The 288,358-nt window shown below is 45.7% G+C and overlaps 2 protein-coding genes and 1 long non-coding RNA gene across 6 annotated transcripts; 1 reads left to right on the forward strand and 2 right to left on the reverse strand.

Moving 5' to 3' along the window:
- Positions 1-21,533: 21,533 nt before the first annotated feature.
- Positions 21,534-148,662, reverse strand: NTSR1 (neurotensin receptor 1). Of its 2 annotated transcripts, XR_014565659.1 has the most exons (5): positions 147,067-148,662; positions 44,232-44,433; positions 31,331-31,421; positions 26,251-30,184; positions 21,534-21,990 (listed from the first exon to the last, which is right to left on the reverse strand). XR_014565659.1 is itself a non-coding variant. In XM_083744561.1 (4 exons), the coding sequence occupies exons 1-4, from the start codon at positions 147,754-147,756 to the stop codon at positions 29,935-29,937; spliced, it is 1,233 nt and encodes a 410-aa protein (XP_083600687.1). In that variant the 5' UTR covers positions 147,757-148,662; the 3' UTR covers positions 25,643-29,934. The 2 variants fall into 2 exon arrangements, 1 of the variants encoding a protein (XP_083600687.1); XM_083744561.1 differs by lacking the exon at positions 21,534-21,990 and having other exon boundaries at positions 25,643-30,184.
- Positions 21,989-24,899, forward strand: LOC310847229. The gene is made up of 3 exons (XR_014565695.1): positions 21,989-22,239; positions 22,602-23,932; positions 23,965-24,899. It is a non-coding gene; the product is annotated as an uncharacterized lncRNA (long non-coding RNA).
- Positions 148,663-206,926: 58,264 nt separating the features above from the next.
- SLCO4A1 (solute carrier organic anion transporter family member 4A1) lies at positions 206,927-271,138 on the reverse strand. Of its 3 annotated transcripts, none has more exons than XM_083744265.1 (12): positions 271,042-271,138; positions 238,399-239,393; positions 236,667-236,757; positions 234,122-234,243; positions 231,095-231,206; positions 223,049-223,203; positions 220,328-220,523; positions 218,646-218,811; positions 216,462-216,631; positions 214,985-215,049; positions 213,482-213,630; positions 206,927-212,283 (listed from the first exon to the last, which is right to left on the reverse strand). In XM_083744265.1, the coding sequence occupies exons 2-12, from the start codon at positions 239,216-239,218 to the stop codon at positions 212,134-212,136; spliced, it is 2,196 nt and encodes a 731-aa protein (XP_083600391.1). In that variant the 5' UTR covers positions 239,219-239,393; positions 271,042-271,138; the 3' UTR covers positions 206,927-212,133. The 3 variants fall into 3 exon arrangements, with proteins under 3 accessions (XP_083600391.1, XP_083600393.1, XP_083600392.1); XM_083744267.1 differs by lacking the exon at positions 271,042-271,138 and adding an exon at positions 261,704-261,766; XM_083744266.1 differs by lacking the exon at positions 271,042-271,138 and adding an exon at positions 255,208-255,482.
- Positions 271,139-288,358: the final 17,220 nt, after the last annotated feature.

The following is a 288,358-nucleotide window of genomic DNA, read 5'->3' on the forward strand; positions in this document are numbered from 1 at the left end:
CTCCCAGGACATTCTATACAAGATCTCAAAGTAGCTGTTTTACTACAAAGGAATTTCAGAAATAGACTGGAAAGAGAAGCTGCTGAATTGCAACTTATCACCAAACTTAAAACCATGGAGAGACCTGGTCTGAACAAAGACCTTGGATTCTTATCTCATTATACATGACAAAGCTATTTTTCACCTTCTCACCCCTTGCTTTTTCCTGTAAGACCTATTGCAGTCGTTAAGAGTCGTCAACAGGCTCATCACAGCTATCTGCCAATCACCCATTCCCACCACCCTTCTGAGTAATACCCCTCCCCACCTTCTCACTATATAGAAGGGTCTGGAAACTTCTGTTTCAGTGTATCTGAAGAAGTGTGCATGCACACGAAAGCTCATACCAAGAACTAACTTAGTTGGTCTTTAAGGTGCTACTGGAAGGAATTTTTTTTGTTTTGACTATGGCAGACCAACACGGCTACCTATCTGTAAATGAATGAGAAGCAAATTGACACAGGGCACAGCACAGAGAGCCTCTTGAGGTGGCATTTTGTCCAGCTTCGCAGAGGGGAGTTGCCAGAGGTGTTTGAAATTATGCATTGTGTGGGGAAGGAGGATAGAAAAAAGTTCAGGATGCATCACAACCAGGGGCAAGATGCTTGCCAGCAGTATCCCCATCTGCATATCCTGGTGGAAGGTGCTCAGATGGCATGTTCCAAGGGCTGAACCAGCTCAGGATCCACAAGATCCCAAGCTGCTCTCACAGCTGGCAGCAGACAACAGAGGGCCTGTTCTGGGCCTGACAGCTGCATCAGTCTGAAGCTGGTGTAGGGATTGGGCTCAATCTGCCCCTTCAACTCATGATGTACAGGTGGTATTTAACACCAGTGAAATTGGCTAAAATGTATACAGTGGTACCTCGGGTTACATACGCTTCAGGTTACACACGCTTCAGGTTACATACGTTTCAGGTTACAGACTCCGCTAACCCAGAAATAGTACCTCGGGTTAAGAACTTTGCTTCAGGATGAGAACAGAAATTGTGCTCCGGCAGTGGCACGGCAGCAGCGGGAGACCCCATTAGCTAAAGTGGTGCTTCAGGTTAAGAACAGTTTCAAGTTAAGAATGGACCTCTGGAACGAATTAAGTACTTAACCCGAGCTAGCACTGTGGAACAAAAAAAATGAATGTTGGAAATGTAAGGGAAAGGAGGGTACTTTTTACCATATGTGGTGGACATGTAAAGAGGTAAAAGCTTTCTGGGGAATGATATATAGTGAGTTAAAAAAAATGTTTAAAAACACTTTTGTTAAAAAGAAACCAGAAGCGTTTTTATTGTGTGTAGTGGGTAAAGAGATAGCGAGACAAGATAAAAAAATTGTTCAACAACTGTGGCAAGAATTTTGCTAGCCCAAAAATGGAAACAACATGAAATACCAACAAAAAGAAGAGTGGCAGATGAAATTGATGGACTTTGCAGAACTGGCGTAACTGACGGGAAGAACCTGGCACCAGTGAGACCAAGCATTCCAAAAAATTGGAATAAATCCATATTATATTTGAAAGACAACTGTAAACAACTAACATCACTAGCAGGGTTATCTGAAGATTTGTAAGATGAAATTGCTACCTATTCAGGTTGAGTAATGTAACATTTTAGGTAATGACATAACAAGAATAGGAAAGGAAGTGAAATGTAAAGATGCAAAGTTCAATTTTGTAAACCACTAGGCGGGAGGGATGGAAGTCGTTGGGCTCAGTTGAGCCAAAAAGATGAAATAAGACGATACGATGTTACATAATGTGATTATATGTAAAACTAATAAAAATTAACTTTTTTTTTAAAAAACAACAACCTGCCCCTTCAACTGCTGCTGCGAATGACCAAGCTGGGGATGCAGTAATTCTGCCATTCCACATACCCTTGGCAGTGGGTTGTTCTGTTAGTCCTGCTTAAAGTAGATTCACTGAAATCGGTGCAACTCAAGATAAGTCCCTTTGCTTTTGATGGGTCTGCTGTGTATCACGGGGTTGGAGAAGATGAGCCTCTGGGTTCCTTCCAACTCTGGAACTCTATGATTCTCCTCTAAGCATGTCTGGATCCAATTCTCTGTGAGAACAAAAAGGAACCATATACCAGAGATCAAAGTGTTTGAATCTAAAGCTCAGTTTATTTTGCTACATTTAAGGATTTGGAGATCCAAATCTGCTATGCAATAACAGAAGGAAGTGGAGAAGGAGGAGGGAATACTCATGCCAGACTCCACGTTACCATATTCCAGGAAGTCTTGCATTGTTAAGCAAGTGACACATAGCTACTCCGATCCCCAATTAAAGTCGTTGTGAGCCACTCTCAAGTGCTTATCATCATTATGTGACAGGTTTCACTTGAATAGGTATATGCACCACTCCTGAAGGCTGCAGGATCTTCTGAATAATGAACAGATTCCGAGCAGGGACCAAACAGCTCCTGTCTGAATATAAGCCCTTAGTAGTTTTAGCAAATGGGCTCCCTTTGTGGCTTGGGTGGATTTTTGGTTGCTTGTTTTGATACTGGAGTGTGGGGAAAATCAGACACCTTCATTTTTGCAGAGTGTGTTCCTTAGGTTCTATTTGGATACCAGCATCTGTAAAGTAAGTTCTGTAGAGGGAAATGTGCATGCAGGAAAACCAAAGCCAGAACACAGAAGGGAACACATCTTCGAAGAAATGTTTATCCTGAGTTTCCCCCCCTTGGTGTCAGAGATCAGGCTGAGGAGTATGACTCTGATGAGGAATGGTGGGAGCCTCCCCCTCCCCCTGCTCATGGCCAGGATCCTGAAACTCCACAGGAGCAGTGGAGTAGTATTGACCTGGAGCAGTGGTTTGCTGAGGGGCACAGTTTGGAAGACGATAGTTGGGCAGAACTGGAAGGTGAACAACAACAAGAAGAAGAACAACGGGAAGAGAGAGAGCTAACTGACTCTCTCACTGGAAAGTATACAGCCTCTCAGTCCCACGGCTAGGAGATTAGATAAGGTAGCTTCACAAAAAGCACAACAGTTGAGAGATCAGGTGGCTAGGAGATGAGAGGACGGAAGTGACAAGAGGGAAGTGGGCAGAACTTAATTAGGAGCACCTGCACTACAGGAATGGTCATTTGTTCTTTTGCTGCATTCATTAAATGTTTCTGTTACTGGTAAAGGACTGCTTGCTCTTTGTACTGCTTATCTATGGCTAAGGGGGTAGGAAGCCAAGCCCCGAAGCCTGACACTTGGTGTGTGTTGCAGAAGAAATCTGCACCATAATGCTGATTAATTTTCATGAGGATTTAAAAATAAATAAACCGAAAATTGCTGCTGAATTGCAGAGAACTGAATTTAAGACTGGAGAAACTGAAAGCAACAGGTCTGCTGATCCCTAATTGAGGCCACAATATTGAAAGGATGAACTTCTCCTCTGTCCCCCACCCAGCTGAGGTCTACAATGGAGTCCCTGCATTGTGTTTTTCTAACAGTGGCTTATTGGTACTGGTAAGGCAAAAGCCCGAGAGACTTATAGTAGGTTGAGCCAGAGCTGTTGACAGGCAAAGCCAACACATCTTGTTGTTGTTTATTCATTTAGTCGTGTCCGACTCTTCGTGACCCCATGGACCAGAGCACACCAGTCACTCCTGTCTTCCACTGCCTCCCGCAGTTTGGTCAAACTCATGTTCATAGCTGCAAGAACACTGTGCAACCATCTTGTCCTCTGTTGTCCCCTTCTCCTTGTGCCCTCAATCTTTCCCAGCATCAGGGTCTTTTCCAGGGAGTCTTCTCTTCTCATGAAGTGGCCAAAGTATTGGAGCCTCAGCTTCACGATCTGTCCTTCCAGTGAGCACTCAGGGCTGGTTTCCTTCAGAATGGAGAGGTTTGATCTTCTTGCAGTCCATGGGACTCTCAAGAGTCTCCTCCAGCAACATAATTCAAAAGCATCAATTCTTTGGCAATCAGCCTTCTTATGGTCCAGTTCTCACTTTCTCCCTGATGAGTTCTTCGAGGGCAACATTGAGACTCAGGAGGAGGAACTTCTTGGATTGATTGCAAGTAAGGAGATAGACTGTGCCCCATTCTCCCTAACAAATCAGCCTCCATGGTCTATACAGCCCATCCTTTTGGCATTCCTAACAAAACCATCAGGAGGCTTTACATGCATGTTATTTTATGGATTGCTCAAGTGGATGGATCATGCGTGATATAATTGAAACCTTTTCAAACAGACGCCCATTCACCAGAACCTCCCTGTACCCCATGCTCAGTACATTTCTTGACCCATTTCACACCAACTTCTGTGTTCTAGTCAAGAAACAATTTCTCACTGTCGAAAGTGTTCTTTAGCCAGCTCTAGAAATGTCACCCTTAGAAAACTCTCAAATCTACTCCCCGCCAAAAATAAAAATAAACCTCTTCAGTTGACACAGCACCACTTGCAGTGTTTTATAATTTAAACATTCTTTCTTCTCGGTAAGCTTATAAATGCTAGCATTGCTGGGCCTTCGGGGGAAAGGATGGGTTAAAAATTCTGAACAGAATAAATAAAGCTTCAGATGTTGCTGCTATTGGAGGTTCATGTCGACAGCATGAAGAAGGCTGATGTCTCATTAACTCCCCAAGTAATGTGAGAAGCACCTGCATTATGACTGGAGGAGTGGAGGCAATAATCATGGTGTGTGTGCATGTGCGCAAGGCAGGAGGGCATGGAGACATGAGAACATAACAAGAGCCTGCTGTTTCAGGCCAGTGGGTCATCTAGTACAGCACCCTATTCTCACTGTGCAGATCTTGTGGAGAAGGTGGCAGAGATCTAAGCATTGGGAAACTGACCACCTCCAATCTCTGCACATAAATTGTGCTTCGGCAAGCAGCTTTGTGCAGGTGGCTCCCTGTGCTCGGGAAGACCTCCTGCAACTTCTGTGGGATGCTGTTTGGAACAGTACCTGCCTAAATTTGTGATGCTTCCCTGAATCCGCCTCTGCCAACCTGGTGAACTCCAGGTGTTTAGGACTACAACTGCCATCTAATCCAGGCTCATCCAAAGCCTATTCTGGATGAGCCCACAAGAAGTGCTACGGAACAAATGAAAAGATCAAAGAACAACTGTTATCAGCAGGTGGGTGTACACCCACACCCACACACACCCACACACCAGAATGCTCAAGGGAAGTAATAGTAACACTCTGTTCTGCCTTGGGCAGACCACATCTGGAATACTGTGTTCAATTCTGGGCACCACAATTCAAGAAGGATGTTGACAAGCTGGAACATGTGCAGAGTGTTAGGAGACAGTTCCGTTCCACCTTTAGAACAGGCATGTGGAGTTGCTGTATGTCACATGTCTGTTTACTGCCAGCACAGTCTGCTGGGAACTTCCGTTGTATATTGCTTTTGCTATGCTGCTGTTTTTTGCTTGGACACGAAGGGAAGCAGACATGTTTTTCTTTTGTCCTGCCGCTGAATAAAATGCTGTAAATATGCTTACACACGTCTCTGTCCGCCATTTCCGTTGTGAAGATTTATTCACTGTGCTGATAGAGCGTGCTCAAGTTTCTGAAGGCTTCTGAAGCTATGAGTCACTGATTGATGCTGTTCCAAGGGAAGCCGGAGTTCGCCCGGCTGTCGGCCGGTGGCTGGAGCCAGCTGGGGGCCTGCCTGATGCCCCCGTCTCCCTGGCAGCATCCCAACACAGAGGAGGGTGACCAAGATGATCAAGGGTCTGGAAACTAAGCCTTATGAGGAATGATTGAGGGAGCTGGGTATCTTTAGCCTGGAAAAGAAGAGCCTGAGAGGAGATATGACAGCCATCTTCAAATATCTCAAGGGCTGTCACATGGGAGAGGGAAGAAGCTTGTTTTCTCCTGCTCTGGAGGGTTGCTGGTGGTGGCAGTGGCTTTCAGTGAGATCACGCTGATATCTCATGAGATCTCATCAAAATCTTGTGAGAGCTTCCTTGAATCTGCTGCCATTGCTGTTGCGGCATGGGTGCTGTTGCATAGCCCAGGTAAGGAAGGTGTTGGGGAGGCACAGTGATGGCAGCAGTGCTAAACTCACTCCAGAATATCTGAAGGAGTGTCTCCACCCCCATCATTCTATTGAAGTCCAGCACCAAGGGCCTTCTGGCGGTTCGCTCACTGCGAGAAGCCAAGTTACAAGGAACCAGGCAGAGGGCCTTCTCGGTGGTGGCGTCCTCCCTGTGGAACACTCTCCTACCAGATGTCAAAGAGAACAACAACTACCAGACTTTTGGAAGACATCTGAAGGCAGCCCTCTTTAGGGAAGCTTTTAATGTTTGATGCATTACAGTATTTTAATATTTTTTTGGAAGCCGCCCAGAGTGGCTGGGGAAGTCCAGACAGATGGGCGGGGTATAAATAATAAATTATTATTATTATTGTTTTTATTATAAACCTTCCTGGTTTGCTTCAGATGGTGAAACGGGACATGGGGCCCCATATAATTCACATGGACAGATGTAGCATGTGAACTAGGCCATGGTGGATTTAGACTGCAGCACATCCTATGATCTCAGTGTCACCTTTATCCAGCTCCTGCAATTGCTCTTAAGTATTGCAACTTATATGCGTGGGGAATAATAATAATAATAATAATAATAATAATAATAATAATAATAATTCCGTTTCTACAGTATGCTTGCATGCTTGCCCATGGGAGTGCATACTCAAGGATGGCTGGGACAGCTTGCATGTTCAAGAATAAGAACATAAGAAGAGTCTTATTGGATCAGAACACAGACTCAGTATCCTGCTTCCTAGAGGGACCAACAATATCTCTCCAGAGAGCCAATGAACAGAGAATGGAGGCAATAGGCTTCTCCAGCAAAATGATATTGTGTTTACTAGTCCTTTGCAAAGCATTGCAGCACAGTTTGATAAATGGTTTCTCTCTCTCTTATCATGGTAATATGTACAATAGACAGAAGCTATTGCCCTCCACTCCATCAAAATCTGTAACTCGGTTCTTCACTCCTTCCAGAAATGCGCTCTGAAGTGTATTTTCTTTTCTGATTTATTGAATGCCTCCGGTATCAGAGATTGGGTTAAGAGAAGTTAATGCAATAAACTGACATGTTTTCTTTTCCTTCTGTTCTCCCCCACCCTGTTTAGAAAAGAAATAAGCAAAGTGAGGAAGGGAAATTTAATGTTTGTGTAACTGGATTTTGTCGTTGTAAACTAATTAGAAGCCTGTTTTGGGGAATAAATAAATCTTTTCAGACAGGGATCCGGGGTGGAGCTGGGATGGTCTTTTTAGCTTCTGACAGGAATGTGCCACCTATGAGGATAATAGGAGGATATGCCCATCAGGGTATGGCAAGCATGGATGGGAGGAATATTTTGTTGGAGTAACTGGACCTGAGAATTTCCTTCATAAGCAAGGTCAGCCAGGCCAGCTGCTTTGGAAACAGCCCAGTGCCATGATTATATCTGTGATTGATGCATGTCAGCTCAGTAGTGTTTGCTGGCAAATTGGTTAGCTGGTTGGCGTTACTTGTCTGGTGCTAAATCTTGAATTGTTGGACTTATTTTAAGCAAGGGAGACACTCTGTAAAGGTAAAGGTAAAGGTACCCCTGCCCGTACGGGCCAGTCTTGACAGACTCTGGGGTTGTGCGCCCATCTCACTTAAGAGGCCAGGGGCCAGCGCTGTCCGGAGAAACTTCCGGGTCACGTGGCCAGCATGACGAAGCTGCTCTGGCGAGCCAGAACCGCACACGGAAACGCCGTTTACCTTCCCGCTGGTAAGCGGTCCCTATTTATCTACTTGCACCCGGAGGTACTTTCGAACTGCTAGGTTGGCAGGCGCTGGGACTGAGCAGCGGGAGCGCACCCCACCGCAGGGATTCGAACCGCCAACCTTTCGATCGGCAAGTCCTAGGCGCTGAGGCTTTAACCCACATTTCTGCAAGCAAGCAAATGGCTTCCAAAATGACCATAACAGATTTGTGTGAAACCAAGGGCAGTTTATGGCTGATGCTTACCAAGGCCAAAGCAGTGAGCTTGGGGCAGGATATATAGTTAGTTATTTGCAAGAAGTGAATTTGAATAGGGTCTATGGGATGATTTACATATGACACCAGTCACAGGGAGGGATATGCGAGTAGATGCTTCCAGGTGGTAAGTAGATCCATGCAAGGGGTGTCGAGAGTTGCCACCCAACCAGTACATTACTGAGCTGAGCAGAATTTTACCCCCCCTAGCTTGTTGCTAGAATTACAGATTGCCAAATGCAAGATGGTTCTTTTAAAATTAGATTCAGAAGCAATACAAACACAAGTTGGTGAGAAGATTACAGATTTTATTCTGAACAGCAAGTAAAATATGCATTACCAAGCACCACTTCAATCTGCCACTGCAAAGCTCGAAGAAGTGGTGAAGTGACCCCCTCAGATAGTCTTCCTTTGCACAACCCTCTGGCCATGAGTCTGTGCGCAGCTTCTCACTGCCATGCTCAAAAACTGTACTCTCTTATGGCCACTACAGGCTCAGCTATAAGCCACTCTACATCGAAGACAAAAAGCCAGGCCATACATCAAAGGCTTCTACTGACCAGTGCCATTTGCCAACAGACCACACATCAAAGACTTTTTTTACAAGGGCTAGAGAAAGTAATAATTACAGGTAGGTAGCCATGTTGGTCTGCCATAGTCGAAACAGAATAAAAAAATCCCTTCCAATAGCACCTCAGAGACCAACTAAGTTTGTTATTGGTATGAGCTTTCGTATGCATGCACACTTCTGCACACAAAAGCTCATACCAATAACAAACTTAGTTGGTCTCTAAGGTGCTACTGGAAGGATTTTTTTAGGTCCGTATAGTTAAAGCTATGGTTTTCCCAGTAGTGATGTATGGAAGTGAGAGCTGGACCATAAAGAAGGCTGATCGATGAAGAATTGATGCTTTTGAGTTATGGTGCTGGAGGAGACTCTTGAGAGTCCCATGGACTGCAAGAAGATCAAACCTCTCCATTCTGAAGGAAATGAGCCCTGAGTGCTCACTGGAAGGACAGATTGTTAAGCTGAGGCTCTAATACTTTGGCCACCTCATGAGAAGAGAAGACTCCCTGGAAAAGACCCTGATGTTGGGAAAGGCTGAGGACACAAGGAGAAGGGGACAACAGAGGACGAGATGGTGGGACAGTGTTCTTGAAGCTACCAGCATGAGTTTGACCAAACTGCGGGAGGCAGTGGAAGACAGGAGTGCCTGGCGTGCTCTGGTCCATGGGGTCACGAAGAGTCGTACACGACTAAACGACTAAATGACTAAACAACTACAATAAAACATATATAAGCAGAGCCAGGAAGAGATAGCCAGAGCCAGGAAGAGTTGACCATGTCAGATTACTAATCTCCTCAAAATCACAATAATCTTCCGGAATAAGTTTCCCATACACAAATCCACAGGGTGGGGAAATGCAGCAGAGCCATATTCTAGATTCTCATGCCCAGAAGATCATTGACCCGATCAGACTGGCCCCAAAATTACATCCTCTACTGTTACCCGGTTAAAACATTTATATTTGCAACTATGAAGTTTATGTTTAGACTGAGCTGTAATTTTAAAGTTTTAATGCTACCTCTTCTTTTGCTAGGGATGCGGGTGGCACTGTGGGTTAAACCACAGAGCCTACAACTTGCCGATCAGAAGGTCGGCGGTTCGAATCCCCGCGATGGGATGAGCTCCCGTTGTTCAGTCCCTGCTCCTGCCAACCTAGCAGTTCAAAAGCACGTCAAAGTGCAAGTAGATAAATAGGTACCTCTCTGGCAGGAAGGTAAACGGCATTTCCGTGCGCTGCTCTGGTTCTCCAGAAGTGGCTTAGTCATGCTGGCCACATGATCCAGAAGCTGTACTCTGGCTCCCTCGGCCAATAAAGCGAGATGAGCGCCACAACCCCAGAGTCGGCCATGACCGGACCTAATGGTCAGGGGTCCCTTTACCTTTACTTACCTTATTTTGCTAATTTATTATGAATGTTGATCTTTTCTTGTTTTTGCCATGTTTCTATCTGCTATGAATAATTTTATTGAAGTGCATTGTGGACCACCCTGAAATACATTTAGATGAAAGACAAACCAGAAGTATATTTTCACAAATTTTAAACATCAGACATTTTTTATTACATATTAAATTTATCGATCACTTTTAAAACCAAAGTAACTCTAAGCAAAGGGACTTGAATAATCACAATATGTCCCAGTATTCTTTAAAAAGCCTCTATCCTTGCTCAGATCTGTTGATTTGGTACCTTCCTGGTTTCACCAGTTAACCCAGGTTGGCTAGAAATATTAAGTAATTAAACAAACACAAAATATTTCTTCATGCATTTCATTTTATTTGTGAATTGCTTTCCATGAAACAAAACCAACAGTAAAAACACATACAAAAACAATTTCAATCTCAGTGCAGATGCAGCCTGGGATAAGAATCTCCACATAAGAGGCTTTTCAAAAAAGGAAGATATTCAATGGCATTGAGAAAACAATAGAGACGGCCACTGCCTGATGTGCAATGGGAGGCAGGTTCAAAGGTCAGGTGCCAACACGCTAAAGGCCAGATTCTCACATTGTATGGAACTGGCCTCCTGATGAGAAGGTATCTGCAGGAGACCCTCTCCTGTGGCGTGCAGTGAATGGTTCTGTATATAAGGGGAGAGATGAACTTTTTGGTATTGTGCTCCAAACATTAGGCTTTGCACACCTTGAATGTTGCCTGGTAGCTAATTGGCAGCCTGGGCAGTTCTTTCAGCAGCAGCATAGCATGGTGGCGATATCCTGCCCCGTGAGCAGCTCGAGCAGATCTGTCGCTGATCTTGCAGGAAGATCCGTCACTTGAGCATGCATGTGCCGTGACACGAAGGACAGTGGCTTCACATCTGTGTTGGGTACATGTGTGTGTGTTTCAAATAATAATATTATAATAATAAATTTTATTTATATCCCGCCCTCCCCAGCCGAAGCTGGGCTCAGGGCGGCTAACAACAATAAAATAGTACAACATTCTAAAATCATTTCATTATAAAATTAATTCAAATCAAATTGATGGCAACCGTTAGGCTAAAGTTCTGTGAAGATTGCCAAAGGAGGGAGTCAGACTGTGCCCTGACCAAAGGCCTGGTGGAACAGCTCTGTCTTGCAGGCCCTGCGGAAAGATGTCAAGTCCCGCAGGGCCCTAGTCTCTTGTGACAGAGCGTTCCACCAGACTGGAGCCGCAGCCGAAAAAGCGCTGGCTCTGGTTGAGGCCAGCCTAACCTCCCTGTGGCCCGGGATCACCAAGATGTTTTTATTTGAAGACCGTAAGGTCCTCCATGGGACATACCAGGAGAGGCGGTCCCATAGGTACGAGGGTCCTAGGCCGTATAGGGCTTTAAAGGTTGAAACCAGCACCTTGAACCTGATCCTGTACTCCACCGGGAGCCAGTGCAGCTGGTATAGCACCGGGTGAATGTGATCCCGTGGCGAGGACCCCGTAAGGAGTCTCGCCACGGCATTCTGCACCCGCTGGAGTTTCTGGGTCAGTGTCAAGGGCAGCCGCATGTAGAGCAAGTTACATTAATCAAGCCTGGAGGTGACTGTCGCGTGGATCACAGTGGCTAGGTCAGGGCGAGAGAGGTAAGGCAGAACACTTTGTGAACAGAAACACATGCACTCTGTGTTGTGCCCCCAGGCATTCTGTGCTGGATCAGGCCAATGGCCCATCTAGTCCAGCAGTCCTGATCTCACATTGGCCTACCGGATGCACACTTCCCTGTGACCAACAACTGGCATTTAGAAGTATTACTTCCTCCGACCATCTGATTTCTTCCAAGATGCCCTGCCACCCACCCACCCACAATAAATAAATTACTTGGAAAATAAATATAACCCAGGTGGTTAAGAAAGCCCAACAGAGACTCCATCTCCTCAGAGTATTGCAGAAGAACAATGTCAATCAACATTTGACTATCTCCTTCTACCGGTCAACAATACAAAGTGTCCTTTCATACTGCATCATGGTGTGGTACACTGGTTTGACATCATCTGATAGGAAGTGCCTACAGAGGGTGGTGAATACAGCACAAGATATTATGGGCTGTCCCGTGAATCCACTGGATGAAATAACAGATGAACGTTGCCTCAGGAGAGTGAGGAAAATTCTCAGGGATGATTCACACCCTGGCCGGAACTTTCTTGATCTCCTGCCCTCAGGCAGAAGATATAGAAGCATGATTAGTCACACCAACAGGGTAAAGAACAGCTTCTATCTGTGGGCTGTTAGGCTGCTGAATGAAAAGTTAACAACAGGGCAACTGACTTTCGGGTTTGGTGTGTGTGCATCAGTAAACGAGGGGAATTAAAACTAAGAGAGCTGAGTGGGGGGTGCTCGTGTAATCTCACTGTATACAAGTTGTACAAGTGACAATAAAGTATTTCAATTTCAATTTCAATAAATCCCAAGCCTCTCTCCCCCCCGTTGAATGACTGCCTGCCATCTCATCCCAGGCCACTTCCTAGAATCTAATGCTACCTTTTACTCTTATCATTTATCTTAGTTCTAAGCACCACAGTGCTCAGATTGGAGATAAAGCCCTCTATAAGAATAAATGGCACCTCTTGATAAATAAATGGCAGGGAGAAGTGTTGCCTTTTACTCTTAAGGAGCAGGCAGAGGGCTTTATCTTCAAACTTAGTGCTGTGGTGCTCAGCACTAAGAGCAGAGATAAAAGACACCCCCTCTGCTCTTTAGAGAGGATCTCTAAATACTGAGCTAGACGGATCAATAGTCTGACTTGCTTTAAGACAGCTTTGTGATTATGGGATGCCTGGCCTTCAGACTGGGCATGCACCTTTTTGATGGCTTTGCAGTCACTTGAAGTTTAACCTGTATTATTGCTAGAATAGAAATGTTTTTCTATAGCATTATGTAGCCACTCCCTAAGAAAGGAAAGGTTTTGTAAACTGGAAGAGGGTTGTTAATGATAGTAATAGTAATATTACTAATAATAAACACAGGCATTTGATGTTCCATAGACTCTACAGCAATAAATGGCTGACACCTCTCATTGGTGGCTTATTCAATTCTTCTTCAAGGAAATTTTAAAGAACACGAGACTTCCTCCCTAGAGTGAAGCTTAACGTGGCATAAATTGAGATGGGGTTTGTGTGTGTCGGCATCTGCCCTCCACAAATTGTGTCTGTGGTGGAGGATTTGGAAAGCAGATGAGATAAATACATTCATTTACCCTTTTAGAATTAAGAATGACATGAGGATAATGAAATTTTCTCAACAAGAGTGAGCAGAATGTACTCCACACTGGAGTAAATTTGAAGGCATGCACTATAGTCCCGTTGGGCTGTGATCCAATGGATGATTTCACAGGTGTCAGCCATAGCCCAAAGTGCATTTAATCAACTTTGGCTGGGTTGCCAGCTGTGACCCTACTTGGGGGAAAAACAACAACACAATCTAGCCAAAGATATCTATACTCTGGATGTTAACAAACATCCATGTTAGATTGCGTGACCAGGCGGTGACAGCCCCAGCCCCCAGGGATCATAAGGACTCTGACGACATTATATGGAATAAAAATTAGGCCACAACTTTATTAAACTTTTGAATGTAGGAAGACCTTGGCTTAGGCCTTGGGCATGTATCCCTCCCAGCCCCCCAGCCAGGGGGAACTGGGGCTCATCAGGGTAAATGGGATATTGGGGTACTCTGTGAGACGTAAGTGTAGCAGGCAGCCAAAGCCATATCCCCACACACAGGGTAGTTCACTGACGACCATTCAGTGTATGGCCAGTGACACCCATATATAAAACCCCTTTAAGAATGGGACCCTGGAATTGCCACCACAGGGGAGTGAATCACCACTTCACCCCCCCCCCCCACATATATAGGGAAGAAAAAATGAAAGGATTCCACCCAAGGCCATAAACCGCCAAAGTTGTGGCGAATTGCTACAGGGAAGACAAAACCTGCCAATGCAGGAAAAATTTATTTCCAGTCCTTCAACAGCAACCAGTCAAAGACCGTAGCAGAGCCCGCTAAACAGGAAGAAAAAGTTAACCTGCAAACAAGAAAACATTAAACAAAGGTGGGTAGGGAGGGTGAATCTCCAGAGCCGACTGCCTGCCTATTGTTGGCTCCACCCCCTATTTATAAATGGGGCTGGCCCCACCTCCCAGCAAGAAACTTGATTACGGAGGCTGGGCGTGAACCACCAAAAATTAACACTGAGAGGCAAGCCAGCCCCTGTTTGCCAGGGAACAGTAGCACCATACGCGATCCTGCAAAGGGCACCGACAATGTAAAGTGTGAGTCCTCATTACGGTAATGCACTCTATGTGGGACAACCTTTGAAGGTGATCTGGAAACTGGAATTGGTTGTTATACTGGATCATTTAAAACTGGTCATATTTAGAGCAAATTCCCTTTTGTTTCTTTTTGAAGTTTCATTCAACTTCAGAGGGGCATTTGGGAAGCAAACCCTTGAAATTGTAAGCAGCTAGTGGAAGTATTTTTTTTTTTTTGGGGGGGGGGGAGATTTTTATCCAGTGCTTTTTTCTGGGGGGACACAGGGGTACGCATACCCCTAAACATTTTGTGAATGTACTTTTGTCCATTTACTGTATTTATTTTTCCCAATTTGAACTACAAAATGGTGATATTCTTGAGTCATAATGAGAGTACCCCTAAACATTTTTTAAAAGAAAAAAAAGCACTGTTTTTACCTTTCACTAGGCGGATTGGGGAAACTGCAAATTTTCAGCCCAACAGTTTTCATGGCTAACTGGAACTAGTGAAACTGGGACCTTGGGACCAGCTTCACAAGAACTTTCCTGGAGAGACTTAAAAGTTCAAGATGGAGCAATACCCGGTTCTTCACATTCGCTCTGTGTAAACCAACGATTACATCTATGTTGTCTTTTACACAAAGTTGTTAAAAGTGAAAACCGAAAAATAAAAAGTGAAGGAAATTTTGGGACCTACAGTTTACTCCTTAAAGGTAAAGGGACCCCTGACCATTAGGTCCAGTCGTGGCCAACTCTGGGGTTGCGGCGCTCATCTCGCTTTATTGGCCGAGGGAGCCGGCGTACAGCTTCCGGGGTCATGTGGCCAGCATGACTAAGCCGCTTCTGGAGAATCAGAGCAGTGCACGGAAACACCTTTTACCTTCTCACCGGAGCAGTACCTATTTATCTACTTGCACTTTGACGTGCTTTCAAACTGCTAGGTTGGCAGGAGCAGGGACCGAGCAACGGGAGCTCACCCCATCACGGGGATTTGAACCACCGACCTTCTGATCAGCAAGTCCTAGGCTCTGTGGTTTAACCCACAGCGCCACTCGCGTCCCTAGTTTACTCATTAAACAGCTACAATTTCCAGCACCAATGCCAAACTACACATCTCAGGATCTTTCTTTTGGAGTGTGCTTTAAATATGTGGCATGTACACTGCTTTGGACTGTGACTGAGCGTGTTTGCTTATTTTTTTTACCTGCATTGGATTGTTATAAGTATACACTGTTTTCCAATTTGCTATAACAAGCGAGAGCTGGACCATAAAGAAGGCTGATCACCGAAGAATTGATGCTTTTGAATTATGGTGCTGGAGGAGACTCTTGAGAGTCCCATGGACTGCAAGAAGATCAAACCTATCCATTGTTAAGGAAATCAGCCCTGAGTGCTCACTGGAAGGACAGATCCTGAAGCTGAGGCTCCAAGACTTTGGCCACCTCATGAGAAGAGAAGACTCCCTGGAAAAGACCCTGATGTTGGGAAAGATGGAGGGCACAAGGAGAAGGGGCCGAACAGAGGACGAGATGCTTGGACAGTGTTCTCGAAGCTACCAGCATGAGTTTGACCAAACTGCGGGAGGCAGTGGAAGACAGGAGTGCCTGGCGTGCTCTGGTCCATGGGGTCACGAAGAGTCGGACATGACTAAACGACTAAACAACAACAACAATAACAAGCGAGCAATAGCAGAGAGTGGGTGGAATCCTCTAACTATTGGTTCACAAAGCTGTACTTACCACTTCATTGGGTGTATGTGGGACCCAACCATTTTTCCGGCTCCCGCTCACCCAGCCTCTGCAACTGGACTCAGTGTTTTTTAAGTGACAGCCTGTAACTGCACACCAGTTCATGCTGATAATTCTGGCAAGCACCCAGGGAACATTTGGTTTAATTTAATTTCGTTTTGAGCAGCATATCCCTCCAGGAGCTTTGCCCACTTCACGCTTTGTCTGTGTGTGTGTGTGTGTGTGTGTGTGTGTGTGTGTGTGTGCTTTGCAACCAAGAACTGCCGTACTAATAAATTCCCCTAGTCTCCTGCTGAGCGATGGCCTTTACTGCTGCAACCCTCTCCATAAATCTATTGCAGCCTGATTTGCAATTCAAGCACAAATTCAATGGGACTCATGGGGAGAGGGTATCAGGTGAAAACCTTGTGCATAAATGAAACCTCAAATCATCTTTGTCTCATGAAGACAATCTTCTCCAGAAGCACGACAAATTCTTAGGGAAACTGTGAATATGCTTTTCTTAACTGAAATGAGAATGTGGGCATAATCCAGCTTGTTAGGAATTCAGGAAGCTGCCCTATGCTGAGTAAGACAATTGGTCCATCCTGCCCAGTAATGTCCAGACAGACTAGGGATAGCTCTCCAGGGTTACAGACAGAGATTCTTTCTCAGTCCCACCTGGAGATGCCCAGGATTTGAACCCAGGACTCATCTCCATGTGCTCTACTACCAAGTTCCTTGCTGTCTGACTGGCAGAATTGCTTTGTCTTCTGTTCACAAGGAAAGGCTTGGCAAGCATAGTTACCTTATTTTCCCCGTGTATAAGATGAGGTTATTTTATGAAAAAATTGTGCTAAAAATTGGGGGTCATCTTATACACACATAGTGGAGAGGTGGGATGGGCAATTGGTAGCTGTCGCGGGCAGGAGATTGTCAGTGGCATTTTTGCGTGTGATCGGTGGGTGCAGCAAAGTCTGCTGGCTATTGGCTGCTGCGACAATTGGGCAGGCAATCGGTGCTTGATTTCGGCGAGCATGCAGACTATTGGTGGCTTCCTTGATGTGCATGCGATTGGCTGTTGTGGACCTGCTGGTGATTGATTTTTGGCAACCCCCCCAAAGCTCAACAACTCTGGGCAATCTACCCCCATTTTCTCAATTTGGAGCCCCTGGAAAGACTCCATCTTCTACATGGAGGCATGTTATACACAGAAAAATACGGTACATAGGAATATAAGAATCTGCCCTATACTGACTTGTTAGGAGGCCCCTATTCCCTCCCCAGGACTATAATTCCCAGAGTACAGTGGACCCTCCAGTTACGTACCGCTCTGGTTATGTAACATTCAGGTTATGAATGCAGCAAACCCAGAAGTGTATAATTCCAGGTTTCAGTGCGTGCGCATGCGCAGAAGCACTCTGTGCACCACGCACATGCGCAGAAGTGGCACCTCTAGTTACATTTTTTGGGGTGCGCATAGACCCCCCAGAACAAATTAAATTCGTATCCAGAGGGTCCACTGTAGTTCAACCCCTCTTCATAGATAACTCTGGAAATGGTAGCTCTGTGAAGGGGATAAAGGTAAAGGTAAAGTGACCCCTGACCATTAGGTCCAGTCATGACCGACTCTGGGGTTGCGGCGCTCATCTCGCTTTACTGGTCGAGGGAGCTGGCTTACAGCTTCCGGGTCATGTGGCCATCATGACTAAGCCGCTTCTGGCGAACCAGAGCAGCACACGGAAACGCCGTTTACCTTCCCGCTGGAGAGTGGTACCTATTTATCTACTTGCACTTTAATGTGCTTTCGAACTGCTACGTTGGCAGGAGCAGGGACCGAGCAACGGGAGCTCACCCCGTCGCGGGGATTCAAACCGCCAACCTTTTGATCAGCAAGTCCTAGCTCTGTGGTTTAACCCACAGCACCACCCAAATCCCTTTTGTGAAGGGGATAGGGGTCTCCTAACAACTCTCAATGCCCTTAGCATACAACACTGTACTGTTTCAGATATTACCAATTAAGTGGGTTCACCTGTAAATGCAAACTGAATCAAATTTCTCCCATATGCCTAGCCAGAGCCCATTCATTTATCTCTCATTTTGTGAAGTCGCAAGATCTGTACAAGTCACACAGTTATTCTTGCTTTTATGGAGCATTGGTTGCAATTTCAAAATTGCAATAAATTGGTATTAGCAGTTTGCCTATTTTGCATAACAGAAAGAGTGGGGGAAGACCACCAGAAAATAACAAAAAACAAACAGATGCAGAATGCCAAATGCAAGCGCTCCCCACATTTTCTGTCGCCGGTTGCTAAGATACTACGAGAGACAGGAAGAAATCATAAGCAAGGAAATGCACAACATAACTGCAATAAAATTCCAAAATGATTGATTCTAATGTAAATAACATCAATCGCTATTACACTTTTATGCACACAAATTTCACATGTCATACAACGGCAAGATAAAATTTAAGTATCTAATATGCATTTATCAGGAGTGTGCACAGACCCCAGGATTCATATCTGTGCCTTTTTTTAAAAAAAATATTATTAAAAAGCTGATCTGTTTGAGTCATTCTGTGCTCTGTTTGCTTTGATCTGCTTAGTGGTCCTCATTCACTGTAATGGGGAATCCAGAAATGGCTAAAACTTTGTCCTTTATGGCCAAAGTGGATGAAATTTGCAGGCACGAAATGCCACTTCACTCCAGAGTTGACTATGCTTTCCAAACTGCAGACAAATGGATCCTGTCTCTGTGTAGGAGGGAGCAGGAGTTTGCCTCTTGCTCTTTCTTACCTTAAAATGAGCCAGAGGTGGCAAAGTGGTTTGTATTACAGTGGTGCCTCGCAAGACGAAAAGAATCTGTTCCTCGAGTCTCTTCGTCTAGCGGTTTTTTTGTCTTGCGAAGCAAGCCCATTGACGGCTTAGCGCATTAGCGCTGTTAGCGCTATTAGCGGCTTTTAGTGGCTTTTAGCGGCTTATCGGCTTATCGGATAAGCAGATAAGCGGCTTAGCGGCTTAGAAAAAGGGGGGGGGGAGGAAAAAAACCCCGCAGGAACTCGCAAGACATTTTCGTCTTGCGAAGCAAGCCCATAGGATATTCGTTTTGTGAAGCACCTCCAAAACGGAAAACTCTTTCATCTAGCGAGTTCTCCGTCTTGTGAGGCATTCGTCTTGTGGGGCACCACTGTATTTCTCGCACATTTTTTAAAATGCTGCAGTCCCACACAGGCCTCTGTTTTCTGGTGCTTTTTGTATCCTCTAATACAGGATTAGGCAAACTCGGCCCTCCAGATGTTTTGGGGCTACAACTCCCATCATCCCTAGCTAACAGGACCAGTGGTCAGGGATGATGGGAGTTGTAGTCCCAACACATCTGGAGGGCTGAGTTGCCTATGCCTGCTCTAATAGGCCTCACCGGTGAGGCGATATCATGTGAAGCTGTCTAGAATACTGCATGGGGTTCTGGAGAGTTCTGGTCCTCCCCGTCGGCTATTATTGTGGTTCTTAAAGTAAAGCAAGGCTGGATTATTATTATTATTTTTTTAAAAAAAAACTTCAACAAAGCTTAAAAAACAACAACCCTCTGCTGCTGTGCTTCTGACAAATAACTATCCAGGGCTCTTCATTGTTTAACAGACAACATCATGGACAGCCCCACTTCTTGCAAAACCCCTGAAACGAGAGAAAACTAGAGATATCGGAAAGCAGGAAGCAACAAGCTAGACCCCTGCACTGGATTCAGCTGAGTCACAAATACCTGAAAGAGCACCTGATCTTTTATAGACTAGTCTGGGATTTAAGATCAGCAGGAGAGGCCTTGCTGGTGATGTTGCTGCCCTTGTAGGACTGGGGAGTGATGGCATGCAGGTCCTTCCCGGTGGTGGCCCCCAAATTTTGGAATTCATGTGCACCTAGTCCCAGCTTTGGGGATTTTCAGAAAACATGCAAATGTTTCAGCTAGGCTTTTGGGAATGTGCAATTGTTGTTCATTTCCTACAAATGATATTGTTTGTTGATTGTTGTTTTAACCCTTTAACATCTGTATTTTGTATTTTACTGCTTTATTGTGATGTAGCCTGTCCTGGGGCTGGTAATAAAAGTACTTAATAAATAAATAATAAGACAAAATTTTTAAAACCCTATTACCATTTCTTGCAATTTAGTGGAAAATTCTTTCCATACAGCTTTCAGATGAGAGTGTTTTATTCTCTTTATCCAGTTATGTATAATCTCTTCCAGCTACTGTAAGTTCAGATAGTGCTCTGAGGAATGAGTATCTATTACATCAGCTTGTAATAGAACTGGGAATATCTATAATTGCGACATGATTGCATGATAATGTTGGGGCAGACCTATCCAGTATGTTATTTGAATCAAAAAAGATATAATTAAGTTTAGTATTGATAGTCAAGTACTGGACATGTTTCAATTTTCTCTGAATTGTCATTTTAAAATAATCACAGAACAACCTGCTTTTCTCTGATCGGACAATGAGCTAGCCTAGACATATAAGAGCAAAAATTCAATTTATGTTATTTTTGCTCATGGAACAGAAAAGTTTTGTTCTTGGATTGCTATTTTAAAGAAAACCATTTGCAGAGCTCATGGCGCAGATCTTCCTACCTATTCTGAACATTTACAGCTGAATAGATCTGGTGGAACAGTAGGAAAAATGGATTCGCCTAATAAATTATTACATTTGTTAATAATTCTTGCCATTGCAAAAACAAGTTCACCTCCACCAGATGATAAATCATCTACAGATTTCCCCTGTCCTCTCTCTCCGCTGCTCAGTGACTGGGATTTGGAAAGTTAATTCGTCTAGCACTGAAAGCTTCATAGTGGCAAAGGATTTATTTTTATCCAAGTAGCAAATCTGCCTGTCCATCCATCTACATCAGAAAGAAAATAACCCAGGTTAATAGTTAATAAATATGTTTATGTTTGACAAATTGTCAGGGTTAAAACCACTTGGGCCTGATTTAAAAATTATCTTTTGTACTTGGTATAGAGGCAGTGTGATCATGAAATTAAAGATGTGCATCAGATTTGGGCAAATTCCAAGCTGAAGCTGGTCATTTCAGACATATTTTGGGCCTGTCTAAACAGGGACAGGATTTTTCTGAAGCCTTCTGAACCAAAGCATGGACCTCTAACGGGATTCTGGATGTTTTGGAGATTTGGATATTGAAGAAACACCCCATAAGGCACGTCTTCCAAAAATGAATTCTTGTTTGCCATATAAGAAAAACGCCACAGTAGGATGGACGGAAAGCTCTTTTCGTGATGGACAGGTCTAGCTTCTAATCAGAGGGAATAGTTTTCCCAGGAGTCTCCAATCACAGTGTTTTGGAGAAGGGATGATGGAGTAATGTATCTCCTTGCTCTTGTTTGTTCTGTATTCTTTACTAACGCTATTAGTGGCACGCGTGTTTGTGTGGAGACGAATCAGCCCAGAATGTAAAAGATATAATTAAGCTGCAGGAATACAATCCGCCAACAAAATAAAACCCAAGGCTGCTTTATTTCTGAAGATCAATGCATGACAAAGTAGTACCATATAGTACAAAGGCTAATATCAAGAAATAGCTTTACACTTGGATCTAAAAATATCCAATATACAAATATGATGTTGATACATTTTGAGAGTATTGTTCCCTTTGACACATGAACTATTAACAGGTAGATTGGAGCACTTGTCATGCCAATTGCTTATTTTTTTAAAAAATAGTAACATAAGGACTTCTGTGGGGTTTTCTTTAAATTGTGCACTTTTGTATTTCTGCCACAACAATGACATGTGTAGAATAGTTACATTGAACAAATATATGAATTTGCCAGTATAAGGGCAAAATGTTGTAAAAAAAGGGGGGATGTTTCCATACTCACCATCTTGGTTGGAATTGCCATCGTTTGTTCAGTAAGCCTGTTGCTTTATGGTTCTTTCTGCATTAACCAAAGTTTACACCAGATCTGTGGGTTTTTTTTTTGTTTTAAAATAACGTTTAATATATAACTGCAGATTGTCCATTGTGGACTAACAAAAAGTTATTAAATTTCTTTCGGGTTACTGCATCTTTAATTAAAAGCTTCCTCCTTGCAGGTTCTTTCACTTGGGTTGGTCTTTGTCAGGTGCAATAGCAGCATTACTCATGAATAGCCTCTTGGTTGTTCTCAAATAGCCTCACTTGCCCTTGAAATTCAGTTCTTCTTTCTGGGAAGGTAAAGGTAAAGAGACCCCTGACCATTAGGTCCAGTTGTGACCGACTCTGGGGTTGCGGTGGCCATCTCACTTTATTGGCTGAGGGAGCCGGCGTACAGCTTCCGGGTCATGTGGCCAGCATGACTAAGCTGCTTCTAGCGAACCAGAGCAGAGCACAGAAACGCCGTTTACCTTCCCGCCGGAGCGGTACCTATTTATCTACTTGCACTCTGAGGTGCTTTTGAACTGCTAGGTTGGCAGGAGCAGGGACCGAGCAATGGGAGCTCACCCCGTTCCAGGGATTCAAACCGCCGACCTTCTGATCGGCAAGTCCTAGGCTCTGTGGTTTAACCCACAACACCACCCGCGTCTTTCTGGGAAGAGAAGGCTTTAATTATTTGTTTCCTCTCATTATTATTTCTCTTCTTTCCTTTGTAGTGGGAGATCATTATTTTGCAATTAAAAAAGTAAAACAACCAATAACAAAAGCCAGTAATTTCAGCCGATTATTAAATTGTGGGTACAGGAAATTGTATTAGAGGGCAATTCAGAGACTACTCAAAGGACAGTTAAGAGACTCGTTATCAGTAAGAGCAAAAGCTGCAAGGAGGAAGCTGCTAATTAACACTACAGGAGACTTTTGCTTCATGGGATGTGCCTCTGGATTAGAGAAGGATTTTGGCGAGGTGGAATGTGAAACCATTTAAATTACACTTCAGGCTGATTAAAAGCAATTGCTTGGCAGGGCTAAACAACCTACGTGTAGAAGCAACCCATGGTATAAACTGGCAGGTCTTTGCTTTCAAATTTCCCTACAAAGTGCCTGTCAGAAGCCCCTCATTCCAGAAACTCACAGCCCCGTGGTTTCTGGATACCTTCAAGATGCCCCCGCACCTATTGTCCCTATGGTGAGAAGCTTGTGGCACCCCATACTCTGAAACTGAATGCAAAACCACAAAAAAAGACATATTAGAGGCGGCCACAGAGCTTTGGACCTTCTTTCTTCTGGAGAGGTCCTGCTTTAAGCACCTTTGTAAGTGGAGACATGATTTATAAAGGAGAGGGCCTTTTCTGTGGTGGCACCCCAATACTTGAATGCTCACCCTAAGGAGGCTTGCTTAGCACTGGCGTTACTAGGTTTTCAACCACAGGTGAAGTTCTTCCTATTTGCCCAGGAGTTTTAGATAGTACATAATATGTGGAGTTGTGTTCTATTCTGTTTTTAGCTTCTTGGTTTTGTTGTTTTGCCTGTATTGTCTGGATGGATGAGGCCAACCACGGAGCCAAGAATGACGTGACTTCAGTGGCTAGCTCCTCCTCCTCCTCCTCCTCCTCCCACAGAGGGGAAGGAGTGGGGAAACAGACCCTGACCAGTGGCGGCAGCAGAAGGTGGCAGCGCCGGCCATTGAAGCCATGCTGCTTCTGTGTTTGATGTCCTGATGTCTCCCGATATCCTGACATCATGTGCAATGTTGGCCCCCATTCTCCCTTGAAGGATGGCGCCTCTGCTTCCTGTCAACCCTAGCCTGAAACAGAATATGGACATACCATGGCAGAAATGGTTTGGTTGCAGCAGTGTGAAACATCCCTTTACACATATTGGCTTCTCCTTTTGCTTTTCAGCTTGCAGCAGTGTCACTGCGCTCCATACCATGATCAAGAAAATATAACTTGCCTGAACAGCTTTTGCCATGCCATGCAATTTTCATGATGGTCAAAAGAGAGAGAGAGAGAGAGAGAGAGAGAGAGAGAGAGAGAGAGAGAGAGAGAGATCTGTTGCCCTGTATAAAGAGGGCAATTTGATCAAAGCGAGCGGCGGTATTGTGAGCTAGCAATGTGATTGCCCTATGTTCGGAAAAAGACAGTTTGACATAACCAATGAAGGCATCTGTTTACTTTTCCTGTTTACACCATGTGTCTCCCTTAGGCCTCCCATCTGCCCTTCCATTGCGTTGGCTTCTTTAAGACTGGAGTTACTGAAGCGAAACCTTGCTTGCTGTACAAAAGGCAAAGATCGGCAGAGCATCACATGCACGGAGGCAGGATGGAGCTCAGGAAGGAGAAGAAGAAGAAGAAGAAGAAGAAGAAGAAGAAGAAGAAGAAGAAGAAGAAGAAGAAGAAGAAGAAGCAGCAGCCTCCTGTTCTGGATAAATTGATCAGAAGCACAATTCATTTTGGAGTCTGATTGCACACTTTGTCAAATGTATAGTGCTCTCCATATAAAGCAGTTTGAAAAGTACATTTTCAAGAAGTCATATGGCGGACCCTTTTAATAGCTGTCATCCATCTGCTGTAGCTTTGTTTCCCTGAATCTGCTATCTTTTTAAAAACCTTATAAAAGGCAAATGTCTTAGAAGCGTCTCAACAGAAACGATCGCAGGGTTCATTTAACCCAATGGTCTCAAAACTGCACGCCCGGCTTGAAAATTGCTGAAGGTCTTGGCAGACTGCTCAATGATTTTCCTGCAGTTGTGACATGTGGTGCTAGATGTGGGTTTCTGTGTTTCTTACATGTTGCATTTTTTTTGGTATTACAATTTTGATTCAAATGGCAATGCAATAAAATGCAATATGAGAAACAAAATAAGGAATAAAAATACAGTTGAAAATCAAGATGACTATTTCGTCCGATGGATGGGCAGTGGCGGAGCCTCATGCTCCAGCACCGAGGGGTGGAGAGCAGGTGGGGGCAGGGCTGGTGTGCATCCTGGGGGTGTGGCACGTGTCCTGGGGGCACCGCCCACAGGGGCGTGGCACTGATCCTGGGGGCGGGGTGTGCCGCCTGTGGGGGTGGGGCGCTCAGCACGGGTGGGGGAGCAGTCACGATGGCACCCCACCAGGATCGCGCTGCCAGGGGCAGTGCGCTCCCCCCCACTCCTCTTCCTCCGCCAGTGTGGATGGGATGTCTCCCATCTTCAACCACAAATCCAACAGACCACAGACCACTTGAATCCAGCTCATCCCACAGGTTGGTAACTGATCTAGCGCAACTCTGTGCAAATGTAAGTTTCCTCGATATTAAACCACCACCCATGAAACCTGAAGAAAATAGGATTTTCCCACATTTCCCATTCAGCAATCCATTTAGCTGTGCATGCACTTTCTGAAAAGCAAGCTGTGCATGCACTTTTCTGAAAAGTCTGTGTGGTTTAGTGGTTAAGAGTGGTAGACTCGTAATCTGGTGAACTGGGTTCGCGTCCCCACTCCTCCACATGCAGCTGCTGGGTGACCTTGGGCCAGTCACACTTCTCTGAAGTCTCTCAGCCCCACTCGCCTCACAGAGTGTTTGTTGTGGGGGAGGAAGGGAAAGGAGATTGTTAGCCGCTTTGAGACTCCTTAGGGTAGTGATAGTGGGATATCAAATCCAAACTCTTCTTCTTCTTCTTCTTCTTCTTCTTCTTCTTCTTCTTCTTCTTCTACTACTACTACTACTACTACCATTGAGCAATCTTTCTTTATGCAGAGTGAGGGAGCTACCTCAGGTGGCAGCTGCTGAGGGATGGAGAGTGGACATTGCTGGGGGAGTCACCCCACCGCCTTGTGGGCCCTGTGTGTGGTGGAGCATTTAGCCTATCACCAGTGTTGAGGTAAGATGCAACTTCTGGTCTAGTCAAAAGGGAGAGGCGCCATTTTCTCCTCTACCACCATTGACGTAAGCCAGCCCTGCTCTACATAAACAGTTTTAAAACTTCCCAGTTCCTGGGTTATCTTTTGTCAGAATTGTCTCATCTTTGCTATGGGATACCAGCTTGTTGCAAGGGATTCTGGGATATGTTCCATGGAACACAAGTTCATGCAAGGTCCTCTCAGGTCTGTCCTTGCAGTTAAGAATTACAGGAGAAGACTGGTAGTGAAGAAGCTATCTTTTAGTAAAAGTCCTCACCAAGATACCCCCAATAAGCTTTTGAGGTGCTCCAGGTAATGGTTTTGCAGGCCACTGGCTGAAGCAAAGGCTCCTTGCTTCTCTCTGACCTCTCCTCACGCATCAAATGCGGCAGTCCTTTGATCATCCCTCAAGAGATTATGCATACCAGATGAGGCCAATCCAGTGCCAAATCCAGTATGTCTCATTCCTTTTATGTCTTCCCTCCCTGCGTAAGAAGAAAAATCTGTAAAATGTCGCTAGCTGGTTTGGAGTTGTAATGTGCTACATTTTCAGGACTTTCAAAACAGATGCATGCAGATTATTCAAGCTGTTTTGTCAAATTATTATTTAAAAAATCAGATTTAAATAATAACGGAAATGGATCATCACACTGACATACAGCAAAGTGAACATTTATTCATGTATATAACATTATATACATGTTGTCCTTGGGCTCTTTAAAAGTTCCCTGCCAAAGGATCTAGAAATGAATCAAAGTCAGAATCTAGGATGTCATAGGGAAAATGCAGTTACTGCTTTCATTTCTTTCCTGAAATAAATCTGCCCATCCCCTTAGTTATTCCTAGAGTTTTTGCAGAACTCTTTATGGTTTATGTAACTTGATATAGATTTATTGAATTTGGTACAATGCTTACACGTGATGCAACTTGGTTCATACATTGTTCCATATTTTGCAATGTTACAAAATCACAGAATTTTAGAGTTGCAAGGAAGCTTGAAGGTCATCTGGTCCAGCCCCCTGCTCTTTATCATTCACCCCAAAATAATGAATTTTAACCAAAATGTCTGCCTCCAGGCATTTTGTTACATGCCAAAAGTACACAAGCACAGACTTAAGTATACACACGCGTGCATATGTGTGTTTTTGCTTTTCTTTCTTTTGGCTTATTTACTTGCAATTTATTTTGATCTAAAGGGAAAGTCATATCAGCTACTGTGTCCCTGTTGTGGTGAGTTCAGAAGTCAAAATTAGTTGTCCTTAAATCCTATTATCAATTGAGAGTAAAGCAACAAGCAATAAGATGTCAGAACTGGGGGTGGCTTACAGGCAATCTATTCTTCCCTGATTCTTTTGTAAGTAACTACTTCTAGATAGTTTTTCTCAGGCTCCTCCAGTCAGTATTCATTAACCTCATGAGAGGGTTGCCATATTTAAAGAAAGGTTGTTGAGCTCCTGGTTCTGTGGGCAAAAACCTGGACATTTTGCCAGACACTAATTTCACCGTTTGAATCCCAGACATGCCCAGGAAATTCTGGATGGCAACCATACGTCATGATGGCCACATCTAAGTCTCTACCCAGGATGGATTTGTTTGCCAGGGTTAATAAACCTTAAGTTTCTTTATTATTTCACCAGCAGTCATACCAGACGATATAATTCTGCACTTTGCTGCAAAATATATACACCAAAGCCTAGCACTAACATACCCCCAAATAATGAGGGAGTTTTCAAGTTCCCCAGCATGGTACAGTCTAGTAACAGTTAAATCAGGCCCAGTCGAGCAGACTTTGGATTTGGAAAGAACTGGATTATCAGATATGGATCTCCCCAAATATGCTACAGTTTTTCCTAGCAGAGATTCAGCCATTGAGTTTTGCCTTCATGCTTAGTTGCTCAGGCAGCACATCACCAAATGCTGTGATGTTTAGAATGGAGGCTGAGGAGAACAGATGTCTTTCTCATTCTCCAGCTACACTTGCTGTTATACCACTGATCACTAGCTGCCCTGCCAAGGAACTATTTGGGAGGGGAGGAAATCCTGGGAAACAGAGAAGCAATGCAAGGCAAACCTATGTCCTGCATGCTGAAGAGTTGAATCTGCCTTTAGGAAATCGCCATATTGATATCAGTCTCAGTATGGTGTAGTGGATAGGGGCTGGACTTAGAACTAGGGAGATTAGGTTCATCTCAGCCATGATGCTCAGTGGGTGACCTTAGGACAGCTTCCCCCAACCTGGTGCTCTTCAGATGTTGGATGATAGCTTTCATCATCTCTGACCATACATTGTATTGGCTGGGACTGATAGCTCCAGCAACATATTTCCCATACCTGTAGAAAGAGAAGAGTTTCCCCTCCATCTCTTTAGGTATACAGTTGAGGGAGGGTAACTTTGCAACCATGAAGCTGCAAAGATGTCACATTGGTTGGGGCTGATGGTAGCTGGAATCCAAACCATCGGGAGGACATCAGGTTTGGGGAAGGCTGAGCTTAGGCTGGTCACCATGTCTCTCTTTTTTCTATAAATAATTTTTATTCATTTTCAATGAAATCCTCCAATTAACAACAAATCCAATCAAATCATTCCAAATTACAATAATAATACCACCAATTATATATTACAATTACAAAAAATAATAATTCAAAAGCGGACTCCCCATGTTCCAGATGTCTTGAGATTTTGCCTTGATTAAAGTCTCTGCGTTCTTTGCTATTGTTCATTTCATAACTCTGATTTTAACCATCCTTATTTTCTCAAACCATCAGTAGCTGTTCTGTAACTCCCTGTCTTTTCCCCTCCACTCCCTTAAATTGTTAGCATACAAGAGGTATTTTTTATTCCATATTGTTGGCTGGCCACCATGTCTCAACCCAACTTACTATACAGAGGTGTTGGTGAAGAAAAAATGGAGAGTACCCTCTTTTTAATACCTTACCCAGACTCAGTTTTCCACTGCCATTTAGCTGCTACTGCCATACCTGCTACTTACAATTTCCTAATTTCTTCCCTCAACTCTTCTTCATTATCTACTGAAGATTGCAAGTGCTCTGAGCAACCCCTTGATCTGCATGGCACCTTGCATATGATTGGCATGACACAAGTGTTACACAGTTGTAGACAAAGTAATTGAACTTGACCAGTAATCAAAGCTGGATGTGTCCCCTCTGCCTCAAGTGAATTCCAGCGCTATATGAAGGATGCAACAACTTTCCCCTTTCTCTCCTAGCAGGTATAGTATATTTTTCCAGGCACCCTTGCCTTTTCCAGCATCATTACTGTACAATGGTATCATTGCCTGGTGGCTTTGATCAAGGAACGTGGTCCTGCTATGACAGGCACATACACAAATAATAACAACAGTGGTTTCCTAGGCCAAAATATTGAAATATTATTGAAAACGTAACCCAAGATGGCACCATGGATTTTCCAAGGCACCCCACCCTCCCCTTATCAAATGAAAGGGAGCCACACTGGTTCCCCCAAACACTCATTGCAGAACCTGAATTCATCCCCAAACCCAAAAGTACAAGAATAACCTCATTCCCTGAGTATTGCATGCCCTTCTTTATTGAACAATTTACATTCCTCTTTCTTTAAAGACCCGTTGGATAGGTTTCCCTTCTCCCACCCTAAAAGCAACAACCCCCATTCACTAAAACCCCAACCAAACCCCAACCACAATACCTACCCAGCTTCTATACCAGCTTAAAATCACCAGGAGAGGTGGGTCTTTTCCAACACCCCTGTGGCACTTCTAACTGAGAAATGGATGAACAGCAGTACAAGAAGCATTCAAGCTTGGCCAACACTGACTCCATAAATGTTTATGCTTCCTGGATGACGTCACAGGCAACTTCTATGCTGGATCAAAATTACACAACATGGAGACGTTACTCACAAAAGGCAGAGGCCGATGCATTAACATAACCCCAAAGTTAATCTGTAGAACAGAGGTCTACTCATTCCCATGTATGACAACCAGCTAAACACATTCATGCTATGGTGAATTTGGAGGTCATGTATGAAAGCAGTACAGCCCTCTTCTCAAGCTCTGATTCTGCCTTGAATCAAGACGCTTGTTCATTCCTTCCTTGACAATGCCCAAGTCTCAATATGTGGTTTCTCTGGTGACTTGGCTGGAGAAGGTATGGTTGCTGGAGATGCTGTTGGACTTCCGGTTGAACTTGGTCCTCTTCTTCTTCTTCCTCCATGGCAGGCACACAAACATGAGCGTGGAGAGGAAGATTTGGCGGAAGTTGGCAGAGACCAGGTTGTACAAGACTGGGTTGATGGCTGAACTGACATAGAAGAGGATGTTTGTCAGCATGTAGAAGTAGTGGTAGAAGTCAAAAAGGAAGCTAAGGGGAGAGAAGAAAAGGAGGGGCAAATGAGCAAGGAAAAAACCAGATGGCTGAGTTGTGTAACAAGTCATTGTAATAATTCATCATCATTTTAGAGCACATTTCTCTAAACATACTCTATTCAATTTTGCTAAAGTACAATTTTTTTCAAAGCATTCCCCCCAAATATAATGCTTTCTTGCCTGTTATTTTTGCTAATATATGTTAGGATAGTTCCGTTCCACCTTAAAAAGGGGACAGGCTGTTGTGAGTCACAGCCTATGTATTTCCTGCTCACAGGAAGTTTCTCTTTTGTATATAGCTGTTGTTTTTCTCTCTGTGCCTCGACACGCAGGCAGGCAGTCATGTTTTTTCCTTTGTTCTGACCAACGCTGAATAAAGTTGTAAATATGCTCTCCTGAGTGCATCTTTCGTTGTGCAAACTCTGCAAAAGGGCGTGCACCAGTCCTTGGAATATGGACAGCTGTTTCTGAGGCTTGTGTCGCTAATTGACTGATACTGCGTATCTACGGGAGATTGATGGATCGTCCGGAATCGACGTGGAGGCATGATGGCCTTTGTCTCCCTGGCAGTATCCCAACATATATATGCATTTTTTGCTCTAGTACATGCATATGTGTACACATTACTTGGCTGGAATTTCAAGGGACAAAGATTTGGCTTGGAGTCATGCACTGGGCCTGAGGTTGTCCCTTCTGTCTCCTTCAATGGAGAAGGAACCCTAGGAGAGCAAAAAGCTGAGATGGTGGATAAGCACATTCACACCTCTTGCTCAAACTTCCAGTGTCAGCTTCAGGGTCTAGCAACCTGGACTTCCTTTAGGAAGTTCTTGACCTTATGGATTTAGGGGCTATGAAACCTCCTAGTTCTATGAACTTGGCTCAGGGTCATTGGCTGGAGATGCAATCAGAGGGATCTGGATCACCAGAACTTCTTCCCTTGAAGGATGAGGGAAAAGGGTAAAGGAAGACTGAGCCATTATCCAGTCAATACTTCCAGCAGGATGGCAGCTTTCCCCTGAGAGTAGCTGTCCTCTTCTAAGAGGCCAGGAGTCACCTGATTGGGTAGGGGAAGCAAGGCTGTTGGCCACTGTGATTTGCATTGAAACATACTGCAGTTAATGCACAGAATTAGGTTACTCACTCTGACCACTGATTTTCTGGCACATAGCAATACATAAGTCGCCGTACATGATACGGAAGCCAGCAGACAACAAAGGCAATCACAACAGCTCCTGCAATGGACAAAAATACCGATTAGTCTCTGTAGTCGGTGCGGTCTGCATTTTCGTTGCATTGCAAGGCAAGTTGATGATTTGCACCCCGTGCTATGTTAAATCAGTATCCCACAACCAGGAGCAAAATCTGGCTCACCTAACTGTTTGCAATCATTGCAACAACACAAGTTCTGCATGAAAAAGATAGGAATGATTTTCAGCTTTCCACACTGGAGGGCTCTTATGCATGAAGGGGGACTTTGCTGCAAAGAAAGGAATGCAGATGGAAGGGGGAATAATGATTCAGTAGAGGAAGGGTGGGGAATTTGCATTTCCTTGAGGGTAATTTGTTGGGCCCACTCCCCTGCAATGGGTCAAACTTGATACAGTGGTGGGCTTGGGACCACAGTAAAAAATGATGTGGATCAGAGTGGATCCTGGTGGTTCCTTTGTAGCCATGCATGTACCTCTTTTAAAGCCATCCAAGTTGGTGGCCATCAGTGCCTCTGGTGGGAGCAAATTCCGTAGTTTAATAATATACTATGTGAAGAACTTAATTTTGTCTGTGTGGTGTAGCGCAATGGGTCAGTGCTTCTGTCTGCTGACCAGAAATTTGGTGGTTTGCTGTGGGTAGGATTCCTGCACTTCAGGGGGTTGGACTAGATGGCCCTTGGGGTCCCTTCTAACTCTGATTCTCTGATACTATGATTCAAGTCCCTATCTGCCCGTGGACTCCAGAGTGGTGCATGCTCTGGTTATCTCTTGCTTGGACTACTGCAATGCACTCTACGTGGGACTACCTTTGAAGGTGACCTGGAAACTACAACTAATCCAGAATGCAGTAGCTAGACTAGTGACTGGGAGCGGCCGCCGAGACCACATAACACCGGTCTTGAAAGACCTACATTGGCTCGCAGTACGTTTCCAAGCACAATTCAAAGTGGTAGTGCTGACCTTTAAAGCCCTAAACAGCCTCGGTCCAGTATATCTGAAGGAGCGTCTCCACCCCCATCGTTCTACCTGGACACTGAGGTCCAGCACCAAGGGCATTCTGGTGGTTTCCTCACTGCGAAAAGTTAAGTTACAGGGAACCAGACAGAGGGCCTTCTTGGTAGTGGCGCCTGCCCTGTGGAACGCCCTCCCACCAGATGTCATAGAGAACAACAATTACCAGACATTTAGAAGACATTTGAAGGAAGCCCTGTTTAGGGAAGCTTTTAATATTTGATGCATTACTGTATTTTAATATTTTGTTGGAAGCTGCCCAGAGTGGCAGGGGAAACCCAGCCAGATGGGCGGGATATAAATAATAAATTATTATTATTATTCTAATAATTGTTTAGCCTAAAATAGAAGAATGAGGCTGCAGTTTTTGTTTTGGCTTTCTGGGCTTTGCATCCCTGCTGCCACAGATCAAGGCTAGGGGCCAAGTAGGCAAATATCTACTTGGAGCCTTTATATTGAGGATATAAATGAGACTTGCATGGAACTGTCCGCAGAACTGTATCCAGGGAGACCATATCTCTCTCCCTCTTTGCACCTCCACGTTTATCTCAGATACATCTAATTGCATGTCTCAATTTTTAACAGCAGTGTGATTGCATTGAATATTACAACATTACCATAAATAGGTTACTAATTGGTTATTTATTTTCTGAGTCATGGCAACTAATTTTATATACCAATAGGTAGATATAGAGTCTAATTGCAGAGAAGTTATTTAAGAATATCAGAGGCCACAAACAAGCATTCAGATCTCTGCCAATTCATCCCAGTTCCTTCCTGTAGAGTTCCATGACAAGTCTGGATCAGGACAAATATTAAATTTCCATAATTTCTAAATCCTGATCCAAAAGTTCTGGCAGCCATTAGAAATTCTGCTTGACATTTCAAGGAATCAACTTACTATCTGTTCTTACATTAACAAGCATGACATATGATTGGCATCTCTACATTTCCAAGACTTTTTATTCCCCCCCCCACGAATCCTTGATATTTCTGCCCTTAGCTGCTACTACCATCTTAATTTTTGCACGCAGAAAAAATGCACATAGCCCTAAAGACTACACAATCCATGATGCAGTGGGGGTGTGAAAGGATGGGCATACATTCAGTGAACCATCTATGCCACCTGTTGGTACCTCACATCCAGGTACAGGCACTTCAGAGAATGAACACTTTGCTGTGTCAGTGCCATGGGTTTGTTTGTTTCTTCCTGAGGAACTTGAGCAGATTTTTGGAGAACCAGATCCGTATCAATGGTTCTTAGCTACGAAAGGTAAATGGCTCATCCATGTTTAGAAGCAGTATACCACCAAATGGAGGCAAAAATGAAGAGAAAACATCTTGTTGCAGGAGTGTCTTGCTTTCAGAAGCACTCACATAGGCCATGGTGACAACTGTCCCCTTTCATCTTCTGCCTCCAGCTTCTTACAATCACAGGGCCTTCTCGGTAGTGGTGCCCACCCCGTGGAATGCCCTCCCATTGGATGTTGAGGATATAAATAACTATACAGCTTTCAGAAGACATCTGAAGGCAGCCCTCTATCGGGAAGTTTTTTAAGTTTGATGTTTTATAATTAATAATAATAATAATAATAATAATAATTTTTTTATTTATATCCCGCCCTCCCCAGCCGAAGCCAGGCTCAGAGTGGCTAACAACAATAAAAGTAACACAGTTTACATAAAATCACAATCAATTAATTGAAATGCATTCTAAAATCAATTATTCTAAAATCAATTCAAAATCAAATTAATGGCAACCATTGGGCTAGAGTTCTCTGAGGATTACTGAAGGAGGGGGGTCAGACTGCACATTGGCCAAAGGCCTGGTGGAACAGCTCCGTCTTGCAGGCCCTGTGGAAAGATGTCAAGTCCCACAGGGCCCTAGTCTCTTTTGACAGAGTGTTCCACCAGATCGGGGCCACGGCCAAAAAGCCCTAGCTCTGCTTGAGGCAAGCCTAACCTCCCTGTGGCCCGGGATCTCCAAGTTGTTTTTATTTGAAGACCGTAAGGTCCTCCGTGGGACATACCAGGAGAGGCGGTCCCGTAGGTACGAGGGTCCTAGGCCATATAGGGCTTTAAAGGTTAAAACCAGCACCTAAAACCTGATCCGGTACTCCGCCGGGAGCCAGTGCAGCTGGTATAGCACCAGGTGAATGTGACCCCACAGCAAGGACCCCGTAAGGAGTCCTGCTGCGGCATTATGCACCCACTGGAGTTTCTGGGTCAGTCTCAAGGGCAGCCCCACGTGGAGTGAATTATTATGCTTTTATATTTGTCGGAAGGTACCAGAGTGGCGGGACGCGGGTGGCGCTGTGGGTTAAACCACAGAGCTTAGGACTTGCCAATCAGAAGGTCAGCAGTTTGAATCCCCGCGATAGGGTGAGCTCCCATTTCTCGGTCCCTGCTCCTGCCAACCTAGCAGTTCAAAAGCACGTCAAAGTGCAAGTAGATAAATAGGTACCACTCCAGCGGGAAGGTAAACGGCGTTTCTGTGCGCTGCTCTGGTTCGCCAGTAGAGGCTTAGTCATGTTGGCCACATGATCCAGAAGCTGTACCCCGGCTCCCTCAGCCAATAAAGCAAGATGAGCGCCGCAACCCCAGAGTTGGTCACGACTGGACCTAATGGTCAGGGGTCCCTTTACCTTTACCTTTACCTTTACCTTTACCCAGAGTGGCTAGGTCAATCCAGTCAAATGGGTGGGGCACAATTATAGAATTGCAGAGTCGGAAGGGACCCTGAGGGCCATCTGGTCCAACCTCCTGCAATGCAGGATTATCTAATTAGATAATCTAGTTATCTTCATCATCATCATCATCATCATCATCACATGTGGAAGCTCATTTTAGCTGCTAAGGCCAAATGCTATTGACAGACCACCCCTCCTAGGGTGGGCAACCTCAGGCCTCCCACCCTAATCCTTTGAACCTCTCCCCAGGCAACACCCTTCAATGGCCTTCTTCTAGGCTAGTCTGTGTACTTGAGCTTGGATAAGGCCTCTGGATGTCAACGGGGCTGTGGGGCAGCTTTGACTTAGGCCTTTAATCACACCAACTGCTACTGAGCATGTGACTGCATTTGTTCACATTCATCCATCCCTACCTTTGGCTCTCTTCCCTTCCTCCCACTGCTAAAACGTGGACTGTAAGCTCCTTGCAGGCATAGACCTACCTCTGTTTGTTTGCAGAACTCCGCAAACCCTGACACACATTGATGGTGCTGCATGCAGAAGGATACATAAGAACTACAGCCACCTATAGGCATAATTTTCTGGGGCTCACACAAAATAAGTTTATCGCCTCCAAGGCAGGAAAAGGCGAGTAGCTCTTAGAAAACCAATGGCACCCCAGGTGAGTCCTTTGAAGTTTTCCCACTTGGGTGGTATTGGCAAATGAGCTGAAAGGCTACGATCCCAGGCAGAGCAACCTCTTTAATGAATTGCCAAATGAGCTTAATTCACAAACTGGCACAAGCCAATAAATTGTTTGGAATTGGATCTGCCTAATTAGTCTGGGGAATTAGCCTGGGGAAGGAAAGGGAAAAAAGTACAGACCTGTTTATTGACCAATAAAAGTTTTAAATCTCTCCAGAGCTACAGCTTTTTTTTGTTCAAGGGTTAGGGCTGATTCAGCTGTCCCCACAGCTATAATAATAATAATAATAATAATAATAATAATAATAATAATAATAATTTGTACCCAGCCCAGCTGGCTGGGTTTCCCCAGCCACTCTGGGCAGCTTCCAACAAAATATTAAAATACAATAGTCCGTCAAACATTAAAAGCTTCCCGAAACAGGGCTGTCTTCAGATGTCTTCAAAAAGTCTGGTAGTTGTTTTTCTCTATGACATCTGGTGGGAGGGCGTTCCACAGGTGCCACTACTGAGAAGGCCCTCTGCCTGGTTCCCTGTAACTTTGCTTCTCACAGTGAGGGAACCACCAGAAGGCCCTTGGAGCTACACCTCAGTGTCAGGCATAACGATGGGGCTGGAGATGCACCTTCAGGTATACTGGACCGGGTCAGGTTAGGACTTTAAAGGTCAGCACCGACACTTTGAATTGTGCTCGGAAACGTACTGGTCAATGAGGTTCTCACATGGCATCACACCCCATCTTAAGAACAGAATCCTGCTGGGCTGCAGGATCATGAGGAGTGTTTCTGTGCTTCAGAAATTATAGAGATAATATAAAATGAAAGTTGAAATGTTTGTGAGAAAGGAATGTGAAGGATTGTTTTTGCAAGAAAACCAAGAGATTAGGACAGAATAAAACGTATGCAGGAGCTATTGCTATAACAGTTGAGGATAAAGGGAGGGGACGATAAGAATGTTGCTATGCCTTGTGATTAAACCAGTAGAAGCTAGTAGAAGGAAGTTCTGCCATATTTAGACACATCTAATATTTCCCCAACATCTGCAAGAGTATTATCCCTTTCCTAGGAAGGAATTGTGGCATTAATGTGAAAGCCTCCAATAGGCTCTGTTCTGGCTCTTACTTGTAAGTAAGAAATAGATGTTTATTCAGACACAGACTCAGGAGCAGACACAAAGCTCAAGGGTCACGGTTCAGGAGTTCAAGAGTAGAGCAAAAAGCTTGGAAGTGGATGGAAGCAACAAAGATGTCCCAACAAGTTTCCATGCCCCACCCGCCAAGCTTTTAAAGACGAGTCATGGCATGAGGATCAGTGTTCCAGGATGATAGGAATTGTAGCCCAACAACATTTGGAGAGCTGTGAGTTCCTGAGTCCTGTTGCTAGGAGTGGTAGTTAGAGAGAGGGTGTGTGTCTGTGGATGTGACATACAGTGATGGCCTGGGATTCAGACTCGGAGGCTGAACCTGAGGAATCCCAGCCTGCACAGGAGTCCCCGCCTCCAGAACCAGCTGAGCCGGGGCAGGGGCTTGAACCTGAAGGGTCCTCACCTGTGCTGGATCCTCAGGTGCAGGCACCAGCTGAGTCTGCTCTGGCCCCTGAAGTGATGGAGGACCCATTGCCTGCAGGTGCTCCACTCTCAGCCCCATCAGGGGAAGCTGAGGTTGCCTCTGTGTCTGGTAACCCTCCAGCCTCTCCTGAACTGCAGAGGCTCAGGGCAGAGAGGCGGAGGGAACTAAGTTCCTGCGGGAGGAGTGCTCGCCTCCACGCCAGGAGAGGCGAGTCGCTTGTGGACCGGGGCCGCCCTATGCCTCGGGGCAGATAAAAGCCACCCAGCCCCAGTCCCAGGTTGCGGGAGCAACATTGTTGGTAGCCTGTTCCTGTCTGAACCCTGTCCTGCTCTTCTCCCAGAGTTCCTGACCTCACCCGACTCCCTGCCTTGGACCCAGCTTCAGTTTTGACAGACAGCCTCCATACCGCACCCTCGACCTCGGACTGGACTCGGACCTCACCACACGGTTAACCCTCGGGACCAGCACACATACCCTCTCAATATTATTCATTGGTTTCTGCTGACATTTCCCATGCCAGGCAGGAATAACGATTGGAGTGTAGCAACCTGCTGGCAGCAGAAGGAGGGTGAGCATTATAATGATCAGGGATGTTATAATCCCAGGGACAAGTGGAGCCAGAACACTTGATAAGGTTTAGGGGCTCTAGAACATAGGTCAATAAATGAGAGTCCTGGGTTACAAGTTAGTTCCAGGCCCAGCAAAATGATTTCTGTTCACTGGTTCCCTCCAGCAGAACTGCCAGATCCTCAGCTTTTCATTTAGACAGACAAGTAGTTTCTATTTCTCATTGTTGTACAGAAACAGTTTCTTTAAAAAAAATGAAAGCCAAGGAAGAGCCTGATAAGAGCTCAGCTGCCTAAGATATTCTATGTGTGCTTACACAAGTTATCTTTGTTCTACACTCCTTTTAAAATTTCATTTGCAATTTGATTTCAGGGCTTAATTTTGATGTTTTAAAAAAACTGTTTCAAATATGTTTTGCTGATTGTCTTAACTGCATGCTGAACTCAACGGGGGACTAATCCTAGAAGGTAGGAAATGAACACAAAGTAATTTGGATTCATTATCCAACTTGTAATGACATTTGGGGCCACCTGAAGCAGACTTCAAAGACAAGTGGGGGCCCACAGAGTTCTGACCTGGGCACAGTGTGGTTCAACATCTTTATAAATGACTTGGATGAAAGAATAGAGGGTATGCTCAATGCTGCAGATGACACCAAACTGGGAGGGGTAGCTAATACCTCAGAAGAGAGAACTGGGATTCAAGATGACCTTAACAGATTAGAGAACCAGCTAAAGCTAGCAAAATGAATTTCAGGAGGGTTCTACAATTAGGCAGAAAGAACCAGCTGTACAAATATAAGATGGGGGACACCTGGCTTGCCAGTAGCACATATGAAAAGGATTTAGAGCTTTTAGTAGAACACAAGCGTAATGTGAGTCAACAGTGTGATGCAACAGCAAAGAAAACTAATACTATTCTAGGCTGCATCAACAGAAGCATAGTGTCCTCATCAAGGGAAGGTCATAGTCCTGCTCTATTCTGCCTTGGCTAGAACACACTTGAAGTACTGTGTCCAGTTGTGGGCACCACAATTTAAAAACGATATTGACAAGCTGGAATGTGTGCAGAGGAAGGGCACCCAAGACGATGAAGTGTCTGAAAACCAAGTATATTGCTTCCAGCGCTTTCGTGACATAATTAATAAATCAACACAACTTCACCACAGCAAAGAGGAAAAGGAATAACATAGTTTTTGGTGGAAGCCGAACTGCAGCAGAATAGAAGCAGGGCTGCCAAGAACGTGGATCAAAACGGAAATTAATGGCTTCTTAACTCCGTACCCAACACAGACTTGAGTCCTGTGTTCCCTGACCATAAGTTATTTCACATCCATGAATAATCATAGTTTAGAGGTCCCGGGCCCTAAGGAAGTCAGATTATTCTCCACCAGGGCCAGGGCCTTCTCAGTGGTGGCTCCGACCTAGTGGAATGCTCTGTCCCATGAGACCAGGGCCCTGCAGGCTTTAACTTCCTTCCACAGGGCCTGTAAGACAGAGCTATTCCACCTGGCTTTCAATTTGAACTTAGCCTGATCTTTTATTCCCCTCCCCCCCCTTTTGTGAAGACTACCCGTTCTGGGATCCCACAGCAAATTCTCCCCTGGTCTCCTCGCTGGCCCAAATTTAGCCAGCTAGCCCTGGTGATCATCTAACGTTTAATGGATGGACCCCCCCCCCCAAATTGATTTTCGAATTCTGAATTTATTGATATTCACATTTTATACTGTATTTTATGCTGGTTTTTTGTTGCATCAATTAAGTGTTTTAAGTTTGTTGTTAGCCACCCTGAGCCTGGTTTTTCCTCACACAAATACTTTGCAGTTTACTTTTCCTCCCTTTTTCTTTCATTCTCTATATTTTGTAGATCTGCACTAACCAGCTGAAACCCTGTTGCCACGGAACATTTATCCAAAGGTGCAAATATGTAATTTTCAGTGCCGATAACAAAAAATTAAGTCTCTCCCCCCCCCATTTTCTCTGGGTAACTAGACCATGAGTGAGTAGTCACAGTGAGGCATGAGAGTATTTAGTGTATGATTTCACCTTGGTGGTCTTATGCCAATAGTGCCCAGACAATACTTCTCTTTCTCAATGGATTCTGTACAGCATTGTGTGTGTGCTTTGATTTTTGGAGGGAGAAGAAATGTTGCAATTTGCTCCTTTAATAGCTTGCTGTACGTTACAGAGTTTAGACTGATTGAGCCTCCTTTGTGTATGACAGAGGAATAGAAGGCAGTTTTACTATTCTCCAGCCATCCACGCTCCCTGTAGGCTTTCAAATGTGCCAGCCGTAAGTCTTACTTGAAGTAAAACAGAGAGCTATCGCGGGGGGTGGGGACAAGAGGAAGAATATACTTCCTTCCCTGCATGCAATTCTGTGTGGTTATGGAAAGAATAGAATGGATTTTTAAGATCATTTTGTTTCAGGTGTGCTGTAAAATGCTAATTGAGATGTTAATGATTTATGACCCAGGTCTCTGCATGGTTACTTAGGAGTGATTCCGGTTTTATTCAGGTGGCCTTACTCATAAGAACGTGGGCAAAGAATGGCAGCCCAGGCCCCAGTGAGATGAGTAAGTCCCATTGCTTGCACATGGAGCTTAGTTACAGCTAATGTAGCTGAGCATTAGTTCGGCCCAACCATTTATCAGTAGATGTCAGGGAGGGAAATGGCCTTTCTGTGTTGAATACAATGGGTGTGGGGGTGTTTGCATGCAGGAGAGCTTCCCAGTTTACAAATTCATATACTGTATTTTTCGGTGCATAAGACTATATTTCCCCACAATGTTTTTAAATTTAAAATTGGGGGTTGTCTTATACACGGAATGTTGCAAAATGTTTACTTCATAATTTTGGGCTCAAAAAATAGGGGTCGTCTTATACATGGGGGCATCTTATACACGAAAAATACGGTAACCAACTGCAGTGTTTCTCAAATTTGCATTTCATTGCATTACATGTGCATTTGAATTTCCCTTGGTTAAAGTGAACTGGAAATTTGAACCCAGCCTATTTGGAATCAACGAAAGCACCAAACCCAAAGCTCATTTTAAGAATATGCATTTGCAGAGGATGCATTGCAACCGTCCTCCTATAGGGACCCGCTCCTGTTCAAGGTCCTAGCCTGCCATTCCCTCCAAGCAAATCATTCTGTTCCTCCTCCCTCCTGTTCCATTTTTCTTTTCCAGCTGTCACTCTGTTTTCCATGGCTGCTGAACATACTCAGCTCTTACTAAGCTATTTTGAGACTTGGGTTTTTATTGTTGCTGCTGCTGTTACTCCCTTTGTTCTGTTTTTTTTTTTTTTTAAATATAATGATGTATTTGTATTTCTGATAAACTCAGAGTTGATCTTAGGGTTATGGTATGAACCTAACAACAACAACAACAATTTATACACCACGCATCTGACTGGGTTTCCCCAACCACTCTGGGCAGCTCCCAACCGAATATTAAAAATGCAATACAGCATTAAACATTACTTCCCTAAATAGGGCTGCCTTCAGGGAGAAATCTGTAATTTTCATTGTCCCCGAGAGGGGGCAATGACAATAAAGATATTATTATTATTATTATTATTATTATTATTATTATTATTATTATTATTAGACAGCTACTGCTGTCTAGGTTGTAACTTGCTTTAAATATGAGATTTAACAATAATAAAAATATAATTGGCAGCTACAGTATATGGAACTGTGTGAATGGAAGCGGATTCTATTTAAGAAATGAAATAATGACTGTGTTGAACATGACACGTAGACCTGTGTTTTAATTATATTGTAAAATCTAATAAAATATCAATTCTGGGTGGTTGTTTTCCCCCTAGAATCATAGAATCATAGAGTTGGAAGATACCACAAGGGCCATCGAGTCCAACCCCCTGCCAAGCAGGAAACACCATCAGAGCATTCCTGACATATGGTTGTCAAGCCTCTGCTTAAAGACCTCCAAAGAAGGAGACTCCACCACACTCCTTGGCAGCAAATTCCACTGTCCAACAGCTCTTACTGTCAGGAAGTTCTTCCTAATGTTTAGGTGGAATCTTCTTTCTTGTAGTTTGGATCCATTGCTCCGTGTCCGCTTCTCTGGAGCAGCAGAAAACAACCTTTTCCCCTCCTCTATGTGACATCCTTTTATATATTTGAACATGGCTATCATATCACCCCTTAACCTCCTCTTCTCCAGGCTAAACATGCCCAGCTCCCTTAGCCGTTCCTCATAAGGCATCGTTTCCAGGCCTTTGACCATTTTGGTTGCCCTCCTCTGGACACGTTCCAGTTTGTCAGTGTCCTTCTTGAACTGTGGTGCCCAGAACTGGACACAGTACTCCAGGTGAGGTCTGACCAGAGCAGAATACAGTGGCACTATTACTTCCCTTGATCTAGATGCTATACTCCTATTGATGCAGCCCAGAATTGCATTGGCTTTTTTAGCGGCCGCTTCACACTGTTGGCTCATGTCAAGTTTGTGGTCAACCAAGACTCCTAGATCCTTTTCACATGTACTGCTCTCAAACCAGTACATGTGCTTTCAGTATTTGCATTGGGAACTCATTTAGCTAGGACTGCTGCGTTGTTAAAGTATTCTTTTGTTCATTCACAGATTAGCAGCTTTAAAAGAAATCCCAGATATGATTAATATCTTAACACTGGTATTTATTCGAGGATAATTAACAACTAGTTCACACTGAGACCTTAGCAGAAGGTCAAATAGTAATGTGCAGTTGGACAATCATAAGAACAAGAGAAGAGGCTGCTGGATTAGGCCAGTTGCCCATCTAGTCCAGCCTCTTGTTCTCACAGAGGCCAGCCAGATGATCAGGGGAAGCTTGAAAGCAGACCCTGAGTGCAATAAGTGGTACCCAGGCTAAGACCCTACCTGCCCGCAGACTGTTTCACCAAAGTGGTGCCTGCTCTGGTTATCTCCTACTTGGACTACTGCAATGCGCTCTACGTGGGGCTACCTTTGAAGGTGACCCGGAAACTGCAATTAAACCAGAATGCGGCAGCTAGACTGGTGACGGGGGGCAGCCACAGAGACCACATAACACCGGTCCTGAGAGATCTGCATTGGCTCCCAGTACGTTTCCAAGCACAATTCAAAGTGTTGGTGCTGACCTTTAAAGCCCTAAACGACCTCGGCCCAGTATACGTGAAGGAGCGTCTTCGCCCCCATCGTTCTACCTGGACACTGAGATCCAGCCCGGACACTGAGATCCAGCTCCGAGGGCCTTCTGGCGGTTCTCTCATTGCGAGAAGCAAAGCTACAGGGAACTAGGCAGAGGGCCTTCTCGGTAGAGGCACCCACCCTGTGGAACACCCTCCCTTCAGATGTGAAGGAAATAAGCAGCTATCCTATCTTTAAAGGACATCTGAAGGCAGCCCTGTTTAGGGAAGTTTTTAATATTTAATGCTGTACTGTTTTTAACATTTGATTGGGAGCTGCCCAGAGTGGCTGGAGAGACTCAGCCAGATGTGCGGGGTATAAATAATAAATTATTATTATTATTGTTATTATTATTATTATTATTATTATTATTATGCTCTCCCATCCTAGCAAGTGGTAGTCTGTGGAGGTAGAACACAGTATTGCAGGTTAGTCATCATGGATCGCAGAGACTATAGGCAAGAGTGGCTCATTTGGCCTTATTTGGATCCCAGGATCATGCATTCTAGGACAGCACAGGAAATTTTTGCTATCACTTTTCTTAAAAAACATGTATCTATGTGATTTCAAGGAGAAGGTGTACAGTGGAGACATCCTCCAGTGTACACAGTAACACAGTTTTCAGTGTATCTTCTAAGCAACACCAATGTTATGAAACCTTTGCCAACTGTTTCCTGCTTGGTAGGGGGTTGGACTCGATGGCCCTTGTGGTCTCTTCCAACTCTATGATTCTATGATTCTATGCCCATGTTCCAATCCAAGATGTCCCATTTAATAAGAGGTAGTTGAAAGACTTGAGCAATCCCCCTAACAGTGAACTCAGGTGTGGAGTGCCGATATAGTTTGAGCCAACATGGAGCTACTCATTATCAAGAGGGAGGCCTCTATATACTAAGGGGAACTTTGAAGGTATCTCCACAAACTTTGCCATCCACCCACAGTCCATGATGGCAGCCATTTTGCTAGCCTAAAGCAAACAGGAGTTGGAAAATGCTTCATCAGTGAGGTGGGCATTCTGGAAGTTTGTTTTGAGAAGGTTAGTAGCCGGTAACTTCCAAGTCTCAAGTGCCAGACCTCAGCAAAAGAAAGTCTGTCAAGATATGCAGCAATCTAGGAAGAGGGCTTAAAGAGAAAGAGGAACTTACGTAAGACTCGGACGCCATGCTTCAGGGCTTGTATACGGCCAGGCTCCATGGACATGCTGAGCATCGTTTGCTGGCCTCCAATAGTGCACACCTGGTTTTCTTGTGCGGCTTGCTTGAACATGATGATGAGCTGGTTGGCAATTATGGTGTTCAAGACGGAGATGACGACCATTGGGAAAACGAAGGAGATGAAAGCGTTGACCTGGATGAGAGAGGACAGATATCATCATCATCATCATCATCATCTTTTTTAAAAATTTTTTTATTGATAATTGCAATAGTTACAAACACTAACCAGAAACTAAACAAACTTATTTTAATTTAAATACTGCTAATGTCAAAATTGACATTTCAGCAACTTAGAAGTATAAAAATGGTTCTATAACCATTGAAACCTATACATCCATAATCACATCACGCAACTGGAATACACCAAAGGGCACTCCCATTCAAATATTAAAACATAGCCAACCTATTAAAATAAGCAATAAAGCAACCCCATTGAGTACAATTTTTACCATGGAAAGTTGTGTCCTCATCAAGAGCATCATGAATTATATTCTAGAATTTAATAACAGTGGCAAACTACAACTGCAAAAAAATAAAAATAAAAAAGGAAGCTGGAAGGAAAAAAAAAGGAAAGGCACGATTCTCCTCTTTCTTTAAGGAATGGTTGATCAAATAGGGAGATAGACAGGAATGTCAAAGCTCACAAAAATGTATTTGCCTAAGAGACACTAGACAGCACTTTGAGACTTTTTGCATTAATGGTTTCGCTTTTATCGGCTTCATAAAAGAAAACACAGTTTGAAGTTTGACTTGTATAAAAGTCTTTTCCGTATTGCAAATATTATATGTTTCTGTGCTTCTGTCTATTTTCCATACTTGGCAGAAGAAGAAAAAGTTGCTTCTAAGGAATTAAGTTTTTGCACCACAAAAAAATGGTTAGCTTTTGAGTTTTTTTTTTTTAAATAGAGGATTAGACAAATACATTGTTGACCAGCCTATCAATAGCTGCTAACCAGGCTTACTTAAAAAGCTCAACAATTGGCAACCCTACGATATTTATGAATACATAAAGATATTATAAAACAGAATGAGAAAACAACATATAAACATTAACATATTCCCTCCTTGCATAGCTCCCATCCTCCAATGGTTGTGGCAACAACTTTGGCAGCACAGTAACAGAAAGCAATAGTATACTCCCATCCACTAACCAGCATAGAAAAATAAAAACTCAACACTTCTCTCTTTAGCCCTAATCCAGAGGAATCTGCCATGTCAACCTGACTCAGATATTTCCTGGGTTCCCAAACCTCACAAAGTACTCAGCGCCCATATGTTGTTGGTGCTCTCAGTACATCACCTCATTCTCTAAATTAGAGATAAACCTGTGATGGAAATTGCAGAGTGGTGAGGAATATGAAATTCCCAACTATAGAACACATGCATTCCAAAGGCAAAACCTTGGGTGCAGGATTGGACTAAATTAAACATCCTGAAAAGTTTATGGTCCATTTACTCCATCGTTGCTCACATGTTAACTGGCATAAGCATTTGATCTTCTTATCTACTGTAAATAGCCAGCAGGATCCCTTTGGGCTGCTGTGGTGAAAGTTAACACTTCACAATATCAGTGATTCCTGATTCACAATTGCTGATTCATTCATCTTTAGAAAAAATAAAAATTATAACCTGGGCTCTCCTTGAACTCCATTTTATTCCTTCCCCTCTATAAAGCTGTCTTCTTTGTGTGTGAAGTTTAATGATTGGTCTCTATAGCCCATGATCCCATTAGCCAATAACCTCTGCCCCAGAGGATTGAAATTGATTGAACAAACAAATCCAAGTTATAGCATTTCTGAAACCCTCAGTATGTGTTTTTCAATAAAGCAAACACTACTGATATTAACTTGTGCTTGACTCTGAAGGAAACTCAAACATTGAATGCAATCAAGATCTTTTTCATTTCAACCAATGTGTAGCCATATCTTCACTAGAACCTTAAATTTCTTTGAAATGAGTTTAATTATCACAGCACACATCAAATAATGGTGGAAATCATTGCTCTGTGAGGTTGCTCAAATCCCTGCCCCCTCTCCCTAGAATTACAGTTTCCAGGGTTTTTAGGCTGGGTGCTGTGAAAAGTTTAAAGCTGGTTTAGATTTGTAAACCACAGGTGGTGCTGTGGTCTAAACCACTGAGCCTCTTGGGCTTGCCGATTGGAAGGTCGCGGTTTGAATCCCCGCGACGGGGTGAGCTCCCATTGCTTGGTCCTAGCTTCTGCCAACCTAGCACTTCAAAAGCATGCCAGTGCAAGTAGATAAATAGGTACTGCTCTGCAGGAAGGTAAACAGCATTTCTTTGAGCTATGGTGTTCCGTTGCACCAGAAGTGATTTAGTCATGCTGGCCACATGACCCGGAAAAACTGTCTGTGGACAAATGCCGGCTCCCTCAGCCTGTAAAGCGAGATGAGCGCCTCAACCCCAGAGTCGTCCGCGGCTGGACCTAACAGTCATGGGTCCCTTTACCTTTTAGATTTGTAGGATATAAAGGAAGCATGTGGGGTGCAGGTGGTGCTGTGGTCTAAACCACTGAGCCTTTTGGGCTTGCCGATCAGATGTTCGGTGGTTCAAATCCGCGCAACAGGGTGAGCTCCCATTGCTCTGTCCCAGCTCCTGCCAACCTAGCAGTTTAAAAGCACACTAGTGCAAGTAGATAAATAGGTAATGCTGTGGCGGGAAGGTAAACAGCGTTCTTTGAGCTTTGGTGTTCCGTTGCACCAGAAGTGGTTTAGTCATGCTGGCCACATGACCTGGAAAGACAAACCCAAGTTCCCTTGGCCTGAAGTCAGATGAGCGTTGCATCCCATAGTCTCCTTTGACTGGATTTAACCATCCAGGGGTCCTTTACCTTTACCTTTTTAAGGAAGAAACACAATAAAAAAATTCCTTCCAGTAGAACCTTAGAGACCAACTAAGTTTGTTATTGGTTATGAGCTTTAGTGTGGTCTCTAAAGGGCTACTGGAAGGAATTTTTTTATTTTGTTTCAACTACGGCAGACCAACACAGCTACCTACCTGTAACTTTTTAAGGAAGCACAGCCTCAGCAATGGGTTCCACATACAGTAACAGCAGCAAATTAAATACCAAATCAACTGACTTCACACAAATATTCCTGTAAGTCATTTCAACAAATTCCTCCTTCTGATCTTTCCATCTCCAGTTCCGTTCCCCTAAGTCACCCTAATGTGTCCTGCTTCCTTCCATAACCTGACTGATGCTTTGTACGACCACCAGCAAATAACGCAGTCGAAAGGTTTCTAACAGCAGGAAGGTGATGGGTTGGATCTCTCCAAAAGTGTCCTTAAGAGCTGCCAAACCTCTGATGCTTTTAAAATTGTGGATGATGAAAGAAGCACAATTCCCAGTTCTGCAGAAGCTGCAACACAAACGTTTGGCCTAATAATTTATACAGTAAATAATATAGTAATTTGCTACCGCAATGTGTGCCAACTTGGATGTCTTTCAAAGGGCTTCAAAGCAATTCATGGAGGATTGGCTATGTTCTACTTCCACTGATGGAGGGAGTATGTTTTTGAATACCAGTCGTGGGAAATCATAATTGTGGAGGGTGCTGTCCTGCTTGCATTTTCCCATGGGTGTCTGGTTGGCCACATTGAGAGCACTGAGTTAGATGGACCTGATCCAGCCTACCTGTCATGTATGGGGCCCCACCTCTTCGCTTTCACCTGCCTCCTTGAGATTTAGAAAAGCTGCGATGGAGATAGTTTGTGAAGCATCTGAGCTGCATTTGACTTGGTAAGCTTTCTCCCCTCTTCTTCAAAGGGAGACGTGAAGCAGTCAGTCCCTTTGCACAGGCCTGGCTGGGACCAGCTACTGCTTGACTTTCCTCTTTCAGGCCGTGGACCTACCTTTAAAACACATTCAATATTTTTTTATTGTAAAATTAATGAGCTATAGAAAAATGGTGGAATGAAGTTATATGGCTTTGGCAGAAATGTTATAAGGAACTAGGTACAGATAGATTGTTAATGTATTAAAGGGAAAAAACAAGGTTAGAATATGTTAAGATTAATTACAGGACAGAAAATAGATGAAGATGGAAAAGAATTGCTGAAACAGTTAATTGAAGTGGAATAGAAAAAGGGAGGCGTGAGGAAGTCAATGAAACAAGTGAATGAAAGTTAAGATTGAAAATATTGGAAGTGTTTTTAATTGTTTTCGTTTTGTTTTGTTAATTCAATGTTTCATGTAGTGTTTCTGTTTCTGTTTTTGTATTTTATTATATTGATTTGTTTAATTCTTTTTCTTTCTTTTTGTAATCTTTAAACTCTTAATAAATATTATTTTTTTTAAAAAATAAAACACATTCAAAGCACGTTCTTTCTCTCAAAGAATCCTGAATGCTGTAGTTGGCGAAGGATTGCTGGGCATTGTAACTCTGTGAGGGGTAAACGACACAGCCCAGTATTCTTCGAGAGGGCAAACATTCTTCAAATATGCTTTAAAAGTATAGTGTCTATTTTCTACCAGAAATGTCTCTATTATCAGCCCTTCAGTCTCAGACCCTCCAAGTGTCCCTATTTTCCAGGGACAGTCCCAGATTTACAGAAGTTGTCCTGGTTTCTGATTTCATCCTGGAATGTCCCACTTTTCCTTAGGACATCACTATTTTCATTGGAGAAACGTTGGTGGGTATGGAGTTAGGTGACCCACGAGCAAAGGAGATAAGTAACTATACAAGCTTTAGAAGACATCTGAAAGCAGTTCCTATATAGGGAAATTGTTAATGTTTGATGTTTTACTATGTCTTTATATGCACTGTAAGCCATCCTGAGTGGCTGGGGAAACCCAGCCAAGTGGGTGGGGTATAATAATAATAATAATAATAATAATAATAATAATAATATAAACAAATAATTGAATAGGACATCCCTATTTTCATCAGAATAATGTTGGAGGGTATGCAATCTGGTTACACCAGAGGTAGAGCTGAGGTGTAACATTACCTTGCCTTGAGACAGGGGCAGACCTTGGTAATATACTGCCCTGTGTGAAGCCAGTTGTTGCCTCCTCTCAGCCCTTGCAGTGCTGGCTTAAGCCAGGCTTGGGAAGGAGGCACAAACCTCTGACAGGTTCCTAGAGCCCTCCTACCTTTTCCCCAGTGTGGTGTAATGGTTAAGAGCGGTAGTCTTGTAATCTGGTGAACTGGGTTCGAGTCTCCGCTCCTCCACATGCAGCTGGTGGGGGACCTTGGGCTAGTCACACTTCTCTGAAGTCTCTCAGCCCCACTCACCTCACAGAGTGTTTGTTGTGGGGGAGGAAGGGAAAGGAGAATGTTAGCCGATTTGAGACGCCTTAGGGTAGTGATAAAGCGGGATGTCAAATCCAAACTCTTCTTCTTTCTCCCCAAAGGGTGTCTTCTGAAAGCCCAGTAAGTGCTTTCCCAGCTTTGGGAAGGAGGTAGAAGGACACTATGACCCTGTCAGAGCCCTCACACTTCCTTCCCAAAGCTGGGAAAGCACTTACTGGGCTTTCAGAAGACACCCTTCTTGGCTGCACACCCAGCGATGCTGCCTCACTACCCTAACCCTGCTTGAGGCCACTTGCCATTTGTTTCCTCCCCTTCCCGAGCCATCTCCTGCACTGACCATTTTATAGGTAACAGCAGTGGGGAGGAGTTGCGGTGGACCACATGGCCACCCATTCCTTTCTGGGGGCAGGGGACGAAGTCCCGCGTCACCCAGAGGTTCCCAGCCACGTCATTGTCCAGACAGCCAATCTGCTGGCTGGGGGCGTTGTGGCTGGGCCCCATTTAAACTGAAACACAAGCAGGAGAGCTTCCTCTTGGCTCGCTTCCTCAATCTCCCACCCACCCTCCTTATTTTCAGGTTTTGACATTGGCCTTGCTATGGACCTTGGTTGGTCACCGTTGAGGGGCCTGGTAGGAATTTTCCCACTTGGTAGGGTTTTCACCTACCTCGTAGCAATCATCACAACTTTGTAAGGTTTTATGGTTAGGCATTGGTTGACCTTATGATGGGGGAGGGGAGGTGTGGCCATAATCTGCCCCTCCAAGCTTAAGGGCATTCCATTAAAGGAATCTGGGGGTGTGGATCTTGTCCGAAGCCTGGGGCGGGTGCTAGGACCATGCCACGACCCCGTTGGGAACCCAGGGGGGATCTTGAGTTGGTTTGCATCGACGGGGCTCCCCGTTCCGGTGGTTTACTCTTACAGGACTCCCTGCATGACGGGCAGTCTGATGTAGTCGGGTCAATTTCACTGCTTTAGCCAGGATTAGTTATACTACTTCTAGATTTCAAAAGGAAGTTATAGAAGGAGAAGTGAAGTTGCTGAAGGGTGCATATAGTATCCTGTTAGAATGGGAAACAAAAGATGAGGAGGTAAAACCGGTCATGATCCAATGGAAACAAGATATAGGACATTACATACAATTTGAGGATTGGGAAAAATTTTGCAAAACAGATTTAAAATTTACAGACTGTTCTTTTTTGAAAGAAAACTATATGAAAATGATGTATAGATGGTATTTAAGACCAGTACAGATAGCTAAAATGTACAAAACTGGGTCAAACATGTGTTGGAAATGTAAAGAAAAGGAGGGGTGGGGGGGAAAGGGGAAAAATAATGAATATGATATGTTTTGATATGTTGTTATATTGAAATTGCTAATAAAACATTTTTTAAAAAAATTCCAATGCCTAAGCCAAAACCGCTCACATTCTGTAACCAATAAAGTCATGGCCTAAATTTGCCCAGTGCCCATTAACCTAATATCCATGTCCTTGTGTCTTATTCATCAACGAGGGGGCGGCTTCGGGGTCTTGACACGCAAAAGGCAGACTATGGGCAAGACTGATTCAGACCAACTTATTTAGAACTTCCTCATCCCTGGGGTTTGCGTGCTTGCTAGCTTTAAACAACAACAGCACACTATTACTTTCTTCTTATGAAATGGGACAGCAGATGAACTATGTTCTCTCTCTGTGGAAATCATTTAACCAAGGCTTGGGAGATGTCATAAACAGGCAAGAGTGGGGCTGGAATTGTTTATGGTCACCACAAAACCTTTGAAGCTTCACGGGAGAGGCACCTCCATAGATTAATTGACTTGTGACGGTTCTGAATTCCTGGAAACATTTATAATATCGGGCCTGTTTACTAGACATTTCTTAAGCCATTAAACTTGGGTTGTTAGCAGTAAAACTTGTAATGATTTTCTTTCTCTTTTTTTGCCAACTTGCAAAGGGCAGGCTGATACCATTTCCCAAAATGCACTGCTTTCCACCACATCCAATTATTCCCGCATAATTGGATACAGCTTCTGCTCAAGCACTCCTGCTGTCTACTCAGTCTATCCTGCCTGTCATCAGATTATGGGTTTGTGAAACTTGCCCTTTGTGCATCCACATATATTCTCCATTTCCCGGGCATGCTTGAGATTGATCCAGAAAACTGGAGACATAACTTTTGCAACGCTGATCCAAATCCTGGATCCGTTGCAAATCCAATGCATGTTATTATTCTGCTCCTGACGCCATTCTGCATGATAACCCTTATAAGCACAAACCTCTAAAAAGCATAAATCATTATTTTATTTATATCCCACTTACTATAAAAAATTGTCTTGAAGTGACTTGTAATTTCATTTTTCTTTTTCAAAAGCACAATTACCAAATTTAAGATATATTAAAAAATAAAATAATTGTCCAGTAGTACCTTAGAAACCAACTAAGTTTGTTCTTGGTATAAGCTTATGTGTGCATGCATACTTCTTCAGATACACTGAAATAGAAGTCACCAGACCCTTATATATAGTGGGAGGGTGGGGTGGGGTTTTTCTCAGGAGGGTAGTAGGAGATGGGCAATTGACTCAATGGGTATGGTAAACCTGTTGATGACTGTTAACGACTGCAATTAGTCCTACAGGAAAAAGCAAGGCTTAGTATGCAGATGATTAGCACATGTAATGAGACAGGAATCCAATATCTCTATTAAGACCAGGTGTCTCCATAGTTTTCAAGTCTGTTTCTGAAATTCTTTTGTAATAAGACAGCTACTTTGAGATCCTGTATTGAACGTCCTGGGAGACTGAAGTGTTCTCCTACTGGCTTCTCTGTCTTGTGATTCCTGATGTCAGATTTATGTCTGTTTATCCTTTGGCGTAGGGTGTGGCCTGTTTGTCCAATATAGAGAGCTGAAGGGCACTACTGGCATTTGATGGCATACACAATGTTAGAAGATGAGCAATTAAATAGGCCTGAGATGGTATGTTTGACGTTGTTGGGTCCAGTCATGGTGTTGTCTGGGTGTATGTGGCAGCAAAGTTGGCATCTGAGTTTATTGCAGCCTGTTTCAAGAAACAGACTTGGAAGAGAAGATAGAACATTCTATCACACCCAAATAAAAGTTGAACACCAGTTAAGAGGGGAATGCTCGGGTGAACAGGAATGCCTTCACCCAGTGTCTAAAGGCTGATAGTGATGGCGCAAGGTGCATCTCTCTGGTGAGAGCTTTCCAGTTGGGAAGCCACCAATGGGAATTGATTCTTGCAGAATCAGGACCGACCCAAGCCCACCCATGAGGTGGCTGAGGAAGCTTCCTCAGGAGGCAGAAGCCCAAGAGATGGTGTGCCTTGGGCTCCCTGCCCACACGCTCCACCACTTGCCAAAGTCTCATGAGATCTCATAGAGTGACACACAATATCTCATGAGATTTTGGCAGGTCACGCCATTGCTGCTGCTTTGCAGATGCCTCCCCACAACCCGGGTGAAATATACTCGGAGTCGAGAGTGGATTTCATGCTCTTTATTCAGCTCATAGTGGTGAGGAGGAATGGAAGTTCCCCCTGAATGTCTGCTTTATATACATTATTTACACAATGGGCCCCACGTGATTGGCTAATTCCGGGATTCTCCTGTAGGCCAATCAGGTCGCTGATTCACTTCCACCTGGAGCTGGATTGTGTGGCTCCTGTGGACCAATCAGACTGCTGCATTCTGGAGCCTATTGTTCTAGGACCAATCAGGCTGCTGCATTCTGAATCCTATTGTTCTAGGACCAATCAGGCTGCTGCATTTTGGATTCTTTTCAACTCAGTACATAACACTGGGTAAGGCAGGCTGTGGTGGTGACAGCATAGCTGTCAACTTTTCCCTTTTTTAAAGGGAAATTCCCTTATTCTAAATAGGATTCCTTACAAGAAAAGGGGAAAGTTGAGAGCTATGTGACAGTGGGGTGACACTGTCCTGTTTTGCCTCAGGTGGCAAAATGGGACACACTGTCCTTGCCTGCAATAAAACATGAGTCTGGAGCGGCTCCATAATAATATTTACCTGTCCCTTCTCCGATCTCAGTTTCTCCAGATTAGCTTTATCATTAGCTGCTCAGAACTCTGTTATTTCTCCAAATATTTTTTCTTGCTTCAATTCATTGCCGCATCATAGGTCTGAATAGTGAGAAATTGGGGGCTGGTCTGAGAGTAGCGGTCAATCAGCAGAGCTGGACATAATAATTTCGGCAGTGTGGGATGGCAATCAAGCCCTGGAGCCTCCGCGCTGTAGAAAGATCACCTTAGGTGAGAACTCATTGGCTGAAGCATTTAGTGGAAATGCACAGCAATAGACTGGGGCCAATCCCATCTTGGCTACTCGCAGATATCAGCAGTGTTTGAGTGTTAAATTCCCTACTGGAAACGAGCCAACAGTGCCTCATATTTGCTGCCAGCAAGACAAAACGAGGCACTAACACACTTCCATCCAGCTATCAGGCTGCTGATCACTGGGGGTGAAAAGCAATTCGGTTGCCTCGTCGCTAACATTTGAGAGACTCAATTATTTCTTCAGGACCAAAGTAATTTCCAGTATTTATGAAATAGCCAGCCATCCGACTCCACTCCCCATCTGACCTGGGTTGACCTGCAGCTGCTGTGGGAATTAATTGGATAGCATTGACCTGGGAATGGAGGGGTTGGGTTGGGGGGAGGGGAGGGAAGAGGAAGAGGAAGAGACTGCTGCCATTTTCCCCTACCATTCCAAGAAACAGAGAGAAGCTATTTCCACCCACCAAGGTGAGAAGTCTACAATTTAGTTGACCCCACCCTACTCTTCAAAAAAGATTATAAGTTGGATCCAGACTTAGGGCACAGACGTCTGCCAGCAGAAGACTCCCTGCTCTGCTATATATATATATGATATATGCGGGTGGCGCTGTGGGTTAAACCACAGAGCCTAGGACTTGCCGATCAGAAGGTCGGAAGTGCGACGGGGTGAGCTCCCGTTGCTCGGTCCCTGCTCCTGCCAACCTAGCAGTTTGAAAGCATGTCACAGTGCAAGTAGATAAACAGGTATCGCTCTGGTGGGAAGGTAAACAGAGTTTCTGTGCGCTGCTCTGGTTCGCCAGAAGCAGCTGAGTCATGCTGGCCACATGACCCGGAAGCATGACCTCCCTCAGCCAGTAAAGCGAGATGAGCGCCGCAACCCCAGAGTCGGCCACGACTGGACCTAATGGTCAGGGGTCCCTTTACCTTTACTATCTATCTATCTATCTATCTATCTATCTATCTATCTATCTGCTGCTTTTCATTAAAAAAAACTAAAATGGCTTCACTATTTACATCATTTGGGCATAATGCATAGTTTAGTCCTAGATATTGTGTTGCAGCTTAAAAGTCCCATGGAGCTCTTTATTCATCAAAATGCTATTTTGCTTTCAACCATTACGAAAACTTCACAGCACTTCACAAGTTTGCTAAATGATTACACTTCTCCGTAAGTGTAAGAGAAAGTTGTTTCTTTGACTTTGCCAAGCAAAGGTCATTCAGAAAAGAACCAGTGAGCTCTAATATACATTCCACTCTCCTGCCCAGTTTCTAAAACTTTCAGTTCCTGTCTATGCAGGAGAGAAATTCTTGGCGCCTGTAGACAACAAATGCCCCCAGTCTTGAGCCTATCTGCCCTAGCTGCCCGCAGACTGTCTTGCCAGAGTGATGCATGCTCAGGTTATCTCCCGCTTGGACTACTGCAATGCTCTCTATGTGGGACTACCTTTGAAGGTGATCCGGAAACTACAACTAATCCAGAATGCGGCAGTAGATTAGGGACTGGGAGAGGCTGCCGAGACCATATTACACCGGACCTGAGAGATCTGCATTGGCTCCCAGTATGTTTCAAAGCACAATTCAAAGTTTTGGAGCTGACCTTTAAAGCCCTAAATGGCCTCGGTCCAGTATACCTGAAGGAGCATCTCCACCCCCATTGTTCTGCCCGGACATTGAGGTCCAGCGTCGAGGGCCTTCTGGCAGTTCCCTCACTGCAAGAAGCCAAGTTAGAATCATAGAATCATAGAGTTGGAAGAGACCACAAGGGCCATCAAGTCCAACCCCCTGCCAAGCAGGAAACACCATCAGAGCACTTCTGACATATGGTTGTCAAGCCTCTGCTTAAAGACCTCCAAAGAAGGAGACTCCACCACACTCCTTGGCAGCAAATTCCACTGTCGAACAGCTCTTACTGTCAGGAAGTTCTTCCTAATGTTTAGTTGGAATCTTCTTTCTTGTAGTTTGGATCCATTGCTCCGTGTCCGCTTCTCTGGAGCAGCAGAAAACAACCTTTCTCCCTCCTCTATGTGACGTCCTTTTATATATTTGAACATGGCTATCATATCACCCCTTAACCTCCTCTTCTCCAGGCTAAACATACCCAGCTCCCTTAGCCGTTCCTCATAAGGCATTGTTTCCAGGCCTTTGACCATTTTGGTTGCCCTCCTCTGGACACGTTCCAGAGTTACAGGGAACTAGGCAGAGGGAACCAGGCAGAGGGCCTTCTTGGTAGTGGCACCTGCCCTGTGGAACGCCTTCCCACCAGATGTCAAAGAGAACAACTACCAGACTTTTAGAAGACATCTGAAGGCAGCCCTGTTTAGGGAAGCTTTTAATGTTTGATGCATTATTGTATTTTAATATTTTCTTGGAAGCTGACCAGAGTGGCTGGGGAAACCCAGCCAGATGGGCGGGGTATAAATAATAAATGATGATGATGGGCCATTTTCTTCATTAATTAAGGGGACAATCCAAACCCAAGATCCATCAGGCCGAGTGGAGTTTGTAGTAGGTGGATCTCCAGCTGGGCCTAGGCTCAGCTGGGGCCATGCCACTTGAAATCTCCAGTCCGTTCCACAATGCAATATTGAATGGATATAGAATCATAGAACTGCAGAGTTGGAAGGAACCCCAACGGTCATCTAGTCCAACCCCCTGCAATGCAGGAATCTCAGCTAAAGCATCCACAATCATCCAACCTTTGCTTAAAAATCTCCAAAGAAGGAGGGTTCAAAAGCTCTGAGGGAGACCGTTCCACTATATGCCATTGCACCTAGAGGAATTAATGTATTTGCCAGGGTTACCAGTTGGAAACCCTCAAGTCCTAGTATTATTAGAGAGGGGGAATTTTTTTTTTATCCTTTTCAACTTTCTCAACAGGAGTAATCATTGATGAATAGACAGAAAGGAACTACAGGAATTGAAATCTGCACCAAACTGCACATGCATAATATTTTCTAGAAATCCAGTAACAACATAATGGAGACATGCACCAGTTCCTAATGCACCTATAACACTTTGGAAAGAAGACCAGACAATTCAGAACTCCAGAAATGAGGTTGCAAATCAGCTGATTTGGAAGCATTGCACAAACAACCATAATTCTGAATTCCCCAGGCAGAGAAGCAGTTTAGGAAGCATCACTCATACATTATACAACCTGTTTGTAATTTAAGGACTATCTATGTTTCCAGTATTTACCCAATGTCATCTAGAGCCCTACGGTTTTTGAACAAGAACTACACAACTTATCTGCAACACTGGCCTGCAGACAGCCTTTCCACATAGAACATGGGTGATAGACCACGAGCTGAAGTCAGAGGAGCAAGCATGGCTGAGCAATAATTGAAAACAAACAACTGGAAAATACTTTGAGATGGATGAGTAGGTGGAACCACGGAGCACAGTGCAAATTTTATAGCAGCAAAGGAAAGTGGGCTTGATGCCACATGATAGATCAAGAGTGTACATCTTCTTGGCGTGGGAAACAACATTATTTTTCTTTCTCACTGATGTAGGGAGCACTGGAGAAGCCAGCCACATTTCATTTTTGGGAAATGTCAAAAATGGCTTTGCAAACCCAGTGTCATGGCCCGCCATGATGCCTGAGAGAACATCAGATAAGGGGCAGCAATTGGAACTGATGAAAGGAACATTCTTGTTTTAGAAATGCATTTGAGAGCAATGGCTTTTCTCTCTGCTCTCTCCAGGTGTCCAAGGGATGTTTGAAGGGCAGGAACCAACCAAGAACTTCAGAGACTTGTATAGAATACAAACCCAGTCTGGAACTTCTGAAAAAAGTGGGGCCCGGCTGAAGACTGTGCTTGGTGGAGCAGTGCTCTGTTTGACCTAATGGAACAGCTTCCACTGCTCTGTGGACAGTGAATGAGAGATTAAGAACAGAAGAACAGAATAAGAGCCTGCTGGGTCAGGCCAATGGCCCATCTAGTCCAGCATCCTAGATGGCCAAACCAGGAAAGCCCACAAACAGAACCCAAGCACAAGAACGCTCTCCCCTCCTGTGGTTTGCAGAAACTGGCATTTAGAATCTTTGCTGCCTCCATTGCTGTAGAGACAGAGCATAGCAATCATGGCTGGTAGCCACTGATAGTCCTATCCTTCATGAATTTGTCCAGTCCTCTTTTAACCAAGTTGGTACCCATCACTGCCTCCTTCTGCTTTGGGCTTCAAAATAATAGAATCATAGAACTGTAGGGTTGGAAGGGACCCTGAGGACCATCTAGTCCAACCACGTGCAATGCAGGAATATGCAGCTATACTAATACTAATACTAATACTAATTTATTTATACCCTGCCCTTCTGGCTGAGTTTCCCCAGCCACTCTGGGCGGCTCCCAATCAAGTGTTAAAAAGAATACAGCATTAAATACTAAAAACTTCCCTGAATAGGGCTGCCTTCAGATGTCTTTTAAAGATAAGATAGCTGCTTATTTTCCTTCAAAACTGAAGGGAGGGCGTTCCACAGGGCAGGCGCCACTACCGAGAAGGCCTTCTGCCTGGTTCCCTGTAACCTCACTTCTCACAATGAGGGAACTGCCACTGGACCTCAATGTCCGGGCTGAATGATGGGGGTGGAGACGCTCCTTCAGGTACACTGGACCGAGGCCGTTTAGGGCTTTAAAGGTCAGCACCAACACTTTGAATTTTGCTTGGAAACGTACTGGGAGCCAATCTTTCAGGACTGGTGTTATGTGGTCCCGGCAGCCGCTCCCAGTCACCAGTCTAGCTGCTGCATTCTGGATTAATTGCAGTTTCCGGGTCACCATCAAAGGTAGTCCCACGTAGAGCGCATTCCATTAGTCCAAGTGGGACTATCCACAAGCTATCCACAAGGATCAAACCTGCAACCTTGGCATTATCAGTACCCTGCTCTTACCAACTGAGCTATTCATGTTGGCTGGTGCAGGCTAAATACACCTTTTTTTAAAGTATTCAAAACCTCAGCAAATTGGTGTTTGTGCCAAGGATTTGTATGGAATTCCAGAGTGTCTCAAAACACTCTTCCTCTACCATTTGGTTCAGGACCAGCCCTCCATGTTTACTAACGGGAACCTTTGACTGACTGCATGCCAAGCATGCACTCTTTCATGGAGCTCTCCTCTGGCCCCTCCTTTGATCCCAGGTGTGTGCCTGAAGGATCCACAAGCTCTCCTATTCTATACAGCCAGAGGACCAGAGTGAAGTCCCTAAGACAGTTAGAAAGCACCTTGTACGCCTCCTTCCGGCAACTCCTGCAGCCAGCTGGTGCCAAACAGATCACTCTGCTTTCTTTTGGACCACAGCTGGACAAGACCAAGAAGGGGGTCTTGTCATCTTGGCAGCCCAGGAACTCCAGGCACAGTGCCCAGGCTTGCACCCCAGGGAGGTCACTTTGGTGCTGTTACTACAGTGGTTTGACTACACCCCTGAAGGTGGACTCCATTGTCTCTTGAGGCAGATGGATGCCACCAACTTCTTTCATCAGGTGCTCTTGTCAGCTGGGCATGTTTCCTAGGGCTTCAGCACTGAAGGCCACTGTTCATATTTCATGCCAGGGAAATGGGAGAATGACAAATTTCAGGGAACTCATTACCTGGGAGTGTCAGGAGAAAGAACAAAATGACCTTGGGCAATGATTCAGTCATGAGATATCCCAGCACACAACTGATGAAAAACCCAGAGGGTAGTTTTCTGGCCATCTCGGTGCAGCTAATTAAAATTATATTTCTCTTTCCCCAGGTACCCATCTTAACATCTGCAGCCGCTGCTGGGTGTCGTCTCCTACTGGGAAACTGATTGTGAATCTTCTGCTGCAGCTGAATGGCTTTGCTCTGAGAGGCTGCATCATAGAGCTATTGTGATACCCTGCATATGGAAACCAGAGGCTCAGATCCAGACTACGATATGTTAAGCAGAGTCCCAGGATGATTTCCTCTGCATATTTTGTTTTTTTCCCTTTTTAGCAGGCTGTTTAACCCTTTTTCCTCCGGTCCCAGCAGTGACTGGTTCCTACTGGGACTGGTAGGGTAGAAGACAGGCAGACCAACAGCAGTTTATTCCAGAGTAGCCCCCTGCCTACTGCCTGCTTTTAAGTAACAAAGGCAAGCAGGTAGGGGCAGAGTGAGGTTGGAGGGGCAGTGCCCCATTTGCCCCAATGCAGTTGCCACCACTGTACTCTCGCAGTGCAAAGTGACCCTCCTCACACTGCTTTTTCACTCTTGCATGGGAAATAAGAATATAAGGACCCTATATATATATATTTATTGTTGCATTTGCAACCCACCTTTCCCCCCAAATTGCTCTCCCACGTGGCCCTCCTGCTCCACATATAATCCCGACAAGAGCCCTGTCATCATCCCTAGCTAACAGGACCAGTGGTCAAGGATGATGGGAATCGTAGTCCCAAAACAGCTGGAGGGCCAAGTTTGGCCATGCCTGGTTAAGAGGCTGTGAGTGGCCCAAGATCACCCACTGAGCTTCATGGCCAAGTGGAGATTTGAACCCTGGTCTCCCAGATCCTTGTCTGACCATCAAACCACTGTGCACCACTGGTTCATCTTTTAAAAAACTACTTAGTGGTATATGAATGTTGTTAAATAAAACTTGCGGGTGAAAAGGCGGTGGTTTTGCCCCAGAGAAGGAGTGAAGGAGAAATTAGCTGTCACTGGCTCCTGCCATCAACAACTGACCCGCAGGTTGTTTTGGGCTTAAAGAACAAACCAAAGTTCTACAGCAGAGAGACTATTATGGTCCTCAGAAACTCCTGTCTCCTTTCAGCTGTACTTCATATTAGAACAGTTCCGATTACATTTGATGCTTTATTTGCAAATCTGAAACCTTTCTTCTCTGCCCTTCGTGATCAAATTCCAGAGTGGTCTACAGGAATGGGAAGACTTGTGAAGAAAATGGTGAGCAGGTTAAAACCAAAGGCTTCTCCCCATTTAGCCAATACTCTTGTCGAATGCCGCTCATACACGCCACTATCTGATTGCAAAACACTGCCATATATTATGAATTACAGATGTGACCTTTGAAATGGTAAACAGCAGAATACTGATTGTTGGGGGAAGAATATGATAAACAAGGGAGACAAGCAACAAAAACAACATTGCCGTGTGGCTCTAAGTAACCATCCACTATATCTCAGACAATGGGGCAGGGGCAGCAAAGAACTGGACCTCCAAGGAGGATCTTAACGTACCAATAGACTTATTACCAATCTTGGATTTCCAGGTGTTGTTGCACACCAAGTTCCACTATCCCAAGACGGCATAGCTAGTGGTCAAGGATGATGGGAGTTGTAGTTTAACAACATCTGGGAACCAAGGTTGGGAAAGGTTGGTCTATGATAATGAGTCTACTTGGACATTAAGCTCTTCCTTGGAGGTCCAATTCTGTGCTCTCCCCATTGTTGCCCTTGGGAGAGGCTTAGACTGAGATGTGTTAGTCCCAGCTTTGTATCTCTGCTTATCCAGATCTCCGTTGGTGGACTGAATGGGTTCCAAAGAAGCATTTTTGCTCAGAGCTGTTGTAACATGAGCATGACTTCAGGCTATGTTGGAGCCCACCCTGAGATAGTGTGTGAAAGTGATGTAAATAAATGCAGATCTTGCCATTACTGGGAATTTGGGTTAGCTGTGGTGGCACCAGGGCCAGATTTAGGTTTGATGATACCCTAAGCTACTGAAGGTAATGGGGCCCTTTATATATCCAGCTGTCCTTTGTCATGCAACCAGTCCATGCAGAATGTAGGCACCCTATATGTAGAAATGAGCAAACCAGTGATATTTTAGGGAGCAGGCTAGCAGGCGGGGCCCATTACTTACATCATAGGAGCCTACACAACACAAAACACTGTTGCTTTATGTAGGTTTTATTTTATTGGTTTTTTATCTTATATTTTGGAAATGTACATCCAGGGTTTTTTCCTTTAAAAATTTTGGGGGCCCCCAAGAGAGTGAGGCCCTAAGCTATAGCTTGTTTAGGGTAAAAGTAAAGGGATCCCTGACCATTAGGTCCAGTCGTGACCGACTCTGGGGTTGCGGTGCTCATCTCGCTTTATTGGCCGAGGGAGCTGGCTTACAGCTTCCGGGTCATGTGGCCATCATGACTAAGCCACTTCTGGCGAACCAGAGCAGCGCACGGAAACGCCGTTTACCTTCCCGCTGGAGCGGTACCTATTTATTTACTTGCACTTTGACGTGCTTTCAAACTGCTAGGTTGGCAGGAGCAGGGACCGAGCAACAGGAGCTCACCCCGTCACAGGGATTCAAACCGCCGACCTTCTGATCGGCAAGTCCTTGGCTCTGTGGTTTAACCCACAGCACCACTTATACATAAATCTGGCACTGAGTGGCACCAGCAAGCAGTGAAGCAAGAGGGGCCAAAAAAAAAAAAAAAAGAATTTTCTCAGCTTGCCTATCTAGATATGTATGCAAGCTGTACTGCAGTCTAGAGAAAAGTTTAAGCCTAATTGTTGTCTTGTAGCAAAATGCAGGAAGTTGATCTACAGTTTCATTGTGGGGAGACTTTCTCTGCTCATTTTCTCTGTGTCACCAGCAGTAGAAATGATTAAGGAAACCGATTTTGCAATTATGGAGCAAATATTCTCTTATTAAGAGAGGCCTCCTTTCGTTCCGCGTGGCTGTAATTCAGAAGCAACTAATCTCATCTTGAAATCCTTTGGGCTTTCATTGGAAACGTTCATTTAATTAACTTCAAGGAGTTTGAGTCTTAGAGTAGTTGATTAAATTAGTATGATTCATCTAAAACCAGAAGTGTCTGGAGAAAAGAACATATCTCAAGAAGGGAAATTAAGATCGCTGTGGACCATGCAGGCAGCAAGTACTGAGTGTCCATTTGTATGGAGTCAATGGCTTTCCATTGGAAAGTTCTGAAACTCCTCAATTGGTTTGCACAATGGCGTCCTTTGTAGAAGTGGCTCTCTGCGAGGGACAGAGCCACCTGGCAGGTGTATCTCTTTTGCTAGAGAGAGGAACAAGGTGGTGGGGAGGTCAGCGCAGTGCAAACGCACTGGCAGAGCCAATTCAGCATTTCTCTTGGTCCTTTTGCACTGTGCAGACCTCTTCCTTTTCCTGTCCCACTCACTCCTGGTAAGCAATAATTATCCATCTGCCAGATGGATAGGGTAGCAGTTTTACCCTAGTGAACTGCTTCTAGCCCTTTGAAACCTGCCCTGTCTCAGTAATGGTGAGCCAAATCAAGTCTGTAAAACATACAAATTGTTCTTAATATTGCAGCTGTGCTCAGATCCCATCTCTTAATTATTTGGTCTATTTGTGGCCAAGGAATTTGGGGGGATCATTTCACCAAATTTCAGTAAGAGGAGGAGAAATACATCAATGCTGTATTGGGGGCTCATCATTAGCAACAGGAAAATTGCATTCTTTCCCCTCTTCTGCAGCTCTTAGCAGTGCCATGTTCTCCCACTAAGACCAGGGCTTTTGGTGAGATGGCATCTGCCCTTTGGAATGTGCTCCCAGTGAACATTAGGCAGGCACCAACCAAATTGGCAATTAAATTTATCTTGCTTAAAACTTGTCTGTTCACTCAAGTTTTCCCTAAGGGGTGATCAAGCTATGTTAATGTATTGAGCTGATCTATTGATTTGTAATTTGTTTTGACACCCTTGTATTCTGAATGCTTTTACGTTTTACGTTATCCTGTTTGCTTGCTACCTAACAGGTACCGATCAAATCTGAACTGTACTGAATCTCAGTCCATCTCAAAGACGGAGACCATAATCCAGCTCAGAGCTCAGGACAGATACTCGGGAACACAGCTTTCTCTTAATTATAGTCTGATCCAGCATATATTAATTCGCTGTAAGAGTAAACTCTTGTTTACTACAACATATGCGAAAGATCCTGTGAATTTGAAGACTGATGTAACATTTTTAGAGTGGCAGAACTGGTTTGATAGCTCCTCAAAACACATGTAGTTTTGTGGGCTCTGTAGCTTTGCAGTATTTTGTTGTTTTCAGTACAGTGATACCTTGGTTTACAACCATAATCTGTTCTGGAGGTCTGGTTGTAAACCAAAACAGGTTGTAACCCAAGGTGTGCTTTCGCCAGTGGGGCCTCCCCCCAAAAAAGAAGAAGAAGAAGAAGAGGGTTGTAATCCAAATAAATAAATAAAAATGGGTTGTAATCCAAAAAAAGGGACACAAACTTCAGGGTTTGACATGGCTGTAATCCAAAACCGTTGTAATCCAAAACAGTTGCAAACCAAGGTACCACTGTATGGCTTTAGGCTGTAACAGAATCCTTTCCTCACTTCTTTCTATTTCCTCCCCAAACTGTGGGACCAATATGACTTTATCAAAAATGGCAATTCCCTTGGTTTGTAAACACAAACATTTGAAAATACATTTGTTGATTCCACTTTGTAAATCAGCAGCAACCGCCCCCCTTTCTGCTCTGTGCTTGTGTGCTATAAATCTATTCTAGCTGATTTCTCAGACCGATGTTTCAGTCTTTCTTAATTGGTTTTTGTTTAGTTTTAATTTTTTTTTTGTTAATTGTAATATAAAAAGCCTGTCCCTTGGTGTTTAAATTACAGCGCCATAGTAGGAGAAAACTGCAGTTCAGAAAACAGCTCGAGCCCTTCCGTAACCACTTTGGGGAAGAGAGAAAATGGAGATGTTTGTGCATGGAACTCGAGCACAGATTACGCAAGAGGAGTGGGCTCTGCAATCCAAGTCCCTCTTTTAACTGGGCTGTGGGGTGCGTGGTTTGGATTGAGTGGTGTTCTCCCTTTTTCCAGTCCTGCCAGCCTCAGCCCGTGGAGTAACTGAAATGTGACTTTGCTGGTATGGAACTCCTCATTCCACCCCCTGAATGTGCAGGCAGATGGAAGAGCCCCACAAACTTGGGTCTCCAGCTGTTTTTGGACTACAGTTCCCATCATCCCTGAACACTGGTCCTGCTAGCTAGAGATGATGGGAGTTGCGATCCAAAACAACAGCTGGAGACCCACGTTTGGGAAACACTGATTTAGAATGTCCCATTCCCGGGCTTTCCACAGGCTGTGCTGCACTCAGCTCTCACCTGTGGCTCCTAGAAGCTGTCAGCATGTGACAGCAGCCACACCCCAGGACACTGTTTCGACTGGCCAGCTAAACCAGATGAAGGTAGCCAATGGGTCTCAAACCTTTGGTGAGTTAGGGATTTCCCTTGCATGTGAAGACAGGCTCCCACAGATTGCGTGGATGGGACAGGCAGTGAGTCCCTGTCGGGAAATCAGGCCTTTATCAGGAGAAACTGGCAACTCTCCCAGGCACTCGGCATGATTCCCTGTTGACCTCCCTGGCTGCATTCCCCAGCAAGATCCAGGTGAGGTCTCGATAGGTGATCCTTCTCAGCGTGAGAAGAACACACCCCTCTTTCCTGCCCCCCCCGGCAGGGGAAAGAGATAGACAGAAACGTATTTACATGCCTTTATTTCTGTCTTTGCAGCATTACAACAAAACGTGACTGCTCTCTTCAAGCTCCAGCAGTCTAGTGACAAACACTTCCTGGACAGGAATAAACGGAAGAGCTCATATTACACTCTGAGCTAATTCCGGTGCTTTGCACTGTGAATTGACTGTCCCTCTGATTCCCACGGGCAGTCCCAACATTCCCATTATGTTTACTTTTCAAGCTAGCACTTTGCAGCTGCATTGCATCCATATCGTAACAGTCCCATGATCAAGAAGGCAGTTTCTGCCCATGCTGTAGAGGGGAGTGAGGGGCAGATGGGGCTTGTGAACCTGGGAAGGGAGCCCATCTAGGAGAAGGAAATCTCTGATCCTAAACCTCTGCTGCTTTGTGGGATATCTTCCGGAGAAGAAAAGGCTAAGGAGCAAACCCAGAATGGAGCCCCTAAGATGGTTGGATGGTGCCTTGTATGTCTCCTTTGGGCAACTCCTGCTGCTAAGCTGGTGCCAAACATATTGCTCTGCTCTCCTTTGGACCACACCAGCAAGGCCAAGAGAACAGTCTTGCCTGGGGGGCCCAGGACCTCCATACACACTGTCCAGGCTTGCACCCCAGAGAGGTCAATTCGTTGCTGCAATTACAGGTTGTTTACAACAACAGTAAAAACCAGCATGAAACACACTAACGTCACATCCACACAATACATTTAAACACATGACTTCTCCCAAGGAATCATGGGATGTATATCTCTCCTCACAGAGCTACAATTTGCAGAGGAAGTCATGTGCTTTAAATGTGTGTTGAAGCAACAACAGCGGTGAGAGTATTGTTGGCTCAGAAATGGAAGCAAGAAGAAATACCGACGAAAGAAGAATGGCAGACAAAATTAATGCTGAACTGGATAAAATAACAGGAAGGATTCGAAACCTGTGGGACCAGAGATATACAGAAATTTGGAAGAAATATACGAATTATTCGAAGAGCAACTGTAATCAACAAATTACGCTAGTAGGATTACAAGAAGTTTTGTAAGGAGAAATATATGAAATATTGCAAAGAAGAGAAAGAAGAGAGATATTAGTTATGAGATTTAAATGTAATAGTGAAAATAAGAAATGTAAATCAAGTAAATAGATTGGAAAATTTTCAGATGCGATTGATGGAAGTCAAAAAAATTGTATAAGATGTTAAAGTACATTTAATTATTGTTGAAAATGATATGTTAAAAACTAATTAAAAATTAATTTTAAAAATATTAAATGTGTGTTCAATGTGCTTTAAATGTATGGTATGAAAGCGACCTAAGTTTCTATGAACCAAAATTGTGATAAAGCACAACAAGTATATACAGGCTGCAGCAAAGCCACATACGAAGTATTTTCTTTCAGTTTCTCGACAAGGCTAGTGAAACCACCTGCTAATCATAGCTATTGTGGGTGGAATTAAATTGAATACTGACTGAGAGGGCCACTGTGTGCCTTTGCTGAAAATATTGCTCCCCAGGCTGTATTTTTGAATAATTGCTTGCTGGAGAGAAACAACAGGTGATCGTGGACATGGGGTGGCAACCTACATCCTGCTGCTGATGAGATGTGCAAACCCATCAAAGTACTGGGAAATCGGCTTGCAGGGACACCAGCTGAGCTCTATAAATATGTATGGCTTCGTGGACAAACCATTTAACCTCCTTTCCCTGAATGAGTCACAACTTGCTGCCTAAAGTGCTCTCAGACCATACATAAATAATTCCACTGTTAGATATACTTATCATGTGCAGTGTGAACTGGGCATTATCCAAGCATGCCAAGTGAGGCCACATTTTCAGAATAAGTGGATGGATGTGGTCAGCCCTCATGTGATGAGATACTGGAAATACCATCAGTGCATTGCGTATACATAGGGGTGGGAAACACCTGAACGTAAGAGCAGAAGAAGAACCCTGTTGGATCAGATTAATGGTCCATCTAGCCCAACATCCTGTTCTCACGGTGGCCAACCAGATGCCTGTGGCAAACCAGCAAGCAGGATGGCAGCAGAAGCATCCTCTCCCGTCCTATGGTTTCCAGCAACTGGTATTCATTATTCCCTCTGGCCATGGAGGCAGAACATACCTCCTGCATACTCCTGCATGCTCTGTTGAATGTTACAGAGCGGGGAGCTGAACATGCAGCTGTCATTTTTTGTAGAAGTCTAGCTGTGAATTATGGTGCTGGAGGAGACTCTTGAGAGTCCCATGGACTGCAAGAAGATCAAATCTGTTCATTCTGAAGGAAACCAGCCCTGAGCGCTCACTGGAAGGACAGATCCTGAAGCTGAGGCTCCAATACTTTGGCCACCTCATGAGAAGAGAAGACTCCCTGGAAAAGACCCTGATGTTGGGAAAGATGGAGGCCACAAGGACAAGGGGACGACAGAGGATGAGATGGTTGGACAGTGTTCTCGAAGCTACCAGCATGAGTTTGACTAAACTGCGGGAGGCAGTGGAAGACAGAAGTGCTTGGCGTGCTCTGGTCCATGGGGTCACGAAGAGTCGGACACGACCTAACAACAACAGCTGTGAATCTTCCATTTAATTTTCCTCCTTGAAACAAGCCTAGTAACTCACTGGTCAGTTCCTTCCAAACAGCCCCCCGCCCACACTTATGGCTCAATTTGCCTGTAACTTATACACCCGTCTACTGAGTTTCCTCTTTTCAAAACTGGTTTGCGTTTCAGTCCAGCCTCAGTTTTGCCATGGGCTCCTGCCCATCACCTATCACAATTAATTGTATTTTCCAACCAAACTGTGCTTCCTATTGTCCCTCTAGGTGTTTTAATGAACGTCGATGTGGTACTCAGTGCTTCTGACATTTCAAAACTCCAGACCCAGCAATCTGTGGGCAATTATCTGTCTTTCTTACCTTCTCTTTTAAAATATTTTTGTATGTATGGTGGGGAAGGGGAGGGGGGGACATTAGGCAGGAGCCGAGAATCTGGTTGCCCTCCCTGCTTGTCACAAACAGATCTTGCTTGCTGAGGTGGCTCCCAGGAGAGGGGGCTGGATTTACTTTGCTCCTTGCCACTAATGATGCTCCTGTCAAAACAAAGAAACATCTCTTCTGCTTGTTATTCTATCAGACATGACTGCTCTATTCAAGGCAATTGACACTTGCCTCTTACTTATTTACAAGCGAAACCCCGCGGAAAGTCACGATTCCAGGATGCAGGAGGGAAACTGGGACGGCTAGGGCAGAGGGTGGGAAGGGTGTGGGTTCTTTTTCATGGCCCATATGTGGTCTTAAGCCACTGGGATGGGCAATGCCACAAGGCAAGGAACCCCTGAGAAGATTCCTCATTAGGAATGAACTGGAGAGTCCTGGATTGAAGACTGAAAAAATTTTGCTTAGCAGAGGGGGGGGGGGGGAACAGTTGAATAATTTAGATTGACTACTTTGAGGAACTGGTATTTAGCCTTTATTATATCTTGAAGTCGTTGGTTTGTGTCCTACCCTCTGGAGCAGGAGAAAACAAGCTTGCTCCATCTTCCATGTGACAGCCCTTGAGATATTTGAAGGTGGATATCATATCTCCTCTCAGTGGGAAATTAAAAATAAATGAATCACAAATTGCTGCTGAGATGTGGGGGAACTGAATTTAACACTGCAGAAACTTAAATTGACAGATTTTCCAGTCCCTTGCTGAGGCCGAAATATCAAAAGAAAAATCAAGGGAAATAATAGTACTGTTCTATTCTGCCTTAGTCAGACCACACCTGGAATACTGTGTCCAGTTCTGGGCACCACAAATTGAGAAGGATAGTGGCAAGGTGGGAAGTGTGCAGAGGAGGGCGGCCAAGGCGATTAAGAGTCTGGAAACCAAGTCATATGAGGAATGGTTGAAGGAGCTGGGTAAGTTTAGCCTGGAAAAGAGGAGGCCGAGACGAGATATGATAGCCAGATATCTCAAGGGCTGTCACATGGAAGAGGGGACAAGCTTGTTTTCTCCTGCTCTGGAGGGTAGGACTCAAACCAATACCTTCAAATCACAAGAAAGGGTTATTTGACAGTGGAATGGTTTCCCTGGGGAGGTTGTGGACTCTCCTTCCTTGGAGAATTGTAAGCAGATGTTGGATGGCCATCTGCCATGGATGCTTTAGCTGATATTCCTGCATTGCAGGGGGTTGGACTAGATGGTCCTCAGGGTCCTTTCCAACTCTACAGTTCTCTGATTCTATGAAACCCCTCATGCATTGCATGCAGAAAGTAAGGCCCCAGCATCTCCATTTAGAAGGGTCCCATGTAGCAGAGCTGGGAGACCCTTTGCCAGTTGAAGCTGACCACACTGAGCTGGCTAGATAGGCCATTGGTATGACTTAGCGCTTATGTATTATGAATATATTACAGGACTTAGTTTCCTGCTTTTCCTCATCATTAAATGTCATGTGTGCAATTGGCCTAATTGTGCACTGTTCCACCATCCAAAAGCACTGTAATGCAGCCCCAGACCCCTGCTGAGAACATGGCATGTGCAATCAATGTAACTATGCATCACTCACCAGTTTAATGCATGCAAAAGTAGCTAGGCATTGGGCATCACACACACCATGGACCAGCTTAATTGTGCAGGGAGCATATACGATCAAAGTGCCCCACATCTTTGATGAAAATGGTCTCAGAATGGCAAATATGCTGGAGCATGAAACTGCTGGGATTTGCAGCATCCATACATGGAAGAGGAGGAGGCAGCCTCTTGTTGGTGTAGATATTTTTATTTTATGGAGAATTGCCCCTAGCTACGGCATTCTTGCAGACTGAAGTTGGCTCAGGAGGCTAGAGGCAGGCACTGCATTCTTAATGACAGAGGGGGGAGATCGCGACATGTGTTAACGGCGTAAATAAATCAAAGCTGATGTTCCCCAGGACCCACGTAAGAGATTCTGGCCTCCTTAACATCTTTGTGTTACTCTTCGGCTTTCAGATTCCTGCTCAGCACATTCACTGTAACCAAAGAAGCTTATTTTTTCTTCTTCTGAAAAATGGTTAGATTCTGCATTGCCTCCTAAATCAAGATGATCCTTCCTAGCTCTAACCTAAATCGCTTCACCTTCTGCCATCTGAATAAAGAACACTGATCAAGCACATCTGCACATGATTCGTTTAAAGGTAAAGGGACCCCTGACCATTAGGTCCAGTCGTGGCCGACTCTGGGGTTGTGGAGCTCATCTCGCTTTATTGGCCGAGGGAGCCGGCGTACAGCTTCTGGGTCATGTGGCCAGCATGACTAAGCTGCTTCTGGCGAACCAGAGCAGTGCACGGAAACGCCCTTTACCTTCCTACCAGAGTGGTACCTATTTATCTACTTGCACTTTTGGTGTGGTTTCGAACTGCTAGGTTGGCAGGAGCAGGGACCGAACGACGGGAGCTCACCCCGTTGTGGGGATTCAAATTGCTGACCTTCTGATCAGCAAGTCCTAGGCTCTGTGGTTTAACCCACAGCGTCACCTTCCCTCAAAGCATTCTGCTTTCCAAGGTTTTTGGTTTTTGTGTGTGTAGAAGATTTGAGATTCTGTGGAAAGGATTATGATTGGGGTGTGGGAGGATGGAGAAAGCTGAGAGGAGAATTTGTGAGCTGCCCAGGAAGGATCAATAATTGTGCAGGCCCACAATGGAGCTCAGGTTTCCAGAAGTCAGGGAGGGTGGGTTACAGGTGGGGCTAGCCAGACGGACAAGCACACACATCTAGCACACTTCTTGTCTGGCATATCAGAAAACTTGTATCTCAGAAATAATAATAAAAAGGCTGATTGCACAGGCAAACAAATACCTGCATTCATACCCACACTAGATCTCAGGTTTCTGGAGCTCAAGGTGGGTGGTACCAATTGAGAGGAAGGGGCAACACAGAGTGAAAATACATCCTATCAAGTGTGGACCATTAGTGTGGATGGGCAATACTAGGTCAGAACTCAGCTGAAAGTGCTCATGTCTGGATGAGCATCCACCAAAGTGCATATAGAATAATGGGATCTATGTGACCCATGTGAGCATTAACACAACCTAAGATTTACTTATTTCACAAAATTTATATACTACTTGACTGTAAATAAAAACCTTAAGATGTGAGGAGATGGGTTTAAGGCAGTGTTGGAGCATATTGGCCCTGCAAAGGTTGCTTCCTAATTCTAGATATAGGAGGAAGATGACTGAAGAAACCCCCTAGGAAATGCAGGCTGCATATGCTCAGAGACACAAGTTGGAGATGAGCTCTGGCAAGCTCTGCATCTAATTAGAGAGTCAGTAGAGACAGAGTTCTGGATTTGGTCCAAAGGTGTATGGATTCAAGTCCCCAGTCATGAATGAAGCTCACTGGGTGAAGGAACTGGGTATGTTTTGCCTGGAAAAGAGGAGGCTGAGAGGAGATATGATAAAAATTTCAGATTTTCTGAGGAAAATACAATCTTTAAATAATCTTCCCAACAATACTATACTAGCTACTATGGATGTGGAATCTCTGTATACCAACATCCCACACAACGATGGTTTACAAGCTATAAGGAAGACCATTTCAGATAAAACCACAGCGGACCTTGCCACCAAACTCTGCCAATTTGTCCTTACCCACAACAACTTCAAATTCGGTGATGACCTGTTCCTTCAGATCAGCGGCACAGCAATGGGCACCCGCATGGCCCCACAGTATGCCAACATCTTCATGGCGGATTTAGAACAATGTTTCCTAAACTCCTACCCACTCAAACCTCTCTTGTACCTGCGATACATTGACGATATTTTTATCATCTGGACACATGGTCAACAGACCCTGGACACCTTCCACCAGAAATTCAATGATTTTCACCCCACAATCAACCTAACAATGAATCAATCTATGCAAGAAATACATTTTTTGGACACTACTATAAAAATGCAGGATGGGCGCATAGACACCACCTTATACCGTAAGCCAACTGACCGACAAACATATCTACATGCCTCTAGCTACCATCCCAAACATACCAAACAGTCCATTGTATATAGCCAGGCACTATGTTACAGCCGCATCTGTTCCAATTCTACAGACAGAGACTCTCACCTAAGAGATCTACAGCAAACCTTTTTAGAACTAAAATACCCAGCAGATGAAGTTAGACAACAGATCAACAGAGCCAGACTGATACCCAGAGAGAACTTGCTGCAAGACAGACCCAAAAAAGAAAATAACAGAACACCTCTAGTCATCACATACAGCTCCCAAGTTAAAACAGTACAACGCATCATCAGAGATCTACAACCTCTCCTGGACAATGACAGTTCTCTTTCTCAAGCTCTGGGAGGAAGACCTTTCATTGCCTACAGACAGCCACCCAATCTTAAACAACTCCTAACCCACAATAATACTACAACCAGACTTAACACGGACACTGGCACCAGAGCCTGCAATAAACCCAGATGCCAACTTTGCTGCCACATACACCCGGACAACACCATTACTGGCCCCAACAACATCACACATACCATCTCGGGACTATTTAATTGCTCATCGTCTAGGTATCTGAAGAAGTGTGCATGCACACGAAAGCTCATACCAAGAACTAACTTAGTTGGTCTTTAAGGTGCTACTGGAAGGAATTTTTTTATTTTGTTTTGACTATGGCAGACCAACACGGCTACCTATCTGTAACAGGAGATATGATAGTCATCTTGAAATATCTTAAGGGCTGACATGTGGAAGATGGGGCAAGTATGTTTCCTCCTGCTGTGATTATGTGATCTTGGGCCAGTGGTTGTTTCAAAGCTTTGCGTATCTTGCAAGTCTGTTGTGGAAATAAAAAACAAATCCCTCCTCCCACACAGCTCCTTTTTGGAACTGCAACTTATGAATGTAATAAATATATAAAGCCAAAACCCTCATAATGCTGTTTTGCAGGATGTTGCTGCCTTCAGGCAACTAATTGTAAATCACCCACTGCTTGATAGCTGAGAATAGATGTCATAGTATGTTATAGCATTAGTAAAATCTAAGGAGAAAATTGCTTCTCTTGGGGTCTGGTGAGAATTTCCTAAAACCTAGCAACAAAATGAGGAAAATCAAGTCTTTGCATCCAGGTGTCAAATCTGATGCAGATTTCTGGCTGTTACATTCTGCCTCCTCCCCCATTTCCTAAAACCTAGCAACAAAATGAGGAAAATCAAGTCTTTGCATCCAGGTGTCAAATCTGATGCAGATTTCTGGCTGTCACATTCTGCCTCCTCCCCCATTGCTCATATATCTAGAGTTTAAAATTCAGTCCATACCTTGAAAGCTGTCAGATCAATTTCCTAGCAAGGCAGAGAGTAGAATGATTGCAGTCCGAATGGGATGCAATTTCTAGGTAAACTGCAGCACTCGGTACAAGCAGAGTTAGGGCAGTCTTTATACGTCTAGAGGAAACAGGCAATGCTTGTTAAATACTTGTCAAAATGATGCCATTGGAAGTTAGTCATTCGCTTAGCATAGAGACCTACGTGGTGGCACAATGGAAGGAATGTTTGCTGTTCTGGAAGGCCCAGACTCTCCTATGTGAATCGGGGGGGGGGGGAGGGAATGGGCTAAGATAGAATCCAGACAAGATTGTGGTGCTGGGAGGGAATAGCCATGAAGCTGCTGGGTTAGGACAAGGAGCAGCGGTGGCTTGTTCAAATATATGTTGGAAGTGTAAGGAAAAGGAGGGGATATTTTATCATATGTGGTGGGATTGTAATGTAACTAAAAAAATTTGGGAAATGATATACAACGAATTGAAGAAAATGTTCCATTTAACATTTGTTTAAAAAACGGAAGCATTTTTGTTAGGGATAGTAGGGGAAAAAAGCTGAAAAACATCTTCATGTATGCGACAATGGCTGCGAGAGTTTTAATAGCACAAGGATGGAAGACTGAAGAAACCCCAACTAAAGAATCATGGCAAGAAAAATTGATGGACTATGCAGAACTGGCAAAACTGACATATAAGCTATGGGACAAGGATAACTGTGACTTTAAAGATGAATGGGAACTCTTTACAAAGTACTTGAAGACACAACAAAGCAAACTGGATTCCTTGGCTGGCTTTGAATAAACATTCACAAACTTTTTATTGATAATAATCAGCTAAATAGTTTGAGGATCTATACGATGGTGTAACATGCAGAAAACAGCATTCTTAGAAAAATCAAAGACTGGAACTGAGGGAAGTCGTGGGGTGGGTGGGTTTTGTGTAGGAGGGTGGTCTGACTCAATATAAGGTTGCTTCCTTTTGCTTGTAGATTCCTATATAATAATAATAATAATAATAATAATAATAATAATAATAATAATAATAATAAAATTTATTATTTATACCCCGCCCATCTGGCTGGGTTTCCCCAGCCACTCTGGGCGGCTTCCAACAGAATATTAAAATACAATAGTCCATCAAACATTAAAAACTTCCTTAAACAGGGCTGCCTTCAGATGTCTTCTAAAAGTCTGGTAGTTGTTGTTCTCTTTGACACCTGGTGGGAGGGCTTTCCAAAGGGTGGGTGCCACCACCGAGAAGGCCCTCTGCCTGGTTCCCTGTAACCTCACTTCTTGTAGTGAGAGAACAGCCAGAAGGCCCTCGGAGCTGGACCTCAGTGTCAGGGCAGAATGATGGGGGTAGAGATGCTCCTTCAGGTATACTGGACCGAGGCTATTTAGGCTACCAATGGCTATTAGTCACAATGGCTGTGTTCTGCTTCTGGTGTTGGAGGCAACATGCCTCAGAAAACCCACGGCTAGGAACTCCAAGCAGGAGGGTCACTGTTGCACCAAAGTGCTGCTTGCAGGTTTCCCCTAGGCATCTGTTTGGCCACTGTGAGAACAGGAATGCTGGGCTTGAGGGATCTTTCACCTGATCCAGCATGGCTCTTATTAGGCTCCGTAAACTAAGCAGGTTGACAGAGTTTGCTTACACCCCTTGCTATCGGAAGTAAGAGGAGCAAAATCTATTGCAAGGCAGATACAATGTGCAGTAGAGGCCATTCAGCAGCTGGCAATGGGAGGGTTTGTGTGTTCAGACAGAACATGCTGATTTGAGAGAAAGGGAGTTGATCACACATACATAAGAGTGTCCCCGTTTTTATCTCTGAAATGTGGGAGGACTGCTGTTCTGTGTTCTGGGTACTTTATTGGTAGGGATAATTTTAAGGGGGGAAATAGAATGAAGATGACATATTTTACTCCTTTACCCTTTCCAGTAACTGTCATTAATTCTCTTCAAGTGAGATATTACAGCCACCCTCTTGTTGCTTAAGCCATTTATACTATTATTATTGCATCTGCAAATTCAGCATCTGCACGATCTGTCCCTTTTCGGTAGCGTATGCTCAGCTTCTTCTTTTGAAAGCATGGTTTTGGTATCTAGTAATTACATCTACGTTTAGCTCCATTGATCTGTGAAGAAAATTAAAGCTATGGCAGAATCTCTTGACTGTGGGGGGGTGGGGGTAGGAGGGAGAATCATTTCCCGCTCCTCCAAAATTGGTTCACCTTTCAGATCCCGCTTCAAAAAAAAGCCTCTTCCATTTGCACAAATCTGAATGAAACGGATGCTTTCTCAGAACATAAGTGCTTTGTGAGCTGGAGCACTTGCCCTCCTCCTCAAACCGCCAGAGAAGAAAATACACAGGACTCTTACGGCTCAGGGATGGGAATAAGCCTCCTTCAAAAGGAAAAGCTGACTGTCATTCTGATGTGCATTTGACATCCCCCACTATGTAAGGCAAGTGAGAGACAAAAAGCTCTGGAAAAAAACTTGGGGAGAAGAGAGTGCGAGGGAGCGCATGATTGCCTCCGACACTGATGGCCGGATCTCCTATCCTTGGGAGCCTGTATGCGCAGGGGAAAGTGGCTCTTCCGTTTTGTTATTAATAGATGATTAAACATATCCATGGACGAGAAGGCTCATGCATTGTTAAAGAGAATGTTGATGCGGAGCATGAAGCCTTAGTCTCTATTTGTAGAACAGGGAACCAATGTATGCAAGACGTACCCATATGTGGTGTATGTGTTTTCAGCACAACTTGCAACCCAATGAGCTACTCTGAATGTGGTGGCCCGTTAAAGAGCTCCATAAGCCTTGTGGGGGTTTTTAGGTGTCTGTGGAGGCTGCCCAAATGGGATCTCCAAAGGCATGTGCCATAGAAGATGGGCCAGATCTGTTCTCTGCTGCTCCAGAGGGCAGGGCTGGGTGAAGGAGCAGATTTGGCTAACAACAACAACAACAACAACAACTTTTATTTATACCCCGCCCTCCCCAGCCAAGACCGGGCTCAGGGCGGCTAACGCCAGGCGGAAGCAATTGATTAAAATACAACTTAAAAACAAGATTAAGTACAACATTTAAATGCAGCCTCATTTCAGTAGAAACTCAAATCAAAACTTTTTGGGGATGAAAAGGTCAAATCTTCACCAAGGCAAACTATCCAGACTGGTCCTACCTGGGCCAGAAAAAAGCCAGGGAAGTCCCTAAATAGGAGTTCCATCACAGAAGGAGAAAGGAAAAAGGAAAGAGGGGGACTTTGTCTCAGTTGTAGGAGCTGTTTGCTAACGGGACAGAAGGTGTTGGGCTCTCTGAAGATGTTTTAACAGAGGCTGGATGGCCATAGAATCATGGAACCATAGAGTTGGAAGGGATCCCAAGGGTTATCTTGACCTACCCCCTGCAATGCAGGATTCTCAGCTAAAGCATCCATGACAGATGACCATCCAACCTCTGCTTAAAAACCTCCAAGGAAGGAGAGTCCATCTGCCAGGGCATGCTGTGGCTGCAGGAACCCAGCAGTGAACAGGGCATTGGACTGGATGGCATTCAAAATCCCCTTCAGCTGTGAAAGTCCCTGATTTCCCTGTGAAAGTCTTGCTTGGACTACTGCAATGCGCTCTATGTGGGGCTACCTTTGAAGGTGGCCCAGAAACTACAACTAATCCTGAATGCGGCAGCTAGACTGATGACTGGGAGCAGCTGCCGAGACCATATAACACCGGTCTTGAAAGACCTACATTGGCTCCCAGTACATTTCCGAGCACAATTCAAAGTGTTGGTGCTGACCTTTAAAGCCCTAAATGGTGTCGGCCCAGTATACCTGAAGGAGCATTTCCACCTCCATTGTTCTGCCCAGACACTGAGGTCCAGCGCTTGGGCCTTCTTGGTAGTGGCACCCACCCTGTGGAATACCCTCCCACCAGATGTCAAAGAGAACAACAACAACTACCAGACTTTTAGAAGACATCTGAAGGCAGCCCTGTTTGGGGAAGCTTTTAATGTTTGATGCATTACTGTATTTTAATATTTTGTTGGAAGCCACCCAGAGTGGCTGGGGAAACCCAGCCAGATGGGCGGGATATAGGTAATAGTTGTTTAGTTGTTTAGTCGTGTCCAACTCTTCGTGACCCCATGGACCAGAGCAAGCCAGGCATTTCTTATTATTATTATTGTAGAAGGTTGGTGCAGATGAAGGGAGGTCACAGCCAAAGGCCCATCTACTCCAGCATCCTGTTTTCATAGCAAGATGCCTGTAGGAAGTCCACCTTCAGGACATGAGTGGAACAGCTCTCCCCATAATTGTGGTATCCAGCAACTGGCATTCAGAGGCATACTGCCTCCCACAGAGGAGGTAGAACAGAGCTGGTCTTGAGTACCTTTTTAATTGCCCTGATCAGAACAGCTCTGCACTCTTCCCCCCACCTGCATTGCTGGGCAAGTCCTCATCCACATTCAGGATGTCTTCAAAAGCAGCCAGAACCGAGACTTCATTGGACTAAGTGGTGGAGCATCAAGATCCCAGGTGCAACCTCTGTCATCTCCAGGTAGGGCTGGGGATGTCCCCTGTCTGAAATCTTACAGAGCAACTGCTAGCCAGTGTGGACGTCATTGAACTAGATGGACCAATGCTAGGACTCAGAATAAGGCACCTTCCTTAAGTTCAGTGGAGGACCAACATCCGTTGCTCTCAGAATCTTTCAGAAGACCATAGGTTTTCATTTCCTCATATCTGACAGATGATCACAATTAATTTTCTCAGACTTATCCTCCACAGGGAAGGCTTTACTCTGACTTTACCATTTTAATTACCCATGATTTGCAAATCCACCCTTGCAATAAATATTCACTGCAGAGAATCGGCTGTTGCGGTTTTCTTTTGTTCCAAACTGATTCCCTCCAGGTAAAGATTGGCTTGGGGGGGGGGTATGCAAATGACTTATCTTTTTCATTTATTGGCTTTTGCTAAGCCTCCCTTTTCCCTTTGACATCCGTTCAATACACCGGGCTTTGTTTTCATGCTGCACTTTATCATCTCCTAAGGCCAAATTAAGGGTGGCAAAGCATTTGTTTCAACAAAGTGAATATGCAAATCTGGTATAGTGGCGATTCAGAACCTCCACTTTGGTTTGAATATCTTTTGATATTAGCAGAATGGGCTGTCATCTATGCTAGGTGGTTGCTGTTATGCAACAGTCAACAAGGATGCAACTTATCCGTGGTTCTATGAACTCTGGCGGCAGTACAATTGCTTTTCCAGCTGCACTGGCTCCCTGTGGAGTACAGGGTCGGATTTAAGGTGCTGGTTTTGACCTTTAAAGCCCTTCATGGCCTAGGACCCTCATACCTACAGGACTGCCTATCCTGGTATGCCCCACGGAGGACCTTAAGGTCCATAAATAGCAACACCCTAGAGGTCCCAGACCCTAAGGAAGTCAGATTAGCCTCAACCAGAACCAGGGCCTTTTTAACACTTGCTCCGGCCTGGCAGAACGCTCTGTCTCATGAGACCAGGGCCCTGCAGGATCTGATCTCTTTCCGCAGGGCCTGTAAGACAGAGTTGTTCCACCTGGCCTTTGGCTTAGAATCAGTTTGATTCCCTCCCCCTCTTTCTTTTTCCTTTCTCCTCCTGTGAAGAGGCTGCATCCTAATGTTTTAATATTTTAATCTTGTTTTTTAAATTGTGTTTTAATCAACTTGTTTTTATTATTGGTTGTTAGCCGCCCTGAGCCCAGTCTTGGCTGGGGAGGGTGGGGTATAAATAAAATTTATTTATTATTATTATTATTATTATTATTATTATTATTATTATTATTATTGAAACTAGTGTCTAGTGCAGCACCAATGGTAACCTCTTCAACAGAAACAGATACAGATAGGTAGCCGTGTTGGTCTGCCATAGTCAAAACAAAATAAAAAAATTCCTTCCAGTAGCACCTTAAAGACCAACTAAGTTAGTTCTTGGTATGAGCTTTCGTGTGCATGCACACTTCTTCAGATACACTGAAACAGAAGTCACCAGACCCTTCTATATAGTGAGAAGGTGGGGAGGGGTATTACTCAGAAGGGTGGTGGGATTGGGTGGTTGGCAGATAGCTGTGATGAGCCTGTTGACGACTCTTAACGACTGCAATAGGTCTTACAGGAAAAAGCAAGGGGTGAGAAGGTGAAAAATGGCTTTGTCATGTATAATGAGATAAGAATCCAATGTCTTTGTTCAGACCAGGTCTCTCCATGGTTTTAAGTTTGGTGATAAGTTGCAATTCAGCAGCTTCTCTTTCCAGCCTATTTCCGAAATTCCTTTGTAATAGAACAGCTACTTTGAGATCTTGTATAGAATGTCCTGGGAGATTGAAGTGTTCTCCTACTTCAACAGAACATTGGGATGTAAGCAGATCCTGCTGTATCAGGCCAATGGTCCACCTAGTCCAGCATCCTGTTCTTGCCATGGCCAAACAGATGCCTCTGGAAAGCCTGCAAGCAGGACCTGAGCTCAGCAGCACTGTCCTTTCCTGCGGTTTCCAGAAAGCGTGTTCTCCCTAAAATGAGAGCACAGGTTGCGGTGTGGGCCGCCAGGCCAGCCCTGTGTTGCCAGGCAGGTTAATGGCTATTGCCTGGTGCAACGATTGGCTGACTGGGTTGCTGGGGCAAATCGCATGTAGCAAATTGGTGGGTGGGACCATAGTCTTTAAATATTGGGGCACTCTGCTTTTGCTTTCTCTTTAGCAGAGTGCATCGGATCATCCGCCCGCCCGCCCTGTGTTCCGGTTGACCTTGCTTTGCCTGTCATGGGGTCATCTGCCTTGGTGCAGGGGCCTAGTAGGAATTTTGTCCATTTGGCTGATTGGCTGGTGCCACTTGGTTTTTGCCTACCACTTAGCAATTCATCACAACTTGTAAGGTTGCGGTTAGGCATTGGTTATAAAAAGCTGGTGGTGGAGGAGTCAGGATAGGCTGTGCCTGCCCCTCCAATGGTGCTGGAAGGGAATTCCATCAAAGGAATCCTGGGGCTTGCCACGATTTCGTCCAATCCCTGAAATGGGACCAGGGCCGGCAAGCCTTGGGGAGCTGGTTGGGTGAGCGGTGAGGGACTGACGCTTAGCTCAACTGATCCCCAACATTGTTTTCCCCTTCAACTGGCTTCCAATAGACTTCGGAATGTCACTTCTGTCCCAGGCGGGGGGACAGATAGTCATAACCAATGTCTAAGCAACCACTCACTGATTTTGTATTTTAATAAAGTTGTGGCCAAAATAGTGCCCAAAAACCTAAAACTAAAATTACGTGTGATGTGTGAATTATTTTGAGGGGTGGCTTGGGGACCTACACACGCAAACTGGTGCTCAGAAGCATTTCTGCCTCAAACAGCAACAGTCAGTCCATCATTTGAAAAATAAGACTTGCCCCCAAATGGCAAGTAGACATTCCATTTTGGTGACTGCAACCTTGGTTTCAGGAGCCATTTGGCGCCTAGCTTATTTATCTGGGTCTCTAACCTGGAGAGCCACTGTCAGTCAGTGTGGGCAATCCTGAGGTAGATGAACCAATGGTCTGGCTGGGTGTAATGAAGTCTCCTATGTTCCAGTTGCACCCCATATTCATATGGTGATGTTGGTGAGTATAGGGAGTTTCCCCCCAACAATTTCTGGTGATCATTAAGCAAACAGTCTGTGAGCACCTAGAAAGGAATACTGTGATCACCAATAGTCAGCATGGATTTCTGAAAAATAAGTCATGTCAGACTAACCTGATCTCATTTTTTGACAGAATTACAAGCCTGGTAGATGAAGGGGACGCAGTGGATGTAGCCTACCTTGATTTCAGCAAGGCATTTGACAAGGTGCCCCATGATATTCTTGTAAAGAAGCTGGTAAAATGTGGACTTGACTATGCTACCACTCAGTGGATTTGTAACTGGCTGACTGACTGAACCCAAAGGGTGCTCATCAATGGTTCCTCTTCATCCTAGAGAAGAGTGACTAGTGGGGTGCCACAGGGTTCTGTCTTGGGCCTGGTCTTATTCAACATCTTTATCAGCGACTTGGATGGTGGACTCAAGGGCATCCTGATCAAATTTGCAGATGACACCAAACTGGGAGGGGTGGCCAACACCCCAGAGGACAGGATCACACTTCAAAACGACCTTGACAGATTAGAGAACTGGGCCAAAACAAACAAGATGAATTTTAACAGGGAGAAATGTAAAGTATTGCACTTCGGCAAAAAAATATGAGAGGCACAAATACAAGATGGGTGACACCTGGCTTGAGAGCAGTACATGTGAAAAGGATCCAGGAGTCTTGGCTGACCACAAACTTGACATGAGCCAACAGTGTGACGCGGCAGCTAAAAAGGCCAATGCAATTCTGGGCTACATCAATAGGAGTATAGCATCTAGATCAAGGGAAGTAATAGTGCCACTGTATTCTGCTCTGGTCAGACCTCACCTGGAGTACTGTGTCCAGTTCTGGGCACCACAGTTCAAGAAGGACACTGACAAGCTGGAACGTGTCCAGAGGAGGGCAACCAAAATGGTCAAAGGCCTGGAAACGATGCTTTATGAGGAACGGCTAAGGGAGCTGGGCATGTTTAGCCTGGAGAAGAGGAGGTTAAGGGGTGATATGATAGCCATGTTCAAATATATAAAAGGATGTCACATAGAGGAGGGAGAAAGGTTGTTTTCTGATGCTCCAGAGAAGCGGACACGGAGCAATGGATCCAAACTACAAGAAAGAAGATTCCACCTAAACATTAGGAAGAACTTCCTGACAGTAAGAGCTGTTGGACAGTGGAATTTGCTGCCAAGGAGTGTGGTGGAGTCTCCTTCTTTGGAGGTCTTTAAGCAGAGGCTTGACAACCATATGTCAGGAGTGCTCTGATGGTGTTTCCTGCTTGGCAGGGGGTTGGACTCGATGGCCCTTGTGGTCTCTTCCAACTCTATGATTCTATTCTATGATTCTATGAAATGAAATGCAGTATCATGTCACCAAAACACAGCACTGTGCGTGCCTTTTATGATGATTGCATTTAATGCTGAAACACCAGGGACTTCAGTTGAATGGGGGAGAGAAATAAATTCAAGGTGCAAGAAGGCACCCCAACAAAGCCCGCGACAGGCATACCTTTGTAACATCCGCCTCAATAAGGAATAAATTGACTTTGCAAAGTAACACCTTTTATCTCATTTCCCTGACTGATGGCTTTCTGAAATCCACCCATTATTAGATAATTTTCCAATCTAATTAATTTCACTGTGAAGGTTTATTCTTTCCCTGTAATGTGCAAAACTCCAGCTGCATTCATTTCTATTGATCTACCATTGATTCTATTTTATTAAACAGATGAATCAGCTGCAAATTTTAAAAAAGACAAATTTTGTTGACTGCTCTGCCTCAGCAAAGAAAATTGGATCAGATGAACTGAAAGCTCTTCTGTGGTCCATCAAGGGTAAAATTAGCCACAAACGGGCAATGAATAGTTAGGCAACAAGCCTATATCAGTCACCAATGCAAATGCCTTTCTGACTCCTGATGAATTGGCAAACTCAAGGTTCCTCCAGCTGGTATTTTGGTGTATTGTGAGACATGCCACTGATGCAGTAATAGCGCATTGGTGATGGATTTATACTGAACTGTCCACACATTATCCTGTTTGATTACTTCTTCTGAAATGCTTCCCCAATGCTATCACATTATTGCCACCTGGAGGGGCATTAAAGTGTAACAGAAGTAGGGCAACATTGGTGGTATAAAAACTTACAGGATTCCAGCGGGAAGCTACGGGGCATCACACTAGTTGGAAACAAAGCAACATGTCTCTCCCAGATCCATTGCAGGCACATACAAAATAAATAGTGGGATCACATATAAGTTCCCCAATGCCTCACCTTTTAAACACAGTGGTACCTCGGGTTAAGAACTTAATTCATTCTGGAGTTCCATTGTTAACCTGAAACTGTTCAAAACATGAGGTACCACTTTAGCTAATGGGGCCTCCCACTGCCGCCGCTCGAAATCTGTTCTCATCCTGAGGTAAAGTTCTCAACCCAAGGTACTACTTCCGGGTTTACGGAGTCTGTAACCCGAAGCATTTGTAACCCGAGGTACCACTGTATGTCTGTGGGAAGTGGGTGCTATTGTTTTGTTGTTTTGGTTTAATTTTTTACTTGTGTTTTATTTTGTATTTTATTCTGTGAACTGCCCTGAGATCTTTTGATGAAGGGCGGTACAGTGGTACCTTGGGTTACATACGCTTCAGGTTACATACGCTTCAGGTTACAGACTTCGCTAACCCAGAAATAGTACCTTGGGTTAAGAACTTTGCTTCAGGATGAGAACCGTAATCGTGCTCCAGCGGTGCGGCACAAGCAGGAGGCCCCATTAGCTAAAGTGGTGCTCCAGGTTAAGAACAGTTTCAGGTTAAGAACGGACCTCCGGAACGAATTAAGTACTTAACCAGAGGTACCACTGTATATAAATGTTGATAGCAGCAATAATACCATAATGAGCACAAATCATCATGGATGCACAATTGAAAGGATGTGAAGGAGGTACCACAGGGCCCCTCTTTCTCTTTCATGAGAGTTGTTTTTATCTTACCTGGGGACAAAGAAGGACATGCTTTTGCAGACTTGTGAGTGGACTGTTATGGGAAGGATGCAGCCCTCAGCCAAAACAGCAGTGGCACTGGTAATATATCCCTGCAATGGTCTTGCCCACCCCACCCCTGTCTCCACCTCCATGACAGCCAGTGTTGTGAGACAAGATGATGCACCGCGATGAGGACACAGGTCTGCTGTTGGTAGGGATGGGGGCAAAATTCATCTGCCTTGCATTTTAATGTCACCCTGCCAAATTTGCTCTTCCTGAACCAAGATGCAAGCCATAGCACAATTCCTTTTTCAGAAGTTGCATATCTCTGAATTTTTCAATGCAGTGATCCAACCAAGGAATGCATTGAAAATATATACATTAGGGACCAGAGCATGCGAAAAAGCATATAGTGGTGAAAATATTGTATAGAAATGCATTCTGTTAGGGGAAACCTTGTGAAACTTCATTTACCAAGCAAAATTGTATACAGTTATGCATATATTACAAGAAACAGCATGAAATGCTTATGGGTCTTCACATGGTCTTTGTATTAACAGTGCTTTGTTGTTTTGGTTGCTATTATGTTAATTTTAATTTTGCTTTATAGATTATAAATGCATAGCTGTCAACGTTTTCCCTTTTTTAAAGGGAAATTCCCTTATTCCGAATAGGATTCCTCACAAAAAAAGGGGAAAGTTGTATAAACGCTGTATTGATTTGTCAATCATATAATAAGACTTCTGCTTTAATTGTGATGTTTAGCTTATTTTCAGTTGTTGCTTTGTTAACAGTGTTTTATAGGTAGTAATTGTTGTACTGATGATTTGTTAATTATTCTATATGATTTGTGCTGCATTTGTGCTGTTCTGTTCTGTTGTGTCAAGTTATTGGTATTTATTGTTTGTAATGTGCTTTGGGGTTCATCTGAATGAAAAGTGGCATAGAAATATAATCAATCAATCAATCAATCAATCATCACTTGGTTGCATTGGACATCAGCCTCATTCAGAAATCACTTCATCTGTTGCAGCTCTTAAGTGGAGTACGACAAAACTCTGGGGCAGCTCTCCACATGAATGGCCCTTGACATTTGCAATGTATGTGTGATATTCTCCACATGATTTGATCAGCAAAAGAATTCAGCAGCCTTCAAATGGAGCTATGGTATACAACGTCCTAACCAGCCCCCTTCAATTTCCAAACTTCTAATTCAGTGAATTCAGTTCTCTCATACATAATAATAAGAATAATAGCTCCCGTTAATAGTAGACACTTTGGTAATTGTGGCATTTTAATTCCAGTCCTAGAGGAAAGAGGAAGTCTCATTAGTGCTTGTTCTGAGATACGGTGATGAACGTCAAGGGGAGGGAGGAGGGAATTCCAGAATAAGCAACATTGGACAGGAGCCAGCAATCCTTTATACCTTCCAGGCATGCACCGCCGAGTGTTTTGCAAACATGTGTGGCCTCCATCAATGAACATAAGCAGTTCTACCCTGCGTATGGACAGAAAGGAAAGAGGAACTTTCCCCTGAGTAGTTGGAATGTTTATGGACAGCATTGTTGATGCTGCTACACCTGTTCAGCTAATTAGTGTCAAACGCTTCTTAACCAACAGCACAATGCAATCACCCGCCCATCTGATCATGAGCTAGGGTGGTGAGCAGAGGCAGGATTGGAGCCTAATCAGAGTCTCTGGGAAACAAGAAGAGACCTGTGGGTATAGGACAGTATATAAATTCAATAATAATAATAATAATAATAATAATAATAATAATAATAATAATATCTGGTGCACTCAAAGGTTTGGGGAAGTACAGGGCTGGTAATATAATGAAGCATTCTGGATGAGGCAAGACAGCCATGAACAGCAACATTTCCTGTGAGGATGCACAGCAATGTTTCATTGCAGGTTCCACTTATACAATATAATTGAGTAAGACAGCCAGAACGGCTTCTTACACTGGCTGGAACTCTCGCAACAGTAACATTTAAATCTTGTCCTTGTGTTTGTCTTTTTCCTTCTCCCTCCCATTCCCCCTTTCCTCATGTACCGTGCCTTTTTAGATTGTGAGCTGCGGGGCAGGGGGATGGTCCTAGAATTAATTTTTTTTTCATAGAATCATACAATTGTAGAGTTGGAAGGGGCTCAGAAGGTGATCTGTCATCTAGTCCAACTCTAGCTCCCCTCAGCCCTAGCCAGAATGGCCAATAGTTGGGGATTATGTAGACAATAAGGTCGCATTCATAGTATACATTTAAAAATATTTAAAGCACCATTTTAAACAGTCATGGCTTCCTCCAAACAAACTGTGGCTTGTTACGGGTGCTGAGAGTCATTAGGAGATGCCCATCCCAACCCTGGGGCGACAGTTTCCAGATTGGTTTAACCACCAATCCCTGCTCCCAGGAAACTTGAAATTTGCAGCTCTGTGAGGGGGGAAAGGGGGACACGGGTGGCGCTGTGGTCTAAACCACAGAGCCTAGGACTTGCGGACCAGAAGGTTGGCGGTTCGAATCCCCACGACGGGGTGAGCTCCTGTTGCTCGGTCCCTGCTCCTGCCAACCTAGCAGTTCGAAAGCACGTCAAAAGTGCAAGTAAATAAATAGGTACTGCTCCGGTGGGAAGGTAAACAGTGTTTCCGTGCGCTGCTCTGCTTCGCCGGAAGTGGCTTAGTCATGCTGGCCACATGATGCAAAAGCTGTACGCTGGCTCCCTTGGCCAATAAAGCAAGATGAGCGCTGCAACCCCAGAGTCATCCACGACTGGACTTAATGGTCAGGGGTCCTGAGGGGGGAAAGGGGGGGTCTCCTAACAACTCTCAGCACATTTAACAAACTGCACTTCCCAGAATCCTTTGGGGGAAGCTAGGATTCTTTGAAGTGGTGTTCTGGTGTATGGCGTCAAGGTGGCCTGAATCCAACACTAGTCCTGAGAGACGTCCTACTGAAATTAATGAGCGTGGCTAACAAAGGTCCATTAATTTCAGTGGGTCTGTTCTGAGTAACACATAGTTGGATACAACCCATGACCTTTGCTTGCCAGGGATAAAAATATTTCGATGAAAGCTCTTCAATAAACATGAGGGATAAAATAATTTCACTTTACTGAGTTACCAGGGTGCAAGATAAATATTTGGAGCTCCTATTTTTCCTATTTATTACGTCGTATCCTCCAAGAAGTTGGCAGGGATGTTCCTAGCTCTTCTCCCCACTCACAACAGCCTTGTGAGGTAGGAAAGGCTGAGAGAGACAGACTGGCCCAAATTCACCCAGTAGGCTTCAGAAGTGACCTTAGGCCTTCCCATTCTGGACTCCAGTCCAGCAGTGGGGTACCTGTGTTTCCAACTCCCATCAGCTCCAGCCATCAGAACAAATGATCAGGGATGATGGGATGTGTCGTTCAACAACAGCCAGTTTGCCATAGTTTCCCTGCCCCTTCTCTAACCATGCACCGCATTTGCTTTCTGTTTTCTAAATACATGGCAATTTCATTTCCATTGTCTTTTTAAAAATACTATTTATTTTAGTATCGCTAGCACAGATCCATAGCATATCCTCCAACATTCCTCAGATGAAAATCCTTTTCTACATCAGTATCACTGTTGGGTGTGTGTGCTTTTTTTTCCCACCTGGTGAGCAAGCTCCCTATTCATTTAAAAAGAAAATCCCTCTATTTGTGTTTGCTTTACAGTTTTAATTCAGCACTTAATTAAAGCCAACAGGGATAAAAATTAGAGCAACAACTTTTACATTTTGCTCCAGGCATTCTGTAATTTCTCTCTCTCAAAAAAATAAGCCCTTTCCTAAATATATATTTAAATTATGATGACTGCACTGCACGCTCCTTTTCTTATGCAAAGCTTTTCCTCTCTCCCCCATGGCATGCCCTAAACAAACTCAATTCTTCACTGGCACCACAAGGTAGCACAACTGTTGTTTGTTCAGCAACAGGGGCTAGGGGCATGCAAACTCCAACCCAATACACTGATCAGCTCTGCGGTGCTACAGAAGCTTGAACAATGCAAGGGTTTGTGTAAAAGGTTGGGGGCGGGGGACAATTTTCAGGTTGTTGAGAAGAGAAAACTGAAATACCCTGCTATGTTCTGCTAAACCCAGTGCCAGATTTACATATAAGCTAAACAAGCTATAGCTTAGGGCCCCACTCTCTTGGGGGCCCCCCAAAAATTTAAAGGGGAAAAAAATACCTGGAGGTACATTTCCAAAATTTAAACTAAAAAACAAATAAAACCTTCACACAGCAACGGTGTTTTGTCTTGTGTAAAGATAAGGGGACCCCTGACAATTAGGTCCAGTCGTGACCGACTCTGGGGTTGCGGCGCTCATTTCATTTTATTGGCTGAGGGAGCCGGGGTACAGCTTCTGGGTCATGTGGCCAGCATGACTAAGCCACTTCTAGCAAACCAGAGCCATTTACCTTCCCGCCAGAACGGTGACTATTTATCTACTAGCACTTTGACGTACTTTCGAACGGCTGGGTTGGCAGGAACAGGGACAGAGCAACTGGAGCTAACCCTGTCACGGGGATTCGAACCTCTGACCTTCTGATCGGCAAGTCCTAGGCTCTGTGGTTTAACCCACAGTGCCACCCACGTCCCTTTGTGTTGTGTAGGCTCCTATTTGTTATGTGCAAATGGCTTTAGATACCTATTAGGTCCATAAATTACCATATAGCATATATTCAACACAAAAGCAGCAACAATTTGTTGTTGACAAAGGACAGCTGGACATGAAAAGGGCCCCATTACCTTCAGTAGCTTAGGGCCTTATCAAACCTAAATCCGGCCCTGGTGATATCTCATATATATATACAGTGGTACCTCGGGTTACATACGCTTCAGGTTACATATGCTTCAGGTTACAGACTCCGCTTAGGGCCTCGTCAAACCTAAATCTGGCCCTGGCTAAACCACAGCTCAGGCCCAAGCTACACATGGACACCAACCAACTCCTCGGTGGGATTCAACTCATGTGTCCCATCAGTAGAAGCACAAGGGCTTCTACTTGCACAAAGGAGCTTCCTCTCATATCCTTTCCCAGCGCCCCCCAAAATTGGATCTGGGGTGGGGGGCGGTCAGGAGAAGACCCCAAAACAGTGCACAGGGAGGGGCCATTCCATGTGGGAAGCTGAAATACTGGTCCTCATGGAAAAACGTTGAATTCCTCCTTCTTCAGTCTTTAAGCGCACACCTGCACCATTCTCCCACAAAGTGTTGGGAGAAGTGAGTTAAAATATGAAGTGCCAAAAGGAGTAAGGACAAAGGGAGCCACGAGAAGTTATTTTGTATGCGACAACAGTGGATAGGGTTCTTCTAGCCCCAAAATGGAAAGAAGATACGATACCAACTAAAGAAGAGTAGCAAGAAAAACGGATGGACTATGCCGAAGTTAACTGGGAAACTTAGATCCAGTTACAGATAGGTAGCCGTGTTGGTCTGCCATAGTCAAAACAAAAAATTCCTTCCAGTAGCACCTTAAAGACCAACTAAGTTAGTTCTAGGTATGAGCTTTCGTGTGCATGCTGGTATCTGAAGAAGTGTGCATGCACACGAAAGCTCATACCAAGAACTAACTTAGTTGGTCTTTAAGGTGCTACTGGAAGGAATTTTTTGTTTTGGGAAACTTAGAGATAAGGACAATAGAGACTTTAAAAAAGACTGGGAACCATTCATTTTGTACTTACAGAAACACTGTAAAGAAGTAGACCCGCAAGCAGGGTTTGAGTAAATGCTTTCAGTTAGCAGAATAGAAATCAAGACGTAAAAATTGGAAAATAACCAAGTGGGAGAGAAAATATGGAAACAAGTATGATATTAAAAATGTTAAGAATATAACAATATATATAAGATAAAGATTGCAATATTAAGGTAGAACAAAACAAGCAGGGGTAGCAAATATATAAGGAGCCAGAAAGGGAAGTAGAGGGAAGTCACCGGTGTGTGTGTGTCAGGATTGGTATTTTATTTTATTTTTTGGAATAATCTTGATTGTGATGATGATAAAATGTAAAAATTATTAAAAATTATTTACAAAAAAGATCAAAGGGAGCCACAAACATTCCCCCTACCCTGACACACCCACAAAGGCAACACACAAAGTGACCCCCAATTATTATGATTTTTAAATAGGGCTGCTGTGTGGCTATGGTGAAGGAGGAGCCATGTGGGGAAGGAGGACCTGTCCGCTACCACCTCTGCCACTGCTGGAACCCGTGGCTCCCTTGCCCACCTGCCTGCCTACCTGCCACCTTGGCTCCTTTCTGGGCAGGCAAAGCCACAGGTTGACCTGCTCAGGCTCAGCAAGGCCAGAGCAGGCCTGTCCCCTGAGGCAACAGAGGCAGAGGCTCTCTCCTCTCTCTCTCTCTCTCTCTCTCTCTCTCTCTCTCTCTCTCTCACACACACACACACCAAGCTCTGTCCAGCTGCAAAATGGCGGCAAGAATTGAAGGCCTGAGGGAGGCAGAGTGACATTTCGAGGATCTCACTGCCATCCTCACCTCAGCCTCTGGTAGAGGGGGAAGGAGGAATGTCGCCACCATGGGAGAGAAGCGAGACCCCGTCCCCACACACATACACACACATGCAGGGGCCAGACATGTGTGTGTTCAGTACCCCATCTGCCTCTGGTACCTGCTTCCCTTCATGGCTGCTCCACATGGCACTTTCTGAATAATAGCGTACCTCCACAAAGACTGGAAATCAGGAATCTGCATGGCCGAGTGAGAAGCTGTGATAGCTGAAGGGTTTCTGAGGTGGTCCCGGCATTTTGGGGGCAGTTGGAGACTATGCCATGGCCTTTAGAATACAGTCATACCTCGTGTTATGTTTGCTTCATGTTATGTTTTTTCAGGTTGCGTCCCACGGCGACCCGGAAGTACTGGAAAGGGTTTTGCCGCTCACGCATGCACAGAAGCGCTAAATCGCGCTTCACAAGTGCCAAATCATGCCGTGCACCTGCGCAGCTATGGCGCTTCAGGTTGCGGGCTTTTCATGTTGCAAACGGGCCTCTGGAATGGATCCCATTGCAACCAGAGGTACCATTGTAGTTTCTAGAATATGGTCAGCCTGAGCTTCCAGGGTCTTGCCAGAGGGAGAGAAGGCCATGACAAGTTTAGAGTGCTGTGATTGCCTCTGTTTGAAGGGAAAGGGGGACAAAATGGTGATTAGATAGTAAGTGGATGTGGATAATTACTCTGGAGAACAGTCACACACCTCAGGAGTGATACCATCTTTGATGCATATTTTCACAAATAAAATGATATTGGCTGTATCTGAACAATTCATGTGATATCTAAGACTGTCAGTGGAGGATTGAAAATCTTGGGCCTCCTTTCTTTTGTATTTGTTTCAACAATTAAGATTCTGTTTAACCACTCTTTTAGAAACACAGTTTAGTTCTCCGAAAAACTTTTGAAAAATGATTAATACTTATGAAACATAGGTCACCACTCTTTGTAAGACTACTTATAGTAAGACTAGCTTATAGTTCAGAGCATAACACGGGGTTGGTAATAAATTAGCTGTCACCCGTTTTCCTTATTATCGAACAGACTTGAGGAGAGCGGCAGCGTGAGGAGTAAACCCTCCAGACATTAAGATAACAAGGAGGGCTTCTTTTTGAAACAACAAGCTAAAAGAACTATTAGAACTATTTAACTACTCTGGAGGAGTTAAAGTATATTAAAAAGGAGTGTCAAAAGTTGGCTCGGTGTCGAGCCTATTTAAAAAACAAGTTTAAGAACTTGCCTCAGATAACCTCCAGAACTCTGCAGCTAGTTCGGCGGCCATGAAACTATCGACTACAGTCCTGCTCATTTATATGGGACTAAGGCTGCGGATGCACATTCAAAGTGAATTCTTTCCCTCAAAGAATTCTGGGCAGTGTAGTTCATCCCTCACAGAGTTACCATTCCCAGTGGTCCTTAACAAACTACAGTACCCAGACTGTGCTTCGAATGTCTTTTAAAATGTACACAGTCTCAGTGAACGCCCTCCTGTCAGATTTTGAGGAAATAAAGACCTGACTTTTAGAAGACATCTGAAGGTGGCCCTGTATAGGAAAAATGTTAATGTCTGATGTTTTACTGTGCTTAATTTTTTAATTTCTTGAAAGCCTGGGGCAATCCAGTCAGATGGGCAGTATATAAATAAGTTGTTGTTGTTATCACTCCTGCTCCCCTCTCAAATTGCGCTGTGAGCTCATTGAACTTCAGGTATCTTGGCTGACAACTCCAATAATGGGTTTCAGCAGAGTTGACAAAGGCTGTACAATATGCACTTTTCTTTTTCTTTTTGGCTGTTGGAGAATTATTAACCTGAGTTAGCAAAGAACTCAAAGGATATTGTAGCAACTACATCAGGTTGTTCACAGACCACCTGTGAACAATTGACAGAATTGTCAATTAATCCACCAGCCTCCAATGTCAAGAGCTTGATCTTGCCTGGGATTAGTGTCTCTCCTCCAGCCCAAGCGCTGATTTACCACTTGAAGACATAAAACAAAGCAGAGGTGGTGATGGTGGGAGAATGAAAGGCTGGTATTTTAAACAAAACTCAATGCAATAGCAAAAGCTTAATTTTTCTTCTTCTTTTGGCTGGCAATGGAAGTACATCTGGTGCCTATTTTCAGTGCTCCTTTGACAAAAATAGACAAGTTTAAACAAAAGAACCTAGCTCTTTATTTCACCCTGATGGTAAAGTGGCAGGATTTTCTCCGCTGAAGGATATGAAATATGCTTGGTGCCTTTTAAAATGCCCAGTTCACGTAGGAAAAACAAGGGGCAAGACTTGACAGCTTGAGGGGTGGTAAAGAGGGTTGCCAGCTGTCCAGAAGGAGGTGATCTGCTCCTGTCCCTCAAACAGAAGTTTGAGGTTCAAAAATCAGCAGGTGAAGCTCACTCCCTTTTTTCTTTAATGGCATGGAACTAAATCTATGACACCGCCAACAAAAGAGATAGATGGGAGGGATGTAGGGCTTCCCACTGACATCTGATTGGCCACTTTGAGGAAAGGATGCTAGGTGGTTTGGTCTAGCAGAGCTTTCCTTACGTGAAAGACATCCACCTAACCTGTGGATGTGTCATTCTGTGTCCAGGGCAGCTGCCCACCAGCTCCATCTGGTACGCAGGATGAGACCCTACCTGCCCACAGACTGTCTTGCCAGGGTGGTTCTCTCCCACTTGGACTACTGCAATGCGTTCTACATGGGGCTACCTTTGAAAGTGACTCAGAAACTACAATTAATTCAGAATGCAGCAGCTAGACTAGGCACTGGGAGATACTTCTGGGACCACATTGGCTCCCAGTATGTTTCCCAGCACAGTTCAAAGTATTGGTGCTGACCCTTAAAGCCCTAAACAGCCTCGCCCCTGCATATCTGAAGGAGCATCTCCACTCCCATCGTTCAGCCTGGATACTGAGATCCAGCTCTGAGGGCCTTCTGGCAGTTCCCTCACTGTGAGAAGTAAAGGAGGACCTTACAGTCTTCAAATAAAAACATATTGGAGATCCCGGGCCACAGGGAGGTTAAGCTGGCCTCAACCAGAGCCAGCGCTTTTTCGGCTGTGGCCCTGATCTGGTGGAACACTCTATCACAAGAGACTAGGGCCCTGCAGGACTTGTTATCTTTCCACAGGGCCTGCAAGACAGAGTTGTTCCACCAGGCCTTTGGCCAAGGCACAGTCTGACCCCCTCCTTTGGTAATCCTCACAGAACTCTAGCCCAATGGTTGCCATTAATTTGACTCTGAAGAATGAATTGAATTTAGAATGTATTTCAATTAATTGATTTTATGTGAATTCATGTAAACTGTTATTTTTACTGTTGTTAGCCGCACTGAGCCCAGCTTCGGCTGGGGAGGGCGGGATATAAATAAATTCTTATTCTTATTCTTATTCTTATTCTTATTCTTATTCTTATTCTTACTACAGGGAACCAGGCAGAGGCCCTTCTTGGTAGTTGTGCCTTGTGGAACGCCCTCCCATCCCATCAGTTGTCAAGGAGATAAGAAAATATACAACTTTTTAGAAGACAACTGAAGGCAGTTCTGTATAGGGAGGTTTCCAATGTTATACTTGTATATTTGTTGAAAGCTACCCAGAATGACTGGGGCAACCCAGTCAGATGGGCGTGGTAGAAATAAAACCATCGCCATCACCATCTGATCCCAGGAAAATAGAAAGAAGCAACAAATACATAATTTTTTTTATCTCTGCCACAGCCACTGGGAACCTCCGGATAACATATCCTTCTTCAATTGACCCTTCTTGCTGCTGTGAAAGAGACGGAGGGGTGCCTGTCACTTGTAATGCAGTGATGTGGACATTTCTCAGCACGTCTGCTGCCTTCGGGTGCCTCTTGATGGGCTTGTGGTGTCTAAAACTGATTCACAGCATCCGAAAGAGAGGTAACAGATTGTCTCGCAGTTTGCGTGCAGAGAGAAACAGTTGCCACTCGTGATGTATACTCCCTGCAGGGCTCAGGAAGGATCTTCATCTTCCAGGTATCGCCCTTGTCGAGGAGATTAGTCATCCTGAAGACCAGCCGCTTTTGAGAGAGCGGATTAACTTTCTCCTGCTGGGCACAAAATGTTTGGATAATGTTGCCTAGCAAGATTGATGAAAGAGGCCTGGGGTTTGCAATGCATCTCCCCTATCCAGCTCCTTGGAGCAGCAGCAGTAGCAGCAGCACCTCCTCGGGTCATTTAGATAATGCTGAAAAGATGTGGACTGTGAAGCGTTTCTCTCTTTATTGCCTTGATTTTGTGAGATCCAGAGTGCATGAATTTACATGCTATTAACTCACAGATCAAGAGGGTGCAATGAAGAAAAACCAAACTGCACTCACTGTGGGCGCATTTCAAATCTATGCCTAGTGAGTGCAGAACGCTGAGAACTCGAGCCTAAGGGAAAGGTGGATCAGATCCATTCCGAAAACCCCTCTCTGTTATATCATTTATTTAAATCAGGGATGGGGAAGCTTCTGCAGTCCAAGGATATAATTAGGGAAGGATTTAGGGGAGCATGGCCAGTTTGCCCACACTGGGCACCTTGCTGAGAGGTCATCACGGGGGACACCACAACAATGGCCAACAACGAAAGGACAGAGGTGCGGGCGGGCACTGGGTTTGGTGTCACACAGGGCACAGCGGAAACTTTAAAGCCCAAATCTGCCACTGACCTCATTTTCTCCTATGAAGCCTGGGGACCACATTCCCAGGGCCACAAGCAAAAGTGTGCAGAGCAACGAACACTTTTCTATATAGTTAAACACTCCTCTCTATTCTGCATCATGAATAGTCCCTGGTATTGATATTGACTGGCAGAGGGACCATTACAGAGAAATGAAATTTGTTCATCTGAAGAGCTTGGAAGAAAAATAGCAATAAGGAATGGAAGGAACAAAAAGGTTTGATATCAGATATGCAGACACAACTTTGATGGCAGAATGTGAGGAGGAATTAAAGAACCTCTTAATGAGGGTGAAAGAGGAGAGCGCTAAATATGGTCTGAAGCTCAACATCAAAAAAACGAAGATCATGGCCACTGGACCCATCACCTCCTGGCAAACAGAAAGGGAAGAAATGGAGGCAGTGAGAGATTTTACTTTCTTGGGTTCCATGATCACTGCAGGTGGTGACAGCAGTCACAAAATTAAAAGACGCCTGCTTCTTGGGAGAAAAGCAATGACAAACCTAGACAGCATCTTAAAAAGCAGAGACATCACCTTGCCGAGAAAGGTCCGTATAGTTAATGCAATGGTTTTCCCAGTAGTGACGTATGGAAGTGAGAACTGGGCCATAAAGAAGGCTGATCACCAAAGAATTGATGCTTTTGAGTTATGGTGCTGGAGGAGACTCTTGAGACTGCAAGAAGATCAAACCTATCCATTCTGAAGGAAATCAGTCCTGAGTGCTCACTGGAAGGACAGATCCTGAAGCTGAGACTCCAATACTTTGGCCATCTCATGAGAAGAGAAGACTCCCTGGAAAAGACCCTGATGTTGGGAAAGATGGGGGGCACAAGGAGAAGGGGACGACAGAGGACGAGATGGTTGGACAGTGTTCTTGCAGTTACCAACATGAGTTTGACCAAACTCCGGGAGGCAGTGGAAGACAGGAGTGCCTGGCGTGCTCTCGTCCATGAAGTCACGAAGAGTTGGACACGGCTAAACAACTAAACAACAACAACAACCCCAATGCAACAATCCTTGGCAGCCATTTGGAGAAGCAAGGGACCATTAAAAGCTAGAGGAAGGAGAGCATCTGGATGAAAGGGGTCGGAAGCACCAAAGTTATGTATACAATGCTCAAAAACAGAACCTGAGGAACATTTCATTATCAACCCGAGGTCATGCCTTGAAATAATCCAGGAAAGAAAATGCTGTTAAGAGTTCCCGACAAACCAGTTTTATTTTTCTTTTTTAAAAAGCTGAGTGTATGCTAATAGACGACGTTGATCATTTGATGATGACTTGGTAGAAGCTAATGATAGGAGACATGCTTCCGATAGCTGGGAACTGCTCTTCAGCTCTTGGAACGAGATAACCATCAGAGCTTGAAGGAAGTGACAAGAATCACTTCCAGTATGGCAAACAGACAGCAAGAAGCAGTTGGTTGATTGTCTGAAAGGGGGAAATAGAGAGAGGTCTGAGAGTTTCCAGGAAGAGCGAACCAGAATGGGGAACGTTGCATCAGAGAGGAAAACTCAAGTTGTTTTCTGGGAATCTGCGGCCTGCTGAAGTACTTGTTTGCCCCTGTTTGTACATTTGCAAGTAAAGGAAATGCTACAAAGATGTCACAAATCCCCAGTCTTCTCACACTCAAAGAAAACAATTCCCTGGAGAGAAACAAAACCATGTTACCCCCAGTTTGAATATTGAGAGTGATTTTTTATCTATTTGTATGTTTCTTTATCAATACAGTGGTACCTCGGGTTACATACGCTTCAGGTTACAGACTCTGCTAACCAAGGTTAAGAACCTTGCTTCAGGATGAGAACAGAAATCGTGCTCTGGCAGTGCAGCGGCAGAGGGAGGCCCCACTAGCTGAAGTGGTGCTTCAGGTTAAGAACAGTTTCAGGTTAAGAACCGACCTCCGGAACGAATTAAGTACTTAACCCAAGGTACTACTATATAGGCAGCAATCAACGTGCATAGTACTTCACAAACTTTAAGACAGCGCTGGCTAACCCATAGCTTCCCCCACCGCAGCTCTCACTTTTCCAATATTAAGTTCAGTTCTCCCCATTTCCATAGCGTTTGCAATTTTTTTATTTTAAAAAACCCTCCAGAAAATTCACCATAATTTCAGCGTGACTTTCCCCTAATCTACACATTTTGCAAACAATTTCTCCAATATAATGCATTCACCTAAGCTATTTTCACCATGCATTTATATGCACACGGTACCCTAGAATATGCATTTTCTGTATCTTACTGGGCTGGAAAAACTGCATTGCAAAATTCAGAGAAATGTGAATTTGAAGGATTGCTTCGAAAATTGCAAATTAGGTACGTTCACCTTAAAATGCAAAAGGAAGGGAATTTCTTCCCTATGCCTAAACTATAGAATAGGTTAGAGAGCCAGCTGTACTATTAGGATCAGACCAAAGGACTGTCCAGCCTCACACAATATTTCCAACACTAGTCAGCTAGATTTATCTGGACCAGGGGATACTGAAATGACATACTCCAGATGTTGGTTGTGGATGACAACTCTCATTATGTGTGATGGGTGGATTACCATTGGCCATGCTGCCTAGAGCTGGTGAGAATTTTATCCCCAAAACACCCAGAGAGCATCACGGCGATTATCCTTGCTCTGGGCACTCACATTCAGGCTACAATGCTTTGATAATGCTAACTGGGCAAATTTATGTAGTAAATTTTGTCCTGTCCTTTAATAGCTGACTACTACTACCATTTGTGTTGGTTAAGGTCTTTCCAGGAGTAACCCTCATTCTAGACATGGAAAAACACCCACAGCCAATGTGTGCAATCACGGAGAACTGCTAAACGACGTTCTTCCTTGCTGCAAAGGATTTTTGCGATGGAGTGGCAAGCATGAAAAGAAAAGGCGGCTTCTCTCATAAATAAGTCAGTGTGTTACTCCTGCTAGACTGGAAGTGGGATGACAGCTCTTCCAGATGCTGAGGTTCTGCTCGTCTTTGACCTCAGGTAAACTCCAGCCTGCTATAAATAAACAAAATAAAAAGCACATTTGCTTCGGGGCTACAGGAACACCTGGAAGAAGTCTGAAGGGCTTGGGTTTACCTGCCAAACCCTCAACAGCATTTGTGTTGCTAAAAGGACCTACATGTTTTTTGCCACAGATAATGGGGAGCACGCTCCACACTTCTGATGTTCCTTATCGGACAAGGGCTCAGGGAGATGAAGCACCTCAGAGATGCAAACATCTCATTGCATGGAGATTCGAAGACTAGTAGACTTTGTAGGACATTACAGTGCACGGTGCCAGGTTATTTCAAACCAGGATGTGAACTAAGGTGCCTTCTCTACCTCCGCAGCTCCTAACCTTATGCACACCTTCTTTCCAGGTGTTCTTTCCAATTCCCCCTTCCCCTTTCCAAACCCTCTTTCTGTCCCTCTTGATTTCTTTTCATTCCTTGACTCTCTCTGCCAGTCCCCTGCCCTATATACAAACATATGAAGCTGACTTGACAAACCAGCTTAACCAGAGTTTCCTATGTGTTGGCAACTTCATGGTTGGGTTACTGCAATGTGCTTTACGTGGAGCTATCCGTGGTGCTGATCCAGAGGCTGGCACTGGGGCAGAACGTGGTGGCTATGTTGCTTGTGAGGCCAACTGCTTGCTTGCAGGATTTCCAACAGCTGTCAATTTGTTATTGGGCCAGGTTCAAGTTGGTATTAACATATGTCCCTATAAAGTTCAGGACCAGCTTAATTGAGAACCCACTTGAGAGACCACCCTTATATGCCCCAGTAGATCATTGTAGTATATGGAAGAGTCTCTCCAGCAAATTCCAAAGATCTCAGAAGCCTGTTCTGCAGTAACTTGGTTTTGGGGTATTAGTGCAGCTGCCTCTGTTCTGTGGAATACCATTCCTTTCAGATATGATAGGTGCCCACTTCCCAGAAACAGTTGAAAACATTCTTGTTCCCACAGACCATCAGTGTCACCTTTATTAGAGCTTTAGTTTTATTTTAAATGTATCTCTTGTTTGTTTGATTTAATTCATTTTTAATTACCTTTTACATGTGAATTTCTCTGAGATGGTGGTTTAGAGGGTAATTAAGGAGGATATTTTACTTTTGCTTTAAATGTATCTACTGTTTTTGTGTTCTTAACTATTTCATGCTGCAACAGCAGAAGTATAGTACAGAAGTACAGTGTCCCAACCAAGAGAAGTAATAGTACCACTCTGTTCTGCCTTGGTCAGACCACACCTGGGATACTGTGTCCAGTTCTGGGTGCCACAATTTAAGAAGAATATTGACAAGCTGGGATGTGTGCAGAAGAGGGCAACCAAGATGATCTGGAAACCAAGCCTTATGAGAAACAGTTGAAGGAACTGGGTATATTTAGCCTGGAAAAAAGGAGGCTGAGAAGAGATATGATAGCCATCCTCAAATATTTGAAGGGCTGTCATATGGAAGATGGAGAAAGCTTGTTTTCTCGTGCTCTGTAGGACTCAAACCAATGGCTTCAAGTTGCAAGAAAGGAGATTCCAGCTAAACACCAGGAAGAACCTTCTGATAGTAAGAGTTGTTCGACAGTGGAACTGACTCCCACAGGAGGTTGTGGACTCTTCTTCTTTGGAGGTTTTTAAACAGAGGTCGTATGGCCACCTGTCTTGCATGCTTTAGCTGAGATTCCTGCATTCCAGGGGCTCGGACTAGATGACCCTTGTGGGTCCCTTCCAACTCGATGATTCTGTGCATAAATCGCCTTGAGAAAGTGGATTAGAAAGCAATTGATAAATTAATTGCAATAATAATAATAATAATCTCAGCATTGTATAGTAAGTAAACTAATGGGGGAAAGCCAATACACTTTCTTGTGCATCCTGGGACAATCTGTATGCCTGTCCATCTGTATGCTCATAGGGATCCTCCTGCATATAAATGTAGGCAAACTAAGGCCTGGGGGCTGGATCCGGCCCAATTGCCTTCTAAATCCAGCCCACGGACGGTCCGGGAATCAGTGTGTTTTTACATGAGTAGAATGTGGGCTTTTATTTAAAATGCATCTCTGGGTTATTTGTGGGGCATAGGAATTCGTTCATCCCCCTCCCCAAATATAGTCCGGCCCCCCACAAGGTCTGAGGGACAGTGGACTGGCCCCCTGCTGAAAAAGTTTGCTGACCCCTGCTGTAGATGGACCCCCCCCATCACACAACATGATGCTCTCGGGGTGTGGCTGTTGGTTGTCAGGAGCTGCTGGTTCTGTGTGTTGCTCCCCCACCTGGTGAACTGATGTACTGCAGGTGGCGGCTTCTTGGCGAAGTACCTTCAGACCCTGGGCTGACCCTCCCCACCCAGACTGGCCATTGGATCCTTTGGGACATGAAACACTACAGGAAAGTGCTGGGGTAATATTGGGGTTCAATATGCAATGCCCGGTGGGTTCAGCCTGGATGGCCAAGAAAAATCCAGGCACCAGTTGCCTGTCAGAACAGGATGTTTATTTAGGCATTGCAACACTGATGTGACGCTGGAACACTAAATATGAAAACAGCACAAGCTTATACACAAAGGGAAGCAAAAGGGCAGCTATGTTCAAATATGGCAGTACTGCTACTTGTTTAATCATGGGGCACAAAAACTTCCCCACCTTTCCCCTCTTTCCTTTGTGCTCAACATTTAAAGTAATAGCTTCTGCACACGTCTCATTCCCTCCTTCTCTCTTTGTTCTCTTGCAGACACAACCTTCACATTCCAGCCTTCACTTGCTCAGCCATTCTCTCACACATTTCAATTCCATAATTTTTCTCTGACAAAAGTTTCCAGCGGAGCCTTTCTCAATCAATAAGGACCTCTGCGGTATTCGTGCACTCATTTTTTTTTTTTATGGTTCCACTTCCTACCTCGTTCCTTGCTGCTGACTGCTGGAGTATCCTTTAATCCTGATTTGCTGTTTGGTCCTGACTATAGCAGGGGTGGTCCACGACGGGGTGAGCTCCCATTGCTCGGTCCCTGCTCCTGCCAACCTAGCAGTTTGAATGCACGTCAAAGTGCAAGTAGATAGATAGGTACCACTCCGGCGGGAAGGTAAACGGCGTTTCTGTGCACTGCTCTGGTTCGCCAGAAGCGGCTTAGTCATGCTGGCCACATGACCCGGAAGCTGTACTCCGGCTCCTTCGGCCAATAAAGCGAGATGAGCCCCGCAACCCCAGAGTCGGTCACAACTGGACCTAATGGTCAGGGGTCCCTTTACCTTTACCTTACCTGACTATAGTATGGTCTCATGATTCCCAGCTCCTGGCTCTCCCGCAGACTGGGTGTCCTACCCCACATCTCATCATGCATTGGCTATGTGCATGTCTGTGTCACCTTCACAGGGCTATGGGGTTTGGGCTTGAGGGCAAATAGACCTTCTTTGTGTTCAAGAGAAGTAAACTTAATGGAAGAAATAAACGTCACTGGGAACAGTCTCTCCCCGCTCCCACCATTTTCTTGCTGTTTAACCTCCAAGTTGCACAAAGAGTGTCAGAGCAGTGGAGACAGTTTGAATAATGTTTTACACCTTCTGTGCGGCTTCTCTAAATTGCCTATCCATTACCATTTCCAGTCCTCCTCAAACAAGCTCTTTCTCCCTGCCTTTTCTCCGCCCCTCACTTCAGACGGATTAAATGATAAGGTTTTAATTAAATGACAATTAAAAGACTGATGGTGTTCCGCTGCAGTCTGTTTCCAAGCTCCCCATGTAATTACTTTCAGAGATGATGCTCAAAGGGAATGCACGGCCTCATTGCCAAGGCTGTGGCAGGCTGGCACTGTGGCGGCAGCAACACACTATTGCTACTGAAATAGATACAAGCTCTGGGCAATGAGAGAGAGAAAGAGCAAGAGTCATCTGTGAAGAGGGCTAGTCTTAAGCTCTTAAGCTGTATTTGGGACCAGGGCCCCACCTGGACTGTACAGTATTATATACTCTAAACAGTCATTCCTGCAAATAAACCTGGGAACTGAACTTTGTTGAGGGTGCTGAGAGTTGTTAAAAAGGTAAAGGGACCCCTGACCGTTAGGTCCAGTCGTGGACAACTCTGGGGTTGCGGCGCTCATCTCATTTTACTGGCCAAGGGAGCTTCCGGGTCATGTGGCCAGCATGACTAAGCCACTTCTGGCGAACCAGAGCAGCGCACGGAAACACTGTTTACCTTCCCGCCGGAGCGGTACCTATTTATCTACTTGCACTCTGATGTGCTTTCAAACTGCTAGGTGAGCAGGAGCAGGGACCGAGAAACGGGAGCTCACCCCGTCGTCGTGGGGATTCGAACCGCCGACCTTCTGATTGGCAAGTCCTAGGCTCTGTGGTTTAACCCACAGCACCACTATTTCCTCGATGGTGCTACAGTTCTCGGAGGTGCTTGGGAAATAGGATTGATGGTTAAAACCACTCTGGGAATTGTAGCTCCATGCTGGGGGAGGGGTCTTTCTTTGCATCCTTAACAAATTGCAGTTCCCAGGATTCTTTGGGGGGAAGTCATTTGATTTAAATATAGGCTGTGGGTGTGACCTGGGTTTCTCTACCCCCAAATAATAGTTTAGGGGGTACAGTATAAGACTCTTAATTTCAGGGCCATGGGTTCAAGACTCACATGGGGCAAAAGATTCCTGCTTTGCAGGGGGTTGGGCTAGATGATCCTCATGGTCCCTTCTAGGTGTCTAGCCTGTCAGGGCACTTCTTTGCTGGTATTTTAGTATTTCTGGTTGGAGCAGGGCTTTCAGGGAGCACATGTCGCGCTGCCTGAGGAAACTGAAACAATCTTCTCCCCTTTGTTGATGTATTATGACTGCGGTGCATTGTAAAGCAGTTCATATTTTGTGGTCTGGGTTTTTAATGGCAACAGTTGGTTGTAAATCCATTTTATTGTTGTGATTTAGCCTGCTGTTTTATTAAGTTCCCGCTACTTCGGTAGCAGAGATTGCGCAGCACATGCATTTGGCAATAAAGAAGTTGTGGCAGCCCATCTCCTTTGGCTTTCCACAATTAAATGCTTATCCTGTATTTGTCCAGTCCATATGTTCTCATTTTTGTGTTCCTTGTTAGCAAAGTCGCTTAAATAATGCAGACGGAATCCCGAGTGAAAATAAATCCCGACAACACTTAACTGAGGAAAAACTGAACAAAAACAGTGTATAATTCTAGGATAAAGCTACTAAGCAACACCTCCACCTGTTTCCTCTTAAGTTAGCTGAATTATCTCTTACTGTTGCCCTTCTAACATTATTGACATGTGGGGGGGGGCTCAGATAGTTGTTTCCCCTGCGATTCTGACAAACCCCGCTTTTAAGCAATGCCAAAGCATATTCTCTCTCTTTTTGTATGTGTGTGTCTTCATTTTGCTGAAATCCAGCTCACAGAGGAGACGGGGATGTGAGGCGCGTAGGGAAGCCCAGCAACTGTTTCTTTTAAACAAAACAGCCCACAATAATAAAACGCAGAAGCGTTCATCATTAATTTTCTCCCGCCGCCAAGCATTTCGAGTATGTCCAAACACGTCCTCATAATAGGCAAGGGGAAATGTGATCTGGGCTTATTATAGCGGAGAGTTTTCCGTGCTGAACTGATAATGCGACTCCAGATAGAATTCTTGTTTTGTTCACCTTAATAGTGTGTCAAACGAGGAGTTTTAAATAACTGGCGGGTGTGAGAAGAACAAAACAGGGAGTCAGAAAAGAAACAGGGGCGATTAGGGAAGGATCAGCTCTGTACTACACAAGATAAGGGAGCTCCCTTCCTTCTTTTAAGGGTCTGTGACTGTAAGCCTGTACTCACACAAAAGGACATAAAGCAACTCACGATGCTTGCTGCTTTATACGAAGTCAGGCAACTGATCCACTCAGCTCAGTATGCCTACACGGGCTGGCAGTGGCTTTCTAAGGTTTCCGATGGCAAATTCCCAGCTCTCACTGCAGCCACCAGGGATCAAACCTGGGGGCGCTGTGGGTTAAACCACAGAGCCTAGGACTTGCTGATCAGAAGGTTGGTGGTTCAAATCCCCGCAACGGGGTGAGCTCCCGTTGCTCGGTCCCAGCTCCTGCCAACTTAGCAGTTCGAAAGCATGTCAAAGTGCAAGTAGATAAATAGGTACCGCTCCAGCAGGAAGGTAAACGGCGTTTCTGTGCACTGCTCTGGTTTGCCAGAAGCGGCTTAGTCATGCTGGCCACATGACCCGGAAGCTGTACTCCGGCTCCCTCGGCCAATAAAGTGAGATGAGCGCCACAACCCCAGAGTCGGTCATGACTGGACCTAATGGTCAGGGGTCCCTTTACCTTTACCTTACCACTGAACTACAGCCTAGTGATGCTTTTTTATTTTATTTTAGCAGCTTTCTAAAATATGTGGAGTTAAAATATTTTAGCTAGGGTTGTACGCTGAATTCAGCTGTAGTTGAAACCAAATTGGGCCAATTCAGGTGCTCCTATGCTTCAGCCACATTGGGCTGAGACAGATCTCCCTGGGTTAAGTTGGACTGGAAAGTAATCCCACCTTACAAAATTTATAAAATTATGCCTGGCATGGAGAAGGAGGATAGATAAAGGTTTGTCTCTGTGGTGATCACACAGGGTCCCCAGACGTTTAACAGTCTCTTGATCCCTGTGCCACCACTGTGCTCCCTTCCCCGTTGCCACCAACCAGTTACTCTCTGGTAAAACACTGAGTCCAGTCAGTTGTTAAAAGTGAACCAGAAAAACAAGTTTATTTTACAAACATTAACAAGTTTATGGTTTCTCAGATAATCTTCCTGTCAGTATCATAACTTTAGTTTCTTTACCAGCCTATACCTTCCTAATACCTTCTGACTGATTATCTCAATTGTTTGACTGACTCCTCTTAACAAATTCTCTCACTCTGTCACAGCAGTCTAGCCCATCCCACAGACTTATCTTCTCTGTCTCTTCTAACTCCAGACTGTATTCTCAACAACTCTAACTCACTAAAAAACCTCTGTGCTTAAACCTTATACACAGTTAACTCTGCCCCCTGGGTTCCCATTGGTTAGTCATTTTACAATTAGTTAACCCATTCCCTATGCTCCCAGTATGATGTCACACACATAGGAGGGTAAATGCCACAGTCTTCCTTTCTCATAACCCTGGGAGTCATGGGCATCCAAGAAAGCTGAATGTTGGACGATTTGGGACAGATGCAGCAAATAGTTAGACTATGGAACTCACTGCCACAAGAGACAATGATGGGCAGCTACCTAGATGGCTTCTGAAAAAAAAGGATTAGACAAATTCATGGAGAAGAGGGCTATCGATGGCTACTAGCCATGAGGGCTATGCTCTGCCTCATGGGTAGGCAAACTAAGGCCCGGGGGCCGGATCCAGCCCAATCGCCTTCTCAGTCTGGCCCACGGATGGCCCGGGAATCAGCGTGTTTTTACATGAGTCGAATGTGTCCTTTTATTTAAAATGCATCTCTGGGTTATTTGTGGGGCATAGGAATTCGTTCATTTTTTCCCCAAAATAGTCCAGCACCCCCAGGGACAGTGGACTGGCCCCCTGCTGAAAAAGTTTGCTGACCCCTGATCTGCCTCCATAGTCGGAGGCAGAAACACTTCTGAACACCAGTTGCTGGAAACCGCAGGAGGGGGAGAGGGGTCCTACTAATAATATAATAATAATTTATTACTTATACTCTGCCCATCTGACTGGGTTTTCCTAGCCACTGTGGGTGGCTCCCAACAGAATATTAAAAACATGATAGAACATCAAACATTAAAAATTTCCCTAAACAGGGCTGCCTTCAGATGTCTTCTAAAAGTCAGATAGTTGTTTCTTTCCTTGACATCTGATGGGAGGGCATTCCACGGGGTGGGCGCCACCACCAATAAGGTCCTATGCCTGGTTCCCTGTAACCTTGCAGTGAGGGAACCACCAGAAGGCCCTCGGAGCTGCACCTCAGTGTCCAGGCAGAACGATGGGGGTGGAGACGCTCCTTCAGGTATACTGGGCCGAGGCCGTTTAGGGCTTTTGCAGGTTTCCCACGGGCATTTGTTTGGCCACTGTGAGAACAGGAGCTCCATGGCTGGATGGCGCTTTTCACCTCAGTCTCCCAGGTCCCAGTCCAATAGTCTAACCACTACAGCATACTGGCTCCAGCATTTTGATGGTTAATAGCCATGGTATAACTCTGTTAGCAGGCAGTAAAGCACTGAATAACCACTGCTGTGGGGTGGGAGTAAGGACACACAGCAGCATGGTGTGTGTATGTTTGTGTGTGTGTGTGTGTGTGTGTGTTTGTCCTCATGACTTGTTCACGCACTTCCAAGATTCATCTGTCTGGCCTCTGTGAAAAGCAGGATGTTCAGTGTTTACGCATCTTTTCCTATAGGGATATTAATCTATCAGCCAGGTTGTTTGGCTGCCTTGGTCAATGCTGACTGTGATGCAAAGGTCACATCCATCCCATATGGTTAAGGAGCCCTTATACCACTTCCCCCAAAGAATTATGGGAACTGTAGTTTTTATAAAGGGTGCTGAGAGTTGCGAGAATATTAACAGACTCCAATTCCCAGGATTCTTTGGGGGATGTGAAAGCAGTATAGGGGCACTTTAAAATGATGCGACTGTGACCCAGCTGCATTACCAGGCTCAGGGTATCTTCCGATATACATTAAAATGTAAGGCTGTCATCATGCAACCCCCATTGGAGGTATTGTAGGGCCTAATCACAACCCTGGATTTGTATGAAGTGGGGAAGGGAAGAAAAGAGAAAGCAGGTTTTAAAACAGCAGAGGTTTGAATAAAGCAAGGATGGAGGGGCACAGAGAAACTGTGAGGATATGGGTGGCTCTAAGGAGCTGTGAGGGGTTTGGGGTTTGGGTGAGGCATAAAAGGAAGGGTGGGGATTGGCAAGGGGTGGGGTTAGCTGGGGTTGGAGAGCAGCGTGAGCAAGGCAGCAAGCTATTTCATTTTATACTGAAGCCAGCGACAGGCACCTCAGAGTAAATATGCTCCATCTTAAGTAGTTGTCATCTGAAACATTTACTAGTTGCCTTTAAGGGCAAAAGACATCCCAGGACAGCTTCCACAATAGAATATTATTTATGTATTAGATGTTCTAAGGGACGTGGGTGGCGCTGTGGGTTAAACCACAGAGCCTAGGACTTGCCGAGCAGAAGGTCGGCTGTTTGAATCCCCGCAATGGGGTGAGCTCCCGTTGCTCGGTCCCTGCTCCTGCCAACCCAGCAGGTCAAAAGCACATCAAAGTGAGTGTAGATAAATAGGTACCGCTCAAGCGGGAAGGTAAATGGTGTTTCTGTGCACTGCTCTGGTTCGCCAGAAGCGGCTTAGTCATGCTGGCCACATGACCTGGAAGCTGTACGCTGGCTCCCTCGGCCAATAAAGTGAGATGAGCGCCACAACCCCAGAGTCGGGCACGACTGGGCCTAATGGTCAGGGGTCCCTTTACCTTTACCTATTAGATGTTCTTATTCTGAACCTTTGAATTATGGTGCTGGAGGAGACACTTGAAAGTCTCATGGGCTGCAAGAAGATCAAACCTGAGTGCTCACTGGAAGGAAATCAGCCCTGAGTGCTCACTGGAAGGACAGATCCTGAAGCTGAGGCTCCAGTACTTTGGCCACCTTATGAGAAGAGAAGACTCCCTGGAAAAGACCCTGATGTTGGGAAAGATGGAGGGCACAAGGAGAAGGGGGACGAAAGAGGACGAGATGGTTGGACAGTGTTCTCGAAGCTACCAGCATGAATTTGACCACACTGTGGGAGCCACTGGAAGACAGAAGTGCCTGGCATGCTCTGGTCCATGGGGTCACAAAGGGTTGGACATGACTAAACAACAACAATTCTGACCCTTTCCTCCAGTCTGGAGCACAATCCAACCTCATAGATGAGATCATCAAAGCAAACATCTAAAACAAGTAATGAACATCAAATAATTGCATCAAATTAAAATGCAGCAGAACAGCTGAGCATATACCAAAAGGGGCCTGGCGTAAAACAAATCATGAACCAAAATCTGGGATAAACAACAATGTTTTCAACTGGTGTTTAAATATATCCACCATGAAGGCACACCAAATATCCCCTGGAAGGAAGTCGTCACCCTGTCTCATGTCACAACACAATATGGGTTATTTAGACATTAATACAACTAATGATAGTAAAAGCGTCTTTCTTTCTTTAAAAAAAATATTTTTAAATTGAACATTTTCAACATAATACAATAAGAATCAAACTAGTCTACAGGACAAGAATATCAAAAGATTTAAAAGCAAGAGAAACAAGAAGAGAGAGAGAGAATACCTATAAGGCCCTTTAGAATATTTATATCATATATATCCACATATAAAGAGGTAGACCCTCCCATCGCCTAGCTTGGAACTTATTTCTCCCAGGCTGGATCTAGACACACCAAAAAAAAGTTTCAGGAAAATGTGTTGTAAAACTAATAATGATAAATCACATTGCCGAAGGATCAAACTCTACAGTGTCATCTGGTGTCCCAGTGGTATAACACAATTTAAACCCTTTCCCCCATCTTCCTTTTACTCATGTAGCTGAGTCCCCATTATTTCACCCTGGGAGACCCTTTCTACCCTGCCTTTCATGCAGAGACCCCCTTCTTCCCTAATAATAATAATAATAATAATTTATTTATACCCGGCCCATCTGAATTGTGATCGGAAACGTACTGGGAGCCAATGTAGGTCTTTCAAGACTGGTGTTATGTGGTCTCGGCGGCCACTCCCAAAATCAGTCTAGCTGCCGCATTCTGGATTAGTTGTAGTTTCCGGGTCACCTTCAAAGGTAGCCCCATGTAGAGCGCATTACAGTAGTCCAAGCGGGAGATAACTAGAGCATGCACCACTCTGGCGAGACAGTCTGCGGGCAGGTAGGGTCTCAGCCTACGTACCAGGTGGAGCTGGTAGACAGCTGCCCTGGATACAAAATTGACCTGCACCTCCATGGACAGCTGTGAGTCCAAAATGACTCCCAGGCTGCACACCTGGTCCTTCAGGGGCACAGTTACCCCATTCAGGACCAGGGAGTCTTCCACACCTGCCTCTCCCCTGTCCCCCAAAAACAGTACTTCTGTCTTGTCAGGTGTCAGGGAACTGCCATCAGAACGAGAGACGGAGGCAGGACCACCCAGCGATGCCGGAGAGGGGACGAGCAGGGGGGAAGGATTTCAACGTAACACCCATAGAGAAGAGAGGGAGATGGAGGAATTGGTGACAGGGCTCCAAGACCCTTCCCCCGACGATAGTGGAGAGAGCGCTGGGACACCCCTGCCTTCCCCTTACTTGCGCAGACGCGTTCCGCGCAGAGAACATAGGAGGAGACTCGGGGTCAAACAGCTTTTATGCTGGAAGAGGTTCAAGAGACGCCCACTCTCGGATTCTGCAAGTGACTAACAGGTCACGGAGGGCGAGCTCCGACCCTGGGGATGGTTGGGGCAAGCAAGCTAACTGAACTGAAGTAAGGTTACGCACAAGTAACTCCTAACAACCATTACAGCAATCCGAGAGTCTCTGCTGTTACTTGTGCGCAAGCAGTGGAAACATGAGCCAGACTGGAGGCGCCGGGGCAGCGGAGCCTGCTGCGGGGGCGCAGGACCTACTAAAGAGGAACCAGGAGCTGGAACGGCATGTGGCACTGCTGATGGCGCGGCTGGACGAGAGGCGCACCCAGGACGCGCAGGTTAGACCTACCCCAGTGGCAAAGAAGGTGCCAGGACTAGTACACAAATTTGGGGGGGAGCCCCAGAAATATAATGGATTCCGAACAGAAATAGAGTATGCCTTGCAGCTGCAGCATGATGACTTTGCTGACGAAGCAGCGCAAGTGGCATATATCGTGGGGCACCTTGAGGGCAGCGTGAGGGAATGGGTTAGACCCCTAATGGCCTCGCAGAACCCCGCCATGAAGGACGTTCGGAAGTTTCTTCAGGCAATGGACGCGATGTATTCTAGCCAATTGGGGGAGAGCGTTACCCAAAGGGAGCTGCTGAGATGCAAGCAGGGGGAACTTTCCATGAGAGACTACTGGTCCCGCTTTGCGATGCTAATACACCGGCTCGGATGGGATCTAGATAGCCCTCCCATACGGATGCTGTTTGAGGAGGGGTTGTCCCCAACCATTAAAGATGAGCTCTCCCGCGCGCCCCGCCCGGAGACTCTGGATCAGCTGACGAAGGCAGCGCTGGCGATAGGCGCTCGCCAAGAAGCACGCGCTTTGGAAAGGCGGGAAGGGAGGGGAGAGCGCCACTCTGACTACCGCATTCCGGAGATGCCTAAGCTGCCCGCCGATGACGTAGTGCCCATGGAAATCGATGGAGCGCGGGCGCGCGAGGTTTCTGGCGCCAACCAAGGAGGCAAAAGGGAGGGAAAGGCTGGGGAAAGCACCAAGAAGTGTTTCCTCTGCCAACGGCCAGGACACTTTGCCAGGGTCTGTCCTCAAAGAAAGGCTTGGCAAGGGATGGTGGGAGCCGCTGGAAGCAAGGAGGAGGGGGCAGAGGAAAAGGTGCAGGGAAACGACAGCGCTTGACTGCCCACAGGGGGGCGCAGCAGCCAAGCGAACAGATAACAGAAGTGCCCCAACCGGACCCACCCAAGGTTTCTATAGCAATAGAGGTGGTGCTAGAACTCCCAAATGGACACCCAGTCAAGGTGAAAGCAATGCTGGACTCAGGCAGCTCCTGTAATTTTTTTAGTAAGGAGTTTGCATTGGAGCACCAGATCCACCTGCTGCCACTTGATTTCCCGCTCCAAGCGCCCACGATAGATGGGAGGGAGCTGCTGGGAGGGGAAGTGACACATCAAACCCCACCTATGAGAACGAGTGCTTCCAGGCACACAGAGACCATTGCCTTTCACGTGGCCACACTGGCGGGACCTCTGATAATATTGGGCATGAGTTGGCTAGTGCTACATGATCCAGTGGTAGCCTGGCACCAATGGACAGTCACCTTCGGGTCGGCACACTGTTTGGAACACAGTTTAGGAGGGGTGAAACCCAGGGTGAGGTTGGCCAGAGTGGCAGCAACTACACTGAAGCAGAGAGCGGACGTGCCGCCACAGTACGCGGATTTACAGGAAGTCTTCAGTGAGAGGGAAGCGGACAAGCTGCCGCCACATAGGCCCTTCAACTGCCAGATCAACCTGCTCCCTGGGGCGCAGCTACCGGTGGGTAAGCTGTATGCCATGTCGGACAGAGAGATGCAGGAGTTGCGAGACTTTATTGACAAAAACCTTAAGAGGGGGTTCATAAGGGAATCTAAGGCAGTGGGGGGCAGCCCTGTGTTTTTTGTGGACAAGAAAAACACGGATCAGCCGAGGCTTGTAGTTGACTTTCGAAGCCTGAACCTTGTATCGGAACCCGTGACCTTCCCAATGCCCAGAATTGATGATATTCTGACTAGGGTGAGGAAGGGCAAGATCTTCACCAAGCTGGACCTCCGGGGAGCATACAATCTGATTAGAATAAGGAAGGGGACGAATGGAAAACCACCATGTTCACCCCCATAGGGGCCTTTGAGTACCTAGTCATGCCATTTGGACTACAATCGGGCTCAGCCTGTTTTCAAAGCTTCATGCACCATGTGCTGGGACCCCTGCTGTACAAAAACTGTGTAGCATTTCTGGACGACGTACTGATCTATTCGGACAATGAAAAGCAGCATATCCAGGACGTCAGGGAAGTGCTGAAGAGGCTACTAGAGCACCAATTGTGGGTCAAGCTGGAAAAGTGCCAATTTCACTCCCGTGAGGTGGAATTCCTGGGATACAAGTTGTCGGACAAAGGACTTGCCATGGACCCTGGCAAGGTGCAGGCAGTGCTGGAATGGAAGGCCCCTAAGACCCGGAAGGATGTGCAGAGGTTCCTTGGGTTCAGCAACTTCTACCGGAAGTTCATCAAGAACTTTGCCCACTTGACCGCACCCATCACGGATTGTCTCAGTAGCAAGAAGAAGTTCGTCTGGACGGAAAGTGCCCAAAGGTCCTTTGAAAAACTAAAGAAGGCATTCGCCTCGGAGGAACAGCTCCTGCACGTGGATCTGCAGAAGCCGATGAGGCTGGAGACCGACGCATCAGACAGAGCTATTGGAGCAGTGTTGCTACAGCCGGGACGGAGCCAACACACCTGGAGGCCGTGCGCCTTCTTCTCACGGAAACTGAACAAATCGGAGCATAACTACATGGTGTATGATCGCGAACTGTTAGCTATTTATGCAGCGTTTCGGCAGTGGAGACATCTCCTGATAGGGGCACAGCACAAGATTCAGGTTTGCACGGATCATAAGAACCTGGAATATTGGAGAACAGCTCGAGTGCTCAACCAGAGACAGATTCGATGGGCACAGGATTTCTCCAAGTTCAACTTTGAGATCAAGTACGTGCCGGGGGAAGAGAACGTGAGGGCAGACGCGCTGTCACGGAAGCCCGAGTATACGGAAGGAGAAGGACCGCCGGAAGCTCGACATGTGTTTCCTGAGGAACGATGGGTTTGCGGGGCAGCGTTGGTTGGGAAACAAGAACTAACCGAGCTGATTCGCCAGGACGAATTCGCCCAAACCAGAATCAGGGAACTCAGGGGAACGGGGGGAGATCAGGGAGGCTTTGAGGAGAGGGAAGGACTGCTGTATTACAGGGGAGCAATGTATGTGCCCGGGGAAGCCCTGCGAGAAAGGGTTCTCAGACAGCTTCATGACAACCCAACAGCGGTGCACTTTGGGCAACACAAAACCATGTTACTGGTTACGAGGCAATTCTGGTGGCCAAGGGTGAGGGAAGATGTACGAGAGTATGTACGGGGGTGTGACCGCTGCCAATGGGCCAAGGGAGAGAGGGCGGCCCCGGCGGGGTTACTGGAGCCCTTACCCACACCGGGAAGACCATGGGGGGAGGTGTCGATCGATTTCATGACCGATTTACCCAAATCTAGAGGGAAGACAGCAGTCATGGTAGTAGTAGATCTGCTAACCAAAATGTGCCATTTTATAGCGTGCTCACATGCAGTAACGGCAGAGGAAACTGCCCGGTTGTTTGTGGATCACATTTTCAGGTTGCATGGGGCTCTGACGAGGGTTATCTCCGACCGGGGGAAACAATTTACCTTGAGGTTCTGGAGGAAACTCATGAGCTTATCGCAGGTGGAAGTGGGATTCTCGACGGCGAGACACCCGGAGACCAACGGGCAAGCAGAGAGGGCGAATAGCATTTTACAGCAATATCTATGCTGCTACGTCAACGAGAGACAGAACGATTGGGTAGAGAAGCTAGCACTAGCGGAGTTTGCGTATAACAACACTGAGCATGTGTCCACGGGGATGAGCCCGTTCATGGCTAATTATGGGTTGCACAACAGGGCTTTTCCTGGGAGAGGGGAGGAAGGGTGGAGCGTGCCCGCCGCAGAGCAGTTTGTGGAAGAAATGGAAGCTCTGCACCAGCAGCTTAAGATGAACCTGGATAGGGCCAAGGAAGTGTACAAAAAACAAGCAGACAAACGCCGCCGGGAAGGGGAGACCATTAGGGTGGGGGACCGGTTGTGGTTATCCACACAAGGCTTACCTTTCAAGGGCGGGTGTAAGAAACTGAGGCCAAGATGGCTGGGACCATTTGAGGTGACCCACCAAGTTAACCCGGTGGCGTTCCGGCTCAAGTTGCCAGACAGCATGAAGATCCACCCGGTATTTCATAGGTCACTGCTCTCACCGTACAGAGGGGAGCGGAGGGTCCGGGAGGCAGGAGGGGAAGGGCTCACACATCCACTAATGGAAGAGAGGGAACGCCACCACGAGGTAATGGAGATCCTGGATTCGCGCTGGCGAGGGCGGCAGGTGGAGTACCTAGTGGCTTGGGAGGGGGAACCAGAGTCAGAAAACACGTGGGTGCCTGCAGGGGAAATAGATGATGGATATCTGGTGGAAGAGTTCCACAACAGGTATCCGAGGAAGCCCAAACCCCTCGGGAGATTCTGGGAGGAGCAATTTGCCACCACCGACGACGAGGAGGAGGATTTCGTGGGTTTTCCGGCTTCCCAGGGGGAAGGAGGAGAATCGTCAGGAGAGGAGGAGTCAGATGGGGAAGTCCCGACCGTGAGAAATTGGAGCAGGTGGGAAGCGGTGTTTGAGTCCACGGACGACGACAGCAGCTCCTTTCGGGGGTTCCCGGCATCGTCGGCTGAAGAAGAGGACAAGGTCCCGTCACAGGGTCAGGCCGGGGGTGAAGGGGGTCCTGGGGAGGAGGTGGATGTCAGGGAACTGCCATCAGAACGAGAGACGGAGGCAGGACCACCCAGCGATGCCGGAGAGGGGACGAGCAGGGGGGAAGGATTTCAACGTAACACCCATAGAGAAGAGAGGGAGATGGAGGAATTGGTGACAGGGCTCCAAGACCCTTCCCCCGACGATAGTGGAGAGAGCACTGGGACGCCCCTGCCTTCCCCTTACTTGCGCAGACGCGTTCCGCGCAGAGAACATAGGAGGAGACTCGGGGTCAAACAGCTTTTATGCTGGAAGAGGTTCAAGAGACGCCCACTCTCGGATTCTGCAAGTGACTAACAGGTCACGGAGGGCGAGCTCCGACCCTGGGGATGGTTGGGGCAAGCAAGCTAACTGAACTGAAGTAAGGTTACGCACAAGTAACCCCTAACAACCATTACATCAGGATTCAACCTCAATCCATTAGCCACCATCCATCCTCCAACCGCCTCCAGACACTCACACAGGACCTTCACCGCCTTCACTGGTTCTGATTTGAAAGAGAGGTAGAGCTGGGTATCATCTGCATATTGATGGACACCCAGTCCAAACCCCCCTGATGATCTCTCCCAGTGGCTTCATATAGATGTTAAAAAGCATGGGGCAGAGGATGGAACCCTGAGGCACTCCACAAGTGAGGGCCCAGGGGTCTGTACACTCACCCCCCCCCCACTTTCTGAACACGGCCCAGGAGGAAGGAGCGGAACCACTGTATAACAGTGCACCCAGCTCCCAGCCCCTCTAGACAGTCCAGAAGGATGTTATGGTCGATTGTATCAAAGGCCGCTGAGAGATCCAGCCGAACTAGGAAACCCAGCCAGATGGGCAGGATGTAAATATATTATTATTATTATTATTATTAATTAATTTTACAAAAAACTTTCAAAGACCAATATATATATTACCTTCAATTTCCAAACAAAAATCACCACCAAACAACCGGTTAAAACACTGAATTTATTTATTTTTTTACTTTGGAACTCTACATTATTGTGCTAGAACACAATGCAGCATCGCTGCAGCAAATCTTCGAAATGTTAGCAGCGATGCTGGGAATGTAAACAGCCCTCCTGTTGTTATTTGGGCCAGCTAAGAGCAGGATCAGCTTGATGCTCCATAGGCCTAGAAATGATGAGGAACGAATGGGGCCAAAAGAGAGAGAAGACCCTCAGTCGGCAGCTGTTGTTGTTGTTGTTGTTGTTGTGTAATAGACTTGCACACAGTTCCCTTGCAGTGTGCATAGCCTTGTTGCAAGAAGCCTCTGCCACTGCCCATTTGGCAAAGAGAAATAAAAACAAGGGCTTGAGCACTCCATGGGAAGGCTTGCATTATTTGTGACATGCAATAAAGCCTTTCCTTTCCTGGCAGGCTACAGGAAATACATTTCAAACTGTGTCGGAAAGCTTGCAGGCTAAAATAAGGCAGTTGTAATAGCAGGGTGCCATCCCCGCAGGGCAGGTGTAAGAGATAGGCCCCGTTGAGCTGTTAGGGTCAGAGAAAATGTCCCAGGATCCTGGGGGCTGGGACTGGCTCTCATTAAATTGGGACATAAAATTCAAGAATGGTTTTGTTCTGCTGTTGAGGGAGATTAATAGGTGAGGTTAGATTTCAGGCAGAGCTGTGAAGAGCAGTATGAACTATTATGCTATGTTATGGTTTATTTAAACACAACTCTCTTTTCTTCCTCAAAGGCCCCAAAGCAATGAAGGAGTATATCGACACAGCCGAAAATGACAATCAAAGTATGGGAAATCAAAACGATAGAAAATAGCAAAATTACAAAATGCCCACCAGTCACACTGGATATGGAAGCATCTTTTGCCAGGAGAAGAAAACACTGAGAAGTGATATGATAACTGTTTCCAAAATCTGAAGGGCTGTCACATGGAAGATGGAGAAGGCTTGTTTTCTCCTGTTCCTGAGGGTAAGAACCAAACCGATGGATTCAAGCGCCAAGAAATGAGATTCTGGCTCAACATGACCAAGAACTTTCTGACAATAAGAGCTGTTCAGCAGTGGAATTGACTCACTCAGAAGGTGGTGGACTCTCCTTCACTGGAGGTTTTCAGTGATTTCTATGATTCTGTCCTCCTGCTAGTGTCTCATCCTGAAAATTATTATGTATGTATATACACAAATAGATACTGGATGCTTCTATAGACTGTTTTTTTGCCACAAGGAGATATCAGAGTGGTTTGTTTATTTGCTTATTTATAATCCACACTTTCATAAAAACATATTAAGGCGATAGGCAACATATAAGACTGAAGCCAGCAAAAGCATGCATAAAAACAGCATCAGAAACATTAATTAAATTGTTGTTGCTTAGTCGTTTAGTCGTGTCCGACTCTTTGTGACCCCATGGACCAGAGCACACTAGGCACTTCTGTCTTCCACTGCCTCCCGCAGTTCAAACTCATGCTGGTAGCTGCAAGAACACTGTCTAACCATCTCGTCCTCTGTTGTCCCCTTCTCCTTGTGCCCTCCATCTTTCCCAGCATTAGGGTCTTTCCAGGGAGTCTTCTCTTCTCATGAGATGGCCAAAGTATTGGAGCCTCAGCTTCAGGATCTGTCCTTCCAGTGAGCACTCAGGGCTGATTTCCTTCAGAATGGATAGGTTTGATCTTCTTGCAGTCCATGGGACTCTCGAGAGTCTCCTCCAGCACCATAATTCAAAAGCATCAATTCTTCGGCGATCAGCCTTCTTTATGGTCCAGATTAATTAAATACTGAATGGTTAAAAAGAGAAAAGGTATGTTGCAAAGGTCTGCCTAAGCAATATAGTTTTCAAAGGATGTTTGAAAGGAGAGGTGGTTCCTGGTGAATCTCTGCTGGCAAGGAGTTCCACACGGCAGGAACTGCCCCCCTAAGGCTCACTCCCTTATGAAGGCCAACCAAACCCCAGGGATGCGAGGAGCTACCAGGAGAGCTGTTGTATCAGAGGAAGTGAGCAATTGAGGTGGATCACAAGGTATCAGATATGTCCTTCAGGAACTTTGGGTCCAAGTCTTTCAAACTTTGTGAATTAACACAAGGAACTTGAACCTGTCCCAGTAGCAAAATCAGCAAGCTGTGCAACGTAAAGCATACCCTCCAATATTTCTCCGATGAGAATAGGAACATCCTATTCCATCTTCTTCATCATTTTATTATTTGTACCACGCCCATCTGACTGGGTTGCCCCAGCCACTCTGGGCAGCTTCCAACATATGTAAAAACATAATAAAACATTAAACACTGAAAAGCTTCCCCACACAGGGCTTCCTTCAGAGGTCTTCTAAAGGTTGTATAGTTACTTATCTCCTTGACTTGGGGGTCGCATAAACATTTCTCTGATGAAAACAGGGATGTCCTAAGGTAAGCTGGGACATTCTGGGATCAAATCAGAAATGAGGATGGCTTCTGTAAATCCGGGACTGTCCCTGGAAAATAGGGACTTTTGGAGGGTCTGGTGTAAAGGACTCTAAAGGATGTACCGTATTTTTCGCTCTATAAGACGCACCAGACCACAAGACGCACCTAGTTTTTGGAGAAGGAAAACAAGAAAAAAAATATTTTGAATCTCAGAAGCCAGAACAGCAAGAGGGATAGCTGTGCAGCCTGCATTCGCTCCATAAGACGCACACACATTTCCCCTTACTTTTTAGGAGGGAAAAAGTGAGTCTTATAGAGCAAAAAATACGGTAAATACAAATCCTAAAATTAAGTTTGAAGCCACAACAACGAAACAGCTGCAATCAACAAAGCAAAAGTGAGACCAGAACTGATATATTTCCCTGCCATCTAACTTCACATTCCGCTACCAGATTAAACACCTGCCTCATTAAACAGCAAGATTGATCACTGAGTTGTGGGCTCAGCTTCTGTATTGTCAAGCAATCGCTGATAGTGTTTGGAAGCGCTGAACAGGACCGGAGAGAACACAGCAGACAAAACCTGCATCTGTTTCTAGTCATTTTGCATTGGGATAAATATTATGAATCCGAGTTCTCAAAGTTCCAAATTAAGTGCAGGTTGCTCGGGGGATCAGAGAGGGGCTTGGCCGCAAAGCTGTTAATGGATTCCAAGGAATCCAAGGATTTCGAATGCTTCACCTGACAGAGTCCCCTCATGCCCATATAGAGGAATAAAAGTTGCACTGGCTTAATTGCAGGGCACCAGAGCTTGTTCCTGAGTCTCCTCTTGAACTCAGTGGGATTAATTTTCCTGGCGCAGACTGCTTAAAACAGAAAGGAGCTGTGTGTTTATTACTGGGGGGGGGGGGAATGAGACTGTACATATGGAGGCTGGTGTGCTTTCTTTGCAAGTAAACAGACGGCTGAGGATGAGAGGGCAAAAATCAATCTCTGTCCTTGAGCTTGCTGGCCACTGTTCTTGCGAAAAGGGTGTAGTGACAACACTGTCCGCAGCACGGCCGCTGGAGAGGATGTGTTAAAACGCAAGCGGCAACCCGACAAGGCTTGTCAAAGGACAACTTGCCTTGTTTTGTGTTGTTTTCATGAGTGTCAAAAACCACCTTCCACTGATGCTGCAAAATGAACATAAATGCATTATTATGATAGATGCTCATATGATACCATCAGGGACAGGGAGGGAGCGGGTTGATGCAAGGCAATTGGAATGGTTATATTTTGCATAATTGAAAACCCAATAAAAACAAACAGGAAAACCGTGTATCATTTTCAGTTGTTTTCAGCGCTTATGAACACATTCCCATGCTGCTATTCTCCATACTATTTTGCTTCCTTTTATTTGCCTCATAGTCCTGGGCATCATCATCATTAATTAAACTTATTAGTCACTTCTCTCTTTTTTTTTTTTACAGAAGTAACTTAAAAATTAAATTCCCAATGCACCCAAAAGACAACTCAGAAAATAGAATTGTGGTAAGAAAAGGTCATATTTATTATAATATCAACATTCTAGAAGATCTGTAAACCAAATTAAAATTAGCCTAATAAAAATATATTCCAGGCACGGAAGCTCCCTGAGACATGAGTAGCCAGATCACTCCCCATTCCTGAGCATATTTACTGGTAATGCATATTAGCTTCAGAGCAAAGGAGTGCAAGGAATACTTACCCTTGCTCAGAGAACCTTGGGTATGTCAGCTTTAAAAGTGCACAGGGGCTCTGTCAGTTCAATGCTCACCTCAATCAAGGACCGCCTCTTTCCATATGAACCTACCTGGTCCCTGAGATCATCCTCTGAGGCCCTCCTTCATGTGCCCTTTCCTCAAGAGGTCCGAAGGGTGGCAACACGAGAACAGGGCCTTCTCTGCAGTGGCTCCCCATCTGTGGAATGCTCTCCCCAGGGAAGTTCGCCTGGTGCCTTCATTGTACACCTTTAGGTGCCAGGCAAAAACATTCCTTTTTAAGCAGACCTTTGGTTGATCTTATTGACCTCCAACACCCTTTTAGAATGTGGCTTTTTTGGGGGGGGGGTATTGGGTTATGGCTTTTGGTTTGATTTTATATGTTGTGGTCCTGTTGTAAACTGCCCTGAGACCTCCGGGTATAGGGCGGTGTATAAGTTGAATAAATAATAATAATATTAATCCACGTGCGAAGTCTAAACGGCACCCACGGTGACCCTGCGCAAGACAGCATAAAGTAGCCAAAGAGTGCCATTCTCCCAATACTGCCTCAGTTATTTGCCCCACCATTGCTTGATTAGCTTTTCCTTCCCAGGCTAACAGCCAATTAAACCAACTTAAACTCTATGCTGCTCCAAACACTAAACTCTCAACCATATGAAGTAGGGGGAAAAGAGGAGTCCTGAAGGCTATTCCCCCCAAAATTGCTCCCAAAATCTAAGTAAACTCTAAGGTCTGGATAGTTGGCTTTGGTGAAGACTTGACGTTTTCATCCCCCAAAAAGTTTTTGATTTGAGTTTCTACTGAAATGAGGCTGCATTTTAATGTTGTATTTTAATCTAGTTTTTAAGTTGTATTTCAATCAGTTGTTTTTATACCTGGTGTTAGCTGCCCTGAGCCCAGTCTTGGCTGGGGAGGGTGTGGTATAAATAAAAATTATTATTATTATTATTATTATTATTATTATTATTATTATTATTATTATTGTAAGTTAGTGCAGCACTCTACTTTTCTTTTCTTTCTTTCTTTCTTTCTTTCTTTCTTTCTTTCTTTCTTTCTTTCTTTCTTTCTTTCTTTCTTTCTTTCTTTCTTCTTTCCCTACCCTTCTTTCCAAAGGAGCCCCACCTTAAAAACAATTCCAATGGAGATGCAGACTGTATGCCAACACACTGGCGCGCTCTCTCTCTCTCGCTCTCTCTCTCTCTCTCTCTCTCTCAGATTACTGGGTTCAGAGTCCAGAGTGCTAGCCATTAATTACACCACAGAACCCCAAATAGGTGTCATAGATGAACATATTATTGTTGTAAAAATGCCCTGGGGGTGCCTGCAAGCTCCTGAACCACTGAACATCCTCCGGTATGCGCAGCTCTGGAAAAGGCATTTCCCTTCTTCTCCAGGGCTCTCCAGTGACACATATCAGCTGGTATATGCACACTAATCTTCTGGCAAAACACAGCAAGAAGAGCAGGACATCATAGATCTAATCTACTATTTATTTACACACTATGTACAGACAAAGGCATAATGGCGTCCGTCTTCTCCACCTCCGAGAGAACCAAACCAAACCAAATAAATGCGAAAATACAGTGTAATAGTACCCGCAGCAGAAGAGATAACACATTCTTCCATTCCCACAGTTGTCCCAGACAGGCATGTGATTTACAACAATCTCATCAGCAGCATCGGAGGAGTGAAGGAGTGCTTGAAGGGGTGGCTATGGGCTTCCCTTAGTGGCATGGCTAAGCAGTGGCGTAACGTGGGTTGCCGGTGCCTGGGGATGGGCAAATGTGCTCCAGTGGTGGACAGGGCAGCTGGGATCGAGATGCATGCTGGGGGGAGGGTATGGGGGGGGCATGCAGAGCCTACAAGGCACATGACTGCCAGCACTGCCGCTGCTGGTAGCGGTGACCACGCACCTTCTTGGTTTGGTGGCTCTTCCACCTACTGGCTCAGCTGGTGTTGTGCCTGGCTACACCCTTCTCAGAATTTTGGGCCTGGGACCACTGCCCCTCTGCTCCACCCCCCATACTCCACCACTGTGGCTAAGGGGGCAGTCCTGAGGAGCTCATACACTCTGAAACTGACTGCTACACTGTGATGGCCTGGGAATCGGATTCAGAGGCTGAACCTGAGGAATCCCAGCCTGCACAGGATTCCCCGCCTCCAGAACCAGTTGAGCCGGGGCTGGGGCATGAGCCTGAAGGGTCCTCACCTGTGCTGGATCCTCAGGTGCAGGCACCAGCTGAGTCTGCTCTGGCTCCTGAGGGGATGGAGGACCCATTGCCTGCAGGTGCTCCACCCTCAGTCCCATCAGAGGAAGCTGAGGTTGCCTCTGGGTCCAGTAACCCTCCAGCCTCTCCTGAGCTGCAGAGGCTCAGGGCAGAGAGGCAGAGGGAACTAAGTTCCCACAGGAGGAGTGCTCGCCTCCAGACCAGGAGAGGCAAGTCACCTGAGGATCGGGTCTGCCCTATGCCTCGGGGGAGATAAAAGCCAGCCAGCCCCAGTCCCAAGTTGCAGGAGCAACATCGTTGGTTGTCAGTTCCAGCCTGATCCCTGACCTGCTTCCCTGCCGGAGCTCCTGACCTCACCCAATGCCCTCCCTGCACCCAGCTTTGACTTCTACAGACTGCCTTCATATTGCACCATTGACCTCGGACTGGACTCGGACCTCGCCTCTCGGTTAGCCCCCGGGACCAGCACATACACCATGACAAACACAGAGGCGCGCACACAGAGCAAGGCTTCCTACCAAGTTTCAAATGTGAATGAAAGAAGAGTTGTTTAAAGCCACTGGGGTTCTCAAGGAGGTGGTCAGAGAAAGAAGGAGGAAATGGTACTCTGCAGAGAGACAGAGAGAAGATTTTCTAAATGAAGGTACGGTCGGGTGTGATAGGACCTCCTGTTGGTTCTAACAGCTGCAGCCTCTGATAAATGTGTAATTTTCAGAAGGGAGTGAAGTTATAACAGCAGGCTACTTGAGCTGCTTGCGAGGTACAATGAAAGAGATGAGAAAAACTGTTGCAAATTTCCTCTTTTCTCCTATTACTGCCCGGAAAGACCAATCCCTTTATTAAATGTCCAGCGTTATGATGGGCTCATATTTTACTTTTGCGCCTGTGCACATGTGCGCAATACACCCGGACACCAAGAAACAGAGAAGAACATATAGTCATTAAATTTTAGAGGTGGAAGGGACCCCAAGGGTCATCTGTTGCAAGGCCATGCAATGCAGGAATCACAGGATCCTTAACAGTTGGCCATCCAAACGCTCTTTAAAAATCTCCATCAACATCTGAAAATCAGAAGACCCCTGCTGGGTCAGGCCAATGACCTGTCTAGTCCAGGATCCTGTTGCGTGGCGAGTTCCCGCCCCCCCCCGGGAAATAAAGACACAAGACACCAGAGTTTAAGGTTAATGGGTCAAATTAGGCCACAACTTTATGGATTACAGGAATTGAGGGTTATTGGCTTAGGCATTGGTCCTATCAGCTAACCGGCTTCAGCCTGCTTGCATGGAGACCGGCAAGGGTTAACCACCAGTAGGGGGAGTCCTGCTGAGGCACGTCAACTAGTAGCTCCCCTGGGGTCACTGCTCGGGGGTGTGCTGTTGGCCCACACCTCCATAGGCTTAGGACGAGGCCGCGTGGAATCCTTTACTGGACTACCCTGCTGCAATCCAAAAGGGCGGTCCTCGGCCGCGCTGGCCCTAAATAGGGTGGGCCACACCCCCCAGACCAGCCAATTGGCTGGCTAGGGGAATGACACCACAGAGGATTCCCCTAGTATCGTGGGGGCTGTGCGCCAGCCCCTGCATGTGTGGGGAGGGGTTTGAAGCCTGCAACCCCACCTCCTCTCTAGTTCGGAAGTGGCTTTCTCATAGTGGCCAACCAGGTGCCCCCAGAAAACCCATGAGGGACACATGAAACACAACAAGCATCTCCTCAGGTATGGGATTCCAAGCAACTCGTACTCAGAGGCCTCCATCTTGAGGGGTTTCTCTCAGAAAAAGAAGGCACCTTTTATCATATGTGGTGGTCTTGGTGATCAAGTATTCCAAAAGGACTGGAGTAAATTTATACGATATTTGAGAGATTATTGACATCACTAGCAGGGTTGTCTGAAGACTTGTAATGAGAAATTTTCTATATTTAAATTTTGAGCCATTTTGTAACGAGTGTAATTAGAACTGGAAAACGTACAAAACACAATGATATAAAGGTTAATTTTGAAAGCCACTAGGTGGGAGGGAAGGAAGTCGATAGGCTCTGAAGAGCCAGGGCAGTAAAGTGGATAACGATGAAGTGAATGTATATTATATGGAAAATCAATAAAAAATATACATATTTAGTGGTCTTGTAAGGTAACAAAAGCATTCTGGGAAATAATATATAATGAATTGAAAAAAATGTATAAACTAACACACACACACACACACACACACACAGCCAGAAGCTTTTCTATTAGGAATTGTAGGTGCTGATGTTCTATAGGAGCAGAAAAGACTTTTTATGTATTGCGACGACAGCTGCAAGGATGTTAGTAGCCCAGAGATGGAAAGAAGACAAGGTCCCTACCAGAGAAGAATGAGAAATCAAGCTGATGGACTGTGCTGAAATGGCAAAACTGACTGGGAAGCTGAGGAACCAAGAAGACCAAAACTTTAATAAAGAGTGGAGGAAATATAAAATTTATCTTGGATACCACTGTAAGCAGATGAAAACGTTAGCAGGATTCTAATAACTCTTGTAATGTAGCAAATACTATGGAGGCAATGGAGTGATATAAAATATGGATTATTGAATAATATGCAGTTGAAAGGGTTGACTGTAGGACCCATAGAGAGGAAGATGGAAAGTCCAGAGATTTGGAGGGATCTTTAAATATGGATGTGTATGGTTGTATCGTTATATTCTTATACTTGTAAAACCAAATAAAAATTATTTCAAAAAAAGAGAGAGGGGTTTCTCTCAGTGGAACATCGCATGCAGTGTGGAAGCAGAACTGAATAATCACACCATCAAACCTCTCCATTCTGAAGGAAATCAGCCCTGAGTGCTCACTGGAAGGACAGATCCTGAAGCTGAGGCTCCAATACTTTGGCCACCTCACGAGAAGAGAAGACTCCCTGGAAAAGACCCTGATGTTGGGAAAGATTGAGGGCACAAAGAGAAGGGGACGACAGAGGATGAGATGGTTGGACAGTGTTCTCAAAGCTATCAACATGAGTTTGACCAAACTGCAGGAGGCAGTAGAAGACAGAAGTGCCTGGTGTGCTCTGGTCCATGGGGTCACAAAGAGTTGGACACGACTAAACAACTAAACAACAACAAGAACAACATAAGTGAGAATGCAGATGAGGATAGTCAAGGCCACTAGAGAGAAAAGATGGAGAAGATGCTTCCTGTCCCCTCTATGATGCTTTTGGTGGGGGTATGTATCTGCCAGGCTTGGGTACTCCTAGTGGCACCAGTGGTGAATTAGCTGCCTCCAGCTCTTCTCGCTTTGCACCCTCCCATCATCCCTGAAACACTTGTCTGGCTTCTCATCGATAGTATCCAAACCAAGAATGCCACATAAATGGTAAGAAAATTCTTCCCAGATGAAAATGGAACTCATATAACAATCTGTCATCTGATTTCTTTATGAGGCGTTTCAAAAAACCAGTGTTAACTTCATCAACTGAGTGATATTCATGATGCACCATTACAGCAAAGGGAGTAAATAACTCGAATGGATGCTCTTAACATGCAGACAGAATCTTCTCCCTGGGGCCAGAATGACAAATTAGGATATATTGGCAGCACTTTCAGATTCAAGAAGGTGGGGGCCTAAAACCCCGAAGCTTTTCTTTTGGGATTTATAGGGACAGAACTACCAAACTTATTCATGTATGCTACTACAGTGGCAAGGGGCACGGGTGGTGCTGTGGGTTAAACCACAGAGCCTAGGACTTGCTGATCAGAAGGTCGGCGGTTCGAATCCCTGCAACAGGGTGAGCTCCCATTGCTCGGTCCCTGTTCCTGCCAACCTAGCAGTACGGAAGCATGTCAAAGTGCAAGTAGATAAATAGGTACCACTCCAGCAGGAAAGTAAATGGTGTTTCCGTGCGCTGCTCTGGTTCGCCAGAAGTGGCTTAGTCCTGCTGGCCACATGACCTGGAAGCTGTATGCCAGGTCCCTCGACCAATAAAGCGAGATGAGCATTGCAACCCCAGAGTCAGTCACAACTGGACCTAATGGTCAGGGCTCCCTTTACCTTTTCCTTACTACAATGGCAAGAATGTTACTTGCCCTCAAACGGAATGAAGCAGAAATCCCAGTAAAGGAAGAATGGATACAATAACTTATGGAATATGCAGAAATGGCAAAACTTACTGGAAGAATAAGAAATCAAGATGTCAAGCTCTTTATAAAAGAATGGAAAAGGTTTATTGAATATTTACAGATAAATTGTAAACAGATAAAAACATTGGCGGGATTATTGTAATAACCTGCAGTTTCACAAGAGTATATGTTTAAAGAAGATGAATAAATGAGCAAATTAGGTTAATTTGGATATGCAGAAGATATTAAAAGTAAATTTAAGGAACCACAGAAAGAGGGGGAAGGAAGTCAAGTTCTGAAATGTCTAAATGATTGTAAAATGAATGAAATGTATAAATTTAGTGAAATGTATAAACTTGAAAAGTATAAATAAAAAAATGAAGAAGGTGGGGGTCCAATGCATGGGGTGCATTATGTGCATCAATGTAGGGAACAAGCAGTCTGAGGGTTGGATCCAGCCACTAGGGCCTCTGAAATCCAGTCTGCCACAACCCTGCCCTCTCCCACAATCCATCTCCTGCTGTAATTAGGCTAAAAAAAAACCCCACATTTCTTAAAACAGCTTTTTTTTTTGAAGTCTAATTGCAATGTGAGAGCTGTTTTGGGGAGAGGTCACAGCTGGGAAGAGAAGCCTTTATGCTGTGACTCCTCCACCACAAAAAAACCATATGCCGCCTTTAACCTTGTCTTGGCTACAGCAGAAGGCTTTTTCCCCCAAGCCTAATTGCAATGGGTAGGGATGGGAAGGAATTTTGATTCAGCTCACAGCGAAAACCAAATGTGAACTTTCCGAAACAATATGAGAACCAAAACGCAGACATACATCAAAATTCACACATCTCTGAATTTTGCAATGCAGTTCTCTCGCCAAGTTATGTGTACTGGGATCCATGAAATGTCCATAAAAATCAATATCTTATTATATTGGGGTGGCAGTGAAATAAATTGCAGAAATGTATTAGACAAAATTGCATGGAAACATATGTATTCGGGGGGAAATCACACTAAAATGCTAGCCTTTTCCGATGCAGAAATGTTTGGAACTGAATGTAAAATGGGGGAAATTAGAAATGAGGATGGATGGAATGGACAGATCTCTCTATCCCTAGATGTGTTGCCCACATCTCAGCTCCATACCTCTTGCCCTGGTATTTGTTGCTCCTGCCACTAGTTCCTACTGCCTGATTTTTGAAGTTAAACTGGCTGTGTACAAAATAAAAAGTTGGAGGATGTGCTATCATTGCCTACGGGTGCAAATTCTATTTTGTGTTTGTGTGTGTGTTCCTTTGCCACAGCCCATAGAACAGGGCGTTGTTGTTTTGGAAGAAGTTGTTGTTTTATCCAACTATTGTACAGAACAATGCACACTTGTAAATATTTTGTGGTGGTGATGCTGGTTTGGAGAACTGCTTTGCAAAATTTGGAGACATGCAGATTTCAAAGGGCAGCTGCGTTTTGAATGTGCATTAGATAAGTCCACATTAAAATGCTCACTGAATCACTAGTTGCTGACACTTGGGGTGCTGTCCATCCATTAGCCCTGACAGCAAGTAACGTTGACCAGTATTGCTCAGTAAGGAGCAAAATCATAGCCCAGTTGGGAGCATCTTGGTCAGATAAACATCCCTAGGTATTTTAAGGGTACAGTGAAATGAAGGTTGATGAGATTTGTCAAAAGGCTGAAGGCGCCTGCTGGCTAACTGTTGAAATCTGAAGGGATAAGAAACATTATCCCATCACTGCCAGTAGTGAGATTATGCTTCAATCCTAGACACCCTTACCTGGGAGTATGGCTTGCTTCTGATCAGACTACACTGATCATGGTTAATTGATGTCTGTTTTTAACCTTTTTACGATGGGTTTTTATTGTACAGCTTTAGGTTTTATTGCTGTAATCCACTTTGAGATACATTTTATGATATAGCGGCATAGAAACACTTTAATAAAGAAAGAAATAATCTGCAGAAATTTGGAAACAAGTTTGGAATACCCTTTCTAAAAGATAATAATAATAGTAATCGTAGTAGCAGCAGCCATAATAATAATAATAATAATAATAATAATAATAATAATAATAATTATTATTATTTATTACTTGTGCCCCACCCATCTGGCTGGGCCTCCCCAGCCACTCTAGGCAGCTTCCAACAGAATATTAAAAACATGATAAAACATCAAACATTAAAAGCTTCCCTAAACAGGGCTGCCTTCAGATGTTTTCTAAAAGTCAGATAGTTGTTTATTTCCTTGACATTTGGTGGGAGGGTGTTCCACAAGGCGGGTGCTGGACCCTGTGAGTGTTTGTGTGTGTGTTGATTTTTTTATTTGTATCTGCATCTTTAAATTTGCATTTTCAGCAGGGGGTAGTTCCCCACCCCCCACAAAACAACTTTGCCAGAACCTGGGCTTGGGAACAGTGACAATCTTTCAAAAAGAAGGAGAGTTTGGTGCAAGGAACCCCTTCCCCAACACACACACACACAAACACACAGACACACACACACACACACACACACACCCCAATTCTGGAGGCAGAAATACATTTCCCATCGGAATGTAGGGAGCTGCCTAATAGTGAGTCATACCGTTGGTCCACCTATCTCAGATGTTTCTGCATTGGCTGGCAGCATCTCTGCAAGATTTCAAACAGGGATCTCTCTCAGCCCTATGTGGAGATGCTGGGGATTGAACCTGGGACCTTCTACATGCAAGGCAAGTGATCTGCCACTGAGCTATGGTCCTTCCCTTCTCCTATGGCAAGAGCTGTAGCTTACCTTACCTAATAAGGTCTGAGGTCCTCGCCATCACTTCTTGGTCTGAAGCCCTCTCTACCACTTCACACTGCCCACACTTCTTAGGATGGCCAGGGGATGCTACAAGGAGCAAAGAGGGCCTTGCAGCATTGCGAGTGATGCAGGATAATAATAAAATACCGTATTTTTCGCTCTATAGGACGCAGCAGATGATAGGACGCACCTAGTTTGGGGTGGGGAACAAGGGGGAAAAAATTCTGAATCCCAGAAGCCAGAACAGCAAGAGGGATCTGGCTTCTGGGATAGCCTCTTGCTGTTCTGGCTTCTGGGATAGCCGCTGGGATAGCTGGTCTAGCTTTGTGCGAAGCCTCTGCAGGGCACGAGGAGCCTTCATCCCCATGCCCTGCGGAGGCTTCGCGGGGCCATTCAAAAGCCAGAATAGCTAGAGGGAGCGTTGCAGAGTGCTCCCTCTAGCTGTTCTAGCTTCATACAAAGCCTCCGCAGGGCACGGGGAGCCTTCATCCCCGTGCCCTGCGGAGGCTTCTGGGACAGCCCGCGAAGCCTCCGGAGGGCAGCGGGATGAAGGCTGCCTTGGGGAGTCTTTGCGCCGCTAACTCGGAAGCTAGAACAGTGAGACGGAGCACTGCGCAGCACTCCCTCTCCCTGTTCTGGCTTAGCCACGCAGCCTGCATTTGCTCCATAAGACGCACACACATTTTCCCTTACTTTTTAGGAGGGAAAAAGTTTGTCTTATAGAGCAAAAAATACGGTAATAATAGTTTATTATTTATACCCCGCCCATCTGGCTGGGCTTCCCCAGCCACTCTGGGTGGCGTCCAACAAAATATTAAAATACAGCAATGCATCAAACATTATAAGCTTCCCTAAACAGGGCTGCCTTCAGATGTCTTCTAAAAGTCTGGTAGTTGTTGTTCTCTTTGACATCTGGTGGGAGGGCGTTCCACAGGGTGGGTGCACGCGGGATGCATGTTTTTAAAGTAGAAAGAAAAAGCATGCAGAAATCTTCAGACATCTTGCAATGCTAAGTTCAGCGGCAGCACCCGCTCCTCAACGATTTGGGGAAAATTTATTCCGCTTCACCACGAAATCAACAGAGCGCTGCACCCGTTTCACACAGGAAGAAACTCTGGAGAGGATTTTGTTCCAACGTTAAGTGGAACCGCAGACAGGTGTAACTCTAATATTTAATAGTGGTGGCAATTGTTTTGGGTGGCCCTTCAGGAAGGAGTTGCAATGGGATACCCCAAAAGACGAGCCTGTCTGCATGACCTCCCCCTATTCTGTGGTTGTTGTTGGGTTTTGCTTTTTAAAGGAAAGGGCACTCTGCTAGAAATGATTCAAATTGACGTCTAGGTGTAACCTTTCCCCCCTTCCAACAGCTTTTATGCAATGCTCCGAAGTAGGGACGAATTCAGGAAATGATCCAGGAGTCAGGCTTCTAGTCAATTCAGCTTTAATGTTCCAGCCTCTCTGTGGGAGGATGTTGATGGACTGTCTCGCCATTCTCCTGAAATCATTCATTGTGGAATTACAGCCTGCAGCAACCTCAAGTGGTATCACTACCCGCGCTTGATGCCTATGTTACTTTGCAGGAAATGATCCCTTTCTATAAATGGGATCCCCCCCTCCCCCATGTCTCAAAGTTGGAGGGGCATTTCATCTCCTCCATTCCTGCCATGCTTCAGCACACAATAACCCAGGGTCAAAGTGAGGATTGTGCAAGATGCCATCTTGACTGCGAGAACAGAAGGCCAGAGCAGATAGGTCTTTGGTCTGTTCCAGCTGGGCTGTTTTGCTCACAATGCCGTGGGGAGAAAGAGAATAGGAAAGTCTTTTTCCCTCCCTGAAAATCATCCACCAGCCTTGGCCAACCAGTATGGCCAACAGTCAGGGATGGCAAGAGTTGCAATCCAAGAATATAATCTTTTATTGGACTGGGAATTGATGGAGGAAGAAGTGAAAGAAACGATGATTAAATGGTCTCAGGATCTCGGACATACTATCTATCTAGAGCAATGGGAGAAACTCTGGTGAGAAGATATATGATTTACTGCCTCATATACAATTAAAGAAAATTTTGTAAAGATGATCTATAGGTGGTACTTAACGCCAGTTAAGTTGGCAAAGATATATAAATTGAAATCCAATCTCTGTTGGAGATGTGGTGGAGAAATAGGGACAACAATACATATGTGGTGGAGGTGTGAGGAAATAAAGGAATTTTGGATAGTAGTACATGAAGAACTAAAGAGGATGTTGAAAATATCAATAACAAAAAAACCAGAGACCTATCTCCTTGGATTGATAGATGAAGAGATACCATGGGTGGGTGGGGGGGAGAATTTTTCTATATGCAAGTACAGCTGCTAGAATAGTGATTGCTGCTAGGTGGAAGTCACAAACTATACCCACAAAGGAGGAATGGATTTTTAAACTAAATGAGTATTTATTTTTGGCAAAATTAACTGCTACAATAAGAAATCAGCCGATTCAAAAATTAAAAAAGGAGTGGAAATGTTTTGATGAATATATAGCAAAATATTTCTCAAAAAAAGATACGCTAATATGCCTAGATTAAAACGTGAAGTACTGGATGGAAGAAAAATTAGTAGCGAAAGATAATAAGAATATATAGATGATTTGAGAAGACTGTTGAATACAAAGATTATTGCAAATTGTAGAATGTGGAGGAAATCGAGTGGGGGTGGAGGGAAGTGGGAGGAGGGAGAAAAGAATAATATGATGGATTGAGGAAATATAAATGTAAATGTACGGGGGGATGGGGAGGAAATGGTGTTGGCTTTGGTACATTTGTATTGTAATGTAATAGGTGAAAACAAATAAATAATAATGATAAAATAATAATCTGGAGGGCACTGAGCTAAGGAAGCGTGTCCTACATCGACGAAGGCTGTCCTCAATTCCTCCCAGTTCCCTGGCTGTGTGAGCAACGCCATAGAAACCTAGTGCCTGCCTCTATCCAGAGTGAGAGGCCTGAGGTCATTCTGGTCCATGGTGCTCCCCAAAGTACGTCGCTTTTTCAGAGGGAGCCGTCAGGCTGCCTCTCTGCCTCCTTTTAACGCGGCATTTTAAGAAGGCAGCATTTTCAGTAAGTGGGATATATAGGAAATGGGGCAGTGCAAGGAGCCACGTGGAGTCGCAGGAAAGACTGCTGGGAGCAAAACATGCTAAAAGCTGGAAATTCTCTTGGAAGGTTTGTGTCCTCCACCTCAGAAGAGAGGCAGACAGAGAGAAGCACTTTAAACCTAGATTGCCCTGAAGAAGACGAGCAAAACAAACTTGATTTGCTCACACCTTTTGAATTGTCCAGAGCCTTAGGACCTCAGAGGGCTTGGCAAAGGTCTGTTTCAAAGGTGAATGGTGGAAGAGGAACCACACAGAGATGTGACATTACTTTTGTGTGCTTTGTGTGCATTTAACATGCCTGATTTTCTCCATGCAGATAGCAGTCAAGGGAGGGGGGGCATTCACGGTAATGCATGAGAGGGAGAGGGAGTTTATTCTATTTCCTCCATGCTGCAGTCCCAGTGAAAATTGCCCCCCTCCCTGCTATTTGCCCTGGGAGATCAGTTACGATTGGAGCCGATTGCTTTCAAATTGATTGCTTTCAAATTGCTAGGTTGGCAGGAACTGGGACAGAGCAACAGGAACTCACTCCATCATGGAGATTCAAAATGCTGACCTTCTGATTGGCACACCCAAGAGGCTCAGTGGTATACCAATCAAGTCCCTATTCTGTCCCTGTCACCCACCTTCACTTGAACCCAGCCAGGGGTGCTGGGTATATGGGGCACAAGGGGCTCCAGCCCCCCAATATTGAGGGGGTTTCTACTCCTGCCACCAGGCACTCTTCATGTGTCCTAGCCTCTGCCTAGCAGCCCAAGAGCCCAGGAGCCGGGCGACGGCTGGGACGAGCAAGCATTAAGATTGGTTTCTGTGTCATGTGACCGTGCCCCCTCAATGTGGGGGTCAAGTCAGCGCCCCTGAACCCACTGCAGCAGAGGAGGATTTAGGGCAGTTCAACTGCTTTCGCAGCAATGGGTACCGAAACTAGAGGGTGCTACAGGGCCAGGGGCGTAGGAAGGGGGCCCCATGTTCCATCATGGAGGGGGTGACAAATGGTCAAGGAACAAATACTGCCCTACTAGGGCAGTTCATAAAAAAACTTTTTTTAAAAAAATGCCTGCTCCAAAGGTCTTCTCTTATTACACTAGGGATTATATAGCTAGATATGAAATTTCATGCATATCAGTTAATATCTTGACCCTCCTCCACGAAAATAGCTGTTTACTTGGCCATCTTCCTATGTTGTGAAGGCTGAAATTTCAATTCAGTGGAGCACTTACTGTTCCCAACCCTAACCCTTAATTTGATTTTGACATGTTTTTAGGAGGTAATTTAATTATTGTTTGATTTTATACCAATGCTATGTATCCGATGTTAGCCGCCCTGAGCCTGACTTTGGCTGGGGAGGGTGGAATATAAATAAAAGTTTTTTATTATTATTACTTATTATTATTCCTTTGTAAGAAAATATGAGATAATGTAAAACCATTTTTGCAGACAAAAATAAAATATCATTGTGTGTGTATGTGGGGGGTGACAAGAAATTTTCCACATTGGGTACCACCTGACCTTCCTACGCTTCTGTACAGGGCACCATGACTATGACATACTGGATTGAGAAGAATGGAAGGTGAGAGGTGGGATGGGCACAATGGATTTTGGCCTCACATAGGGCACTGCTGAAATCTGAAAGACCAAACTCTGCCCCTGCCTCCACCTCACCGCCCCCCGCCCCGAACTTGCTTGCTGCTGTACAGAGAATCCTGGTGGGCAGAGCTGAGAGAGATTAAACCCACCTCCAGTTTCATCTAACCGGGTCTCTGAAATGCAACACAGGCCAGCATGCTTACTGAGAGTCAAATCTTGCATGGCTGTAGTTTTGCCATTCACTGACCTAGCAGTGACCAGCAGAATTTTCAGCCCAGGAGGACTGTTGCCAAGACTATTTTAGGCATAAGGTCTACTGGTCACAGAATCCAGCTCTATTTGGCACAGAATTTTAGTTTGTCAGGGTATAGCGTGTTTGTTTGTTTGTTTGTTTTAAATTAACAGCAGTCCAAACACGAATGGATGCGGGGTGGCAGACATCCCATAATCAGCCCATCCATGCACTCAGCTCAAACCATGTGGTTCCATTGTTCACACACAGCCTCCGGGTGCTTGGAAGCCAATCATGTCTGAAGGGCACTGTAATGAAAGTGTTCGAGGAAGGGAAGGAGACAATTGAATGGCTGCTTTAAAGATTAAAGCTGGGAATGAGATTTGCTTGGTCTCTTCCACAAGCAGGGACCAGCAAAATTAACTTCTGCCTTTCTGCTTTTGTGCAAACTTCCATGGAAATTGGGGAGGAGGAAAGCATGCGGTTGCAAACTCTATCTGTGCCCCCCCCCAAAATCTCCTTGCTTTTTTTAAAATTCCCTGCCACGGACGGCTTGCAAGAAAAAGCAAATGCTTTATAATCAACAGACACATACACAAAATTATGTAAGAACTGGCGGAGCTCGGTAAGCCAAGTGATTATATAAAGTAGTGAAAGCAAAGACTTATTTAATTTCGATCCAGCCACAAGACGGGCTTCCTGGTGCAATGAGGGTAGGATTAGTCATTCTTGGGAAATGCCATGCACGTTCGGGAAGATAAGCTGCCTTTCTTTTGTGATGTGACACCACACAGCCTTCCCTCGAATAAAAGATTTATGCCACAAGAAAGGCAGAATTCAGATCCACAAGCCTGATTTCTTTCTCACCTTGCTGTTTCTTTTGGTGCTGTTCTCCAACATTTCTATTCAGTTTAAAATGCAGTGCAGGACAGAACCCTCAGCACTAATAATAATAATAATAATAATAATAATAATAATAATTTATTATTTGTACCCCACCCATCTGGTTGGGTTTCCTCAGCCACTCTGGGCGGCTTCCACAAAGACCAAAAATACACTAAGGTATCACACATTAAAAACTTCCCTGAACAGGGCTGCCTTAAGATGTCTTCTGAATGTCAGGTAGTTGTTTATCTCTTTGACATCTGATGGGAGGGCGGGTGCCACTACCGAGAAGGCCCTCTGCGAAGTCCTCCTCAGGCAAAGCGGGGTCCACAGCGGGAAGCTGGGCAAGGACAGGAACTCTGAGGGAAACAGGACTGGATGCTGGCCGAAACAGCTCATCAACGACATTGCTCCCGCAACCTGGGACCGGGCTGACTGGCCTTTATTTTCTCTGAGGCCAAGGGCGGTCCCGGCCCCCAGGAGACCCGCCTCTCTTGGCCTTAAGGCGAGCACTCCTCCTGGGAGAAACCAGTTCCCTTCGCCTCTCTGCCCTGAGCCTCTGCAGTTCAGGAGAGGCTGAAGGGTTACTGGGCCCAGGGAGAGACTCACCTGTAGGCACTGAGTCCTCAAACACCTCTGGAGCCAGAGTGGATTCACCTGGTGCCTGCTCCTGAGGATCCAGCACAGGTGCAGGCGCTTCAGAATCAAGGCCCTGCCCCAGTTCAGCCGGCCCTGGAGGTGGGGACTCCTGTGCAGGCTGGGATTCCTCAGGTTCAGCCTCTGAATCGGATTCCCAGGCCATCACAGAAATAATGGGAGAGGAGGAGGAGGAAGAATAAGCACCAGGGAAGCAACAGCTCAGTGTCTTTAGAAACCATTCCAGATTCCCCCTCTCCCAGAACCCAGCAAGCCTTGAAAGTAGGAGAGCAAAGAGCTCAAAGGCAGAGGGCACTTCTCAGCACCCATAAGTAATACTGCATGAAGGGAGAAAGGGGCGGGTGGAGACTCACTTGGGACAATGCCATTATTCCAAGATGTTGCATTTCCAAGCCTTTCTCTGTGAATATTGAATAAAAAGCAGCTGGTAAGAACTTTTCTTTGTCTTATCCGTTCCTGGCAACCTGCCACAGGGGTTTCTGTACACCCATGTACAGCCCACATCTTCAGCACCTGCATTGGCTGGATGATGCGAGCACCTTCTCTGACGTTCTGATCGCAGGAACAGCAGCCCAGCATTCCCGAGGAATAGGTCCTGGCGCTGTGGACTCACATTTGCTCATGTGAGCACCTCAAAAGCAGCAGAGTAACGGAAGCAAAGCTGTGGAGGTTTTGTTGCATACCTAATCTATTTCATCTAATTAAACAAATAAAAGAACATAACAAACATGTACTAGAGAAGCAGCCATCTCATACTGCCATCTTGTCTCTAGACAGATCAAAGAAAATCAAGACAGTACTAGGGATGGAAACATGGAAGAGTAGTTCCGTCCCTTCCTTTCTCACAGACAGAAAGTAAAACAAACATGATCTGGTGATCTTTGCAATGGGAGGGATGAAAATACTGACAGTATTTTCCCCAAATTGGAAATCAATCAATATCCCAACAGTAAGAGATTGGCAAAGTAAATTATTTGAATAGTCAGAATTGGCAAAATTAACACAAAAAATCAGAGACCAGAAAGAAACAAAGTTTATTAAAGAATGGAAGAAATTCATAACCTATATTGAAGTAGATTTAAAAAATCCAAAGATCACAGTAGGCTTAATCTAACCCTTCGACATACAAAAGTTTTAAAGATAAACTGCGGGGGGAAATGTACTACATAACCCAAAACTGAGGTGGAGGGAAGTCAATAACTTACATGTTTGTCTTTGTCTTTGTTTTTTCTTCTTCTTATAATTAAGTTATGTTGTTCTTATTATTGTTTTTTCCGTGGAGAATTTAATTTCTGTACATATGTGTGTATGAAAATTAATAAAGAGAAATTTAAAAAAGAAAATACTGACATGGGGTTGGATGTTCTGCTATCTGATGCTCAGCATTGCGGGGGTGGGGGGTGGGGGGGTTGGCTTATGGCTCTCCAGATATTGCTAGACTCCTACTCCCATCAGCCCCCACCAGTGTGACCAATGGTCAAAGACATGGGAGTTGTGGTCCAGCAGTGGCGACTACTGCTCCAGCAAATGAGGTGTTTGCTTCTCCTGTGAAAAAAAAAGTACTGGGGCTGTGCTCCCAAATGTATCTGTTGCCCTATGTCACTGCCAGGTTGAGTCCTGGGCATCTACATTTAAAAGCATCTAAAGGCAAGAATTTTGGGGAGGATCCCTGCCTGAGATCATGGAAAGCCTTTGCCAGTCAAAGTAAAATATGCAACTCTGGGCTAGAGGCAGGCTGGTGTGATTCATCGCAAGGAAGGGATGGGAGCCTGTGCCAAGGGATGGAACATCTGAAGTCCGGCCTAACAATTCCACATTTTTGAAAACCATTTGCAGACTGAAATAGAGCTATCCTTTGAAATTTGCTCTTCTCTGAATTTTGCAATGCAACCCATGGGCCAAGTAATATGTACAAAAATGCATAAATTTGGGCAGAGTGTACATTTCTTTAAAAGGCATAGATTAGTGAAAATAGTGAGCAAAAATGCACTATGTCAGGGAGAATTGCTTTGCGATTATTAATTAATCAATCAATTAATTAATTCACCTGAGGATCACAGGGTGGTTTACAATATGAAAACAAAAATAATACCATAGTAACAAACAAAAACAGCAACCCCTCCCAGCACACAGAGTTTAAAAGGCCATAGATTGTTTAATTGGCCAAAGGCTTTGGAGAAGAGGTATATTTTTGACTGGTGTCTAAAGGCATATGGCAAAGGCACCAGGTGAGCCTCCCTGGGGAGGGCATATTAGGGGGAAATGCACAGAAAAGTGTGTATAGTTGTAGGAATTTGATCTAAAACGATGATGAATTTTCATGAGGACTTTTTTAAAAAATGGCCAACTGATGTGGAAATGTGGAGATCTGAGCATAAGATTTTTTTAAATGAGAAATTGATACATTTCTCTCTCCCTACTTGCAGCCCTCTAAGTAATGTTGGACACCAACTCCCATCAACATGGCCAGCAGTCAGATGATGGGCGCAGTAGTTCAAAACATCTGCAGTGGAGGTCCCAGCTTTCCCATCCTCATTGTAAATCATTTTCATATGTCCAGATCTCTCTCTTCTCTGCCACAAAGTCAATGACGGGCCTTGATCAAGTAGCTGTTTGCTCCGCTTGCTTCTGCACACCAAGACAGTCTCAGTTTGAGACCGCAGAATCCGAAATGCAAAGGAAAGGAAGGGAGGCTAGGATGTCTAACTCACCGGGAGGCTGGTGGTTTATTGATCCATGTCAAGTTACCTGGATTACAGGCACTCTATTAAAGTAAAGAGCTGAGGCAATTAAAAGGCAGAAGGAAGAGATCTGCAGGGCTGCACACGAAGGAGGCATAATGATACCAGCCGTCCTGAAAGAACAAGGCAAAACGTCTGTCTAAATCGTGTTCTGTCTCTCCTGTGGGAGACGGAATGCCTCTGGATATTAACTGCTGGGAATCACAACTGGGGAGAGCACAGCCGTACTTGGGTCATACAATCACATGATGAAAGAGTTGTAAGGGTCCCCAAGGCTGATCTAGGCTAACTCCCTGAAATGCAGGAACCACAGCCGAAGACAGACAACTATCCAGCCTCTGCTTAAAAACCTCCAGTGAAGGAGAGCCCCCTTCTGAGGTCCCATAGGCAACTGACTGGACAATTTGTGAGAAATTGATGCTAGACCAGATGGGCTTTTTTCGTATGCTCTTATTTACACAAAAGTTTGTCCCCATTTTACAGGGCGAAACATTAAGGCAACACGGGCCAGGAAAGGCAAACTCGGACAGATTACAGGGTGGGGTGTGACCCAGTGTTCTGGATCATGCCAACTTTAAGAGCTTTTAAGTATGGTCCCCTGACTTCCATTGATGTCACAGCAGGGTTACCCAAATGCATGATAAAAGAAGCATGCTTCTTTTCTGTATTAAGATTGGAGTCACATTTCACATGCACGCCAGAAAAGGTTGGCTTTCAGAGTGTTAAGGAGTATAGCTGATCCACCCTCAGAGTAGCCTATTGCCATTGCTTCTTCGTGATCCAGAGAGTCTGTCCTATGGGATGTGGGACAGAGGCCAATCTTTGGTTGGAGAAAGACTTTAGCCTATGCTTGACATGCAGACAAGCCTTGGCAACAGGTGATGGTAAAGGTACTTAGCCTGGGATGTGAAGAACTGTCAGTCAGAGTAGACCATTTACTCTGGCAAAATCACTACATGAGACCAGAGCAGGGACTGGATAATTTTGCTGTGTGTGTCCCAACATTGGGATGATTGAACTATTCAATCATGCCTGATGCGGAACAGGTATGGAGCAGAATTATTCCTTCCTATGGAATGGGGCAGATCCAGAGCAGTAAATCACACAGAAACGCAGCAAGCATTACTGAATTCATTTTCCGTAGCGCATTCATATCCCCCAGCACAGAGACTGCATTCCCACTCCCCACTTTACAGCTCCCCGAAGTTGCTGCTGCTTTTTTAAACAGAACAGCCTCAAGCTACCAAGACGCCAAATTCTCCTTTGAAAATGGTACTTGGGAGACAGCCACCCTTTGTGCCTTCAGTGCTATTCTTTTGCCTCGCAAGAATCCAGCTCATTTCAAAGTGGCTTTTTTTTTTAGTTTTCTTTTGCTGTTGTTGCAACCACGGTCTGTTGCCATAGAGCGTGGATCTGACAATGTAAGCAGAGAAATGTAATTTCGAGGCGGGAAGGAAGTAGGATGCTTGTTTAACCCGAAGTCTCTTGACATTTTCCTAACAAGAGAAAGAATAACTTAAAGGGATGAAAGGAGGGAGGGAGAGCAGGTGGGTTCCTTTCTAGCTGTTTTTAACTCCTATCCAAAGGAGGAAATAGCATTAGACCAGATCCATGGAGTCAAGCAGCTGAGTAGCATCCAATAGCTGTTTCTGACGTTCCCTGTTTGGAGCACATGCTTTCAATCCTTGTTTAGTTAACCAAAGCTAGAAATAACCTCGTTTAGTTAACCCGTGCCACTCTCCTCAACCTCCACATGTCAGCCTGGCTTTCCCCTAGAGAGGCAATGCAAGCAGAGAGCATGTGTGGGATCTGAACACACAGTGAGGAACCTCTACCTTCCCCTGTACCCCAAGGATTTGCTAATACAGTGGTACCTCGGGTTAAGAACTTAATTCGTTCTGGAGGTCCATTCTTAACCTGAAACTGTTCTTAACCTGAAGCACCACTTTAGCTAATGGGGCCTCCCGCTGCTGCCACACGATTTCTGTTCTCATCCAGAACCAAAGTTCTTAACCCGAGGTACTATTTCTGGGTTAGTGGAGTCTGTAACCTGAAGCGTCTGTAACCCGAGGTACCACTGTAATAACAGAAAACCCTGCTGGATCAGGCTGATGACCCACACGGTCCAGCATTCTGTGCTCCCATTGGCCAACCAGAGCCTTAATGTTAAGTTGTCCAAAGTTTTCCAATTCCAAGTGACAAGCTGTTGAGCAGCCACTAACAGAGATAACCTATCAGTTCTTTGTAAAGTAAGCTTTTCCGCTCTTCGTCAGAAAGGGACAACAACCCCAGTTGTGGATTCCGCAACCCTTATTGTTGAGTGATCTCCCTTATCTCTTTGAAAACCAGAGTGCAGAACTTTGATGCCTCGTCACAAGATGACCACATGTCATAAAAGGTATCCTTGATCCTAAAACCCCACTATATTTAGGTGAGACTTGAGAGCTGATATTGGACTCATCTACATTTTTTAAAAAAGCGTTATAACACTGTGACGCAAGATGGCACTGTAGAGTTTGATCCTTCAGCAACATGATTTCCCATTATAAGTTTTATGTGTTTTCCTGATTATTATTTTTTTATGTGTCTAGATCCAGCCCTTGTTACATCTGCCTGGTGTTAAATGGATTCATTTCAGTATGTTTCCATCAATTCTTGCTGATAGGAATCTTAGTGTTATTTTGTGTCTGTATTTTTCACCATTCTCCTAAGCCAATCTCAGCACTCAAATCTTCCTCCTAAATTCTTTTCAGTGCTATACCAGGTGACTGCTCTGCTTTTGCTTTGGGCGCCTTCGTTTATCTCTCTCTCACAACACTGATCCTGCCTCCCCTTACTGACTCTGCTACACATGCCATTTCTCATTTCTCACTGACTTACGGGAACCCATGAGGAATGGTTGAAAGACCTGGGTGTGTTTAGCTTGGAGAAGAGAAGGTGAAATGGAGACACGATTTCTGTCTTCAAGTACCTGAAGGGCTGTCAAAAGCATGAAGCAAGTCAAATGGCCCTTCTTCCTAGGAGGGTTCACCTACCATTAAGCTTAAATCTGCTTTCCTGCAATTTGCATCTCTTTATTCTAGTCCCATTGTCTGGCGCAATATAGAACAAGCAAGTCTTAGTGGAGTGTCCTTTTCTTGGCGGTCTTTTCAACATAGATTGGGTGGGGCATTTGTCTGAGAAGCTGTAGCTCCCAGATTCCTGAGCAGGGAGGGTAAGATTGGATGATACCCAAGAACTTTCCCCATCTTAAATTCTATAATAATTCCACCTCCATTCTTCTCTCATGTGCCTCATTTTGGTCTAGGTTTTTATCTTGAAATTTTATCTATTGCTCTACTATTCTTTATCATGTTATGGATGATTTGCACCAACAGTAATTTGTGAAGAAGGAACTTTGGAATCAGAAGGGTTGCAGATTTCAATGCAGATTTTTAATGAGGGAGTAGATATCGCTCATTTGAACTGCACTCACAACTGTAATTTACTGCACAGAATGCCCCCAGGTCGCATTTGTTCACAAAATACGTCCGGCAGTAAAGAGCTCCCTGGAGCATTTAAAGACTATTGCAGAGGCTTCCTGCTCCAATAGTTTAAAATGTTCCCAGTGGCATTCTTACTGCAGGAAACATGTGAGCACAGTTCCTGGAGTAAATCTGCTATTACTCCTTGCTTCAGTCATGGGGAGAGATATACCTCTGCCTTCTTTCTGAAGCGAGGGCAGGCAAAGCTTTATTATTTATTAGTTATTTAAGGCAGCACATATGATCACTTCCTCCCCTATGTTATTCCCACAACAACTCTGTGAAGCAGACCAGGCTTAGTGACTGGACCCCTAAGCGACATGGCTAGGAGGTGTTGTAAATAAAAATATGCCCTTTTCCCTTATGGGGTATCCAAGAGCCCATATAGAGTCCTTGCATAGGTTCCCTATTGGTAGGAGAAAATAACAGAGGCCAACCAGAGAATATTGAGAAGCAAAGCAGCTAGTAAGCTTGATCTTTATTGATCTGTTGCAAAAGGGTACTCCCCTCACACGCAGGAGAGGAAGAGGACCCCCAAAATTGCTGTGCAAGGGCTTATAAAGACTTTGAAATTCCCCTTCTGTAGATCAAGACCACCCCCAGAAACATTATGCATACATCACAGAAGGGGTGTAACCTAAGACCACCCCTCAGATACATCCCACCAACATCACAGAAATTTAAATGTTGTTTTTCTCTTGTCACAGTTTATCTCCTGTCGCTTTGTTTATTTCCTGTCTGGCAGGTTACTTGATTTGATTTCTTGGGGAGCCTGGGCAGTCTTGTTATGATAAGGCTCACACCCTTATTCAAACACAGATTAAGACAGGATTTGTGAAGGAAGAGACAATGGGGAAGCTTTTCCATTTTGACCATGCAGAGAAATATTTGCTCAGTTTAGGAATCAAAATGGTTCCAGGTTGGCTTTCCTGTGCTGATCTATGTACGTGTGGTTATGAACGTTGCCATATATCTAAGACCATAAAATTCCTATGACAGAGGGGAGTTGAACTGGAGTCCCCTCAGCCCTAGTTAGGGATGAGGGTAAAGAACACATTTAAAGGCAAATCCATCCAATTTGCTGTTTCCTGAAACAACCCTTGAACCGAAACACAACCATCCTTCAAACACTCCAATTTTTGCATTGTGGTTCTCCCACCGAGTTGTTGGTATCCGTCTTTCTCAAAAGACAACGGAGTATGCCTCCAGGTATGGGAGGGTCAAACCGTTTCATCAGCAGCACCAAAATGCCCTCTTTGGGGTACAACCCTGGGCAGTGTGTGTGGAGGTCCTGGGCTGCCCAGATGACAAGATGTCCCTCTCGGCCTCACTGTTGCAATCCAAAGGAAAGCAGAGCAAGACGTTTGGCACCAGCTTTGCTGCATGAGTTGCAGCAAGGCAACTCATGCAGCAAGCAAGGCATCATTCAACCACCTTACGGACTCCAGATTTGTGTACGGTTGACTCCTTAGCATCTTCTTCACCCAAAGATGAAGGTTTAGGATCAGAGTTTCCCTTCCCCATCTGCCCCTCACTTCCCTCTACAGCATGTGCAGACAGGGGTGGAGAAAGGGGCTGTGGTGGGTGCAGTCTGCCCCGGGTGTCACCACTGAGGGGTGTGTGTGACAAAATGCCTGGCAGCACGCACCACAGGGCCTGCAGCACGCCTGAGCCATACGTCTCTCCTGGGAGAGACCCAGTGGCTTGGGCATGCGCAGACTCCACACTGCCCAAATGGTCCATCTGCCGCCTCCTTCCCAGCTGTAGGGGGCTGAGTGGAAGGAGGCAGGCAGACTCCGGAGACCCCGCAGTGCAGCTCACGCCACCCCTGGGTACACTGCTCCAGGCACCCGAGCAGCTTCGTCTGCCACTGCATGCAGAAACTTCTTTCTTGACCATTGCAACCACTATTGCTCTCCTCTGCTCATCCTGTCTTCTGAATGCAAGTCCCTAACTCAGCAGGGGTTGATACCCATTGGCTACCCTCACCTGGTTTAGCCAGCCCCGTCAGAGAAGGTTTCCTGGGGTGTGGCTATTTTCACATGCTGGCTGCTTCTAGTAGCCACAGATGAGAGCTGAGTGCAGGTTGGGGACCAAAGGTGGACAAACTACCTCAGAAGGAGCACAACAACCAGGTTCACTCTAGTTCAGGCAAACACATAGTTCCTCTTTGAATCGCCTGTATTCCCAGAAAATCTGCATTCTTGAATGTTAGTCATGAAACTCCCCCCCGCCCCCCCCCCCAAAAGCCGCAAGAGGGATATCCCTCTGCACATGCTTATTACTGGCTGGAAGAACAAGAGGACAAGTAAAGGGTGTAATTATAGCCATGGAACTTTTCTCAGTTTAGGCACAACCTGCGTACAACGGAAAGCCCCACTGAATGACTGGGGTTCTGAATCATATAGGAAGCCTTTCTCAACTTCCATAGGAGAAAAAGTGGTGGCCAATCTCCAGGAATCTTATCCCAGCACAGAGTACTAGGAGACATCTGTGCTCCTGAGAAGTGATTCATTGGAGCAGTCCCCACCTCTAGCTATCTATCCTCTGTGGCACTTCATGGGATAGTGCATAGGAATCTGACTTCTACTGAGTCATACCACAGGTCTATCAAGTTCAGTATCATCTACAATGAATGGCAGTGGCTCTCCAGGGTCTCAGGCAAAGTTTTTTTGCCCAGCCCTAGCTAGTGATGTCATGGATTGAACTTGGAACCTCAGGGTGGCTAACGCAGCTCAGAACCCCTACCTTGCTGTATTCATGTTTTAAAAAAGGAGACAAAAATGTGTCCTTTTTCACACCTACTGACTTCCACAATTACTTTAGGTCAGGTAGTGTGCTCCTAGTGGGACGCAGGTGGTGCTGCGGGTTAAACCACAGAGCCTAGGACTTGCCAATCAGAAGGTCGGCGGTTCGAATCCCCGCGACGGGGTGAGCTCCTGTTGCTCGGTCCCAGCTCCTGCCAACCTAGCAGTTCGAAAGCATGTCAAAGTGCAAGTAGATAAATAGGTACCACTCCAGCAGGAAGGTAAACAGTGTTTCTGCGCGCTGCTCTGGTTCACCAGAAGCGGCTTAGTCATGCTGGCCACATGACCTGGAAGCTGTACACCGGCTCCCTTGGCCAATAAAGTGAGATGAGCGCCGCAACCCCAGAGTAGGCCACGACTGGACCTAATAGTCAGGGGTCCCTTTACCTTTACCTTTAGTGTGCTCCTAAGTAATGTGTTCCTACAGACGCATGGAACAAAATTTATTCTGCCTTGATTTTGGAGAAGGATGTTGCTCCTTGACTTTCTTTGGCATCCCCTCTGGGCCTGGGATACATTGCTAGGACAGGAAACCGCCTTTGTTCTCCTACGGATCTGCGAGACATTTAGTCCTGAAGTGCTTCCTTTTAGAAACAAGGGTCATTTTGTTGCTTTTCTTTCTTTTTTCCATTTTGCAGCTGGCTAAAAGCAATGCTACTTGTTTGACACTGATATTGATTCAAAGTTTGCTTGCACTTAAATTCATGCCTGGGTAAACTTTAAGAACACATGCAGCATTCCTCCCATCCACCGTGACATCGAAATAAACCTCCACTCTGTAGGCTCCATCCACAAACCCATCTGAGCACAGTGTTTTGGCAAAATTCAACTCCCTTAGACCCAAGAACCCAAGCTCCACTTGTTTTGTAATTAGAGGCATAAGTTTCCCACACATCAGCCCCTCTCAGCATTGGTGAGCATTGCACAAATCGCTGGTGTGTGTTTGGTGGGAGCACCAATTACACTCTGGAACACATAGCACACCTTTCTGAAGCTGAAATGCGCTGCCAGATCCACAAACCACTTAAGCCTTCTTGAAGTCAGGATGCATGTGCCAATCAATGATTAAGTCGCTCAACCTAAAGCGTTGAAGTCAAAGGATGCTACTCTATCCAGGCTTGCATACTTCTAATAAACATGAATGGCCTTTGCCTGTAAGACTGTAAGGGTATCCACAGTTAGCTCAAAGCTAATTTTAGGAATGCACTGAAATCACTTCTATGGAAAAACACAGCATTTTGGGTTGCACATTGCAGTCCTATGCAAAGTTCCCAGTGAAGCCCCAATTACTTAATTTCCCGTTCATAGTAATGGGGTGCAGCTCTCAGCTGTTAATGTTTTCTCACATCCACTTGCCAGCCCAAATGCCTTGGTTTGTCCTCGTTATGTTATCCACCATCAGGAACACTGGCACACATTTAGGAACGTGTGTGCCCCTTCTAGGAACAAGCCAATAAAACACTACACAGCTGAACAGTAGCCCTGGTGGCATTTCTCAACAATGTGGCATTTTATCTCAGCATGCAGCCGTGCAAATGATTCTTCTGCACATGTACTGGTTTGCTTCACTATGAATTAACATGGAACTCCACACTCTTCTGTTCCAGTCCATTATACCTGTGAGCAACTTCAGGGAATGTTTTAGCATGTTTTGCACACTTAATAACCATGGAAAGCCAGGGCCTCCCTCATAACCAGGCAAGTGTGTATTATGTGTGCAAGCTCAGAAAAGAAAAGAAAAGAAAAGGTACAATACGTCAATTGGGCAAAAGCTTGCGTTTCTTGAGAAGCTCTACTTTCCTTTTTGTTTAAAAGCAAGTTTCTAGTCCCCATTGTTGAGTGAATTTTTTTGTAACATATTGGGAAATCCCAAGACCCCAGTGAGTTCCTGAATAAGATTTCCAGGGGTCAGAGAATGAATTTCAGTGCCCTAGCTAGATAACTCCTTGCCTCTTGAGCAGCAAAAGCAGAATAAATTAAAACTAAATAGTAAACATTTCAGACTTAATCGTCTAAATAATAAAGAGAAATCATTCAAATCGGCTGGATTTGTACAGTTTATACAGTTTGCAGAGCTCAGCTTCCCATTTCATTGGGGCAGACAGCACTCAGCTTTGCTTTTGAATCTTAGGACAGTTTCACACATTACGCAGGCAACAAACCTGGGTTTGCAGGTGAGCATTCTTGCAGTGTGGAGCCCGGAGCCAAACTCCACCAGCTCACAATTGCACATGTGGGACTCATGTGTGTTTGTTGCATGTACACTACACTTTCCTAAAAACCGTAGGTGTTCCTTTACACCGTGTCATGTGGGAAACAGCCTTTATAGAATTGCAAGCAGCTCTCTTGCAAAGTTCAGCAAGCTTGCTGGCTTCGGTCATCTGGGAGCAGTGGCACGCAAGGACTCCCGATGAGAGAGCAACACGAGGAACTGAGCGTGCTCGAGAGAGAGAGAGAGCTTCTGTCATCTGCTGTGACAGGGGAAAGCTTATGGCTTTATAGGAAAATGAGCGTCTGCTTGCTATGTTTTCATTTTTTCCCCCCTAAGTCACTAACTAATCCCTGATCTCTAGGTATTAAACATAGCTAGAGCCGGGTGCAGTTTAGACAAGCTGCCAGCAGCAATAGAAAACAAAGCATAGAAACTGACCTGGATGACAACTTTCAGCGTGGATGCTTCTACTATCTGGGTGCAGATCACGGTGCCTGGATCTTGCTTGTATACCTCTCCCATGGTCAAGATCATCGGAATGGCCAGCAGGAATGAGGCGACCCAGATGCAGCTGATGAATTTTTTGGTCCTGCTCCTGGACATGATGCTCTTGGCTTTGAAAGGGTGGCAGATGGCCATATATCTTTCGACACTGAGGCTGGCGATGTTGAGGGCAGTGGCATAGGTGCAGGCGTCCCTCAGGAAGTAGTAGCCCTTGCAGATGTCGTTGCCGAAAGCCCAGGGGTGATGGACCCAGATGAAGTTGTAGAGTTCGATGGGCATGCAGAGGAGGAAGATGAGCAGGTCGGAGAACGCCAGGCTGGCCAGGTGGTAATGGACCGTGCTTTGCAGGTTCTGCAGGGACTTTTTCTGCACCAGGGTGTAGGCGGTGATGGAGTTGCCAATGGTCCCCACCAGGAAGAGCACCAAATAGATGATGGTGACCATGACTTTGGAGTAGATGTCCGTGTTCACGTCCAGGTCCTCCTCATTGGGCACCTTGGACCCAAGTTCTGAACCATTGGAGACATTCCCAGCTGAAGGCAGCGCGTAGTTGGTGGGCAGCAAGTGAAACTGACCCATAAGGTATCCCAGCTGGTAGAGCGAAGAAGTTGTGTTAAGGTGCATGTCGGCTCTCCTCGCAGAGCAGAAGGCTTCCTGGAACGTCGCTGAGGATGCTTGCTTTAAGGATGCTTTCCAGCCCCGAGTGGTACCCAGCTTTGAGGGAGGCTGCCTGGAAACTGTCGTCTGAGCGGAGGGTGTGACTGGTGCTGCTTGCTGCCAAGCAGCGAGAGTGCAAACCCAAAGTGGAAACTTGTCTCGTTTTGCAATGTGCTGGAGAGGAGGAGCCTGCTGACAAGCCTCTCTCTGTGTGTATAAGAGAGAGGAAGGGGAGAGCAGTTGGAAGCAGCCTGCCACTGAGACGGCTCCAGAAAAAGCATGCAGCAGTTTTCACTTGCGAGCCCAGAGCCAGGCAGCAGGCAGCTCTCGTGTCTTTTCCCCTCTGACTCTCCTCCCCCCATCCCTGGCTCTTTGTGCGTGCCTCGTTCTTTAGGCTCCTGCACTCTCCAGATGCGAATAGCGCTAATGTGGTTTAGCAGGACAATAATCTCTCTCTCTCTCATTCCCCAGGATGAGCAAGCGAGTGAGAGAGACTGAGCTGTTCTCCCGGCCATGTATACATTATATGTGTAAGTAAGGAAGGGGAGAAATTTATATTTTGTTCTCCTTGTAATGTGAAGCTACTGAATTTGCACACCTCAAATTGCTACGCCAAGAGAAGTGCAGCGATCCTTTGACATTTGCACTTCCTCTGAATTTTGCAATGTGCTCCTCCAGTGGAACAGTGTCTACAAAAAGGAATACATATGCACAGAAATGATACATCAGTAACATGTAGAAAGGGACTATTTTCGGGGAGATGTGTGTATTATTCAAACTGCATGAAATAATGTGTTCGTAGGAGAAATTGACTTTAAAATGCTTGCGAATTTTTGCAGGAATTAAAGAAGGAAAGGGAAAAAACACACACTGTGAGTTGCTGCAGAAATCTGAACTGAATTCATGACTGGAAAAATGAGAAACTGAGGGAAACCAAAATCGACAGATTCATCCATCCCTTTGTGTAAATCAAATTGGCAGAAAGCTGGCCAATATTTTCCTTATAGGGCTCTCTCCCCCTTTCATCTTCCCCATCTTCAAAACCTCTGAATATTTATAAGGGGGGGGGGTGTCTCCTTTACATTTCCCTCTTGTACACCAGTGTTTGCATATTTTTCAGCTTTATGGATTTCATAACGAGTTAGATATATCATTTATGAAGACTATCATGAGAGGTTAGAAATCATTCCAGCTCCCTGGCATTTCTTCCACAGGGATCCAAGTAGTGGAAACAGGTTGATACACGGTGTGGAGTCTTCCTTCTCCAATACACTTTCTTTTGTAGAGAAACCTGCAGTTGCTGTTTGACTTCAACTCCCATCAGCCCCAGCCAGCCTGGCCAATTGACAGAGACGATGGTGGTTGCAGTCCAACAGCTTCTGGACGGCTACAGGTTCCCTATCAGTGCTGGATGAATTTTTCATATTCCCTGTCTAATGGATCACCATTTTGGGCTCCCCTGAAGCAGGGCACACTCAAGCCATTCTGCTGCCTGAGGTACTTCACCCATGCAAATGCTAACCAGACTACCAGATGACTCTTAATTTGGTGAAGGCATCAGGCTAGCTTGGGGAGGGACACAGGGCAGGCTATGTGGTACCACGTCTGCTGCACACCCATAGCATCTGCCTCTTGGGAGAGCTAGTTTTACCTAGGACCTAGTCCTGTGGGCTGGCTGAGTTGTCCATTGAGAAGCACTGAGTTCGAATCCTGAACCAAACATAAACACAGGCAAGCCTTTGTTCTTTCATCCTCATCCGGCCTCTTCATCTGCAACAATCATGCTTTCTCTTACAGAATTGGACAACTCTGTTAACACATGGGAGGTGCTTTGAAGAGTCATAGAAAAGTGACAGGTTGCACAAGTAGCATGTCAAATTGACTAGTGACTCTGGAAGGTCAGAAGTTGCCCTGAAATTACAAGAGGGGCACAGGGATCAGGTGACACAGAGGTGATGGAAGGTGAGGGGTCAGGAAGTATGACTCCACCTTCCTCTTACCCTCCCAATTTTAATCTCCAAATCAGTGTGCAGCGAATTGCCCCCCTACTAGACCCTGGATTTTCATGGCAGCAAAAAATCAGTGAAAGGCTTGTGGTGAAAGGAGATTTACCACTGGCAATATCAGACACAGGCAGGGATGAAGGAGATGTTCATCCAGTTCACGAACCCAAATGCACCATTGTTTTGAGATGTGCATTTCTCTGAAATTTGCAGTTCTCCAAAAACAGCAACAACAAATATGTACAAAATGTGCACATTACAGGGAAATGTGCATAACATGCATATCTTAGTGGAAATGTCATGCAGAAATTCACAAAATTAGGGAGAGAGGGAAAATGCACACTGAAGTGCTGGCAAATTTACATAGAGACTTTTCCAATCTCTATCTAATGCAAAAACATAGTAAACCAAAATTAAGATTGGAACAATGAGATACAGAACTTGACTAGTGATTTATCAATCACTAGCAACACAGAATATTGAACCTCTGGATCTCAGGTGGTGCTGTGGTTTAAAACCACTGAGCCTCTTGGGCTTGCTGATCGTAAGGTCGGCAGTTCGAATTTGCACGACAGGGTGAGCTACTGTTGCTCCGTCCCAGCTCCTGCCAATGTAGCAATATGAAAGTGCAAGTAGATAAACAAACCTTCCTGCAGTGGGAAGGTAAATGGTGTTTTCATGCACTCTGAACTTGTCACGGTCCTTCATGTGCTAGTAGCGGTTTAGTCATGCTGGCCACATAACCCAGAAAGCTGTCTGTGGACAAACACCAGCTCCCTTGGCCTGAAAAGTGAGATGAGCACCATACCCCATAGTTGCCTTTGACTGGATTTAACTGTCCAGCGGTCCTTTAATTTTAGGTAAAGGTAAAGGAACCCCTGACCATTAGGTCCAGTCATGACCGACTCTGGGGTTGCGGCGCTCATCCCGCTTTACTGGCCAAGGGAGCTGGCGTACAGATTCCAGGTCATGTGGCCAGCATGACTAAGCCACTTCTGGCGAGCCACAGCAGTGTATTGAAACACCGTTTACCTTCCCGGAGTGGTACCTATTTATCTACTTGCACTTTGACATGCTTTCGAACTGCTAGGCTGGCAGGAGCAGGGACCGAGCAACGGGAGCTCACCCCATCACAGGGATTCGAACCACCAACCTTCTGATCAGCAAGTCCTAGGCTCTGTGGTTTAACTCACAGCACCACCCGTGTCCCCCTACTAATAATCTCCTGGTCACTCATACCACAACATTGAAGGACCCAGACATGCCATTTTGTATAACATGGAAGACAGGAAAGCAAGTTCTTTCATAACGCCAAGCCCTGAAGGAGCAACAAGGTGGTTCTTGAGGGTAGTGGAAGCTGAAAAGAAGAAAGGTTGATGCAGAAGATACAGTGATCGCCACCAATAGGCATATAATTCGCCACCATAAGAATAGAATGATGGACTAGATGGGCTCCTGGCTTGACCCAACAGGGCTTCTGTTTCAGTGTATCTGAAGAAGTGTGCATGCACACGAAAGCTCATACCAAGAACTAACTTAGTTGGTCTTTAAGGTGCTACTGGAAGGAATTTTTTTTGTTCCAACAGGGCTGTTACCTTCTTCAAATGCCACTAATTTCCCATGAGTTGTATTCAACATAGCACTAAGGAAATTGTTGCATCCCTGCAAGAATTTCTGGAGAGGTTGCACCACAATGCTGATGAGGACTAAAGGACAAAAAGAGACCTCGATGCAGAAATGTGGAGCACTGAACTTTAACGTGGAAGAACGAGGAACCGAGAGGAACCAAAATTGATAGATTTCCTCACATCCAACCACAAGGTTGTCTAATACCAACCATTCTGTGCTAAGGAATTGAGAAGCAGGGATGAGAAAACACTACCAGGCTGCTATTTTTGTTTCAACTAGGCTGTCCCATCTCCCGCTATGCTGCCATGCATATCAGAGAGAAAACAGATTCATGTTTGTCCAGGAAGCCTTTGCACTCTTCCTTAAGCATTCTCGTTATGACATCTTGTGCTTTCTCGAACCTTGTAAGGACCTCATTGTGCAAACAGCCTGCCTAAGGATAAACCTCCTGTCCATCTCCCATATTGACATCAGGCAGGAGCCTAACCTGGAATCTGTTTGGTGACTGATAAAAACATGTTTGTTTAGGCAAACCAATCCAGTGTGCATGTGTTTCAATCTGGGGTTTTTAAAAAATCTTATTGTTGATTTATATATTTTTTGAAAGTTTTAAATAGTTGTTTTTAACTGTTTTTACTGATGACTTCATTGGGTTTTCCATTTTGTAAATGGCTTTGAGGTTGTTGTTGTTTCATGAAACAAGTAATAAATGTTTTTTATGTTTTATAAATGTTTTATGAAACAAGCAATAAAGGTTTTATGAAACAAGTAATAAATAAAATAAAATAAGTAAATACGTTAAAAGAAGTATGGAAAGTTGAGAGTGGCTTATTCTCAACTAAAGCTTGACTCAACTCTCGTGGTTATTTTGTGTGATTTTAGAGGAAAATCTTGCTTTGAGCCTCTGCCATTCATTGCTTTTGGCTGTACACAATGAATTGATTCATTTTTGTCACATGAGTTTTGTCTTTGCTTTTTTAAACTTTGTTTTCACCTAAGGGATGCTTTGGTCAAGTCCATGCTTTAGAGTCACAATCGAGGTCCCAACTTTCCCCCACTCATCCCTGTAGCAACTTTTTTTTTTAAAGAAAGAATCACCATGCCCCTTTAAAAAAACAACCAAACCAAACAAACACCCTTCTTGGTACTCTCTGAAATGCCACAGACTCCTGGACTTCCACACTTCCTGAAATGGTCATTGGCAAGGTAGGGAGATCATGATGTAAAGACTTCTTCTAGGCATTTCAGGAAGTGCACGAGGCCGGCTTTGCAAAGACAGGCACAAAGCCATAAATTAAAAACGAAAACAAACTTGAAAAAAAGAAAAAAACACCCACCACTCAACCACCTTGTATCATTACACAAATGATAGAGCAAGAACAAACATACCTGGCACACCGCCATGGAGATTTGCCCTAGGTTCTCACACATTTTTATGCCTCCTACCTACCCACCAGGGACGCGGGTGGTAAAGGTAAAGGTAAAGGTACCCCTGCCCGTACGGGCCAGTCTTGACAGACTCTGGGGTTGTGCGCCCATCTCACTTAAGAGGCCAGGGGCCAGCGCTGTCCGGAGACACTTCCGGGTCACGTGGCCAGCGTGACATCGCTGCTCTGGCGAGCCAGAGCCACACACGGAACGCCGTTTACCTTCCCGCTGGTAAGCGGTCCCTATTTATCTACTTGCACCCGGAGGTGCTTTCGAACTGCTAGGTTGGCAGGCGCTGGGACCGAGCAGCGGGAGCGCACCCCGCCACAGGGATTCGAACCGCCGACCTTTCGATCGGCAAGTCCTAGGCGCTGAGGCTTTAACCCACAGCGCCACCTGCTGTGGGTTAAACCACTGTGCCGCTTGGGCTTGCTGATCAGAAGGTCGGCGGTTCGAATCCCTGCGACGGGGTGAGCTCCCATTGCTTGGTCCCTGCTCCTGCCAACCTAGCAGTTAGAAAGCACACCAAAGTGCAAGTAGATAAATAGGTACCGCTCCGGCGGGAAGGTAAACGGTGTTTCCGCGCACTGCTCTGGTTCAGCAGAAGCGGCGTAGTCATGCTGGCCACATGACCCGGAAGCTGTCTGCGGACAAACGCTGGCTCCCTCAACCTATAGAGCGAGATGAGCGCCGCAACCCCAGAGTTGTCTGCGACTGGACCTATCGGTCAGGGGTACCTTTCCTTTACCCTACCCACCATCAAACACCAGTAAAAACACAGCAGAAAATGTTGACACCACACAAAAATTGTGAGCCATCTTCGGAATAGTCTTCAGAGGCAGCCCCACATGCAAATGCAATGCAGTAGTCTAATCTGGATTGTGACTAACCATGTCCATGGTACCTCTGCCAAAGAGATAGTTTTGGAATATTGAACTATTATTATTATTATTATTATTATTATTATTATTATTATTATTGAATACAGCAGTCCTAGCCCCCTTTGTATATATTTTACTCTTATCCTGAAAAGTAAACACCCTAAAATCTGTATTAATTGCATCCCTTATTCAGAGCTGCAGCATCTACAGCTGTGGTTCCCAAAATCCCCATGGGCCACTTAGATAATGGGTAGGCAAACTAATACCTGGGGGCCAGATCTGGCCCAATCGCCTTCTAAACCCAGTCCGGGAATCAGCTTGTTTTTACATGAGTAGAATGTGTCCTTTTATTTAAAATGCATCTCTGGGTTATTTGTGGGGCATAGGAATTCGTTCATATTTTTCCCCAAAAAATATAACCCAGCCCCCCACATGGTCTGAGGGACAGTGGACTGGCCCCCTGCTGAAAAAGTTTCCTGACCTCTGACTTAGATATTGCCAATTATTTTTCTGCCTGCTGTAGCAATTTTGTAATGCACTGTGCTAGATGCTGTATGTTTTTAAATTGTACTCATAATGCTTCGTTTATTTCTTATACAGGCAATTCCCCAATTGCACACAATCGGCACACATGCGACCACTGATATGCATGCTGTTTTCAGCACTGTAAGGGGGCAGGGCAGTACAGGACAGGCTTATGCGTGTCCCATTGATGAGCACAGTGACTTGGAACACAATCATGATTTAAATGTGGTGTTGCCTGCATTGTACTTTGTTGCTGTTTAGTCATTTAGTCGTGTCGACTCTTCTTGACCCCCTGGACCAGAGCACGCCAGGCACTCCTGTCTTCCACTGCCTCCCGCAGTTTGGTCAAACTCATGCTGGTAGCTTCAAGAACACTGTCCAACCATCTCGCCCTCTGTCGTCCCCTTCTCCTTGTGCCCTCCATCTTCCCCAACATCAGGGTCTTTTCCAGGGAGTCTTCTCTTCTCATGAGGTGGCCAAAGTACTGGAGCCTCAGCTTCAGGATCTGTCCTTCCAGTGAGCCCTCAGGGCTGATTTCCTTCAGAATGGAGAGGTTTGATCTTCTTGCAGTCCATGGGACTCTCAAGAGTCTCCTCCAGCACCATCAATTCTTCAGCGATCAGCCTTCTTTATGGTTGCATTACAATTTGAATCATATAGAATTCCATGTAGTTCAGCTTGTAAGTATCCTCCACAGATATGCCGCGGACCACCTGAATGAAGCTTGTGGACCTCTGGTGGTCTGAGGGCCACAGTTGGGGAATGCCTGCTCTACTGCATTCGCATGTAATTGTGCCTAACGTAGCTTTTGTATATTGAAATGTTCAGCAGATCTTTCTCTCAGGGGAGAAGGAAATTGTAACAGGAAAAGGGGAACCTTCCCTTCTGCAGTATTAAAGGGCTTTTCTCTGACGTAGCCTTTAAACTGTGCAGGTGCATTTCAAACAAGTCTGTGAAAATAAAATAAAATAAAATAATCCTTCCTTTGTTTACCCCTGACTCCAGCCTCAATCCTTGCTATTTCTTTTTAACTTCTCTGGCCTTTCTACTCAACTTGACCTTTTAGGTGTATTTGTACCGGAAACTTGTGTGTGACGGGGAGAAAGCCAACTTCAAATGTTACACTGACTTAAAAATCTTTTAGGAAAATATCACTGGCACGACCTTACCTATTAACAGTTTTTTTTTAATGAAGATTCATTTGGAACCTGAAGGGGAAAGCTTACCAAATGCCAAGGAAACTTGCCTTTGTCATGCCCTAATGCACCACAATCTGGAACATTTTATTCCAGTTAATGCAACTGTACTTTAATTTCCCTTGGCTGGGTAACTTCAAGGGATTTGGTAGCCTTCAGTTGCAAAGTAACCCCTGAGAGAGACACATTTCCTTTTTCCATTGAAGCAACTGCCAGAAACGTGCTCTTTGACAAATTTCTCCCGTGCATGATGCCCTCAACTGATTTACAGTTGCTCAAGCAAATGAACAGGAGGCGCCCCGATTTTTTTGTTATGCCAAATTGCTGGCCTCGGGCTTTAAATTAACCAGGGAAGTTGTATTGCTTTTCAAAGAGCGTCAGGGTGCCTGTACAAATGGCCAAGGTGGTAATTGCATTTTTGGCTGTGTGTGCCATTTCCCTGCTTACAAATAGTTCCTGTGCTTAGAAAGAGGTGTGAAAAATTAAAGGCTTTTCAGTGCACTGAATTTGGCTATTAAATGTCGTGCTTCAGGAAGGATGTTTACAGCGCATGCACACACCAATGCCTGCACACACAGAGACACACACTCTTGTGTGTGTGTGTGTGTGTGTGTATGTCAACTGCAAGGAATGCAAACAGATTTATTTCCTCCCTCTCAGTTCCTTCTGCAGACTTGCAATTTCAGAACTTCTCTAAAGAAACTGGCATGTGCTGATGACCAGTGTTGGTACAGTGGTACCTCGTTTTAAGTCTGCCCTGTCGGTCGTCCATTCCGTGGAATGTCTGCAGGAAACCCGGAAGTACCGGAACTTGTTACTTCCAGGTTCGCAGCTTGTGCATGCACAGAAGCGCAAAACCGCTCCATGCCCATGCGCAGAGTGACCCTCTGTTGAGTGACCCTTCCGTCGAGTGTCCAGGGTTCTGGAATGGATCCTGGACTCAAAATGAGGTACCACTGTACTGGGTTTTGCCCGAGAGCAAAAATTCACAACGAATTTGCACAGAGGACATCAAAGGAATTTTGAGAAAAGAGAAATAAACTAAATTAACCAGAGTTTATTGTGGGGCTTTATTGTGCATCTTACCTGTGGACTTCAGAAAATAAATGCAGAGATATGCTTTGCATGGCTGTCTGAAATCCTCGAGAGCTACTGCTAGTCTGTGTAAATAGTACCGAGCTATAAGGACCAATGGCTTGACTCCGTATATAGCAGGTTTCTCTGTTCCTAGCCATGCTGAAGAGTTACAACATTCAGAGGTTTGTGGGTAGCCAATATAATTCTGTCATGTCCTTCCCTTTCCCCCTCCTGAAATGCCCTGTTCTGTTTCCTTTTGATTTTACTTGCAGAATCACAGACTTGGTGGAAGATTGTCAATAGCACCACTTAGTGGCCAGGTCTTCCTGGCTTGCAGGCTGCAAATGTTTCACTTTTTAAATTGCAACTGAGTGGGCACAAGTAAGTTAAAATAATTAGTTATATAGGGGTCAAGGGACGCAGTCTCTCATCCCCATTACCCCGCCTCCCACCTGCCCAATATTTAGTATCCAATGCTATTTATTCTCAGGGACATATACTACAAAAAGTAATCCAAACCCTTAAAGATAAGAACATAAGAAGGACCTGCAGGATCAGGCCAATAGCCTGTCTAGCCCTGCATCCTGTTCTCACAGTGGCCCACCAGATGCCTGCAGTAAGCCTTTAAACAGGACATGAGCAAAACAGCATTCTGCCCACCTGAATTGCCCAGCAGCAGGTATTTGGAGGAATAAAAAAGGTAAAGGGACCCCTGACCATTAGGTCCAGTTGTGGCCGACTCTGGGGTTGCGGTGCTCATCTCGCTTCACAGGCCAAGGGAGCCGGAGTACAGCTTCCGGGTCATGTGGCCAGCATGACTAAGCCGCTTCTGGTGAACCAGAGCAGCACACGGAAATGCCGTTTACCTTCCTGCCGGAGTGGTACCTATTTATCTACTTGCACTTTGTGCTTTCGAACTGCTAGGTTGGCAGGAGCAGGGACCGAGCAACGGGAGCTCACCCTGTTGCGGGAATTCGAACCGCCGACCTTCTGATCAGCAAGCCCTAAGCTCTGGGGTTTAACCCACAGCGCCACCCGCGCCCCTTTTGGAGGAATACTGCCTCTGATAGTATGTTTATATATGAACTCCCCGAAAGATTCCATCAACGGTGTCTCCGAAATTTTTTACACATCACTTGGGAAGACAGGCAAACTAATGCCAGTGTACTGGAAGTAGCAAAGATCACCAGCAATGATTCTTCAACATCAACTTCGTTGGACTGTTCATGTTGTGTGGATGCCTGATTATCATCTTCCAAAACAACCACTCTATTCCGAATTTAAAAATGGAAAGTGTAATGTTGGTGGTCAACAAAAGAGGTTTAAAGACTCCCTCAAGGCAAATCTTTAAAAAATGTAGTATAAACAAGTGGGAAACACTGGCCTGAGAGTGCTCCAACTGGAGAACAGCCTTTACCAAAGGTGTCATGGGCTTTGAAGACGTTCGAACTCAGGACAAAAGGGAGAAACAGGCTAAGAGGAAGACACACTTGGCAAACCCTCACCATGATCAACTCTCTCCCGGAAACCTATGTCCCCACTGTGGAAGGACGTCTGGATCCAGAATTGGCCTCCACAGTCACTTACGGATTCATTGTTAAAACTGTGTTCATGGAAGATGATCTTAGTCGGCTATGAGTGATTGCCAAAGAAAGAAGAAGATATGAATGACCCACTTTATAATAGCCCCAAGGGGCTCTCAAAGCAGCTTACAAAAGATTCACACACACACACACACACACACACACACACACACACACACGGGCTCTTGTGGCCAAATCTCCTGCTTGCCAGTTTCCCACAGGTGTCTGCCGGCCACTCTTAGAACAGGATGTTGAATTAGATGGACCATTGACCTGATCTGACGGGCTCTTCATATGTCCGTATGGTGCTGGGGTTATTCCGGTGAGATTTCCTCTCTCCATCTTTGGTCTTCCTTGATTTTGCCCTTCAGAGGCTCCCCCTACTGGGCAGATGAGCTCACTGAAGAAAGAGAATGGAGCTGACGAGATGGTATTTATTCCATCTGTGATGGAGGCAACTCTTCCTTTGCTGTAGTTGCATGGCAACTGCTCTCAAATGTCTTCTGAGGACTTCATAGCCAAAAAGAAAAGAAAAGAAAGACAAGAAAAAGGTTTCAAAATGAATCATCTTGCAACAGATTACTTTTTCTTGCATCCTCACAGTTGCCATCCTTCATAGGGACTACTAGCTACGAATTTGTCCATTTTGGTTTCTCTCAGTTTCTCATTTTTGCCAATTTAAGTTCAGTTCTCCATTTTTCCATATCAGTGTGCATTAAAAAAAAAAAACTTTATGAAAATTCACCAGTGCCAACTTAACCCAATATGCACGTTTTTATATGCAGTTTCCCCTAATCAGGAAAATTTTGCAATGCGCCATGCATTTTTGTATACCATTTTCACAAATATATTCATTTTAATGCATATTTCACCCTAGAATATGCATTTTTATGTACATATTACATGACAAGAGAACTGCATTGAAAAGTTCAGAGGTGTATGAATTTCAAACAATACCTGTGTTTCCATTTTCTTATTGTTTTGGAAATTAACAGTTTACATCAGTTCACCTTTAAATGAGAAACAAATGATGACACCCAACTCTATCTGCTGATGGACGGAGAACCTGACGGCCCCAGAAACACTGGTCAGATGTTTGGAAGCTGTGGCTGGATGGTTGTGTACGAGCTGGTTGAAGCTAAATCCTTCGAAGACAGATGTCCTCTGACTGGGTCGGGGCGATATGGGGTTGGGGGGCCAACTCCCATCTCTTGCTGGGGCGTAGTTAGTGCCAGTGCCTTCTGTCAAGAGTTTGGGTGTAACCCTCGACTCCCCCCTTTCTATGGAGGTACAGGTTGCAGCTACAACAAAGGCGGTATTTTTCCATCTCTGCCGTGCTAAGCAGTTGGTCCCTTACCTCTCTCGCCCTGATCTCACCACTGTGATGCATGCTACGGTCACTTCCAGGCTTGATTATTGTAACTCTACGTGGGGCTGCCCTTGAGACTGACCCAGAAAGTCCTGCTGGTGCAGAATGCCGCAGCAAGTTTCCTTACGGGGTCTTCGCACATTCATCCAGTGCTTTACCAGCAGATAGGTTTAAGGTTCTGGTTTTAACCCTATATGGTTTAAGCCCTATACGGCCCAGGACCCTCGTACCTATGGGCCCACCTCTCCTGGTACGCCCCACAGAGGACCTTAAAGGTAAAGGGTAAAGGGACCCTTGACGACTCTGGGGTTGCACACTCATCTCGCTCTATAGGCCGAGGGAGCCGGCGTTTGTCCGCAGGCAGCTTCCAGGTCATGTAGTCAGCATGACTAAGCCACTTCTGCTGAACCAGAGCAGCGCACAGAAAACACCATTTACCTTCCCGCTGGAGCGGTACCTATTTATCTACTTGCACTTTGACGTGCTTTTGAACTGCTAGGTGGGCAGGAGCTGGGACCGAACAATGGGAAATCACCCCGTCGCGGGGATTAGAACTGCTGACCTTCTGATTGGCAAGCTCTAGGCTCTCTGGTTTAGACCACAGCGCCACCCCCGTCCCCCATAGAGGACCTTATGGTCTGCAAATAACAATACCTTGGAGATCCCGGGCCTCAGAGAGATTAGGCTGGCCTTGACCAGGGCCAGGGCCTTTTTGGCCTTGGCCCAGGCCTGGTGGAATGCTCTTCCACACGAGATCAGGGCCCTGCAGGATTTGACATCTTTCCACAGGGCCTGCGAGACAGAGTTGTTTTGCCAGGCCTTTGGTCAGGACTCAGCTTGACTCCCCTTTTCTTTTTGTATAGGAACTAATATGAAAGAGGCCTCCCAGCATTCTCACAGGCCCATATAGGATAAGTATAAACAGTTGGGCCAATGAGCACTTACTGTTCCCAACCCTAACCCTGTGGAAAGCCATCTAATTAGACTATAATTTGATTTTGACATGTTTTTAGGAGGTAATTTAATTATTGTTTGCTTTTATACCAATGTTATATATCTGATGTTAGCCGCCCTGAGCTCGACTTCGGCTGGGGAGGGCGGAATATAAATAAAAATTTATTATTATTATTATTATTACTACTACTACTACTACTACTACTACTATTAAATCAAATTTGTCCTCCACCCTTTAGTCCAGATTCTTAACTGCAGTGGAGTCAGGTGGAAGAGGACTGTTTTTGGAGCCCAGAGGACAGCTGTCCATTCCTCAACTCCACTGTGTTTCTCTCAAATCTGCTCAAGCTCTCCTAGCGAATGGCTCCATAAATGCAAAACTTTATCCTTCTTTGATCTTCAACAGTATTAACATGGTAATTCTTAAAACCCTGATTCTTGATTTGCATTCAAATGGGTCCAATAATGTCACCATGACTGCATTACCCTTTTCATTTACTAAGGATAATTTAAAGTGTTATTAAACTACTCTTCGTTCAAATAAATTTGCCTCCGCGTTCATAGCCAAGCCTCTGGACTGCATTCAGCTGAACATATTGGCATCTGTGCAAAGAAAAGGGCTGTTTAATAGACTGTTGCTTCCTCCAGAATGAAATGCATCAGACAGTAGTTTATCTATTAAAAGCTTGCAAAAATGTTTGAGCTGGAGAAAATTTAGCCATTTTGAAATGTGTTCTGAAGCAATAAAACAAGTTTGCGTAGTGCTGGTTAGGAACGAGTCTCCTACAGCTTTGCAGAGTGCTTTGACTTTCACACTTTTATGAAGATTTATCCCCCCCTACGCATCCCGCCTCAAGCAATATGAGAGAGAGAGAGAGAGAGAGAGAAATGGGAAGAACTGTTTCCAATTAAAGAAGCTGGAATGGAGAACTAAATCATGGTTTTCAAGAGGAAACAAATTCTGGTTGTCTCCCATAAAACACATTGATTTTCCAGATTCAGGGGCTTTGTAAAAATGAGAAGTTACCAAGATCAGTCCTGACAAGGAGGCAAAACCTTCCTCATTCTCCATCTTCCTGTGAAATCTTTGGATTAACTCTTTAACAAGGCAATCCTATGCATGTTCAAAAGATAGGCCATTGAGTTCAGTGGGTCTTCTTAACAGACACGCATAGAATTACACTGTAAAATAGACTTGCCATCCATTGCTTGTTTCAAGGAATGCAGTTTGCTCCTTTCCCCAGTACACCCATATCAAGTACTGTTCGGTAGGTAGAATTTGGATAAATCCTGGGTGCCTTGGTAGGATTTGAGTTTTGTCTGAGGAGAAGCAGGATGTGTGCAAAGCTGCATGATTTTGAAGGGAAGGGGACCCCTAAAAGTTTTTGTGCTATCTTGGTGATCCAGATTTGGGGGGGGGGGGGAGGCAAGCCAGCATTAAATCATACAGTGGTACCTCTGGTTGCGAACGGGATCCATTCTGGAGGCCCGTTTGCAACCTGAAAAGAATGCAACCCACGTCTGCACGTCTGCCATGCGCGGGTCGCGATTCACCGCCTCTGCGCATGTGCGTGACGTCATTTTGAGCATCTGCACATGCACGAGCAGTGAAACCCGGAAGTAACCCTTTCCAGTACTTCTGGGTCACCATGGGACACAACTTGAAAACGCGCAACCTGAAGCAAACATAACATGAGGTATGACTGTACTGTGCAAGTTGGAGTTAAGTCTTTATTAGCAAAAAACACAATAGACATGGGTGTGTCAGACCTAATGAGCACAGCAACACATCTCTGGTAGGTCTTGCTGTCATGAAGCTGTTGCTGAGACTGAAGGGACCCAGCTCCCCACAGCTACCGAAATCCCCTCCTCTCCAGGTTTTTCCCAAAGCAATCAGAGACTGTGTCTGTGCATCAATCTTTCCTCCGCGCTTTTCAAGCCTCTACTGGTTCTGGGAGACAAGTGGGGGAAGCTTGCTGCAGCCTCTGCTTCCAGACCTCTCTCTGCCTGCCACAGACTCTCCCCACTCACTAAGTCCTGTTCCCTCTTCAGCTTCTGAGACCTTCTCCTCCCAGGCTCCTCCCTCTTCTCCCTCTAACCACTTCTCGTTGTCCCACCACCACTCCCTGGGCTCTGAGCCTTCTTCCCTTGGGGGTTCCCCAGTTGTTTCCCCCCCCACAACCCTCTGTGTCCAACTGCTCTCTGACATCTCTATCTCTAACCCTACAATTTAGGGAAAATGCCATGGGGTGCGATGTGTGGGAAAGGGGGAGCAGCTCTGCAGGATTGAAAATTAGGTATCTAGCATAACAAAAATGCCAGGATCAGGAGGAGGAGCTTCTTTGTGACTTGTACATCTGGCTTATAACAAGTTTAGGAAAGGATTTTATTAGTGCTCTCCAGTCCCGGTACTTTGGGAAGTACTTTTTTAAACATAGTTGGTGACTAGGCTAGATAGAACGAGTAGTGCATGCTTTTCGCAGAATGCCTCTGGGTATTTTTATGTACATTTTAGTATGGTTTTTGAGCTAAGAACTGGATCACAAAGTTCAGAGAAGTGCAAAAGTGGAAGGAAAACTGCATTCCATACACATATTACTCTGGAAGATGCATATCAGAATTTTTCGCTTAAAAATACAGACATAAAAAGACCGTTCAGTATCCCCAATATATACCCAAATGTATGGACAGGTTTGATTCAGTTGTCATTTAAAGCTGAATTTATCGAATGTGCACTTCCTTAAACAATATGTGAACTGAAACAAAACCATTCCAAATCAGCACTTATTTGAAACTTGCTATGCGATTCCCCAAGCAAACAATTTAGAAAGATGCATATATCAGGAGAAAGTGTGCATAAAATGAAGATGTTGGTGGAAATAACTTACAAAAATGTATTGTATTAGGACAGGCATGTCCAACTCCATAGAGACTGCGATCTACTCCCAGTATTAAAAAACTGGCAGTGATTAATTTTTTGGGGGGGTGGGAGAATCAGAGTTGTTGAGCTTTTTTGGGGAGGGGAACCAGAGTTGATGAGTTTCTTTTTGGGGGTGGGGTGGGGAGGAAGAAAGCAGACTACTTCAACTTCCTTTTAATTGCTCAACAACAGCTAACACCAAACGAGCACCAAATTGACGCAACGGACTGACAGAAAGAGAGGGCAGGGGCAGAGACATTCATTTCATATTTCTTAAAGTCACGCAAGCGAGAAGGATCCCGCAAACAAGTGCGATCGACTACGATCACTAGGAGATCTACCTGTTGATCGTGGTTGACTGGCTGGACAGGTCTGTATTAGGAGAAACCACTTGGAGAAATGTCCACATAAGTCAAAACTGCATACCGAATTGTGTTTCTTAGGAGAAATTCACACTAGGATGCTGAATAAATTCAAAGAGCTTTTATTTTATTTTTTTAAGAGCCTTTGCAAATTGCTGCAGAAATGTGAGGAACTGAATTAAAGACTGGATAAATGAGAAACAGAGAACCAAAACCAATCTCCTCTCTGTCTCATCAGGAAGGAGTTGAGTGTTGTTGTGCAAGAGGGACCTTGAACATGTCAAGGACATGTCTTCTTAATTAGCCTTTGGCTAATTAGACAATCTATGGCCTTTTAGATTTATACGATCTGAAGAGAAATTAGAGTATAATCTATGGCCTTTTAATCTGGAGGGGGGTATTGTTTTTGTTTCTTTCTATGTTACGTATTTTTGTGTTTTTATTTTGCAAACCACCCTGTGATCCTTGGATGAAGGGTGGTATATAAATTTAAAAAATAATAAAGGGCAGGTTTAGAGCCAGTAAGCAACCCTCTTCATGCTTTCATTTTTACACCCCATGAACACCTGCACATAATTCCCTCATTCATAAATGAAACATTACTGCCCATTTTACAGATGGCAAAACGAAACATTAATGCCCATTTTAAAGATGGCAAAATGAGCTGTGTGTTTTGCTATTCGGCAATTAAATTCCAACCTTGGGGGGCAAATGGAGAGGGCTTCTAGCAGCTGTGCTGCATGATCAAGGTCTCTTTCTGTGTCAGGAAACCATGCAGCATATTTACATCTTGAGTGAAATGGAGGAAGGGATTTGTGGAGAGGAACAATTGCTTCATTAAGGAAATGAAGGATAGATTCCAAGGGAATGTGTTGTTTTCAGCAGAACAGGAGCAGGTGCAAAGGGAACAGATAGGATTATTTGTTCAGCACATACTAAATAGTAGCTTGTTTGTGCTGCTGGGGAAATTGAAGATAACCATGGTTCCAAGTTAGCCAATTAAGCATCTACCGCCAAAATTCATTAAAGATTCCTTCTACCTATTAAGGGTAAGGTAAAGGGTTAGGTCCAGTCGTGGCCGACTCTGGGGTTGCGGTGCTCATCTCGCTTTATTGGCCGAGGGAGCCGGCGTACAGCTTCCGGGTCATAATAATAATAATAAATTTTATTTATATTCCGCCCTCCCCAGCCGAAGCTGGGCTCATGTGGCCAGCATGACTAAGCCACTTCTTCTTCTTTTTTTTTATAAGATATTTATTAAAGTTTTAGAAGTACAAAAAGAGAAATAAAAAAACTTCCTTTTAAACAAGAAAAAAGAAAATACCAAAAGGAAAAAAGAAAATTCAGTAAGCAAAAAGAAGAATCAAGAAGAAAAAGAAAAGAAAAAGGAAAAGGAAACAGGACAAAAATTTGAAAAGAGGGAAAGGATTTGCTGAAATGGATAATTGACTTAGAATACAAGAAAGGGAGGTGTGAGGAGGTCAGGGAAATAAGCTAATGAAAGGAAAGTAATGGGAAGATTTGTTGTCATGACTAAGCCACTTCTGGCGAACGAGAGCAGCGCACGGAAACGCCGTTTACCTTCCCGCCGGAGCGGTACCTATTTATCTACTTGCACTTTGATGTGCTTTTGAACTGCTAGGTTGGCAGGAGCAGGGACTGAGCAATGGGAGCTCACTCCGTCGTGGGGATTCGAACTGCTGACCTTCTGATCGGCAAGCCCTAGGCTCTGTGGTTTAGAGCACAGTGCCACCCGCGTCCCTTCACCTATTAAGGGTACCCCTTGGCATTTTCCCAATTCAAAGTGTTTACCATGAAGTGCCTTTATGGCCCATGTTTCTTTGAGATTTTGCATGGCTGATGCCGATCCATTCTCATCGCATCCATCAAGTTCTCTGAATACGAAAAAGAAGGAAAACAGAAAGGTGAAGAGTCAAAGGGGTGGATGTTGATTAGGAAACAGTGCCATATGCCACAGTTGAATCAGATCTACAAAGGCTCTTGATAGTTCCCAAGGCTTGCCTTGGGTGATGTTTAAATTTGGCACTGAATGCAAGACACCGATTTCTGCAGACACTGGGTTCACTTGCATTGGGAGTTCCTGGCTGACAACATGGCTTGCATTAGGCACCAAGCTTAAACATTGCTGAATGCAGTCACGGCTTCACCTGTCCCGCAACCGACATCATGGTAACGGCAAAGCCACGGCTGCATTTAGAACTGTTTAAATACAATGACAGGTAGTTGCGAGTCCATGCACTTACCCCTGGGGCCTAGAAGCCAGCCCCGTAAATAAGGAGACACAACACAGAGATGTATGGTGTTATGATTGCGGGCGTGGTTGCTCGAGAGGAAATAGGCAAGACTCCCCGTTGGTCTTTTCAAGGCTTTATTATTTGTCCAAAACATTCACAATGCAGACCGACTCAAATCCATGTCTGCTCAGTTGCTAGCAGAATCTGGGAGGAGGCGGTCCTTAAACTTTCCCCAGCAGAGCAGTTTTTTGACCCCCATCCTATGCCTCCCCTCTCTGCGCGTGAGCCTACTGTGCAGAGAGGGCATGGGCAAAAGGGGACCTGCCTCCCCCCCGCTTTGCTCAGGTTCGGCGCTGAGGCTCTCCCCTCCATCCTCCGAGCCCTGCACCCCTTTCCCACTGGAGGCGTGACTTCGCTCCTCCCCGGAGGACGAACTGCTTCTCAAGATTTTTGGCGGCTCCATGTAACCCAACTGCCCTTCCACCTCCCGCCTCTGAGCTGATGGCAGTTCCCTGACATCTGGGATTAATTTAGGCCACAATTTTATTGATTTCAGATGTAGAAAACCTTGGCTTAGGCATTGGATGGCATACCTCTCAGCCCCTGGTTGGGTCTGAAGATGCGCAGGGCAGACAGGTGTTGTGGGGGAGACTGCAAAACGTGAATTTACACAGCAGGGGTGTGAAGAGAATCAGAACTTACAGGGTTAAACAGTTCTGAGTGACATCTCACATTCTGAGGCGTGGCTATATTCACAGAGGGGAGTGTTTCTCTGTGTGTTTTTTCCTTTCGCTTTTGCGGCGAGGCAGCAAGATGTGCGCTCTCTCGCCGGGCTGATTTATGGTGTATTTCTACACGGTTAAAGACTGTTGGAGATAAGCAAGAACGCTTGCGTGCAGTCTGATTTACTGATTTACACACATTGCAACAGTTTCTACCACTGCGTCGACTCTGCTACAGGAAGCTGACAGAGAGCTATCCACGGGAGTCCAGTGGGGCACAGGGAAGCCTGCTGGACCCCATCCAAAAGCCACAGGGGGCCCCCACTTTACCTATGTTGGGAGTTTGACCTTCCGCTGCTGCTCAGGGTCAGCAACTCCGGCAATCAAGTCTTTAATAGGCTCTGAAAATGCCGCCACATGGGGGTGCATAATAATGCTACCCCTCATTCCGAAGATAGACTATAGAATACCGTCCAAGGCCTAAAAACGCCAAAGTTGTGACAATTGCTATGGGGAAGGCAAAATCTCCAGAGCAGGGAAATTCCTTCCCAGCTCTGGGAAATAGTAACCATCGTGTGACCGTAGCAACACCTGCAGACCTGGGAAGGAAAAGGTTAGCCTGCAAGAAAACCACATTAAAATTAAAGGGATGGGAGGGTGGGTGAAGCTCCAGAAAACCAACTGAGGAGGTGGCCGGCAGGATCCTGTCCTTCCTGGCGCTCACCCTACCCCAAGGCAGCTGCCAATTGGCCAGCCAGAAAGGTGGTGGAGCGATGGCCAGGCAGCGAGGGGGGGGGGTCTGCGGGACTCGGGAAGCCCACATCAGGTCACAAACCCCACCCACCACTGTGACGGCTGAGGAGTAATTGTGGCTGGGTAAAAATGACCCCATGAACTATATGGATTTGGAGGTGTATCAAATGCACTAGAAGCAACATATCCTGAGCAAAATGGGATATTGGCCAGCTGTCAATCACTGGCATACCTGAAGTTGCCAGCTGGAACCTTTGAAAATATTAGCACGTGTAATAATTAAAGCACTAGCATGCTGAAGCACAGGAGTCATATTTGGATGTCCACAAGATGCCATGCTCTGTGCAGTTTGGCACTGGTGAAGGAAGAGGGGGGCGGGGCGAGCACGCCGCCCCTGGAACCACGATCCCGGTGGGGTGCCATCGTGGCTGGCCCCCCCCATGCTGGGCGCCATGCCCCCGCAGGCAGCATGCCCCACCCCTGCGGGTGGCGTGTTATGCCCCCAAGACATGCGCCAGCCACGTCCCCACCTGCTCTCTGCCCCCGGTACTGGAGCATGAAGCTCTGCCCCTGCAGTCTGGGAATCCAGGCATCTCTTCCATGCCAGCCATGTTCAGATTTTTTCCTCTCCAAAATACTGCATTACCGATGTTGAAAGGCTCTTCATGCTCAACAAGCCACTTAAATCGAGCTCAGGAAAAAGCGAAAGGTGGAGGAGTCAGATGGGTGAAACGCATATTGAGTTAGATAATAAGAGGACTGTAATTGCTTTTCATAAGCCCTTCTTTTCATATTACTTTATCCATTGTTTGATTCGGACAGGTCTGCAATGTTTAATATAGCCAAATTCATAGTGAAGGCAGCTCAACTTAGACGAGTTCATGTGTTCTCCCTCAAGATTTAAGATTCTGTGTTTTATGTATGTTTTATTTATTGTACAGGCCAGGTTTTCATTGTTATGTCTGATTCTTATGTATACTTTTCATTTGCTTATGTTTGGCTACACCCTGAATTTGGTTGCCTTATTAATAAATTTGAAATATTCCTCTATCCTATATGCTGATTGCGAATCCATTCTCTGAGTGTGGATCCTTGCATAGTCAAAACAAGAGAGAGGCATCAGCAATCTAGGGACACAACCACCTGTTAGCATTTCACTCCTCCGTTGCTGGATGTGTGATTGTTACATCATATGTCTGTGTTTACTTTCTAGGCTTGGAAAGTGTGAGAATGGAAGCCCGTCTTCTCTCTTCAGCTCTATTGTACTGTTGTACTTTACGTTGTCTCTCTCCCTCGGAGGAGGAGAAACACCATGATTGCTTTGTGCTGTATATATTGCTTAATAAACACTTAGAATGCACGCACCAATGCTCCAGTTTGTTTCTGCTAACTCTGCTGAATGAGCATGCACATAGTCTCTTGATATGTGTCGCTGGAAGCATTCTGGGACTGAGGATTTATGGACGTCCTGAGCTGCACTTCATAAGGAAGACACCCAGAGAGGTTTGTCTAATTCTGAGGGCTGTGTGTGCCCCCCAGGCGTGTTCCAACACCACCCACCAAAAAATCATTTTAGCCCTGGGGTGAATCTTCTGTGAGCCACACAGTAGGCGGGACCAGAGGTAAAAGTGGGAGGTGCAAAGGATGTGAATCTTACAATTAGAGCCCCACACAAGTCAGAGGTTTACACCCACATTGTGCAAACATCATTCCGTCCAAACATGCAAGACATGGTCCAAATACATATTCCAGTAAGGAAAGTAATGCCTTATGAGGAACAGCTAAGGGAGCTGGGCATGTTTAGCCTGGAGAAGAGGAGGTTAAGGGGTGATATGATAGCCATGTTCAAATATATAAAAGGATGTCACATAGAGGAGGGAGAAAGGTTGTTTTCTGCTGCTCCAGAGAAGCGGACACGGAGCAATGGATCCAAACTACAAGAAAGAAGATTCCACCTAAACATTAGGAAGAACTTCCTGACAGTAAGAGCTGTTGGACAGTGGAATTTGCTGCCAAGGAGTGTGGTGGAGTCTCCTTCTTTGGAGGTCTTTAAGCAGAGGCTTGACAACCATATGTCAGGAGTGCTCTGATGGTGTTTCCTGCTTGGCAGGGGGTTGGACTCGATGGCCTTGTGGTCTCTTCCAACTCTATGATTCTATGATTCTATAAGCCCAAAGCATGCATCCCCAGGAGACGCTGTCTTGCTGTGTCTATGTATGATTCATTGCTCTGTCCCTAATTTCTTCCAATCAGCCTCAGTGGTGGTGGTGCAGTTAGTTCTGCCACCTCTCTGGAATAGATTTGATTTGATTACTCAATCACTCCTGATGCAGAAAAGCTGTAAGCAATCCTGCTCTCTGGGGAGAATTCCCATTGCATCCCGGCTGGATTTGATTGCTGGATTTGGCTCCTTAAACTCAAGGGGAACACTCAGAACTACGACATGCAGGAAGTGGTTAATTCTTTTCTCGTCCGCATTCTGAAGAGTCAACATTTTACTCAACTGTAAAAGTATGCCTCTAGTTTTAATTTGGGGTATGTGAAGTTTGAGAAACTCTGGGCTAAAGAAACTAGCAAACACACCTCTTCTTCTTTACAACGGCTCTTACGGCAATGAGCTGAACGAGAAATTCACTGTTGAGCCAACATCAAAGCAGCCTGGGGGGAGAAAGGAAGCACAAAATGGGAAATGAAAGGGAACGAAATAATGTGCAGATTTCCCTTGGAACTAAAGAGAATAATAAGAGTTCAGTGGCAGGAAAGAAAGCTTTCTGAGAAATCTGAGTGGTGTGAATCATCAGTTCTAACTGAGGCATCTGTCATATTTCCTCAAGCCACCCTTAAGTAAATTTTAAGGATGTAAGAACTGCCCTACTGGACCCATCTAGTCCAACATGTAAGAGATCTATAGGTGCTTACAAGAACAGGAAGGATATGGGTCTTCTGCACAAATCATTTGGCTAGGTGGCATTTTTAGACTGCTTAATATAATAAACAAAATCTCTGGTTGCTTTTATGTAAGTGCTGTCATGTTCCGGTCTGACACCAAATCCCAAAAGAAGGTAGCAGTTGCAGAACCATGGACAGCTCCAAATGATCAACTTGCTGCACTAAAGGTTGAGATGAGACTGAATGTTTTTGAGTCTCTTTCCCCAGACCTCCTCTCCCAGTTCTGCCTCCTTGTGGATAACTTTAGGATTCTATGGCCTGAAGATGGCCATTCCTCCTCTATAGCATGTGGCCTAGTCTTCTCCTGGCCCAGGTGGACCAGTGAGATACTGTGGGAGGCCTTTGTCTACTCAGGGGCAAGTGCCTGTGAGGGTTGTGGCTTTGGACCACAACTGAAAAGTTATCTACTTCTGTCATAGGCACTGGTACACTAACTTGGTTTGCCTCACTTTGGGTATGACAAGTAGGACTGGAACCACCACCAAACAGTGCTACCAGCCCCTAACCTGGATAGCTGCTTCAGAAGGATAACATGGTTGATGGTACAGAAAGCCACTGAGAAGCCAAGGAGAATTAACAGAGACACATTTCACCTGTATCTCTCCTGAGAGAGGGAGACCGAAGCAGTTTCTGTGTCAAAACCGGGTTGAAACCCTGACTGAAATATATCTAGAAAATCAGTTTCCTCCAAGAGCAGGTGGATCTGGTCCACAACCACCCACTCAAGAAGCTTGTCCAAGAAGGAGAGATTAGCAACTGGCCAGTAGTTACTTAGATTTTCCACATCCAGGGAGGGTTTTTTTGAGGGTTGGTTTTACCACACCTCCTTCAAGCAGCTGCTGTCATTACTGTTGCCCATTTTCTGCTTCACGTTCCAGTGAGGCAGGGACAATGTGAGGCCTTGTGACATCAAAAGTGGTTGTCATGGGGATTGCTCATAATGTCACAAATGGGCTTATAAACACCCAAGGCAGATGCCTTTAATCTGAAGAGCTGGTGGACGTTGATACTAGGAAGATCATAGTCATGTCACTCTGAGAAGAGGCTGTTAAATCGCAAAAGCATCCCATCATAGGGCCATAAGAAACTGTCATATACTGAGTTAAGACTATTGGTCCATCTAGCCCAGGACTGTCTACACAGACTGAAAGCAGCTGTAGGGTTTCAGGCATGAGTTTCTCCCAGCCCTTCCTGGAGAACCTTTTACATGCAAGGCAGATATACCACTGTGTGTGTATGTGTGAACCCTCCCAAACAAGAAAAGGAAGGAATTTATTATAAAGCATTAAGAGCTAAATGGAAAAATGAAGTGCAGCAGCATCTATTTACAGTACTGGGTGGTCATAAACAATGTTATAACTCAACCACACTTCTACTTTCAAGAAATGGGAGTTTTATGCTAAAAGGGGTGGATTTAGCTAAGAAAGTGAGGAAGTCTACAGGAGGCAACCAAATCCTAAGGAAGGAAGGAAGGTCTGTTTTTGTGATGACTACCAGGAAAATTAAAGATGTTCACCTGGTGGCAGTGGTGGAAACAAAGGATGATGATGCTTCATGCTGTCAGACCCCTGGTCCATCTAAGTAGTTTGATACTGTGAACACTGACTGCCAGTGGCTGCCCAGGGTTTCAACAGTGGTCTCCCATAACCTTGCCTTGAGATGTTGGGGACTGAACCTGGGACCTTCCGCAGGTAAATCTGACGCTCCACTGCTGAGCAACAGGCCTCCCCATGGTGAGAAAAAATGGAGGGAATAAATGAGCTAATTTACTCCCCTACCTTCCCTTTCAAGGTGCAGGCTACAGCTCATACTATCTCACTCCCCTATTATTAACCCCATTCAAAGTGCTTTTAAAAGCAAAGTAAAGCTAATTTCTAGACTTCTGATTATCTGTTTTATTCTGCCTTGTCTGCTTCAATGCTGTTTTCTTGTCACGTTACTACTACTACTACTAATATTTTTATTATTTATAGCCCACACATCTGTCTGGGTTTCCCCAGTCACTGGGGAACAAACATGTTTTGTTTTTGTTTTAAATATGTTATGTAGACTGCTCTCCACATCATTTGACTGAAGGCAGGGTATAAACCTACAGAAATAACAAATATATAGAGACGGGAGATCTTCAGGATCTTACCTGGTTTGGTCTTCCAGCCATAGCGAAAGGCAAGCAGGCACAGTTTGTGATGGACTAACTCTCCACCACTCCACACCACCCTCTCTGTGCGGAGGGTTTGCTTTGCAATGTACATTTTTAAAAAGATGCACATTTGCAATTGGTATCACATGTCATCAAGGCACTCAGATATGATGGGCTGCATTATAGATGTCGCATCCTGTCCAACCTCCCACAAACAAGGATAGGGAGGGATGCATGAGCACATCCAACTTCCTTTGTCATTACAGTTTGCTAAAGGCTTTGGCTACCACCAGACCAAATGCTCCTAGCACTACAAAATAATTGCTTTTGCACTGCAAGCTTAAAGTTCCATTGCAATTGCCTTTTCACACTGCAAGGGTTTTAGCCATTTGGGGTGTGTTCCACCCATACTAGTGGACAGAATTTATGAACAGGGAAAGGATAGTTACAGATAGGTAGCTGTGTTGGTCTGCCATAGTCAAAACAAAACAAAATTCCTTCCAGTAGCACCTTAAAGACCAACTAAGTTAGTTCTTGGTATGAGCTTTCGTGTGCATGCACACATCTTCAGATACACTGAAACAGAAGTCGCCAGACCCTTCTATATAGTGAGAAGGTGGGGAGGGGTATTACTCAGAAGGGTGGTGGGAATGGGTGATTGGCAGATAGCTGTGATGAGCCTGTTGATGACTCTTAACGACTGCAATAGGTCTTACAGGAAAAAGCAAGGGTGAGAAGGTGAAAAATGGCTTTGTCATGTATAATGAGATAAGAATCCAATGTCTTTGTTCAGACCAGGTCTCTCCATGGTTTTAAGTTTGGTGATAAGTGGCAATTCAGCAGCTTCTCTTTCCAGTCTATTTCTGAAATTCCTTTGTAGTAAAACAGCTACTTTGAGAAAGGAAAGGATAATTTTGGGAAAGGATAATTTCCTCTCATTCTCCCACCTTTCCCAATGTATGTGATGCTGTCTGGCTGTGTGCGTGCTTTCACATATGTAATCTAACTTGCAGGAGAGGACAGCCAGAGTGGGACCATGGCATCAAATGAGTAGGACTTCATCCCCACCGTGGTTCTGACTGCAATAAGCCCACTATGAATCCCACCCCACAAATACCAAAATAGGGCTAAGAGTTGCCCCAGTTTGCAGTTGGGGCAGATGAAGGCTTCTGGTTGTGCTGATGCAGATGCACCAGGGCTGGATTTAGGTTTGATGAGGCCCTAAGCTACTGAAGGTAATGGAGCTCTTTATTTGTCCAGCTGTCCTTTGTCAACAACAAATTGTCGCTGTTTTTTTGTGTTGAATTTATGCTATATGGTAATTTATGGACCTAATAGGTATCTGAAGCCATTTGCACCTAATAAAATAGGAGCCTACAAAACACAAAACACTGTTGATGCATGTAGGTTTTATTTTATCTTATATTTTGGAAATGTACATCCAGTTTTTTTCTTTAATTTTTTTGGGGCCCCACAATAGTGTGGGACCCTAAGCTATAGCTTGTTTAGCTTTTACATAAATCTGGCACTGAGATGCACTATGGCATTTCTTCTTTTTGTGCTCCTCCCGGTGGTCATTCTTCCTCTGGTCACTGCTGTGGATACACGACAGGACTGATGGTCTGATTGTCTATGGTGATCTTGAGGGAAAAGGTCAGTAACATAGAATACTGCCTTATACTAAATCAAGATTATTGGTCCATCTAGCTCAGTTTTACATTGACTGGTACTAGATCTCATTTTCAGAAAGGGGACCTTCTGAGCTCTACCTTCCGGGTCCTGAATCTTCCAAAATTGAGCTTCATTGGATCACCCCCAGGTTGTAGTATTGTGAGAAACATCTCTCTACTCTCTTCCTTCACACCTGCAGTATGCACCCCAGGGGTGTATTGGACTGGGAGTAGAACGTATAGCATTGCAGAGTAACCTATTAAAGAGGTTGCTCAGAGGACCATTATATTACTGAGAACTCTGCTCTTTTCTATCACATCCAGCATTCAAAGCAATCTCCCTGATTCCTCAGCTTTGTTTTCCATAGCTGCTCATTTTTTATTCACTTGGACTCCTTTGCAAGTTGAGAACAAGCAGCAACAGAATAAATCACCCAGAAGCAAAAAAATGAACACTATATATAAGCATACATACACATTTAGCAGTGAAGAACTTTTCACCTTCCTATCATAACTCTTTATAGTTTGCATTTCTTCTTTCCTAAAAGAATATTTGATCATATTCCAGGACTTCTATTCAAGTGCCTCTTTATAGATTAGACTAAACAATGAGGTTTAGCATATAGCTGCGAAATGTTACTTGGGCAAGGCAAAATATGGAAGCTTGCTTTAGAGAGGTGGGGGAGAGCTGAGATCACCCAAGGACAACTCAGGGTGGCTTTGCAGCTGCCTTTACAAGAAGCAAGGGCTGTGTTATTTCACTGTATTAGGGAAGATATTTACCTTTTGAGGCAGAATGAAGGCCCAACAAGACATGACCTTAAATGCGTGTTTGCATTTAATATGCAGTGTTTTAAATAATGCAAATAGCATCAGATTATGTGTGTGTGTGTGTGTGTGCAGAATTAGCAGGATCAGGACAGGTGTTGTGGGGGAGAATCTAATCCAATGAGAACACACACACACACACACACAAACACACACACACACACACACACACAGAGAGAGAGAGAGAGAGAGAGAGAGAGAAGTGGATTTAAGCAAATTCTTTTGGGAGCTTAGATGAAGAAGAGGCCTAACTCCTCCAATGTCTCCCAAAGCTCTTCTAAATAAATAAGCAAGCTATTGGCCGAGATCTTTCTATCAACACTCGTGAACATACACCTTCACACACTCTACTTCATGATGGAGGTAGTTAATATCACTCTACCTAAAGCTTCACATAAACAACAAGTTAAATCTCTGCCCCAAAGCCCGGTCCCCATCCCAGAATTCATTATGGAAACCATTTCAAGGCTTTGCCTCAGAGCATGTAAGCTATTCCATATACACATCTACATCACTTGCTTACTGCCAAAGCAAGTTAAGAACATCAGACCATACAAAGAGCCTTCTGGATCAGATCAATGGACCATCTGGTCCAGCATTCTGTTCGCACAGTGGCCAACCAGATGCCTGTGGGAAGTCTGCAAGCAAGACCCAAGCACAAGCACACACTCCCCTCTTCCAGTTTCCATAAGCTGGTATTCAAAAGCATTTCTGCCTTCAGCCATTAAGGCAGCACATAGCCATCATGGCTGGTAGCCATTGGTAGCCTCGTTGTCATTCACAAATCAAACAGTGCAGGCTTGCAACAGTGCAGGGTGGCGCTGTGGGTAAAACCTCAGCGCCAAGGACTTGCCGATCACATGGTCGGCGGTTCGAATCCCTGCAGTGGGGTGCGCTCCCGTCGTTTGGTCTCAGCGCCTGCCAACCTAGCAGTTCGAAAGCACCCCCGGGTGCAAGTAGATAAATAGGGACCGCTTACCAGTGGGAAGGTAAACGGCGTTCCGTGTGCTGCGCTGGCTCGCCAGATGCAGCTTGTCACACTGGCCACGTGACCCGGAAGTGTCTGCGGACAGCGCTGGCTCCTGGCCTATAGAGTGAGATGAGCACACAACCCTAGAGTCTGGCAAGACTGGCCCGTACGGGCAGGGGTACCTTTACCTTTACCTTTTTACATCATCACCATCATCTTCAGGATCCCAGCTGTCATTCCTATCATTATTAATCACCTTCCACCACCTGAAACGCTATGCTTTCCAATGATATATGGTGATCTTGATTGGCAACGACTCATTCAGCCATGCAGAACATTCACCCATACAAATTCTAGCATTCAGCATAGTAGTCGCCAACCATCAGAAGTCACCCAGAGTGGCTGTGGCAATCCAGCCAGCTGGGAAGGATGTAAATAATAAAATTGTAGCTGTTGTTGCTCATCAAATGCCTTCAGCTATCAAGTTACACAAAAGCATTGATTGCTAGGTCCATTTTGCATAAGCATAGAACATAAGCTTGCAATATGATGCTCCAAACTAGAACCTTTTTATTTGTATTAAATAGCAGCAGCAGCAGCAGCAGCAGCAACAACAACAACAACAACAACAACAACAAACAACAACAACTTTATTATTTACACCCTGCCCTTCTGGCTGGGTTTCCCCAGCCACTCTGGGTGGCTTAAAGGTAAAGGGTAAAGGGACCCCTGATCATTAGGTCCAGTCATGGCTGACTCTGGGGTTGCGGTGCTCATCTCGCTCTATAGGCCGAGGGAGCTGGCGTACAGGTCATGTGGCCAGCATGACTAAACTGCTTCTGGCGAACCAGAGCAGTGCACGGAAATGCAGTTTACCTTCCCGCCGGAGCGGTACTATTTATCTACTTGCACTTTGACATGCTTTCGAACTGCTAGATTGGCAGGAGCAGGGACCGAACAACGGGAGCTCACCCCGTCGCGGGGATTCAAACCGCCGACCTTCTGATCGGCAAGTCCTAGGCTCTGTGGTTTAACCCAGGTTTAACCCAGGTTTAATCCAGCCACTCTGGGTGGCTTACAACACATAAAAAATTGTAAAACATTAGACATTAAAATATTCCTGATACAATCTTCAGATAGGACCAATTGCACATTTGCATTGATGCAGGTTTGTGTATTACTGCAATATTTCTGAGCAGGCTCTTATCTTGCCTACTACCATCCCCTTGTGAGTCCACCAGCTGTTGCATACCCCTGGCAGCATTCTGGCAAAGAATATGCATGGGTTAAGGTTAGGTTCTTGCCAGCACCAATTATAAAGTTAGCAACTCCTTGGAGTGATCAGATCTCTCTTTTGTGATAACAGGCATGTGTGAACAGAAAGGGAGAGACAGTATTGTCGAGGGACAACAAAAGATGTGACGGCGCTTTACTTTTTTATTTTTGCTGGAGAGATAATGAGATGTGAAAGGAACAGTTTCACACAGATGGCCCTCTCGTATCTTGTGGGAAAGTTTCTGGCTGGTTCTTATTCTTTCCCCTGAATAGAGTAGAATTGCAGCAGCAGCAGCGGGCAAAAGAAAGAGGGCATCAAAACAACAGCAAAATGTAGATTCCAAGGAACTGAGAACTAGAGGGTGAGGCACAGGACATACTGCAGAAACTTTCTCCAGAACAGAAACGGAGGTTGGGGGCAACTGTTACAAATTCCCATCAAGAACTGGAGCTGTCCATTGTTTTCAGTCTTTTGGATGATGAAGACATCATTAGGGACGGCCTGAACAAACCATTTCTTATCAGTATCACTTTTGCATAGACCACGTGTCCAACCAGGAAGTTCTTATTCAGAGAGTTGTTGTTGTTGTTTAGTCATTTAGTCGTGTCCAACTCTTCGTGGCCCCATGGACCAGAGCACACCAGGCACTCCTGTCTTCCACTGCCTCCCGCACTTTGGTCAAACTCATGTTTGTAGCTTCAAGAACACTGTCCAACCATCTCATCCTCTGTTGTATCCTTCTCCTTGTGCCCTCCATCTTCCCCAACATCTTTCCCAGGGTGTCTTCTCTTCTCATGAGGTGGCCAAAGTATTGGAGCCTCAGCTTCACGATCTGTCCTTCCAGTGAGCACTAAGGGCTGATTTCCTTAAGAATGGATAGGTTTGATCTTCTTGCAGACCATGGGAATCTCAAGAGTCTCCTCTAGCACCATAATTCGAAAGCATCAATTCTTCGGTGATCAGCCTTCTTTATGGTTCAGCTCTCACTTCCATACATCACTACTGGGAAAGATACCTCAGAGAGATACCTGCCTAAACAGGTGTGTCTTCAAGAGCTGGCAAAATGCCATTACCAATGGGACCTCTAGCAGTTCAGCAGGGAGGGAGGTCCACAACACTGGTGTCACCAGTGAAAAAGCCAGCCTCTGTGTTGCCACAAGCTGATAATCACCAGCTAAACCATAGCAAAACCAAAGGGGTTCCATTTGCTGATTGTAATGCCCTTTCCTGGTAATAGAGGAAAAGAGGTTCTTTCAGGTAGCTTGTGTCATACGTTGTCATAGGTGTGTCAAATGTGTGGAGTAAAACCTTAAACACGTTGCAGAGTTCAGAAGAGTTCCCAAAAATAGACCAGAGGCAATACTACAGTACTTCATTCAGCAGAGCTTTACTTGTGCTGAAGGCAAATGAGCATAACGGTTATCAAATCCAATACAATCAGGATTGGCTCAGTCCATACAAAATCCAGTCTTAACTCATAATAAGACTAAACCTTAGCACTTAGCATCCTATATACATAAACAGAAACACCACACCAGAAGGAAGAGAAAGAAAGAGAAAAGCAAGACCCAGACTCCTTTTGGCCTATATTTATAGTCAGCATGACTCTGCAGAATAGAGATGAGAGAACTAGTTCCAAGCAGCTTCTCAGAAGGTATAACCCAAACAATCGTTAACTCTTCTGCCTCTGCTTCTTTCACACAGAGAAGCTTCTAGTAGTTTCTTGTATTAATCAGAATAGAAAAGAATAGGAAATATCTTTACACATGAGATCAATACTTTCTGCACTAAGAAATGCAAACTGACAGTTTGGTCCAGAGTTATTGAGAGCCTTATCTATAAATAACAGGGCGTCAAAACTGGTAGGCAGTCTGCAGATCCCTTAGTACTGATGTGATATGAACCCAATAAGGAGCTCCACCCATGGATCTGGACCATCTCCAGACCATTAGTATGAGGGGATCAGGTCACTTTGCATTGCAATTTGCAAAATAAAAATAAAAATTTAATGAAATTCCTCAAATATTCCTAGCTGCCATTGGCTTACTGACAGACAAAGGCTGTCCAGGATCACAGGGAGATATTATTCTCATCACTTGCCACAAGGTCCTGAGACCTTCTGGGTGTAAAAAAATGTGTTCTATCACTGAACTACAATTCCTTCACAAATGAAGCTCTCTGTGGAGAAAGCATCTGCTGCCTTATATGCTATGCGAAGAAATGGCTAGTTTTGAATTCTGCTATGGACCGTTGCAGACCACCTTGGCATATTTACCATGGCCTGTAGAACTGGTCACTTCGGCCTTTGGCACACACAAGTTGTCAGAAGCTGAAAGTTAATCCAAGCTGAAGAAAAATAAATCACTCGCCCAGAGCCTGGGAGTTCTGTGATTCATCAGCCCTCAGCCTTTTCTTGGATGGAGAACTACATTGCAAAATCCAGATAAATTGCAAATTTCAAAGGATGGATGCTTTCCAGTTTGCATATTGTTTCGGAAAGTATGAGTTAGGGAAGTCATTTAAATGTGAACTGCATTGGATTCATCCACCATCCCTAATGGGGGCCCTCCTAAGAAGAATGTTGTTTCACTTTCTTAAAAATATGATCAAATCTGTTGTTCTGGGGGATCCTCCTGTTCAGTCTGCTGGGTGAGAACCTGAAATTCTGCTTCAAAGTCCTGCTTTGACAGCATCAATGGCCAGCGTATGGACCCTCAACCTGATTCAATCAGGCTGTTGTTTTTTTTATGCCAGCCCTCCCTCTAATACCAAACCTAGCTACTGAGTGCCAACAGAAATGTAGCCAGAAAAGGGCTGCTGAGAAATAAGGAGGGGGTATCAACATGCTTGGAAGAATTTCAAGTTTTGCAGAAGTTTTGTTTTTTAATCCCAACCCCACACAATAATTTCCCAATTGCAACTTATTACATCTAGCTGCTTTATATATCAAAGTAATCATTAATTTGCTATCCAAAGGCTTTAGAATTAAAAGCTTCCTGTATGCTACTATGAGTCATTTGATGAAATTATTGCTACTAGAGGTGCTACCTGCCAATCGAAGCAAGAGATCAGGGGAAGAAGAGAACAATAAGACCACAGACTGATGAAAGTTGGCTTTTCATTATTAGGCTAGTTAACATTTGCCCTCAAATTTTTCCAGGTCCAAGGCAAGATCTGGGGGATATTTTCACCACATAATTCATGGAGTATTGTGGGCTGAACTTCCAAGAGCAAATTTGTTTCAGCTCTAAATAAGGACTTCTTACTTACTTACTTTTTATTTTTTTACAAAATACTTTACACCGATTCAAAGCTATTCAAGAGGGGCTACAGCAGCCCAGATTCTTATGAAGAAATAAGAACATATGCAGAGTTTGCTTGGTCAGGTGAAAAGCCCATCTGGTCCAACATCCTTTTCTCACAATGACCACTGCTTCTCAGAAACCCACAAGCAGGACCTGAATGTATGAGCACTAACCACATTTGTGATTTCCAGCAACTGTTATTCAGAGCCATTGATAGCCTTAAACTGCACAAAATTGTCTAATCCTTAAAAAAACACACACATCCAAGTTGGTGGCCCTCACTACCTCTTCTGGGAGTGAATTCTGTATTTTGACTATATGAAGAAGCCTTTTCTTTTTGTCTGTCCAGAGTCTTCCAACATTTGGCTTCATTAGATGGACCCAAGCGGTGGCGTAGCAGGGGTTGCCAGCATGCGGGGCCACACAAAGTGGAGGGAAATGGATGCAGAAAGCATGCACATTCAACTGCCTAATGGTATCCACGTCACCCATGAGATTGCAGCCACAGAGATAAGAAAAGAGAGTTGTTTCATTGTTTGGAGAGCTCACTTCCTGGCTCACATGGAGAAGCTGTTTTCAACAGAGCCCAGTGATAGACATGCACAACTGCATTGAAGCAGCGCTGGGTGTTTAAATTTTGTGCCCCTAACAATTTTGCGCCCAAGGCAACCGCCCCTGTGCCCCCCTATGCTACTCCACTGGTTCCAAGTAGTAGTGTTACTTGTGAGAACCTATGGTTAGCTGTGTGGAAGAAGGAATTCCAACGTAGCAAGCTACACCTGTTGAAAATTCCTCATAATAATAATAATAATAATAATTTTTATTTATACCCCGCCCTCCCCAGTTAAGGCCAGGCTCAGGGTGGCTAACAAGCAATAATAAAAACAAATTGAATGAATGCAACTTAAAAACAAGATTAAAATACAACATTAAAATATTGAAACATTAAAATATTAAAATGCAGCCTCATCACAGGAGGAGAAGGAAAAAGAAAGAGGGGGAGGGAATCAAATTGGTTCCAAGCCAAAGGCCAGGTGGAACAACTCTGTCTTACAGGCCCTGCGGAAAGAAATCAGATCCTGCAGGGCCCTGGTCTCATGAGACAGAGCGTTCCACCAGGCCGGAGCCAGTGTTGAAAAGGCCCTGGCTCTGGCTGAAGCTAATCTAACTTCTTTAGGGCCCAGGACCACTAGGGTGTTGCTATTTATGGACCTTAAGGTCCTCCGTGGGGCATACCAGGAGAGGCGGTCCCGTAGGTACGAGGGTCCTAGGCCGTGAAGGGCTTTAAAGGTCAAAACTAGCATCTTAAATCTGACCCTGTACTCTACCGGGAGCCAGTGCAGCTGGAAAAGCACTGGGTGAATATGCTCCCATGGCAGAGACCCCGTGAGGAGCCTTGCCGCAGCATTCTGCACCCGCTGGAGTTTCTGGGACAGCTTCAAGGGCAGCCCTGCATAGAGCGAATTACAGTAGTCAAGCCTGGAGGTGACCATCGCATGGATCACTGTGGCTAGGTCAGGGTGGGAAAGGTAAGGTAAGGGACCAACTGCTTGATGCGGCAAAGGTGCATCTTAAGAACATAAGAGGAGCTCTGCTGGATCAGAACAAGGTCTAGCATCCTGTTCCCCTATGGGCCAAGCAAGAAGGAGGTGAGTCAAACAGTGATCTCCATACCTGTGTTTGAAAACTTGTTTTCAGAGGCATACTGCCTCCAACAGTGGAATGGTGGCAGAAATCAACACCAATGTCTTGGTGGGGGAAATTCCTTTTCTTGCCCAGCTTGCTCCACTGAGAAGGGAAAATAAGTCACAAGAAAGATACAATTGTTTTCCTGATTCATACTGAGATCCAAGTAAACAGATTGATTGTTTGGAGAGGGTTTAACATAGCTGTCACCACTTATGACTAAATAAGCTATCCAAATCTCTGCTAGGTTTTTTATTGCCCAAATGGAAATACCTCCTTCTTTGTTTAAGAGAAATTGGCTTTGCATGGCCATACTTCCGTCCTTGCCTCTCTTGCAATATATATCCAGTGAAAATATGCTGGAGATAGATAAGCAGTATTTTAAGCCGCTTGGGAATACAGATTACAAAGCAGGAAATCTTGATATGGGCAGTGAGAAATATTGCAAGTATTATGGCTCTCGGAATGGTAATGATGGTGTTTGTCAGAATGGGGCTCTGGAGATTTCACCCAGAATCAATCTAGATGTCAGTGTGCATACATGTGATAATATAAAGCTGGGAGGAACTGTGAAAATTTTAGGAAACATTTCTCTTTCTCATTCCATAGGACCTTGGTAAATGTAGAGAGGAAAGATAGTTTCTCTGTTTATCTCCTTGTTCACCAGCCATTACAGAGGATTCAGGATGATGATGATAATAATAATAATAATAATAATAATAATAATAATAATTTATACCCCGCCCATCTGGCTGGGTTTCCCTAGCCATTCTGGGCGGCTTTCAACAGGATATTAAAATACAATCATCTATTAAACATTAAAAGCTTCCCTAAACAGGGCTGCCTTCAGATGTCTTCTAAAGGTCTGGTAGTTGTTTTTCTCTTTGACATCTGGTGGGAGGGCATTCCACAGGGCGGGTGCCACTACCGAGAAGGCCCTCTGCCTGGTTCCCTGTAACTTTGCTTCTCACAGCAAGGGAACCGCCAGAAGGCCCTCAGTGCTGGAGCTCAGTGAACGGCAGAACAATGGGGGTGGAGATGCTCCTTCAGGTATCCTGGACCGAGGCTGTTTAGGGCTTTGAAGGTCAGCACCAACACTTTGAATTGTGCTCAGAAACGTACTGGGAGCCAGTGTAGGTCTTTCAAGACTGGTGTTATGCGGTCTTGGCGGCCGGTTACAGTCACCAGTCTAGCTGCAGCATTCTGGATTAGTTGTAGTTTCCGGGTCACCTTCAAAGGTCGCCCCACACAGAGCACATTGCAGTAGTCCAAGCGAGATCACCAAACAAAGCACAGGACCCAACCAATGGTCCATCTAATTCAGTATTGTATACACTGACTGGCAGTAGCTTTCCAGAGCTTCAGTGTGATGTAGTGGTTAAGAGCGGTAGACTTGTAATCTGGTGCACCAGGTTCGTGTCTCCGCTCCTCCACATGCAGCTGCTGGGTGACCTTGGGCTAGTCACACTTCTCTGAAGTCTCTCAGTCTCACTCATCTCACAGAGTGTTTGTTGTGGGGGAGGAAGGGAAAGGAGAATGTTAGCCGCTTTGAGACTTACTTCTTCGGGTAGTGATAAAGTGGGATATCAAATCCAAACTCTTCATCTTCTTCTTCTTCAGACAAGGGCTATTTCTTGAACCATGGACTTTCTGCATGCAGAGCATAAGAACAGTATGTGAGTGTCCCGCAAATCATGGGCATTGGTGAAGATCTAATTTAAGATATTCACATATCAAACAATCTCTAATGCATGGTCAGTGATGAAAAGAATGCTAAGGAGAATGTTGGAGATATGTGCACTTTTGACAGGATCTATCCTGAGTCCCAATGTATTCTCACTGTGCCAGTTGCAGGAGAGATGCTGAGAGCTGCTATTGCAATGGTTCGCCTCTCCAAAAGGGTATGGGAGAATGTGATGCTAATGACCAATACCAACATGGAGGTCTACCAGGCATGTTGAGCACACTGCTTTATGGTAGTGAGTCATGGGCAACCACCAGGAGTGATGCCTCAAAATCTTCCTGCATGGCAGGGGGTTGGATTAGATGACCCTTGGGGTCACTTTCAACTCTTCAATTCTATGATTCCATGATCTTCCACAAGGAATGCAGGTGGCGCTGTGGGTTCAACCACAGAGCCTAGGGCTTGCCAATCAGAAGGTGTTGGTTTCTGTGTGTTGCCACTGTGCAGTTCTTGGAATCACAAGACTCTGTTTACATTCCAGACATGCCAGGCTGTTGGAAGTCTCACGGAAGACAGGAGATGGATGTGATGTTTACTGGTTTCCTGTTCCTTTGTTTTTTCAGTTGCTCTCTGCTTTCACAAAGAGAGCGTGTTTATTTCTTTTCTGTCTGTGTAGTTAAATAAAGCATAGCGATGTAGCTCATAAATCTCGTCACTTCTGCTGCTTTGATACTCTGAGTAATGGGAATGTGCTTGGAGCCTTATCAGAGGCTCAGGACGTTAATCATCATCGAAGGTGATTCCGGAGGAGCTTGGAGGAGCTTGTTCGAACGGAGATTCTGACAGAAGGTTGGCGGTTCGAATCCCCGTGATGGGGTGAACTCCCGTTGTTTGGTCCTTGCTCCTGCCAACCTAGCAGTTCGAAAGCACGTCAAAGTGCAAGTAGATAAATAGGTACCGCTCCAGTGGGAAGGTAAGCGGTGTTTCCGTGCACTGCTCTGGTTCACCAGAAGCGGCTTAGTCAGCCAGTAAAGTGAGATGAGCGCCGCAACCCCAGAGTCAGCATCCCCAAACTTAGCCCGCCAGATGTTTTGGGACTACAACTCCCATCATGCCTAGCGAACAGGACCGGTGGTCAGGGATGATAGGAATTGTAGTCCTAAAGCATATGGAGGGCCGAGTTTGGGGATGCCTGCCTTAGAGGCAATATGATGGGTAAATGACTCTAATCAGGAAAATTCATCAGCACTGTAGTGTACATTTCGTCCAAGACACACATTTTGTGCGCATCGTATATGGATTTTCCCCAATGCAATATATTTTGTATGTAATTTTCACCAATATGCACATTTTATCCATTATTTCCTCTCCTAAAAATGCATTTTTGTAACACCTTTCGGGATGGGAGGGACTGCATTGCAAAATTCAGAGAAACATGAATTCCAAAGTTTAGCTGTGTTTTGGTGCCAATGTCGTTTGAGGAGGCGCAACTTAACATGCGAATCAAACCAAATTTCTTCCCATAAGGGATCACTGCAAATCTTTCAGGGCTTTGTGTTATATTTCAACAACGATATAATGAAGAAATGCTTGAGAATAAATTTGTTGCAAATGTTTCTGTATTATGAACTTCTGTTTTATATGTGATCTGTGTGAATAATGGATGCTCAGTTGCCCCAGTTGCTTTCTCTGGATATGGGGGGCTCTTGTTCTGTTCACGCAATCCCAGCAAGATGCCGTCTACTATTCTGTGCCACAGGAAATAAATGAGGAGAAATTGGACTGATGAAGGAGAACCTACAACAGTTGCTTAGATGGGGCTGCCGTCTCTCCCATCTCTGCATGAAAAGCTTCAGCTGCCAAATTCTGTCTCCTGCACAGCTGTTAAGAAGAGTACAGAGGTATTGCCTTCCTTCGCATCTGGCCACCCTCGAAGGAGCACCATAGGTGGCGAAGGAGAAGGAGGATGCACCTGGAACACACAGCGGCAGTTCAAGGAATCTGCTGTTACGGTAATGATCGTTTCTGTTGTTGCTGCAAGAAGGAGAAGCTTAAATGAGCAACATTTCTCCTGCATTTTGCTACATGCCTTCTTTACACACACGGGCATGTTCTCCAGAAGAAAAGCGACAGATTTAGTTCCCTTCATCACCAACAGCTGTTCCCAGCTTTAATTATGCGCGGCACACAAACAGCATCTCAAATCAAAATGCTTTTCTTTGGGAGAAAGGGGGAGGGAGAATTATTCCCTCTTTGAAACTCCAATTTGTGCATAGATTTATCGCTATAAACAGGATATTAGAGCCACAAATGTGATCACTTATTTTTAATGAGTGCTTCAGAGTTAATCCATTTTACTCTCTGGATGTTCTCAGCTGCCTTTGACATAATTACATTCCTGTTATCTTTAATTCACAACACACCCCTTCATACGAAGCAATCTCTTCTTCACCTTTCATCTCTCCCCCCCTTTTTGAAACGTGCTTCAATTTGTACCCATCACATGAAGCTGGTGAAGGGTTGAAGAAAAGCGTAACATTTTAAATGGGGCGGGGGGAGTTTGAAAGCACTCCTCTGTCTTCCAAGCAAACAAGCATTTTCCTCTCCAGATCTGAGCCTCGAAACAAAACAGTTTGGAGCAGGGAGGGAATCCAGTATGGATGACACTAATTGGCTAGCATCCATGATGTCACAACAATCCTGACTGGTTTTAAAACAGTGTTTTCAAATGTCTCAATTTTCAGACAGGGAAGGGATAAATGTAAAGTATAAACAGACATCTGGCATCTGGTAGAGGATTATTGTGGGTACACCTAGCCTGAAGCTGAGGGAGGAGTATGATTCGTGGCTAACCTAGGTCACATTCACACCATGCATGATACCTCTTTAAGCAGTCATGGCTTCCCCCAAAGAATTCTGGGAGCTGTAGTTTGTTAAGGGTGCTGAGAGTCATTAGGAGACCCTTATTCCCCTCACAGAGCTACAATTTATAGAGTGGTCTAACAATCAACCCATCTTCGCAAGGAACTCTGGGAATTGGGGCCTCCTAGCAAGTCTCAGAGATCTTAACAAACAACAGCTCCCAGAATTCTTTGGGGGAAGACATGGCAGTTGAAAATGACATCACAGTGCTTTAGCTGTATGGTGTGAATATGGCCTTGGAGGTGGGGGAGAAGTTTGGTTCAGGTCACATTTTAAGAAGAACCTTCTCAATTTTAATTTCCCCAATCAATATGTGAACTAATAAACAGGCATTCTTGTAAATTTATACTTCTCTGAGTTTCGCAGTGCAGATTTTGCAGCTGAGTAAGTTCTACAAAAAACATATACTAAGGGGAGTTGCTTGCAAAAATGTGTACATTGTGAGAAATGCACATTAAAATGCTGGTGAATTTTCATGAGACTTTTGTAAATAAAAAACATCACAAACTGATGTGGAAATGTAGAAATTAAAATTTAAGATTGTTTGCCTATAGAATTGCAAGGCCAAGGTACTTTAAGAGCACTCTGTGTTCTCTCTCTCTCTCTGTTATAAAGGTAAAGGTAAAGGTACCCCTGCCCGTACGGGCCAGTCTTGACAGACTCTGGGGTTGTGCGCCCATCTCACTCAAGAGGCCAGGGGCCAGCGCTGTCCGGAGACACTTCCGGGTCACGTGGCCAGCGTGACATCGCTGCTCTGGCGAGCCAGAGCCGCACACGGAAACGCCGTTTACCTTCCCGCTGGTAAGCGGTCCCTATTTATCTACTTGCACCCGGAGGTGCTTTCGAACTGCTAGGTTGGCAGGCGCTGGGACCAAGCAGCGGGAGCGCACCCCGCCGCAGGGATTTGAACTGCCGACCTTTCGATCGGCAAGTCCTAGGCAATGAGGCTTTAACCCACAGCGCCTCTCAATCCAAAGTTTAAAGTTCTGTGCTTGGGTCATGCCAGATAGGAAAATGTGGGCAATTTTCACAGTAAAACCTCTTGGGACATATCCTTAAAAGTCTCATTTCGGGTGCACATTAATCTCTCTGCCTTTATTTGAAGTATCATTCATTCTGTGCTGCAGAGCACAATTATGCTCAAGTGTCTCTCTAACTGCTTCCCAGATGGAAAGTTCAGATTCATCCTGTACCATGAATGTTAATGAAACAACATGACAAACATTTCCTGGAATACGACATCAATGAAACGAGCTGAAACAAAGCATTCAGGCTGAAATCTTCCTTGGCGTTTCTTATGCTTCCATTCAGAACAGGGCAACCGAAATTATCAAGGAGGTGAGCAAGTCCCATAGGAGGACAGGATGCAACCATCAGGGCTTTTAAGTTTAATTTCTCAAAATTCAGTATGTTCTTCCCTGTCCAAAACGGTTGGTGAACCCCTGCTGCAGGCCTGTATTAAGAGCCCTACCAGGCGACTGAATAAAACTCTCTTTAAAAAAACATTCATGGAGTGTGAATTCAGTAATCAACATTTGATAGACAATGCTCTAGAAGTTGGCAGTTGCAGCAACCAAACAGCGTCTATTATCTGCCTTTTTAAAACACCCCAAACTTGTTATATTGGAGATACAATTTGTGGAAAGAACGCGATCCTCAGGAAAAAAGCTATTATCTTATCCAGAGGTGGTGAAATTACTGGCAGAGAAATGGAGACATTTCCTAGAAAAAGCCAGATGTACAATATTGTACTATTATTGGCAGGAATAATCATCCGGACAATGGGGAAAGATGAGCCTCAGCTTTTGAACTACCTTAGAGATGTCAATGGAAGAGATATATTTTTTGACTTGTTGCTGATGTGTAGTAGAGTTACCCTTGCACTGATGAAAGAGAAGAGCCTGTTAAGGAGCTGGCTGGCTGCTGAGTCACAACTGTACGTGATCTAGTTAGAGAAGGTTGCCCAATATTGTCCCTGAAGAATGGAGGGTTGTGCATGTGTTTGCATGTACACAGACATGTGCGTGCTGGAGGAGAAACTCTGTAACCTAAAATAGAATGATCCCTATTAGTTCCTGTTTTCTGGTACCTGTCCCAGGTGAACCATTGTCCCTATCTGGCCATTAGAGGAGGGCTGGGGCTGCTTCTTAAACATTTTGTTAGTGTACACAGCCATGCAGTAGAGTTAGGAAGTGGAGATGGAATTCAGTGCCATGCTATGGCGAACATTCTGTCTGCAAGCGTTTCAGCTTGCCAAATGGAATGATTCTCCCTCTCTTCCCCCTGTTCACTGTTTTGGGGTTCTCCTGACTCCCCCAAAACAATTAGGGAGAGAAGTGAGGGGACCGTTATGCAAGCGAAAGTCCTTGTGCAGGGTTTCTGATGGGGCTCGTAAGTGTTGGGATGCGTCCAAGGGAATGGGGGCAATTGGCATGCCCCCAGCTGGCTCCAGCCCACCGGCCGGCAGCCGGGCGATCTCTGGTCCTTGGATCAACTGTGACTCAAACCTCAGAAACCTTCAGAAGCTGAGCATGCAAGCCAGCAGAGAAAATAACTCTTTACAACAGAAGGGCAGAGAGAGGCTGTGTAAAGTGTATTTAAAGGTAAAGGGACCCCTGACCATTAGGTCCAGTCGTGGCCGACTCTGGGGTTGCAGCGCTCATCTCGCTTTATTGGCCAAGGGAGCCAGAGTACAGATTTCGGGTCATGTGGCCAGCATGACTAAGCTGCTTCTGGCGAACCAGAGCAGCGCACGGAAATGCCATTTACCTTCCCGCTGGAGCAGTACCTATTTATCTACTTGCACTCTGACGTGCTTTTGAACTGCTAGGTTGGCAGGAGCAGGGACCGAGCAACGGGAGCTCACCCCACTGCGGGGATTCGAACCGCCAACCTTCTGATCGGCAAGTCCTAGGCTCTGTGGTTTAACCCACAGCGCCACCTGCATCCCAAAAGTGTATTTACAGACATTTTATTCAGCATCAGGACAAAGGGAAAAACATGTCTTCTCCCCTTTGTGTCCAAGCAACCAGTATAAGCTATACACAAAAGGAATTTCCCAGCAAGATGTGCTGGAATGTAAACAGGCATGTGACACACAACAGCCTGTTCCTTTTAAGGTGGAACAGAATATCTTAACAGTATGATGAATTCTACTCTGAAGGCTGTATCCAACAAAAATCCTACTCAGGAGACCCACTGAAATTAATTAGCCTGTGTTAACCATGTCCATTATTTTCAGTGGGCCTACTCTGAGTGGGACTAACATTGACTATAACCTCTGGAAAGTTGCCTTGTACTCTGATCTCTTACAGTGGCTCTATAGGGTCTTTCTATAGAGCGCCAGTGTGGTGTAGTGGTTAAGAGTGCTAGTCCCGTAATCTGGTGAACCGGGTTCGCTTCCCCACTCCTCCACATGCAGCTGCTGGGTGACCTTGGGCTAGTCATACTTCTTTGAAGTCTCTCAGCCCCACTCACTTCACAGAGTGTTTGTTGTGGGGGAGGAAGGGAAAGGAGAATGTTAGCCACTTTGAGATTCCTTCGGGTAGTGATAAAGCGGGATATCAAATCCAAATCCAAACTCTTCTCCCCTTGTAAAAAGCAAAATAAAAAAGGGAAATGTTAGGGTATCAAACCTGGAGGTATCTGCATGCCAACCATGTGCTCTGCTACAGAGTTATGATCAGTCCCCAAGGCAACTGTAGTTCCCATTTTCAGTGCTTACATCTAGATCTGCAGCTGTTAAATTTCTGAAGGAGAAAGGAGAATCATAGAATGGTAGAGTTGGAAGGGATCCCTAGGGTCATCTAGTCCAACCCTCCTGCAGTGTAGGAATCTCAGCTAAAGTATCCATGACAGATGGCCATCCGACCTCTGCTTTAAAACGTCCAAAGAAGGAGAGTCCACCACCTCCTGAGGGAGACCATTCCACTGCCTTCAGATGTCTTCTAAAGGTTGTATAGTTATTTATCTCCTTGACATGTGATGGGAGGGTGCTCCACAGGGTGGGTGCCACTGCTGAGAAGACCCTCTTCCTGGTTCCCTGTAACTTCACTTCTCAAATTGAGGGAACTTGCCAGAAGGCCTTTGGAGCTGAATTTCTGTGTCTGGGCTAAACAATGGTGGTGGAGATGCTCCTTCAGGTATACAGAGCCGAGGCCGTTTAGGGCTTTAAAGGTCAACACTAACACTTTGAATTGTGCTCGGAAATGTCCTGAGAGCCAATGTAGGGTCCACAAATCCCATACTCTGTTTCTCCTGACCCTCCATTTTACCCAAACCTTTGGATCCCCAGTAACCTACCAAAGAGTAGCTAAGGGTGCTCTTCTCAAGATATGAGGGGCTTGGCCCACACCTCTTCCTCCTCCGTCACTACTACAACCGCTGGTAATTTGAGCACTATAGTATCCCTTCTCTCATTTGTGAAATGTCAGGTGTTATTCTATAAAATGAGTTAGTCCTGTAAAGAAGGGAGACGATCAAAGCCAAGCAGGCAGGGGAGAGCCATGTACAACACATCGAGCTCTTTGGAAGTAAAGTGAGATTAAAATGCAACAATAAATAAATAAATGCACAAACCAATAACTCATGATATTCTGTACCAGGAGTAGGCAACCTAAGGCCTGGGGGCCAGATCCGGCCCAATCGCCTTCTCAATCTGATCCACGGACGGTCCGGAAATCAGCGTGTTTTTACATGAGTAGAATGTGTCCTTTTATTTAAAATGCATCTCTGGGTTATTTGTGGGGCATAGGAATTCATTTTTTTTTCTTTTCCAAAATATAGTCCGGCCCTCCACAAGGTCTGAGGGACAGTGGACCGGCCTACGGCTGAAAAAGGTTCTGACCCCTGTTCTGTACCATGGTGGTGAAACTACTCTGGTCACAGACATGATACGAAACCATGCAATTGGCCCTAAGCACATGGGAGGGAGATGAAGAAGTTGCTTGGAGACTCATGTTTGCCTGGGATGTATCCTGCCTGACAAAAGAAAGAGGTGCACCAGTTTTTCCAATTACCATACTTGTGCCTTTGTCCCAGCCCACGACTGGCATGTGGCTCTTAAATGGTACCCCAGAAAGAAATGTGGTCCCAGGGCTGAGAAAGAAGGCATTTCCACCCATGCCATAGATATGTGGATGCAACATCATGACCATGGATGAGCATCTTAGCCAGTTGGGTCTGAACAGCCTAGGCAGCCTTTGGCTCAGAGCATTCCTCAGCAAACTGTACTCCATCTGTCCTCTTAAGCAAACAAAATCTGTTCCTGTTGTGTTTGGAGGCAAATTCTCAAAGATGTCTCTGCTAACAAAGAGCAGGCAGAACAAACTCCTGGTGCTTCATGAGCCTCAGATGTAAACACAGAACTCAAATCCAGCTACAAGAGCTTGTGCTTGCCCTTTCCCCCTCCTGGCCACTGAAACATAGCAATGCTTTCTTTTTCTGCCTGGCTTGTTTGCACAGCAAACCAAAGAACTCGAGGCTGACTAGCTGGGGCTGATATTGTGCAAAAGGCAGCATGGCATGCTTTCCATTCTCCCTTCTGTTTCAAAAGGGTTCTTCTTTTGTCAGGCCCCTCAGCCATCTTGCTGTCCTCATGTGCGTGGCTAAAAAGCTATGGCTGCGTCTCAAAAATTGGGTGCAGCACCCACGGTTGCCTATATCCCTAGCATATGATCAGAGGCACTGGGTTCAAAGCAATGAGGTCAAACCAGCTGTCGCCTACCAGCTGAAGAAATGGGCTAAGCCAACATGGATGTAGCTCCAGGTGTTGTTGGAACTACAACTCTCATCATCCCTCACCATGCTGGCTGAATCTGCTGGGAGTTGTAGTCTGGCAACATCGAAAGGACACCGTGTTTACATGCAGAGCTCTGGCTGCATCACGGTGCCCTTGATGGCAGGCAGAGAAAGTGAAGTATAAATATGCCACAAAGCAACAGATCCTGAATCGGTGCAAGTTACTGCATGTGAGCCCTGGCACAAGTCAAACTAAATTCTAAGCCCAAAAGTCTGTGTGAATGATGCAAACTTGCAGCTCTGAGAAGTTCCACACTCACATACTGCATTGGATTCTGTTACTTTTATCTACATTGCATTGTCAGTTCAGATCAAAACATGGACTCAAGGGGTTTCCACACCCAGACAAATGTCCATGTTGAATCTTGAGATCTTACCTGAAATAAGAACAGAAGAGGATCCCTGCTGGATCGGGCCAATGACCCATCCAGTCTAGCATCCTGTTCTCACAATGGCCAATCAGATGTTCCAGATTGGAAGCCTAAAAGCAGCACTTGAGTGTAACAGTGCACTCCCCATGCTTGATTCCCAGCAACTGGAATTCAGAGGCAGTATGGTGGTAAAATATAGTCATCATAGCCTGTGATAGCCTTATTTCCCTTGCCCATGGAGAGACTCAAGAGGCAAAATACTACTTCTGAGGATGGTCTTCTCCATGGGATGGAGCTGGATAGCTCAGTTGCTTAGAGCATGGTGTTGATAATGTTGATAAGGTTGCAGGTTTGATCCCCGTATGGGACAACTGCACATTCCTGCATTGTAGTACCTCCCACTAGATGTCAAAGAGAACAACAACTACCAGACTTTTAGAAGATATCTGAAGGCAGCCCTGTTTAGGGAGGCTTTTAATGTTTGATGTAGTACGGTATTTTAATATTTTTTTTGGAAGCTGCCCAGAGTGGCTGGGGAAGCCCAGCCAGATGGGCGGGGTATAAATAATTTATTATTACCCCCTTTTGGGGGGTTCAGGTCAAAGTTGTCCAGCTTTTCTTAGGGAGGAGGAAAGACCCATTTTTGCGGGGGGGGGGGGAGCAGAGCAAAAATGTTGAGCTTTTGGGAGGGAACCAAAGTTGTTGAGCTTCTTTTGGGGGGAGCCAGTGAGCTACCAGTGATCTACCATAGGCATCCAGTGATCTACTGGTAGATCACAATCTACCTGTTGGACATGCCTGGACTAGATGATCCTCAGGGTCCCTTCCAATGCTACAGTTTTATGATTCTATGTCCTGTTATACCTGGTAGAAGTCCAAATCAGACTCATCACTCTGTATATGCAACATTCATCTTTATCCTAGATATATGTCCTGAGGGTGATTCTGTAGTGCTTCTGATGCATAGTCAATGTCTTTCATATGCATGCCATGAAGATATAGGTATAGATTTAGGCCCTCTTATTGCTAAAACCAGGAATGTAGCTCCAGTCTTGTGATCGTTGTTTGGAAGAAGTCGTCTTCAGCTGAGAGTTGCATCCTGGAAATGCCCCACTGTGAGCTGCTCTTCCTCTGAGAGCGCTCCAAAGGGACAACCATGGAGAGTTCTCAGCTGATCCCCAGGCATCATGTTGGCACATAGGGACAGAAGCTGTCTCCAAGGAACATTCAATAGCCATATGGATTGAATGAGTGGAGGAAAGCAAAGGGACTGTATCCGTATTCAGTTAATCCAATTAGACATACAACTGTAGCTGACATTCTGCATGCCTAATTCATTATCATCACCATCAAACAGAAGATGAAGGTTTTCCATATGGTTTTGATGAGGACACATTGGGTCTACTGTAAGGTGTGTGTGTGTGTGTGTGTGTATTGGCTGAGACGCCATTTGTACAATGAGTGGTTGACCTCTTTCCTAAATTGCTGACCTGACCCTTTGAGATATTGGATTGTTCTCTGGAATTGAGCACCAGAAGAAAGCTCTGGTCAACATTTTTCATAGCAGCTATCCCTGGAATTGTTTTATGCTTAGAGATGAAGATCCAGTACCCAGTTTGGGCATTTCCCCTTGTAAGTTCACTGTCACATAAGATGAGACAGTAACAAGATACTTGGTGGTCCTGCCCTCTCAATCCTATTTTTTGGTGGCCCAGTTCCACCACTGACTACGTATTGGTACTGAACATATGCAGAAGGAAAGTTGAAGGGTTCTCAATTGCACAAGGAGCCTACATGAGAAGCTGAGCCCCAACACATAGCAAGGGCTATCAGGAACATACCAGAGAGGCATGAGCCAATAAATCTGTCCCCGCTCCATTGCCTTCATGCAAGGGAACAGTGTGAGTGGGGAGGCCAAAATGTAAATAGAGCTCTGTTGGATCAGACCAAAGGTCCATCTAATCCAGCATCAACCCGGGTTGAAGGAAGGTCTCCCTTTTCAATAGGTTGACAATGCATACATGTGGTCTACCTTTTGTGTTTCTTTCAGGTCCACAGCCATGGTTTTCAACCATTTATTATTTCCATTTATAGACCACTTGCTATCTGATGAAACTGAATAAGCTTACAATGGATAAGAATACATGAATACACATAGAAAGAGTACAATAAAAAACCAAAAAAAAAAAAAACCCATACAAAATATCCATATCCATAAACACAACAGCAGGATGAACCTGTGCAAGTATCTCTGCTGGCACAATGAGATTCCCTTCCTTTCCTCACAGGCCCCCAGTGCCCCCCAAATTGGGTTTGGTGGGTTTGGAGAACCCCAGAACTGTGTGGGGGAGGAGAGGGGGTATTGTTCACCTCCAAACATCATCATCATCATCATCATCATCATCATCATCATCATCATCATCACTGCTATTGTTTCTAGAAAAAAAGGTGCCAGAACTTACCATGAATGCCTCCCTTGTTCTCTCACAATGGCAATGGTGCCTACTTGAGAGATGCCAGAACTGTGTTCCAGTGAGATCTGGCTGAAAAAAGCCCCGATAATGATGATGATGATGATGATAATATACTGCTTATATGTAAGATGCTCTCCTAATCTCTGAAGCACTAATGGATTTTCTATCTTCACGGGGCTCTTTCTACATGGTATCATTTGTGACAGAACTCCAGAACACGTTGCAGAGAATTCTGTGGCATGCTTTGGGGCAGGGGCCACAGCCAGTTCATGTGGCAAGCCCCATTGGGTTTCACCATTGAGTTGCATTAATGGAGAGCATTTCCATGAACACATCTAATGCTCGCCTGTGACTGCACATTGCAGGTGAAGATGGTTGTGGCGAGTTAGCCGTCTTTCAGGCAAGCTTGTTTGCTGCTACTGATCTTCTGACTGAGGAGCTTCTGAGCAAACTGGTACCCAGGACAATTTTTTAAAAAAACCTTATTCTATGCATTACTCTTTTCTCGCTACAATTCATGCGTTTCTCCTTTTCCATCACAATAAAAAGCCCTGCTGTTGTGTTCCTTGATATCTTGTAAGCAAAGCCACTTTGCAAATGTCCTTAGAGTGAATTTAATGAGGGAGTTATGTGGGTGTGATTTTATTGGCAGTATTTTCTCTGAGTTGTGACAGCCCATAACCTTCGCACTATTTCCGTTTCTCTGCTTTATTTGAGTTTTCCTGCACCCACAGAAACATTGCTGTTGTGGTGAAGCTTACAAGAGGACTGTCATTCTGGAAGAAAAGCAAGAAATCCTGCACTAGAATTTAATGTGGAATTTTGAAAAGATTGTCTGAGGACATACAGATTGCGTGGCAAGTACCCTCCCCCTTGTGAAATGAAGACACCGGACACATTATTTAAGGTTGATGGGCATAAAAGGCCACAACTTTATTGATTACAGGAATTGAATAAATTCCTTAGGCATTGGCTCCTATCGACTACCCGGCATGGAGACCGGGAAGGGTTAACCACCAGCCGGGGGAGTCCTGTTGAAGTACACCAACTAGGATCCCCCGGGTGTCACCACTCGAGGGCGTGCCTTAGGCCCTCACCTCCCTAGGTTTCGGACAGGGCAACGCCCCCCGGAGTCCTCTACCGCACTACCCCTTTTCTTTGGGTGAAGGTGATGGCACTTCCTTCCCCCCCTTCATTTGCATAACAATAACCCCTGCCAATGCCTAACCGCCAATACAGAGAAAGTTGTGACATTTGCTACGAGGTAGGCGAAAAAACCAAAGGCTAGAAATTTGCCAAATGGAAAAATTCCTACCAGGCCCCTTGCGGCAACCAACCGAAGTCCATAGCAAGGCCAACCCTAGCTAAACCTAAGGGAGGGTGGGATGGGAAAACCTGAGCAGCTGGGACGGGAAGAGAGGGCGGTCCCCAGGCACACCAGCCTTAAATGCCCTAGGCCACGCCTCCCCGGCCCGCTGATTGGCTGGCCGGGTCAGTGACGCGCCCGAGGATTCCCCTGCTCTCGCGGGGAGGGGGTGGGCCCACAACCCCACCTCCTCTCCAGCTTGGAAGTGGCTTAACCCAATCACACCAGGAGAAGCTATAAAGTATCTGCCATGTGTGTAACCCACCCCCCAAGCTGTATGCGCACCTTTTATTTAAAGAACAGTCAAAGCACACAACTGTTCCTGAAGAATCCTGGGAACTGTAGGTTACCCCATAGAGCTACCATTCCCAGCACCCTTAACCAACACCAGTTCCCAAGATTCTTTAGGGCAGTTCATGGAGGCCATTGTTTTTTGTGGATGCCATGAAATCCCAAGCTGGCCCATTTGAGGCAGCCTCAGCATGGATATTGAAGGCTGCTTGTGAAAGGATTGTCCAACACCACATCGAAGATTGCCTCCATTAGTCATCCAGGCAGGTTGTAGAGTAGTGGAGGGGACATATGCTAACAGCGTTGTTCTCGCTCAACACCACAATCAATCCCTCAAACCCAGACATTGTAGTGAATTCTTCATGACGCTTTAGCAGAAAGGCTCAGAGTTCCAGGTTCTTCAGTGCAGTACAGTGGTACCTCGGGTTAAGTACTTAATTCGTTCTGGAGGTCTGTTCTTAACCTGAAACTGTTCTTAACCTGAAGCACCAATTTAGCTAATGGGGCCTCCTGCTGCTGCCGCGCTGCCGGAGCACGATTTCTGTTCTCATCCTGAAGCAAAGTTCTTAACACGAGGTAATATTTCTGGGTTAGCAGAGTATGTAACCTGAAGCGTATGTAACCTGAAGCATATGTAACCCGAGGTACCACTGTATCTTTATTGTGAGCTATATATATATATACAAATATCTACAGGCTATAATACACGAGCAGTTCATACAGTCAAACGGAGTATCTGGCTGCACCTTAAGGCAAATAGGAAGACTTTTCTATCTACAGTGGTACCTCGGGTTACCCCTGTTCTAGTGTTCTGATCAGTATGCTTAGAGTTAAGATTTAGTCCTATTATATTTATTGTAAGTTTTATTGTAAGTGCTGCAACTGGATTTTTATGGACCGTTCCAATCCTGAATGTCCTGGATTTGTGACCATTATGCTCATTTGCCTTCAGTAAAGCTCTGCTAGATGAAGTACAATTGCCTCTGGTCTATTTTTGGGGAACTCTGCTATGTGTTTAAGGTTTTTCCATCCTCTGGCACTGGCATGACAGCTATAACAAAGGTGGAGGACAGGAACGGGACAGGTGGGTCAGATCCTTATCTTCACACCCACACCCACACACGGATGGGTCATGTTTGACTGATGTGTGGGATGTTGGGTGAATTCTTTTTGCCTGTGTGGTTTGACATCAAACCACACACCCCAAAAATGTGTGTGCAATGCTTCTCATGTGCTGATATTCAAATTATAGCAACTATCAGGCTGTTGTCTGCATTGATTCTCTGATGGTCCAGCAGAAATGCAGCTTCTACAGCTAATTTCTGTGCTCGTGACTCTTTCTCCTGGACTAATCACCCACCTGATTGATGGACACTTTAAATGAAACAAACCACATATTGTACACTGTCCAAAACTGTCGCCTCATCTATGAATTAACCATCTTGATTTTGCTAAATTGGCACCTGGTAGCAGGGTAATTGAAAGAATGGGAAAACCCATTTGCTGGGAATAAACCGAGGCCATCTGCAACGTGGCAGATGGCCCCATCATGGTGGCATGGATGGCTGCCGTAAAGCGTCTGCAGAAATGTATGGTCCAAAAATCAGAATCAGCTATGGGGCAAGGAAAGGATGGTTCTGTGGTTCACATGAAAATGCTGCTTTGCATGACAATTCTAATATTGTTGATTGGCCTCATTATCCAAGCCCAGGAGAACAGCCAACCCTATGCTTGGTGATCAGGTTCAGAACATTGGGTCATATTAGATGCTTGTCCAACTCAGAGTAGACCCACTGAAATTAATAGGCATAACTAAATCAGGTTCATTAATTTCAGTTGGACTTAATTGAATGCAATCCATTATCTTCCAGTTCTATTTTTCACGAGCTGCATGACGAGACAGTTGTGGAGGAGTAGATTATAGTGTATGCAAAATTATCTGACTGTTTGAGGATTAATGTCGTGGGAGAGCCATCTGACTTGTAGTTGTCTTGGGAAGTAGCATTTGCTGAAAGATCCTCATTCTGCTTGCAGTCTCTGGATTTAGATGAAGAAAATAGTTTTTACTGAATTATATTCTAGCGAATAGCTGGGTTTTGGAATCATTCCCAAAATGTAATTATAAACGAGCCTCTTATGTATGTTCCTTAAATATGTATACAGACTCAGGAAGAAGTATGAGTTTGCTTTTGCTGGATAATTTCATTTACATTAGGCCTAATTTGAGACAGACAAATTCTCCTCTCCTCATCAACACAAAAAAGCCTTTCTCTTTTTCTGATCTTTCATATTTGTCAGAGTTGAGAATCCCTGCTCACAACAATATGTCGTGGAGATCTTTAGAAGTATAGCCAATGCTCTTGAAGAGAGGCATGGATATTTTCTGACTGAACACAGAAACACTGAAATGTTTAAATGCTTCGCTGATTGTCTCCTGCCACACCCTTAGAGAACCACTGCGTTAGGCGAAGGGTAGGGAATCCTGTGTAGGACGTGGGTGGCGCTGTGGATTAAACCACAGAGCCTAGGGCTTGCCGATCAGAAGGTCAGTGGTTTGAATCCCCGCGGTGGGGTGAGCCCCCATTGCTCGGTCCCTGCTCCTGCCAACCTAGCAGTTCGAAAGCACATCAAAGTGCAAGTAGATAAATAGGTACCTCTCCGGTGGGAAAGTAAACAGCATTTCCGTGTGCTGCTCTGGTTTGCCAGAAGCGGCTTAGTCATGCTGGCCACATGACCCAGAAGCTGTACACTGGCTCCCTTGGCCAATAAAGCGAGATGAGCACCGCAACCCCAGAGTCGTCTGCGACTGGACCTAATGGTCAGGGGTCCCTTTAGGGAATCCTGTAGCCATGCAGACATTGTTGGACTCCAATTCCCATCAACCCAAAGCCAGCAAGGCAAACTAGCTATGATGTGAGTTGTACTCCAGTGATGTCAGGAGTCCCGGTTCCCAGCTTGATAACACAGTAAGCGTAGGTAATTAAAAAGGAGGATTTATTGCAAAAACCAACAGATAGCTCTGGATGGCTCAAACCAAGCCTCCGGCATCATTAGTCAAGATGAGCATTCTGAAGACTTCTTCCGTAGTAGATCAACACAGCTCTCAACATTTCCAGGCTTCCCTCAGGTGTGTCAAGATGAGGGTTGCCACAATGAGCCTTGCACCTCCAAGTGCGTCACTGTACACAATGCACTCACTCTTCTTGGATGTGTGTGTGGGTGATGTCAACTGTTTTCCTGAGCTCTGATGGTCATCGTCCTTCAAAACTCAAGAGAGATGTCCAGGAGATGCGCAAAACAGCCCTTTCCTGATCATTAGTTCTCGCTGACAATCAAAGGACCATTTTTCACTGTTACAAGTTATCTCTGGAAGGAACGGTTGACCAGAAGGCATAACTATCTAAAGCAAAATTGTACTATTACCTATCTATTTTAAAACATTGCCTTCCTGGATGGTGTTCCTGTTCTGACCTTACGCTTTGCCATTTGCAAGCTAATGCTGAAATTAGTTCTGAAGCCTGCAGGGACTCTTAGATAACTATAATGATGTTTGCTCTATCCCAGGTATATAGCCAGGGGCAGGTTGGGTGAAAAGCCAGCCTGTTCTGGCTTCTTGCCTTCTCTCCTCCTCCTCCTCCTCCTCCTCCTCCTCCTCCTCTTCTTCTTCTTCTTCTTCTTCTTCTTCTTCTTCTTCTTCTTCTTCTTAAAAAAACCTTTAAAATGAAGCAATTTTAGTCAGGGCAGCTGTGCCCAATTATTGGCATATATGACACGTTTTCATCAAAGTAGCAAAAGATGGGTTTTTATATTCTCTTCTCTGCCTTATGCTTTCAAAATCCTCTTTCCCCTTCACAGCAAGGTAAGAGACCAACACACAACATCTGTTTTAAAAACATGCTATTTGCTGGAGTGTGTAAATGATGAGTTAGTAGAGCGAACTTTGCTGATTATAGGACCCTGGATGGAGGAGAGCTCAAGCAAAATGTTATACTGAGAGAGAGGAAAAAACCCTGTTGAAAAGGTAATGCACACCATATAATTATATTGGGGAGGAACCTAAAGGTCACCCACACTCATGCAATCAGGTAACGTCTTTGATTTGTGGACACCTCTATACATGAGAAAGAGATTGTTTGTGGCTATCACGTCTGAAACCCTCGACACCTGCTATTGCTTCATGGTCTGAGCAATAAAGGTGGCAACAGAGGTAGCCTGTCCTGTTCTGTTACCTGACGCTAAACAGGAGAGTACCGCCCTGAGCCTCTGCCCCTGTCAAAGCCTTATTTGCCAGGTTTGCATGGCTGTGGCTTCCCGGTTCTGGCAAGATTTCAGGAGAGCTCCACAAAATCTCTTGAAAGGTTTTGGAGGGCTCTCCCAAGATCTTGCTGGAACCCAGAAACCGCCACTGCCCCTTCTCCCTTGTCCCTTCGTGGTGCCCTTTGGATTCTGCTGCCTGAGAAGCCAACATCAGTCTGGGTAGACACGGTTAGAATTGTGCTGTAACTCAGTGGCACAATGGAAAAGCCATGGTTGATGAAGTGTGGGAATGTTCAGGGAGGCAGGAGAGGATATATTGTTTATTAATATCCTTCCTAACTTATGCTAGCAAGTTCTATACCTTAGCAGAGTTTTGCATTCCCACACAGCAGATAGCTGGTTGCAGGCTTGTTTAAGCCTCTCAATATTAGGTTCCTGGTAAGTTCCGTTATATTCCTCTTAAAAGAATAAACACGCCACAATCTTGTGTAAAGTATATACAGTGGTACCCCTAGTTATGAACTTAATTTGTTTCAGAGGTTCGTTCTTAACCTGAAACGGTTCTTAACTAGAGGTGTGCTTTCACTAATGGGCCTCTTGCTGCCGCTGCACCACCGGCACATGATTTTCGTTCTCATCCTGGGGCAAAGTTCTCAACTCGAGGTAACTCTTTCAGGTTAGCAGAGTTTGTAACTTGAAGCGTTTGTAACCTGAGCCATTTGTAACTCGAGGTATCACTGTACAATAAGTTTACTCACATCATCAATTCACAGTTGGATCCCTGAAGGCAGACTTAGTTACAAAGTATATACATGTGGATCTATCCCATTTGGAGATAGTCCCAGTGTCCTCTGTTGGCTGGAAGCCAACAGAGCACCTCTAGCTAAAAGCTGCCCCAATGATGGAGGAAATCAAAGAGAGATAGGGTGCTGCGTGCTGTGTCCTTTTTGTTACCTGGACAGGTAAGGTCATGCCCAACTCTAGTCACATGCAAAAGCATGTATGTCCCAGCCAGGAGGAAACAGGAAGTTTTTGCCTGGCTGGACCAAACATTCCCCTGCATGTCCACTCTAGGAAAACAAGGAATGTTGTACTTGACTGCTACTTATGTATCACATCCCACATGAATCAGTCTTTATCTGGATGTGACTCAGCAGACATCACAAGGCAGAGAAGGAGAGACACTGGGGGTGTGGAGTTTGAATTCAGCCTGCCTTTTCAAGGGCTCTGTTTGCTAAAACTCCTACCTGTTTGTTTTTGGAGTTTTTTTTAGTATTTGCAGACACCACTTGGAAGAAATGCTGGACCAGATGGGGCTTTGGTCTGATCTAGCGGGGCTTGACTTGCGCTCTTACGATGTGCGAAGCTGGAAGAGAAGTCTCAGGAAAGGGACTGTTCCCACCTGCTTCTTGTCACCCAGCCTGGAACTTCTCCAAGAATGCAGATAAGTAGCGAGCTGATTCCAATCAGAGCTGACAGCAATTCACCCATCACTCATTTGGAGATCTGCTGCAGAAATGCTGAGCTTCAGATGCTGATTTTGAATATTAACATATCCACACAGCCAGAGAACAAGGGAAGAATGTTTGCCATCTAAATTACCATATTTTTCGCTCTATAAGATGCACCAGACCACAAGACGCACCTAGTTTTTGGAGGAGGAAAACAAGGGAAAAAAATTCTGAATCTCAGAAGCCAGAACAGCAAGAGGGATCGCTGCGCAGTGAAAGCAGCAATCCCTCTTGCTGTTCTGGCTTCTGGGATAGCTTCACAGCTTGCATTCGCTCCATAAGACGCACACACATTTCCCCTTACATTTTAGGAGGGAAAAAGTGATGCCTATAAAGCAAAAAATATGGTAATTGAGGAAGAGTTGAGGAGGGGAGCATTCCTTTCAAGCAGGCTGGCAATCCACCCCCAATGGGCTGAAGCCCAGTGGGTGTGATGAGTAGGAACTGGCAGGCCAGGTAGAGAGGCTTTCTGCACCAGATCCACCTCTAGTAGTAGTAGTAGTAGTAGTAGTAGTAGTAATAATAATAATAATAATTTATTATTTGTACCCCACTGTTATGTACTGAGTTGAATAGGATCCAAAATGCAGCAGTCTGATTGGTCCTAGAACAATGCAGCAGTATGATTGGTCAGCAGGAGCCACCCAATCCAGCTCCAGATGGAAGTGAATCCACAACCTGATTGGCCTACAGGAGAATCCCGGAATTAGCCAATCACATGCAGCCCATTGTGTAAATAGTGTATATAAAGCAGATACTTTGGGGGAACATTCATTCCTGCTCACCACTATGAGCTGAATAAAGAGCATGAAATCCACTCTCAACTCCGAATATATTTCACCCACCCATCTGGCTGGGTTTCCCCAGCCACTCTGGGCGGCTTCCAACAAAGATTAAAAATACATTAAAATGTCACACATTAAAAACTTCCCTGAACAGGGTTGCCTTCAGATGTCTTCTAAATGTTAGGTAGTTGTTTATCTCTTTGACATCTGATGGGAGGGCGTTCCAAAGGGCGGGTGCCACTACTGAGAAGGCCCTCTACCTGTAGCTTTGCTTCTCGCAGTGAGGGAACTGCCAGAAGGCCCTTGGCGCTGGACCTCAGCATCCGGGCAGAAAGATGGGGGTGGAGATGCTCCTTCAGGTATACAGGACCGAGGCTGTTTAGGGCTTTAAAGGTCAACACCAACACTTTGAATTGTACTCGGAAACCTACTGGGAGCCAATGTAGGTCTTTCAAGACCGGTGTTATGTGGTCTCTGTAGGCTCCCCACCACTGCCTTAAAGTCCATCTAGAATCCTTAAAGCTTAACCCTGTGCGTTTATGTGCCACTTAGGATAAGGCGATAAGACATCAGCACCTGAACCAGGTGGTGAATTTGACAGCTCAGGGGAATAGCAGAGTCAGAGCTGAGGATGAAATGCAACCTGAAGCATCGGTTTGGAACACTCTTCCTGGTGGATACATTGCTTTTTTCCCCCCACAAGCCCCATAGAACAAGGGTCACAAACCTTTCGGGGGCAATGGGCCCATTGGAATTCTGGGAAAGTGGCCTGGGTGCCAGTCACAAAATGGCTGCCGCATATGTGCGTGCATGGAATAATACAAAATGGTGGTTTTGGGGGCCCGACAGAACCCCAAATTGCTTCCACATCTAAAAGAGCTAAGAAATAAATAGTTGCTCCTTTGGCAACCCCTGTCATAGAACCATGCTATGTAATGATGTAGCAACATTTTTAGGGGGCTTCTGGGTTAAAAACAAAACAAAATGGCAGCCTCATAATCAGCTGTGGGGCCACCATTTTATTTTATACAGAGGATACCACAGTCAGAGTGGTGCTAGGCCAACAGATCCCTCTCTTTAAGTGTTATGCTGCTACAAAGTTTAATTCTTGTTTTGTTCTCAGTAAAAATGAATCTAGGTTCAGGTAGGTGTTGGTTTGACACAGTCGAAAGAAGAAGAAGAAGAAGAAGAAGAAGAAGAAGAAGAAGAAGAAGAAGGTCTAGTAGAACCTTATAGACCAACTAAGTTTGTTCTGATATAAGCTTTTGTGTGCATGCACACTTCTTCATTCAGTAAAAATGAAGTTTGCCATGGATTCCTGTGAGTTCCTGAAAGGCTATGTGTACCTAACAACTTTGCCCCCATGTATGCAAGAGAGAGGGACGCGGGTGGCGCTGTGGGTTAAACCACAGAGCCTAGGGCTTGCTGATCAGAAGGTCGCTGGTTCGAATCCCCGCGACGGGGTGAGCTCCCATTGCTCGGTCCCTGCTCCTGCCAACCTAGCAGTTCGAAAGCACCTCAAAGTGCAAGTAGATAAATAGGTACCACTCCAGCAGGAAGGTAAATGGCATTTCCATGTGCTGCTCTGGTTTGCCAGAAGCGGCTTAGTCATGCTGGCCACATGACACAGAAACTGTACACTGGCTCCCTTGGCCAATAAAGCGAGATGAGCGCCGCAACCCCAGAGCCATCCGTGACTGGACCTAATGGTCAGGGCTCCCTTTACCTTTACCTTTATGCAAGAGAGACAGGCCAGAGTGGTTGTGAAGATGCATTGACCTCTGGCACTGTCTCTGATGATACAGACACAGACTCCCCACAAGTGTCCCTATTTTCCAGGGACAGTCCTGGATTTACAGAAGCCGTCCCAGTTTCTGATTTGATACCGGAATGTCCTGCTTTTCCTTAGGACATCCCTATTTTCATTGAATAAATGTTGGAGTGAATGGTAGGGTTTCCCTAGTTTCATCAGAGAAATATTGGAGGTTACGGAGTTATGCGACCCCTGAGTCAAGGATATAAATAACTATACAATCTTTAGAAGACATTTGAAGACAGCCTTGTATAGGCATGGTTTTTTAAATGTTTCATGTTTTATTATGTTTTTATATATATTGAAAGCTGCCCAGGATGACTGGGGCAACCTAGTCAGGTGGGCAGTGTATTATTATTATTATTATTATTATTATTATTATTATTATTATTATTATTATTAAATAGGACATCCCTATTTTCATCTGAGAAATGTTGGAGGAAATGCAAACATTTTGCAGGAGGGACTCATAATGACAGTCAACACAGCCAAGATAGAGTCCAAAAAGCAAGGAGCTGTGTTAATGTATTATGTAAGTTGAGCAGTAAAGTGCACAACAACCGGTCATTCTGCACATTCCCCAGGCTGCATGGAGAATGTGCACACAATCCTTAATTGAAGAGGGACTTGTCGACATTTCCTGGTGAATACAAATAATCTCCAGCAGGTCTTGGCAAATGTTCATATACCAACTGAATATTTTGTCCATACACTTTCCTTACAGATGTGGCATGGCTCACTTGTTTGAGTTATCTTGAAATACCCTCTTGATATGATACATGAAGCCCATCCCTGCAGTGACTCTTAGAGATTGCACATGTGGATTAATGTGGAGATCCAATGGACAGTGGGCCATGGTTTTGGATGGAGGCGGGGGGCTGCTTAATAGTTTTCTAATCCATTCTGCTTTATGTTTCCACAATTCTATTCCCAGTAAGAATGAACTCCCAGTTACCCAAATAGGAGAATTTGATGAAAGTGTTGTCTTTGCTACCACCTAGTGGCCATATGGAACCAGTGCAGAAAGGTTATCCTTTAAAAAAAAAGTAGGTTGAAACCCATTTTCTTCGTGGCTGATTTAGCATGCCCGTTTAGGAATGGGTCAAAATTCCCCCTCATCTGAATTTCTCTCCAGATTCTGGAGCTCTCAACACTTGGTCTTGCTTCTGAAGTGGAACAGATGCACCAAGTGTCTTCAATTGGTTTTGTGCATGTTTTTAGAATCAGATAAATACATCGTTTTGTGCAGCTTTTGGTTAATCCTGCCCCAGCCAACGCCCAGATAGGGACATATCAGTGCAATTCAGTTCGGGATCTGGGCCTCAGCCTTATTTGGTGCACAGCCCTAATATTAGCAGAAAGGCACATTAAAATGCTGGTGAATTTTTGTGAGAACTTTTTTTTTTTAATGGCAAACTGATGCAAAAATGGTGCAAGCAAAACTTAAGAGTTGAAACTGGAAATGTCAATGTCATCCACACCTATTCCCAGCTGGCACCCCTGTGATTGTGACAGGTGTTTAGCATGAATACCTAGTGAATGGGAGGTGGGGAACAAACCATGACTATTCCGATTTTGTTTTTTGCATGTATCTAAAATCAGTTTCTTTACAGAGTACAGCAAGCCAGACATTGCATAGATCCATTTTTTTTTCTTAAAAAACAACAACCATGTTTCCCAGTGGAAGCATCAGCATAGGTGACAATGCACAATCACAACCAGTAAGTCAAACCTTTGTTACAGTACATTGAAAAAAAGGTGTCCGTCTTAAAACAGTAGGACAAAATCAGGTTGTGGCTACGTAATATGGTAGTTCTTCTCTTTGAGCCCTGGGAAAAGGGATCGGGATCAGACTCAGAAGTGCCAAGTCTGAAAAGACTTTGGTGGAAAGCGGGTGAAAAACAACTCTCAAGTTTAAGCATTTGAGTTTTGAGACGGCGGCATTGTGCTGGATCCTCTGACAGGGCCAGGCAGATAATCTTTCCCCTTCTCTCACCCTTCTTCCATTGCAAAGTAAGTAACATGAAGCTATCAGGGCTGTATGTACAATATAAACAAAGGGCTTAACACTTGAGGAGGGAAGACAAAGACAGCTGCAAGAGCAACCAGGGAGGAAAAAGTCATGGGAGGAGAATTTCATTTATCACATATCGGGAGGCGGAAACTTTGCAAGTCAGATTATTATCCCGCTATAGGGAGGATATTTTTGGATCCAAAATTCTCCAGAGAGAAGTCTATATAGATGCTAAACATATGAGCCCTGCAGGTTCAGGCTAGGGTCTCATCCTGCCCATCGTCCTGTTCTCACAGTGGCCAACCAGATGCTTACAGGAGACCTGTCCTCAACACAACATCGCTCTCACCTCCTGTGGTTTCTGACTGCTATTCAGAGGCACAGCGCCTCTGACAGTGGAGAGAGCATCAGTATCAGTAAATATGGGCTACCTATTCTTCCATGAATTTGTCTACTCCCCTTTCAAAGCCATCCAGGTGGTGATCATCCCTGCCTCCCGCGAGAAAGCCACTTCCGAGCTGGAGAGGAGGTGGGGTTGCGGGCTTCACCCCCTCCCCACGTGCACAGGGGCTGCAAGCCAGCCCCCACGAGACTGGGGGAATCCTCGGACGCGTCATCTCCCTTGCTAGCCAATCGGCTGGCTTGGGAGGTGTGGCCCACGCTATTTAGGGCCGGCGCGGCCGAGGCTCTTTCTCTTTCTTCGCTCCAGCTGCTCCGGTTTCCCACTCTTACCACCCTTTAGGTTTGGCTTTCTGACCTTGCTATGGACTTCGGTTGGTCACCGTCAAGGGGCCTGGTAGGAATTTTTTCCACTTGTCAAATTGGCTCCAGCCATTTGGTTTTTTGCCTACCTCATAGCAAATCATCACAACTTTCTCGGCATTGGAGGTTAGACATTGGTAAGGGTATTGTTATGTAGATGGAGGAGGAAGCGCCATCACCTTCCCCCAAAGCAAAGGGTAGTCTGGTAAAGGATTCCGGGGGGCGTGGCCCAGTCCGAAGCCTATGGAGGTGTGGGCCTAAGGCACGCCCCTGAGCGGTGACCCCGGGGGAGTTCCTAGTTGATGTGCATCAGCAGGACTCCCCCCACTGGTGGTTAACCCTTCCCTGTCTTCAAGCAATCAGGCTGAAGCCAGATAGTCGATAGAACCAATGCCTAAGCCAATACCGCTCAATTCCTGTAACCAATAAAGTTGTGGCCAATTTTATCCCATTAACCTAAAATGCTGGTGTCCTGTGTCTTTGTTTCCGAGGGGGAGGTGGGAACTCACCATGCAACAAATACCGTACCTTCTCTGTGTATTGTGCGAAGAAGGATTTCCTGCTGTTTTAAAAACCCAGAAAAAAGATGGTTTTGTACATCATCAGGAGATCTGAGCTGGGGGATTTTAGTCAATTGACACAATCAACAGAGTTGTGTGATATTGGCTACTCTGGCTGGCAGCTGTTCTCCAGGGTCTCAAGCTGGAGGTCTTTCCCATCAGCTGACACCTGATTCTTTTACCTGGAAATGGTGTCCAGGATAGACTCCAGGTCTTCCCTCACATCCTACCAGCAACCGCTAACCCGTCCTCAAGATGAAATCCCAAAGCATCTTCGTTTCCTTCCCCGCATATGCAAAAGTAGCATGTCAAAGGGAAAGGGCTCAGCCTAGCCTTCTCCTTGCCATCCTAGTTATTATTATTATTTCCTTAATTGAGGAGTATTTTAATATATCACCACCACCCAAGCAGTCAGAAGAAATGCAAGTCTCGACAAGTTGTACTCCAAGATTTGTCAGATTGTGTAAATTATTTGATCCCAGTTAAAGCAAACTCAAGCAATCACCAACAAGAGAACACCCCACTCTTTTGGCAGTTTGGGGGCGAGCTACAACTGTAGAAGAATTGAGCATGCTTTCATTTTTCCCTCTCGTTTTGAATCCCCATTGAAACTGTGCTTGACACAATTTCCCCTCGTTTTGAAACTGACTGTGGCCTTTGGCACTGTGAAACACAAGTCTCGTCAGGCTCCCTTACTAAATATTGTGAGGAAGGGAGAAAGAAGAAGTTCCTTTACACTCATGAGAAAACGGTACTCCTCACCATGAACTGATCTCTCTCATACACTCATGAGATCTCATGGGTGCTTATTTCACACATGCTGAAGAAGTCAGCTCCTAGTTGGAAGGGGCTCTCTGAGAAATGTCTTTTGATTGGCCCTGTCCTCTGTCAGTGGGGCCTTTTCTTGCGAGGAATCCTATTCGGAATAAGGGAATTTACCTTAAAAAAAGGGAAACGTTGACAGCTATGCAGTGGGGTCTCCTGATGGGCTTACTTAGCAGTGACAGTGGTCAGCAGTAGTCCTTTGACCAGCACTAGGTAGTGTCTTGGAGATACCATTTTAATGTTTCACGATGTCTCGAGGCATTATGGGAAATTAAAATGGTGCCTCCAAGACCCAGTGGCCTGGTGTGGATGGAAAGTTGGGGGCAGGGTTAAAGGGGTGGGGAAAGGGCAGCAGGAATTTAAAGGGGTCTCAGTAGCTGCATTACAAAGCAGCAGTCTCAACTAAATCATATAAGACAGGGATGTCCAGCTTCCAAGAGACTGCGATCTAGTTCCACTATAAAAAACTGGCAGTGATCTACCCAAAGCTGTTGAGCTTCTTTTTGGGGGGAGGGGTCAGGATCACGCGATTGACCAGGATTGACCAGGGATGCTCCACGATTGATCGGTAGATTGCGATCGGCCTGTTGGACATCACTGATATAAGACAACCACCCAACCTCTGCTTAAAAACCTCCAAGGAAGGAGATTCTACTACCTCTTGTGCGAATCTGTTCCACTGTTGAGCAGCTCTTACTGTTCCTGATCTTTAGTTGAAATCTCCTTGCTTGCAACGTGAAGCCATTGGTCCCACCCTCCAGAGCAAGGAAGAACAAACTTGCTCCCTCCTCCTTGAGATATTTGAAGATGGCTATCACATCTCCTCTCGGTCTCCTCTCCTCTTTTTCCAGGATAAACATACCCAGTTCCCTCAACTGTTCCTCATAAGGCTTGCTTTCCAGACAGCTTAAATCCCAGAGGAGGGAAAAGGCATAAATGAATATGAGGAAAGATTTTGTCTCGGTGCTTCTTCTCACACCAGAAACAGCTGTACACGCAGTCCAGGCCTGAAAAAGAATTGATTCTGGTGCCACACACCCACATCGGGGAGTGAACTCACCGGGGTATAGAAACAGTAAAATGGTTTCTGGCAGGAATGGGGTGCCAACTCCAACCACCCATGCTGTGTACACATTTAAAGCACATTGCTTCCCCCAAAGAATCATGGGAACTGTAGTTTGCCACTCTCAGAACTATAACTCCCAGCACCTTTAAAAAAAAAACTATTGCTCCCAGGATGCTTTGGGGAAAGTCATGTGCTTTAAATGTATGGTGCGTTTTTGGCATCAGTAGACAGCAAGTATAAGGCCTTCCTTTTAAGACAGAGCAAGTCCAGAGAGCTTCCTTCGCATGGGGCACTTCCTTGGCAGGGTTACAGTGCCTGGGAAGCCACTTGGAGCACCAAGAGCAATATATACATGACAGACAAAACAGCTGCAAGAGAGAAGCCTAGACAGGAGCTGTGTTGTTAAGAGGATTGTTCACAGTAAAAAAATAAAATTAAAAAGGCCGATCCACCACAAATGCATGTTCCTCACTTAGTGACTCATGGCTAAATATATGAATGGCTTCCGTTAGAAATGATGTTTCGAGGTGTGGCGATATGGAAATTCTGCCTGTCGTATTTGATCTATGGAGGCCAATACATATCTGTGAGTCACCGCAATGTTGCAGCCCCCGAGTGATGAGCAGAAAACCCCTCAAAAAGGAAGAGGACCAAGAACGTTACCACAGAACATCCTGTCTGAGGAGCAGTGACAAACCAGCCAAATTACATTTACACCAGAGAAGAGCTTGTACCGGCGTCCACACATAGCCCATGGGGTGAACTCTGCTTGCCTCTTTAAGTGCTTTATACAGGAATGGTCTGAAGCTATGTTTAGCCCTTCTTGACATAAATTAACACTGTGAGGTTGGTTGACGCCACAAAACATTGTGGCATGCTGAGGTTACGCTTAAAGTTGGTCTCTAAATGCAAGGCTGGGACACTTCATAAAGTGAATGTTGCCCACTCAAGCCAGGCAGAACACATTCCAGTGCCTCACAAGTGCTGTCATCTTGGTTTAGAAAAATAAATAAATTTCAAAATGGCGGTGCTCCATTCCAAAATGGCAGCAGCCACGTGTGAGGGACATCTGAAACTGGCTGTGGCCTTTCCAAAAATCCTTGCACCTCCATCTTCTACACTGGGAAAAAGGGTCCCAAACCCTGGTGATAGGCTTTAAGGTGGCAAGGCCAGTGCACAAGTTTTGCAGTGTGCTTTTGCTGTTCAGAAAATACTAAATTATATACCGTTAAATTATTCTTCCCCGGAAGAGGGGGAAATGAAGAAAAATAATACCAATCATTTAACAGGAAAAGACGAATACATATTCTTTAGACACAGTATCTTGGAAATGGTGTGAAAGTCACTTGTCGTATCTTCTGTGCTATACGTCGTCTTGAGATTGATGTGGGTATTTGTTCTCTTGGACGTCGCAGTTGCCATTTTCAGAGGCGTCAGAGCTTCCCGGAACAGATTCAGGGGGAGGTGGTTTGTAGAGCGCACAAGCAAGCAGGAAGAAGAAGGATCCAATCACCTGAAAGACACCAAGGCTTTCAACTTATGTACTCTTTCCATAAGTCCTGATCTTCTCAGCAGATGGCAAAAATAAAGACCACTCTTGTCCCTTTTGATGGGCCATCCAATGTGTTCCCCAGCCTTGTGTCTTTCTGTTTTGGAAAAAAACTCCCATCACCCCTGATCCCAGGAGTATCAGAAGTTGCCAAGCACTGAGTTAGACCACTGGTCCATCTTTCTCATCATTATCTACAGGGTTTCAGGCAGAGGACATTGCCAGTCCTACCTGGAGATACCAGAGATGGGACCTTCTCCATGCAAAGCAGGAGCTTTATCCCTGAGCTATGGCCCTTCCCTATAGCTCTGGACATGCTGGGTGGGGTTGGTGCAACTTGGGGTCCATAAACACCTAGCACTCCTGGCTCCCTCCCTCCCAGTGCCAGAACATTGAAGTTTGTGCCAGTCTTCATAATGATCACCACTTCTAGAGGAAGGAAACCTCTGAGTACACAGACTAGAAGCAAAACCAGGGGAACACCTATGGCAGTGATGGCGCACCTATGGCACACGTGCCAGAGTGGGCACTTAGAGCTCACTTAAACCTGTTGCTTGCTCAGCCTCCAACCCGTCTGCACCCTCTTCCTCCTCTGACCTGTCTCCTGAACCCCACCACCATTCTCCTGGCTTCCCACTTGGATGCTTCCCTGGGAGCATTCCCCGGCTGTAGCCCCCCACCAATTCCTCCCTGTCTAGCCAGTCCCTGACATACCTGGGCTGTACCACTTCAGACTGCAAGTGAGTGCGATCCCATTTAGTTTTGCATGCGGAGCTAAGCTTCTAAATGAAGAACCATTTGGTCGGATGAACAGCAAGCGAAACCTGAATTAGTACAACCCAGCCACACGTGTGTGAAGACTCAGCCCTAGTTTTGGCACGCAGCAGAGGTTCCCCCTTGAACAGCAGAATCTGACTTATACCGAGTCAGACCACTGGTCCACGTAGCTCAATATTGTCTACACTGACTGCCAGCAGCTCACCAGGTTTTCAGACTGGAGACTCTCCCAGCCCTACCCGGAGATGCCGGGAATGAACTTGCAAAGCCAAGTGACCAGTCCTCATGGTGCCCCATGCTGACAGATGCAGGATGGAACAGAGGGCTGGAAAAGTTCTCTGTTGAGGTTCACTAAATGGTGGAGACGAAAATAATTTAGGACTACCTTGTATATAACACCTGCGACCAGGGTGTATCGACTCATAGCAAAGTTCTGGTAGACATAGCACGATCCTTGTTCACCGCACTGGTTCTGCCAAAGGAGACACGACCTGTCAATCATCGACCCAAAAGCAATTGGTCCTGGAATACCACCTATGCAAAGACAGAAATGAGAGAGACGCCTGCTGTTGGATAAATCTCACACTAGCCCTGCTCCACCCAAACCGATTCTAGCATATCTGGAAACGCTGGTATTGTGGACCTCCGCGGGAAGCCTTCTGTTGTGTTAGTTGGCATTAAATTTGTCTGAAAATCCTGCTTCAGTGATTAGATGGAAATAATCACTGGAGAAGACTTGGGAAAACAATACCTGCTTAGGTCATTTTATGATATCTTTTAAAAGGCCAGCTGCAAGACCAGTGTTTTATATATACACAAGCACACTCCCTTGAATAATAGCATGAATGTGTGTTTCTTGGGTGAATCAAAATTCCCAGTCTGTTGGCACAGCACAAGGATCTCTGCTCCACACTTTAATTCCTCAGAATGCAACAGTGCTCTCTAGAAATACAGGGCCGGATCCAATGCTAGCCATACTCGGAGCAGAACTATTGAAATTAATGGACATGACTAACATGGGTCCAATCTTTTCAATAGTTGTACTCTGACACGGGTGGCGCTGTGGGTTAAATCACAGAGCCTAGGACTTGCCGATCAGAAAGTCGGTGGTTTGAATCCCCGTGACGGAGTGAGCTCCCGTTGCTCGGTCCCTGCTCCTGCCAACCTAGCAGTTCGAAAGCACATCAAAGTGCGAGTAGATAAATAGGTACTGCTCCGGTGGGAAGGTATACGGCATTTCCGTGCACTGCTCTGGTTCGCCAGAAGCAGCTTAGTCATGCTGGCCACATGACCCGGAAGCTGCACGCTGGCTCCCTCGGCCAATAAACAAGATGAGCGCCGCAACCCCAGAGTCGGTCATGACTGGACCTTTACCTTTACTCTGAGCAGAACACAATGGACACAGAATGAGCCAGACTCTAGGCCCAGCTAGTCCAATTTATGGAGATCTCTATGCTGTAGTCTTTTCAGAATGGGGAGGTAGCCCAATGCTAAGCATTGGGTCATAGGAACATCACTGCCACAACAAAAGTAAAAAGAGGAGAGTGTCATCATGCTTGGACTAAATGTGTGCAGGTCCAAGACATGCTTGGACTAAATGTCTGCAGGTCTGCAGATGCTGACCATTTCTGTTCAAATACACACCATCCTACCTTCTCAGCTAACTTGTTTTTGTGGTGGTGGTTGTTTTTAAGAAGGAGGCAGTTGTATATTAAAGGTCAATGTGCCAACTGGTCCAGCATTTGTGTGTTGTTGTTGTTGTTGTATTTTGCTTCTACAGACATATAGAATGTCTTCATAGCCTACATGATTTTATTCTGAGCCAGAGTTATGTCAATAAACATCATATGCAAGGAGTAGATTATTAGATCTTAGCTGTATAGTGTACCAAGTGTCCGGACTACAATCCATTGGATCCCCAGAGCAAACGATCGCTGCCTGTCTGAGACGCACCTAGGAAGCATAAGACAAAACATTTATAAATGACGGCGAGCAGGAACAACCCTTGAGCAGCGCAGCAGCTCTGTTTCCCATAATACCACCAAATTGTGGGTCTCAATAGTTAAGGGCACAGTGATCTGGTTCATGTTAAATATTAAAATGCCTCTGATATATAATTTTGTAAAAAGATCCTGATGGCTCAAAGTCATGGCAGTTGTTTCTGCCTACCAGAAAAAAAAAGAGACACAGATATTCGGTCCAACACATGTTCCAAAATGCTGGAAGCTATGTGATTCTCATTATACAGAACTCAAGCATGCCCATCTGGCTGCTAAGTGTCTCTGACTTGGTTGCATATATCTGTGCAGCCAATATTAAACCAGACTGTTAAACCAGGGGTGTGGCCCTCCAATTGTTGTTGAAGCCTGAACCCCAGTAGCTGCAGGCAGTGTGGTCATGTCAATTTGCATTTCTTATTACAGAAGAGGGCCGTCTTTACCTGGGGGTGCAAGAGGTGCAGGGCACATGGGTGCCAAATTCTGGGGGACGCCAGATGTATACTGGCTCCCTCTCAATTGGCGGCAGTGAAAAGCAATGGAGCGAAAGTCTCCCCCCCTTTCCACAGCATCAATTTTTTTCCCCCTGCTGCGTCGTTGTTACAGGTGAGTGATCCCCCCCCAAAAAAAAGCTCAACAACTTCCTCCCTCTCCCAAAAAAGCTTTAAAAAGTTAATTTGGGGGCAGCTAAACTAAATTTGGGGGCGCTGGGCAGATCTTTGCACCCCGGCGGCACATACACTAAAGACAGCCCTGTTACAGAAAGTATTGATCTGATGTGTAGAGATCTTTCCTATTCTACTTAATTCAAGAGGGTTCTGGAAGCTTCTCTGTGTGAAAGATGCAAGCAGAAGGTTCATGATGTTTGGGTTATTCTTTCAGAAAAGCTGAGTACAGCTGGCTTAAACTGGTTCTGTTATCTTTTTTCAGTCAAGGTCATGCTGGCTATAAAAATAGGCTGGAAGGAGCCTGGGTTTCACTCACTTTCTCTTCCTATCTCTTTTCTCTCTGGTGTGGTCTTCTGTATGCTTAGACTTATTATAAGTTATTGTAAGTTTAAGTTAAGTCTGCTACAACTGGATTTCTTATGGACAGTGGCAATCCTGAATGTATTGGATTTTTGACCATTATGTTCATTTGCCTTCAGTAGCAGTAAAGCTCTGCTAGATGAAATATTAATTGCCTCTGGCCTATTTTTGGGGAATCCTACAACGTGTTTAAGTTTTTGCTCTGCTAACTGTACATTGGAATCTGCTCTGGATCAATATGGAGTAGAATTTCAATGACAGGTCAGTGGTCAGGGATGATGGGAGTTGAGGTTCTGCTGGGACAAGCTCTGAAGAATGAGATCAGGTCCTTGCGGCTTACCGTAAAGTCGCCGTCAAAGCAGGAATGCTGCTCAGGAATGTGAAGAGGATGACCACAAACATGAAAAGCAGGAGGAGGGTCCTTCTCTCACACGAGGAGGTACACTTTCCTGCGGTCGCCAAGCCAGGTGCAGCGGGAGCATCAAGTATACAGCTGCACTCGTGGTAAACCTTGTCAAGCACACAACAAGAGAAGGTCCCATTTAGAAGCAATCCACACACTCTGCCAAAACATGCTACTTTCCCACATGCTGGGAACCAAAGAAAGATGCTTTTCATTTGCATATTGAGGTGGCACCACAACTTGGTGATAGATCCTGTGTTTGCATGCAAAAGGTCCCAGGTTCATTCTTGGGCATCTCTAGATGGGACTTGAGAAGACCTCTGTCTGAAACCCCAGTGCTGTCACTTCCAAACAGCACTGAGCAGCTTCCGACAACCTGGTGAGCTCCAGATGTTTTGGACTACAACTTTATCTGACTAGTCCAGAAACATCTGGTGGTTACCAGGATGTCGGAAGCTATTATAGACAATGCTGAGATTGAGCAACCAATGAGGCACACACCTCATACATACCAGGATGGATTCTACACTTTGTGTTAATACAAATGAATAAAAATTACATGCACGCAGAAACACATTTGAAGGGGAAATTGTTTTAGAACCCCCTCCCTCCCAGTTAATTTTAGCTCTGTCCACAGCTTGACTAAACTGTGATGAAGCAGGCTTCATGGCATCTACAGATGTCAGGTGTCAGAGTATCCAACTGCCATTGGTAGATTGCCAGGAATAGATAAGACAAGGAAAGTTCTTACCAATGCTTTTTATTTAATATTGACAAAGAGAGGCTTAGAAATGCAGCCTCTTGGAGTAATGGTGTTGCTCCGAGTGAAACCCCACCTCCTCCGTCTATCCCACTTCCTCACGAGTCATCACTACAGGTGCTGGGAAGGGCCTTTTGCCTTTGAGTTATTTGCTCTCCTACTTTCAAGGCCCGATGTGTTCTGGGGGGGGGGGTCTGGAATGCTTTATAAAGACACTGAGTCCATCAGCTGTCTCTCCCCTGGTGCTTCTTCTTCTTCTTCCTCCTTCTCTCCCATTATTTCCCACCTTTCCCCCTCATCTGCCTTTGAGCTGTGACCCCCCTCAAACCCCTGTTATAATTCTGAATTGTCTCCTTCTTCTCTGGAAGGGTCAGGCTGGGGAGGCTGTTAGAATATTCCATTCCACCTTAAGAACAGACATGTGGAACTGTTGTATGTCACATGTCTGTTTACACTCCAGCACAGGTTGCTGGGAACTTCTGTTTGTGTATAGCTTTTGCTTATGCTGCCTTGCTTTGGACACGAAAGGGATCAGACATGGTTTCCTTTTGTCCTGATGTATGGGTGGCGCTGTGGGTTAAACCACAGAGCCTGTTGTTGTTGTTGTTGTTGTTGTTTAGTCGTGTCCGACTCTTCGTGACCCCATGGACCAGAGAACGCCAGGCACCTCTGTCCTCCACTTTCTCCCGCAGTTTGGTTAAACTCATGCTGGTAACCTCGAAAACACTATCCAACCATCTCGTCCTCTGTCGCCCCCTTCTCCTTGTGCCCTCCATCTTTCCCAACATCAGGGTCTTCAATCAGAAGGTCGGCGGTTCGAATCCCCACAACGGGGTGAGCTCCCGTTGCTCAGTCCCTGCTCCTGCCAACCTAGCAGTTTGAAAGCACGTCAAAGTGCAAGTAGATAAAAAGGGGAGGTAAACGGCATTTCCGTGCGCTGCTCTGGTTCACCAGAAGTGGCTTAGTCATGCTGGCCACATGACCCGGAAGCTGTACGCCGGCTCCCTCAGCCAATAAAGTGAGATGCACCGCAACCCCAGAGTTGGCCACGACTGGACCTAATGGCCAGGGGTCCCTTTACCTTTACCTACGCTGAATAAACTGCTTGTAAAAAAGCTCACACATACTCTCCCAGCACTTCTGTCTGCGCATTGTCTCTGCTGAGTTGTGTGCTCCAGCTTTTGAAGCTGTGAGTCACAGATGCTGCATGAAGGACTGGAGATTGCCCGGCACACTGGCTGGTGGGCTGGAGCCAGCTGGGGTCCTGCCATTTGCCCCCATTTCCTTGGTTGTATGCCACCATTCCTCCTCTGCCCAGACCCTGACAACAAGACAGAGCAGATCATTTCCGTAGATCATACCTTTTTCCCACTGTTGTGGCTGGTGGATACCTTCTTGCATCCCGCATGGCAGGGGGAGTAATACATGATTCCATCATTTCCACACACAGGGCTGTACATCTCTCGCAGACAATCACACTCTACATTGCAAGGGGCGGACAGGTTGAGGCGGCCTTCGGGTAAGATGCTGGACAAAGCATAGAAGTTACCAACAAATACCACATTTAGCCTCTCAAAGTGTCCACAGATGGGCCACACTCATAAGGTACATTTAATGCATTATGACACCACTTTAGACAGCCATGGCTTCCCCCAAAGGATTATGGGAGCTGCAGTTTGTTAAGGGTGCTGAGAGTTGTTAGGAAGCCTCTGTTGCGTTTGCCTCCTAGGTGGGTCATAAGGAAAGGGTTAAATGAGTGTGATGTGATTGGCCAGTGGGAATGCAAGGGAAGAGTAAAAGTTAGAGTGGGAGGTTTTGAAAGTCAGTTGAGGTTTGGGAGTTGAAGAAGGAAGAGGGAGGATTAGGTGTGGGTTGGTAGAGTTGTATTGTGAGAGAGTGACAGGAATTGTCAGGTGGAGTCAGATAGATAGCTGGAATAATCAGTTTAAAGTTGTTAAGGACAGATAGGTCAGTAAGAAATTAAGATTAAGAAATGGCCAAGAAAAATTAACTGAAACCATAAGCTTGTTCCTGCATTTAAAAATAAACTTGATTATTTGTTAATGTTATCATCTGTCTGGACTCCGTGTGTCCCTGTGAGAAATGGGGTGGTGGCAGCGGAAAAAGCAATCACAGTGGTGGCACAGGGTCAATAGACCGTCAAACATCCGGGGGCCCTGTGTGATCGCCACAGCTCCCCACAGAACTACAATTTTCAGAGGGGTTTAACAACCAATCCCTCTTCCCAGGGGAAGTTTCCCATAGTTTCTCTCCCCACCTGTGATGGCCTGGGAATCCGATTCAGAGGCTGAACTGGAGGAATCCCAGCCTGCACAGGAGTCCCCACCTCCAGGGCCGGCTGAACTGGGGCAGGGCCTTGATTCTGAAGCACCTGCACCTGTGCTGGATCCTCAGGAGCAGGCACCAGGTGAATCCACTCTGGCTCCGGAGGTGGTTGAGGACTCAGTGCCTACAGGTGAGTCTCCCCCTGGGCCCAGTAACCCTTCGGCCTCTCCTGAACTGCAGAGGCTCAGGGCAGAGAGGCGAAGGGAACTGGTTTCTCCCAGGAGGAGTGCTTGCCTTAAGGCTAGGAGAGGCGGGTCTCCTGGGGGCCGGGACCACCCCTGGCCTCAGAGAAGATAAAGGCCAGTCAGCCCGGTCCCAGGTTGCAGGAGCAACGTCGTTGTTGAGTACCTGTTCCTGCCCGGACCCAGACCTGACCCTCCAGTGTTCCTGTCCCCGCCCGGCTTCCTGCTTCGGACCTCGCCCCGCTCCTTGTGAACTGTTTCCAGGCTAGTGACCCAGGACCGGACTTTGAATACACCAACGGTAACCTTCCCGGCACCAGCACACCACCCTTCCATTTTAACTAGGCTGCAAGTCCGAGGTTACTGGCCCGAGGTCACCCAGGGAGCTTCATGGCTGAGTGGCGATGGGAACCCTGGTCTCAATTTCATACATTATTAATCCTGAGTTCCCCCCTTTGCTGCATCCTCAGCATCAACAGCATCAGCAGAGTGACATGGCTTATCATGTCTCCTACCTTCTGTCATACATCTGTGTCACTCCAGCCATGGGCATGTTGGGGCAGTCGATGAAAAAGATGAAAATGGCCAGCAAGCTGGACATGGTGCAAAACAAACAGAACTTGATAATCCCCGAACAGCGCAGCTTAAATTTGTTCACGATGAATCCTCCGAGGAATGTGCCTCCTCCTCCGGCTGGAACCACGAGGTAGCCTTCCAAAAGGAGAAGAAATCAGCAAGATTACTTATGTGGTCAAGGTGCTCCCCTTTATCTTTTGCAATCGCACCCGTCTGACAACACAGAGGAAGCTCTTGGCAGCACAGACTAAGAATCCCTTTGTGATAGGACAGATCTCCCTCTGATCTCGAACACAGGCTGCAGGAACACTGGAAGGAATAACGAGTATCTGTTCAACAAAACAAATAGCCTCAGAAAGCTTGTGATGCAGTTGGGTCCCTCCAGGCTGGTGGGGTATTTTTTTGTGGATGGGCAGACTCTGCAACTTGCATTTGATGCAATAATTGTGCATTAGTGGTGCATTTGCACTGGGCCACCCCCAAACCATTCTGCTTTATTAGTTGCTCTGCTTCTTCAATATCATCACATTTTTTTGCAAGCTGGAGGGGCACTCTTTGCTACAGCACGTGAAATGAGTGTTTGGCAGAGGGGACCCAGATCAGCAGGGAGCAAAAGGGACATGAGCCAATTGGGAAATGAAGCAGCGTCTCCAACCTGTGACTTTACTGAAAGCAGGATTGCATAAAACCAACTTGATGCCAGCTGGAACATACATCATTAGGAATGCAAACAAAAAAAGCTCGCCCTGGCCAGTATCTGGATGGGACACCAGCTAGGAACTACCATTTAAGCAGCTTTGAATACAAATCACACAGCCATTTACTGTGTGGGGTGCCATTTAGGAGTTGGCTACCTGGTGACTGTAACCACTAGGGAAGCTGGTTGTTCAGCTGGTTGTGCAGCCTGGCACCAGGCTAGAGCCAACACCCTTTGGATTGGCCCTCTGCTATTCCAGACCCAGAGCTGGAGGTGAGAAGCTTCCATGGTTACACTGTACTCCTCATTTCTGGAGTAATTCTGTTCACCCAGGCAGCCCTTCCTGAGCTGGCAGTATTATTATTATTAAATTTTATGATTAGTCTGACCCCCTCCTTTGGTAATGCTCAGAACTCTAGCCCAAAGGTTGCCATTAATTTGATTCTGAATTGATTTTAGAATGAATTGATTTTAGAATGTATTTCAATTAATTGATTGTGATTTTATGTAAATTGTGTTACTTTTACTGTTCTTAGCCGCTGTGAGCCCAGCTTCGGCTGGGGAGGGTGGGATATAAATAATTTATTATTATCATTATAGGGGCTTCTGGGTGGGGTGACTGCTTCCACTTTACAGAAAAGAAAGATAAAATCCATGAACACTCCCCTGCCCCAAAAGGATGCAGGTTGGCATACAATTTGCGTAATAGAACCGATCTCTCTCCCCCCCCACACCAATATTTTATTCAAGCTGGCACCCCTACCAGTTCAGACAACAGACCAAGCCAAGCCAAACACCATACCCTCTAACATGTTGAGTTGCAAAACCGGGACACACATCTTCCCATCTGTACTCACGTGACCTGGGCAAGATAACAGAACCCAGAAGATGGGGTGAGTTCTCAGTGCAAAATTGTGCGAGTTCACGTTGACCAAAATGGCTGCTGGGCTATCGCAGGGGGAAACGGGGTATACCAGTTTTTCCTGGACATTTGTGGGGTATGCAACACAGTGCAGCAGCAAAAAGGACTGGTTGGCAGCAAAGTGGCTGCCAGCCTCTGTTCAGGGACACTTCCATTCATGCAGGTCTCTCTGTACCAATGTTTGGCTTAGCATGTTGTGCGAACCGGGCCATACACGCCCAATCGCTTAAGAAGGTGTAAGCAACCTGCAATGGCCCCTGTCAGAGCCACCCGAGGTCCCAGCTCACAAGAGACCAAAATCCAGTCCAAGTTATATACAAAAGGTTTTATTGAAGAACATTGTTGTCGTTACATCCAAGCTCCGTGGCTCAGCATCTGTTACCCTTAGATGTTTGAAGTCCCCTCTGAGTCAGTCCCGCCCCTGCACCAGCTTAAGAGGCTTGTACTGCTCCACCTTTTCCTCTCCTTCCTTTTCCGCAGGGTCTTCCTGCCCCCCTGTGCTCCCTCCCTCCGGGACTCCCCCGAGGCTGAGTCTTCTGACGCCTGCTCCCCCCTCCTTCGTGCTTTGGGACCAGGCTCCTCCTCAGGGCTCTCCTCATTTCCGCGCGCCTCCACATTTGAACTTGGCGCGCGTACGTTGCTTCTGACCTTCCTTTCGACCGTTACGCTACTCTCGGTACTACACTCCTCCCCTTCCTGCAGGACGTTCTGCTCCGAACTCCTTCCCCTCTCTGCTCCCTGTTCTGCTCCTTCTGACACACTGGTAACTCCACCCCCTTCACTCCGTTCCGACGGAGAGGCCGGTCCCGATCTCCAACCCCCACTGGGGATTCCCTCTTCGTTCCCCTGCTTCTGACTGCTTCCCTCTCTACTGCCCCTTGGCCTGACCAGGGGGGCTCCCTTTTGGGAATCCTCGGATTCACTTGACGGACTCACTGACAACCTCGGGTCATCGTCGTCCTCTTCCTCGTCACCCTGGGACCCCTCCCCCTCGCTCTCTGTCCCTGAAACCCTGACAGCCCCTAACAAATATTTCCTTACCAAACAAGGTTGCTGCTTCCGAGGCACTTAAGCTAAACTGGGATTCCAGAAACTTGGGGCCGAAGGTGGACATCCCAGCAATGAGTGTGGCTTCTGTTGCTCCAGCTAAGCAAAGGAAGATGAAGGTTGGGTTCTTCAGGAGCAGCAGCACTGACCTGCATTGATCCAAGAGCAGAGGGAAACCAGCATGTTGAAACAAGTTCAATCATTTGAACTCCCATCCAAGTCCCATATTAATTGTAAATGCTTTGATTGGTAATTCTATGTGGTAGCCTGGTTTCTTCCAATTTCTTGTATACTTTACATATATGTATAACATTTTTGTCCCATTTTTCTTCCAATAAGCCCATAGTCCCCCTCTCATCTTCACAGTATCCTTGTGATGTGGGGTAGCCTGAAAGAGTGAGTTTCCATGGCCGGGCAGAGATCTGAAACTTGGTCCTCCCCGGTCATAGTCCAGCATTCCAAAACTTGCACCACGCTGCACCTCTAGGTAAAGGTAAAGGATCCCTGGACGGTTATGTCCAATCAAAGGCGACTATGGGGTTGTGGTGCTCATCTTGCTTTCAGGCCGAGGGAACTGGCATTTGTCTGCAAACAGCTTTCTGAGTCATGCGGCCAGCATGACTAAACTGCTTCTGGCGCAATGGAACACCGTGACGGAAACCAGAGCGCACAGAAATGCCATTTACCTCCCTGCTGCAGTGGTACCTATTTATCTACTTGCACTGGTGTGCTTTTGAATTGCTAGGTTAGCAGGAGCTGGGACAGAGCAACTGGAGCTCACCCCGCTGCAGGGATTTGAACCACTGGCCTTCTGATCGGCAAGCCCAAGAGGCTCAGTGGTTTAGACCACAGCGCCACCCGCGTCCCTTCTATCCCAGTTAACTTACACCCGCTGGTGCATTTTGGCCTTCTGTGCAACATTTAACATTCTGCTAGGGAATCCCAGAGCCACTGACACAGATATGTGGAAATCCTGGTGCTGAACCAGATGGTTCCTTCTTACCCTCCAGCTGTTGAATAAGAAACACTTTGAGGGGATCCTCTGCAAGCAGTTCTGGTGCAAGAAGACCAAAGCAGAGGAGAAAGTGTCTCAGCAGAGAGGTTGACTTGTGCTCCTTGCAATCTGCCCAAAGCCATCCATGCGTCTTGTAACTGCATGCATGCAATTTTGGAGGTGCACTTGCATTTTGAAGTTTTGGAAAGCTGTATAGCAAGACTTGAAATTTGGCTATTCGTTTAATTTACATCCTTATGTAGGTGTCACTTCGTTATTTTGGACTTTTGCACAGTCGGGGCAGATAAAGAGTTCGTGTATCTTTTTAAACAACTTGATGTGAGAATGTATGTGGAGAAAATGGAAACTGGAACTTAAGTGGATTTACTGAGAATTAAATAGATGTCTCTGTTTCCATGGAAATTGTTTTCTGCATGAACTTGTGATTGGCACAAAGGTATATGGTTGTGTTTGCAACTGCCCCCACCCATTCTGACAACTGGAATGTGGCCCCCAACAGCTTTTAATCAAGGAAACGTGGCCCTTTATTCCCCTCCAAAAAAGGTTCCCCACCCCCAATTTAAAGAAAACTAGATGGGAAAACACAGAACACTGACATTAATGCATGTGGAAATAAGCACCAAATAATTAAATTGTACCCAGGAACTAGACATCTGAATAAGCCCTCTGCAAGATGGGTGTCGAAAGATATTTTAGCATATATGACATGTGGCAATTATTTCTGTATTTTTCTCCAGAAATTGATTCCAGCTGTGAGCCTTTCTCCTGGGTACAGAAAAGGCCTTGGGGAACTAAGATGGTCCCAATTATCTATCCCTCTCTCAGATATGAAGAGCAACCAAATTCAACAGGATTTCTTCTGCACTAAGTTGAATCTCTCTGTTATACAACTTTATGAAGTCCTTTGCCCCCTTTGCAATGGAATTGACAGCACAGTTGCAGTCCAGGGAAGACTTGTAGTTGTTGCTGCGTTCTCCCCCACAAGCGACCCTTGGAATGATTCATCACTCCAATGAGAGGCACAAATACAAGATGGGTGACACCTGGCTTGAGAGCAGTACATGTGAAAAGGATCTAGGAGTCTTGTCTTGGAACTTTGAAGTGTCAGGCATAGCTCTAATGGCTTTAGCCCAAACGTAGCAGAGTTTTCCTGCACAGCGAAGAAGCTAGTTGAGGTGGAAATGACTTGTCAGCTAGACTCAGAATAACTATTTACAGGATTTATTAAAAGGAAAAAGAAACCAGCAGAGTTTCTGCATACAAAACAAAGCAAAATAAATCCTTTCTTTCTCTCTCTCTCTCTCTCTCAACCAAACACAGCACTTCTACTCCTAACACACCCTCCTAACACAAACTGTGCTAGCATTCCTAGATAACAGAGTTGAGTGCTGGTCGTTAACCAATCAGAGTAAGTAGCTTCTAGGTCAAGCAGACCTTGGCTTTCTTCCAAGAGTAAATTGACACTGCCTTGAGTTAATTGTGTGAAGCCAGAATCTGTAAGTTTTCATGAGAATCAATTAACAGAAACTGAACATCTTGGTTGACCACAAACTTGACATGAGCCAACAGTGTGACGCGGCAGCTAAAAAAGCTAATGCAATTCTGGGCTGCATCAATAGGAGTATAGCATCTAGATCAAGGGAAGTAATAGTGCCACTGTATTCTGCTCTGGTCAGACCTCACCTGGAGTACTGTGTCCAGTTCTGGGCACCACAGTTCAAGAAGGACACTGACAAACTGGAACGTGTCCAGAGGAGGGCAACCAAAATGGTCAAAGGCCTAGAAACGATGCCTTATGAGGAACGGCTAAGGGAGCTGGGCATGTTTAGCCTGGAGAAGAGGAGGTTAAGGGGTGATATGATAGCCATGTTCAAATATATAAAAGGATGTCACATAGAGGAGGGAGAAAGGTTGTTTTCTGCTGCTCCAGAGAAGCGGACATGGAGCAATGGATCCAAACTACAAGAAAGAAGATTCCACCTAAACATTAGGAAGAACTTCCTGACAGTAAGAGCTGTTCGACAGTGGAATTTGCTGCCAAGGAGTGTGGTGGAGTCTCCTTCTTTGGAGGTCTTTAAGCAGAGGCTTGACAACCATATGTCAGGAGTGCTCTGATGGTGTTTCCTGCTTGGCAGGGGGTTGGACTCGATGGCCCTTGTGGTCTCATCCAACTCTATGATTCTACTCTTTCCCAATGCGCTTCTGTGACTTATATCTGAATATATATGTACCCAATCTGATAGCAGAGTCCAAGCAGAAGCTAGACATTTGGGGTGTGGAATCTAAGCTACTTTATTACAGCGGTACCTCTAGTTGCGAACTTGATTCGTTCTGGAGGTCTGTTCTTAACCTGAAACTGTTCTTAACTAAAGGCGTGCTTTCGCTAATGGGACCCCTTGCTGACGCTGCACTGCCGGCACACAATTTCCATTCTCATCCTGGGGCAAAGTTCTCAACTTGAGGTAACTCTTCCAGGTTAGTGGAGTTTGTAACCTGAAGCTCGAGGTACAGTTAGAAACACTTCATGTTACAGACTCCGCTAACCCAGAAATAGTACCTCCGGTTAAGAACTTTGCTTCAGGATGAGAACAGAAATCATGCAGTGGTGGTGCGGCAGCTGTGGGAGGCCCCATTAGCTAAAGTGGTGCTTCATGTTAAGAACAGTTTCAGGTTAAGAATGGACTTCCAGAACAAATTTTGTTCTTAACCCGAGGTACCACTGTACATACAAGTGTTACAGAACAAAGGAACATGGCTCCTCTCTCCTTATCCTTCTCCGAGAGAGAAAACAGACTAAAAGCAATAGTACAACATAACGGAACAGTGTAACTGAACTTCCATTCTCATGACTCCAACAGTATGGAATGTCAACACAGATATGTGATGGAAACAATCACATATCCAGCAATGGAGAAATAAAATCCCAAAATTAGTATCAGCAGCCTGATCCATGGGATGAGGTCTCTTGGCTTTTGAGCCATCACCACAACTCATACTGAACCAATGCACTGATGTGACAAGTGTTGACTCCTTCAAATACAGGTGTATCTGCCTTGCCTTGGAATACAGGTATGTCTAGCTCTGCCTCCTGAGAAGTGCTTAGAAAAGGAAGGAGGAAGATGTTGCTGATAAGCTGGTCCATGGCTGTAGGAAAGCCAGGTCTACTAGTCTTTGGGGGCACACTTGCAAACCACAGTAACTGTCATTGGTGCTACACTACACCACAACTCGGAACAAACTGCAAGCACAGTGGTACCTCGGGTTAAGAACTCAATTCATTTTGGAGGTCCATTATTAACCTGAAACTGTTCTTAACCTGAGGTACCACTTTGGCTAATGGGGCCTCCTGCTGCCACCCCGCCACCACCGCATGATTTCTGTTCTCATCCTGAAGCAAAGTTCTTAACCCGAGGTACTATTTCTGGGTTAGCGGAGTCTGTAACCTGAAGTGTCTGTAAACTGAGGTACCACTGCATTCCTTTGGCTACAATAGGATGCTTGGTTCAAACGTAATTTCAGTGAGGTGGGGAGGAGACAGGGGTGGCCACCGTGTGCCCAGGGGCACCACACTGGTCATGCCTGATGTAGAGCAGTGCTTTGCATCCCTTCGTGGTAGGACCAACACATAGGGTTGCCATATTCCCAAAAGTGAAAATCTGGACAAAGCTGTTGAGCTGTTTCCCTCCTCCCTTTTTTTTGAATTTTTAAATTATATCATCATCATCATCATCCTCTTGCCATACATCTGGGTTCCCCTGGACATTTTGCTGATTTGCCGAAAACAAGATTTTCTGGCCAAATTTCTGGACGTGTCTGGGGAAAACTGGGCATATGGCAGTCCTACCAACCCATGGTCTGCAAAAATGGCATTGTTTTGAAGCATGAAACAATTATTTGTTTACAAACTTTAACTGTCTTGGGGCACAACCCATACAATCCAGAACTTTAAAGTTATTCTAATTTTCATGGGAACAATTTGTAGAACTAGTTATGGTGAATGGGCTTTCACCAACCTGGTACCCTCTAGATATTTTGGACTACAGCCCCCCATCAGCCCCAGCAGGCTAGGTCATAACTATTGCTTTCTTCCTATATAAATACACGTGTAAGGCTGTCACCACGCAGCCCCCATTGAAGAATTTGTAGCATCTCATCAGAATTCTGCATTTGCATGAAGTCAGGGGTAGTTAGGGTTGGAGAACAACAAAGCAGATGTGGCAGCCACTAGTTAATTTGTAAAAATGCAACACTGACTCCCTTCTATTTCATCATCATCGTCAGTAAACACTAGATGCAGGAAAATGAAAGGAAAGATAGTGTCAAGTTTTCGGTTATCGGCTGAGAAACAGCTGAGAAGAGGCTGACCTTCTCTGATCCTTTTTGATGATGTTCTGTAACAACAGCTATTGAACTATCCTCTCTCCCCGTGTGTTTTCTCAGAATTACATGTCTCTAACCAGCGAAATCCACAGAAAGCTAATCTTGTTCTTAAATGTTACTTTGAGAACAAGACTTGCTTGTACCAGATTTCATTCAATTTGTTGTGCTTTGTGGGGGACAGTGCTTTGCAATGTTTCCATTCTACATGAATTTAAGAAAAAGAAATTAGCAACACCAGAAATATGTCGATCAGAGGAGTGCATAAGAAAATAAGAAGAGCCTGGTGGATCAGGCCCAGCTAGTCCAACAAACTGCTCTCACGGTTGTCAAACAGTTGTCTGTTGGAAACCAGGGAGCAGAAACTATTTCTGCAGGCTTTGGTATAAAGGTAAAGGGACCCCTGACCATTAGGTCTAGTCGTGACTGACTCTGGGGTTGTGGCACTCATCTCACTTTACTGGCCCAGGGAGCCAGCGTACAGCTTCTGGGTCATGTGGCCAGCATGACTAAGCTGCTTCTGGCGAACCAGAGCAGCACACGGAAACACCGTTTACCTGTCTCAGTAGTGCAATGGGGCCTTCCACACCCTCCCCTCCCTCCATGCACCCCCATGGCTCCCCCAAATCAACTCTGAAAAACCCCCAGAACATAGCACAGGGAGGGAGGCGAGAGGGGAGATCATCCCATCAGCCAAGCAGAAACATTTGCACTGGCAGCACAATCACCTTAGTGCTATGTTGACTTCCACCCTGAGTTTGCTGTTTTCCTTTTCCTTCCCTGCACCCTTTCCTTTTGTGCTGTGTCGTTTTTATTCTGAGGGAAGGCTCCCTGAAGCTAGAAAGCCTGTAAATCATCAGTGGATAAGCACTTGAAGATAAACACCTGGAGTGAAAAGTATAGCAAACTCTTGAGTTCTCGGCTTCTATTTTGCATCTTTGTTGTTTGGGTCATATGCCGACCAGCATTTAAATGCTATTTCTGAATTTAATTTCCTTATAGAAGAACTGAGCCATAATCTTGGAAAGTGGCACCAAGTCAAGAATTTCACTCAATAAGTAGGCTGAAATTTCTTCAGGATACTCTTTCTGCATAATACATACAAATTGCCTGGCAACCAACCCAGGTGGGCCACATGCCAGAGGAGACTTATGGGTGCTTAAGCCCACCGGCATCCTTTATTATCCTCTATTATTATTTATTTCAGCAGGCCTACCAAGGCATAGACTGCTGTTGCCTATATTTTTACTTATCTGCGTTTGAATGAGAATTATTTTATGCACATTTTAATATAGTTACTGCAAGTTTTAGCTGTGTTTTACCTTCAATTTTATTACACAAACCCAGTGTTGGCTGGTTCCTATTGAGGCCGGTGAGGCAAAAGCCAGTATTTCTGGCAGAAAATGTGCACCATTTGGACAAGATGCATATCCATACCTATTTGTAAACACCCAGGTACGTGTGTGTCTGGGTATTGGGTAGGGGTGATGGGTAAAGGTAAAGGGACCCCTGACTATTAGGTCCAGTCGTGGCCGACTCTGGGGTTGCGGTGCTCATCTTGCTTTATTGGCCGACGGAGCCGGCGTACAGCTTCTGGGTCATGTGGCCAGCATGACTAAGCCGCTTCTGGCGAACCAGAGCAGCGCACGGAAATGCCGTTTACCTTCCCGCTGGAGTGGTACCTATTTATCTACTTGCACTTTGTCCTTTCGAACTGCTAGGTTGGCAGGAGCAGGGACTGAGCAACGGGAGCTCACCCTGTCGTTGGGATTCGAACCGCCAACCTTCTGATCGGTAAGCCCTAGGCTCTGTGGTTTAACCCACAGCACCACCCGCGTCCCACTAAAAGGCAGAGAGGCCAGGAGGAGGAGGAGGAACCAAGTCAATGACAGGCAGTGGCAGAGCCAATGATAGGTGGAGCCAGAGCTAATGACAAGCAGAGCTAACTAATTCTGGTTCCGTTTTTGCCCAAGGTGGGGGTCGAACCCATAACTCCGAAATTGAGAGTCTCCTGCTCTACTGACTGAGCTTTGATTAAGCAGTTTAGGCATCGTTCAAAATAAATAAATAATAAAATACATGAGGTGCATAAGAACGCTTAGCAGTGCATTGGAAATGTGGGTGTAAAGAATGTCATGTAGTAATGATTCTACCCCGATCATATGCAGATGGGGGAGAAATCTAATCAACTATTGTCTAATAGACACATTTGTTTTGGTAAAGCAACATTCCGCAATATAACACATTTTTGATATGTTATTTTCACACATATATGCATTTTTATTCACACTTTATTCTAGTATTTGCATTCTTGCTCAAATTACCGTACTTAAGCAGAGAACAGTGCTGAAAAGATTCTGAGAAGTGTGAATTTTGAAGGACAGTGTGCATTTTGTTATGGAAAGTGCAAATTAGGAAGATTCACATTTAATTGAGAAAGTGAATCAAATTTATTCCCCAATCTGTAACATCCATTTCCCACACCACAATGTGGGTGGGACATTAAGTTGTTTGTGGTTGAAGATCTAGGGGAAGGAGCAAGGCTGTAGCAGAGTTTAAAGGCAGTCAAGAAATAAATTGTTAAGATAACACTCCCTCCCCCAATAAAATACACAGTTATCTGAAGGACAGGTACAAGAAATTCTCACCGTGGCAGGTCTTTAACCGTCTTTCCAAAGTCAGGATCTGAGGCTGTTTTGTGGCTGCCGTCTTTCAGCTGATGGGCCTCTGAAACTCTCATGACTATGTAGCGCTGAGAACCTGAAAACATACAAAATTCAGTGGGCACCCTGCAGCTGGGGGATTTGGCCAGACTTGGGGCTCGTCCCAAATCAGAAATGTCCTCCATGCAGTGTTCAAATGGCTGGGGGTTGTAGAGAGTGCCCACTTCCCCCTCTTCAAATATCAGCCTGTTTGCAGTTCCGAACTCAGATCTCCGTGCATTTTGAGCCTGTTTAGTGTCATTGGGAGAAATGCAATGGCAAACCTAGACAGCATCTTAAAAAGCAGAGACATCAAAGGTCCATATAGTTAAAGCTATGGTTTTCCCAGTAGTGATGTATGGAAGTGAGAGCTGGACCACAAAGAAGGCCGAAGAATTGATGCTTTTGAATTATGGTGTTGGAGGAGACTCTTGAAAGTCCCATGGACTGCGAGAAGATCAAACCTCTCCATTCTGAAGGAAATCAGCCCTGAGTACTCACTGGAAGGACACATCCTGAAGCTGAGGCTCCAATATTTTGGCCACCTCATGAGAAGAGAAGACTCCCTGGAAAAGACCCTGATGTTGGGAAGGATGGAGGGCACAAGGAGAAGGGGACGACAGAGGACGAGATGGTTGGATAGTGTTCTCGAAGCTACCAGCATGAGTTTGACTAAACTGCGGGAGGCCGTGGAAGGCAGGAGTGCCTGGCATGCTCTGGTCCATGGGGTCATGAAGAGTCGGACACAACTAAACGACTAAACAACAACAGTGTCATTGGCTAGAGTATGCATCTGGGACAGGGGAGAACAGCGTTCAAATCCACACTTCCCCATGAATATCGCTGAGAGGCCATGGGCTAGTCCCTATCTCTCAGTGTATCCTATCTCACAATCAGGAGAGGATCTACTATGAAACTAATTAAATTTAAGCTTCAGGGACGCAGAAGCAACTTTAGTTCACATTGCTTAAAATTCTGGGGTCTAGCAGACCCAATTTGAGTGGCACAACCCAAATTCATTATTTTTTTGTTGCAAATATTTCCACAATCCCATACCCTCCAAGATTTCTCAGATGAAAATAAGGACTTCCTATTCCATAATAATAATAATTTTATTATTTATACCCCACCCATCTGATTGGGTGGCCCCAGCCGCTCTGGGTAATTTCCAACATATACAAAAACATAATGAAACATTAAACTTTTTTAAAAAACAAAACAAAAACAAACCTTCCCTATACAGGGCTGCCTTCAGATGCCTTCTAAAAGTTGTATAGTTACTTATCTCCTTGGCTCAGGGGTCACATAATTCCATATCCTCCAAGTTTTCTCTGATGAAAATAGAGGTGTCCTACCACACCCTCCAACATTTTTCTGATGAAAAGAAGCACATCCTAGGGCAAAGCAGGACGTTATGAGATCAGATCAGAAACCGGGATGGCTTCTGTGAATCCAGGACTGTCCCTGGAAAATAGGGACTGTTGGAGGGTCTGCAATCTCAAAGTTTGAGAGTCAATAGCACAGATGTTGTAAAGGTGTGCTGATCTGTCATGGAACAACCCCACTGAAGCAGCTAACAGTGCTCAGACCTCATTGTTGTTATGAAGAGGCCCCCATGACAGTTCAAGCTTCGGGGCCACAAAAATGTAGGTCCACCACTGTTCACAGGATAGGATTGGGCCGCAAGTCATCAGCTATCTATGGTGGCCCAACAGAGACTCAATCAATGTCCTGGTTTTGCTGCCTACACAGGCGTGCCACCAACTCGTGGAAAACCACAGGCTTTCCCCCTTACACCAACCAGCAGTGGCAAAGGCTCTCGAGACAAAGGTATTTCCTAGCTCTGCTTGCAAATGTCAGGAACTGAACCCTGGGACCTTTTTACATGCAAATCATGTGCTCAGCAGCAAGATACCAACCCTCCCGTGTAGAGTTCAGTGCATGAAACATTATCTGCAACTCCAGCAGACCAAGAGAAGGTCAGTTGACACATCAGAAGGAGGTGAGCAGGAAAAATATGGCATAAAAGGCAGCAGCAGACATGATCCAGAAGCTGAATGGAGAATTTCAGTGCCTTGTCTGCTCTGAGCTAGGCTATCCAAAAGTTTCACACCATGAAAAGGGAGGGTGAGGGAATCTTAGGACACCATGTGTGTGTCATCAACCAAGTTGCAAAAAGCTTGTCAGCTTGTTTCAAAGTGATTTGGGACAAGGCCCGAGAGGGGAAGGAAGGCGACTGAGCAAAAGAGACGCCGGAGGAGGAAGATGTGGGGGAGAGAATTTGCATTGCTTTCATTTCTCCCCCTCCACAGGCAAATATGCACAGCATGACCAAGGTTCAAATGATAACACACAGGGCATAACAATGGCAGATTAACAAAGGCACGCTGTTCTGCAAATTCTGTTTCCTTTCCCTATGCGTCTCCCAGGGCTCCAGGATTCAGTCGGTCCGCCGCCAGCTAGCTGGTACATCCGTGCTAGGTCATGGTTTGGTGGAGCATAACATACAAACAAGACCACTGGTTATTTTGTATTTTGATTAACAGAATTGTAAGCAGAATGAACTATTTCCCAAGCCTTACCATTTGTTATGCTGCCTATCTGTATTGTCCAGCAACATGCTGAAAGCGAATCTGACCACATCCTTAAGAGCATCATGAGAAACTGCCTTATTCTGGGCCACTTTGTTTGTCCATGAAGTCCTGTATTGCCTACACTGGCTTGCAGAAGCTCTCTAAATTTTCAGGCTGGGGACATTCCCAGCCCTACCTGGAGATGCCATGGAACTGAACCTGGGATTTTCTGCATGCAAAGCAGGTGCACCAATGCTATGCTATGGCCTCTCCTGCTCCTCATCAGGACAGGAGGGGTACAGTATTAGTATCTCTGCCACTTGGCAGCCTTCTACTCTCTTGAGAAGGGCATGGGCTGCTGCGCTGCAAAATGAGTTTAGTTGGGACACTCTTGACCTACCTGGCAGGCGATGAGGGTAGCCCAAGATGGGGATCGAGATCAAAAGGGATCCAGCCCCTGCACCCAGGAATCCAATCCACCAAGCTCCAACCCACAGAGTATTGTCCGGTGTAAGATCAATTCTGCAGGTAAAGGGCAGAGGAGGAAGGTTACTCATTTATGACAATTCTCTTCCCGTATTTGACAAACTGACGTCAGCCAAGAACAAGCCAGGGATGAACTAGACAAAAATATGATGATGATGTCATAGTGCCCCTACTTCCCAGACAGGTAGAGACTTTTGGAAGTGAGGGAAGCATTTTGTAATGATTAGAAATGAACCTGAATTCCACTAGAGTAGGAATTTAGCAGGCTGGGCTCACGTCAAAGCTCAAAGGCCCACCCTGGGATTCAAGATTAATAGATTGCAGGCTCAACTGCTTAAATTAATGTAAGATGAAAGTTTCTACGCAAGATCGAAATACCAAAACAGAGCGAGTGAGCAGAGTTTTTAATAACTGCCAATTGCTTTAGCAAAATTATCAGCACAGGTAAAATGGCCTCCCTTTCTTTTTAACCAAAATTATCTGTGCATTTGGCATATGCCCTTAATTCGTAGGACCACTTAATTGCTTATTGCTGCAGTAATCACTCCGTGAGCAGTGCTTTGGCCAGAGATAAAAGTGCTCCTGAAAAATAGCAAGGTATTATCCTTCTGTCTTCCCAAAGGTGCCCTTGACCCCAGAGAGAACCCTTGAATCACCCTTATGTTGAACAAAATTTTTTGCATGGGACTTCCTTGTAGAAACAACCATGTACAGATAAACCTTCCAAAAGGAACCATTTGGTTACCTGGACCATTATTGTCTAATGTTATGGTTGGTAGCTGTCCAGGGGATGGCCAGAAGTTTTTTCCCCCAAGCCCTACCAACGGGAAATCACATGTGACCTTCCACATCCAAGTCATCTGTTCTGCCATGCAAATATGGCATCTCCTTTAGCATCTAGAGTACCACAGTTGTACTGTAATGGTTAGGATGCCATAGTACCTGGAATGTACCTGAATTGTGATGTTTTTGCTCCTAGTTCACCTGATTATCCTGATGTCTCTCCAGCCCCGATGTTCTCCTGTTCTGCCACCTGGCTTACCCTATGCTCTGGATTCCTTTTTATCCCCAACTTCTAGTTCCTGGTTCCAGGCTGCTGTCTCCAGCCCTGCCTGGTCCAAAGACTGAACCTGAGACTTTCTACATGGAATATAATAAGAGTATCAGGAGAACCTTGCTAGATCAGGCCAAAGACCCATCTAATCCAGCATTATGTTGTCACATTGGCCAAACAGAAGCCTCTGGGAAGCAACAACACCTTCTCCCTACTTGTGATTCTCAGCAACTAGGTTTCAGAGGCATGTTGTCTCCAACAGTGGAGGTAGAACATAGCCAGCAGGACTGGTAGCCATTGATAACCTCACCCTCTTTTGAAAGCCCTATACGGCCTAGGACCCTCATACCTACGGGACCACCTCTCCTGGTATGTCCCATGGAGGACCTTACGGTCTTCAAACAAAAACATCTTGGAGATCCCAGGCCACAGGGAGGCTAGGCTGGCCTCAACCAGAGCCAGGGCTTTTTCGGCTGTGGCCCCGATCTGGTGGAACGCTCTTTCACAAGAGACTAGGGCCCTGCGGGACTTGACCTCTTTCCGCAGGGCCTGCAAGACAGAGCTGTTCCACCAGGCCTTTGGCTAAGGGACAGTCTGACCCCCTCCCTTGGTAATCCCCATAGAACTCTAGCCCAATGGTTGCCATTAATTTGATTCTGAATTGATTTTAGTATGAATTGATTTTAGAATGTATTAATTGTTGTGATTTTATGTAAGCTGTGTCACTTTTACTGTTGTTAGCTGCTCTGAGCCCTGCTTTGGCTGGGGAGGGAGGGATATTATATATATATAAATGAGCTATGCATGCTTCAATATGGTCCAAGTCATCAGAAGTGAATGGGCTAAGATTCTGAATGGATGTCATTGGAGCTTCCTGTGACTGATGATAGAGGCCTTCAGAGTTCTTAAGCTCTTGCAGCGAGAAGCTGATATTTAATTAATAAAATAAATAAAATCAGCAGTTTAGGAAGAACACAACCATCACCGCTATGGGGCTATCATCTACTGGGGCTAGAAAGTTGCAGCCAATTGAAGCTGATCATAGGATCATAGAATTGGAAGGTTCGAAATGACCACGAGGGTCAACTAGTCCAACCCCTTGCAGTGCAGGAAACTTTTGCCCAATGTGGACTCAAACCCATGACTCTGAGATTAAGAATATCTTGCTCTATCAACTGAGCTAAGATGCATGACAGGACCTGTATGATACTTGGACTTAGGTATAATGTATTAAGTGATTTTCTGAAAATATTGGAGTTGAACTACATTTTGTGTTTGAAGCCTGTTTTTGCGTTCAGCAGGATGAGAGCATTTTGCTTTTGTCTTTACTTTAAAAAAACAAAAAGCCTAGGTAAAAGGTTTAACAAGAATTTGCTGTGTCCAAGATAAAGAATGCTAAACTTACTGTCTTCCGATTTCGGTGTAAATGTTCAGAAAGATCCCTCCAACCAGATAGCCAGCTGCAGGACCCAATATGGCAGCAGTGTAGAAAATAGCTGGAAAAGATATCAAGAGAGATACTTGAAAAGGTTCAAAGTTCAAAAAGTCAGTTCTGAATTCTAAAGTTTTGCTGAAGTTCAGATGGGGGGGGGGGGATTCATTGCAGATGTACCAACAGTTTCTCCAAGTTCCCAACATTCTCCCGCTATCACTGGGGAACAGTTGTTTGTTCGCCCACATTAGTACTGCAAAGGGAAAACTTAAGTGCTGTTCGCTTATTAATTTATGCAATAGGTGGGTCCAGAGACGGAGGAGAAATTTGATTCAGATTACATTTAAAGGCGAATCTGTGTAATTCTCACTCTCTGAAACAGTACGAGAAATGAAACACAGCCATCCTTTGAAATTCAGACTGCTCCAACTTTGGCAGTTCTCCAACCAAGCAATGTATCCAAAAATGCATATCCTGTGTAAAAGTGTGAAAAAATCACATAAAAATGTATTGTTTCAGAGGGAAATGCGAAAATTGCATAGATGCACATTTGGAGAATTTTGCACTCAAATGATGATGAATTCTCATGAAGACTTGCTTTTTTAAAAATAAAATAAAATTGCAAACAGAAATTGAAATGTGGAGAACTGAATTTAAGACTTAATAATCCTCTGTGCAAATTGCACTGAGATGGTGGCTTAGAAGGCAATTATAAAATTAATGGTAGTATTAGTAGTAGAAATAATAATAATAGGACTGCAATTAATTCACTGTGCCTGAATAAATCTTAGGGCTTACCCCTTCTGTAGATGACAAGAGGAGGGATGTTTCTTGATTCCATTTTGTGGCTGATGAATGATACGCAGGCAGTCGCAGAGGGAGAACTCATTAACTCCTTTGCATTGCACAGCTCTTCAGCACTCAAGCTGGCTAATTGCTACACCTGTGACTAATGCTTCCTTTTGTGTGTACTATAATTCATTGAGATGGGGCGGGGAAGAGCATTGTGTGACAATGCTGCAAGGATCAGGCTTGCCTTGTGGAGCTAAGGATGTAGTCTGCTAGACAGCTGGTGCTCTTGCACAAGGAGGCAATATAAGGATAAATAATAACTAATATCTTATCCTACCTTCCAAATCTATCTAATGGGGCAGGTGTGTGGGAAGGAGAAAGCAACACCAACATGCCCTCCATGACAGAGGAGGGCTGTACTGAGGAGGAATGGTGGGAGCCTCCCCCTCCCCCTGCTCCTGAATCTTCCCAGGAGCAGGAGGACAGTATAAATTTGGAACAGTGGTTTGCAGAGGGGCACAGTTTCAGAAGGCAGTAGCTGGGAAATACTGGATGGGGAACAGCTAGGAGATGAAACACTGGGAGAGAGAGGGTTAACAGATCCACTGTCTCTGGAAAGCATTCATCTGCTCTCCCCAAGGTCAAGAAGAGCTGAGAAAGTGGCAGAAAAGAAAGGACACAAATCACAGAAGGGACAAGCTCAGATTACAAGACGTAGCAGTGACATGGATTCATAGGGACGTAAAAGGGTGGGATTCTTAATTGGGAGCACTGCCCTTTCTTGGAGATGGGTTCTTTGTTCTCTGGCTGTGATTATTAAAGTTTCTAACTGGTAAGAAGACTCCTTTCCCTTTGTTCTGCTTATCTACTGGCACGGAGGGAGGAAACCGATTCCCTGAAGCCTGACACTTACCAATATACACGGGGGAATAGTTGGACTTGACATTTTCATCCAAATAGGTCACTCCAAGAGTGTATAATGGCGTTGCTCCGATCCCGTGTAGGAACTGTCCGAGCATGAAGACAAACCGGTAACTGGAGAGGCTGGAGACGCTTTCTGTGCACCCCACACTCTGATTGGAGGAGCACAGGCCAATCTCCTCCGAGAAATGTACTTCGTATTGGCTGGTGGTGAACTGGGGCAGCGCAAAGATGACCGACCCAATGCCCATGATCAACACCCCCCAACCCAGCCACCGCGGTTTGTGCCCGTTCCCCCCAAAGTAACTGACAAACGTCAAGCACACGCAGGCGGCGATGTCGTAAGAGCTGGCGATCAGCCCGCTCTCGTAGCTCCGGAGATCGAACCGCCGCTCTATGGAGGTGATGACCGTATTAATGAAGCCGTTCACGGTCATCCCCTGGAGGAAAGAAGCCACACAGAGAAAGAACAAGACCCCCTTGGGCGTGTTGAAGAACTGTAAACAACTCGGTGTGAAGGCTCCCCATCCGCAAACCAGCACTTCTCCTTCTGAGGAGACGTATTTAATGCCTTTGCTGAACTGGCTCTTGTTTTCGGGTCCCTCGTCACAGAGGGGTTTAATGCAGGAGTCCGAAGGGCTGTTTGCGCTGGAGTATAAAGTGCCATTGCTCTCGGAAGTGTTGCAAGATTCCTTGGGACTGGTTGTATCAAAAGTAAGGCTGTTCTCCGCTGGGTTGGACGGGCTGGAGAAAATGAGTTTCTGGGTAAAGTTGTAGCCATTTTCTCCTGCCAAGTTGTGAGGCATTGCCATCAAAGAGGAGCCAAGAGGTGTGTTGTGCTTTTTTCCCTTCTTTTTTCTCCCTTCCCCAGGCTGGCTTGTGTTCTTCTAACAGTGGGCGGAGGTCTCGGCTTTCAGAAGGAGAGAATTGGCAATAAGTGCACCGATGGGTATACAGGCAGTGCTGAGACCTTGAAACAGCTTCATTCTGGAAAGAGATAATCAGGTGGAATGAGGAGGTGCACTTTTTATTTTATTACATTACATTCTTATCCTGATTTTCCTCCATGAAGCAACACTCCCAACCATGCATTTTATCTTTTTAATAAATAAGTAAATAATAAGTAAATTAAAATATATTGATATAAACCAGGCATAGGCAAACTCGGCCCTCCAGATGTTTTGGGACTACAACTCCCATCATCCCTAGGTAACAGGACCAGTGGTCAGGGATGATGGGAATTGTAGTCTCAAAACATCTGGAGGGCCGAGTTTGACTATGCCTGATAGAAACACATACAATATACAGTAAAAGTAGTAAGCGTAACCAACACAAATGCATGTAGAAATAGAAATATTATAAAATTTAAATGTAGACACAATGGGGAGGAAAACCTAAAAGCAACTGAGAATCTTTACACAGTACGTGACTGTCCCAAGGTCACCTAGCGAGTGACCACCAACTTGGATGGCTGTAAAAAAAGAGTTACACAAATTCATGGAGGATAAGGCTGACAATGACTACTAGCTATGTTGGCTATGCCCTGCCTCTTGGCTATATGCCTCTGAATGCCAGTTGTAGAAAACCATTGGTGGGGTTGTGCGGAGGTCCTGATCACTGGCTTCCCATGGACATCTGGTCAGCTATTGTGATTTTGTTGAGATTCGTGCTTTGCAGAGGGTTGGACCATGTGACTTATGGGGTCGCTTCCAAATCTACAACTATGTGATTCTATGTGCTTCTCACAGGTAAGGCCATGGTGTGGTTGCAATTTTACCCCCAGGCATTGCACCCACTTCCTGCGACAACAAATCTAACCAATCCAACTCAATGGTGCAACACTGGAAAGTGTCAATCACTTCTCCGACTTGGGCAGTTATCTTTCCACAAGGGCCGACATTGGTGCCGAAATCCAGCATCACTTGAGCTCTGCAAGTACAGCTTTCTCCCTATTGAAGTGCAGGGTGTTTGGGGACTGGGAAATTCACAGGGAAACCAAAATGCTGGTTTACAAAGCTATTGTACTACCAACCTTACATGGACCACTTAAATCCCCATTTCCAACTCCTCAAAAGATTCCATCAATGGTGTCTCCAAAATAATTTAAACATCACTTGGGAAGACAGGTGAACTAATGCCAGTGTACTGGAAGAAGCAAAAATCACCAGTGTCAAAGCAATGATTCTTCAACATCAACTTCGTTGGACTGGTCATGTTGTGCAGATGCCTGATTATTGTTTTCCAAAGCAACGACTCTATTCCGAACTTAAAAATGGAAAGCATAATGCTGGTGGTCAATGAAAGAGGTTTAAAGACTCTCTCAAGGCAAATCTTTAAAAATGTAGTATAGACACTAACAACTAGGAAACACTGGCCTGCGAGCGCTCCAGTTGGAGAACAGCCTTTACCAAAGGTGTCATGGTCTTTGAAGACGCTTGAACTCAGGACGAAAAGAAGAAACACGCTAAGAGGAATGCACGCTTGGCAAACCCTCACCATGATCAACTCCTGCCCAGAAACCTATGTCCCCACTGTGGAAGGACGTGTGGATCCAGAAGTGGCCTCCACAGTCACTCATGGACTCACTGTTAAGACCTTGGTCATGGAAGAAAATCTTACTCAGCTACAAGTGATCGTCAAAGAAGAAGAAGAAGAAGCACTTTTAGCACTTTTTAGCCACTTTTTGCAACAGCTGAGCACTGCACATGGTTTCTATGCAGACCATGGATGTTCTCACTGTGTGGAGCTCCTACACATGAGTAGAATCTGATCTTCTAGGATTTCTTTATAGTCAACTGTACACAGCACATGGTTGTGGTAGGAAGCAGATAGGATGTCACACATTACCGGCTGATGAAAAGTAGGGCTGTTATGCAACTAGTTCATATTTTGGATCATTTCATTAAGGATGTTTCTCTATTTCTCCTTTGAAATAGGTCATGTTAATCCTATGGGGACACTTGTAATACAAGGACACTATCAGGAGAAGGAATACTTCCCCCGCAAAAAGGATAAGGATGAAAGAAACTCGGGGGGGGGGGGGAGAGAAAACAACGTTTTAGAAGAGAAGCCCAGCATTCCATGGATATGTTATTTTTGGGAAAAAAAGCGATATATAATGGATCATTTTCCTGGGCTTTTAAGCTGTCTTCAGAATAGAAAAGGTTCCTTTTGTGGAGTGTTCTGATTGGCAATAAATAGGTTCACTCTTTGTCCCATCTCAAAGCTGCGGACAGTGCAAGACTGGGGTGCAAATATATTTTGCAGTAGTTTGCATGACTTTATTAAAATACTAATTAAATACTAATTAAAAGCAGAGCAAAGCAGAGCAAAAGCAAAAGCAGAGACATCACCTTCCCAACAAAGGTCCGTATAGTTAAAGCCATGGTTTAACCAGTAGTGATGTATGGAAGTGAGAGCTGGACCACAAAGAAGGCCGAAGAATTGATGCTTTTGAATTATGGTGCTGGAGGAGACTCTTGAGAGTCCCATGGACTGCAAGATGATCAAACGTATCCATTCTGAAGGAAATCAGCCCTGAGTGCTCACTGGAAGGACAGATCGTGAAGCTGAGGCTCCAATACTTTGGCCACCTCATGAGAAGAGAAGACTCCCTGGAAAAGACCCTGATGTTGGGAAAGATGGAGGGCACAAGGAGAAGGGGACGACAGAGGACGAGATGGTTGGATAGTGTTTTCGAAGCTACCAACATGAGTCTGACCAAACTGCGGGAGGCAGTGGAAGACAGGAGTACCTGGCGTGCTCTGGTCCATGGGGTCACGAAGAGTTGGTCACAACTAAACGATTAAACAACAACAACGAATTAAAATACTGCTTAAAAGTTTGCAGAAATCCACACTTTCTAACTCATTAGGAACATAGGAAGCTGTCTTGCATTATCCAGAGTAGACAACAGTGTGCTAAATGGTCCAATGGAATGACTTGGTAGAAGGCAGCTACCTCTGTTTCTGCACCAAGTCAGACCATCTGATTGGTCCATCTGGCTCAGGATTGTCTACACTGATTGGCAACAGCTCTCCAGAGTTTCAGACAGAAGTCTCTCCCAAACCTTCCTGGAGATGTGAGAGACTGAACCTGGGACCTTCTCCCTACAAAGAAGGAATTCTAACACTGAGCCACAACTCTTCTCCTAAGATGCCTTTAGATGATGTTGCTTTCGGTCCACATATAAGCACAGACAGCAATACCCACACAGTCCACAGAAATGGTTTGGGATGCACAATTTCCTTTGCAATGGAGATGGAAATTAGTGCCACCAGATAAACGGCCTCAGCCCTGTATACCTGAAGAAGCATCTCCATCTCCATCATACAACCCAGTTACTGAGCTCCAGCTCCGAGGGCCTCCTGCCAGTTCCCTCACTGTCAGACATGAAGCCACGGGGAACCAGACAGAGGGTCTTCTCTATAGTGGCACCCGCCCTGAGGGACACCCTCCCATCAGATGTCAAACAGATAAGCAACGATTTGACTTTTATCTGAAAGCAGATCTGTTCATGGGAGTTTTTAATTGTTGATTCTAGATTCAGGTAGGTAGCTGTGTTGGTCTGACGCAATCAAAATAAATAAATAAAAATTTAAAAAATTGTCCAGTAGCACCTTAGAGATCAACTAAGTTTGTTCTGGGTATAAGCTTTCGTGTGCATGCACACTTCTTCTGTAACTGTTTGTTATTTAAGTTTCTATTTCAAAATACTAGACTGTCTTTGTCTAGCATCCTTGCCCACCACCATGTTAGTGGTGCAGGTATAGGGCAGTATATCAATAATGATGATGATGATGTTGCTCTTGAAACATCTCTCAAGATTGAATTTAGTCTTTCAAAACACCTTGAAGAATTTCAAAAGGAGGCCAAGCATAAGGTTTCTATTGCTGCAACCGTTGGGTTCTGCTAGCACAGCAGGATTTCAAATTACACTCTGTTAAGTTGTGGGTGAACATCTCAGACGACACAGCGATTCTTCAAACAGCTCTTGTTTATTCCAAGGCCAGAACAGAACTGAACTGAAGGGTTCAGTCAGCCTGCTTATATAGAGCTCCAGTACAACGTAACTGTAACTATTTTCTAAAACTATCCAATCACTTTCGATCCCTTATTTGCATAGCTATCTACAGTATCCCCCTGCGGGCCCAGGGTGAGAACTTCAGTACATAACACACTCCTCCTCCTTCTTCACTGTGTACCCCAAAATCAGCTCCAGAGGATCTCCCAACCAGTAGTAATTGACAGAAGAGGGAGACCTCAACCCGGTCTGCTCCTGTACCTTTTAACAGTAGCCTGATTCTGCAGAAATAAGCAAATGGGGGTTTTCTTGACATGGAAACAATGCATCATCAGTTGTTAACATCTCCAGATAAGACTGCTGTTAAAGGCACCAATGTAGCCTCTGATTTTTATTTTTGTTTTAAGTTGGTAACTAATTCTCACACAGCAAACTTTACTCTCTTCCTTTCTTTAAACATTGTGAGAAGATTATGAGGGCTACGTGCATCAGGCAACCCATTAAAAGAGGGATAGCCACACTCTTTGGGCCTATCGGCACACTTGGATTTTTGAGGGAGTGAGTCCCGTTGCCTCTGATCACTTTTTTGCCAACCCTGAGAGACAGAAAGTGTGTGCATATGCATACCACTTTCCCAAGGAAACTGGGTAAAAGTCAGATCCAGCACAATTAATCTGAGCCTTGAAAAAAATATTATACTGAAAGAGGATGGTGGGGCAAAGAGAGAGGAGCATCACTTTTCCAATTTCTTCATTTGGTTCTAGACATTTTTCAAAGATGAAAAGCTAGCCACTGCCTGACTGTGCCACATTAGCAGTCCCTGCTTTAGACTTACCGTATTTTTTGCTCTATAAGACACACTTTTTCCCTCCTAAAAAGTAAGGGGAAATGTGTTTGCGTCTTATGGAGCGAAAGCAGGCTGCGCAGCTATCCCAGAAACCAGAACAGCAAGAGGGATTGCTGCTTTCGCTGTGCAGCAATCCCTCTTGCTGTTCTGGCTTCTGGGATAGCAACAGAGAGCCTCTTCAGGGCAGTGGGAAGAACGTTCCCCCTGCCCTGAAGAGGCTTCGCGCAGCTATTCCAGAAGCCAGAACAGCAAGAGGGATTGCTGCGCAGCGAAAGCAGCCATCCCTCTTGCTGTTCTGGCTTCTGGGATTCAGAATAATTTTTTTTGTTGTTTTCCTCCTCCAAAAACTAGGTGTGTCTTATGATCTGGTGCGTCTTATGGAGCAAAAAATACGGTACATAGCAGCTTGAAGATGAGTGCAATGTGGGGGCAGAAACTGGCAACACTGAATACCCAATAAATATTAATTTTTAAAAAACCCACAACTTGTCCCCTAACCCCACTGGCCTTGGAAGCAGCGGTTTAAGAAGCGCTCCGACAAAGCTTTTCATCAGAGATTATCATTTTAATCAGCATAACAAGTCACAGGGCCAATTAAAATCCCTCCCTGAAAACTCAGCTGCAACTACTCAGCGCGATGAATGTTATGAGTTAGCTGCCAAATGGCATGTAAAATAATCCTATTTCCCAAGGCATTTCTCAGTGGTAGGTAATCTTCTCTTTCACTCTCGCTGGCTTTGTGACTTTGATAAGGAATTACTATAGCAAATGAGATCCGCTCTTATCTTGTGTTTTCTCATAGCCGGGAGAGGCTTACGCCCTGCAAAGTGAAATTAGTTCCCGCATTGGATGATGTGGCAGAATATAATGGGAGGCCTTGAATATGAGGAGGAGGAGAAAAGTGAGATGCAGAATTACCTGCAAGAGCATCAGAGAACCCAACTCAGATTTGTACATTTGCAGCTTGGTAACCACTGAAATTGTGGAACTATGGGGATGCTACGACATGGGCACAATGTCTACGAGCACAATTCAAAGTGTTGGTGCTGACCTTTGAAGCCCCAAACAGCCTCAGCCCAGTATACCTGAAGGAGCGTCTCCACCCCCATCGTTCTGCCCGGACACTGAGGTCCAGCTCCGAGGCCCTTCAGGCGGTTCCGTCCCTGCGAGAAGCCAAGTTACAGGGAACCAGGCAGAGGGCCTTCTCGGTAGTGGCACCCGCCCTGTTGAATGCCCTCCCATCAGATGTCAAAGAGAAAAACAACTACCAGACATTTAGAAGACATCTGAAGGCAGACCTGTTTAGGGAAGCTTTTAATGTTCAATAGACTATTGTATTTTAATATTCTGTTGGAAGCCACTCAGAGTGGCTGGGGAAACTCAGCCAGATGGATGGGGTATAAATAATTTTTTGTTGTTGTTTAGTTGTTTAGTCATGTCCAACTCTTTGTGACCCCATGGACCAGAGCACGCCAGGCACTCCTGTCTTCCACGGCCTCCTGCAGTTTGGTCAAACTCATGCTGGTAGCTTCAAGAACACTCTCCAAAGATCTCATCCTCTGTCGTCCCCTTCTCCTTGTGCCCTCCATCTTTCCCAACATCAGGGTCTTTTCCAGGGAGTCTTCTCTTCTCATGAGGTGGCCAAAGTACTGGAGCCTCAGTTTCAGGATCTGTCCTTCCAGTGAGCACTCAGGGCTGATTTCCTTCAGAATTGATAGGTTTGATCTTCTGCAGTCCATGGGACTCTCAAGAGTCTCCTCCAGCACCATAATTCAAAAGCATCAATTCTTCGGCGATCAGCCTTCTTTATGGTCCAGCTCTCACTTCCATACATCACTACTGGGAAAATCATAGCTTTAACTAGACATACTTTTGTTGGCAAGGTGATGTCTCTGCTTCTTATTCTTATTCTTATTCTTAGAGCCACAAGTCTTTCGAAGGCCTTCAGGACTAAGACTCTTAACAGGCTCTTTCCCTGGCACCAACATGAGTAGTCTGTTCTCTGCTGCCTCTATATAATTTCACTTTCTTGCCAGCAGCTTTTGGCTATGCAACAAAGCGCTGCATCCTCCCCTCTCAGGCCATCTCCCTGACCAACACTTTCTAGCTCCTTAGCAGCTTTATGGCATGTTGCCTATATCTAGCAATGGGTGGTAAGAAGCTGCTTTATAGTCAGTCAAGCCATCGGTCTCTCCGGCTCAGTAATGCTTACATTGGCAGGCAGTGTAATTCAATCCATGGCACCTCCATGGAAGGGGCAAGGGAGCTAGGCATGTTTAGCTTGGAAAAGAGGAGACTGAGAGGAGATATGATAGGGCTCTCTGAAGGGCTTTCACAGGGAAGATGGAGCAAGCTTTAAGTGACAAGAAAGGAAATGCCCACTAAGCATCAAGAATAGCCTTCTGAGAGTGACAGCTCTTTGATAGTGGAATAGTCTCCTTTGGGAGGTTGTGGACTCTCCTTCCAAGGAAGTTCTAAAGCAGAGGTTGGGTGGTCATAAGTCATGGATACTCTAGTTGAGATTCCTGGACTGCCGGGGGTTGGACTAGAAACAGGGGTCAGCAACCTTTTTCAGCAGGGGGCCGGTCCACAGTTGCTCAGACCTTGTGGGGGGCCAGACTATATATTTGGGGGGGGGATGAACAAATTCCTATGCCCCACAAATAACCCAGAGATGTATTTTAAATAAAAGGGCATATTCTACTCATGTAAAAACACCAGGCAGGCCCCACAAATAACCCAGAGATGCATGTTAAATACAGTGGTACCTTGGGTTAAGTACTTAATTTGTTCTGGAGGTCCATTCTTAACCTGAAACTGTTCTTAACCTGAAGCACCACTTTAGCTAATGGGGCCTCCTGCTGCTGCTGTGCCGCTGGAGCACAATTTCTGTTCTCATCCTGAAACAAAGTTCCTTACCCCAGGTTCTATTTCTGAGTTAGCGGAGTCTGTAACCTGAAGGATTATGGAATCAACTCAAGGGACTGAAAAGGCAAGTAACACCTGTTAGCTTGGATATTGTACGAACTGGGAGACAGCAGGTCTTGGCCACAAGGCTACTTCTTTAATCTCTAAAGCCCTGCAATACGCATCTGAGACCACAGAAAGGGGGGAGATGAGTCAGTTCCCAGTTCTGCTATTGCGTTGCTCATTTTGGTAAACCACACCTGAGTTCCAGTCAAGCAACCAAGTGGTTCAAAGTGTCACCTAAATTGATCTTTATTTTTTCTTAGAGTCATAGACTCATGAAGTTGGAAGGGACCAAAGGGTCATCTAGTCCAACCCCCTGCAAGGGTGACCCCCCCTCTTCTTTAGGAGAAGGGGTCACCAACCCTTTTTGGCCCTTTCGGATATATTTGCAGACTAGATAAGTTGTTGCCGGCACCACAAACACACACCACAAACTGTTCCATGGGGTACAACAAAGTGCTGTTTTTGAGCCTGGTTTCAGAGCAGGGAGGGGCAGGGTAGGCGACCAAGGGTGACCTCTGTGGGTATGTGAAGACCTATGGGGATACATTGGTGACCTCCACTTCAGGAAAGGATCACCGGATTCTGTTCTCTAACCCAGAGCTCCGGGTCTCCCCAAATGACTGAAATTGATAGGGGGAAACGCCACAAGTTGCAAATCCCAAATTCTAAGTCCAAATCTCACCATTGAACATAAGATGTTCCCTGCTGGAAAAGGCCAAAGACCTATCTTGTTCAGCATCCCCTTCTCACAGCAGCAAAAGGGATGCCGGTGGCTCTGTGATCTAAACCACTGAGCCTCTTAGGCTGGCTGATTGGAAGGTCGGCAGTTCAAATCCCCGTGACTCTGTTGCTCTGTCCCAGCGCCTTCAACCTAGTTTGAAAGCACACCAGTGCAAGTAGATAAATAGGTACCACTGTGGCGGGAAGGTAAACGGTGTTTCTGTGTGCTCGGGTTTTCCATTTAAAAATTCAGAAAAGCATGATATTTTTAGATGTTCCTGTTTTATCTGTAAGCCACCTTCAGTCCTTGTCAATAAAAAAAGGACAGGATATAAATAAATATATAATAATAATATTTGTTGTTCCGCCAGCAAATTAACATGTGGCCCCCAGAAGGCTGCCCACTAGGTCAATGTGGCCCTTTGAGCCAAAAGAAATTACTCACTCTTGGTTCCTCTCTGCAATTCAGTTTTGTATCAGAATAAAACCAAGTTACAGAAAAATAAAATAAAGATTTTCAGCCTGATTAACTTGGGACAAGCAAAAGATTTTTTCAGCTGAGAAAGTTGATCAATTAACTGTTGCAGCCGTAAATAGATTTAATGGAATAAAAGAAAAGAAAAACTTCTGAAACTTTTCCTGCAATCCTACCATATGTCTTTCTCAAAGAAAGTCCCTTTGAGTCTTTTGAGGGTTTACAGTATTCCTAGGCAAGTAAGGCTGCAGCCCAAGTCATTTCCTTGAAAGCTGATTTCTTTTTGTTGGATCTTCTCAGAGAGCTGCGTCTTCAAGGCAGCATTGAGCCTGCTATTTTTGGACGTGCTCACGAAGAACCTGAGCGAGACCAGTGAGAATATACAGCCTGTTCTTGCTGAATCAAGGGCTGTGATTTGATTTGGCAGAGTCATTAGAAGCCATTAGTGCTTTGGAGCAACTAATGCACTTTTGCTGGAAGAATTAAAGTTTATTAGCAATTTGCTGGGACTGGAGATGCAGTAGAGGATATGAAAAGAAGAAGAAGTAGAAGAAAAAGGATCCACTTCTGGTTTGAGTAATAGGCTGCAATCTTATGCACATTTACCAGGAAGTAGGTTTCGTTACCAGGAAGTATGTTTTGTGGAACAACGTGGGTTTCACTTTTGAGAAAGCATGCATTTAATGCACTAGTTAGTAGTTAAAACCTTTCAAAAGAAGACTGCACCTTTTTGCAACACATCCATGCATATTATGATGACTACAGAGCCCACCACACAGTAGATTATGTGATGAATCCCTTTTTTCCTTTTGTTAAAGCAAAAAATAATTGGGAATGCTGTTTTTAAGTTGTCTGTATGACTCTTGTCTGTCTGTCTGTCTGTCTGTCTGTGTTACCTTTTATGAGCATAGTTGTAAATATGATGCCTTTGTGATGCAAGGTCTTTATACAAATACATCATCATAATACAATTGTACCTTGGAAGTCAAACGGAATCTGTTCTGGAAGTCCGTTCGACTTCCAAAATGTTCAGAAACCAAAGCGCAGCTTCTGATTGGCTGCAGGAACCTCCTGCAGCCAATCGGAAGCCACAGAAGCCACATCAGATGTTAAACTTCCAAAAAAAGTTTGAAAACCAGAACACTCACTTCCGGGTTTCGATCATTCAAGAGCTGAAACATACGAGTACCAAGGCATTCAACAACCAAGGTACACCTGTAATAATAATACTAGGACAAATCAAGAAAAAATTACAACAGTTAATTTAAGACATACAACAGTTAAAATGCTAAGACAGATTAACATTATTTTCTAATGTGAGTCATCTTTTTTTAAAAATGGATGTCTTTCTTTTCTCGGAACTTCTGTTTAATTCATATGCAAATATATTCAGATTTAATCAGTTAATTAAGTGGTTAAAGTTCACATGACTAACCCATTATGTTTGCCTTCACCAGGTGGCAACCTTACTAATGGCAACATACAATGAAGACAGAAAACCATTAACGGGCAAAAGTGCTTATATATAATGCACCTAACAGCAACGAGGAAGCATGTAAGGTTTATGGCAAGCGTAAGTATAATAAAAATACACTCCAGAGCAATATCTGTGCTGCAGATATTGCAAAGGTGTTGAATGAACTCTAGCTAAGTGGTAGCTGGTATCCAGGCTGGGCTTACAGGAAACCATTTATTTTCATAACAATTAGCGTGGCTGGGCAAGAAAGTAACTGTAGAGTTTAAATAGTCTGAAATTAATGACACTTTGGGCCTTACTGAATGGTGTTGTTACCTGAACAGTGCTAGACTCAGTAATACTTAACTTTCATCCTTGTAACTATTCTATTAATAGCCATCAATCTTAGATAAGTATCTGGCCTTTGTAATGAAAACCACGAAGATAAATTTATATCCACGACTCTCAGGAGAGCTAAAAGCAGAACCAAATCTTGTTTAGAGAAATGAAATGAAAAGAGCCAAAAGGTTTGTTCGCTCTTATGGGTTACTTTGGAGAAAGAGGTTCACCACCCAGATGCTTGCTAGTAATTGATTCTTATCAGCAGCAACACACGCCTCATTAATTGTGCAAATTAATTTGCAGTATCTGGTTTCCTAAGGTAATTCTACAGGGAAGGAACATTTTTGAGGATCTTTCTAGGTCATCGAACTGGGCCTAGAAATGCTTCGATGGGGGTGCAGGGGCTCTCTTCCACTGCACCTCCCCTGAAACTTCGTGAATCACCATAAAAATGCCAAGGGGAAGAGTTGGTGCAGAAAGGCATGATCTTGTTTCAGAAAGTCTTTCCTGAAGATGATGGACAAGATTCTGACAGTCCTGGCAGAATATAGGCAAGCTTCAACAGGGCACAATGGAAGAGCAAAGTTTTATGACCTCAGAGCCAGCTTCAGTGCTGTCAATTAGTTCTGGCATTTCTTAAATCAAAGAACGGCTCCTTGGCTTCAGTAGGACTATAAGTTGGAGAATGTTGGCCGAAGTGACTCATGCACTGGGACTGCACATAATGCTAAATCACACATTGTGTCATCGATTGGTTGGAGTGGGGGGAAGAGATGCTGGAAGCTGAGGAGGTAACGGGGCTAAGTGAGCTGGGAGAGTCTGTGGCAGAGAGGTCCAGAATCAGAGGCAGGAAATTGGGTGGTGAGAGGCCAAGAAGCAGAGATGAGTCAGGCTGGTAAAGAGTCACAAGTATCTCCCCCACCTGGTGTGACAAGAGCCAGTGTGGTGTAGTGGTTAAGAGTGGTGGACTCATAATCTGGTGAACCGGGTTTGATTCCCCGCTCTTCCACATGCAGCTCTTGGGTGACCTTCTCTGAAGTCACACTTCTCTGAAGTCTCTCAGCCCCACTCACCTCACAGAGGGTTTGTTGTGGGGGAGGAAGGGAATGTTAGCCGCTTTGAGACTCCTTCGGGTAGCGATAAAGCGGGGTATCAAATCCAAACTACTCTTCTTCTTCTTCTTCTTCTTCTTCTTCTTCTTCTTCTTCTTCTTCTTCTTCTTCTTCTTCTTCTTCTTCTTCTTCCCTTCCTGCTTGTCTCCCAGAACTAGAAGAGGCATGGAAAGTGTGGAGAAGAGATCAGCATTGCACAGGAACAGCCTCTGATTGCTTGGGGGGGGGGGAAACCCTGGAGAGGAGGGACATACGGCAGTTGTGGGGAGACGGGGACCTTCAGCCTCAGCAACTGCTTCATGAGGGCAAGACTTCCAGATATCAGTTGTTGTGCTCAGTAGGCCTGACAAACCCTGTGCAGATCCTGTTGTTGCAAATAAAGAGCTGACTCCAACTTGCATGGTGTGATTTACTGCTCACTCCTGACAAATGAGGAATATTGTTGGACTCCAACTCCCATCATTGGCCATTGGTAAGAGATGGCAGGAGCTGTATCCAACTGTTCTCCAGCCCTGTAGTGTAGCATGGGTCACAAACTGAATAGTGTGATCATCTTTCATATCAGCATTCCCCAACCAACCTGACACCGTCCAGATGTGGGACACGGGTGGCGCTGTGGTCTAAACCACTAAGCCTCTTGGGCTTGTTACAGATAGGTAGCCATGTTGGTCTGCCATAGTCAAAACAAAAAAAAATCCTTCCAGTAGCACCTTAAAGACCAACTAAGTTAGTTCTTGGTATGAGCTTTCGTGTGCATGCACACTTCTTCAGATATCTTGGGCTTGCCAATCAGAAGGCCAGTGGTTTGAATCCCTGCAATGGGGTGAGCTTCTCGTTGCTCTGTCCCAGCTCCTGCCAACCTAGCAGTTCAAAAGCACACCAGTGCAATTAGATAAATAGGTACCACTGCAGTGGGAAGGTAAACAGTGTTTCCATGTGCTCTGGTTTCCATCACAGTGTTCTGTTGTGCCAGAAGCAGTTTAGTCCTGCTGGCCACATGACCCGGAAAGCTGTCTGTGGACAAACGCCGGCTCCCTCAGCCTGAAAGCAAGATGAGCGCTACAGCCCCCTAGTCGCCTTTGACTGGACTTAACCATCCAAGGGTCCTTTACATTTGCCTTTACCTCCAGATGTTTTGAGCTATAACTCCCATCAGCCCCAGCTAGGGATAATGGAAGCTGCATCCATAACATCTAGAGGGACTTGTGATGGGGAAAGATGTTATATAACCCATTGTCTGGGTTTGTGGTGGAAGCCGCCCAGAGTGGCTGGGGAGGCCCAGCCAGATGGGCAGGGTATAAATAATAAATTATTATTATTATTATTATAAGCAAAATTTAAACTGAATTCGCAGTGCACTCTCCTCTGAAGTGGAGCTCAGACCCCAGATTCCTTCTACCTCTCTACCTTTCAGCAGAGGGAAACCTGTTACAGACTTCTAATAATAGCTCTGCCAGGGAGGTGTATATATAACCTCATTGAAAAAATGTGTGTGGTTATCAAGACATCAGAAGAAGAAAAATCACTCTGCAAATGTTAAGTATGCTTATGGCTAAGCATTATTATTATCATAATAACACAAGAGCCAACTGGATCAGGCCCAGCATCCTGTTCTCACAATGGCGAACCAGATGCCTCCTACCTGGTAACTATGCCTCCGGGTATAGGGCACTATAAGTAAAGGTAAAGGGACCCCTGACCATTAGGTCCAGTCGTAGCCAACTCTGGGGTTGCGGCGCTCATCTCGCTTTATTGGCTGAGGGAGCTGGTGTACAGCTTCCGGGTCATGTGGCCAGCATGACTAAGCCGCTTCTGGCAAACCAGAGCAGCACACGGAAACACCATTTACCTTCCCGCCAGAGTGGTACCTATTTATCTACTTGCACTTTGACGTGCTTTCGAACTGCTAGGTTGGCAGGAGCAGGGACAGAGCAACGGGAGCTCACCCCGTTGCGGGGATTCGAACTGCTGACCTTCTGATCAGCAAGTCAGCAAGTCCAAACTACAAGATAGAAGATTGCACCTAAACATTAGGAAGAACTTCCTGACAGTAAGAGCTGTTCAACAGTGGAATTTGCTGCCAAGGAGTGTGGTGGAGTCTCCTTCTTTGGAGGTCTTTAAGCAGAGGCTTGACAACCATATGTCAGGAGTGCTCTGATGGTGTTTCCTGCTTGGCAGGGGGTTGGACTCGATGGCCCTTGTGGTCTCTTCCAACTCTATGATTCTATGATTCTAAGTCCTAGGCTCAGTGGTTTAACCCACAGCGCCACCTGCATCCCTATAGGGCAGTATATAACGTCAATAAATAATAATAAAATAATAATAAAATCTAGAGAAACATAAAACCAGCAATGATGGAATCTATACCATGTATTGCACTTGAAATGGCTTCAAGGCAACACAGAACAATAAAACAAATCCTAAATGAATTGCCACCCAAATAGAAAGAAAAAGGATTAAAAACTGCAAATTGAATGACCAGCAAATGTTCTCAACCATCACTAAAAGTATCGGAGACCATTTGTTGTCTCCAAGCATGAATGATGCACTTTTTAAAATGTACTGGGAGAGCAGTCAGATGATAACCCCCCCCCCCCAGCCCTGCTCTTTATTTTGTTTCCAATCTGTAATCAATAGATTTATTTTGGCAGCATGCAGTGGGATAGGATGCAGAGCTCATTTCACGTCACATTCACTGAACTGGAACTGTTTATAAAACATTGATTCTAACATGCTATGAGATGTGAGCTGACCAAACAAATTAGTCCAGCTTCTGGAGCCTGACAGAGCCAACCAGTCCATTGACAAGAGTTGCATGGAGTTCTGCATAACTCGAGACCTGCAAGGCAGAACACAGCCCATACCGATCGTGTCGTAATAGCTCACCAGGGACACTATCAGTCTCATGTTTTCACTTCCTGCTTGGGACTGCAAGCCAAAGAAGGAATGGGAGATTCTAAACACCTAGCAGATTGCAACAAATGACATGGGTGGGCTGCATTAGTTCCTGTTGCCAGATCAGTTCCCAAGACAACCAGACTAAAAGTGGGCATCCTTCATTTTGGTCCTTCCAGAACAGGCTTCCTCAACCTCAGCCTTCCAGATGTTTTTGGCCTACAACTCCCATGATCCCTAGCTAGCAGGACCAGTGGTCAGGGATGATGGGAATTGTAGTCTCAAAACATCTGGAGGGCCGAGGTTGAGGAAGCCTGTTCTAGAACAAAGAATCTGTGCCCCTCCAGAATCCCCATCAGCCCCAGTCAGAGCATTGCAAGTACAGCATAAATCGTATAAAATAATTAACAAACCTTCAGTAAAATCATCTGTAAAGCACTATTAATAAAGCAGCAATTGCAGAAAAAGTTGTTATTGACAAATCATTACAGCATTTATAATCTATAAAACAATATTAACAAAATAGGAACCAAAAACAAGCTAAGCACTGTGAAGTTTATACACACTTTCCATGCTCCCATGACTCATAATATTATATTTCACTCTATTCAGTTTGTTAAAATATACACAATGCTTGTTGCTAAGCCAGCTCAGCCATGAGATCCCAGAGTGGTGTGCAAAATAACAAATTCAAACAGAAAGCCATACCAAACAGCACAATTGGGTTAGAGATTAGAGCAAACAGCATTCACTTCAAAATATATACCGCCAGGTGTGCCAACTTGAATAAAACATTGGGGGGGCTGGCCCCCCATCAGATATTTTATGGGGGAAGTTGGTCCCTATGTATACTGCTGCTCCAGCGATTTAGGAATAGACAGAAAAATGCAGACAGAATAGACAGAAAAACACCAGGTTGAAAATATACATCTTAAGCTGACACCAAAAGACCACTAACCAGAGAGACCTGGACCTCCAAAGTGGGGTGGGCAAGATCCGTAACCAGGGCACCACCACCACTGAAATCGCCCATCCTATGACACTGCAACCATGGGTTACTCCTATTGGTGGAACCATGAAAAAAGACCTCTGTTGCAAATCTCAAGGTCCAGACCAGCAGAGGTTGTCCTTTAAGGTTTTGGTTCCCTAAGCCATTCAGGGCATTATATGTAGAAGTCAACACCTTGAACTGAGCCCAGTATGAACGGGCAGGCCAGTGCTGTTTGGACCCCACCATTTGCAAAGGAAGCTTCTTATGTATTTGAAAACATGAACAAAGGAAAGCCTTTATCTCGATCGTGGTTTCTGGCTCTCCTCCCAGGGCAAAGCAAATTAAAGAGATAATGATTCACCATCTTTGTGTAAACAAAGCATCAGCTTTTGTGGAAACATTTGCATGCTTTCCAACAGTTATCAGATAGAAAATAGATACACTTCTGATGAAGTAGGCTGCACACCGGCTCAGCTCAGATACTGTAGCAATTCCAAACAATGGGCTTGTATCCAAAGCAGTGCTAAGTCACTCGTCCCATTGTTAGTGCAAGGACTTCTGCTTCCGCAATGGAGCTCTTCGCCTCTCCTCCCCCACTGCACACCCACTAAACCCAGAGCACATTTGGGATGGGAAAAGGCATGAGGAGAAAGGGGACTTCTGTTGCATGCATGGCTAAGAAAACGAAACTATGGTTTGGGGCAATGTGTGAATTGAAAGATGTAGCTAACCAAATGCTGTCTAGTCAAAACAAAACAAAATTCCTTCCAGTAGCACCTTAAAGACCAACTAAGTTAGTTCTTGGTATGAGCTTTCGTGTGCATGCACACTTCTTCAGATACAATCTGGTATCTGAAGAAGTGTGCATGCACACGAAAGCTCATACCAAGAACTAACTTAGTTGGTCTTTAAGGTGCTACTGGAAGGAATTTTTTTTGTTTTGACTATGGCAGACCAACACGGCTACCTATCTGCAAATGCTGTCTAGGTTTGTCATTGCTTTAAAAGCAGAGACATCACCTTGCCAACAAAGGTCTGTATAGTTAAAGCTATGGTTTTCCCAGTAGTGATGTATGGAAGTGAGAGCTGGACCATAAAGAAGGCTGATCGCTGAAAAATTGATGCTTTTGAATTATGGTGCTGGAGGAGACTCTTGAGAGTCCCATGGACTGCAAGAAGATCAAACCTATCCCTTCTGAAGGAAATCAGCCCTGAGTGCTCACTGGAAGGACAGATCGTGAAGCTGAGGCTCCAATACTTTGGCCACCTCAGGAGAAGAGAAGACTCCCTGGAAAAGACCCTGATGCTGGGAAAGATTGAGGGCACAAGGAGAAGGGGACGACAGAGGATGAGATGGTTGAATAGTGTTCTTGAAGCTACCAGCATGAGTTTGACCAAACTGCAGGAGGCAGTTGAAGACAGGAGTGCCTGGCGTGCTTTGGTTCATGGGGTCATGAAGAGTCGGACACACTAAACGACTAAACAACAGCAAGCTAACTAGAATTGGAAATCGGGGTTTTCAGTGGGTTGTTTTATTGTCTGAAATTTAAGGCAGGTGCACTGCCTCTGGAAGATATTGAGGCTAGAATCTAGAGCGCCAAGGAAATGGGAAATGGAAATAGACAACCAGCCTTCAACCATAGTTGGTCTGTACATGTTATGTACTGAGTTGAATAGGATCCAAAATGCAGCAGCCTGATTGGTCCTAGAACAATAGGATCCAGAATGCAGCAGTTTGATTGGTCTGCAGGGTCCACCCAATCCAGCTCCAGGTGGAAGCGAATCAGCAACCTGATTGGCCTACAGGAGAATCCCGGAATTAGCCAATCACGTGGGGCCCATTGTGTAAATAATGTATATAAAGCAGACATTTGGGGGGAACTGGCATTCCTCACTACTATGAGCTGAATAAAGAGCATGAAATCCACACTCGAGTATATTTCAGTACATTTGGAAGCTCCATGGTTTGTGTGCCATAGTTCTCAGAAACCATGGTTTGTGTTATGTTCAAATAATGCTACTGTGGAGTGGATTAGGATAACGGCAGAAGCAGCAGCAACAACAAAAATTATTATTTGTACCCTGCCCATCTGACTGAGTTGCACCAGGCCCTCTGGGAGGCTTCCAGCATACATAAAAACATTAAGCATGTAAAAAATTCCCTATACGGGGCTGCCTTCAGAGGTCTTCTAAAGGTTGCATAGTTACTTATCTCCTTGGCATCTGATGGTAGGGCATTCCACAGGGTGGGTGCCACTACCGAGAAGGCCCTCTGCCTGGCTCCCTGTAACCTCACTTCTCGTGGTGAGGGAACTGCCAGAAGGCCCTCAGAGCTGGACCTCAGTGTCTGGGCTGAACGATGGGGGTGGATGAAAGTAAGCAGAATGAGTAAGTTGGGTGGGTTTGTCTTCCTGTTTCTATATTATTTCACATTCTGGTATATATTAGGGTCATTACCTATTTTAGCAGAAACCTCCTTCCCTTTAGCCTACATGCAAAAAACCACTAGAGCTATCTCAGAAATCTATGCTCTCCACCCTGTGAATTGGACCTTTTTGGCCTTCCCTTCTGCCTCTGGTATTTAGAATGCAAGAAGCAGAGCAGTGAAAATGGAGTCCTGATGTATTTTGCATATGTTACGGGTCTAGGACCTCCATGCTCTGGCGCTTGATGATGATGTCACTGCCGAGTGCTAGAATTCAGAAGTCTCTGTGCAGGTCCAGCGTACATATGAAAATCCAGGCATTTTTTGAGCCCAGTAGGCTGGGAAACCAGCACAAAAGCATTGATCACTGACCAATGCCAACCTATGAACAAGCCCTTTGATAAAGGATCTTAAGAATTGTTCAAAGTGAGAATTTCAGTAATTCACCAGCAGAATATATAGTTGGAGCTCATGTCTAGTATGGAGAGCACACCAGGAAATAGTATGTAGAGTACAAAAAGGAAATGCTCAAAGCTATAGCTGGAGGCCGTGCAAATACTCTGATATCTCCTTTCTTTAAAAACCACAACGTCTGCTTTTCAAGCAACACCTAAACCATGGGTAGGCAAACTAAGACCCGGGGGCCGGATCCGGCCCAATCACCTTCTAAATCGGGCTCACGGACAGTGTGGGAATCTGTGTGTTTTTACATGAGTAGAATGTGTGCTTTTATTTAAAATGCATCTCTGGGTTATTTGTGTGGCATAGGAATTCGTTCATTTTCCCCTCCCCCCAATATAGTCTGGCTCCCCACAAGGTCTGAGGGACAGTGGATTGTCCCCCTGCTGAAAAAGTTTGCTGACCCCTGGTTTAAAACTATCTGTGCAACTCCACCGGCAAGAGACTGGCCACGAAATGAAAAAAAAAAAAGGTCACCTGAGCCTTATAAATTGCAAGACGGCCCAAATATTTATGTCACAGATATTACCAAAGTGTCTGACAAATGATGTTTGCATACAAAAGCCAAATACACTTCCCACTGCCAGCTAAATACTTTCCTCCAAAGCAAAGCTTTTCTGCCCAAATGTCTTTGAACCTTTGTGACCCCACCCCTCTCTTTCCATTTCAATTTTGGTCTATCAACCTGACGTGACCAATTGCAGGGCTCACTCACTTGGCAAATGAAAAATAGACTTTCACTCTTTGTTGTAGGAGTTGGGTTGCTATGCCTTTAAGTATACAAGGGTTGTGTATGCCCTCTCTAGTCCCTCAGCTTCTTTCTTTTTTCCTATTTGTTATTGAGATCCAGTGTGGTGTAGTGGTTCGAGTGCCGGACTAGGACCTGGGAGACCAGGGTTCAAATCCCCACTGCGGCATGGAGCTCACTTGGAGTCAGTTGCTGCCTCTCAGCCTAACCTACCTCACAAGGTTGTTGTGAGAATAAAACGAGGAGGTAAAGAAACACATTGCCACCTTGGAGGGATCCTTGGATCTAGCCTTGTTCAGGAGCATTGCTCCTGTCAAAGTGCTTTTCCCTGGCTGGTACATGTCCTTGAACTGATAATACCCTCTATGCATGGCTGGCTGTAGAAACATCTGTGTGCGTGGAAGTGCACCAAAACCTCTGGCTTTTGCAAGCTAGTTTATAACCTACTCTAAGAGCCTCCATCCTTGGGCTAAAGATAGTTGCCTGCCACTGAGTTAAAGGAGCACAACTGGAACATAACCAGTGACCACCAAAGTTGGATGAGAGGCTATCAAATCCACCACTGGTTTGTAATAAATGGACTTGACCCCAGACTTCTAGGTGGTGAGGTTAAACGGGGAAATTGATGTTTTGATGTGAATGATTTTTGGACTAGGGGGGAAGGTGAGGTTTTGGATTTGTTAATGAGTGGGTCTGAGAATTGCTTTGTTTATTATTTGAGTATCTTTTTTTTAAGGGTGTTATGTTCTATGCAGTGCTTTTCTTCTAGAAAAAGAGGTGCCAGTATTCACCATAAAGTTGTTACAGTAAGTGCTACACTTCTAACCAGTGCTTTTCTTTTAGGTGAAAAAGTTGCCGGTACTGCGTACTCTTGAGTACCCCCAATATATAAAATATTAGTGTATTGTATAACACACACACTGATTCCCCCCCCCCCCATGGTAATATGTATCTCCTTTTTTTGCTGTTAATTGCTTGTAGACCTTTGGGTGACAAGTGAATAATAAGATCACCAGTGTTGAAGCAATTATACTTCAACATCAACTTCAATGGACTGGTCATGTTGTGCAGATGCCTGATTATCGTCCTCCAAAGCAACTACAGTGGACGCTCGAGTTGCGAACGTGATCCGTGCGGGAGGCATGTTTGCAACCTGCGACCCACACGTCTGCACATGCATAGGTTGCGATTCGGCGCTTCTCCGCATGCACAAATCATGATTTAGCGCTTCTGTGCATGTGCAAGTGCTGAAACCCAGAAGTAACCCATTCCAGTACTTCCGGGTTCATCGCAGTGCGCAACCCGAAATCGCGCAACCTGAAGCCCGAGGTATGACTGTACTCTATTCCAAACTTAAAAATGGGAAGCGTAATGCTGGTGGTCAACAAATGAGGTTTCAAAACTTTCTGAAGGCAAATATTAAAAAATGTAGTATAAACACCGACAACGGGGAAACACCGGCCTGCGAGTGCTCCAGTTGGAGAACAGCCTTTACCAAAGGTGTCTTGACCTTTGAAGACACTTGAACTCAGGACGAAAAGAAGAAACATGCTAAGAGGAAGGAAACCCTCACCGTGATCAACTCCCACCCGGAAATCCATGTCCCCACTGTGAAAGGACGTGTGGATCCAGAATCGGCCTCCACAGTCCCTGTTAAAACTGTGTTTATGGAAGACAATCTTACTTGGCTATGAGTCATCGCCGAAGAAGTTTAGTAAATGAAAATGAAATGAAACTGACTGCAAGCACAAATGCACCAACCATATGCACACCTTACAATTAAAGTTCATCCAATGCACATGTGCTTTAAATGGGTATTGGGGGCATTTTAGATGTATGGCATGGACCTGCCCCTTGAGGTCTATGGGGAAGTGGAGCATTGGGAAGAGAGATCAAAGGTGGGTGTTTACCATCCTTCCTTCCTTCCTTCCTTCCTTCCTTCCTTCCTTCCTTCCTTCCTTCCTTCCTCCCCAGGAGGCCTTTTTGAAATATTAGGCATAAATTTTGTTCCCAGTGCCAAGGGGTGGGGGAAAAATATTCCTTTTTTAAAAGACACACACATCACACTGCCAAATGGACACAACATTTTCTTCCCAAGATAAGGGTATATAATGTTTCCGTTGCCAGGCACAAACATCTGTTGGCATTCCAAGGGGCTCATTTTGCATCTCTGGGAGAGATGGACATTTTGTCAAACCAGATCTCATACTCTTGAGAAACAGCAGCATTGCACAGCAGCTGTCGCAGAGGGATATGTTTCTTCGGAAATTGCAAATCCTTCAAAAGCATACTTTTCAGCTTTGATTGCATTTTAAAGAAAAAAAAGGGGTGGAGGAAAGGTCACCCCACAAGAGCTGTCTTGCTCACCCTGTCCCATACTATTTCCTTTTTCTGACCCATCCAGGCTAGCTTTAGAGATGTGGTGGCCTGGCAATGCACTTCTGGTTGGGTCCTAGAAGGAATCCCATAATAACCCACTCTGTTTTATATCCCACCTTTCAGACCAACTTGTGACTGACCCTGGGTGGAATTCAGAAATCCCCTGATGTGAAAAGAAGGTACTTTGATGCATGTAAAGGGCAGGAGGTCCTTAACTCCTGCATTTTTCCTCCTCCAGATGCAGCCCATGCCCACTCCAGATTCCACGCCATTCTGGAAGCACCCCTGACCTTTAGGAGTAGCTCAGAGAGGGACATGCAAGAGGCAGCTCCATCACTTCAAATTGGACTCTGGACTCAAGCTTTACCCCTTTCAGGGTTCCAAAAGAATGGCGATAGCTCTTGAAATTTGCAGCCAGCCAGATCAACCAAGACATGAAAATACAGTCGTACTTTGGATCTCGAACACCCTGGAACTCGGACGTTTTTGCTACTGAACACCACAAACCCAGAAGTGATTGTTCCAGTTTGCGAATGTTCTTTTGGAACCCGAGCGTCTGATGGGGCGTCCGCTGCTTCCAATTGGCTGCAGGAGCTTCCTGCAGCCAATCAGAAGCCACAATTTGGTTTTTGGACATTTTGGAAGTTGAACGGACTTCTGGAATATATTCTGTTCAACTTCCAAGGTACGACTGTAATGGCAATCTGTTCCCCAACCTCAGGAGAAAAATGGAATAAGGGGATTCACATAAATAATTTGTTTATCACCTACATGTTGTCCATAGAACATAGCATTTCCTCATGTGACTCTTGAACTCTTTCAAAAGTGCTGGAGAGCTAGTTCCAGTGTGAGAGAGAGCCAGTGGGGTGTAGTGGTTAAGAGCGGTAGACTCGTAATCTGGGGAACCGGGTTCGTGTCTCCGCTCCTCCACATGCAGCTGCTGGGTGACCTTGGGCCAGTCACACTTCTCTGAAGTCTCTCAGCCCCACTCACCTCACAGAGTGTTTGTTGTGGGGGAGGAAGGGAAAGGAGACTGTTAGCCACTTTGAGACTCCTTCGGGTAGCGATAAAGCAGGATATTAAATCCAAACTCTTCTTCTTCTTCCATTCATTCTCAAGCCACAGGCACAAAGTGGCATGTTTGTGGGAAATAGCTTGGGCTTTTGTCAGGTATACTGAAGGGAGGGGGGCAGGCTTGTAGTAGGAGCCCTGCTAGAGAACTGTATATAACCTTGGGTGGACCTAGACACAGGAAAAAACCCCGCTATAAATAAGTCAAAAATTAGATCTTTATGACAAAAGAAAGAAATCCCTATGGATAACCGCATTTTAAAATTTCCTGCTCTCTGGTGCCATCTGGTGTTGCGTGTTTATAGTGCATTCAAATAGCTGTTTCTTTACTAATGTAGCTGAGTCCGTTGTTAATAAACCAATTAAGTTTCAAGCCGCTGTGTGGCATTTCAATTGGATACTCCAGGATCAACAGAAAATATCTTGGGAACACCCAAGTCTGGAGAGGAAAGACACACATACCCTCAAACATTTCTCTGATGAAAATAGGGGCGTCCTATTCAACAACAACAACAATTTATTATTTATACCCTGCCCATTTGGCTGGGTTGCCCCAGTCACTCTGGGCAGCTTCCAACATATATAAAAACATAATAAAACATTAAACATTAAAAAGCTTCTCTATACAGTGTTGCCTTCTAAAGGTTGTAAAGTTACTTATCCCCTTGGCTTGGGGGTTGCATAGCTTCACACCCTCCAACATTTCCCCAATGAAAATAGGGCCATCCTAAGGAAAAGTGGGACATTTTGGGATCAAATTAAAAATCGGGACAGCTTCTGTAAATCTGGGACTGTCCCTGGAAAGCAGGGACACTTGGAGGGTCTGAGACAGATTCTGGGGCTGAGACACGACATGAAATTAGATGTCTATATAAGCTTAAAATGTTTTGTGGATAAACAGAGGTGACACAAAAAGCGGCTTTTTCTTCACTTTAATACTTGTGTGCATTAGGAATCCTGCCAGAGGCCTGAAGACAACTGATCTCACATACACGGAAGAAGAAACAAGAAGTTGTGGTCTAATGCACACATACGCCCTGGGTTGGGGCAGAATGAATGAGTCAGTTTATGGTGGCTGTTGCAAAGTTGCCTAAAGCAAGAGCCAAAATGAGTTTGGGGATTCCCCGCATTGGCAAAACATTGCATGAATTGGGAGGGAAGTCAGAGGATTTCCAGCAAGGCTAGTAAAATATGTCAGTGGAGTGATGCAGAGTTTCTTTACCGACACCATTTATGCTATTCCATAAGAAAAGTTTCTCTGGGCAGCTTATGGTAAATAAGGAAGAAACATTTTTAAAACTACAAAATAAATATGTGAAACCACAAAATGAACAGAAACATAGATACAGCAAAAACAAAACTTATTGCACACCCCAAATTCAAAGGCAGATTTAAAACTGATAGGCCCAATCCACCATTTCCTCCAGTTCCTTTATTCAACAGTGGCACTCAGTTCCGGTGCAGCCTATTATGGTGCAGCCTATTATGAAAGCACTTCTGGTGGAATGAGGGTAGTTGAGGGAGCTTTTCGACAGGGCAAGCAACATTTTCCGGGAGTGTTTGGGTTCCCACCCTTACAAAGTAAGGTGGACGCTAGTCAGGAGGTATAACCCCCCCCCCTCTCTCTCTCTTTGGAATGGGTGGAGAAGATATGGCTTGCACCATTCACAATGACATTGTAGTTAAGGTCAAGCTGATGACAGATGCACATTGCCAGCTCCCATTGTGCATGACTAGAAGAGATCACGAGAACGGATAGCGATTCCTCTGAAGCCTTAGGCATGTTTCCACTGGAGGCTTGCTCCAGCGATGACCCTTTTTAAGCAGCTCAACTTGCTACTACAGTCAGGGGCGGAGGGAGGAAGGTGTGGTGCGTGCAGGCCGCCCCAGGTGTCACCACTGGGGGGGGGGTGGCAAAATGCCAGGTGGCACTCACTGTGGGGCCTGCAGCACGCCCAAGCCACGTGTCTCTCCTGGGAGACATGCGGTAGCTTGGGCACACGCAGGCTCCATGCTGCCCAAACCCCCCAACTGTAGGGCGGCTGAGTGGGAGGAGGCAAGCAGACTCTGGAGGCCCCACGGCGTGCCCTGCCCCCCGCCTCCACCCCCCGCTCTGCCCTCGCCCCACCCCAGGGGCCCGAGCAGCTTCTTCTGCTACTGACTACAGTTAGAATTGGGGAGGGAGAACCTGTGGAAAGAGGAGGTTTTTCAACACTTTGGGTGTGTGGGGATCCTGAGCTATGCCTTTCCCACCCGGTCTGTCAGTGAATAAGGAGCAGCAGGGGCAATTGCCAGGCCTTGTAACGCTGTTACCGCTGCCAAAGTTATTTCCGAACTTCACGCGGCAATTTACTGAGAGAATATGGAGGCTGCCGACATTAGAACCCGCAGGATTTGCCCAAGATTACATGCATAGCTAGAATTGTAGCTGGTAGAAGAACGGAGTCGACTCTTGGCAGTTCAGGACTTATGGTGTAATATGTACCACATGATGTAGTAACCTTTCATGGGGCAGGAGACCTCCTGAGAACCTGCATGAATCATAGGATCATAGAATTGTAGAGTTTGAAGGGCCATCTAGTCCAACCCCCTGCAATGCCGTCTTGACTTCCATAATGGGGAAAAGGCTAAGTATTAGTTAATTAATCAATTAATTAAAAATTCAAATATAGAACTCAATAGATTGAGAACCTGACGGTTTCTTTTAATGGTAAAGGTTGCTATAACCTTGCTGTTACCAGATATAAGTGCTTTGTGTTTTATTAATAGTTTCATCTAAGTACCCAGAGGTTTTCAAACTTTTTGAGTCCATGGCTCCCTTAACCAACTACAATCTTTCTGCTGTACCCCTCTGTGGCTCAGGAGCCCAGTTATGTCACCCCTTGCCTGCTGAGCTAGCAGCCCCTCACCCCTTTCAAAACACCCTCCCTTGTGGAGTGTTCCCTCAGCCTCCTCTCCTTTCCCCTCTCCTTGGGAGTCCTCCGGGCAGCTGCTACTGCCATCCCGGGTCTCTAAGCTGCTCCCCACCCACACCCCAAGGAGAGTTGCCTCCCAGAGGACCCTTCGCCTGCAGAGCTAATAGCCAGGGCTGCTGCAACAAACAGCTGTGCAAGCCTTTGGGAGGCAGAGACCCGAGAGGGAATCAGAGAAGGGAAGGAAGGAAAGAAGGACAGAGGCCAGTGTTGCCCTCAGCACCCCAGGGTGCCACAGCACACTGGCTGAAAACCACTCCTTCAGAGTATGATTTCTGGGGATCTCTCATTTTGCTGCAGCAGAGGACCTTAAGGTCCATGATTAACCATAGTTTAGAGGTCCCGGACCCTAAGGAAGTCAGCTATCCTCCACCAGGGCCAGGGCCTTCTCAGTGATGGCTCCAACCTGGTGGAATGCTCTGTCCCATGAGACTAGGGCCCTTCAGGATTTAACCTCCTTCCGTTGGGCCTGTAAGACAGAGCTATTCTGCCTGGCTTTTAAGTTGAATTCAGCCTATCTTTTATTTCCCTTCTCTTCCTTTCCCCTCCCCTTTTATGAATATTACCCACTCTGAGACCCCACAGCTATTTCTCCCCTGGCCTCCTCGCTGGCCCAAGTAGGACTAATTCAGCCAGCTAGCCCTGGTGATTATCCAATATTTATTAGATGGATTTCCCCTAAATTGATTTTTGAACTTGGAATTTTATTGTTATTCATGTTTTTTATACTGTATTTTATGCTGCTTTTATAAGTACCTAAGTGTTTTAAATTTGTTGTTAGCTGCCCTGAGCCCGGTTTTTGAACCAGGAAGGGTGGGGAATAAATAAAAACTTAGTATTATTGCTAGCAGATTACAAAGAGTGTTTTTTTACTGCATCCATTAGCCTCATGACCATTACCTCTTGTGCACCATGATTGTGTGAGTAATCCCAAGCTCCTGGAGAGGGCAGCTACACGGCCATTGCATGGTGTGGATGGATCTGCTCTGCTGCAAGCACAGAGGGAGGTCCACAGGCACAGGCTCTGCCACGGGTGCAGCACTCCTGCCAGTGTTCCATGGATTGGATCTGTTGTGGTGAAAGGCCTTGGATCCACTAGATCAGGGGTCAGCAACCTTTTTCAGCCGTGGGCCGGTCCACCGTCCCTCAGGCCATGTGGGGGGCCAGACTATATTTTGAAGGGAAAAAATGAACGAATTTCTATGCCCCACAAATCACCCAGAGATGCATTTTAAATAAAAGGGCACATTCTACTCATGTAAAAACACCAGGCAGGCCCAGTCCTCTCCCTGCCTAGTGCAGGCCAGTGAAGAGGTGGAATAGCTCAGTCAGTAAAGCATGAGACTCTTAATCTCAGGGGTTTAGCCTCACGCTGGGCAAAAGATTCCTGCAAAGCAGGGGGCTGGAATAGATGACCCTCATGGTCCCTTCCAACTCTAAAATGATATATGATTCTCCTTCCACACCTGCTAGGAATGCTTTGCCCATCTCTTCATGCTCCACTCGCTATTGTCTGAGCTGAATTTCCCCACATGTGATTCAGTTTCCCCCCAACCAACCAAGTGACCTCACTCAAGGTTCTGCGCTTTCAATCTGAATGAAATAGAGACCTTTCATGAGTCACCTCCAGCTCCCACCTACCCACAGACAATTAGCCATGACTATTAGTGATGCACAAGAGCATGAGAAACCTCAAGTGCCTCTGCGATTAGGTTGTTTGTTCAACTTATCTCACGAAAGCCTCCCCCTCGAGCAAGGTCGGGAATAACCCAACCCTGTGCTACTGCTAGGTGCACTTAACCACATTGATTTAATTGGGCTTGTGCATGGCTGAATTTGCAGAAGAGCCTTCCATTAGTTGTCGCCCAGCTTCAAGCGAAGTTTCAAAGCTAGCCTCAGCTAAGGCCGCCAACTATTTTGTCTGGCAAGGCTCCTGAGCACAGGGGGAAATTGGGCATATGAAACTTTGTGGTGTGAGAAATCTTCACATGCTGCAGAATTATTATTATTATTATTATTATTATCTGCATTTAAAGACACAGGAGCCTTGCCAGAAAAAAAGCTGGCAGCCCCTTTTGCATTTCGCATTTCAGAGCGAGGCAGCCATGAAATATGCAACCTTCCAGCTTCAGTTTAAAGCTGGCCTCCAAGAAGGCATGATGCCAGAGTTTATTTCTTCATAGTTCAGTCTATGTTCATTGCATCCCTGCACATTCAAACACTTCCCCAGCTGCACAAGAGCCAGTTCCCAAAGAATCAGGATCCTACTAGTTTTAGAGGCCCCAGCTGACGACGGCAACGATTTTGACTTATTACCTGCCCTTCATCGTAAGGGTGGGTGACAACAATTTGAAATACAACTCTAAAACCATGTCAAACATTAGGTAAAGGTAAAGGGACCCCTGACCATTAGGTCCAGTTGTGACCGACTCTGGGGTTGCGGTGTTCATCTTGCTTTATTGGCCGAGGGAGCCAGCGTACAGCTTCCAGGTCATGTGGCCAGCATGACAAAGCCGCTTCTGGCAAATCAGAGCAGCACACGGAAAAGGCGTTTACCTTCCCGCCGGAATGGTACCTATTTATCTACTTGCACTTTGACGTGCTTTTGAACTACTAGGTTGGCAGGAGCAGGGACCGAGCAACGGGAGCTCACTCCGTTGCGGGGATTCGAACCGCCGACCTTCTGATTGGCAAGTCCTAGGCTCTGTGGTTTAATTCACAGTGCCACCTGTGTCCCAGGTGGGTCAAACTGTCAAACATTACAGTTCCCCAAATAGGGTGTTGCCTGTTGTCAAGACGATGTGGCATGTTCCCAGATCTTTTTTTCTCCCTTGTGAATCATGTGAAGACAACGACTAGGACCAAAAGGGTGCATAGCTCTATCAACCCGAAGACACAAGGGTGAGCAATGGGGCCAAGAGCTAATCAATCAGCTGCGGGCTGCATTTAGCTCCAAGGCTGCCAGTTGCCTATCAGTGGGCTCAGGCAACCACTTCAGGCCGGGCCCACACCCACGCACATGCGGTGTGTGTGTGTGTGCACCAGCCCGGTGCCCTCAAATGCTCCACAGGGGTCGTGTGAACGCGCCCTCCCTCCGGCTGCCAGTTGCAGTTCCCACGACTTCTCCAGCGCAGCCACCCTGGGGCTCTCCACGTCCCACAAACGTGGCAGGCGGGGGGCTTCCTTTCATTGCAATATGCAGCACCACGTATCTCCACAAGGCCGATCGGTGGCCGAGGAGAGTCGGCTACCCGGTTTCTCCAAACCAGCGGAGGGCGGGGGAAGCAGCAGCCCGCGGCTTCCTGTGCGTGCCGGCGAGCAGCCGCAGAAGCGGAGCGCACAGGTGGATGACCGAACATAACCCCGGGCGGCAGGCGCTAGAGACCCGCGAGCGCCCCTCCCCCGCGCCCCTCCCTCCTCGGAGTCGCCGCAATTCAATTAAGCCCCTAACCTGCCCCCGCCCTCGAGAACCCCTCCCTCCAGCCACATCCCTCTCTCTTTCTCTCCCGCATCGCCAAGCGTTTCCCACCGGCAGCTCCCAAAGGCAGGCAGGCAAGGCAGGGACCCCACCACCAACACCACCCCGTGGGGGATTGCGGGGGGGGGGGTGCTGCTGCTGCGCTTCGCTTCCCACGCTCCCACGTGGGCTGGCAGCCGCAGTGAATCCGGATTGTCTGAGCGCGAGGGAGACCCAGCCTCTCCGGCCCTACCGAAGCGCAGCCTTATCCCAGGGGCTGAGAGAGAGCCTGCCTTGCAAGCAGGAGAAAGTCCCAGGTTCAATATACAGTGGTTCCTCAGGTTAAGTACTTAATTCGTTCCGGAGGTCCGTACTTAACCTGAAACTGTTCTTAACCTGAAGCATTACTTTAGCTAATGGGGCCTCCTGCTGCTGCCGCGCCCCCGGAGCACAATTTCTGTTCTCATCCTGAAGCAAAGTTCTTAACTCGAGGTACTATTTCTGGGTTAGCGGAGTCTGTAACCTGAAGCGTATATAACCCGAGGTACCACTGTACTCCTAGGGGGCCAAGGGGTCTCTCCCCCATTAAGGATTTGAGGGGGGCCGGGCCGTCCAAAGTTCATGGGCACTGCCATTCATGCACCGCGTCATATGGTCGATTATGCGGGCGCGGCTTACTCCCCCCCCCCCCCAATATTTTATCCAAGTTGGTACCCCTGGTTTGGTGAGACGCCTGCCTGAGATGCTGGAGAACAGCTGCCAGTCCGTGTAGACGATGCTCAGCTTAGATGGGCCAACGGTCTAACGCGGTATAAGGCAGCTCCCAATGTTTCTTAGAGGGCGCCCCTGTTGACGCACGTCTAGACTACTGCCTAATCGCCACTGAGGGCCAACCTTTCTCAATTTCCTTGCCAGTTTCGAAAGAGATTGAGGACGATCAAAGCCCATTCAGAACATTCTGTGGTTCTGATTCTTTAAAAAAAAAAACAACACGAAAAAATCTTGATTGTTTTTGCAGCCCCGTCTTTCCAAACGTAGTCCCTCGCTCTGGGATAGCTCAGTCGATAAAGCATGAGACTCTTAATCTCAGGGTCCTGGGTTCGAGTCTCACTTTGGCCGAAAGATGTCTGCATTGCAGGGGGTTGGACTAGATGACCCCCGGGGTTCCTTCCAACACTACAATTCTAAAGTTTGATACCTTGTAGCCCATCTCGCCCCCTTCCCTCTTCCATAGTCAGGGAGCCCCCCCCCTAATTCCTCAGGGGGTTAAACTCCAAAGGCGATTCTCCCCCCCCCCCCAGCGCGCGCGCATTGGAAGATGCAAAGAGCAGCAATACAAGGCAGCGTTTATGAACATGTGCAGAGCGCATCTCCCTGAGGCGACAGAACTAGCCGTCATACCTCGAGAAATACAAAAGGGAGTCAAAAGGTAGATTTTTTTAAGGCACTGAAGAATGCAAGCGTCGCAGCTCCATTCAAGCAAACCGGGTTCCAAAATAACTCAGCCACCTGATCCGCCTCGCCCTCGCCAGAAATGTTCCGTCGCACAAAGAAAGACCCAGGAGATCGCTGGGTTTGCGAGGAAACCCCCGTCGCTTCCCCGGTTCATTCCCCCTATTCACCAGACATCTCAGCCCCCTCGCCAGCCCACAAGAGCTCCTTGGCTGATGCTGAATCATAAATCCAGGGCTTCTTGGTTGGGCTGGGCAGATGTGCGGCGGACGCGCGCGCCAGATCCCCACCCCACAGATCTGTCCTCTCCCCACCCCAGACACAACCCAAATTCCCCCATCAGTAGACAGTAGCTGATGCCCACAATACGACGTGACAAAGGAAAAGCTGGCGAGGTCCTCAGTCCTCCTCTCCCCAGTGCATATAGACATTCATTCATGGTCTCTTTTTTCCCCTGGGTGGGGGGATTCCACTTCTCACGTGTGGATTTCGTCCCGATCATCGGAAACATGCACGCTTTTTTCCCCGCTTTCTCTCTCAACTACCCTTTGCCTGCCTTCCCTCTGACTCCTACAACAACGGCTCCTCATCCGACCGTATTTGCCCCTCTCGGACTGGACATTTGTTAAACGCAGAGTCCACAGGGTGCGCGTGTGTTTATAGGGATCGGGATCACACCTCTGATCCTTCTTGGAATCTAGCAGGAAAACAGGCTGGCCAACATGCATTTTTTTCCCTCTAAGCCCACTACTAAGAATATTACATATAAAGCATCGGAAATTGCCGTCCGCATTTCTCAAGACCACCCGTTGCGTTCCCCATCCCGCATCCCGTCTACCTGGTCGGGTTTGGTGTGTGTGTTTTTTGGCGGGGTGGGGACCCCGGAGATGCTGATCCTCTCTCTTCCTTAATCAGTTCTTCATCTCTCTCTTTCTCCCCTCCCTTCCATTCAATCCCTCTTTAATCCCACCCACCTGGCATGACTGATGCTTCACCAAGCCAACCCAGGCGCCTCTGAGGTGGTGGCCTTATCTTAGCCCAGCCAATGGCGAAGAAGCCGGCACGTACCTTTGAACCGAAAGTGACAGCTCCTAGAGTACGTGTGTGGCTGCAGATAATAATAAGCGCGCCGGGGGAGGAAGGGCTTACAGAGGCGAGGCGAGGAGGGAAGGAATCAGGGCAGAGCCAAGACGAGGTGAAGGCGGGCGGGAAACAAGTCACGCGCCGGGAGCAGATTCAGGCACAACATGAACTTGTGGAACTCCCTGCAACAAGATTAAGGTGGGAGGGCAGCAATGCATGGGCAGTTGATTCCGAGCAGGCACAAAATTAACTGGTGAAACTTCCTGCAATAGAGTTTAAGCCGTCCATGGACAGTAGATTCAGGGCAGGGACACCCTGTGGAACACCCTGCAGCAAGATTTGGTCTGGTATTGTTTAGGGACGCAGGTGGCGCTGTGGGTTAAAGCCTCAGCGCCTAGGACTTGCCGATCGAAAGGTCGGCGGTTCAAATCCCTGCGGCGGGGTGCGCTCCCGCTGCTCGGTCCCAGCGCCTGCCAACCTAGCAGTTCGAAAGCACCTCCGGGAGCAAGTAGATAAATAGGGACCGCTTACCAGCGGGAAGGTAAACGGCGTTTCCGTGTGTGGCTCTGGCTCGCCAGATGCAGCTTTGTCACGCTGGCCACGTGACCCGGAAGTGTCTCCGGACAGCGCTGGCCCCTGGCCTCTTAAGTGAGATGGGCGCACAACCCCAGAGTCTGTCAAGACTGGCCCATACGGGCAGGGGTACCTTTACCTTTACCTTTATTGTTTAGTTGTTTAGTCGTGTCTGACTCTTCGTGATCCCATGGACCAGAGCACGCCAGTCTTCCACTGCCTCCCGCAGTTTGGTCAAACTCATGCTGGTAGCTTCGAGAACACTATCCAACCATCTCGTCCTCTGTTGTCCCCTTCTCCTTGTGCCCTCCATATTTCCCTACATCAGGGTCTTTTCCAGGGAGTCTTCTCTTCTCATGAGGTGGCCAAAGTATTGGAGCCTCAGCTTCAGGATCTGTCCTTCCAGTGAGCACTCAGGGCTGATTTCCTTAAGAACTGACATGTTTGATCTTCTTGCAGTCCATGGGACTCTCAAGAGTCTCCTCCAGCACCATAATTCAAAAGCATCAATTCTTTGGCGATCAGCCTTCTTTACGGACCAGCTCTCACTTCCATACATCACTATTGGGGAAACCATAGCTTTAACTATACGGACTTTTGTTGGCAAGGTGATGTCTCTGCTTTTTAAGATGCTGTCTAGGTTTGTCATTGCTTTTCTCCTAAGAAGCAGACGTCTTTTAATTTTGCTGGTATCCTGCATTGATTACACTGAGTGTGCTGGGCCCATTGTTAGGTACCTAGCATTTGATACCCAGCCCAGATGTGCATGATGAGTCTGTTTGGTTCTTTACAGCCAGTGTGGGGTTGACCCACATCTCTAACCAGGCTATTGCTAGAGATGACTTTGAAAGGGAGCCAGAATAAATGCATGGACAGCTAAGAAGTGGCTGTAGAAAAATAGAATTGTAGAGTTAGAAGGGACCTCAAGGGTCGTCTAGTCCAACCCCTCCATTTTCCAGGGCAACTGGACAACAGAGTGGGGCAGGGCGCTTTTGCTTTCTAGCTCTGCTTATGGGTTTCCCAGATCTATCTGACTGTCCATCGTTGGAAACAGGAGTGTTGGCTAGGTAGGACTGATCCAGCTCAGCTTATGTTCTTAACATATAATTCATACCATAGAATGTGGCACTGGATGCAAGTTAAGATGGCATTTCTAAAAAAGAAAGAGGAGAGCAGCATCAATCTGGACCAAAAATAAGAGGTTTGCACTGAAAGGTGGTAGAAAGCAGGGATGGAGAATCTATGACCTTCCAGCTGCTGTTAGACTCCAACTCCCATCAGCCTCAGACAGCATAGCCAATGGTGAGGGATGGATTCTCTGGGGCTTTGGGCCAGTGGCATAGCGTGGGGGGGTGCAGGGGAGCCGGCCGCACTGGGCGCAACATCTGGGGGGGGGTGCGCTCGCTGCCTCCGGAGTCGCTGAAGAGCCTTGGGCCCAGGCTGTAGCAGAGCCCCATGTCTCGCGGAACCGACGAGCTGTGCGCGCGTCCGGGCTGAAGGCGTGCGGCAGGCAGCGGCTCTCAGCGCTCGCCGCAGTCCCCGCGCCTCAGGGCTGTGGAGGGCGTGCCAGGCAGCCCCTCCTCACAGCCCCGCCGCCACTGCTGCAGCTGCTGGGCCATGTTGCATTTTCCTCGCCTCTCTGCCCTCCTCCTCCTCCGGGCAAGCGGCGTCGTTTGGGCAGCAGTGCCAGTGGCGACTCACCTCAGATCACCTGACACGGACCCGCCGCCGTGGCTACCTTACCGTAAATACCCCAGCCCAGGCAGCAGCAAGAAGATGCTGGCAGCGGCGGCAGGTTAGGGGTTAGGGGCACAAATTACTTGCCTTGCCCTGGGTTAGGGGGCGCAAATTACTTGCCTTGCCCCGGGTGCTGACAACCCACGCTACGCCGCTGCTTTGGGCAGTGGTCTCTCTCCAGTCCTATGTGAAGAAACTGAGGATTGAACCCAGGACATCTTGCTCCACCCCACAGAGCCACAGTCCTTCCTCTTTTCATTTTTGCTTGTGGGAATAATTCAGCAAATGGATGAGCATTTGCCACGTTCAGGACCAGTTCACCTTTGTATGAATGGGGGGGGGATGGGGACAAGGAGATAGAAGCTTTCACCTTTCTGCTTTGCTTACCAGAAGCATTTGCATGGCGACTGTTCCAGGGAACCTGAGTCTGAGCAAACTAAGCTTTTTTTTTTTTTTAAAGTAAATAAATGAAGCTCTACCTAGTACTGATCTCAAATGTTTGAATGTTCAAACCTATGCTGGCTGTTTGTCCGTAATAATAAACATTCATTCATTCAGTGCTCAGGCACTTCACACACTTTACAATACTCGGTTTGTGGCGGTAGCCCTTAAAATTGCAAGGCATTATATTTCTGTTGCAAATGAGGCAGAGAGAATAGTGCATTGTTCATTGACACCTGGCGAGTTTAGTGACACCTGGTGACGCAAGTGGGATGTGTCACTTGGGGGCTTTGCAGTTCATAGCCGAGGTCCTCTTAGGACAAAACTGGAGATGAGGTGGAAAATCTGTGAGAGCATCTGTAACTCCACCCCTGCCTCAATACACACAGCTGCTTGAGTCCTGTGTGTGTGTGTGTGTGTGTGTGTGTGTGTGTGTGTAAGACAGAGTGCAATTTGCAGCAGGGAAAGCATAAGGCAGGAAACACTCAGAGCTCAATTAGACCGATGTTAAATATGCCATTGCATTTAATGCACAAGGTTTGGCTTTTTTTTTTTTAAAAAAAAGCAAATTGCTTTTGCTTGAGGTGTGTGTGTGTGGGGGGGTAAAATTTAATGAGATCATGGAGTCGCATGGAGTTTAACCCCTTTGTCCCTTGCTGTGGTCCTGAGAAGGAAAAACTGCAACCTGGAGCGAAATATTTGCACAAGGAGGAAATTCCCATTGTGGATGCCCTTTCTCTACAAACACCAACTGCAGGAGAGGGATATTTCACAGGATCAAAGCAAGGAAGGAAAGGGTTAAATTCCACCCTCCATGCCTGCAAGCACCCCACCACACTTCATTCATAATTTTAATTTTAAAAAATCCTGCATGCTAGATGCAAAGGCTAGCTTAAAGCTCATGTCTAGCCTGGCAGTTGAGCACCCGTCTCCTGGAGCCCCACCTCTGAAGCAGCCCCTTTGTGATTTATCTAATTAGTTAAAACACACACCCAGGGTAGCCTAATAGCCGATCCTCTACTTCAAATCTGCTGTGGCCCCAAAAAGCTCTGATATACTCACTGTTGTGCACAGCTAGAGCTGGACAGTGTTGATTGGTGCCCATTGGGACTGGTAGGGTGAAAGACAGGGAGACTGTGTAGTCGTAGAGGGAGCCGGAGCCAAGGATAGGCTGAGCCAATTAATTCAATTTCTGTCCCCATCTGCCTCCCTGCTGAATTCTACAAGGGGAAGCTATGAAGGAGGAGGAAGCTCACAGCTAGGGTCATCCTCTGTGCTGGTTGCAAGGAAGAAGGCAGGCAGGTGAGGGCTGGGCAAAGGTGCAGTGGAACAGAATCTTGCCGCAATGTACCAGCCTCCACTGGAGATAGTGGGACTTACTGGGAACTCTAGTCTTTGGGATGTGTTTGGGGGCAGAACATTCTCAAACCTTCTGGAACTCACTGGAACTGTCTCGATCGACAGACCTGCAGCTGTTGTTTTAGTCATGTGAGACTCAAGGTCAAAAAAAACCCGTTCTGTGTAGGAGATAAATATCCTGCTCTGAGCTGCTCTGTATTCTCATTCCCTTTCTTTTGTACAGCCTATTCGTGTTTCTGCTTATCCCAAAGACTAGAGTTAGATGAGGTCTTTTCAGCTAACTTTCAGGCTTTGCTGGGGACCCTGCAAGATTCCTGGACTTTGCAACCATTTTACGCTTTTCAAACCTCTGCAAACTTTTACTGATGAATTCTGTCGCCTGCGTGTGTTTCTTCAGACTCAGCAACAGCTTGATAAGAGTATATATTTAAAGTAGATGAATAAATAAGCTAATTAATTTGGATATGCAGAATATATTAAAAAATAATTTAAGGAACCACAGAAAGAGGGGGAAGGAAGTCAAGTTTTGAAATGTTAAAATGGTTGTAAAATTAATGAAGTGTATAAATCTGAAAATCATAAATAAAATTTTGAAAAAGACAGTTGGATGGTGCTGATCTGAATAGGGGCAAGGTAAATAAGTTGCCTTCTCCCCTAGTTGCCCAAACTGCAGTTTTTCATTTCTCCCTGCACCCCCCCCCAAAAAAAATCTGGGTATAGAAACTGTATTTTCTATTATTTGCTAGCATAACACCCATCTTTCAGCCCCTCACTTTCTTATCATTTGGTGCGTTGCAGTGAGAATAAGCTGACCTTCAGAAGAGTACAAAGGAACATCAAAGGAACTGATGTGGACAACAGGCCAAGTTAACGTTGCGACTTTGCTTAAAGTTCCCCATTGCTGTGGCGTTGTTTAACGAAGCTAGGAGCGTGTTTCTGTAACCAATTGTCAGGGGTTCAGAAGGAGAGACACAGGAGGGGGAGCAAATGGAGAGTGAGGAGGAGGAGTACAAGGGGGGCGCAGGCAGTGACAGTGGCCAGAGTTATTCCACAAGCCTCTCTAGCGAATCGGAGGACTCACAGAAGGGAGCGCCGGTGGCCAGAGCGAGGGAGATTCCAAGGGAGAAACCTCAAGAGGGAGGGGCCAGCGGGGAGTCCCTGAGCAGCAGCTGGAGATCAGGACCAGCGTCTCCACCAGAGCGCAGTGGGGAGGGGGAGTCCCAGGAGTCGGGACCAGTGTCCTCACCACCAGAGGGAGGAGAGGAGTCAGGTTTGGCAACACCCACATCAGGAAGCGGGGAAACGGTCAGAAGGAAAGTCACCGGCTGGGCGCGCGCGCCAAGTTCAAATGTACAGGAGCGCGGCACAGCGGGGAGCCCGGGAAGGGAGCCAGGTCCTAAAGCCCGCCGGAGGGAGGGGCAAGACTCAGGAGGCTCCGCGTCAGAGGAGTCCAGGAAGGAGGGAACCCCAAAGGGCAGAAGGACCCAGCGCAGGAAAGAGCCGCGCAAGAGGTGGAGCCGGGCTAGAATCTTAAACTGGTGTGGGTGGAGCAGTGAGTCAGAGGGGACTTAGCCGGTCTAGCGTTAAGACGTGGGTCTGCGCGCCCAGAGCTTGGAAATGGAAACTAAACTTCAATAAAGACTTTTGTATATAATATCCACTGGGCGTTGGTCCTCTGTGAGCTGGGACCTAGCGGCAGTCCTGACAGTAAGTCCCCTCTGGTTTTTCACCAATTTTGCAACCTCGTGGAGTGCGGGAAAGCAGCGAGGGGTGAAGATTGGTGCTTCACGAGCTCACGAAAAACAGGGAAATGACTACCGAAGAGAAGATAGCGAGTTTGCAAAACGCAGTGACGCAGTTGACTGCAGAAATTGCGGCTTCCAGAAAGAAAGAACAGGAAGCAGCTGCTGCCTGCCAGGATCTGCGAACCAGGTTAGAAGTGCTAAGTACACAGAGGCTACCGGCCACCAGACCAGAAGGGATTGGGCTGGGGAACAGAGGAGGGAGCCTGGTATCTCACTTCAATGGGGACCTGCAGGAGTATCCTAACTTCAGAGCAGATGTAATTTATGCACTGCAGCTGCTTGACAAAGACTTTAAAAATGAGGAAGAGAGAGTGGGATTTATTATTTCGCATTTACGGGGGGAGGCGAAATCGTGGCTGCGCAATCTATGGAGAGACAAGGATCCAGCCCTCCAAAATGCGGCTGCCTTCATTAAAGTGATGGATGCGTGTTTTTTATCTGAGATTGATGTGGATATCGCTAGGAAGGAGATTCACGGACTAAGACAAGGTAGAGCCACTGTGAGGCAATATCATTCACGTTTTTTCGCATTGGTGAATGTGCTAGCCTGGGAGAAAGAATCGCCTGCCGTCAGAGACCTGTTCTGGGAGGGGTTGAGCGGAGCTGTGAAAGACGAGATCGCAAGGGGGGGAAGACCCCAAACCACCAAGGACGTGGTGGAACGGGCACTCTCCATTGGGGTTCGGTTGGAAGGACGCCCTTGGGGCAAGGAGGAAGGGCATTTGGGACGCACGCCAGCGAGAGGACTGCCTCCCTTCCCCAAGGAGGCGGCGCGCGCTCGATCCATGCCTCCGCTGGGAGGGGGAGAGGAGCCGATGGAGATAGGTGGTGCTAAGGCTCACTCCACAGTCGGAGCCCTAACTCCGGGAGCAGTCAAGATGAAGCCTCCTAGAGGAACCAGGAAGTGCTACATCTGCGACAGTGCTCAGCATATGGCAAAAGAGTGTCCCCAGCGGTTTCACAAGCATACTGCAGCCGCAGCGACAGTAACAGACGCAATTCAGCAGAGGGAGTCGCAGCAGGAAAACTCCACTGTCTGGCTGGAGATGGCGTCTCTGGGGACCAGCCAGACAAGTCAGTGAAGCAATCCCCAGGGATCTTACAGCCCACCGACCCCCTCCCACCCAAACCAGTAGTGCAGCTCACCGCATCCCTTCAGCTCCCCAATGGGCTACTTGTGGAAATTCCCATCACCATAGACTCGGGGAGCAATGCAGACTTTATAGACATGCAGTTCATCCAGCAACATGGCATAGCCCTTCTGCCAGCGGCGGTACCTCTGAAAGTTGTCACAGTGGACGGCAGGGAGCTACTGGGAGGGCAAGTGCTACAGCAGACGCCGCCAATGGTGATGCGCATTGGAAACCACCGTGAGGTCATCAGCTTCAACGTCACCCGCCTGTCAGACACGCCCATAGTGTTGGGAATGAGTTGGCTGGATAGGCACAGCCCGGCATTAGCTTGGTACCAGCGGCAACTGACCTTCGGCTCCTCTTACTGCGCAGAACACTGCATCCTGGCGGACTTGGAAGATGAGGGGCACGAGGATGGACCACAGCTGAACTTGGGCATGTTGCAAGCGGTGCCTAACAAATACAAGGAGTTTTTGGAGGTCTTCTGCGAGAAAGAGGCGGATAAGCTGCCTCCCCACAGACCCTACGACTGCAAGATCGACCTCCTGCCCGGGGCGACGCTCCCGACGGGGAAACTGTACTCCATGTCTGAGGATGAATTGCAAGAGCTCAGGGAGTTCATAGATCACAACCTGAAGCGGGGATTCATCCGGGAGTCCAAGGCGGCAGGAGGCAGTCCCGTGTTCTTTGTAAAGAAGAGGGATACGCCCCAGAAGAGGCTGGTCGTTGATTTCCGCGTCTTGAACCTCAAGACCAAGCCCTCAGCCTTCCCTATGCCCAAGATCGATGACCTGCTGGCGACGGTGAGGAAGGGTCGCATCTTTACCAAGTTGGATGTGCGCGGAGCGTACAATCTCATTCGCGTACGGGAAGGCGACGAGTGGAAAACGACCATGTTTACGCCGCTGGGCACTTATGAATACAGAGTTATGCCTTTTGGATTAAAAAATGGTTCCCACTGCTTTCAAGCCTTCATGCATCATGTCTTGGCGGGTCTCCTCTACAAGAAGTGCGTCTGCTTCCTGGACGACATCCTGATCTTCTCGGAATCGCCGGAGGCTCACGAGAGAGATGTTAGGGAAGTTCTGCAGAGGCTGCGGGAGCACAGGCTGTACGCCAAGCTGGAGAAGTGCCAGTTCGACAAGACGGAGGTGGATTTCTTGGGCTACAAACTGTCCGACAAGGGACTGGCTATGGACGGTGCCAAGGTACGTGCAGTACTGGACTGGAAGAGCCCACGCAATAGGAAGGAAGTACAGAGGTTTGTCGGTTTTGCCAACTTTTATCGCAAGTTCATCAAGGGTTTCGCCATGCAGACAGCGGCCATCACCAACACCCTCAGTTCCAAGAAGAAGAGGTTCATCTGGACGGAGCAGGCGGAGCAGTCCTTTCAGAAGCTCAAGCAGCTCTTCGCTTCCGAGGAGAACCTACTGCACGTAAATACCAGCAGGCCCATGAGAGTGGAGACGGACGCCTCAGACAGGGCCGTGGGAGCCGTTCTGTTGCAGCAAGACCACCAGGGGGACTGGAGGCCGTGCGCTTTCTACTCCAGAAAACTCAGCAAAGCGGAGCAGAACTACACCATCTGGGACAGGGAGTTGCTGGCCATACATGCAGCCTTCAAGGCGTGGCGGCACTTCCTCGTCGGAGCCAAGCACACGGTGCAGGTCCGCACAGACCATAAGAACTTGGAGTACTGGCGCACGGCGAGGTTCCTGAACCAGCGACACATCCGCTGGGCGGAGTTCTTTGCAGATTTCGACTTCAGAATTGAGTACATCCCAGGAAACAGCAACGTCTTGGCGGACGCGCTGTCCAGAAAACCGCAGTATCTGGAGGCAGAGGCACCGGCGGCGGCCAAGCACATTTTCACACCACAGGCGTGGGCATGCGCATCAGCCACGGTGGACCTGGACGCGGTGCGCCGCGCGCTGCAAACGGACTCGTTCGCCCGAGCCAAGATGGAGGAGGTGTGCAGCGGCAAGGCGAGGGGCGACGAATTCCAAGTGTGCGACGGCCTGCTCCTACGCAAGGGAGTCCTCTACGTACCAGGAGACAGCCTCCGCGCGAAGGTCCTGCAACAGCTGCACGACGCGCCCAGCGCGGGGCACTTCGGCAAGGAGAAGACGGTGGACTTAGTAGCCAGAGACTTTTGGTGGCCTAAGATGCGGGGGGATGTCGCGGACTATGTCAATAGGTGCGACACCTGCCAAAGGGCTAAGCCTGTGCACCAGCCGCCGGCGGGCCTGTTGGAACCGCTACAGACACCGTTCGTACCGTGGGAGAGGGTGGCCCTGGACTTTGTCACAGATCTACCCAGCTCGAGGGGCAAGACGGCAGTGCTCGTGGTAGTGGACCTGTTCACCAAGATGGCCCACTTCATTCCGTGCGCGAAGGTGGCCACGGCCGAGCAGACCGCTAAGATGTTTATAGACCACGTGTTCAAGGTGCACGGCCTACCACGGTCTATTTTGTCCGACCGGGGGCGCCAGTTCATCTCCAACTTCTGGCAAAAGCTGATGGGATTCCTGAACGTCAAGGTCAGCCTGGCGTCGGCGAGACACCCGCAAACTAACGGGCAGGCGGAAAGGGTCAACGCCATCATGCAGCAGTACCTGAGATGCTACGCGAACCAGCAGCCATCGACCTGGGTGGACTATCTACCGTTGGCCGAGTTTGCCTACAACAACACGAAGCACGGGTCCACGGGGGTGACACCATTTTTCGCCAACTACGGGAGGCATCCCAGAACCTTCCTGGGTTTGGACACAGTGCGGGAGGGGGAGCCACAGGGGGCAGAGGACGTGGCAGCGGAGTTGCAGGAGATCCACGAGCAGCTCAGGAGGCAGTTAGAGTTGGCAAAACAGGCTTACAAAGTGCAGGCAGATCGACACAGGAGGGTTGGGGAGGACATCCAGGTGGGAGACTGGGTCTGGTTGGCAGCACAAGCAGTTCCAGCCAGATCGTTAGCCAAGAAGAAACTAGGGCACAAGCAGCTAGGGCCTTACCAAGTAGAGGCGCAGATCAACCCAGTGGCCTTCCGGTTGACACTCCCGGAGGGTTCCAGAATGCACCCGGTCTTTCATAGATCAGTGCTCACGCCCTACAGAGAGCCCCACAGGTTTCAAGCACCGGGGAAGGCGCCAGACCCGCTCAGAGAAGCGCCCAAAAAAGGGGGGTCGCCAAAAGGGGAGCCACTTAATGAAGCCACTGAGATTTTAGACTCAAGGTGGGGGGAGGACGGGATTGAATATCTTCTCGCCACAGAGGACACCCCGGCCAGCGCCAACAGGTGGGTGCCAGATTACGCAGTGGAAGAGCAGTTGCTCAAGGAAGAATTCCACACACTTTTCCCGCACAAGCCTATGCCGGCGGGCTTTTTCGAGGATTGTTTGTTCACACCCACACTCTCGGCCAGCACTTTCCGGGGTTTCTCGTCAGCTGAGGACTCGGCTCCGGGAGGCAGCTCCCCGGAGGGATCGCTTTCAGGTTTTGGCACGGGGGGATCTTATTGGTGGGAGGACCAACCCGAAGTGGGCTGGCGCAGAGACATGCCGAAGGGACCCTGGGAGGTGGACCCCCATCAAGCAACAGGGGGAGGAGGGCTCTTGGGTGATTTGGGGTCGAGCTCAGATTTCGAGCACACCGCGCAGGAGATGGAAGCGGAGGAGGTCGTCGTCGACAAGCCCATGGGGGACTTCCCGGACTTATCTCGATGGTTGCAAGCCTCAGGGGACGAGCTGTATCCTGGACTCACCCCTACAACAATGGAGCACCCGGAACCCGCACCGGAAGAGGGGGAGGGGGGAAGGGGGGGCTTCGAGGGGGGGATGGATGTCAGGGGTTCAGAAGGAGAGACACAGGAGGGGGAGCAAATGGAGAGTGAGGAGGAGGAGTACGAGGGGGGCGCAGGCAGTGACAGTGGCCAGAGTTATTCCACAAGCCTCTCTAGCGAATCGGAGGACTCACAGAAGGGAGCGCCGGTGGCCAGAGCGAGGGAGATTCCAAGGGAGAAACCTCAAGAGGGAGGGGCCAGCGGGGAGTCCCTGAGCAGCAGCTGGAGATCAGGACCAGCGTCTCCACCAGAGCGCAGTGGGGAGGGGGAGTCCCAGGAGTCGGGACCAGTGTCCTCACCACCAGAGGGAGGAGAGGAGTCAGGTTTGGCAACACCCACATCAGGAAGCGGGGAAACGGTCAGAAGGAAAGTCACCGGCTGGGCGCGCGCGCCAAGTTCAAATGTACAGGAGCGCGGCACAGCAGGGAGCCCGGGAAGGGAGCCAGGTCCTAAAGCCCGCCGGAGGGAGGGGCAAGACTCAGGAGGCTCCGCGTCAGAGGAGTCCAGGAAGGAGGGAACCCCAGAGGGCAGAAGGACCCAGCGCAGGAAAGAGCAGCGCAAGAGGTGGAGCCGGGCTAGAATCTTAAACTGGTGTGGGTGGAGCAGTGAGTCAGAGGGGACTTAGCCGGTCTAGCGTTAAGACGTGGGTCTGCGCGCCCAGAGCTTGGAAATGGAAACTAAACTTCAATAAAGACTTTTGTATATAATATCCACTGGGCGTTGGTCCTCTGTGAGCTGGGACCTAGCGGCAGTCCTGACACCAATGAAATGTATATATACGTTGACCATGCTTCAAGTAGCTTATGCATATTCACAACAGGAAAATTAAAGAATTGTCCAGTAGCACCTTAGGGACCAACTAAGTTTGTATAGGTATATAAGAACAAACCCTTATATATAAGGGTCTGGTGACCTCTGTTTCAGTGTATCTGAAGAAGTGTGCATGCACACGAAAGCTTATACCTTATAGAAGACATTTGAAGGCAGCCCTGTTTAGGGAAGTTTTTAATTTTTAATAGATTATTGTATTTTAATATTCGGTTGGAAGCTGCCCAGAGTGGCTGGGGAAACCAAACCAGATGGGCAGGGTATAAATAAATTATTATTATTATTATTATTATTATTATTATTATTATTATTATTATTACAGATAGGTAGCCGTGTTGGTCTGCCATAGTCAAAACAAAATAAAAAAAATCCTTCCAGTAGCACCTTAAAGACCAACTAAGTTAGTTCTAGGTATGAGCTTTCGTGTGCATGCACACTTCTTCAGATACACTGAAACAGAAGTCACCAGACCTTTCTATATAGTGAGAAGGTGGGGAGGGGTATTACTCAGAAGGGTGGTGGGAATGGGTGATTGGCAGATAGCTGTGATGAGCCTGTTGACGACTCTTAACGACTGCAATAGGTCTTACAGGAAAAAGCAAGGGGTGAGAAGGTGAAAAATGGCTTTGTCATGTATAATGAGATAAGAATCCAATGTCTTTGTTAAGACCAGGTCTCTCTATGGTTTTAAGTTTGGTGATAATTATTATTATTATTATTATTATTATTATTATTATTATTATTATTATACCTAGAACAAACTTAGTTGGTCTCTAAGGTGCTACTGGACATTATAAAAAAAAAATATTTTGACTGCATCAGACCAACACAGCTACCTACCTACCTGAATTCATAACATGTCGTGTTCACATGAAACTTTGTAGAAAAACTATAAATATGAGCAGGGTGTGCAGACTTTTGGTGTTTTAGCACACCTGTGCCTTTACGCTTAAGCCTGAAAGTAAACTTCTTCTAACTGTCCACCCCTGGCTGTTATTTCATTGGCTTTAAGTCACCCCAGGAACAGGGGATTTGACCCCATGACAGCGCTTTCTACGCCTCCTTCTGGCAACTCCAACAGCCCAGCTGGTGACAAATGTGTTGCTCTGCTTTCCTTTGGACCACATCAGTGAGGTCGAGAAGGGAGTATTGTTATTCTGGGCAGCCCAGGAGTTTCATACAAACAGACCAGGCCTCTGCCCCAGAGAGGTCATTTCAGGGCTGCTAATGCAACGGTTTGGCTTCACCCCCAGAGGCACACTCCATTGCCTCTCAAGAGAGATGGATGTCAACAACAAAGGTAAGGTGTTGTTTTCAGCTAGCTCAGAGGACCTGATCCTCAGGTCTTTTGTGCTGGGTTCCAAATCTCCTTCCCTCCCCCCTTTTATTTTTTAATCATTATTTACAGGATAGCTGAGTGCACCGTAGGAGATCGCAACCACGCACTATCCTACTTTGCTCAGAGGCAAACATATGACATTGGTCTGTTGCCTCAAGCCTTCTAACGACTGAGCAGCAACCTTGATACATTCCTGGATGGCACCCTTTCAAAAACCCCACCTCTAATCTATTGATTTTGAAAATATGAGCAGGAGGAAAGCAGAGTTTCCTGTCTCTTGCGCCTGTGTGGTGTGGCTTGTTCTCAGCTGAGGTCTGAAATCATGTGGTACATTTTGCACCCCACATTTAATTTGCATTTCTCCAGGTTTGGACTATTTTAGTCATTATTGTCAGGAGCTCAGCCTACACCTGAATAGGACCTGGTAGAGACACATGCCCGACTGGCATGTTCTCTCCCTCCTGGTCGATCGTTCGGGAGTTTCGAAAGCTTTCTTCAGCCCAAATATCACAGCAACCGATGCCAACAGACACAGGCACACTGAGTCTGTGCAGATTGCGTGACAGACCTCAGCAACTCAGCATTTTGGCTAATCTACTTTTATTTACAACATGGCTCCCTCTCTCTCTAGCATCAGACAGCAAAGAGAGAAAAAGAACAAAGGACAATAGTCGCATTTCACGGAACACAGTAACACAAATATCCTGTCTCCGTCACTTCCCACTCAGTGGAGTCAAAACATACACCGTCATGGGATAGACAAAAATCCCATGACTGCAATCATGGAGCAGGAATTCTAACAATTATGAGGGTGTCCTGGGCTGCCTCGTTCTCTTTCTTTCCAGTGTTTGGGCTTGAGGGGCACCGCCACAAGTGGGAGCTATCTGTGTGCTAGGAGAAACACTTTGCAGAACTTCAAAACTATCATTAGGGGGGAAGACCCTAAGGACTAGAGTGGGAGACACAACCACAAACAGCCCAATGAGGAATAAGCAAGCTCTGGACATGGAATACTGGGTGGGATGAATAGCCAGGTGAGAGGAATAATGGAACCGAGTATCCTGAAAAGGACATGGTTGACTGGAACCCTGACAAGATCATTCCACGCTGCTACATTTTGTTGCAGACTAAACTCGTGCTCATGGGATGCGGGTGGTGCTGTGGGTTAAACCACAGAGCCTAGGACTTGCCGATCAGAAGGTCGGTGGTTCGAAGCCCCGCGACAGGGTGAGCTCTTGTTGCTCAGTCCCTGCTCCTGCCAACCTAGCGGTTCGAAAGCACATCAAAGTGCAAGTAGATAAATAGGTACCACTCTGGCGGGAAGGTAAACGGCATTTCCGTGCGCTGCTCTGGTTCGCCAGAAGCGGCTTAGTCATGCTGGCCACATGACCCAGAAGCTGTACGCCGGCTCCCTCGGCCAATAAAGCGAGATGAGTGCTGCAACCCCAGAGTCATCCGCGACTGGACCTAATGGTCAGGGGTCCCTTTACCATTACAAACTTGTGCTCACCACTATTCGGCTTTTTAATCTCCTGTGGGAGTATACCGCTACTTTAGCAATATTTTTTGCCTCCATAGTATATGCTTCTATCCTCCCCTCTCCAGTTTTTATGCACATTTTACATCTTTGTGAATGCATATTTTCCTCCCCCCTGCCCAATGTGCATACATGGGCTTACGTGTCTGTAACATATTGGGGGGTGGGGGGGCAAAATGGATAATTTCCTGTCTTAGCCAATAAGAAAACTGAACTGTGCCCAAGGGTATCCACAGAGGGCAACTCTGCAGCTGCTTTCATCTATTCCAGGCTGATGGGGGGAGGGCGATGCAAGCAGGAGTGTTATCGTGCCAAGGTCCAGAAAAAGGACCCATTGCCAATTTTTTTGTCTAAAATGAAAAAGGAAAGAAAGAAAGAGAAAGTAGAGCATTGACTTGAGGAAATCGCTCTACATTTATCACTAGCAGAGAAGAAAGCAGCCTCCATTAACACAATATTAGCAGGTTTTGCCATATGTTTTCTGTGCTGGCAACGAAAGGGGATGTGTGCAAGGCGACTTTGGGAAGAATAGTTACTCCTTATCCTTTGTTAATCACAACTACAGCAGCTCCTCCTTTATAAAGCTGCGTGAATGCTGGTTGGCAAGCTGCCAGCTCAAGAGCTTGCAAAGACACTCTGTTCCAATATTCCCTGTATGTTTTGTTTTGTTTTGTTTTTTTAAATCATGCTCACACAATAAATATCCTTTCCTTTGATACCTGTGATAGGTTTTTAGGACTCACTCAATTCTTTTGGCTTAAGTGGTCTAAACCACTGAGCCTCTCAGGTTTGCCGATCGGAAGGTTGGCGGTTCGAATCCTCTCAACGGTGAGCTCCCATTGCTCTGTCCCAGCTCCTGCCAACCTAGCAGTTTGAAAGCGCACCAGTGCAAGTAGATAAATAAGTACTGCTGCAGCGGGAAGGTAAATGGCGTTTCCACGCCCTCTGGTTTCTGTCATGGTGTTCCATTGTGCCAGAAGTGGTTTAGTCCTGTTGGCCACATGTGGACAAACGCTGGCTCCCTTGCTAGGCCTGAAAGCGAGATGAGCGCCACAACCCCATAGTCGCCTTTGACTGGACTTAACTGTCCAGCGGTCCTTGACCTTTTTTTTTTTTTTACTTTATAGAATTGTAGACTTGGAAGGGACCTCAAGGTCATCTAGGTCATCTAGTCTTGGGATGCTGTACCTTTTCAAGATCTTGAAAAAACAAAACAAAAAAAACAAAAAACACTCAACTTTTGTTTTTGTTTTTTTTAAATAATTTTTATTATTTTCCAATACAAAAATACAATTATGCCAAATTTTCACAAATTTGATTCTTTTTAGACTTCCTTCGGCTTCTCTGACAATCATCCATAATTACTTCTCAGTTTACGCATTTCTCTATTTATATTGCCATTAAACTTCCCTCCCACTCCTGTTTGTTTTTTTAACAATATATCTCTGTTTTCACAGTGCTTCTTGAAATCCCACCAGTGTTGTTTGCACATCACATGTTCTTTTCAGATATTCAACAAATTTCCCCCAGTCCTCGATGAACTTTTGGTCTTGAAGATATCTAATTTTTCCGGTTAATCTGTCCAATTCTGCATAGTCAGTCAGCTTCAGTCTCCAATCTTCTATTGTCGGTATCTCCTCTTGTTTCCATTTCTGGGCCAGTAGAATTCTTGCTGCTGTGGCTGCATATTGGAAAAGTTTACAGTCTTTTCTTCTAATTTCATTCCCTGTAATTCCTAAAAGAAAGGTCTCTGGTTTCTTTACAAATGTATATTTTAACATCTTTTTCATTTCGTTATAGATCATCTCCCAGAAACCCTTCACTTTCTTACATTCCCACCACATATGGTAAAACGTACCTTCTTTTTCTTTACATTTCCAACATTTGCTGCACGTCTTATACATTTTTGATAATTTTACCGGTGTAATATACCATCTGTAAAACATTTTCATGATGTTTTCTTTAAGTACTGTACATGCAGTAAATCTTAAATTCTCTGGCCCAAAAAACGCTCAACTTTTGTATCCGGATTGTCACTTTTTGAAATAAGGCAGCAGTGTTTAGGGAAGCTTTTAAAATCTGAAGGACTATTGTATTTAAATATTTTGTTGGAAGCCGCCCAGAAGGGTGGGGTGTAAAATTATTATTATTATTATTATTATTATTATTATTATTATTATTATTATTAACACTTATGTACTCTTCCCTCTGCAATGCAGGAATGTTTGCCCAACATGGGGTTCAAACTCCCAACCCGGAGATGAAGAGTCTTCTGCTCTATGCTTCAGTTTGGTTCACTTTGCAATAAGAGCAAGGAGGCTGCTGAAGGCTTGCTGGAGAACCAAATGCCACCTTGGTGGAGGGGGTGTCACAAGCCACATGCACTGGGGGAGGAAGGGAGGTGCAGTGGGTGCAGTCCACCCTGGGTGTCATCCCTGGGGGGGGGGTATCACCACCCCGCCCCCCTGGGACGCTAGCCCCACAC

This window comes from Podarcis gaigeae (genome assembly GCF_964106915.1).
Source record: "Podarcis gaigeae genome assembly, chromosome: 6".
NCBI classification, from domain to species: Eukaryota; Metazoa; Chordata; class Lepidosauria; order Squamata; family Lacertidae; genus Podarcis; species Podarcis gaigeae.

Bases quoted from the DNA above. Each gene is read 5' to 3' on its own strand.
- NTSR1 (XM_083744561.1), bottom strand. From the start codon at position 147,756: ATGCACCTTAACACAACTTCTTCGCTCTACCAGCTGGGATACCTTATG. The intron at 44,434-147,066 runs GTCAGTTTCTAT...TCTCTCATCCAG, and splicing joins CGCTGAAAGTTGTCATCCAG to GTCAACGCTTTCATCTCCTT. The intron at 30,185-31,330 runs GTGAGTAACCTA...CTCTCCCCTTAG, and splicing joins CCAGAAAATCAGTGGTCAGA to CTTCCTTTTTGACTTCTACC.
- SLCO4A1 (XM_083744265.1), bottom strand. From the start codon at position 239,218: ATGGCAATGCCTCACAACTTGGCAGGAGAAAATGGCTACAACTTTACC. The intron at 213,631-214,984 runs GTACACTATACA...GTCTTTGCATAG, and splicing joins GATTGTAGTCCGGACACTTG to GTGGTATTCCAGGACCAATT. The intron at 212,284-213,481 runs GTAGTCCTAAAT...GGTGTCTTTCAG, and splicing joins TCGCAGGTGTTATATACAAG to GTGATTGGATCCTTCTTCTT.